Source organism: Clarias gariepinus, chromosome 2 (genome assembly GCF_024256425.1).
Source record: "Clarias gariepinus isolate MV-2021 ecotype Netherlands chromosome 2, CGAR_prim_01v2, whole genome shotgun sequence".
NCBI lineage: Eukaryota > Metazoa > Chordata > Actinopteri > Siluriformes > Clariidae > Clarias > Clarias gariepinus.
In genome coordinates this window covers 16,499,846-16,775,358 of record NC_071101.1, presented here as the reverse complement: position 1 = coordinate 16,775,358, position 275,513 = coordinate 16,499,846, and the positions used below count along the sequence as shown (strand labels likewise).

The following is a 275,513-nucleotide window of genomic DNA, read 5'->3' as shown; positions in this document are numbered from 1 at the left end:
GTACTGCTTAAAAGTTGCCCAAACTCCGTTAAACAGAGCCTATTGTCTATAACATGCGGAGATGAACGGAGAGAGGTGGATGGGTTCAGGGATGGAGGAATCGGATGCTGAGATAGGTGGGTGGATTCAGTGAAGGAGAGGGGTAGATGATGTAATGAATAGAGGCTGAAAGGGAGATGATTCAGGGTTTGAGTGAGTGATTATGTGATTGCTTGAGTGGATGGATGCTGACAGGTGGATGGATTCATGGGTGGAGGGATAGAACAGATGCTGAGACAGGTGAATGGATGTCGAGGTAGATAATCAGGAGTGGAGGGGTGGATGATGATATATTCAGTAACAGAGCGATGGATGGTGAAATAGAGGATATATTCAGGAGAGCAGGGGTTATATAGTGGAGAATAGATGAATGCTGAGATGGCTCAGAGAGAAAGCTTATTGCTATGCAGAGATGGGGGGGATTGTGTCTCTAGTTGTTTGTGTGTGTGTGGTGTGTGGTGCTTATCTCTGTAGAATGGCCATCGTGCTTCTTAGGACTTTATATGCAAAAGTCCTCTCATACTGAATTTAGTATGAGCATGACCTTTTGAGGTGTGTGTGTATGTGTGTCTTTGTCCTCTGTGCAAGTCTTCGCAGTGTCAAACTACTGCCACATATGTCCCTGTGGGATGTGTGTGAGAGATTCTGCAGTCTGAGCCTCCTTCCCCCTGCATACATCGTCACCTCTATCACCTTTCTCTCTCCTTTGTATTCCTGTTCTCTCTCTCTCTCTCTCTCTCTCTCTTTCTCTTCTCTCTCTCTCAGCTGTCAGAATTCCATGTACTCATCTCCTCCATATTTATGTGCCTGATTCGGTATGCAATAACCTCCAACTTAACGAGGGAGTGTGTGCCAACTATATGCTCACACACCGACATGGATGTGCTTTTTTTTTTTTTTTTTGGTATGAAAAGTTTGAAGACTTAAAATGTCATATCTGTCAGCTGTCTTGGACCATCTAAGCCATGTGTATGTGTGTGCATTCATTCAACTGTCTGGCTTGATGCAGGATAACCTTTTCTGATGTCTGTCTGTAAATGAATGCTGCCCTTTTCGTATTCTCCATCTGTCCAATCCTGCCTGTAAAAACTGTGTGTGTGTGTGTGTTAGCAGTACTTTGCATTTTGCTGTTCTTTCCTGTCAGGCTTTTGTGACCTCGCTCTTGCTCTCCTTCGGTCACCCCTTCCTACCCAGCCAAGCGAAAGGACACCACCGCCAGCCAGAGACGACCTTTCACTTCTCCTTGTCCCTTTGTCCTTCCTTCTTTCTCCACATGCTGATGGCAGGGCGGCAGGTTGATGATGTCACCAGTGAGGTCAAAGGGCTTATTGCTGATGTCACTGACTGCCCTGTAGCAATTTAATTGTCCGGTCCTGTCTATCTCTCTCTCTTCCTATCTCTCTCTTTCTCTTGCTCCCTTCTACCACACCAAAGGGATTAAATTACTAAATCATATCGTTTAGTACTTGTTAGCATGGGATAGTCTAATTTAAATACCACTTATTTGTGAGATAACCAAATGCCTGAAAGCATCTTCAAATAGCGAACTTCACGGTGGCAGATATGTTGCCAGTAAAAGAGGAGACATGTCCAAATCATCAGCGAGGCATCAGGGAGAAATGTTGAAAATTCATATTAAAGCACACAGACAGTGACAGGGCAGCTTGCAACATGTTGAAAGCAGCTTTCAAATGAAAGCCTGCTTTTTTGAAAAAAACATTTGGAGTACATCATAAAATCCTGACCTCATATCTATCTACATTGCATAGACGTACGTTACGGTCTATGGATTGTGTGTGTCCATGTGCACGCTTGTGGCCAGCATTGGGTTGGTACCCCACTTAATGTCCCCTGCTTTCTGCCGTTAATTCTCTGGGACAGCCTTTATGTCTGCAGTGACCCTACACAGGAAAGCCGCTATAGACAATGGATAAAATGCTCCCCGACAACTACATAGTTTTGAAATTTGATTCTTGGCGTCAAAAGCTCGTCTTTTGGAAGAGGACTATTGGTGTATACACAGACAGCTTATGCAATGACTGGCTTGGAGATGGCAGGTGGCAGGTAATATTGTAGTAACACATGGGGTTTAACACCGAGAAAGCATTGCTGATTTGAATGAAGTGTTGGTCTCCGTTACTAAAATTGTGAATTTCATTAAGACATGACCTTTTGAAAATTCACATTTTCTCAGCGCTTTGATCTGTAATGGTGTACTGTCTCTGCATGCAGAGTTTTGTTTCTCCATCTTCTGTGGGTCTGACTAGTGACTAAAAGAAGAGAAAGAGATTGTATAAACCATTGATTAGGGAGTTTTTATACAGTATGTTGAGGAGATGTATCCGACAAGCTCATTAAGCTTAATGATGGTGCATATATACAGTAAGCAAAACATGTTTAACCGGCATGAAAACCTCCCTGAAAAAATCTGTTCATGAAATGGAGACCAGCTTGAAAGCCGTCAAAAATGGGATGGGTTTAACTCGGACAGAGGAGGACGAGCCAAAGATGAGGCAGGCCTGTAACATCATTTTGGAAACTCAGCAGTTTCATCTGAGTACTGAAAATGAACAACACAAAAAGCCTTGAAAATCTTTTTGTCATTTACTTCCGTATGTTTTATGTGAGAGCTCTGGGAAAATTGTTCTGATGCTACCACACAGATATCACTTTAAAGCACTACACAAATTACATACCCCTCTCATGGCAAAGCGGAGTCAAGGTTAACAACTTTGATAAGAGAATGAAGTAGAACTACCTTTCAATCAGGTCAGCTTGTGTTTTCTCCTTCTTTAGTTTGATGTCAGAAAAGGTAATTTGGTGTGCTAGCTTGCAGTACATCTCTCAAGGCAGTCTGTATTGCTTACTTTAGTTTAACAGCACATCTCGCATCTGTGTTCTGTAACAGTAGTGACGAAATTGAGATGGACGTCTAACAATTTATTATATTTTATAAATGGGAAAGGAGAACAGTGTTAGAAACTCAGAAAATAATTTAACAGCGTCACAAGTGAAAATGAGCTTATTACCATCTCCCTTAGATTTAATTTAAACCCGTGAAATGACAGAAACTGTGTTGCCTAGGCTGGCAAATAAAATATGTACACTATCTTTACCTTTTAAACATTAATGGCCGCAACTGGATTTCGTTCTTTATAGATGTGTGAATTTTTGAAAGATAGAATAAAAATTTACTTCCTTTAAATATAAAATTTTATTTTTGTCACCTCGGCAATAACACGGGTCCTTCTACTGCCGAGCAGTTCTGGTTTCACACATTAGTAAAGCAAATAAATATCTGGTGTATTTGCTGATATATATAAAAAGCAAAAGTTGTGTTGACGTTTTTGCTCTGGGAAAACACAAGGTACTGCTGTCAAGATTTTTGGTATCGGCTGGTGTCCAGAAGTACAGGAAGAACTTGTACTCAATTCTCAGCGACTGTATGTTGGTCAAGGATTGATTGTACAAGTCCCTCCTTGTCTTGCTGTCCTGTTAAAACTATATAATAATAGTTGAAATTATAAAAAAAATGTAACAACTTTGTAATGATATTGATGTGCTTCAAGTTTTAGTCAAGCAAAATATTTTATGATATTTATTTAAAGTGTAATTTCTATGTAGAATGCAGACAGAATGTGTAGCTTGGATATACATACATACATACATACATACTTGTCTGCTATCCCCTGTGCCTTACGATGAGTGTGGCCAGTCCACCTCCATTAAACTGGCAGCAAGTGTCCTCAGATTAACTCTGTCCTGTGCCTTTCTCCTGGACTTCTGTCCCTCTTGCCTTATGGGCTCCACATGAGAACTAGCCTGGTTGATGTTTGACACTGCCTTACGATGAGTCCACCTCCATTGTCTCTTGAGAATCTCCCCTTATGCGAAGGCATCTGGTTACTTCACTGCCACAGCTGCTTGTTGCTGATGGTGTTGGGCCAACGGATCTAAAGGATTCCTCTCAGTCAGGTGTTGAGGAAGATGAGACACGATGGATGCGGATGGATGTCCATATTGGGGTGCAGTGTGCTGCCTCATAGATACATTTTAGGGTGTCTGGTTCAATGATTGTTACTTGTGTGGAAGAATTTTCCATAGTTTCTGCATTATTCTCATCTGGCTTCCCCAGTTTTCACAATGTATTGATGAAGTCAGTCTGCCGAAGCTCAAACCGAGCATCAGATTGTGGAAGAAGGACTTTGTAAGTGGTGTGGTTGGGGTATCTACTGGGATTTTTACACACAACCATTTCTAGTTTTTTTTTTTTTTTTTTTTTTTAAACAGAGAATGGTGTGAAAATGAGAAATGTCCAGTAAAGGCAGGTGTCTGGGTAAAAATCCCTAGTTGACGTCAAAGATGAATAGACAGACTGGTTCAAGCTGATAAAAAGACAATGGTTTCTCAAATAACATCTGAGGTATGCTAAAGAGCAACATACAGATTGTAGGGTCAGAATTTGATCCGAACAACACGGATCCATCCTGCCTTGTATCAGTGGTTCAGGCTGGTGGTGGTGGTGGCGGCGGCGTAATCATGTTGAGGATATTTGCTTGGTACACTTTGGGCCCCTTAGTACCACCGTTTTGAGCATTGTTTAAATACCACGGCTTACCTGAGAGTTCAATGTACTCAAATGGCCTTGTCACCAGATCGAAATCCAATAGAGCACATTTGGGACGTGGTGGAGCAGGAGATTTGCATCATGTATGTGCAGTCGACACATCTGCAGCAACTGCGTGATGCCATCATGTCAATATAGACCAGAATCTTGCTGAATCTATGCTACAAAAAATAAAGGCAGTATTAAAGGCAAAAAGGGTCCAACCCAGTACTAGCAAGGTGTATCTAATGAGGTGGCTGGTGATATATGTATATATGCATACATGTATGTATGTGTATTATGCTACATTACAATACATTATACATGTTGTGTATGGTACCACATAATTAAAATATTATAAGCACACTTCTACCACTTTCTTTGCGGCATTTCAGCTTTAAATTCAGTGGATTGTCATCTTTCTTCCCCTCCTCCAGTCCAGACCCGAGCTCCTCCACCACAACGGAGTTTATGTGCTGTTTTGAAATGTGTAGACTGGTTTCTTTGCCTCACGTTGCTAGTTTTCATTTTGATGCAGGATGCCGTTAGACCGTTAGTGAATCAGTTGCTGTTTGAAGTCTGCACCTACCACAGCCCAATTAGCCAGCATGATACATAGCGAGAGAACGAGATAGGGAGGATATGAACACAAAGTACAGAGATAGAAAGCTGTGTGTACGTGTGTTTGATGCTGCTGTATCTCATTATGAAGATGATTCTTTAATGCTCTCGCTTCTTTTGCCAGCCTGCGTTTCAGCTCTCCTCTGAGGCTCACAGCTCTCTGCGGAGCTCGCTCAGCCATCCGGCACTGCCCAACCCCTCACCTCTGCTTATACACACACACACACACACACACGCATATATATACACACTCTCCCTCTTTCCTTCTGTGATGCATCTAACAGTGTACTTCATTACTGCAGTGACCAGTACCACAGGGACTCTTACTAAATCACTCATCACGTTTCCTCTCTCTCTCACTTTCTCTCTCTCTCCCACACACACACACACACACACACACACACACACACACATACAGTTGTGTCTAGGGCTTTAGCTGTTGTCTGTCACCCCTTTGCCATCTGTTGCTGTCTAATTTCTTATTCCATTTTGTTCCTGAGAGACTTGGAGAGACACAGGCTGAATGAAATATGGTGGTGAGTTGCATTATGTGCCACATGGCTGCTCCTGCACTTAACATGTTTCTGCCTCATCTGACTCATTTCTGCCCAGGAGCCACTGAAACGTAACACTTTTTTTTCAGCCCCGCTTTTTCGAATATGATTTAACCTTCACTCTTACCTTGATACCACATAAAACTATAGCTGTGTTCTTTAGCTATGTCCTGTAATTATATTTACAGCATTTGGCACATGCATTTTTTTATGTGATGAAGTACCTTTTAAGTATAGACATGGTCAACAAACAGCTTTAACGATATATAAATCCTTTAGGTCTTGTTTATTAACAAGCAATCCAGTGATGAGGCTGGCAGGGAAAAACACACAACCTTGAGACAAATCAGACCTAAAAGGAGATCGGTGTGTTGAAAGGATGCTCAGTATAAACATGGTGGAAATCTGATTCTAAGAACACGGGGCAGGATGTAGGATCACAACAAGAAGTTTTTGGGGACAAGTCTACAGTATAGAGATGTCGCGAGTGTCCAGGTTTTGGGAAATTAAAATCCTTTAAGTATTTTATACCTCATACAACAGTGTAATGTAACGTAATATAATGTAGCATAATATAGTTTAATCTAGTATAATAAAATATAATGTAACGTAATATAATATGTGTTCATAATTGCAGATACTAAATCAAAAGTATTATGCCAGTATATTAAGGTTCAGAAAAATTGAAAGCGAGTATAATTAAAAACATGTAATGGCAAATTAAATCATGCGGACAGCGAAGAAACTAAAATTAAAGTATGCACATTTCTAAATATCTGCTCAAAATTAAATTTCCTTTTTAATGACTAAATTATGTACACTTGCACAAAGCTGAGGGATTTGCTTGACACACGTATATGCACACAAAAAAGCTTTAATTTGGCGTTCCAGGAACATTCACACAGAGTTAATGCTGCTCTTGCAGGCACTCGCGACGGACCTGAGTCCGCGTGACAGTCTGTGATGACAGCTCAATAAATGCGTTGAATAAATTTATTCAATTATTTTTCTTTTCTCTGTTTTTAAATTCTGAAGCTGCATCAAATCCGTTGTACAATGATTGAAGTTCAGTGCCAAATAACAAAACACAAATCCTTCCAGGTTGACAGCAATTAGTTTTCCCTTTCTTTGATGTTTCGGTACGGTATCACTTTTATATGTAGATTTTTTTTACGCTCAGAGAGAAAAAAAACCCCAACAACTCAGCATACAGCGTAACGGCGAGTGTGTAAGGTAGGCTCGCGAGTGTTCTGTCGTCGTACTATCATACCCCCTAACTATCTCCTGTGGCTTTGAGAGGGGCAAGAAGAGGGCGTGCTGTGTTCATATTATGTCATTACGTTACCAGAAAGGCTTACAAGCTCAGTTCTTAAAGAAAATTTGAATAAAATAATATGAAATAGACTGCCTGTGCTGTGTGTTTAACAGCTGTCGAGGTTTTTGAGATATTCCCGAGATGAACAGCACATTGTTTTTACTTCAATTTAATCTTGTTTTGAGAACGTTTGAAGCTTTCTGTATTGAGTGAGACAGACAAGGGAGTCTAAGCTACATCAGAGAAAGATGTCAAACAGCAGGTTATTAAGGCTTATCGTGTAGGATACAAAATTGCCTAAAAGGAAACATGTTTTATGGGATACAACATAGTAAATTTAAGTTTTTTTTTTTTTTTTCTTTTATAGTCATTGTGATAACTGGAATCTGTCAATCAGAGAAGTTTTTATATTCCTTGTGCACCACTGAATGTTAAACTGCTACACTGGAACATAGTTGTAGTCTTAGGTCAGTGGTTAAGGCATTAGCCTGCTGATTGGATGCCTTTTAGTTCAAATCCCAGTACCATCAAGCTGACACTGGTGGGCTGCTGAGTAAAGCCCTTAGCTCTCAACTGCTCACTCGTATCGTGTCCTAATTGTAAGTCACTTTGGATAAAAAAAAACAATATAAAAATCAGCCAAATGAGTTAAATGTACTAGAAGACATGGTTGGAACTGTTTTTTCATTAAAAGCTGAAAGAAGTGATTAAAACACAAGGGGTGTTCAAGTCAAACCAGAACATTTAATTGGGCAGCATAACAGAACACAGTTACGAGAGTAAACACTACCTTCATTTCTCTATATAATCCCCTGCTACATTAATGTAGCAGGGTTTTACTAGTGCTTGGACACCATCAAGGTAGAAAGTTTTCTTAGTTCGCCGGAGCCATGATCTTTCTTCTTTACGTCCAAAACTCCGCCCTCCCAGGAACTTCTTTAATGGCCCCAACGGTGTGGAAATGGCTTGGAGCGAGGTCAGGACTGTAACTCTCAGCCGAGTTCCCGTAATGCGCAAGTGGTGTTGGTAAATGTGATTGTGTGTACAATTCCCACAAACAGATGCGTCTCTTCTGCAAGTTGATGACAAGTTATCCATTGATTTTTCAAGGCTCAGGAGTTCCACTAGCTGAACCTTCACAGGACTGACTGCAGTGTGCCCTCGAGCCACCTCGGGCCGGGATTGTTATTGGAAATCAATATTTTGGGGGAATCCATCCTCTTTTTAGTGCTTTCCCCCAATTTTGTTATTCTTCAGTTATTTTCGACTAGGTAGCTCTGTCCTGTCACACTGCAGCTACAGTAGCAGCCTAGGATGCTGGAGCTTAATTCGATTTTGAATCTTTTAAATGATGATGCTGCTGCTAAATCCAGGCACTCCGATAAAGAGAGACCTGGCTGTGATATCTGGGTGGAAAAGGATGGTGCTACTCTATTCCATGTCTATTAGAGCAGCATTGGCCGTGCATGTGAGTCTGTAAATACTTTGTTCTGCGTGAGTTCAACTACCCTGTGATGCACCACGAGCAGCAGGTTAAAAACATCCAGTATCTGGCTTCATCTGTCTTGTGGGGTTCTTGAAATAAAGTCCGTCATAAGACTTAAACACTAAAATCGTCGTGAATGTTGATAACATATTTGGATTTGTCCACAGAAATCACTGTACAGGGATATCTCTAGGAATAATTAGTTGATCATGATGTGGGTTTACTGTTAGCAGTATATACTAGCTGTGTGTGTGTGTGTTCTCAGCATGCCGAGTTGGAACTATTTGTAAAGCATGTGTGCTTGATCAAGCGAGACACATGTCTACACACAGCAGGAGCTGGTCACTTTGTGCTGCAGTGAAAAATATGCAGTTTTTATGTTTTGTTTTTTAGGGATGTCGAATTTGCTCCTGTGCTCATATTATATACTGGCATTTCCATCATCAAGGCATCAGTGTTTCAGTCTGTCTGCAAGTGTCCCTGCTGTTCTTAATGCAGATCAATAATCACGCAGATCTGCGAGTGTGTTCCTTGCAGTTTATCAACACCAGTATTGTCTCCTCTAAGTTCCTAATTTTCTGCCTCTATTGTTTTGTTAATTAAGTAGTTTATTCCTATAAGAATCAACATGGACGTGTTAACAGCGTAGGAATGGAGTTAATGATGACATTATTCAGCTTAGCCTTCCGTGACATGATACAGAACTGAGTAACACTTCCTTACCTTCTTTCCCTATAGGCATGTCTGCTAGAAGACACAATGTTCTGTTATATTAATGTTAATGTTTTCTGGGAAATCTTTGTGTGTGCTATTTTTGTGCATGTGTTGTAGACTCCATCATGTATACCAATTGAGTGGTTAACCTGGTCACCTCACACCTCCGTGGTTGGGGGTTCTAATCTCACCTCGCTCTTTGTACATGTCCTCCATGTGATTGGTGGGTTTCCTCTGGATATACTGATTTCCTTCTGAAATTCAAAGACTTGTGGTGTACAGGTCGTCCCTGACTTAATAACCAGTTTCTTTCCAGGAACATGTTCTTAAGTCCGATTTGTTCTTAAGTCTGAAAAAGATAGTCTTAGACTCACTCACTTAGGATTATTCACCATCAGGACAGCTTCTCCGGGCAGAAATTTTCTATCATTGTGCTCCCAAAGTGATTTCTTGAAACCGATGAGGCAGACTCATTTCTTACACACACACACACACACACACACACACACACAATATACTGGACTTTAGGTATTTTATACAATCTCTTAAACACTGTAAATAATGTATATAATTGTAAATACTGTATTGGTATCTATTGCACTGCAGTGTCTATTTTTTATACAATACACGTGAGCTACTTCCGTCAATAAACCGATTGCGGTCCATTCGTATCTGTGGAAATTCATAACTTAAATGTTTAGGACTACTTGTAGTTTGTGCCCCGCATTGGGTTGTAACCCCATCCGGGGTGTACCCTTCCTTATGCCGTTAATTCCCTGAGATGGCCTTTGTGGCCCCCCATGATCCTTTAATGGATAAATGGTGGAAACGAGAAGTTGGATTGTGATAAACCAATTTTCCGCTTACACTTTATTATGTAGTACATTTACTTATAAAAAATTTATTTAATTAGCCTTTTTTAAAATTTGCTGGCATTTTAATGCTCTGTACCGAGTCTGAACTACACATGGCCAGTAGTGTGACTCCATTCAGCACACACATCTTTATGACTTGTCGACAGTGTGCGCGCGCACACACACACACACACATCTTTACGACCAGTCGACACTCAGTGCTTCTACTGCAGACCCTTCCGAACAGTTAATCTGTATAAGAACTTTAAAATGTCCTCTTAAAACCTGGTAATCTACAGGTACCCATCTGTCCCTCCCTACACTCTCAAGTTTTAGTTTCCTGTTTTTTTTCTCCAGTTTGCGCTGTTCCTCAGACAGGGTGCCGCTTTAATGGCTCGTATTATTTCACCAAATGGGACATACAGAATGCTTTTTAGTTTCAAACTCCAGGCATTGGGAGGGGAATGTGAAGTGAATCTCACACATTTAATGATTTCCCATGTGCTACGAGATTTCTGCTCTCATCCTTTCCTGCACTTTTTTTGTTGTAATTTATTCTTTCTCTGCTCTGCCAGCTGTCTGTGTATGCAAGCCTTTTGCTATTCCCATCTGAAAATGATGGAAGCGATTGAGGTTCATCGCAGAACATTTGCTTGCTGATGGAGGGGGAAAAAGGGAGGGATGCAGGCCGAGGAGCATTGTGCTCGGTGTTTCGATTCATTCCGGCTCGTGTTGGTTTGTGTATTATTTCCCTCTCCAGAGACGGGTCATAAAATCTATGTGTAAACAGCTTATGGAGTAATAAATTGCAGCCATTGTTTTTGGAGTGTGAACCGCTATGTTTGCTTTGGGAGGAGGAAATGAGTTTCGACTCAACAGTAGTTTCGTGCAATGTGGGCACTGAGGCATGTGCTTTTTGTTGGGTATTTGGGTATTTATTTTACTTTTTTTTTTTTGTATTATATTTGGAATATTTCAAGCTAAGTAAATATGCAAGCGAGAGCAGAGCTCTTCTCATTACGTGCATGAACTATCTTTAAGCTCTTTGGGAGTGTGTGTGTGTTGTTGTTTTTTTTCCCCCTTTTTTATGCTGTTGTCTGTGTGTGTGTGTGTCTGTGTGAAGAATCACCAGCTTAAAGAGCTAGCGTTGTGTGCTTTTGCTGTGTGTTGTGACAGAACCGAGGAGATAAAGGGAGTTTTTCGTCGTATACAATTCTACTAGTGAATAAATCATATCGTGCTCGGACAGAAACCTCTGTCCTCCTTCAACTTTGTTTCTGTCTGGGTGTTTTTCCATTTGTTTTTGTGAGGTTAATGCACAGGTCACTAATGCCACCCAGTTATCTATCTACCTCAGCTTTTCTGTTTCTCTTCCTTTTGTGCTTTTTTTTTTCTTCTCCTCAGGCTTTGAATTCCACTTTCATTACATTCCTTTTCTTTCGCACTATATATATACATTCCATTTTCTTTCCTTTTGTTGTAATGTGCCTGTCTGGGAGGATTTTGAGATCTAAGCAGTGGCTGATTATAAAGTCTTGTTTAAACTTGTAAATGTGCATGTGTTTGCATAGCGAAGTACAGACCAAGTCTAAATGAGATGAGCTGCTCGTTTCACTATCACAATAAGCGAATGTTTATATATTCTCATATCTCTCTAAGAGGTGAAGTTTGCTCTGACGGTAATTTTAAGCATTTTCCCGTGCTTGGTTATTATTCATATTCTCCCTCTCTTTCTCTCACAGCGTTGTTGAACACGCTGGTTCGAGCAATGTCTCCTTGCATTCATTTCCTCTCTATCACACTCAAGCACATCTGTTGGCTTGCCTCGGCGCCGCTGCCAAACGCAACAGATTATTTACCCAAACAGGCTGCGCTTTTGTAGCACTGCCGCGCTCCTATTCCAGCTCTCGTTTACATGCAAATTCAGGACGAACGCTAGCGCCTTCCATGCATTACAGCAGCTCAGCCGTTTCAATCTGAACTTTATCTGCTGAACTAGTCACGTTGTTAAAAAAAAACAAAAACAAAAAAAAAAAACAAGTTCCACACATTGAGAGGAAGAGAGATAGAAGGATGGGAGAGAGGGATGGAGAGAGAGAGAGGGTCCATTACCATTTAAATGCTCATTACCATTAAAGAGGCGGAGGAGAGGAAGAGGAAAAAGAAGAGGGAGATATTTAATAGGGATTTAGTGAAATGGCGTTAAGGGCGCCGAGCAAAGCCGAGCTTCTAATCACAGAGCTGCACTGTGGTTTACATTACTGCTCCATTATCGCTGCCACGGCAAGGAGAGGGAGAAAGAGAGAGTGAAGAGGCCATAAAAATGAGTGTAAAGCCTTGTGTGTGTGTGTGGATGTGACCTACCTACATATCAGGCTTGGCATGAAAGCCACTCTTCACTGTTGTGTGTGTGCCACTTACCATATGTAAGGCTTTTGGGCGTCGGGATAATTATGACAAGACATATGTTACAGCTATGGCGTGTGTTTCAGAAAGCCACCGCAAGAATGGCCGGGAGGGGAGAGAGAATGAGAGAGGGAGAGAGAATGAGAGAGGGAGAGAGAATGAGAAGATTTGAACGTGTTCATGTGTGCGTGTCATGAAGGGAAGTGGCACACACATGAAACGTGAAGCTGATTAGGCCTCGCCTCAGCTTCCTTTGATGATGAGATTGTTTTTAATTATTTTTTAACAGCATTAGCTGCACCACGCCGCTCCCGTGGGCTTTACGCTCACCGTGGCTCCTCTCATGGTCTGCGCTTTGATGCCACCGATAACAGCACGAATAGAAAGAGAGAGAGAGAGAAAGCACGCAGGAGAGAGAGACGCTTCTTCAAAGAAACAGATGACAAGATAGCAGCATTAACGGCCCTTCGCCTCGTCTCGCCTCGCTCTGCCTCGCTCTGCGCTTTCTTATCGCAGGAAGAGCGAGGGATTCACGGCTTCTCTGTAGTGCTGATACTCCCGCAATTAAAGCCAAGAGAGGAAAGAGCAGCGATTAGAGGCATATAAGTAAAGGATGTGGCTTCAGTATTATGGGATGGTTTTTTTATTCAGTATAACCAGATATGGTTGTTTCATGCGTAGTAGTAGTAGAGGTGGTAGTGGTAGTACGCTCCGCTCTGCTCCGTCTCTCTCTCACGCTCACAAGCACAGTTAAACCAATTTACATTTTCGGAGAAATTAGAGCCTGCGTTGCCTAAAGCTGGGAGCAGACTTATTTTTCTTCATTCCCAGATGTATTTGTATTATTTTATTACTTTTTCTCTTTTTCATCTGTAATTGTAGTGTGAAAAAGCCTCTTTAGGGCAAAACAGACAAAATGCAATTATAAGCTCATAACGGTAGAGCTAACCCTTTCCCAAATGTAACGAGACAGGGTATTGCAGAGTGATGATTTCTTAAAGACACGTTTGAAGTTAACCCAAACAAGTTTTCCTCTCTTGAATCTTGTCTTCAGTCAGAAAATCTGAAAACTTTCCAAGATCAAGGGAGTGCAGAGAGAGAGAGAGAGAGAGAGGGGGGGGGGGGTTAAAAAAAAAAAAAAAATGTTTCTCTTCAGCTGTTGGTTTTCTATGACGGAAAGAAATGTCAGTCCTGCGCTCAGCGCACTCTTTAATGGACGGGTCAAATTAAAGAGCAGCGTTCAGGCTGTAGTAGTGTGATTAAGGTAAACGCATGCCGCGGCGCTGGAGTGTGTAGGTGCGGAAGGTAAATGGAGCGGATTTGTCCTCGGAGCTGAACTCCACACCCAGAAACCCCAGCCTCGGTGCCCTTTGTAACACACATTGAGCACATGTGGTATTTAAAGTGATTTTCATTCGCTTCTGCCCGTAATTTTTGCCCTTTTCCAAATGTGTGTGTAGGTGTGTGTGTGTGTGTGTGTGTGTGTGTGTGTGTGTGAACAAATCATTTTGTGTTTGTGTGTTAGATAGGGAGCTTGAGCTTCTCTAGCTTCGTGTTTTTCCCTGCAGGCACATTAAATTTTTCACTGTTTCCCTGCTGTTGCATGAAATTGTGTGTTTTGTTTAGTTTAGTTTTTTTTTCTCTTTTTTTCTAAGTTTGGTTGGTTGGTTGGTTGGTTTGTTTGTGATCTCTTTTACTGTTTTTCCATACCAGACAATACATTTATTTATTTATTTTCCTCCCTCTATTGTCAGTCTTTGTTGCTTTTTGTATTTCGCTGTCTTTAAGACTCCAGCTCTAGGTTTTTCAGGTTGTCTGTGAAGTTGTTCAAGATTCTCGTTAGCCCAGGATCTCAGGAACGAGCGGTTGAATCCTACTGCCTGTAGGATTTATTCGAGATTCTGATACGATCTCCTGTCAGTTGTTGACTTCAGAGATCTGACTGGAACGAAATAAAAGGATGCTGATCCTTAGTGTGTGTGTCACCCCCCCCCCCCACACACACACACACCTCCTAGTCACTAGTCAGCCTGCCTGAGACATTACATTAACCATGTTTATCCCCCCCCCCCTCATCTACATTAAGGCCTTCCAGTCAAGATTACATTTCTGCTATCAGTTCTGAAGTCAGGAGACACAGTCTTATTCTGTGTGAGCCACCAACCAGATTGGCTGCGGTAAAGCTTAGCAGCAACACAAGATTGTAAAACGTAACTAAAAATAGCCGAATCCGTTTTGCACACCCTGGCGGAGGACGGATGAAAACTGATCCACGCACAAAACAATAGATCAGGCAGTGTGTATCACGCAGCAGGACAGTGCGTCTTCCACACCGCGCGACAGTTCGACTACGGAAGAAATTAGAGCTCGCTTGTTAGCTGGATATCTCTCAAACATCATCTTTCTCGATGGAGGAACTGAGAAACAGCGGTGCTCTGAAAACAACAGCAGTTTATTCCGCTTGAAGGGAAGACCTCATGGTGTTTTGGTTATTAATGGACTCGTCGGTCAGAATTGTCTTATTTTGCTCTCTCTCTCACACACACACACACAATTCAGATTAAAGCCAGGTACTTCACTTAGTCTCATATTTGCTGTATCCCCTGAAAACATTTGTTCATTTTGTCCATTTCGTAGGTACTCGTATACAGTGCCTTCCTTCCTGTGCACAAGCAATAAATTTTTAAACTGAGGTTGAATTAAAAATACAAGAGCAGTTCATCTGAGAGGGAAAGAGAGATGAGGAAGAGAGATATATCTCCCTCCTTTCCAACCACACTTTTTACATTTATTTCTAAAACCCTAACTCTATCTCCTCAATTATAGATGCTGCGTGTCTCTTTGCTCTAGCCCGCTCTTCCCCGCTGTCTCGCCTGACGCCGTGGTCTCGCTGGTGTTTGATTCGCCTGCTGTAGAAAGTTTATTACTGCCTGTCTTGTCCGCTTTCTAGAGAACTGAATTTTCTCACTCCTCCCTTCCGGCTTGATGAAAGGTGAGAAACCTCGACTGGGGTGGTCGAAGGAGTATTTGATATGACTTCAGACATGGAAAAAGCCCGACCCCCTAACTAGCTACTCTACCTGAAACGGGCTTGTTATTGCGTGTTTTGGTAGGAAAAGTAATTGAATAGCTTTTTTTTTATGCTTGGATTTTTTACTGATTTTCAATCTATATAGACTGAACGTCTGCAATAGCACCGTAACAGGGTTACTGTTTTTCAATCCCAGTAGGAACAACAAAATAATATGATGAAACAAATCTCAAATTTATAATGATTATATTCCTTCCCATCTTTCCAGCATAAAAACTAGCATTTGATGTCAAGTTTCTAGCAGGCTTCTGCATCTCAGCCTCTGCATTTTTTTTTTTCCTAAGTTACTTTTACACTATCTCCTTCTGTCACACAGTCCTGTGCCACTTACGCCACTGGCATGTTGTAAAACACAACTTTCTCTTATTATTATTATTTTCTTGAAGATAATTCACTCTATTTAGCTGGTGTGGGAGTGGACACCAAAGCAGTTGTCCCTGCGATACAAGCAGAAAATGTGATGTGTATTTACAAGCGTGCAACCAGAGAACTAAAGACAAGTCCCAGGAGAAGCAGAATTATTGGATTTTGCCTAAGGGAACTGTAAATAAAGCTGCATTGGCTTGCATATTTCACTCAGAACATTGGGATGAGATGAGTTCTTTTGTCAGGCAAAGCACAGCTGAATTGAGGGAGCTAGCTCTTAGCATGCTGACATCTCTGTTAGTAGGTTCTGTATGGAATTGAAGCCTGTATTTTACCAGCATGCCGGGGCTGCTGCTTAGCATGGTCACCTAGCACCTCCGGGTCTGGGGTTGAATCTCGCCTCCTGTCTGTGTGCAGAGAGTTTGCATGTTTCTCCTGTGCTTGGTGGTCTTTCTCCAACAGGCCAAAGACATCTGGACAAGACAGATTGACATTTACAGTTTGCCTTTAGTGTTTGATTTGATGGTTTAGCCACCCCATCCAGTGTGTCCACTCACCTTGTCTCTGGGATAGGCACCAGGCCGCTTCTCACACGATAAGCGGTATAGCTGATGGATGGATGGATGGAGTACCGATTTAGTCACATAGTGTTACTCCTTAGTGTGCTATTGTGAAGCATTAAAAGTTTTTCACTGAAAGTAAGGGGCTAAGCCCAACTTCTGAAAAACAACCCCATACCAGTTCCAACATGGATGCGGACCAGTGCACAAAGCAAGGCCCTGATTAAGAATTGGGTGCTACTCAAGTTCATGTGCATGTGAAGTAGTGACGGGTCATTTCTTTTTTAAACTTACCCTCACTAATGTGAAGGCTTTTGGCACTGTAGTGTATTTATAAAATTGTGATACTGCAGTACAACATAAATCAGCATCTAGGTATCGCGATAATGTCACATCAGTGGTCCCTTATGATTCCTATTGCAAATGGGTATTCCCAGCATGTCGTGTGCTTTCCAGATAAAAAAAAAAAAACATTTAATAAATATTAATTAGCAGTCATGGAAAAGTCCTTCTTCCGATCTTCTTAACTGACATTTCACAGAATCTTACAATCTATACTGTAGGTTTGCCAAGAGTGCAATAGTTTTACATTAAATTTTAATATCAACAAACATTTTAATATCATGTCAGCTGCTTCCAGTCATGTTATAACTAATAAAAAAATGAGTAATTTAAAAAATGAAATGTGATTTATCACAATACTGTTACAATACTGGACCACTTTATCATCCAGCCCCAGTCATCATTGTCCTATTGCTTTTACATCATTACCTGGAAGAGAGTAATGACAGCAGTGTTGTCCTCGCGCCACCACCTGCTAACCAACTGTGGTGATTCGAAAATGAAAAAAGCCCCGATGGTTTTAAAGTGACAAATGAGTACTATACTGATGAAGAGGTCGAGAGATCACAGGAGGTGGTGATGGAGTGATGGAGAGATTGAGCACAAGAGAGAGCCTGCCAGTTAATGTAAGTGCACGGCTCAGTGCTCGTCGGTGTGCGTGCGCGTGTGTCGTGCGTTGCCTTGGCAGCAGCCTGATTGCGAATGTTCCTGCGCATTTGGGGCTTGACTTCCACCTGCACGCGGACTCGGAGCGACAGAGCGAAATAAAGAGAGAATGCAATAGAAAAACCAGCAGACAGTTCATTCCTTTATCTCTCAGTAGTCATATTTTCCTTCCCACATAGTCTACAGAGAGAGCTGAAGCACCATGACTACGCAAGCAGAGAGCAGGAGATATGAGTTTCTCACTTATACCCTGTCAGGTTAACTGATGCCTTTCATCATTCCACTCTCATCATTCCCCTTTCACCACATGAATGTTTTAAAATGGCTAATATGAAGCGTTTTCTCACAGTGACAAGAACTCAGACGCAGACTGCGTGCAAATATTCTTATTTGGGGGGCGGGGAGTAATTACATTTTAAAACTTGCACGATGATTGTTCTTCCTTTTAAAAGATTATTAAGCAAATGATTAATCGTGTTATAATTTTCATCTGGATTACCATTCATTAGGCGGCATGGGAATAGAGGGCAGAAGTTTGTCCTCTTTTTTGGGAACATCTCTAGTATCGATGGGAGACAGTAACCATTCCATAATTAAGCATCAGTTTGTGTAAACCAACCTGCGACTGATTAATATTTGGCTTAAACGCACAGTACAATGTTAAATAGATTTTTTTAAATAATTTTTTTTAATTTCAAGTCAACTTGAGGTCCATATAAGAACTTTCCGCTGGGTTTTGGTAGTTTTTTTTTCCGCTCAGCGAACTAATTATGAAATTTATCACCCAGAAAACTTATAAAATGTAAGTAATCAGGGCCAAAAAACACAACCCTCGGTAAATGCAAATGCATTCCTAAGTTCAGCTGAGACTGGTATAAGGCTTCTGCAGTCCTTTTTATCTTTCGGCTATTCCTTGTCTGGGGTCACCACAGCAAATCATCTGCCTCCATCTAACATCTAACTCTTCTCTCACACCAACTAACTTCATGTCCTCTCTCATTACATCCATAAATCTCCTCTTTGGTTTTCCTCTAGACCTCCTGCCTGGCAGTTCCAACCTCAGCATCCTTCTACCGATATTTTCGTCATCTCTCCTCTGAACATGTCCAAACCACCTCAATCTGGCCTCTCTGACTTTATCTCCAAAACATCTAACATGGGTTGACCCTCTGATGAACTCATTCCTGATCCTATCCATCCTTGTCACTCCCAAAGAGAACCTCAACATCTTTAGCTCTGCTACCTCTAGCTCTGCTTCCTGTCTTTTCTTCAGTGCCACTGTCTCTAATCCGTAGAGCATTGCTGGTCTTACCACTGTCCTGTACACCTTTTCTTTTATTCTCGCTGATACTCTTTAATCCACAACACACCTGACCCTTTTCTCCACCCATTCCAACCTGCCTGTACCTGCCTCTTCACCTCCTTTCCACACTCTCCGTTGCTCTGGACCGTTGACCCCAAGTACGTAAAGTCCTGCACCTTCTTTACCTCTATATTAACTTTACTATATTTTGTATTCTGTCTTGCTGCAGCTAACCTTTATTCCTCTGCTTTCCAGAGCATACCTCCACCTCTCCAAATTTTCCTCCACCTGTTCCCTGCTCTCACTACAAAGCACTATGTCATGTCATCTGTCTAACCTCATCTGTCATCCATCTCCAAAGCAAACAAGAAGGGCCTCAGAGCCAATCCTTGATGCAGACCCACTTCCACCTTAAACTCTTCTGTCACACCTACGTCACACCTACAGCAAATCTCACCACACCACTCCAGTCATCCTCATACAACACCACAGCTCCTTGCTCGGCACCCTGTCGTACGCTTTCTCTAAATCTACAAAGACACAATGAAACTCTTTATTACCTTCTTTGTACTTCTTCACCAGCATCCTCAAAGCAAAGACTGCATCTGATGTACTCTTTCTAGGCATAAAACCATATTGCTGCTCACAAATGCTCACCTCTGCCCTTAACCTAGCTTTCACTACTCTTTCTCACAGCTTTATTGTATGGCTCATTAGCTTTATGCCTCTGTAATTGCCACAGCTCTGCACACCTCCCTTGTTCTTAAAAAGCGAAACCAATACACTTCTCCTCCATTCCTCTGGAATCCTCTCACTCTCCAAGATCTTGTTAAACAAACTAATCAGAAAATCTACTGCCACCTCTCCTAAGCACTTCCATACCCGCACAGGTTTGTCATCAGGACCAACAGCCTTTCCTTCATCATCATCAACGCTTTTCTCATCTCACTTACTAATATTTGCTACTTCCTGCTCCACAACAGTCACCTCTTCCCATCTCTCCCTCCTTACTATCCAATCTAACATCCTCATAGCAAGTCCTCATATGCTCTTTGTTTGGCCTTTGCCACCTTTACCATACCCCTTTCGCTGCATCTCCCTGTACTCATGTCTACTACCTTCAGTCCTCTCAGTGTCAGACTTCTTCTTTGCTAACTTTTTTCTTTGTATATAATTCTGTACTTCCTCATTCCACCACCAAGTCTCCTTGTCCACTTTTCCCTTACCTGATGATATACCAAGTACCCTCCTACCTGTCTCCCTGATCACATTGGCTGTAGTTTTCCAGTCAAATGAAAGCACCTCCTGACCACCCATAGCCTGTCTCAATTCCTCCCTGAAGACTACACAACATTCTTCCTTTTTCAACTTCCACCACTTTGTCCTCTGCTATGCTTTTGTCCTCTTCACCTTCCTCACCACCAAGGTTATTTTACATGGCACCATTCTGTGTTGTCTGGCTACACTCTCCCCTTCCAACACTTTGCAGTCACTGATCTCCTTTAGATTACAACATCAATACAAGATGTATTCCACCGGAGTGCTTCTGCCTCCACTCTTATATGTCACCCTATGTCCCTGCCTCTTCTGGAAGAAAGTATTCACTACTGCCGTTTCCATCCTCTTTTGCAAAGTTTATCACCATCTGTCCTTCTACATTCCTGTCCTGAAGACCAAACCTGCCCATCACATTTTCATCACCTCTATTTCCTTCCCCAACATGTCCATTAAAGTCTGCACCAATCACCACTCTTGAACCTCTGGGGATGCTCTGCATCACTTCATCTAACCCAGAATTTCTCCTTCTCTTTCAAATCACATCCTACCTGTCGGGCATAACCACTAACAACATTGAACATCACCCCTTCAATTTCCAACTTCAGACTCATCACCCTATCTGATACTCTTTTCACCACCAAAACAATCCTAACAAACTCCTCTTTCAGAATAACTCCTACTCCATTTCTTTTTCTATCCATGGTAAAACATTTGAACTTTGATCCTAAGCTTCTAGCCTTGCTACCTTTCCATTTGGTCTCCTGAACACACAGTATATTCACCTTCCTTCTCTGCATTATGTCAACCAACTCTCTTCCTTTCCCTATCATAGTCCCAACATTCAAAGTCCCTACTATCACTACTAAACTCTTCTTTCCTTTTCTCCCTCTGCTTTCGAACACGCCTTCCTTCTCTCCTTTTTTTTGACCAACAGTAGCCCAATTTCCACCGGTACCCTGTAGGTCAACAGCACCGGTGGCGGTCGTTGTTAACCCGGGCCTCGACCGATCCGGTATGAAAGTAATATATGTGATTCGCATCATTGATTTGGCCAATGTTTTACATCGGATGCCCTTCCTGACACAGCCCTGTGCATTTACCTAGACTTGGGACTGGCACAAGAAGACACTGGATTGCGCATCCCCGTGGTTGCATTTAAGGGTTCTGCAGTCCCACTCAACTTAATCAAGTTGATACCTTTTAAAGTCACAGAGTACAAATGATCTGTTCCTTAAGAATTTTAAGTGACTTAAGTGTCTTCAGAATTCTTCTGCCATTTTTAATAATAAGTGTTCACTTAAGATGCACAGGAAATTAATCGATTATTGCCTGTAATCAGTGATCTCCAAGGTGCTGGAATTTATAGCCGATTCACAGATGTTTCTTTATTATGACAACGAAAGCTTGATTTTATGAGATTTTTCTCCCCCTTGGACGAGTTACATTTGTTGGAATGCGGAAACCATTTTTAAGCCCAGAGACCAGATCTTTCTCAAAAACAGTGGTGTGCCGCGCTCTGAACTCAAACGCTCAGCGGCACATCATGGAAAATGCGTGTAGAGTGCCACAATTCTCAGAGCTTGGTAGATAATTTCTTGTTTTTATTTTATGATGGTGAAAACGGTTGTTATGGAGACAAGGTGGCTTATCGATATCATGAGTGAAGAAAGCATTTAAAGACAAATGGACACAACTTATTAAGATTTTATCATATATATTTATATATGTACATTAGCTTTTAATTTGTTGACTTTCCTCAAACAATGCTTCTGCTTAGTGACCTCTACAAAGAATTGCTCATTAATGATTGAATGTTTGTGCCACGGAAAAATAACAATAATTAAAGGAGTTAAGAGAGGAACCTAGTGCCTGAGACGCACATGCTCAGTTCAGAGAATGTTGCTCAGTGATGACGCAGGCATGGGATTACATAATCAGTCTCTCTGGTTTAAGTCAGTTATGAGGCTTCAGAGTGGTACAACAGATAAGCTTCAAATCTTGACAGTCACACATTCATTCATGCCCTGTTGTCAAGGGAGCAAAACTGGCTATACTGTCTGGCAGTGAGGGACGGCACATTGTCAATCACCGCTCATGTGTGCAGAAGAGAGTAGATAATGCGTTCCCTACCACACTACCTAAACAGCAGTTTGGAAAGTTGCAGAGGTTGTCTTTTTGTTGAGACCATAGCAAAGTTTCCACTTGATCATGATTTTTGGGTAGGATTAGTCATATCTCAAGGTCGTGGCTTAATAGGGCGTGCCATAGTGATGCCTAATCATCCATAAATTTCTGGGATGCGCTGCAAATTTTTAAAACGGGCTCAGAAAATATTTTGTTAAGCTACTGTACATGTTTTTATGCTTTATAGGTCTATGGTAGGTCCAAGTATATTCTGTAAACCTACCTCTGGTCATAGCTATGTCGTGTCATGTAACAGCAAGGAGTTTTAAATGCTAGAATGGGTTCACTAGTAACTGAACTTGATTGGTAGGTACTGTATTTGTAGTAAAAGTCCTGAAAGTGGAATCTGGCTTAAGCACGAGTTTGCCCTCCTCTCTCTGGATGGTAGCTGTTATGTGAGCGGAGAGGGGTAATTAGGAGACATGATAAAAGAAAATGTATTCAGTGATGTATCTCATTTCTTTTCTGAAGCGATTCATGTATCGCCACACTGGCTCCAAAATCTATCTCTTTTTTTTTTTTGTTAACATTAACTTTTGATTTGTATTTTCATATGTATTTGATTGTTTACAGTATATTTCCTCTATAATCCTACAAGTGTGTGCGTAATAATCTATTCATACAGCATCATGTGTGAGCATATTATTTGTAAAGTTTGTTTAGAATTGTAACTCAATCTAAAAACCCCAAAAAATAATAAATTGGGAAATTGATAAAATTGTGATACTTTGAAAATTAGATATCAGGCGGCCCCTGGTGACTCCAATCACCATTAGTGTGGTTCAAAAATGACAGGACTAAACTGAGAGAGGATAGAAAAAAAATCCTCCAGTAGATCACACCTAGGATTAAGAGCTTCTCCACCAAAGAGCTCTAAACCATTCCTAAGTCTTAAGTGAAAACGTTCAAGAAAACGCAAATTTTTACAGTTGCTAAGTTTACATCTGTTGTTCTGTATGTACTCTGGAAACTTTGTGTAATAAATTTTCTGTTGGTTATTTGGTTTAATAACATCCTCCACTGTCCCGAGAGCAGCTTTAAGGTCTTTGCGCTGGTAATATTCATCCTCCACTAAAATCTTACTGACATCTCTCTTCTAACGCTACCATATTTTTGGCAAATCCTTGCTTTCTGCTCGCTTTTTGCTTCCTGGACACATCTGTTGCAACTCAGCCAGATGGTACACATTGCCTTTTCCAAATGAGGTCCGGAGAGACAGAGAGGGTCATAGCAAAACTTAAAAATGTTTTTTTTTTTTTCCTTCATTATTCCAGATTATTGTCTTTGCATTAACATACACTCACTCATTTATTTATTTATTTTCTATTTTTCATTTAATTTCATTAGGAAATGTAAGTAGACGGAGTATTCTTCTACCTGGGAACTATGGAGGATGCAAACTTTTGCACCCTCACACAGGTTTAGGATTCAGGCGCTATGTCCATACAGGTGTCATGGAACACTTATGTCTCACACACAATACACACAGAGTGTATGTGCTAAGACATGTTGAATAGTGCATGTCAATCAGAGCTGAATATGAACAAGTCTTCAGTGATGTGTATGTATGGAGGGAGAGAGAGAGAGACGGCTAGTGAATAAAGCATGTTAATGCATCTGTCCATCAGTCTGACATCCCTCGCTTGCCGGCTGTGGGGAAATAGACAGTAAAGCGAAGGAGATGTGGAGATAGTAGTGAAATGGAGCTGAAAAAAGGTTGTGTGGATTAAAAAAAAAACGCAGGTTCATTTATGCTCAGCTTACATGCTTATAGAGGAAGATTATAGTTTGAATGTTTTTTTTATTTAAATTATTATAATAATTTTTTTTATAGTACACGAAAGTAAGTGAAATTTTACTGTTTTTCCCTTCATCCCAGATGCTATCGATCAACGAAGGCATTAAATGTTCGCCCAAACTTCTCTTAACAAATTGTTCAGCAGGGCAACGAAAGCCCTGAAGTGTGTGGGTTTCTGATTTACAGCATCTACATTTTATTTTGTGAAACCTTCGACTAAACACTCCATACGGACTGTAAATCTTCCACCCTGTCAATAAGCTTGAGATGAGCTTTAATGACCTGGATCAACACACACACACTTTCTCACACTGAAGCTCTTTTTGGCGTATAACTCATTGAGCCAGGAAACAGCTCCGGCCACTGGAGATCTCTGCGTCTGTGTCATCGCTCTAGTCGTCTTGTCCAAGCACCGCTGAGACTCGAGAAGATCTCCCGCCTCGTGATACTTGCTATGATGCACTTCAGCGCCACAGGTTTTTCCCCTCTAGAGTGAGCATCCACCAAACTAACTCGTATGACCATAAATATTAGCACACACCTGAGACGCAGATCGAGTCTCTCCGTGTCCGTGTTTGGGCTGCGCAGCGAGACCATCACTTTGTGCTCGTAATCCTTCTAATCTGCGTTAATTAGAATTAGGATTTTATTCCGTAATCTGATCGGACTAATCCTTGTAGCAGCCATCTCTTTTTGTTTTTGTTTTGCTCATGCAGACAGTTCTCAAAGATTGAATTAAAGCTGGATGTTAAGTATTAGCTCTTCCTGTTTTTTTCAATCGGTTACAGAAACTATTAATTGAACAGCACTATTTAAAATTTTTGTATTTCTAGCACAACCCGGTTTGTGCAGCGACACTGAGAATAAACAACTCAAAGCAATCTTTTATCTTGTACGTAATCACGGTCTAGGACAACGTCCCTGGAATGCGTATAGAAGCTTAAAGGATTTGTGCCTGGATTTGGAAGTAACGTGCTTTTAAACACGGCTAAAACTCTCCCCGGTCGTATATTTTAATGTCCTTGATATTACACTCCCGCATTTGATTGATTATCTGATTTGGTTTGGCCTTTAAACGTGGACCAGTTCTTTTTAAAGGGTTACCGGATTCCTGAACTCCGGTCTGAGCCTAAGGTAGAGAGGGGTGGGGGAGAAAAAACAAAAAAACAAAACACTAAACGTGTCTGACTGTGTGCGTGTTTGTGGTTAGGATTATCGTGCAAGGTGAGTATTTAAGCTCCAGGTAAGGTCCGAGCCTGACTTACAGTGATAGTCAGCTGCCAATTGATGGCAGTTTAATTCTCTATCTCTGTGTGTGTGTGTGTGGAGGAGAGAATTTTCCAGGCTGGTGTGTAAAGGCCATGTATGAGGAATCGTACACTCGCTCAGTGAGTCTCATTATATCCAGCCCTCAGGCTCTAAACCTTTCACATCCACACAGAATTAGATCTACTCAGCTATCTCTCACACTCTGCCGTGCAACTTTCACTTTCCTTCGTTTTTTTTCCCTCCCACAATTGATATGGCTCTCTCTCTCTCTCTCGCTTTTTTTCTTTCATTATCTTTCTCTGTCTCTCTTTCATTATCTCTCTCTGTCTCTCTGTTTGTGTCCATCATTCTCCCGCTAGCTGCAGCTGCCGGTCACGGACACAAAGACGCCGCCACACTGGATGCTTTTGTGACGGCTTTATTTTTGGTGCTGCACATTAATGGGTTTGTCTTTTTGAATTAGTGCAGCATGCCATGTGCTTTTGTGTCTGTCTGCGTGTGTGGATATCTTTACACAAGTGTGTGCGCGCGGCGTCTATGTTTCAGACGAGCAGACAGGAGCGGCGTCTAATGATACGGTTTTTATTAATGTGTAATTAAACATTTATCCTCAGCTCGCAGGCCCTGCCACACTTCTTCTCCTCTTACTTCACACCATGAATCCTAAGCCCTTCTATCTTGCCTGTCGTTATCAGACTTTCACTACTTAGCTGGAAACTTTAAATCCTTATAACTTTTTTTTTTCTTTTGCCAAGTCTGGCTTTTAAATAAGTCAGATATTATGAATACAGGCCACATTTTAAGGCATTCAATTGCTCTAAGCCCCCAGAACCGCTCCTAGACGTGAATTCTGTATGTCTTTGGAACTAAAATGAAGGTATGAATAGTATTCTTCTAAAAGATAACCGCGCTTCGTGTTGAAATGACGTTGGAGAGTTGTGCGGTCTAACACATCTGTCCACAATTCTGTTTATTCATGATTTAATTCTGTATGTAAAAACCTCATGTATACGATAGAAAGAAAACATGTACAGTGCTGTGAAAAAGTATTCGTCTTTTCATGATTTATTTATTTATTTATTTATTTATTTACTTTTCCATATTTCTCACACGCTTAAACGAGTCAGATCCTCAAACTAATTTTAACTTCGCACAAAGACAACCCTAGTGTATACAAATTAAAGTTTTTAAACGGTGGTTTTATTTATTAAGGGGGAAAAAACAGCTGTCCAAAACTTTTTGTGGAAAAAGTGCCCACTATTTTGGTCCACTCTTCTTTGCAGAATTGTCTTAATTCAGTCACATTGGTGGGTTTTTAAGCATGAATGGTCTTTGAGCAAGTTCGGACTTTGACTAGGCCACTCTAAAACCTTCTTATTTATTTATTGATTGAGACATTCAGAGGTGGCCTTGCTAGTGTGTTTCAGATCATTGTCGTGCTGCAAAACCCAAGTGTGCTTAAGTTTACTTTTTACATTTGGATTAGCACTTTTATTTATATTTATGTAATATTAAAATGCATTTGTTGATCTCAGTCATTAAGGTGAGACAAATATGCCAGAAAAAAAAAAACAGGAAAGGGCAAATACTTTTGTCAGAGCACTGTATATGTGCATATGTTTGCTGTAGAGAGTGGAAATCCTTTACATAATGCCTAGCCATAAACCTTTACATCTTGGAGCACTCCCAAATCAGCATATTGTGAGCATTTTTTGTCTTTTTCACTTATGTATCCTTCAAGTGTATCGGCTTGCACTCTGATATGCTGCACCGTTTGCGTCATGTTTGGTTAAGAAATTCTAGACCTGTCTCCGGTTTCAGATGGATGATCTAAAAATGCGCATTAAAATGGTTTTGCTGATGGACTAGCCACTGTCGTCTCTCATCCTGAGTCACTCATTAGTCATAAAGTGTTTCCTGCGCAACACTTGTGCAAAACTTTTTAAAAAGACATCATCTAAATTGATCCCTAAATGCCTTCAGGTCCCTTTTATATGATTTGCACTTTACATTTCATCTGTCCCACCCGTCTGCATTGTGTTGTGAGCGCCACAGTCAATAATTACTGTCAATTATTAAGTTGAAGTGAAGTGGAATGGGAGCTCCCGGTAATCAGTTTACTCGTTATTACACTTGTATACCACTAGGGCTTTCTGTATGCGCCTGATCAGGAATAGTTCTAAATATAAACTTGTCCTCAGGCGCCCGGATAACTTGAAAAATTACACCGTGTGTGTAGAAGTTTGTACATGCAGTGTCGCCGCACAAAATAAAATTACAGCTGTTTGGCGACTGCGAAGGACAATCTATCAGTCATACATCATGTTTATACTGTTAATTCAGACCTTGTTTCCTGTGGACGTGGGTTTGGTTGATTTACAGACCGCTTCGATCAGGATAGAAATAACAAGTGGTAATTTCTTTTTAAGGCCCCTTTACCCACTCTGCTGAACTGGTACCATCCATGATCGTAGGAAATCATATTGAGAGCACCAGGATGTTTGGGTCAGGATGGTACAAGTAAAATCATAACCCTCCAAAAAAATAGAGAAAAAAAAAAGGCTTGAGGTGTGCAAGGTAAACGTGTTTGCCCTGCCTGAGTTTGAGTTGGATATGTTAGTCTAACATCAATCATAGCGACACTGGCCAGTCATGAGTATCTGTGAGCTCAGTGCAAGTGGAAAGGATGTATAGAGCTTACCCCTGAGTGTGTTACACTGTTTGCCAACGTTGTATAAGAAGCATTTGGAAAAGGTGTGGTCGACTGGTGTCGCATCTAAATTCCTCGTTGGTAGTTGATGAGAGAGTAATCTAATAGTGACAGGTGGGAATTGGCTTTGCTTAATAGAAGTTTGTGGGTATAACTGTATAGCCTTATTAGCATTATTTAAAACATTCGCAGACATTTTTTGCATTATATTATAAAGTACAAAAATATGCTGGATTTCTTTTTCAAAGTTGACATGGAAATCTCTAAGCTGGTGGCATTGGTGGCTCAGTGGTAGGTTTCATGTGGAAGGCCCGGGTTCGATTCCCAAACCCTAGCCACTGGATGCAGTGCCGGTCCCAAGCCTGGATAAAATGAGAGGATTTGCATCAGGAAGGGCATCTGGTGTAAAATCTGTGCCAAGCTTGCGTGCAGATTGCAGGGTCCACTGTGGCGACCCCCCCTGCCAGGAGCAGCCGAAAGTCCACCAACAACATGGAGAGCTCTTATCTGTTACTGCTCGAGTGTGGGTAAAAAAAATCTCGTACTGCTGGGGGGTGGAGCAAATCCACTAAAATGACTAAAAACAACCGCGCACACTAAACTCCTAAGAAGTACATTTCTAATAGATCCCTAAGGGCGTATGGTGATGTTAAGTGCTAAAGAGTGCAGCGTCTGTTCTTTATAGCCTGTATAGTGTCTACTGTAGGTCTTGACAGGTTTTGATGATTTATAGCAAATCATGAAAGCTAGTCGGTACTTTCGAAGGTAAATGCTGTACAGTAAGTGTGTAGACAGATCGTGGCGCTATTTGTAGCAGACTTGTAGGTACTGATATCTTAATTATATCATAACATTTCAGAGCTAATGTGTGGTCAGTTCATAGGTGATTATGGCAGAAAATTCTGAAGGATAGAATAAAGTTTTATTATAAGAGACAAAGTAAGTGATGTCAGCTTTTATGTTGCTTCTTTACTGCATATGGACGTGTGTTGTGCTTTCCCCGGGTCTCACTTTTCTCTTACGAACCATTATAAAGCCTTTTAAGCCTTTTATAAGTCGACTCTGGTGAATAAGAATAGCCGTGGTTGGGATGCTTGTTGCTTCAGGAAACCTTTTTTCCTTCAACTCTTTGAAGAAATTAGTGTAGGCATTAACAGATGATAAATATTTAATTAAAGAAAAAAATCTAATTTGCCGAAGAATTATCTAAAGGTAATGTTTTGTACCTTGTTCTAAAATTAAATTATAAATAGTCTTTCAACATGTTTTTGTAGACGTCGCTAACTTAAAAGTCAAACACACACTTTAAAATCTTTAAAAGTGTTTCTGACTTGGGTAGTAGTATTATTATTGTTTGTATTAAATCCATGTCAAAGGTGATCATGAATGCGACACCAAGTATTAATTTATAGCATTTTTTTAGCAATTATTTGGAAAACTGTAACCTTTAACAAGAATTTTTTTTTTCATATGTTAAGTTTGTATTTTAGGTTTCACTTCATAATTTGATACTTTGACTCCTTTTGTGCTAGTATGAATATTAAACTGCAGCATATACACAACCATTAAAAACAAAGAAAGTGCTGCTATAAAACGGAAAAGAATGTTAAAACTGATGTAAATGAATAAAATAAAAGAAACCCAAGAGACGAGCAGTAAAAAAAAATGGATCCAGTTGTGCAGTTCTGCAAAACAAATAGTTATTATGTACTAAATAATGAATCCTCCATGAGTGAAATGAATGCGCTCACTGTCTCGCTCTTGCTTTAGCAGGGTACATATACTGGGTTTATTAAAATCAGCACATTTTTACCCACAAGCAGCATAGGAATCAATCAGCCAAGAACCTGAACACATCGCCATAAGTAATTCTTTAATATTGGTAAAGTGTACGGCGCATGGTAGCCTTATCTTACTCATGATATCAACTATTACAGTAAATGTGCCGGTCGTTCCCTAGGCAAAAGTAGATACCGCAGCCTAACACCCTTAGGCTGATGATTGAGAATCGGCATCATAATTTACAAGGCAAAAAAAAAAAAAACTGATGTCATGTAGCAAAGCAGTCCTGAAACAGCATGAAAGTTTGTAAGTGTGTAAATTGTGATTAGTACTTGCACCATAAACACCAGTGTACAGGATGCCCAGCTGTAGACTGATCTCGGATCGCCAGGGCCGGTAGCGGATTTACGAATTTGATTATGGATTTGTGAGGCGTAAAATTACAATCTCGTTGTTGCATTTACGATTACTTTGGACAGTAGAAATGACTCCATAAGCAGCACGCTCAGCTGATTAACTCTGAGCTGTAGGCCGGGTAGCAGTGTTGAAAAAAAGCATCCTGATTGTAAAAGTTTCAGGCTGGATACAGACTCAGTCACATGTTCATGTGAGCGGAACTGGTTAGAAGGCAGACACGCTGAGCCGCCGTCTGTCATAATAGTCACTTTTTTTTTTTTACTCTCTCTCTCTCTCCTTTTGCTGCATGTGGGTATCGAGGGCACTCATTGCCTATGGTCGTTTTGCCTCTAGCACTAGTCTGTCCGCTGGTGCCAAAGCACTCGCACCCTTTCAGTTCCTCCTTCTTCACTTTCACGATTTATCGTTGTTCGCCGCTCTTTCATCTCAACCCTCCCTTCACTTTATCTGTTCCATTTCCACCATATTCATACCGCCTTTTTTGTCTTTGTTTTTCCTTTTTCATTTCTTCATCTGTTTAATTTTTTCATGCTTCATCTCCCTCTTTTTTTCTGTCTTTGTGTCCTCAGCATGCATCTGTCTCTGTCAGTCCATCTTCATCTTCTCTCTCTTTCTCTCTCTCTCTCTCTTTTTTTTTTTTTTTTTTTTAAACGCCCACTCACGGTCTTTGTTCTCGCAGTCCTCATTTTCTCTCTCTCTCCCGCTCGCTCTGAGTATGTGTCTGGTGGCTGAGGTGAAGGGTTTGATGCATGTGTTTCATTAACGTGCTCGATGGATGCGGCACGACTACAGGTAACAGCAGACTAATAGGAGCTGACATGAAACATAATAAAGTTTTTATTGATATTATCATATTGCTCATCACTGGCTGCCTCGCATTGAAATTACCGTCAGTAAAAATAAAACGTACTGTTTGACGTTAGATGCTAATTCTGAAACGCTAGTGTACGCTTGGTCAGTCTTCTTTGGTAATTCATTGGTAATTTTTGAAAACTAACGGTAGTGTATTTCAGTTCAATTCTATCTTCAGTTTTGTTTATATGTTATTTTGACAATGGCCATTTTCGCAAAGCAGTTTGAGCAGAATCTAAAGACATGAGTTGTGAGAAAATATGTATGAATCAGATCGTCCCTAGTGAGCAAGCCGAGGGCGACGGTGGCAAGAAAAAACTCCCCGAGATGGAAATACGACGAAACCTTAAGAGGAACCAGACTTGGCGAGATCCCATCCTCATTTGGGCGACAAGGGACAGCAGGGATTGGTCTGCAATCATAGTGTGTGTTAGGCGGCTAAAAGTTAAATATAACTGAGTAGGTATTTAAGTTATTATGGAGTCCTCTATTTCTGTAATGTCCTGTACAGTGTTGGGGAAATTACACAAAAAAGTAATCTACTCCAAATTACTAATTACTACTTTAAAATTAATTAGGTTACATTACTGATTATTACATGTAAAAAGTGTAATAGATTACTAATTACTGTATATTACTTTCACGTTACTTTGGAAACATCTCTCACGTGTGCCTGTGATGGGCGTGCGCCTGTGCGGGCTCGCGAGAGGGGCGGGGCCGCCAGGTTGGGCCAGCTGGCGATACATAATGTTAATGGTTCTCCACGTTTAAAATCCTCAGCTTTTTTTCTCTTCCTCCCTCCACTAACCCGTCTTTGCCATTTTTTTCCTAAATATAATCACCCCTTTTCTTGTAAGTCCTCGGCTCGTGTCTGTGGTGTCACCCACGCAAAAAGAGTGAACCCGTTACATCAAATGTAAAACTACAAAGCTCTCCAATGATTGAATAAAGCGCATGCTCTTTAACTGATGCTGCTGCACGAAGTGATTTTTAAATGCATCTTAATAAATTTTTTAAACACTACATTTGTAATGCTAGTAACATAATGTTTTTGACATTTAATTAAATTACATGCATTTAAAATGTAACACGTTACTTTACTGCGTTATCAGAAAAAGTAATTAGATTACCCAACTCTGGTTCTGTACACTTGAAAAACTAAACCGTGACCCAGCAAACAGTGCCTCAGTCACACAGGATGATGTTCGGTGTTACACAAAATTATCGACCATGCGGCCCCATTAATTATCATGATATCACGAGTTCCATTATCATCCCACAACCAGGCTACAAATACGCTCTCCCTGTAAGTGCCGGAGTGGGCCGCCTTGTCACGGGTGAAGATATACGCTTCATTTAAACCCCTCATTTTCCACCTGCGTTCAGGAGAGAGTGCAGTAGATGAGTATGAATAATGTAGGCAGATTTTTAGAGCGGATGAGCGAAACACGTGTTCTCAACCATGCGCTAATGTAGAAACGCTTTAGCGCTGACAGCTGAGTGACTGCGGCGTCGCTCTCCCGCTCCACTTCTTTATCTTTAAATTTGTCTTATGTGTTTCTGCTTTTTTCGTTCTTAATTTCTGCCCGTCAATCATACTTTCTTTTCATTTGTCTCTTAAACATCTCTTGCTCCGTCACTAATCGTTGTAGTGTAACAAAGCCAGGGTGTTCGGGTGAATAGGACGGATTGTGCAGCCTGTTGCACCAGAACTTCAGTTTAATTATATCCTTAACCTAATAATAAGAAAAATCGATGCTGCGGCAAAGGGTGCAAGCAGGTGCCAAAGTGTCTCGTGGAATAATCAGTCTCGTTAACTGCGCAGCTTAAAAATGGCCTTTTGAAATTAAAGATTACGAGGAAATGATTATTAAGCAGTATAATCTAATGGTTTAGGTGTGCTGTGTCAGGCCTAGTCCCTACATAATGTAACCCTTCCTTCAAATACAAATACATTTGTACTTTGTAAAATGACAAAGTTTAATCTAATGTAATCGAATCATCTTTTGACCATTCTCCATCCGTTTAGCTTGCATATTAAAAATGTTCCTTTTCTTTCTTGGCAAACTCAAACGTGGCCTTTATGATTACGTACCGTATACACAGTACTGTATATACCAGGGTGAGTCAAAACTCTGATTATATTAAAACTCATTTTGGACGCACTTATACATCTTATAAACAGAAGTGCATGAATTTCTGCAAAGACAAAAATTTGGCCAGATGCTCTAATGAAGGTAAAAGTTTTTTAAACAGAATCGTTACTGGTGATGAGACATGGATTCTTCGAGTCTGAAAGTAAATGGCAGAGTTTGGAATGGAAACTTCCTCAATCGCTGACTGAGAAAAAGTCCAAAACTCAACCATCAGCTGGAAAATTTATGCTTACAGTTTTCTGGGATTCTCAAGGGCCAGTATTGACACATTATCAGGAAAAATGTTCACCAATCAACAGAGCTAGTTACAGTGAGACGCTTATTGAAGAGCTGAAGCCTAAACTTCGGATTAGACTCGGACGACTGCTTTCCAATGGCACTGTGATCTTTTATGACGATGCACGTCCGCACACTTCTGCTCACAGTGTCGACACAGTGAAAAAACTTTTTTTTAAAGGTTTTAAAGCATCCTCCCTATAGTCCTGATCCCACTCCATTAGACTTTAACCTCTCCTCCTAAAATCAGCCCTATAAGTCACTTCTGATGAAGAAACGAAGACAGCGGTGCATTCAACCATTTTTTTTTTTTTTTCAAAAAATTTGTCCTTTTTTTATTATTAATTTTAATTAATTCTACATCCAGAGTGCGGATCATTTTTGACTCACCCTCGTGCTATACACTGACCTTATTTTCTTCACACATCCCAGCTTTGTTAGGAAACCTAGGTCTGAGCTTATGCTGACATACGATATCCAGTACCTGACGCTGAGAGGATTAAAGGCTTTGTTTACGGACCTGACGATGGCATTGCTGGGATTTGAACTCAGAACTTTCTGATCAGTAACCCCTACTCTTAATCACTGAACCTTAGTCACTAAGCCTACTGTAATGATCCAAATCCCACTATCTGGTCTCTCCCAGAAGAGGAATGGGTCCTCTGAATCCTCTCAAGTTTTTATCCTTGTATTGTCTCTGGAATTTTTTTTTCTTCTTCATACCGCTGGCTTGCTTGCTGATTAGAGGGGCCGAGACCTGGACCAAGAATCCTGTAAGGCTCCTCTAAACTGTGAGATCAAGTGCCGGAGCTTTGTTGCGTTGTTGTATACTAAAACCCAGTTTGTTTGTTAAATTGTAACAATAACAGCTGTTGTTGTGTTTTCAGTTTGTCAGGTCACATGACCAAACGGGACGTTTTAAAAGAACTTGGCATCATTGTGAAAAACGTGGATCAGTCCAGAGCGAGAGGGATGTAGGATGGAGGGCTAAGGAGGGTAGAAGAGCTCAGTGGTGTCACAGCTGTCTCTCTCGGTGCGTGTGTGTGAGAATGTGAGCGTGTGGTTAGCAAGCAGTGCTGGGACGTTTCTGATTTAACCTGGCACGCAGTAACGGTTCAGCTCTCTTTTCAGTCTCTCTGCTCCAGCGCACGGTTATCAGTGAAAATGTCAGAACACGCCGCCCCGCTTGTCCACGCCCTTGCTCGTCTTTTCTTTTTCTTCTGTTTCTCTTTACTTTCTTTTCAGCCGCCTGCTTTTTTGGAGCAGGTCTGTAATACCAGGGTGTGGAGAGAAGGATGTAATTAGTGATCAGCTACAGGTCTCGGTGCCTTTATCCTGCTAACAACTCTAGCCCTGGCAGCGCTTTGTTCACACAGCCGTGTGCAGCAGAGTGTTATTCTTAGCTCTCTCTCTCTCTCTCTCTCTCTCTCTCTCACTCACATTATTCCCCCTGCACTTCAAAGGAACAAAGGAGTGAACTAATGGCAGTGCGAAGCAGGGAGTAGGAGACGGCTCCCTGCCTTAATCACGCTCGCCCACTCTCTTCCACCTCTGCTCCCTCTCCACCTGGCTGTCGCTCTCGTTCATCCTGCCCTCCTCTCCCTCTCCCTCTAATGCTACGTTTCGACGCGAGCGCCCTCAGATACGCGCGCGAGAGCGGCACCGCGAATTTGCTTTGCCGTGGTAAAGAAAGACGAGCAAATTACACTTTTATAGCCTTCTGTCACCATCCCTCGCTCCGACTATTACTCATCCCCCAGGCTGAGAGAGGGAGTGAGAGAACACGCTGTGTGACCTGAGCCGTGTGTGTGTGTGTGTGTGTGTGTGTGTGTGTGTGTGTGTGTGTGTGTGTGTGTGTGTGTGTGTGTGTGTGTGTGTGTGTGTGTGTGTGTGTGTGTGTGTGTGTGTGTGTGTGTGTGTGTGTGTTGAGGTTGAAGGACAAATGTGTAGGTATCTGTCGGCCTGAGCCTCATTCAGCGTTATGATCTCCACCACTTTAGAACCGTGTTGTGTAGAGTGCGACTGCAGCTAAAGTTTTTCGTGTTTGTGTTGTAGTTTGCAGTGACTGTCATTTAGAATCCACTGGTGTCTTTATCAGCCATCTGTCTGCTGCAGACTTTGTCTCCCTTTCTCCTTCAGCCCCTTGTTTTCTTGTTCGTCTCGGTACAAAAAATAAATACAGTTTTGTGAAACACATGACAGGATTTCTGTCGTAACGTCGGGCGTCATGTATTTGTGCAACATCTTGAGAGCGGTGTAGTCTCTGAGAAGCCTAAAGCTTTATTACATATTATCACTTCGTCTTTCTCTTTAAAAAGTTCCCCTAGAAATGCTTTTTTCCCCCCTATTCTTTCTTTCTTTTTTCTATCTCGGACTGAGCTGTATCGGTTTATTCTCCGTCTGCCCTCCCGCTGTCATTGTATCCTGTCTTCCTCTGACATTTACTGTCAGATGCTCTCATTATTGAGTCCCTTCAGATTGCTGATTAAGAGCCGCCTCCCCCCTCCGCAATCCCTCCGTCCCTCCCTCCCTCCCTCGCCTTCTCTCTCTTTTTCTCTACCTCTTTCTCACTCCCTTGATTGCTCGCTCTTAGTGGTCCTCTCTGATTCCTTTTTTTTTCCCCCTTCCCCTGTCATCTCAACTTTTTTTTTGTCATTCATTCTGTGCTACTGTTTGACCTTTTCTTCCAAGTTCTGGGTTTCCGTCATCAGTCATTCCTTCTCATTCTCTGCTGTTGTAAAGGTCGTGGGTAAGAGTGTCTTTCTCTTTCTGCCCATGTCTCAGCTGTGATTTCACTTCCCAAGGACGCTGAGTATTTCCGCCTTAATTATACGCTCTGGGCCCACAGCTTGCCTCTCCCCCTTCCCTCTCCCCCTCTTTCTCGAACACAGACACTTTCCTTCACTTACACACACAGACAGTCTGTCCGTCTTTCTCGATCCGTCCATCCAGAGGGCTGTTTCTTTCAGTCTTGCACATCTCTCTCCCTGTCCCTCCTCTCTCTTTCACTTGCTCACAGTCTCTCTCTCTCTCTCTCTCTCTCTCTACCTGTCTGTCTGTCTGTCTGTCTGTCTGTCTAGATTCAAGATTTAATGGTGCTTTATTGGCATGGCAACTATTTACATTTGTATTGCCAAAGCTTAGAAATAAGGCACAAGAAAATAACAGCATAGTATAGAACGAGAAATAATAAATAAATGTATATTAAATAAAAGAGTGCAGACATTTAGTCAAAGATAAAGTGACACTCTCTCTCTCTCTCTCTCTCTCTCTCTCTCTCTCTCTCTCTCTCTCTCTGTCTCTGTTCTCGGTGTGGGTGATACGGACCAAAAATCATATCTTGGTATTTTTAGGCTGAGCGGCGATGTGTAACCAGTGTTTTCCACAAAGTAGGCTTAGTGTTTGGTTGCAAGTCAAAGTCACCTGTAGGAGCTTGTACGCACTTTTTATTGAACCTGACAAAAATAAAATGCAAAGACAGGGTTTCATTGCCTTCTTAAAACATGCTGCAATACATCTAAATTTAAAAAAAGGAAAATAAATAGCCTATAGTGAGTAAAAATAGGACTGTCCCTGAGAATGCTCCTTCAGCTGTTTTCAACAACGATGACAGACTGATTAAGGATAAGAGTTAAACCGAGTTGAGGAAGAGCGTGGAGCTCCACGAGTTGTCGTACTACACAAAGCACTTTAAATGCTGTTGGATAATTGATTCATTTGTTTAACAGACAGTAAACGCCACTTTATTAGGTACACCTGTTCGCCCGCTCTGTAAGGCAAAAATATCTCTCCAGTCAATCACATGGAACCAACTCGATAATTTTAGGCTTGTGGAACCAGTCAGAAGTTTAAACTGAGCATCAGAATGTGGGCGAAAGTTTATTCAACTGACTTAAATTGAACATGGCATTGGTTTCTAGGTGTCCGACACTGCTGATCTGAGCGTTTCCAAAACTGCTGATCTACTGGGTTTCTCGCACGCAACCATTTTGAGGGTTTACAGAGAATGGTCTGACTGAGAGAAAATATCCAGTGAGGAGCAGATCTCTGGGCGATAAAGGCCCCGTTTGATAACACAGGTCAAAGATGGTCCAAGCAGATGAAAACTGAAAAGGAAAAAAAAAAAACTGAAGTTAAGTTTTGTTACTTAGTGGCCTAGTCACACAAGGTCGGACTTAAACGTTGATTGAAAGGCTGTGGCTTGACTTTAAACAGGGCCGTTTATGCTCGAAAACCCCTCCATGTCAGTGAATTAAAGCAAATCAGCATAGAAGAGTGGTTCCTCTACAGCGATGTGAAAGACTCATTGCCAGTTACTGCAAAACCAGTTATTAGGTTTAAAGGGTGCAATGACTTTTTCACATAGGGCCAGGTAGGTTTGAACAGCTTTTCTTTTAGTAAACGTCAATAAATAAATAAAAAAAACATTTTGTATTTACTTACTCATGCTGTCTTTGTGTAATATTAAAATTTGCTTGATGATCTGCTCATTTAAGTGTGACAAATGTGGAAGTTTTTTTTTGTTTATCTTTAAAGGGCAAATCCTTTTTTTTTACAGCACTGTATACCGATGCACCTTAAATAGTCGATATACTGCTCAGCTTTGTTTGTCTGTCTGTTCTTCCATTTCACACCTCACCAACGTCTGTCTCTCTCATTCGCCATCTTTTTCCTCTTATTCCTCGTCTCCTTTCATCACTCTGTCTTTCTCTCCCTTGTTCAGATATGCTGCGCCCTCTCCATCTTCTTGCCTTCCCCTTTTATTTCCATCAATCTGCAAAAGTGCCAGCATCTCCAGCTCAGGCGTAGCATGTATGATTGTTGACCTTTTGCTACAGTGATACAGAAGCCACCTGTAAAAAAAAAAAAAAAAAAAAAAAGAAAAGACACTTTCTGCTTTTTCAGCTAATTAAAATTCACCTGGCAGAAAAGCCAATTCACAGAGGGAGGAAAAATACGGGGCGTGAAAGACACATTGCTTCTGGTCGTGCTTGCTTTTGCTTCACACCGATTTATATATATTTTTTTATAATCTAGCTGAACTTTGACTTACGAATTCGTGAGCTCCTATCTTCTGTGCCAGTACAAAAAAAGGGAAAAAAAGTATGTGAGACTGTGGTCTTTGGAATAAAAAATTAAAAATAAAAAAACAGATTAATAATTAGAGATCACCGAACTTTTCCTTGCTGTTTTCTTCATGTTACTTGCACACCTGAACAAAAATCATATTAAAGTAACTAGCTAGCTTAGGTTACGTTTTTTGTTTTTATTTTTTCTTCTTTTCCAAATCACAGACGAGGATATTAACATGACAAACCTAGAGTGTCTTATGTATCTGGCAGAACAATATAAAACATACAACATTTATTGCAATGTCCCAAATTTCCTTCCTGAGTTGCATAAATTTTTGCCTGAAAGTTTCTACTGATGGGCCTCAGAGTGGCGCAATGATAAAGTGCTCGCCCTATCATCCGGAGATCTTGAGTTCGATTCCTGGGTGATGCTGTAACCTCTCGCACCCGGAGGTCTAGAGAGAGATGATTCTCTCAGAGGGGAGGGATAAGAGGTACATGCGAAAGGAGCGGATAGCGTTGTCCTCAGAGTGTGTTACGCCGCCCCCAACGGTCCGTGAGCAAGCAGTTCGAAAAGATACGGTCGGCTGGCGTCGCGTGGTTCGAAGGAAATACGGGGTTCGGAGGAAACATGACTAAATTAGAACGAAAATTGGGGGAAAAAAAAAAAAAAGTTTCTACTGATGACAAAAATGTTCTTGGCATAAGGGCTAGTTCATGTGTGAAAATTATTCCTCATGCTCCCAGAACCTCTCTTTTACAATGTAAGTCCTGGACCATGGCGGGAAAAACTCCATTCCTGTGATAACCTGGTCATTCAGTACATTCAAGTCGTCAGCTGACTTGTTTCTGTTTCTGAGTCTACCCCTGACTAATTGAAGCTACCCCCAGATGCCTCCAGAGGCTTATACAGTTAGCACTGTGCGTTGCTTCATGTGCAGACCTTCTTATCCTGACGCATCCCCTCGCTCTGGAGTTAGTCAGTCTGAACTCATCAGACCACATGATGCTGCAAAGTCCAATCTTTATGATCTCTAGCAAAATGAAGCCTTTAGTGTAGGAGGCTTTAGTCCAAAATAAAGCGGACTCCTTTTGGACACACAGTCACTTAGTTCCCGTCACGTCGTGTGCGTATACAAATACTCCTACAGTCTATTAAACGTAGCTGTGATCTCCGATCTCCTTAGTTGTGTTGTGTGTGTGCGCAGTGTGAAAATTGGTCCTACAAACTCAGCTTGTAAATCCAAACATTTCTAGATATCATTTTTTTCCTCAGTATCATCACTCACTGCCCTACACAAGCATTTTTGTGCTTTAAAAAAAAAAGTTTTGTTTTGTTTGTAATTAGTTTTGATACTCTTGGCACCCCTGAATCTATCTGTCGTGCTTGTATTTAATCTGTTTCTCTCTCTACAGTTAGTGTCTCACCCAGGCACGTACTCGCAGTCACTAAGTGTATCTGTGAAGTGCCGACTCGTTGTCAGACCCAGGCGCGGCGTAATGACTGCTCTCCCGGTGCTCTCGGGTCAGGGAATGGGTTTGTAAGATAAAGGTCTGTGCCTGCTGATAAGAATGTTCTTGGCTGTTTGTTTAAAGCTGCTATTGACTCCCATACTTGCACAAATTCTAATTACAAGTCTGAAAGTGTTATCTTCTAATTGATGACCCACATTGCCCTGCTTTTTCCCTGCTCCTGTGTAATAAATTAGCGCTCCGGCTTAACTTCCTTTATCTCCAGCTGGTTAGGACTCATTTAATGTTCCCATCCTCAAAAACAGCAGGGAGAAATTATTAAAAAAATAATGCAGGAAGAACGTGTTCTGAAGGCTTATGATCTAATATTCAGGACAGTTCAATATGCAGAAGGAGAGAGGTTGAGTGTATCTACCACACATTGTGGTTATCAGGAAGGAAAGCAATGTGAACACTGTATGAAGGACAAAGCAGGCGATAGCCTTGGACCCCAAGCAGATACTGTGTCTGCGCTGTTTTTCTTTTTTTTTTTTCTTAGCTGCTCATCAGACATGTAGGATTAACAGATAAAACGAAACACAGAGAAAGGGGAGAAACTCTTTAAAAAAATGCATTTGTTGTGTATGTGTGATAGCAAGGTGGCTCGTATCATGTTGAAACGTTTATCAGGAGAAGGTCTATAAGGACTGACCATTTGATCATTTCCTGACGGACAGGAACTCAAATATACTTTTGTGTCCATTAACCTGTTTATGTACATGTACACGGGGCAGTGGTGGCTCGCTGATTGGCCAGTGTCTGGGATCGTTGTGTGTGTAAGACTGCAAGTATACTGCCGATGCCCCTGAGAGCGCTGCCAGTCTGCTCGCTCGACTCCCGGCTACAGTCGACTGTAGATTCAAGCTCACGATCTCCGGATGAAAGGTCGAGTGCTTTTCTGTCTGAGTTTGACAGCCACTGAATCAGACTGGTCAAGCTGCAGCAAGAAGATCGATCGATCGATGAGCGCATCTTTTATTTACATCTATCTGTCTGTCGGCTTGTTTCTCTAAACATGAAAATACATAGTGGTCTGAAAAAGTTTGGGCACCCCCCCTGGTCAATTTTCTGCTGTTGTAAACAGTTAAGAGAGTAGACGATGAACCGATTTCCAAAAGACATAAACTCATAACTAAACATAAAGATATAACTAAGCAAGATTTCTGTTGACATCGCCTTCGCTAAATCCTCTTAACGTTTTGTTTAATTACATTTCAAATTGCAGTCTTGGAATCATTTCGACAGCCAGTCTCGTTCTGTTTTTTTTTTTTTTTTTCCTCCTTCCCATCTCCTCTCTTTGCCTTTCGTTACCCTCTGCGAAGCTGGGAAGCAGTGAGGAGTTAGACACCGAGTTAGAGGAAGAATGCTAATTCGATCAGCGTGGCAGAAAGGGAGGAGTGCAAGCATCTAAAATGAGATTCGGTAGACCAACAGTGGCACTCCCACACGCTGCGTGTGTCTTTTTTTTCCGCCTGCGCGTGTTTTTGGCCTTGGCCATTTCGTCCCGTCTCCATTTTTCCAGTCAATCATCCGTCTCACACTTCGAAATATAATCACAGTTCGGTGGGGAGCAGCGAAGGGAAGTGGGGAGAAGAAGATGGGGGGGGAAGAGGGAGGAAATGGGGAAAGAGAAAGATGGATAGAACAGTGTCTGTATGAGGGAGAGAGAGAGAGGGTAAGGTGTGGAGGAAAGCAGGAAAAAGTCATTTGTATGTGTACCCAATTACCAGGCATCGTGCCCAAAGTCACCTTCACTTCACCCTCTCCTTCATTTTTCCCTCTCTTTGTCTCTTTCTGTCTCTCTCGCTCTCACTCTCACTGCAGATGCTCAAAATAGAAAGGCAGTATAGTTACAGTGTGCACACACACATCAAGTTGAACACGTTTTCGTTGTCAAAAGAATTATAGGTTGTGGTGTGTGTATGCATGTGTCAGAGTCATGAGTAGTAGATGTTTGTGCACTGGGTTTCTGAAGTGTTTGTGTCTGTCAGAGTTCGGTGTGTGTGCATGCGCGCGGCCGCAAGAGTGTGTCTCTGAATGCGAATGTGTCAGCCTCATGGCCCGAGGGTTGTGCACACACCCCGCTGTGTCTCTGCTGATGAGCGACGGCGAAGCCTCCCCTGGCCCATGACCTCATTAGAACAACCTCGTTAGAGCCTCGTTATGGACTGCCTCTTAATTAAGAGACCGCTGCCTGCTCTAGCACACCCACACATGTACACTAATTCTCGCTTGCCTGCTCTTTGCGCCCTCATAAGAACACGGATGAGGACAGAGAGAGTGAGAGTGAAAAGGGGAGAGAGAGTTTAAGGGTTCATGTGCACTGAAAGTTCAACTTCATGCCTGTTCCTTTTCAGGGTGGAGTAGGTGTGCAAGGTATTATGGGATATGCAGAAGGATGGAAATTGATTCACAGCACGGGAAAAGTTTCAACTGGGGAAAAAGCATATGCTAATTTTATGCTGGAGCTGCGTGCCAGAAGAGCATATAAAGGTGATGAGAGTCAGCCTGTATTATAGTGTGAAAGAAATTCTGTAATTCTGATTTAAAGACTATAAAAAAAACTGATTAAAGTATCTCGTGAGCTCTATAAGAAAAATTCTAACAAAAAATGAGTTGGATCAAATTGCAGCTAAAAAAATTTTTTTTTTCATCTCAAAAGTTTGCCTGACCATCATGCCTCTGTGTGCTCGTTGATCATCCCCTTCCAGATTTAGCCTGATTTTTATGCTTCTGCATCATGTCCACGCCGTAGGTCTCATGAAGCCATGTACCCTTACTGCCTAACCTGGAGCACAGACAGACAATGTAACTACGCGTAACAGCAACACAGATCACATCTCCTCTGATTGGTCTGCCTGGTAGCATCACCTTTCTGGCTTGGTCTACACTTCCATCTTTTTTATTGATTTGAACCTCATACTGACCCTCTCCGTCTCTTGTTCCTGCATCTCAGTAATTTTAGTAAAAGTAACTGTTCAACATCTATTAGCTCCAACTCCAACAGGATCTACTCAGTTTCATTCGTCATACTGTAGTGTGTTGAAGGGATGAATAGATATAGATATGGATAGATACAGTATGGATGGATGAATATACAGTGAGGTCAATCAGTATTTGATCACCCTGTGATTTCGCAAGTTTTCTTACTTAGAAATCTACAATTTTCAGCATAGGTACATTTCCACTGTGAGAGACAGAATCTAAAAAGAAAAATCCGGAAATCACATTGTATGATTTTTTAAATCATTTACTTGTGAATTGCTGTGTCAAATGTATTTCATCCATTGCTTATCGGGCAGATTTCTGACCCTCAAAGACCAGTTGTTTTGCTTTTAAATAGTCCATAAGCTTCTTACAGAGTCACTTCTTCCATCTTTAATGCTCTTCCTGAGGGAAGGAGGTTTTTGCCCAATATGTCACAATACATGGCCCTGTTCATCCTTTCCTTAATACAGTGCAGTCGTCCTGTCCCCTGTGCAATAAAACACATCCAGAGCATGATGCTTCCAGCCCCATGCTTCACTGTAGGTATGGTATTATTGGGATGATGCTCATCATTCTTCTTCCTCCAAACACGGCGAATGGAGTTGAGACCAAAAAGTTCTACTTTGGACTCATCTGACCACAGCATTTTCTCCCATGACTCCTCTGGATCATCCAGATGATCCCTGGCAAACTTCAGACGGGCCTGGACATGGGCTGACTTAAGCAGGGGAACCTTCCATGCGATGCAAGATTTTAAACCATGACGTCTTAGTGTATTTCTGATGGTAGCCTTGGAAACGATGGTCCCAGCTCTTTTTACAGCATTGACCAGCGCCTCCCGTGTAGTTCTGTGCTGATTCTTCACCATTCTTAGCATCATTGATACCCCATTTATCTACTTAGACTTTGGCTGATTGTGGGGTGCACAGGTGTCTTTATGACAGCTAACGACCTCAAACAGGTGCTACTAATTTAAAATCATGAGCAGAGTGTAGCTGGACTAATTAAAAGTAAAATAACAGGTCTTTGAGTGTCAAAAACCTGGTTAATTAGCAAGTGATCAAATACTTATTTGACACAGTAATTCACAAATTGTTTTAAAAAATCATGTGATTTCCGGATTTTTCCTTTTAGATTCTGTCTCACAGTGAAAATGCACCTATGCTGAAAATTGTAGACCCCTCAGTGATTTCTAAGTAAGAGAACTTGCAAAATCACAGGGTGATCAAATACTTATTGATCTCATTGTAGATATGGCTGGATGGATATGGATGGATAGAACGATCATTGCATAGTACAGGTACTTAGAAACAAAATACTGAATAATTTGTATTGCGATTCTGTTGGTATCAATTTTATAAATTTCACTCTTACCTCATTATTGAATAGTTTAGAGTGTGCCACCTGTAGGACAATAGAGGAACTGCTCAATTTTCCCACCTTAAATTTAAACCTGTATAGATAAAAAGAAAAAATTGAATAATAATAATAATAATAATCAGCCCCCCCCCCCCCAAACTTTATATATATATATATATATATATATATATATATATATATACAGTCATGTGAAAAAATTAGGACACCCTTTGAAAGCATGTGGTTTTTTGTAACATTTTTAATAAATGGTTATTTCATCTCCGTTTCAACAATACAGAGAGATTAAAGTAATCCAACTAAACAAAGAAAACTGAAGAAAAGTCTTTTCAAGATCTTCTGTAAATGTCATTCTACAAAAATGCCTATTCTAACTGAGGAAAAAGATAGGACACCCTCACATGTATTCCCTCTTAAATTGGCTCAGATCTCACACAGGTATATCACACCAGGTGCACATAATTAGTAGATCGTTACTCTGCATGTTGAATGAGGCTTGCCCTATTTAAACCTCAGACATTTAGTTTGGTGTGCTCCTGACTGTTGAAGTGAGAGTGAGCACCATGGTGAGAACAAAAGAGCTGTCAGAGGACTTCAGAAAAAAGATTGTAGCAGCCTATGAGTCTGGGAAGGGATTTAAAAAGATCTCAAAAGATTTTGAAATCAGCCATTCCACTGTCCGGAAGATAGTCTACAAGTGGAGGGCTTTCAAAACAACTGCCAACATGCCCAGGACTGGTCGCCCCAGCAAGTTCACCCCAAGAGCAGACCGCAAGATGCTAAAAGAGGTCTCCAAAAACCCTAAAGTGTCATCTCGAGAACTACAGCAGGCTCTGACTACTGTTGATGTAGAAGTACATGCCTCTACAATCAGAAAAAGACTGTACAAGTTTAACTTGCATGGGAGGTGTGCAAGGAGGAAACCTTTGCTTTCCAAGAGAAACATCGAGGCCAGACTGACATTTGCCAGAGATAAAGTTGACAAAGACCAGGACTTCTGGAATAATGTTCTTTGGACAGATGAGTCCAAAATTGAATTATTTGGACACAACAGCAGAGGACATGTTTGGCGTAAACCAAACACAGCATTCCAAGAAAAGAACCTCATACCAATTGTGAAGCATGGAGGTGGAAGTGTCATGGTTTGGGGCTGCTTTGCTGCAGCAGGACCTGGTCAGCTCACCATCATAGAATCCACGATGAATTCTACTGTGTATCAGAAGGTGCTTGAAGAACATGTGAGACCATCAGTTAGAAAATTAAAGCTGAAGCGGAACTGGACCATGCAACATGACAATGACCCAAAACATACTAGTAAATCAACCAAAGATTGGCTGAAAAAGAAGAAATGGAGAGTCCTGGAATGGCCAAGTCAAAGTCCAGATTTGAATCCCATTGAGATGCTGTGGGGTGACTTGAAAAGGGCTGTACGCGCAAGAAACCCCTCAAACATCTCACAGCTGAAAAAGTTCTGCATTGAGGAGTGGGGTAAAATTTCCTCAGACCGATGTCGAAGACTGGTAGATGGCTACAAGAACCGTCTCACTGCAGTTATTTCAGCCAAAGGAGGTAACACTCGCTATTAGGGGCAAGGGTGTCCTATCTTTTTCCTCAGTTAGAATAGGCATTTTTGTAGAATGACATTTACAGAAGATCTTGAAAAGACTTTTCTTCAGTTTTCTTTGTTTAGTTGGATTACTTTAATCTATCTGTATTGTTGAAACGGAGATGAAATAACCATTTATTAAAAATGTTACAAAAAACCACATGCTTTCAAAGGGTGTCCTAATTTTTTCACATGACTGTATATATATATAGACACGCATACATATTGAATATAGAAAAAAATATATGAGAAAAGAACATGATGATTTTTACGATGCATATAGAGCGATAGTGTGAAAGAGTCTAGGGACACGTACAAAGACATAGTACAGCGGTACAGAATCCCCACAGTTTGTCTCGGTGGTTTGATGGCATAATAGCTGAGGCACACAAATATAAATGCTCACAACTTTGGCGTAGCCTTTGGCATAGCCCTGCGCAGATATAATGCATGAGCATGATTTCAGGCTTCATTGCTGCTTTTCTGTAATAATGTCCTCCAGTTATCTGGGAAGACTTTCCGCTTTTTTCAACTTTGGATGTGTCTGTGTCGATCTGTGCTCTTCCTGTTACTGAGATCAGGCTCCTGATGTCAACCGAGGAGGACTGGAGTGCAGTCAGCGTTCCAGTTTATCGTAAAAAGACGCCCTGTGCAGGTCAGGACACTCGAGTCCTTCTTCACCAACCTTGGCACACCATGTCTTCATGCAGCTGGATTTGTGCACAGTCACGCTAGAACAGGCTCCAATGAAGGGAAACTGTAATGCTACGGCATCCGGATACAGTTTGTAGAGGAACGACATACTGTATGTGTGTGTGTGTGATGGTCAGGGGTTTACATACTTTTAGCCATGTAGTGTATATAACAGTATATATCTTTTTATGCGCGAGGTGACATGCCGAGGCTTGTGTCTTAAACCATGCATAAAAAATGATATCAAAGTGAGGAGACGAGTGCTTTGCATGCTGAGTGCTCATGGCGCAAGTGAGGGCGAGAGATCTGTACTCGTGGAGGTGCTGGAGGGTGTCTAATCTGTGCATCTTGACTAAGAGCACATATGCATTTCCGCTTCATCACTCTTTATTCCACGAACATCATGACTCTAGTCGCACAGCTGTGTAAGTGTGTGTGTGTTCAGAGCAGTTAGATGCAGGTTTAAAGTTTAATAAAGCTGTCAGTGCTCAGCGATTCTGTTCGGGCTTAACCAGAGCTGACACATTTAGTATAGCACAAATACAGACCCCGAGAGCCGCTGTCTCATACACATACACACACACACACACACACACACACACACACACACACACACACGCTTTCACCACAGTGCACTCACCTCTGCAGTGCGCTGCTGCGTGCGTTATATCCGATTACCAAGTCAGTGTTTGAGTTATTGTTGTGTATTGAATGAGAGCCTGGTTTTACACCTAGCTGCATGGCTGTTAAATCTCAGCAGTGAGTTCTCCGTGGGTCTCTGCAGTAATAGGCTTTAGTCATGTTTCTCCAGTTAAAGTTAGAGCTCTAACACAGAAACAAGAATGTGTTAGATATAAGCCGTGGGCATTGCCTCTCCCGATGCAATATAAGCCTGATTCATGCTGCAGGCTTAGGCCATGCTTTCTCTTTTAGCTACATGCGCACATGTTCAAGACGGACAGGAATGGATGGCCCTTGATTAGACGCAACTTTAGCGTCTAGGAGAGAATGTGAGCAAAGTTGCACCAGGGAAGTGATGTGAAATTACGTGAATTCATTTTTCATAATCCGGCACAAAATTAACATTCGAAGTTTAAGATAAGGATTCGTCCTGCTGGTGAGCACGGTCATCTCATTTACATTTACATTTGGGCATTTGGCAGACGCTCTTATCCAGAGCGACTTACATTTTTATCTCATTATATATCTGAGCAGTTGAGGGTTAAGGGCCTTGCTCAAGGGCCCAACAGTGGCAACTTGGTGGTTGTGGGGTTTAAATCTGGGATCTTCCGAACCGTAGTCCAATACCCTGAGCTACCCCTGGCCTCCAGATCTCGCCTCTGGTCTGCCTTCATAGAGTTTGCATGTTCGTCTTATGTTTGACGGGATTCCTCCAATGTCCAAAGTCATGACTGGTCCTTCCAGATCGCTCATAGTGTTTGGTATGGGTGTGTGCATGCTTGTGTCCTAAATGTGTTGGTATCCTATCCAGGGTGTACCAAACCCTGTTCCCTGGGATAGGCTCCATGACCCTGTGACCCTACTTAGGATAAGCAGGATTAATGGACGGACTGATGAACTTTTTATTTAAAAACATATATACTGTAAATAGCTTTTTTTCCCAAGCTTTCAGGCGATGAATGCAGCAAAAATCTGTTTTTTTTTCACTCCAGTGTTAATTAATTAATTTCTTTTTTTAGCTCTGTGTGTCCATTTGCACTGTTGTTTGAGATATTTATGTATGATTAGATTAGCTTGAGAAATATAAAAGTTAAATGTCAGCCAGAACTATGCATTAGTCTGAGTTGATTCAATAAAAAAGCAATTTGTAGCATTAAAGTACAAATGGCACGGGGGTGCAGGGAGTAGCGTTAGCTGCTTCCCAAGTTTTAGGGTCGTCATGGGTTCAGTCCCGAGGGTTCAGGGTTTGTCAGGGTGTCCTCACAGTTTCCAAATATGATTACTAGACCGGCGTGTGAAATGAGCATGTCGACGTGTGTGGTGTCTTTCTAAGGACAGCCGTCTGATTCAGGGCGTGTCCGGGATCCGCGGTGACCCTGACCGAGTAAAAGAATGTTAGGGGTTATGGTGAAATTCTAATCCTACAAATGTCAAACTGCTATTTTTTAACTTGTGCGGTTTATGCCAGATGGACTCAGTGTAGCACTACCACTAATGTTCACTATCTGTAGCAGAACTGCGTACTTGTTTGAATATTTCGAGTGAGTAAAATCCCGATGCTATTTTTAAATCATGCTGACAGCGTTAACGCATAACACACAACTCCGAGGAAGCTCATGATTCCGTTTATAAGCCTTTGAATGACAGATGCTCGAATTCAGCGGGTGACTTTCGGCATGAGCGTGAAACATTAGAGTATTAGTGTGTGTGTGTGGTGCGAGTGAGAGAGAGAGACGGAGAAAGAGAGAACACACACTGCTGGTGGCAACACCACTGGCTTGGCCTGGACAGACACTATGACAGGTTTGAGTTATGTGCTGATGACAAGACGTCCAAGAGGAATGAACCCCACAGCACTCCATCTCTCTCTCTCTCTCTCTCTCTATCTTTATTTCTCTCTATCTTTATCTCTCTCGTGCTCTTTCTCTCGCTCTCTCCCCAACTCCTTCTGTTGCTCTTCGTTCTCACCCTCACCCCATGCGCGCATACACACACACGCAACTCATCTGAACCACCCCCCCCCCCCAGAGCTGCTACAGAGGCCAGGATTCCTGAGTAGTTCCGTCCAGGGGAACCGTGGGGAGGATCGTCTGCTCTGAGACTCGATTTGACTGAATGGTTAAATTGAAGTACCAGGGGACAGAAGCTTGAGCGTTCACATCAAAACATTCATAAGAGTTGCACGTGCTTAATTTCAAACCATTTCACACTTTTTTCCACTGCTAAAGAGACGATTCAAAATTGGCTGGCAAAATTGGTTAAGTTCCAGCGCTGAAATACTTCTGAGAACCGATGAAGCAGGAGGTCAATTTTTTTTTTTTTTAAACTTGGTTTTTTAAATAAGCTGTATTTGCCAGTTTTTAATCAGACCTGAGGGTAAATAAAATAGGAAAAAAATCTGAAACCCTTTTCTGATTTAATATCTCTAGCCGTGTAGCTAATCTTTTATTCGCTCAGCTCCATTCACATAAACAATTCACATAAATGTGTGTGATTGACCACAACAGACAGTCATTTACCTACAAGCCCAGTACAGCCAATTAAAAATACTGAAATCGAGTTAAGAACTGTCCAAAGTGTTATTGATTTGTGTTAACACTTGCTGAGGTAGCAGCGTAAGAAAATGAGAAGATGGAAGGAGCATAAAGATTGGAGTTTCAAACAATGGTAAAAAGGTCACATAGTTCAGATTAACCCAGTTCAAGAAGTGCATAGTGGCCACCGTCCAAGACTCTAGATCGAGTCACATCATTTGCTCTAATCAAGGCTGAAGGCAGCAGAACAAAATATTTGAGATTTATTTTTTTTATTTTGTTTTTCTTGCTCATTTCTGACCTGCACGTTAATAAGCCCTGATTTATAGTCAGGTTGCATCCTCGTATTCACACGACATGCTTCGTGTATTCTCTTTCCAGTGTAATCTACAACACAAATGCGTTTTTCCCGACGATAACAGCTTTTGAAGTTTGCGCACCGCTCAAGGCGGCCCTGAAGCTGAAAGCAGTAGGTGTATTTGTTTGCTGTTTGCTCCAGGAAAGCTCGATCAATACCTCCATATGCTGCAAAAGCAGGAGCCAGGAAGCATCAGAATCACTCCGTGCCGACCCACTGAACTGAGATCTGTCCACGGAGGACCCACCACATCAGCACCCGCCTGCATCACCCCCATAAAGTCTGAGTCATGCAGTTGTCTAATCCCTGTAAACTCCTGACCTTGCACTCTTATTTTCATTTCCTTTCATTGCCTTTTTTTTTCTTCTTCTTTTTCTTTCCCTTGGATTTATAATTCAAAATAAAATGTGTTGCAAATAATCATGCGAAAAAGTTCAGCTATCGAAACGGTCAGTGAAGTGTTTCTTCCTGTCAGTCGTGGCACACGCACGGCTGGCGCTAATCGCCAACACGCTAATCTCACTGTCGCCACGGGCCGCCTGCTATCTCGCCCTATCCACACACACACACACGTACACACAGAGAGGTGATTAGGACACTGCGTGCAAAGTCGGCGTGCAGAACAACGGATAGAAATCTGCAGGGACGTGACTGGGCACACTGAGCGGGACCTTCTGTCCCCGCTCGTGATGTTCTGTGTGCACAGAAAAGTGCGAACGGGTGTATTTATGGTACGACGGGGATGAGGGGGGAGATGCTGGGACGGGAAGACAGGGCTGCTGTGAGGTAGACTGATGCTCCGAGGGGGCCCCGCGCACTTTCCACCGCTCCGGCTAATTGGATCGATCCACACAGGTGATGGAGTGCGAAGGATCAAAGTGTAATCAGGGTGAAAAAGAGGGTCAGAGCACACACTCAACACGATAAGTATCTCTGTAGATTGCACTCAGCATGGGGGTGCCGCGCTGTGTACGTGCATGGGATAGACTTCCATACATAAAAACCCCAGGATAGTGTTGCTGTGGTTTTCCCCGGTAATGCCTAGACTGTCTACTGAGGTTGTTTTATAAATCTCGACTTTAACGTACTATGGTGTGAAGAGTAAACAAGTACGGTCCCCCCCCATGGACTTACATAGTCTTTGTTTTTTCAAGTCTTGCCTTTACATTGGGCCTCTTGTAACTTAAGGGCGTAAAGCAGCATCCAGAGAGAACGCCTGAGGAACAAAATTAAACACTTAGGGTCAAGCCATTATTAGAAAATAATCCATCGTAGTGGTGCGATGTGGACGTGGCCCGTCGCGAAGTTGCTGTTATCACAATAAACTGCTGTTTTCCTACAACACCATGTACTATGTATAATGCCTGTTTTAATCCCGGTGGAACTTGTTACTACAGAAACAATTAGGTATAAGAAAGCGTTCATTAATATAAACCTCGCGGACAGCACCATCGTCACAGACCGATTCGAGCGCTTTGCGAGCTAACATGAACATGGGCGCCAGGCCTGTTTGTGCTCGGGGTACGCAAACAGGAAAGACGTGCCTGCAGGGACATCCGAATTGTCCTCCGTCTAGCTCAGGATCCAGCTGAGGGGTGCACGAGCGTACGCTTACCTGCAGCGATTTTAAATTGCCGTGATTGTGTGTGTGGCGGTGACGTGTTCGAGGGAGAAACATCGCTGCGAGTGTGCATGAGGGTTTGAGTGCAAGTCTTTCAGACAGGCAGAAACAGTGCAATCCCACTGGGGCTGCTCTACTCAGAAACAGAGCAAGCGTGCATGTGTGTGTCCTGGGGGAGTTGTGTGTTCTGCTGAGTGCATCGGTCTAATGTACATGTGTGATTCTGTGATAGACGCACACCATCCTCCCGCTTTCCCCCTGACTGCCCCTGTCCAGCCTTTTACCCCCCCCCTTCTTTCTTTCTGTCTTTGTGTTCCAGTCTTTTTCCTCACTGTCTGTCGCTCCCTTTTTTTCTTTATTTTTTTTTCTCTCTCTAATATAACTCTCTCTGTCTCTCTCTCTCTTGCCTGCTTGCTCTTTCTCTCCTCAGTCTTTTCATCTTCCCCTCAGTGGCGGTGTTTACAGCCTAATAATTCATTACCAGTCAGGCAGATGGCTCAGTCAGAATATGAATATGCTCTTGTAAACTTTTTTGAATTATTTTCAGATGACTTTCACGTGTGCCTTTTGCGTCACGGCCTGCTCAAAAGATTTCGAAATAATTGAGAGGTTGAATGGCCAACTCATTTCGAACTGGAGCGCTGCAGGAAATAGTGCACTAATGGACTGTAAATGAGGAGCCATGTTCAAGGAGCACGTTGCTCAGACCGGCTCGTGTCGGTTAAAAATAGCAATAATTCCCAGTGTTCTGGACACACCAGCATGAAGGTATAGCTAATAAGAAAAAAAAGTAGCAAACTAAGGGTTTTAAGTTATTATATACTTAACGACTCATCTTGCTCTAGTCTTGTATTCAAACAATCTTTTATTCCAAGACAACATAATTAAGGTTGTGAAGACTCTACAACATTTGAAAACACATATAGTTGTTTGGAGTTGTGTGTTTTAACTCACACACGCTGCTCCCGTCAAGGGGTCGCCACAGCAGACCAAACAGTCCGCACATACAATCTTGGCACAGGTTTTACCTCAGATGCCCTTTCTGACACAACCATCTCATTTCATCTGGGCTTGGGACCGGCACTGCGTCCAGTGGCTGGGGTTTAGGCACTGGCTGGGAATAGAACCTGGGCCTTCCACGTGGCAGCCGAAACACCTACTACTGAGCCATCAGTGCTATCACTCCCGGCGCAGGGTGCCAATCCATTGCAGGGCACGCCACACACACATTGACACACTATGGACAATTTGGGAACGCCAATGAGCCTAATCTGCACGTTTTTGAACTGTCGTAGGAAATCGAGCGGCATAAGTTTTCAGACATTTCTTAAAAATGCCTTCAGATACATTTGCACGTGCCTACAGTTGACTGCGGTCCTAAATATTTGGACGATTGATGACGGCTGTTGTGAATCACATAACGTCAAACACGTCCGATCATCTTTCATTTTGGAACAATTCTTCAACCATGTCAGAGTGACGTCATTTCATTTTAGCGATCATCAAACATCCACATGTATGCTGGGACCAAGCACGAAAAGAGAACATCATCATGGATACAGACCCCGAGGCAGATATCGAACCCGGACCCTGTCGGTGCGAGGCAAAAACAGCGCTAAAAACCACCAACCCACTGTGTCGCCCTTACTTTAGTTTAAGTATAAGATTAGACTTCAGGAATTAACACCTTAATCACTCATTCAGATATCAGATATAAATACACTGTGTTAGTATCCTCTCACACTTACAGTACATGTATGTTTTGGTCTGACTCATTTATTTTTCTCCACTAGAGGGCGCTGTGTCAAAGCAGCCTCCCCCCCCCTTCCTTTAAAGTGTGCGCGCACGCACGCACACGCGTGTAGCAGGCAGTGGGCGAGTGCACATTCACTTCTAATTGCTCTGGGTTTTAAACTGTCAGTGAGCGTCAATAGTCTGTCTGGCGGAAGTGGGACGGCGCAAAGCAGCCTTTGACCTCCCCTCAGGACAAACACAGACATGCACACATTATCTTCACTCCGCGTTCTTCATGTCCCCCCTAACAAGCACTGGTCTCTTTGTACCGAGCAGAAAGCCACCTCCGCTTTAGATGACCCGCGGGCACGTCGGCGTCTAAGTGCGCGTCCACTCGTCTGAGGCAGAGCTCTGTTAACCTTGAGCTTAGGGTTTTTTTTTTTTTTTTTTTAGATACTCAGCGTGCAGTGTGTTTTTAGAAAATGCCTTTTATTTTGTCCACATACTGACGTGCTTATACCGGCTTCTAAGGCATATTTTCTGCGTGTGTGCATGTGTGCGAGCGCATGCTCTGAGGGTTTGTGAGGTGTGAGAGAAGAACAGATCGAGTCTGAGTCAGAAATGAGTTTTTGTTTCTCTCATTCACACACACACACACACACTGTCCGTGTGAACCTTAGTTGGCTATTATTTAGAAGGCGCATGTGAGGCCGTTATTGACAGTTTCCGAGTGCGCGTGTGTGCGTGCAATTAGGCCGCTTTAATTGCAGTAGTAAATCTCAGTGCGTCTCCCTGAGAGAGAGCCGATAGCGCTGTGATTTAATAGCTATTCTCAGGCCCAGGACACCGGTGCTCTATCTCGACCTCTTTCATTTACTGTGTGTGTCTAGGTGTGTGCGTGTGTGTGTTTAGTTGTATAGGACTTCAGTGAATTAACGTTTTGTCAGAAGTGCCACAAGAAATGCACCAAAACTTCTGCAAGTTCTTCTTTTGAGGACGTTTTGAACTATTTGTCGAAACTAACGAGGAGCTTGTGTCTGTGTGTGCCGTGACAAAAGAATGAGGCTGTTTGTGTGTGTTTAGGTGTTACACTGTCTGATGAAGATTATTGTTGCGTGTACACACATTGTCCATGCGTCACCACAATCATCCCCAACAGCAAGAAGAGCATTCACACAAAAAAAAGAGCATTCACACTCACACGGATAATGAGATCTAGTTCTGAGCCCTGCGCTTTTCTCACTTTGTCCATACACACACACACACACACACACAGCTTGTTATTAAGTTCATACAAAAAACAGTCAAAATAAGATGCTCTGATTTTAATAAATGTCTGTGTATCTGCCTCTTCATTTCCTGTTGTTGTCTTAAGTGTAGTTCAGTGATTTGGTCAGTAGGTGGCAGTATGTCCTCACGCATGGATTTTTATTCTCCAAAGATGTATATATACTGTGTATATATTATTATTATTATTATTATTGTTTTTGTTTTTCTTTTTGTGTTTTATATAAGTGCAGGGTTGTTTTAGTTTTAATTTGTTTACTTTTTATTATCATTATAACATAAACACAAGACGATCAGTATGTGCTTATCAGGATCACAGGGCATGATATCAGAATCAGAATCGCTTACCAAATGTTGTTTGATGACCCACATCTGCAGTCTGGTTGTGTATTTTAAATACCAAATCCAAAGACCATTAAACACACTGATACATAAAAGAATACGAGCATGCTGTGTTACAATGACAAATGCATGAATAAGTAAAATAAACATATCTCTAATAATAGGCAAGGAATTCAGTTTAAACATGCTCATGATTATTTTTTATAATTAATTACATTCATTTATTATTTTATAGGTAAAAGAAAGCTATTTGATGCACGATTAGTAACTTTAACTTTTTTCAAATAGGGTTTTTTTTTGTCGTTTCTGTACAGACACACTTCAAATACTTTATTGATTTTGTCATTTCATTACTGAGTTTTCTCCAGCACTAGAATATTTTCTTTCAAAAGCACTTTTAAAAGCTGTTAGAAGCCTTAAAGGCTTAAAAAAATATTTTTTTTTCAATTTATTTTTTTAAAAAGTTTTTTTGAATTTTTTCTGTCGTTCATGTTTTTTTTGTTTTGTTTTTTTTATGGGAAAGCTTGAAGCAAATTTTTTCCTGTCTTGCATATATGTGTGTGTGTGTGTGTGTGTCATTTTTTTTGTTGTTGTTTTTTTACGCCGGATGCCCTTCCTGGTGTAACCACTTCTATTTTATCCAGGGTTTGGACATTGGCTGGGAATCGAAACCCACTACTGAGCCACTAATGCCCTAACGATCTGTGGCGTTTTTGTCTGTGTGTTTGTGTAGCGTTTGCATCTCCAGGGTGGGAAGTATCTGTTGCCTAAAGGCACTTAAATAGACCAAAATACCAAATATCTATACACGTGTACACATAAATCAAATTTATTTGTACATCACTTTTAACAAAGGTCAGTGTTGCAAAGCAGTAAATTAATGGAAATATACTAGAACGCGCACTAGAGCAAAAATATAAACTACAACTATAATTAACTTAAAATTGTTATTAACCAAAATTGTTCCCCACTGCTGCAGTTGCAGTTTTCATGCACCAGGGGAGCGCATGTGAGCAACTTCCAGACCCCGCCTCTAACCCAGCCCCTTGACCCAACTCCTCCCCGATGGTGGCGAGCACCTCCCCCTCTTTTTCGTATCTTAACACCACACCCTGCCATCTGGCCCTGAGTCATTCCCCCTCGTCCCCCTCCCTCACTTCCCCCATTCTCTCCACTTCCTTTCAGGACAAAAACACAAAGAAGAGATTCATCCAGCTCCAAGGCTGCTACTTACCCTCAGCAGTTAAAGCTGTGAAAAAGTTCCCCAAAAACACACACACACACACACACACACACACACACACACACACACAGACGGGCTACCAAAGTGTGTCCATTTGAACCTTTAAAGTTTAAAAGGACAGAGTCTGTTGGCATCTGTCTAATCCAGACATGTGCCTTGCTTTGATAATCGTTGGTGTGAATGGCAAAGACATTCCATGCACCGCAAAGACGAGCAACATTCTTTCAGTCCAAACAGTTTCCAGTCTGAGTTTTCTCCAGGCTTTACGTGTATACTCAAGCTGGGACACCAAACCCATTTGTTTGTTCTTTAATACTTTTATTCTTAAGAAGTTTACAAACACCAGGGAGCACAAAGTTTTAAGACAGGAATAAAGTTAGCTGAAAGTTCAGGCTGCAGTAGCTGCGTGTGGCCACCAGAGGCACCAGAGCTCCACCAAACTCTTTAATTTTCACGTGAACAATGGAGGTCGTCATCTGTTAGCTTTTAGAGTGAAATAACCGCGAGCCGCTCTATTAAAAGACGAGGACGAAAAGCTAATCTTTGTTCAGGTCTCTTAGGGAGAGAAGTGTGCGGAGCCTGCTGATCATGCAACGTCCTCTTTTTTTTACACACACATACACACACACCTCTAAATCTCTGTCTCTCCCTGTTCTGTCTTTCTTTGTTTCTTTTACTACATCCTCTCTTCCTTTGTCTCTGTATCTTCCTCTTTCTGTGCTTTTATTTTTATCTTTTTTCCCCTTCTCTCTCTTTCACATCTCCCATTAAAAATTCTCTCTCTCTCTCTCTCTCTCTGTCTGTCTTTTTTTTAATCATCTGTCACACCGAGTTAATGAATACGACACATATGGAAAGCAGGGAGAGAATAGATGCATGGAAGTGTTATGAATAAATGTGTGTGTGTGTGTGTAATGGAGCTTTGGCTTCTTGCTGTGTCTCACTGAAAAATATGTGCAGTACATCAAGTACTAATTTTTGTTTTAATGATGAACGAGGGTGCGAGTGTGTTCATATTTAAGAGTGTGATTAAGTAAGGCAGCTGGGTGACCACTCTGCAAATTGTGTGTGTGTGTGTGTTTGGTGGTGGGGGGTAAACACAGCTGTCCCCCTTACTCCCATTGTCTGGGTCCAGTGGCAGCACACAGCTGTTAAAAGAAGCAAAGGGGAAAGAAAAGAACCCAGGAAGGGGGTCTGACAGGAAATTACATCAGCAATAGAGGCAAAGTGCAGCTTTCAGGAAAATGCATGTGTCTTTTCTCTCTCTTTCTCATATACACATGCATACACACAGTCAATGAGTGAGTGTTAATGTAACTCCATCTGTACTCCATCTGGCCCAAGTTGAGGCTGCAGTATTCAAGACCACCACCAGAGGCACCATCCACTCATAAATGAGAAATTTATCCTGGTATATGTGTGTGTGAGTGTGAGAGAGAGGAAGAAAGAGAGAGGGAGGGGGGGCAGGCAGCAGCCATTTTGAACATGGGTCCCATTTTATGAATCCCGCACCAGTCTACTCCTAACAGAGGGCCTGGATTGTGTTGTATTTTTATATACACACACTTTAGTTTTTGTATGGTTAAGTGATGGATATAAAAGATATACAGTAGGTGAGAGGAATACCTCACAGCTTTGCGTTTTAATTTTTATTCAATTAATTCCTCCTCTTTTCTTCGCTATGGTACGGATTAACCACAAACTGCATGTAATAAAAAAAAATGTAATGATATTTAGTTCCTAAAGGAGCTGCTTTTTATAACGTTTTGCTTAGAAATACATTCATATTTAATTTTGAATATTTAAAGATTTTTTTTCCTAATGATAAATTGTACTGAAGAAAAGTTATTTTGTATCGAATGAAGTGACAAGTCAATGTGCTGTAGCTTTCCGTCACTCTTCTTTTCTGCAGTTAAAATAAAAAAAGATTGTGCCGCTTAAACTTCTTTAATACACGAGTTGACCAGAAAAAAAAAGTTGGTTTAGTGGTTACTGATTCTATGAAAATATTTCATTAGCAATGTTAGAGTGTTCAAACATTTTTTTTCCCCCGCATTTAAATCTCACATGGCATTTGCAGAAGGTGATAATGAAGGCCAGGCACATAAAAGCGTACTTTGATTTAAACATTTTACCAAGTGACCTGATCTCTCGCCTCCACACCCACGTGCCCGTGTTCTAGTAACACCTCTGCTGCACTTTAGTGGGATTGTGGGTAAAGAAGAGCGGCGCGGCTTGTGGGGGCGGCGCAATGCCGGAGCTGGAGCTCTGCTGACCTCCTACAGTCAGCTAAATAACATCAAAGAATGAAAGAAAGAGGAAAAAAAAACAGTCGGGGGAAAAAGTTAGTAAAAGAAAAAGAGCAGGCCAGGGGTGAGAGAGAAGGAGAGAGAGAGAGAGAGAGAGAGAGAGAGGCCTGCGTAAGGGCGGAAGTGAGTGCCAAGAAAAGCAAAGGCTCTCAGTTGAGCGAGTTAAACGCCGCAGCGCTCTCATTAAGGACAGAGATGGACAGAGCGAGTGAGGACAGATAGTAATGGTTGATTAGAATGAGACTTAGTGTGTGTCAGAACTCGTCTGTAAGCTCTAGTGTGTTAGTGAAAGTGTGTGATGGCGTTGGATGTTTGGCAGAGATGGAGCGGGTTCGACTTTTGTGTGTAGTGTAACGCAAAAGCCTGGTTTAGTGATTCCATATGTCGCTGTAATCTAATATTTAGTGGGAAACAGGGGAAAGTGGAGCAGGGCAGCCAGGCTTGGATGGAGTGAGCGAGAGGGCTAAAAAAAAATAAAATAAATAAAAGGGAAATGAGTGAAAAACATGAAACACAGACAGAGTTTCTGCAAATGAGAAAGGGGTGGATTGGTGAAAGAAAAGACAAGCAGATGGCAAGAAAGAACTGCAGTACAAAGGGTCTGTAAAGATTGCAGCAGTGAGCAGAGGCCATGTGGCTGCTGTGCTGCCGGGTTTGTTTATTACAGTAGAAATATGATACGAGGAGTTCAGATTAAAGAGTGTATCTGTGTCGCCATCGGAGTACAGCAAACCTTAAATTATCACGACTACGCACACACAAGATGAACTGAGATGTGGTTTGTGTGGACTCCGGGATTGTTTTGACTTGCTGGGGGGCCTTTGTGTCCGTTTCCTCTGTCTTTCCCCCAGCGCAGAGTCACAGTGACTCTGCATGAAGGCTGGAAGGTTCTCTCTCTCTCTCTCTAAGCCTGTGGATGTCTAGTCACAGCGTGGCACGAGGAACGTACTGTAACCTTTCCTCTTTGATTAAGGCCTACTGTTTTTTTGTTTTTTAAAAGCAAAAACAAGCAGTGATGTTATAGTGATAACGACCTGATATCGTGCTCACTTACTCGTAAAACATACCAACAACTGATACCAGGTCTGGGGCAAGTGTGCTACACTGATCATAACCTGGCATTACATGATAGTCGTGTGGAACAGACGAAAGCATCTGTAGAATTTTTGTCAAATGTCAAGTCGCCTTTTATTGTCATTTCAACCATATACAGTTCAGTACACAATAAAATGAAGAAAAATATTCAGGATTGTTATACTTTCTTACTCTTCATTGTTGCACATTTATATAGTTTTTGTTCTGCAATTGTGTGTGTGTGTGTGTGAGCGAGAAAGAGAGATTCATCTTCAGTCTCTGGTCATCCGTATTTCAGCTCTTGTAGTTCATCTGTCTATCGTTCATCTTGTTTATCCTTTTTTGCTCTATTCTATTCTTGTTTGCTTTATCTGACTGAAGTGAAGTACACATATACTGCAGACATGTACACTAATCTTTCTACTGTTTGTCTCAATTCTTTTTAGCAAAGAAAGATCAGGATGGAGGAGAGGATAAAACCGCTCAAAAGAAGAAAGTGAAAGAGCTAAAAGTTCTCGATGGAAAATCGTCCCAGAACCTTTGTGAGTACAGGCTCGTAAATCAAACTGATCAGCACAAAAGTCTGTAACGCACATGTTTTAATTTTACAACTTTATTCAGTCGTCTCAAACTAATATTACATGCTGGAAAAGATTGATTGTTCTTGAGTCATTTCTTTTTCCCCGTGTACATATGGCTGTGTGCAGCTATTTTCCTGGGCTCGAACAGATTGCCGTACGAGGAGATGAAGAATGTAATTCTGGAGGTGAACGAGAAGGCGCTTACAGAGAACATGGTGCAGGTGTGTGCACACGGCTGTTTGTGACTTTGCCACTAGTTTGCATGCGCACTGGGGTCTCATTTGCATCTGATTTGACTTATTTTGTACCTGTCTGTGTGTTTTAGAGTTTGCTGAAGTTATTGCCTGAGGAGGAGCAGCTGAACGTGCTATCAGAGATGAAGGATGAATATGACGATCTCGCAGAATCTGAACAGTTCGGAGTCGTGGTTTGTATTCGCACACTTACACGTGCGCACACACGTGTGTGAATAAACACAGAAGTATAGAATAGAAGTTTAATACCAAGCAACAGTGTAATATGGTTACTTTTAAAACTTTACAATTTACAGTATAAAGAGATTCCACAGGTGACGTATACTAATCACAAGAGCTGGCGAAACTAATGATATAAAATATAAAGTAATAAGTACAACAGTGCTGTGGCACAAACAACACAGAGTAATGTAATAAAGGTGCAATAATTCAAACATAATGATTTTAATGAGGTTATAATTAAAGATTAATCAGCCAAGAAATAACTATGGCTGATTGATTGATTAAAACGGTTCCCCAAAAACCGTCCCTCATTTATACTCATACACACACGCGACCAATGCTAATTACAGCACTTAATTACAATAATGTGTAAATATGTATAATGGACACAGTACACAAGATTAATGCAAAACTTTGATTGCTTTGTGATTCAAGTTTTGCCCCTCGTGTTACATCTGTTGTGTTCAGGTTAATAGAAAATACAGTACCGTGACTGCCTGGTACTTGCTGTGTTGTGCACTACATGTATTTAATTTTTTTAAATGATCCAGCGTACATAATAAAAGTTGGGGAAGTTAGTGTGATGTCACTGGGTAATTGTGCAAGATAACCGTACTCAGGCGGGGTTTAAATATTAATCCATATTAACAGTTACAGGCCATCTGTTTATTTACGTATTTCAGTGTAGTAGCTAAGGAAAGCTTTTTTTTGTTTTGTTTTGTTTTTCCCCCACATTTGCATTTAGGTGTGTATTTTTATTCGCAATATGAAGCAAACATGTGAATCTGTGACTAATGGCTAACTGTCGCCTCACTGATTTTCTTTTTTTTTTTCTTTTTTCTTTCTCTCACTCTGTAGATAAGTTCAGTGAAACGGCTGAAGCCGCGTCTCAGTGCCATCTTGTTCCGCCTGCAGTTCGAGGAGCAGATAAACAACGTGAAGCCAGATATTGTGGCCGTGACGGCAGCGTGCGAGGAGATGACCAAGAGCGATAACTTTGCCAAGCTCCTTCAGCTTATCCTGGTCGTTGGCAACTACATGAACGCTGGCTCGCGCAATGCCAAGGCTTTCGGCTTCGGCATCAGCTATCTGTGCAAGGTCCTGCACAAACCAGACCTCAGCTCATACATACATACATACATACATACACACATACACACATACATACACAGTGTTTTTGCTGTATTTATCAAATCTGTCTTTTTTTTTTCTTTTTCACATGTAGCTCAGAGACACCAAGTCCGCAGATCAGAAGCAGACCCTGTTGCATTTCCTAGCAGACATGTGTCAGGAGAGTTATCCTGATGTCATGCACTTCCCTGAGGACCTTATTCACCTGGAGAAAGCTAGCAGAGGTGCCTTCCTCTGTTACTACATACCGCCCAGCTCAATAATACATTTCTTTGCCTTTACTTACATTCAGATAGATTTTTTGGTTTTGGCCTAATTACTAAAGCAATGAATTTACTGTACAGCATGGTAGCATGGTTTCCAGCAAATAGTTATTTAAAACATTTCTCTGTAATAAGAGAAGGACCTTAAACTTACTTGTTTGTAATGTAAATCTCAGTTCACTTTTTGGAGATTATCGGAAAAGTTAAGAAAAGACTTTAAATAAGTATAACACATTGTCTTTCTCAAACTGAGACAGACATGAGAACTTGTCTTTACAAAGCTGTACCTATAAAGTAGATAGTAGCAATGTTAAAGATTTTGTGGTATTCATAATCAACCTTATCAAAAGTAATGCTATCTCTCGAAGAATTACTTATACACACTTAAAGCTTGGTCACAAGTTTACACAAAAATCTATTTTAACTTATGTAATGCATTCAAAAAGTATGTTTTACATTTAATAATTACCTCATTAACTGCCTCTAGTCCTTCATTATAAGAGAGTATTAAATATATGTTTTTTTTTCAGTTCATGTCAGTTCTGTTTAGTAGTAATCTCACTTCTGCTACACGTGCAGTGGATGGAGATTTACATTTTAATTCATTTAATTTTTAATTTCAGCAATTGCTCACATTAGTGTCTAGAGGCAAGAACAAACTAGGATGAGTAAGAAATATGTATGTATTTATGTAAAAAAAATAAATAAATAAGAGATCTCTCCTTTTCTCACAGTCTCGGCTGAGACACTGCAGAAAAATCTGGATCAGATGGGGAAGCAGATCAAGAATCTGGAGAAGGACATTGAGACGTTCCCTCCTCCCCAAAATGAAAAGGATAAGTTTGTCGAGAAGATGACCATATCCTTCACGTGACAACAAATGTTTTTTGTAAAGGCTTTTTAAAAAAAGGCTTTGTAATAGTATAAAGTGGTATGACTTCATGGCCCTAGAGACTTTTTTTGCTGTTTGTTTTTTTTAAGTTTTAATAACTGTTTTAGTTATGAATTTTGTCCAATTGTTATACTTTAACACATGAGAACAGTGTATTACACATAATACATGAGATTCATGACCAAGTGGAAAAGAAAAGAAAAATAAAAGTCACTTTTAGCACAAGTTAATCAGACATGCACTGCCTGGCGAAAAAAAAAACAAGTCGCACATGCTAATATTGCGTTCATCCACCTTTAGCCATGATTGCAGTGTGCATTGTGGTGGCTGATTCGAGTGTGAAAAATTCTATACATGTGCTATCCCAGTCATTCAGGTCATTTTTGTTTTCCTTGATACAGGCCAATAATTCGACTTTATCTTTAACTCTATCTTTTTTTGGGGGGCCAGGCTTGTACATGCAACAGCTGTAGTGTCTCTTTCTGCAGTATTTGTAACTGAGCCCTGGACGGGTTTACTCTGTTGATTATCTTTAACTGATCCGAGTACATCTTTGTGGCATCTGCGCGAGAGCAGTTTGAGAAGCTCCAGCTGATGCACGGCAACATGGAGAAGCAGTATGAAGACCTGGGCAAGTACTTTGTCTTTGACCCTAAGAAGATAAGCCCTGAGGAGCTTTTTGGAGACCTCTTTAACTTCAAGAACATGTTCCAGGTAAGGTCAGAGGGTCATGGTTGGACTCTGGGGCCATAACGTAATCCTGAGTTATGATTATGCGAGATATAAGTCATGGTTAATGGTGTGGATGCAGGGTTTGTGTGGATGAGGATGTGAATTTACACTTGGGGTCACTTAAAAACATCAGGAGTGAAAATGCTGTGTGCATTGAGCTTTTTCTTTTGTTAGAGATGGCAAGCAAACACACAGCTGAAGGTGTATTTATAAGTCAGCACACCTGTATATCAGCTGCTGTGTGTGTTTGAGAGCAAGTAGCAGGTGGTTAGGTCATTATGGCTCCAATGTTTGTTTTAGTGCATTAAACACAGACGTCTGTGGAGACACAGCGTTTTTTTTTTTGTTTGTTTGTCATTAGGCAGTGTTTACTCGCTTATGTTTATGTCTCTAAGTCTTTAAACGCACTACAACTAACGCACACACAGATCAACCCCCACATTTACTCAAGTAAACAAATAACAAGACACCATTAAAACTAAGCTGATAAATACCAAACTTCTCATCACGTGACGTATGTCTCTTTTACAGTTGCATAATGTGTGTGTATGTGTGTTTGTGTCTTACAGCAAGCCGTGATGGAGAATCAGAAACGTAAGGAAGCAGAGGAAAAGATGCGCAGGGCCAAACTCGCGAAAGAGAAAGCCGAAAAAGAGAAAGAGGAGAGACAGAAGAAAATAAACGCCGGACACACACTCAACATCAATGACGGTACAGCTTTGTGTGTGTGTGTGTGTGTGAGTGTGTGTGTGTGTGTGACGCTAGACCTTTGCAATTTTGCTTATCAGCCACTGAGGGCAGTCGTACCACACAAAAGACGTTCCTCAACCCAAGTGTGTGTGTGAAGAAGGTGGAAGAAGGGAAAAAAATAAAGGGTTGTATGTTAAGAGTTAAAGACAAAAAAAACACCTAAGATCCCTGTGGAGTTTGAAATATTTCTGCTCTATATTGTGAGTGTGATCTGCATGAATCATAGAACAGTTGGAAATAGGAATAGAGGAAAGGGAGCGAAAAGATGCTCACTAAAACATATACTGTATAAGAAACTTTTTACTTATAAATAACTTTTTTAACCCCGATTAAAAGTCAGTCCCTTATATATACCCACATTTTTCTTTTGTTCTTTCTTTTAGTTTTTTTCCTCAGTGACCTAGTTTGAGTTCAGTTTCTCCCTCTCTCTATTTTGTTGCTGTTTAAGTGCTTTGTGATGGCAACATTCCTAAATCAGTATTTCACTCTTTTTACTTACAAACAGTTCAGGACGCATTACAGTTATTCAGTAGCTCTCAATTAGTTTTTCTGAACAATATTAGGCCAAGGCCAAGTTAGTTCCTGTCATAGCTTACATTCTAACAAAGAGAGGTACAAAGAGTCATTTTTTGACATTAATATTACAAAACAGCTTGTTACAGAGGAAGTGAATTGTCTCTCGTCCTGTAGATCTTTTTTCTATAGACACTAAAGATTTTGTCAATTTCTGCTAAGCGTCTATGAGAAGTGAGAAAAACGATTAATTATCTCTCTGATGATTTATAAGTACATTCATACAGTATAACTCTGTGGTTTGTATCATATCCAGACCTACTGTCCCGGCAACTTCTATTGAAAAATAACCACTAGATGTTACTGTAAAGTACTTTCGTGAATTCTGCATCTGACAGTGTGAGAACTCTGTTTAACACACATCACACATACGGTGAGGGAAAAAAAGCAGCATCTGAACAAAGGGCCTCAGTGTCCGAGACTCTCTCGCTCTTGCTTTCTTGTTTCCTCTCGCTCTCTCTCTCACTCTCACACAGGGTTCAGTGCCCTCTCAGGGTCAGTGGATGTTTGGAATGTCCATGTAATTTCCAGACATATAAACCCACTGCAGTAATGACCTGCGGTGTTAAACGGTTTATCAGTTACACCTAGGGCGCTAGAGTCAGCACTGGATGTGTATGCAGCTTGCTGTTTTCAGATTTAGTCTGTAACCAGGCATCACTAAACGGTGGACTGCGACCCTGATGCTTTTCTGATAAATGAGAATTATTATTATACCGGTAATCTAGCGTGTTTTGTTTTTTAAACGATAAATTTTGCATTTTTCCCTCGAGATCAGCATGATTGTAAATGTAAATGTCTAGTCAGTAATTTCTGTAGAGTTTTTAAAACTTTAAGTAACTGATTATTCTCCCCAAATAACCTGAACTGCTAAAATAAATATTGGCAAACACCTATTTGTGCCATTCAAATGGTGCATTTAAATATTTTTAAATCAAATTATACAGCCCTACTTAGCATAAACAAATGTTTTCTTTTTGGAAATGAATTAAGCTCCGTTCCAGACTGTTTCCTCAGACCAGTCCAACTGATTCACAAGACAGACTGTATGTCCCCTACTGCTTTCTTTCCACACTCAGTTCCGGCTATTTCACAGCCTAACCGATAGGTGTCAGGGCTGTGTGAAGGATAGGACGTGTTCTGCATGTGCCCACGTGAGGGTGTGAGGATGCGGATGTGTGTTGGCGGGGGATGTGTGGGAAGGTCACATGCGTGGAGGAGATGACTGGCCTGACCTACTTAGTTCTCATTTATCCACACACTTTCCCATATACATTGTGTTTCTAGTGCATTACAAACAAATCTACTGTGCCGTGGATACAATAGTAGTGTTATTAGTCTTATTAATGCATTATCATAACAAAATAGTTAGTCATTTACTAAACTAATTCATAAACCACAATTTTTTTTAATGGATTTTTTTTATAGTTATCAGTGCAGGTTTGTTTATTTAATGCATTAATTAATAATGTTATACATCATGTTTTGAATAGATAACAGATAGTCATTATGGTACTATGAATAGTTGTACATTAAGGTCTCTTGCAGTTTTTATAACAGTCCTCTTGGTGGCGTATTTGGACTGTGCCGAGCATTTTGTTTTATGGGTGTGGGTGTATGAGTGTCTAGTGTGAGTCCGAGTCTCTTTGTGTGAGTGAACGAATCCTCTTTGCGTGGTGTGACAGCTCAGACATGAAGCCATCTGGCATCAGCTTTACTAGGATTATTGTGTGTGTGCGCATGTGTGTTTTGCATGTTTGTGGCAGGATAAAGCATGCAGGGGGTCTGGGGCAGAAAGGCATCAGTCTTACTTTATCATGTTTTATTATGCTTGTCTGCGTGTGTGTAAGGGGGAGAGAGATAAAGTAAGAGACATGAAACCCTAACCTTATTGTGTTCAAAGAGAAAATAATCAAAACCATCTGGTTAAAGCAGCAGTAACACCCGGGCTAATTTTACCCACTGCGCGTGCACACACACACACACACACACACACACACACACACATATCTGTTCTGACTTCTGTTCTGACATACTCTTAACTCTTGCTTATAACTCTACTTGTGTGTATATTTATACGCTGAAGTGGGTCAGTACACACTGGGGTTAATGTAATTATAAGTCCTGCTTCAGTTTCTTAATTATTCATCCTTATTTTTTAGTACAGTTGTTATACGGTAGTATGTGATCCCCCCCCCCTTCCTTATTACAACCATTTTTACAATTTGTAGTTTTTTTTTTTTTCAAGAATCATTTTAATTCCAGAAATGTTTTTCTATTTGGTCCACGTGGAATAGAGATTCCTCCGGTAAGACATCCTGACAGCTGCCGGGACAGAAAAAAAGGTTGATTTTCTGGAGCAGAAACAAAACTGTCCCTTAGAGAATAATATATATATATTTATTTTTTTTTAACTATGCAAAGTGGTGTTTTCTTTCATTCCTAAAGCCTTTACGTAGCAAGCTGGTCTTGTCTCTGTTTATTTGTAAGTGTTAAGTCTGTAATGTGTTATCACCCTGTCTGAAAGCCCACACACTCACATCCTGTTTATGTATCCATATAGATGTGTGTGTGTTTGTCTTAACCGTGATAAGCCTGCCCTCAGCTGACATTCAGTTCATGATCTTGAGGCTTAGCTTAATGAGGAGTGAAGGCACTGTAAATGCAAGAGTGCTGTTAGTAATTAATAGAGGATTGTGTGTGTGTGTTTCCGTGTGCCTGCCCGTGATTAAAAGGATGTTTTGTTTGTGTTGGGTAGATGGCGATGAGACAGGAATTATGGACGGCCTGTTGGAGGCGCTGCAATCAGGAGCTGCTTTCAAGAGGAAGAGAGCACCACGGCAAGCGGGTAAAACCCACACACACACATACACCACCAGGCCTGAGCTGAAGCTTATCGCCGCACTGACGTATACATTGCCCACATCATCTGACACTTGTATGATCCTTAATAATAATAATAATATGGTTTGTTAAATCACACAGAAACTGTATCTTCAGGATCTGTTTAAACTCTGGAAAAAGAGATCAGCGCTTGAGCGATATTAGGATGACAGGATATCATCTGTACTAGAAGATTACATTTCTGTCTTTATGTTTGGTGTTAGGTGATTAATTTAAAACCCACTTCTCTATACTTGCAGAGTGCAGCTTTGCAGTATTGATTAGTCGAGTGAGGTGGAAGGATGTGTGTCAGGTTCTTGTATTACAGTATCATATTTTTGACGCTGCATATAACATCCTACATTCATGCATCACACAGGTTCCTGACCATTTTTAACATTACATACATCGAATTTCTTATAAAAATTGCAATGAAACTTGTATAGGACATAATTGAGTGGTGCCGTGCCAAAAACAGTATCATTAAAATATTAATCACATTGTTCTAAATTCAGTTTATTAAGTTATCAGCTATCATATTGTCTCAGGCGTTTTCCTTCCTAGTGACATTAATGGTAAAAGCATTAACTGTTCACCTCTGTCTCAAACAGGATGTAGAAAGCAGACAGGCTCAGATCAGTGCCCGTAATTATTTTTTTTCTTCCTTGCAGATGTGAAAAGTCTGCGGGGCTCTGAGTTAAAGCAGAGTGGTGTTAATAACCTCTCTCTGTGAATTTTCTGTCCGGCAGTTTTGTTACAAGTTTGGTTTTAAAGCAAAAACATTAACATTTGATCAACCATGATGGTGTTTAAGAAGTACCTGATTATTCATTATACTAATTTTACAGGTCCACCTTTAGCTGCAAATAAGCTTTAAACCTTCATGTCTTTTTGGAAACGTGACTTTCACTAGCTTAGGAATGAGTTAGGAGCATTGCCGCGTATTTCACTGTTTATATGTGCGTTTGTGCGCGAGTTGTAACCGGATCTTTGACTGAAAGAATCCAGATGTGTAACCATGGCACGTGTTGAAAAAAAACCCCTCTCTCCCCCTCTCTCTCTCTCTCTCTCTCTCTCTCTCTCTCTCTGTGTCTCTTTCTCACTCCCTGTTTTCTCCTTCTCAAATTCCTTGTCTCCACTTTGCCTTTTTCCATGGCACAGCTGCTTTCTGGGCTCCCTTTACACCATCTTCTGAAAAACGCAGTCTCTTAAAAAAAAAAAAAAAAAAAAAAAAGGGGATCGAGCAGGGGTTGTGTTATTATATGACTGCGCTGAATTCCAGGCTGTTCACCAAAAGTCAGGAGGATCAGCGCTGTAGCTGCGTGTCTCCTCCAGAGCTTCTGATTAGCTTAACAACGATGCTAAAACACAAACAATGGAAAGCACGCAGTGACGTACACGCTAGAATGACGCAAAACAACTGCACTGGCACATCAATCAGAAAATGGTTAGGATTCTAGTTTACGTGCTTAATATTGTTGTTTCCTTGCGAGTATATTATGGTGACTACTTTAAGTCTTCTTAGTATTTGTTTAGAATATGAGACTTTGATTAAAGAATCGAGTGAGTATATGATGTGGCACAAAGTATACAGTGTGTAAACACTGCATGGCAATAAACAAAAATAAAATAAATACATAATTTCCATTATTGCTCACCTTATGCTGTGTAGTTTTTGTTTAATAATATTTACAAATGTTATACTTTCTACAGCCTTAACTTTACAGCCTAGACAATTTCTTTATAATTTTCTTGGTACACGTCTAATTACGTACTTGCCATTGCTTGCTAACTACATCAGTGTAATGACAACCTGCTATGAGACTACACAAATAAGCACGACTGCTTTATAGCATTTGATCCACTCTGTATTTCCAAATAACTGATAACATCTTTATAATTCCTCAGTTACTATTGCTATATCACTAACCTTTGTGCTATAACTGGTTTGACCTCTAATCTCTTTCTTTTTTCATCCAAGACGGACCTTGCAGAAGCTGTTGCTGATTGCGTTTAGTTTTTTAAGAACCAGCTTGCATATTCCCTAGTGTAAAAAAAAAAAACTTTAGCCTTTGGTTACAGCAACTTCTTTCACCATCCAAAGTGTGTATTAACAGCACAGTGATGGTTATGTAGCTATAATTCAGTTTGCTGCCAGTCCCTGAGATCATACATTTTACTTGCGTGAATATACTATTATCCAAACCAGCACGAATTTGCTGGAGACAAACACATTTTGCATTGGGTGAGAACCATCGCTTTTGCGCTGAAAGTGGCAGGAACTGTTCGAGGTTAGACACCGGAATAAACACGCTGTCCCTGAAAAAGAACTATAAGTGTGTAATTGCCTATTGTGGCTATTTTTAAGAAGGTGTGGAAGTGTGACTAAAGGTAGTTGCTTAAATACAGCTTTTCCCCCCTATATGAGACACTCTCTCTCTCTCTCTCTCTTTCTCTCTCTCTCCACTAGCATACATCCTTTGTGTGTGTTTGTGTGTTACTGAAGTGACTCATAGTTATCCATATTTTTAGCCCTGGTGAGGAGATGACAGAACCACTTCCGGTTACCCTGGTAACTAAAACTCCTCTGACTCACTTGACCATGCGTCACTGACTTAACACACACATACACACAAACACACACGACCCCAACACCACATGCAAAATAAATCCAAAACAAACACCACCTCACTCAGAAGTTTGAGATTTCGGGCATTCCCAGTAAACTCCACCCTTCAACATGACTCCCATTTACCGAGCACAGTGTGCAACTCCTACATTCCATCACGTTCACACACACACACACAGCACACAATCACACACACATGTACACGTCTGTTCCCGCAGTCAAAACTTTGGACGCATTTGCTCATAGAAGATTTTTTTAATAATAATCAAGACATAAACAATAAAAGTGTTAAACACAAAAAATATTTTAAATCAGACATTTCTATCTACGACACCGCAAAATTTTCCTGATTATAAATTCTGCACTTTTGGGATTTCCTCCACAAAGAAGACTATGCCAGTGTTTAATCGCTTTTCCTGTTTTAAATGAAAACTATTAGTTTGGGAAAGATAAAGATAACGAGATAGAAATATGCCTACAAATTCAGTGACCTCACTTTTTACATTTGTTACAATCAATTTTACTTGGGGGGGGAATCTGTATTTGGCCTGGTGTGTCCAAGGTTTTTTTTTTTTTTCTCGAGTGGCCGTGTAAATACTGTACACAGATTCCCACATGCCAGCCTCACCCACAGTGAGTCTATAAACCACATGTTCAACCTATGCAGGAGTACATTTGTTCAGACACACACACACACTCCCACTTGTGGCTGACTCAGTAGACACTCAATGAATAGAGGGAGACTGCAGGCATGTCGAAGGGAGTCTGATGAACTTTAACCTCCCACTCCTGACCCAGAGTGGTGACGGAGAATCCAATCAAAAGGAAGACTCTCAGCAGCTGCTCAGCTCCTCTCTCTCTTACACATTCTCTCTCTCTCTCTCTCTCTCTCACACACACACACAATGGTTAAACGCAGGCCAACACCACAGACATTTTGTTGGAGGGGGAGGTGCTAGCCGCACATGCCCCATTCCCACTGCTGCCATTTTAATGCTACATTTTTATTTTCAGTATTACATGGACTGGAGCTGCTGAAACATTGTTCCTTTAAAGAAAAAGCACAGTTTTGCTGTTTCACTGACCAGTCCAGCCACAGAAGAAGTTTTTTTTTTCTGAAAATAATGTTACAAAAGCAGATTTTATAAAAACTGCATTTCCTTACACTACAACAGTATGACATATGGATCATGTCATGATCGTATAACCTGAGTCTGTCAAGATCCTACACAGTATATACCATATATAGAAATTGTCCACCATTAATAGTGCTGGCTGTGGACCAGTTTTACCTTTTAGGGTCACTGCTATCCTCAGACTTGTTCTATATCTGCAGCGCTAAGCAGTTTTAGGCATGCTGTGTAAAACAGCTCCATCAGAGGCTTCAATAAATGTCTTGGTTTATTTCTATTTGAGAAATATAGTACAGTTAGCACTCTGTGAAGGCTATTGGTGTCGGCATCACACAGAGTGAGAGAGAAGAGATGAAACTACACACCGCAGGCCTTTATATAGCCATGCACATTTCCAGATTTATCTATAAAAATAGGAAAGTTGATCCTGTTTAAAAAAGAAAAAAACATCAAAAAGATACATTTAGCTGTCAGTTTTGTCAGTTTCTTTTTAAATTTAATAATAATGTGCATCTTTCATTGATTAGATATAAGATCTTTTATGTGGCTATAGCATATAGCCCAAACTCTTTTATTGCCTCTGATTATTGTAGTTATATTGTCTGTCTAACAATAGTCCCAGGGAGTGAACTGCTGCTAATCATAGAAAAAAAAATCTCTTTGAACTCCAAAGAAATGTGATCTCATTGCACCTTAATTATTAGCTAACATTCTGTCCTCAGTTTATTTCGTAATGCTTATGATTGTTGTCTAATGTTAAAGGTAAGAGTGAAGACAGTAAAAGGGACTTTTTTTTCTTTTCTAATGTCACCAACTTGCCGATCCCTCAGTAATGAGTGGGTGCCGCCAATCAGGAGAAGGGTGTGTTTTGTCTACAAACTAGCACAACTTTTATAAAAGGCTACACTTCTGCCTATGTGGGCTTGCCTGCACTTATTTTCGTCTCTGTCGTATAGGCTACACACATCTGCCAGGTCACGACCTACCACACAAAGAGCCCAACATGATCCTACCACCAGTGACTGGGCACACACACACACCACGTCACAAAGAAGTCACACACACGCTTCTGCTGTAAAAGGCTAACACTCAAAGAACAAAGACCAATATGGCCCCTACACAAAGCACTTTCAGCAGCCAATATTTCCATTAATTATGTCTCTCTCTATTTCACTCTTTCTTCCTGTCTTGCTCATGCTTTATAAGCGATGTATAATTCCAGTAGAGCTTAAACTCAGCTCTCAGTATAATTCAACACATCAACAAGCCACCCCCACAAACAGACACAACCACTCACTTGCCCCCTTCATTCTTTACACACCCTGTGTTGCCATGTTTAGCTATAAGCAAAGTAAGCATCCAGCCCAGAACTCTGTTTCTGTTATGCTTAGTTAACACATCTCCCCTGCTGCCTCTAGGGGGAGCTAACCGCCCCACACAACTAAACAGAAGGTTTTAATTAAACCCTCATACCCTCCAAATATATATAGTGTTATAAAGTTTACTTGAATACACATGGATATATTCATATTGGTTTGAACTCGTCACTGATTCCACAACAAGCTTTTCTTACACCATGATGTCTATTTAAAAACCTCATACTTTTCCTCCCACGTGCCATCACACCAACACGTCTACTCTACCAAGCAAAAGTGGTGAGTATAGACTCACATGCGCATAGAAGGGCTTCAAGTCTTTTAGTGTGTATTTTAGAATTTGAAAATTAAGAAATGAACACTATGAAGTAATGTGCAACCTTTGTACACTTTAGACTTCTTCTCAACTAAACTACAGTATATGAGGTATGAGTATAAAATCATCTGTGATTTTATGTAAATTCTCCTTCTTTGGGGAAATTTTTAACCATTTTATAAAACTAAGCTTTTAGGAAATGGTACCTTAATACTAAACTGAAAAGTTACTGATCCTTAGCTTCCTTTTGTAACTATTTTAATGAGAAACACACTCTAGTCAGGCTCTACATTATAAATCTATAAGATTCCCTTTCTAAACTGAAGGTGATGATAACAATGATAATAATAATAAAATAGATTAATTGGCATTATCATAATTGTCTACAGTGTCTAAAACACACTTTTTTTTTTTCAAGTACATTCAGGTCATCAGCTGACTTTATTTAATGCCACTTAACTTTCTGAGCCTAGACCTGACCAACTGACCAACCTCAGCTCATAACACTGCTTCCAGTGGCCACTGTGCATGATGAGCATAGGTTTTAACCCAGTTAAATCTCTTTAGTTGCTTTCTTTGCCTCACGTTATCCAGTAGTTCCACTTCGAAATGCTGACTTTTTAGCCAGGCAGTGTACATCTCTGAGGACGTTGATGAAATTGTCTTTGGATTTAGGGTTCAAACTTTTTCACTGCCATTAGTTTTACATGGTTATACTGTATTCTTACATAATCATAAGGTTTACTTGATTACACTTTATAATATACAGTTTGCTTTTGTTAATGGTTTATTAAATATACAGCAACGTTAACTGTAAGTGGATAAAGGTGTTTTTTTTTATTGTTGTTTATTTGTTTTTGTTTTTTTTTATTACGTTCCAGTTTGCTACAAGGACAAGAGGATATAGGTTTTGACAGGATCAGTTCATAGCCAGAGTTGTTTTAGAATAGTCAGAGTCATTGTCTTTGTTGCTAAAAACACATACTGCGTATGTGTTATTTGTTTTGTAGACACGCTTGGTTAAAAGGTTAAAAGTTTGAACACTGGTTATATCAAGTATGTTTATAGAGCATCAGAGTAGACAGTTACAGAACCCTTCAAAGTCTATGAGGCGTATATACACAGCAGAGGTTTAAAGTTGTCCCTCATGCAGATCAGCCCTCATCCCAGCAAAGCGGCACGTTCTGCACACGGGTATCACCATTTCATATGGCTGAGGGAATCTGGACTGTGGTTGCCAAACCTGATGGGCCACCTGAGTTTTTTAAATGTTGTTTTTTTTTATTTATTTAAAAATCAGAAACCAATATCTTCCACTCTTTTTTTTGTTTAGCAGTACCTTTTAAATAAAAAATTAATTAATTAATTAAAAAAAAATAATTTAGTCAAGCATTGCTGTGTATTGTAGTGGAAATTGAGTTTATCTAACTCCCCCTGTTTTATTTATTTTTTTGTTTTGTTTTTTCGAAAAAGTGGAAATGGCAAATAATCCGAGGCAACTGAGAGTTAAATAAACATTGCAACTGTTCTTAATCTCCCATTTCCAGTGCTAAGTCATTTCCTTGTGTCACTGCTGTTACTGTGCTCATACTTACGTAGGAGTGTGTTAGTTTATCAAGCATGCCGTGAAAGAGACATTTTTTTGCCTGCTTTTCTAGTCGCTCTTATCCATTATCATCTGTTTAGAGTCTTGGTCTGTAAAAATTTAGATTGTAGACAAAGGACCTAGATTTTATTACCAGTCATTTGCTAGTAAATATACCAGATGTTTTGTTTAGTGTTGAAAAAAAAAAAATTATAAGAGCAGCAAAATCATTAAATATTATATTCTATAAATATTTATTTCTCTTAAGCTTTTTGTAGTTTAAGAGGGGGGCTGTTATTCTGTTGTTGGTCTTTAGGCTCCGTCCAGCAATGGATTGCCATGGGGGTTTGGTCATTTGCTAGGAATCGAACCTTGGCCTTCTGCATAGCAGGCGAGAAACCTACCACTAAGTCAACAGTGCCCATGTTATGTAAAATTTATATGAAGCAATTGGTTTCTGTAAAATGAACCTGCTTTAAGTCCAATCTAAAAATCTTTAATAGTGTTTAGTGTTTATTTATTGAATCTTTCTAAAACATGTATATTAGTTTATCACTTTTAATCATTATAGTTAAATAAGTTCAAAAGAAAGAAAAAATGGATAGAAAATGGTTAACTATAGATTAGTCATAGTGATGGCCTTCATGAATATAGCGTTTAGGAACACGTTTTGTTTGGGGACCATACAGCTAAAAAAAAAAAAAAAAAAAAAAAAAGAAGAAGGAAAAATAGTGAGGAAATATTTACAATGCATGCGGATTAGAAATGTCTAGAACATGATTGAACATTATTGACTGTTGTGCCTCTGGGACTCTGAGATGGTCTTGTTCGCCTTTCACACAGAACACCATGACTTCACTTAACCCTGCTCATATGTTCAGCTCTGATTTTCTCAAGTTTCTTCCAATTTTTTTCCTCTTTTTTTGTTCCTTTTTCTTATTTGTCTTTCATGTTCTTTTATCACTCGCATATCCCATAACTGCTATTTTGCTTCCCCAACAGACTCAGTGCTGTCTTTGTCCCAGCTCATATTGGACACCTGCTCGGTAACGTGTGTGTACCTGTGTGTGTGTGTCGAGAGCATGCCATTTTCATACAGCGCTGTGTTCATCACAGCTGGTATTTGCTTAGTGAACCATGTGGCCTAGTGATATCAGTGGCAGTTTGGGTGTGTGCGTATGTGTACACCAGCCAGCCATTGATTTTCATCCATGGTTTACTTTGCATAGGGTTGTGTGTGTTTGTGTGTGAGAGACTCTCTTGCATGTAATTAACAGAATTCTGTAGTGAACATCATGCAGGACCTGTTCTGTGAAGTAAAAACAGGACCAGGTGATTTCAAACCAGCCAATTGTGATATTGAACTGGGCTCTCCATGGACATGATGTTTGCAGTAACTAAACCCAGTCTAATACAGTCATGAATGAACACAACTAAGATGGTTTTCGAAGTTTAAATCACTGTATGAGCATTAAGGCTTTAAGATAGAGTGCAGTATGTGTAGAAAGGAAGTAACACTCGAGGCAGTCGTCATTAATGAATCCAGCACTTGTAGTTTCCTGACCTGCCTGCAGCCATGTTGATTTTCAAAGAGCGCTTACACAAAAAAAAGAAAATAGAAACTGTTAGGATTTCATCTTTACAATATTTCCATTCATTCTAGTGACCTGTATAAACACGTTTCTGTGTCTCAATGTGTTTTTTTTTCCCCCAGCATCTGCATGTGGTTATTGTACCTGCTAGTTTTCAGCACAAGTGTGATGTTGATGAGTTGCTGTTCTTTGGCATGTTTAAACTAGATTCTGTTCTAACTAACAAGCACTGTTTGACTTTAAGCGTTTTCATAACTTTAGTTACACTGCTGTAAGTATTGTAAAGCATGACATGACTAATGAAGTTTACAATTCAGCCAATTCAACTTACCTACAAGGAGATACAAACTATTCTGTTTCGCAGTTTTATTTGCAGGTCAGGAATGATATAGAGAACATACAGAGAGTGTACAACAAAATATTTTTACTATTATATTTTCACTCATATTATAAGGTATATACATCATACAACAGCTATTTTATCAGAGTTAATCCCAATGAGCCTGTGATCTCAGGACCTTACACCTAAAATAGGAAATTGGATTTTTTTTTTTATATACTAGCCAATAAGCTAATTACTAAATACAAACGTGCATTTAGTTCATACTGCATGTACATATCGTTGAGTTTATAATCATCATAGTTCGTATGGATGTAAATCACCATGGACTTCCCGAAACAATATTATTACAATCTGTAGAAGACGATTAAATTTTATTGCGATTCTGTAAGTATCATAATTTTATAAACAATTTTATAAACGAACTTGGCGAATAATTTGCTCCTTTCACACAAGATGCTGTTTTGTATGAATAGTTTAGAGCGCACCACCTGCAGAATTATAGAGGAACTGCAATGTTTTATTGGTTGAAATGCAAACGTATATAAACTTAAAATTGATTTTTTTTTTTTTTAGCTAATTGGGTGTCAGGTGTAACGATACATGCATTAAATAAATAAGTGAATCTGATTTTTTTCTTCCATCTCTAATAGTCTTTAAACAGCTTATCTAGTAAATGCCTGTCGACCTTTTCTTATTTAAAGCCGAATGACCCTATAACCATCATAACCATTTGTGCATTACAACACAAATGCAACTAAATAGATTGACAAAATCCGTTCTGAGGCACTTTATAAATGCAGTCTTGCTAAGAGTGATGGTCTTATAAATCTAAACTTTCAAGAAGTTTGACTGATTATTTACAATTTCTATTTATCTTTCTGTTTTGTCCAGGAAATCGGAGGGGAGCTGGCCATGCAGTGACAAACATTCTCGCCAAAGAGCTGCTGCAGGAAGAAGCCAAGCCCAACATCACAGCCAAGAAGACTCGAACAGACAACGACAGCAAGAAGGCGGAGTCGGCAGACGACACAGGTTCGCTGGAGGAACTCTTGGACGACGGCCCTCGACGGTCTCATTAGGAGCTTCCTGTAGTGACCAGCCCTGTCCTGCTTAAGGAGACAGTTGGTTGGACGTAGTTTGGAGGCCAAACATGACAGCAGGTCTTTCTCTGACCCACAGGCCCGTATAAGACTTCATGGCTCACAATTGGCCAATTTTACTGTAGAGGCGTGGCTCATTAGCTCCACCACTGACTGGAGCTTAGGGTGTGCTACCACCACAACTGCCCTTATCCACTGCCCTGTTTTTTCATCAATTTTTCACGTATTTCAGTACTTTTTGAAGGGAAAAATCGGATCAACCCAAAGGTCTGTTCATACATAACATGATGCATCTTTCTGCACTTATATTTAGTTTCTTGCTACTTTTAGTTATTTCTCAGTACTTTGTATCTATACACAGAAATTCATTTTTTGTTAGTTTTTTTTCCCTTTCCCTGGAGCCAAGTGTAGCTACTATGCAAAAACATACTGTATACGGAGTGTTAAATAAAATGTTCCATTACATCAGTACAAGTGCCAACTAATAGCTTAGAACTGTACTTACCAGCAAATTGTTCAAAAAGAGTGTGCCTTAAGTGGAGTAGAAACCAAACACAGGTAGGCATGAGAGAGAGAGAGAGTGTGTGAGTGTGTGTGTGTGTGTGTGTGTGTGTTAGTGTTGTGTCTTAGTTAAATTAAAGGTCTGGTACCTCATCGTGAGACTATTTTTCCCTGAAAGATTGTTTTTCTTTTAGAAAGCTCTAGCTTCTCGCTATACAGAGTGTTTACACACTGCTCTGTGTAATTAATGAACTGCATCAACTGTAGTAAACATTCTCAGTTCTATTCTGTGTATGTCTAAGCGATATGTCTTGAATTTCCTGCACACTTGATCGCTGCCGAGAAAATTCTGCGCCTGTTATCCTGTATGAGATTGATTTAAGACAGATTTTGAGTTTGTCTGCGCCAGATGAACAAACAGTTCATCTGCTGCATGTGTGGAAATTAGCCATCAGGACAAAAAGAGAATCAGTAGAATACTTTAGTTACATCTCTCTCAGTTTTCAGAAACATAACCGAAGTTCAATATTTTTTTGCTGGAAATGACAAGCGTTTTAGCGAAATGTTTCTTGCTGTCTCACTGCTCTTACACTTACCAACAATTATACTGTTTGCTGGAACAATATACACTTATTTTTGTTTTTTAGTAGACATTTTTGTCCTGAATGTACAGTAGCATCATCTCCATTGGTCTTGAGACACTGGACACATGCTTGTTGACTGCAAGGCATCAGTGTATGACGCCATGCTTATATCCTGAGCAGATGAGCTTTCTGTTTAATCCTGATAAGGAGTTTTTCTAGACAAGTATTTCCTACTGCATGGGTGACTGTAGAATGTGTGTGAGTGTTATTTAGTAGACCATGGAGCTTGTGTGAGAAGCACTTTTCAAATTAATTGAGGAAGATTTAGCCATAGAACTGATTCTCACATGCTCACCATGGATTTCACTTGCCTGCCATTTGTACCAGAGAATTACTTGTTTATGTATGTGAAAATGATAGAGCAATAAAAGAAAAGGTGGGGAAACTGTAGTTTTAAGTTCGTTTACACCTCACAGATCAGATTTCAAGAGATTTATTTTTAAGCTTTGAATTTGCAGTTTTTTCGTAAGCTCACCATAACTGAAAAATGGCTCACTATATATTAATGTCAAAATAAATGCACACACAGTAAGTGAAAGCTTTTTTTTTTCTTCTTCTTCTTCATTTGGATGGGCAGAGTTTTCCAGAGCTCTCTGGAAGCCAAACCTCGGTTCTAACTTTAGGTCACTGCTGGATGAATCAGAGCCTCACGTGGCATTTACTGAACATTTCTGTTCAAGTATGGGAACTGATTGATTTATGTAGATGCTGGACAGCATTATTACATCACTGGATTGAGAAAAATACAACACGTAGTCTTTTTTTTCCATTTTATGGACAGATTTTTCTTTCTATATAAAATTTTATTGATTGTTTTATTTTTAAGAATAATGTAAGTAGAAATGCACTTCGTATTGTGTGTGTATATTGTATTGTCTTTAAAGAAACCAATGCTTCCAATTCTGTTAAATCTTTGCCATTAAAAAATACTTTAGTACTATCTCATTTTGGTGCTTGTGTTTTTGAGATGGTGCGTGTGGCTCTGTGTAATGTTAGTACCTTACTTAAACGCGAGTGCCGATGGCATGAGATGATTATACGTCCTTGAAATCCTTCATATTATCAAATACCTTAGTATTAGGAAAGAATAAGTATTTACATTTGCTCTTATCAATAAGTTCTGATGTGAGTTCTCTGGATTCTAACTTTTACAGCACTGCTTTAAAACTAATATCTTAGCTGCTGTATGAGTTGTTTTGAACATGAACGTGCTGTTGTGCTGTTTATCAGCACTGCTGTGATGACTTTGGCACTCGGGCTGCACTCTTGTGCCTGATTATTATTTGTTTCTTTATTTAACCGGTTAATTTGCTCTGCCAGGACATATCCTGCTGTGATTAATGGAGCATTCTTTCTTGGAGAGTTTGCAAGATCTGCTCTTGCGACATGACCCAATTGCAAAATTCATTATCCATTACATGTCCACATTATTAGTTAAAAATAACTCTAGTATCTTTCAAACACCACCATCGCTGAGCCTCTTGTGATTAACAGTGCCTGAAAAAGCAGTAATGGGACATTTTGGCTGACACTGGAGTTACAGTTCCGCTACTTTCTGCTACAGAGCTCATTATATTTTAGTTTTTCGGATCAGAAATTTTGTCCAATCAAAGTCTTTTGGGGCAAATTTCTATATTTATTCTTTAAAAGGGACTAATTATAAAAAATTCACTTTTTAGTATTTTTTGTACAGATCTCCAGCATTTCTAGTGTAAGAGTAAATAATAATAATAAACCTAATAAGGACATTTTCTGCAAAAAGTACCTCATTTACATACTGAATGACACTGAAAGTGTGTTTGGAAGAGGTAAAAAAAAGCAAGTTATCAAAAATGTTTTATCTTAGGAGTATTTCAGCTGAAGCGTTAACAACCTTTTTGAACCTAATAGTTCTTCATAATCTAGTGCTTTTTGATCCTACAATGTTTTATAGAGTTCCTCATTACTGCACAGAAGAGGATTAGGGCTGACGTAAAACCTTTTTAAGTTCTGACTTCTTCTCCCTCCTCAGAATTCCAACAATCTTCATCTGTAATTGATTCTAATTGTTTAAAGATGCTGATTTATTTTCCATATCACCGTCCCTTGTGGTAGTGCTGACTGGAGATGTTTCATGAATACGGTTTGATACAGCACTCTGTGAACAGCTCGTCCTTTCAGACACACATTGACCTTGTGTGTCTTATTCTCCTTATGGAGAGTGTTGATGATCATCCGTGCAACTGTCAAGTCAGCTGTCTGCCCCATGATTGTGTGTAACATGTACTGTAAGATACAGTGTATTTATACTGTATGAAGAGTAGGAAATGAAATATTCAAATATTTGTTTCTTTAGATATTTTTATGAACTGTAAGCTGTAATATTTGAAGTTAAAACAAAAAAAGCTTGAAATATTTCACTTTACATGTAATAGTAATTACTTAAGGTCGGCTTAGTGTTTAGCACCATCACCTTGCACCTCAAGGGTCCGTGTTTGTCTCTCACCCAGGTTTGATTCTCGTCTCTGTGTGTGTGTGGAGTTTGCATGTTCTTCCTGTGCTTGGTGGGTTTTCTCAGGGTACTCCGGTTTCCTCCCGCAGTCCAAAGACCTGCAGATCAGGCTAATTGGTGTTCCCAAATTGCCTGTAGGGTGTGAATGTGTACCCTGCGATGGATTGACACCACCTTGGGTTCCCCAAGTCTCCTGGGATAGGCTCCAGGCCCCCCGGCAACCCTGTATATAGGATAAAGCTGTATAGATGATGAGCGAGTGAGATTAGGATACAAGGTTTCACTAATTTTAATTAAATTATAAAAAAAAAAAACAGATATACTGTACATTGATCATTAAACTACAAATAAAACTCGTAATTTTTTATTAAATTTAATAAAAAATATTTTTAATTATCGTTATTTTCAATTAAATTTAATAATTTAATTACAATTTTTATTTTTAATTCTCATTATATTTAATTTCATTTTAATTGAGCAAGGCCCTTAACTCTCAACTGCTCAGATGTGTAATGAGATAAAAATGTAAGTCGCTCTGGATAAGAGCGTCTGCCAAATGCCTAAATGTAAATTCCTGCTGATTGAAGCATGTGCTAAACATATGCAAAGCTACAGTCGGTGTGTGCACATGTACTGTTTTAGGGTTGGTACAAACTGAAGGCTGCTGTGTTAGAAATCTAAAGGCGACGTGGCTAGGATGAAGCTCATTCTCCTGCTTCATCACACCTTATGTAACTAATCAGCTAATTAATCCTGCCTTGCTGTGATTGCGGCGGTGTATAAGAACTGTGAGGACATGAGATTGTGCTCCGTCACCAGGCTTTCAAATCAATGATGAGAAATTGTCTTCTTCTACTCGTGTCCTGGTTTGCATACCCAGAGCGAGAGAGGTCTCATGACTTGTTGATATTCAGTACTGTAGGACATGATTAATGATCTGAGAGTGATTTAAGTTGCATTAGTTAAATACGAGTTTTCTGCTGACAGACAGTATTGTGTGTGTTTGAGGTCTAGCAGGGGGGCGACCAGGTAAGTAGTAAAAACAGCACATGACAGGAGGGAAACTAGGAAGTAAAGAACAAAAGGAAGGAGGAGAGAAAAAGGAAATGACTTCAATGGACAGTCATAATGAAACTATTACTGTAGCTCGTTTACTAAAGAGAAGGCAAAGGATGAAAGCGTCTGTGTGAGTTCCTTCATTCAACATAACCACAACAGCTGTGTGTGTGTGTGTGTGTGTCTGGATGTGCCACAAGGACACAGGAAGATCTGACTGTTGTGTATTTATGGGGACATTTGATTTGGTTCTCATGAGGAAAACTGGTCTGTTTTTGTTTTTGCCTATTAAAATGGCAGTAGGATTAACAATGTTTTGTTTTAGTTATCAAGGTTGTGTTTAGTTATAGTGTTAGTACATGCCATATGAATAAATATGCAATGGAAGGTCCTCACAATGAGCGTGTATGAATGTTTGTGAACATAAAATGTGCATGTTAGTCGAATATATTATTGAATTTTAACATTGTAGGAATGCATTAATAATAAAAAATATATATATATTTTTTTTAATGAATTTCTTATTACATATTATTGTCTACAAGTCAAATCTTTGTACCTTTCCTCTATCCCCTTATTGTCAGTAATCTAATCTCTCTCTCCCTGGTTGTTTGTGTTGAACAGCGCTGGCACATAATTGGCCCGACCGCGTCGTGACCAGATGCCACTGTAAAGGACACGCTGATATACTAATGAGCTTACACACATGACCAATCACAGGCCAGGCTTCCAGTTCCCATGCGGGCCGATTGGCCGTCTTTGTGCCCTTGTGGTTTCCAGGTATCCTGTTGAGTGGTGGAGAATATTTCACAGAGGGAGGAAGAGAGAGAAATGCCTAATGCTGGGTCCGTGTGCATTTAATTTATAACCTGGTGCCTATGTAAACGTTTTTCCTAAAAATCCACATTGTTGACCTCTATTAATCTGAAGTTCCTCTAAGAAAAGGTGAAAGTCGCCCTTTTATCCAAGGTTTTGAACGATATAAACTACCTTCTTATGTCCCTCCCTCTCTTTCTCTCCTTTATTCTTACTTGCTGGAGCCTGAAAATAAAGTAAACTTTTTTTTTTTTTTTTACCTCTGGAATTTCTCCTTCAAAAGTCTGAGTCAAGTGAAATAATTATCTATAGAGAGGAAAGGAAAGAGAAATGGTTTGAGAGAAGATGGTAGTGTTATGGTTATATATAGGCCCAAAAGTCTGGATGCACAGGAATTATTTCTTGTATGTAATATGATATTTTTATTTAAATTTCACACCCAATATGGAATTAAAAGTAATAATAGAAGATCAAATAGAACTACACTATTACCTTCTTCTTTGAGGATCAACTGAAGTCGGTGGTAATCATCTCTGCATGTGACATCAGTTCTGATACATAAAGAAATGTTCAACATTCTTAAAGGGCCACAAAGTCGGCGCTTGACGTTGGCCCTAAAGGACCTCTGGGTGTGTCTGGCACCAGCACGTTATTGCCGGATCCTTGTACCCTCCCCTGTTCCCCAAGTTCCCTTTGGCCCTGACGCTACCACACTCATAGGATAATTGGTATAAATAATGTATGGATGAATATAACCTGATTTTAAAACATATATCATACTATCCAGTAACAAATAAACAATTTTTTTTATAATATTTGTTATAATTTTGCTATACTGCTGTGATGTTACAGAAATGAAACATAATGAATACACATACATACAGTTACAGACAAATGATCAATTTCTGATTTTCCTTTCAGGTTTCATGGTGGGCTGCATTTTACCGAACACTGTTGATTATTTTCACACCACATGGTACCAAACACTGTTATCAGCCCTGATGGCTTAGATTTTGCCGTTACTCTTTAGTCTGAAGCAGAGTATTTAATTGGTTAACACTGTCTTATTGTCAGGAAGTCAGACTGTCACTTGCTGCTGCTGTGAAATTGTGGCTAAGTGTCTCACACAGTTCTGGAAAATAAAGTCTGCTTGTAGTGTGAAGTTTCTTGCAAGACCAGTATTGTTTATTTAGAGTTCATTTAGAGGAAATCACCAATTAACAAAAAGCACCTCAGATTAGAGGCGTTATGGCTTTACAGAGCAGAAGTAGCAGATGCGTCTCAATATCAACTGTTCAGAGGAGATTATTGGACGTCTTCAGCATTGCTATACAACGTAGAAAGAAATAAAAATCAGGAATGATCATGGAGTTAGAAAGTGATCCCAAACTTTAACCACTGAAAGCTATTTGAATGACACATTTTCCTGTATTACACAAATTATTTCCTGTATTTTATTCTCCATAAAGGCTGCATTGGCATGCTTTCATGTCTTTTTTTATCCCTTAAGACCTTTATTGTTGAAGTGACAATTATTGATGGTATACGACAATCACCCTCGATTGCAAATAAAGTTTCAAGCTTTCAGTAATCTCTTGTACACTAGAGATGAAAACACTGCAATACTCCATGATATCCCAAACTATAGTAGTATACCAGTGTTCCAAACAATAAGGTTTCTTTCAGTGTGTTTTTATTACACAGCATGCACTCTGATCTATAACTTATAGCTTGGATTAGGTTGTCAGACCACGTCGTTTGGCAATACATCAGCGATTCGGATTAATTAGCATGCTGTGGGATTGTTCTGGATGTGAACCTTAAAGAGAAGAGACACTGAATGTTTCACTGTGTCTGACAGATGTTAGCTGGCTGATGTTATTCAGTGGGGGAAGATGGCTGACCTTTTTCAATAGATTACACTAAACTTAGGATTTTTATGTTATATTTTTGCTCAATCTATTTCACTGCATCATGACAGTGCTAAGACTGATCACACTAAACCCTATTACTAGAATTATGGTGCTACTAACATGAATCATGCATATAGGACAATGAGACATAGCCACGGGCGACTGAAAGAAAAAGTCTGACGTTGTGTGTGTAGTATGCTCCTTGCCATGAAGAATTTGTCTTTCTCAAGTGTCTCTAGGAAAAACTTGCTTTGTGTAAAAACATCAGCCAAGTTCCTACACCCTAATGTTAGTTTTTTTGCTTGGTGACTGAAAGTTTTGCTCAGAAATAGCACATTAGCTGATATTCCAGACACTTTCTTGGTGTACAGTATGTATTTAGCTTCTATTAATAATTTCAGTAGTGTGTTCATGTGTGTATGTCTGGGTCTGTCTGGTTTTCTGGGAGCAGTGTTAGGTCAGCTAAAGCAGGTTTATGTGAGTGTGTGGATATGTGAGTGTGTGGATAGCTGACATGGAGGCAGGAAGAGGGACAGAGCTGATCTGTGTTATGGATTCAGTAGTTGATTGATCTAATTTCTAGCCCTGAGTGTGTGGATGATTATTATGTTGGGTCATAAATGTTATATGAACTGGCATTAGTAGTACATTACAAACTGAAAATGTACTGGAAGTCTGTGCAATTGGTTAATAAGTGTCATGTGGTCTCTCATGCTTTGGCCATAATTCGATGATGAACTAATGAGATATTTGTTTCGACTTTATTCGATTCCAGTCACACTAAGGGAACCCTTCATGAAACAGCCTCAGTGTTCTGTTGTTCATTGTGCTATCTGACTCACTTCCGCTCAGGCTGCAGAGCGAGTGAATGAGAGGGTTGGAGACTGAGTAGTAGAGAGGATTAGATGAGTAAAAGATTACACCACTATCTTATGGAAAGGAAATGAAGTCTGCTGGACTTGAACACCTTCCTCTGTAATTGGATCTCGAACGTCCTGCTTGGCAACCCCATCTCTGGCAACACCACCATGACCCCTGGCATCCCTCAGGCCTGTGAGCTAAGTCCACTTCCTTTTAAGCTGCTGATTCAGATTTTTTGCTGTGAAGCATACTTTTAAATCTATCATGGAGAATAATCTTAGGGAGAAGGGGTATTGGAGCAGCTTGTACACTGTTGTAGAGGAAATAATGTCACTTAATGGAGAAAAAATACCTCAATACCACCAAAAATCCCAGAGGTCCAAAATGGAATAATTAGAGCACACCACATTCTATGATTATCACGTGTATATGCAGTTTATATGCAGTTTGTCAGGTTTATATACGGATGTGGATAAGGTTTTACTTTAGCTTATATTATATATTAAACACAAAAGGGCATGTGCTGGAAACCCCCATGTCTCTATAATTACAGCTTGTTTTCTCATCTCACAATGGGTTGGGACATGCACTTATTAAGTCATAAAGCATTACAGAGTGTACTGTTACAGAACCAATAATCAACAAGGTGGTGTAACATGAGAGTTATTTCCCAACGCTAATTATTTGCCTAAAATCATCCTGAAGATGAATCTATCATAGCGATTAACCAATTAATGCAATTTTTAAATTTGATCTATTTTTAGATTCATGTAATAATTCTGCACTGCCATCATCACTTACTTTAGTGTTCTCACTAACAGTGCTTCTCTTTGTTCTTTCTTTTGAACCTATTACAATAAAAATCCAGCACAAGACAAAGCACAACACCCTCTTCTGTCCTGAAGACTCTCCTGTTTAGAAAATGTACTTCTTTATCTCTGACTGTTCAAAAAAAAATGATGACACTAAGGAAAGGAGAAATCAGAGAGCAAAGTAATGAGAACAGTGACACAAAAGATGGTGAGGGTGATTCGTAGAGTCGATTAGTTACATTCACTTTAAGTGTGTGTGGTACATTCTTTGTGCATGACCGTATGAGAGAGAGGGAGAGGCATTTGGGGGCGAAATGGTACTTCCCCTGAGCTTGATGAAGTGTCACAGTAAAAAAAAAAAAAGCTCACAAAGGGAGGCACAGAGCGCTAAATTTCTTGATCTTTTTTCGCTTCTTTTTCCACTTTTTTTTTTTTTAGACCACACACCCTTTCCACCTTTTTATTAGCCCTAGTTCATTTGGTTAATGTTAATGTACAGTTCCAAAAGATATCTTCCAGGATCGGTGGTCTGAGAAATGGGTATGAGATGGAGAAGTAGATGTATTTGTTTTTTTGTTTTTTTAAAAAAAAGGAATCGAATTAATAAAACTACTACTAATACTACTACTAATAAAAAAGAAAAGTAAAATCCGTCTTTTAAGGAAACCATGCAAGAGGGAGGTGGAGGAGATTTTTTTCAGAAAGCTTAGCTTCCTTAAATCCCTAAAGTCCTGTAAGAATCTTACCAATCCTGCCCTTTCCCACAGAAGGTTTGAACAATCCCATACATTCCTGCAGAAAAATTTGACGAATGCTATAGAAATGGGATTGGGGCTGGTCAAACTTTCTGTGTGCATGGGAGGGATTGGTCAAGATTTTTTGCACGAATGATTGGGATTGGTGAGCATTTCTATGGAAATAGGTTGGATTGTTTAAATTATTTGCAGGAACGTGTGACAGAAGGATTGTCTAATTTCGCCAATTAAATTGGCGATATTACTGTCTAAAATAAAGTAAACTGTTCTTCTTTAAGTTTACTTCACTGTGCAATGCTCTGAAGTCTACCACGTGCACAAAAAACATTAATAATTACTGCAGTATCTGTGTTTTTCCCCCTAAAATTTTCAATAAGCCTATTTATTACCACTGGGGAATTTACACATTACACATTTATCATCATATAACATAGCGTCTGTATCAGATTCACAGTGGAGATAAACGACCAAAGAACTCCTCAGATTTCTTCAGGATTTTCATATATTTCTATAAAACCACAAGCACATGGACATTTGTTTCGTTGGAGCAGAGTGAGATAAAAATATTTCCAGTGATGAGTTGTGAAAGTGGATTCATGTGTGCTTTGTTGTTTCTGTGTCTCTTTGCCATGGTGACAATGCCAGACATTTGCCTTTCAACTATGCTTCCTCTCTAGTGGTGTGTATCACAGTAAAGGAGGTATACTTCTATATTTTCAAATGCACAACATCAGTGTGTCTCAATTATTCCTCAATTAATTAAATGTCGAATATATATAAAAAAATAAATAAAAATTCTAATCCACCTTAGTAATCCATGTAGTTTCCATTTTGTGATTACTGCGTACAAATAAAAGCCGACGAAACGTTCTGGAATGTCCTTAAGTGCCTAGTAGATTTCACACATTGTTCTTATTATAGGTTTCGCTCTGATCTCTGAGATGCATGTTCTAGTGAGGGAGAGAAAAATGCCATCACTGTGTCTGGATTTCATTCAAATGTGCGAGTCTTCTCATGGACTGACTCTGTGACAAACCTTCTCACGACTCGTACACGTCACTGCACCCAACGTATTCTTTTCTAAACATAGAGGTTGGACGTTGTTTTTTTGTTATGAGGCCACAGGCTGTGTTTGTTTGGCAGGCTGAGGTTTGGGTGAGTCTCATCCAGCAGAGAAGGCTAGAAGGGTGGTACTTATTTTAGGAATGACAGCCATGGTATGAGTTAAAATACGCAAAATATACAGGAAACTCCCATAATAACATGGCCGTGTATGCTCATTGAATCGACATGAAAATAGCATGATTTAAAACCAGATCAGATCCTTTTTAACTATTCTGCAAAATCCGGAAAATTTATATTTAATCCTTCTGTAAACATTGTTGTAAATCTGAAATCAATTATTTAAATGGATTTTATGCTATGGAAAGGAATGTAGACTAGAAAGTCTTTGCATTACACCGTCCCAGCATTATTTGCCAAAACTGCACTTGTAATGTATTAAAAACATTTGCTCGTTTATCCTGCTTAATCCATATACATACTTATAATGTCAATTTATTGAACTTTTTATTCATATTCTACTGCTTGCATAACTCAAAGACCATTTCATTTGCTCCACTCTATTATTATATATTTTTTTGTAATTTTAAGGATATCATCCAAAGTACTTCAAATATTTTTTACATATCATGCTGGGAGTGACAATTATAAAACATGCATATGAAATAACATTTTTTTTTTTTTTTACAGTTTATAAAGCTTACTTTGTTCCCTGAAGAAAAAAGTTGTAGCTGTGGCTATATGCAAAGTGATTTAATGCTTCAGAATCTCCTTTTAGCAGCTGCAGGAGATCAGGACACCTGTCAACTGAGCTGAAGTGTGAACATGGCTGTCTCTCAAGTCAGCATGACTAACACTCTCTCTCCCTTTCTCAGCATTTCGCTCCAACACTAATGATATACAGTTAGACATTGTCATTTGATTGAATTATATAGAATAGAATAGAATAGATCTCTAATGTGTGTGTTTTTATGGTGCATTTTAATAAAAAAAAAATTGTAAACAAACTTTTGAGTTGTGCTTAATGCTGATGATCAGACTGTTCTGGGTTACCATGGGGAGGGGGGAGGGGGAATGGAGGTCCGGGGGAGTGTTTTCAGTTTTCCATCCAGGAAGAAGGAGAGAAATTTTTGCTTTCCTGTGTAGATAACATTCCTTTGCACTGTTGATTAGATTATGATTCTCCTTTTGGTTTAACTTTTTTTCTTGGCCATCATCAATGGTTAAAATAGCTGTGGTGGTGTTTTATTATTATTATTATTATTATTATTATTAAACCAAAAGCCAAAAAGCTGCAATACTCTAGATCAGATTCTCGCTAAATATAACAGACATAACAGGCAACTGATTTTCCCTCAAAATGAAGATCTTTTTTTAAAATAAATAAATGTGGCTCATAGCAAGACCTTAGTGATGCTGAGGTTTATTTATTTATTTATTTATTTTTGTTTGTTTGTTTTGTTATTTTTTAATCAACAACAAAACAAACAAAACAGTACCATAATTTTACCTTTATTTATAAATTTACATTTAATATCTGTGTTTTCGCAAACTGGTGAAGCTTCATCAGTATTCTAATCTCACAGCCGAGAAAACACGCTGACATTCTGGCAGAAGAAGCTAGGAGAGAGCCTTTCAGAGGCGAAGAATGAATCAAAAACAAGGAAAAAAGGGGCCTGAGTAAAAAGGGACAGTGTTTTAGTGAGCTGCTCCCTCCCTCTCTGCCGAGGGCTGCTGAGCATGCATAAATATCTGCCTGGAACAGTTAGCGTGAATAGCACAGCTTCGGCATGCTTTCAGACCAGCAGCAGGAAATAGCTCAGAGATTCAACACGTATGCTAGCACAGTTAGCTGGTGAGGTTGAGTTTTAGAGCCCTGTAGTAAAAAAAAAAAGCTCTCTTCTACAAGGAGGAAATGTATTCTACAGAGGGAATTTATCACATGTCAGTTTCGGAACTTCTCTTAATGTACAAAAAGAAATCTGGGAAGAATTTTCATGAAGAATTTTACAATTGTAACAAATTCTAAGTATGTAGAAAAAGAATATTTGCTTATAAAATTATACAAATGTTTACATTGTGCTCATATTCAAAGTTTAATCATTTGTCTTATGATGGTTAACCCAACATTATAATAAAAAGTGATTTCTTACTGTGTATTTGTTTAGCTAATCTGTGATCTTTCTGATGTATTATTATTATTACATAATTTAAACACATTTAAAAACATAATTGCTTATTAGCTTATTTAAAAAAATGCTTTAAAATGTAATTAATATTAAATTAATTAATAAACTAATTTTTTTGTTTGTTTTCATGAAGACAAACACGTTAATGAGCATTGAAGTTAGTTATAGTTATGTTTCACACACTCAGTCACTCCTTCAGCGCAACACTTCTCCTGTTTAGGGTCATGGGAGGTCTGAAGTCTATCCCAGGGAATTCAATGTAATAGGTGGGATGCACTATGGATGCTGTGCCAGCTCAAATTGGCCTAATCTGCATGTCTTTGGACTAGAGTACCTATACTAGAGTATTTGGAACAGATACTTTATATATATATATATATATATATATATTTTTTAAAGAATGTATTTAAATCGCTTGTTCGCAATGCCGGCACCTATGAATGTGTGAGACGATATTAGCTATTAGTCCATTCTTCTGGTAGGACTACATAAAGAAATAACATTTGCAATAAATCAAGTCAGTATCAGCCAGTTAAATGAATATTTTTTTACAACCTTTTATTTGAAATGTCAGTGTTCAGGAAATAAAACAGCAATATAAATATTAGCATATAAAATATGTGTAACACTGAGGAGCAGGTGGGATATTAGCGTTTTATAAGGACGATGTTAAAGTGGGTACAGAGCATTATGCGGTTGGCAGACACACACACACACATAGATAATATTTATATCTGTTTCTTCATATAGACATTTAAAAGCAATCTTGCACAAATGCACAATAGAAATCCCAGAAGAAGCATGAATTGCCAGAGAATTAGGAAGGATTTATTATTTACTCTGTGCCTATTTGTTTACATGTGATCAGAGAGAAGGAAGAGAAGGAGAGGAAAACACAAAAATATATGCACAAACATCACAGGTTTCTAGACTACGTGTGTTTCACCTTTTTCAATGTTAATCTCTTTATTTACAAGTTGAGTTAGTCGGCCTTCTTGTGCTAAATAACTACTGCTGAAAGAGCAACGATTTGCATGATCATTTTCTTTATTCCTGTATTCATATATTTGTTTGCTTATTTGTTTATTTTTTCCATTTTACTACAAAACAACACTATGTAACACATTCCAGTAGTAAGCCTGTGGTTCAGGCTCATATAAAGTCTTGTTGATTGTGGTTTATGTATGTTTCATTATCGGCTGTTATCTATTTACAACAGGTGATGTTACTGTTCACGAATAAAGAATAGATGAAGAAATTAAAAAGCTGAGAAAAAGGAGGAATATAATCACATTTTGGTCATTAGAGCTATTTATGGACATATTATTTTCATTCTCATGTGATCAGGTTGTGACCAGTCAGTGCTGATTACTTAGGAATTAGGAAAAACGTCATTATTATGTACAGCCTAAAATAACCGATTTCTTCACTATAAGCATCTTTTTCATGCATAACTGCCAGAACATAATGCCTCAACATTCAATTCACAAGAATAAAGATTTGTGGGTTATGGGGCAGGAATTTCTTTCTGTTATAGCATTTAAGTCATAGTTTGTCTCTGGAAATGTAATTGAAAGGAGTGCACTAAAAAGCACAATGCACGCACAAATTTCATGTTTATCCTTTTTTTTGTTTTGTTTTTTTCATCAGGCATGCGATGCATAGTTTAAACCTAACATTTTCTATAATGGTCAGCATCATGCAAAAATGATTATCTGCTTTTTTTTCCAGCAAAGACTTCCAAAATCAAACCTTTACACTGTGTTACATTTTCATAAAGTCCAATAGTGGTGACCAAACGCGCAGCAACAAAATCAAAAAACATGATATTTTTGAATGAAGCCAGCAAATGCAGCTCGAAATTAAAATATCTCTGATACAAATCCAAGCACATTATTGTCATTTTGATAACTGCCATGGGCTATCCTTCTCCATCTACTGTTACTGTATATACTGTAATGACTAATTATATTCTTTTACAAGCTTAAAAAAATATAAACCAGCATCTGTTCACTTTCCCAGCTTCAGGAACATTCAAAATGAAAAGAAAACATTGAAAAGAAAATCTCAATGTGAAACTGTTGTAAATAACACACTCATCCAGCCACAGGTTCTTATATTACACAGATGTCAGTGGTAGGATTGAAATGAATAATAATAAAAAAAAAAACAAGACTAATGGATTAAAAAAAAAAAAAAGCTGAAGCTGCACACTGATTTCTTCTCACTCATTCTTAATTTCATAAATCTGAAACAGCAAGTGCAGAAAAACTTACCTACGTATGAAGAAACAAGAGTTTCATATTTATTTGTAACTCTTGGCCCTCACACCTCTCTCACTCTACTTTATCTACCCTGAAATCAAAAGCAGAACCTCATCCCACCCAGCACACCCGTTCTCCCTTTATTTCTTCTCCTTCTTGGTGATCTTTTTCTTGCTAGCGGGCGTCTGGGGTTTAGGCGGCTCGACCTGGGCGCTGGTGACCTGTGGAGCGGGGAGTGCCTGAGGAGGCTGCTGGGGCTGCTGGGGGTTGGCACTGAGCGTGGCAGTGCTGCCCGGGATGTAGACGTTCTGTCGGTAGTCGGGAACATGCTGCAGGGTGAACTGGGGGCTGTAGCGCGTGCTCAGGCCCATGGTGCCAGGACCCAGTGTGTTAGTGGCCTCGCTCACTTCTGCGGAGGGAAGAAGAGGGAAAAAGTTGGTGTTTTTATTTCAAATGAAAGAACAGACAGGTGTGTGTGTGGGGGGGAGTGATGTTGGGCAAAGTGTGAGGGAAGAAATATACAGTGCTGAAAGTATGTAGGAAAACTAGGGATCGGTGATACAGAAAATTTTCAATCAAGGTAGAGTGCTTGCATAAGTAAGCACCCCCTTTCACCTTTTACATTCTACTGTTACGACTTGAACCAGAAATGCATTTGGCATATATAACTGGGAGTACACATCACAAATCTACACCAAGTATTGAAGTGTGTGTCTGTGTGTGTTTGTGAGTGCATATCATTTCCAAAATAACTAACAAATAAAAAAAAAGGATATGTAAATTTTGGTGCCAGAAATATTCACCCTCATTCCTGTATAACCCCATATTAGTTCTGATGCAACTATTTAATGTGATTAGTTAAATTACCAATAAACATTAACATCAAAATTAACCAAGGGTTCCAATCATTTGTCACATGTCCTGTCCAGCAGAGAGAATCTATCCAGAGAGCAGGGTCAGCCAGGATACAGCGCTCCTGGAGCATAAAGGGTTAAAAAAAAAAAAGATGCTTAGAGCTTCAACAGTGGCTGTTTGGTGGTGCTGGGCCTTGAACCACAGACATTCCAATCTGTAACCCAGAGTCTTAACTGCATGAGCCACCAATGCCCCATGGATTTGTGAAGATTTTTGACACGCATCCCCAATTATCACAGTTCAGTTCCAGGGGATGGATTCTTAAGCCACAGATTGCATGTCTGGCTTAAAATCCCTGCTGATAGTTTTTTTTGTTTGTTTGTTTTACACCATTTTTCTTTTGTCTAATTAGGTCATTTACCAATTTCTCTCCAACTAGCCAGTAATCAGCTACAAACCAAGGAAAGTGAAAGCTAAGGCAAGTACTGTCTGCACTCTTCTACATCCATGAGCTCACTGGTGCTTCTGATTGGTTAGCGTCATTCTGATTTATTAGGAGAAGAGTTAGGTCATCCCTCCCTTTTACAGAACATGGCCAGTTATACTCTCTTGGACACTCATCCAGAGTAGAGATTTATAGATTAATATATTTATAGCTGTACCGTATTTCTACCATAAGAACAAACGAGAGCTGAATCAAAACACTGAAGGAAGATCTTTATGTGTGAGAACGTTCAGCTGGATGTGTTTATGTGGAGCTGTTCTCTGTCCTGTTCGTGTCAGTATGATAGAGTCCCTGGCTCATACAGTAACTATCTCATCCTAAACTAGCTAAACTAGAAGAAATGAAATGAACCCTCCCCTAGTCTCCAGCATGCCCAGTTATTCTCAGAACACAAACACACACACAAATAAAGAAAACACGGAAAACAACACCAGTAAAATCTGTTCAACCCCCCGACACATTTAGGAGTCCGCACCAGTTCCTTTCTTCTAACCGAGCCCTTACTGTGGATATAAGGTTACCCCTACAAGCCCCCACACACCTCCCCTTCTCCCTTTTCCACTTTCTGACACACTCCAGCTTAACACACACAACACCGCGTTCATGGAAACTCCACAGGCCGAGCGGGCTTCGCTGGAGGAGAATAGTGAGGCAATAACAATGGAAATAATGATCACGGCTCGTTCTCCCTGACTCACATTACTTGGCACCCTTACCGCAGTCTGTACTGCTAAACACAACAGACAAAAATGATTCTGCTTGAGTATGACTTTCTGTTTTGACCATGAAGGACTGAGACAGAAATAACAGAAATGATCCATTCTGCCCTTATGTGCCGAAAAGTGTGTGTTTGTCTTACACACACCTTTTTGTTTATTGCAAATGGTAATGCATAGATCTGATGATATCTACAATAAAAACTTGCCAGCTCGGTGGTATGTTATTGTACAAACACATAAATATTGGTTATTTTTGATGCAGGTCTCCACTGACACCAAATCCAGCTTTTTTTTATGAGATGAACAATGAAACTAAATAAGATCCTGCTAAATCCACTTATCACAACCCGAGAACACATTTCTTTGTTAATCTTTGTTAGATTCTTATTGCATCACTTAACAGAACTGGAACTGGGAGAACTGGAATTGTTCAAGTGTGCAATTATTACTGTGGGACACAACAGCATGGGTAGGCGAGTGTGTTTCCACTTGATGCACTGCCTGCTGCACTATGTACACATTACATCCATAAAAAAAACTTAAAGTACTACAGTGTTTTGGAGCTTTTCGAACAGTGTTAAACTTACTATAGTACTCTTTAGCAAAAACTACAGTTTCCTACAGCGTGTAGTAATCAGTATAGCAAAGTTTAGTAATAAATCACTACAGCAAACCTTATAGTCTGCTGCAGCGTGTCGCCCATAACTACAGCAAACACTACAGTTTACTTAAGTCAATTACTATAGTCAATACTACAGTTCACTATAGTATACGGTAGTTAAACAAGCAAATACTAACAAATCCATCTCGAGCACAAAGCTATCTTATAAATCTCTGGTCACATCTTTGGTAAACATATCAAGAAAATAAATATGGATAGATAAAGATGCTATAAAGACTCCAATGTCGATTCACACGCACCTCAACTCATTGAGTTTTTCACAAGGCTCCACATGTGATGTGCGACATTAGAAACACTGTTAAAAGTGAACAATAATCATAAACTCATTTCCTCTTTAATCTGTATTGATACCCCTGACTAGCTAACTAGCTTAATATAAGTTATTGCAATAGTAGCCTCTTGTTAGCTTTATTAGGATGGGACTGGTCTAATGCCAGGTTTAAATGTATGATTTGTCCACCTCTATGCTGTACTGAATGCAGTGTTTTTACAACAGTAATAACCCTGATTAAAAAGCAACCTCGGCTTCACATTAGTGTATGATCAAAAGTTATCCCAAATTTCTTTCCAAAAGGTTTGTTTTCTTGTTGGTGTGTTTTACTAATGAGTATTAAACGGCTAGTGCCGGACAATGAGCACCATAATATTGACTGGTGTCCATGTAGGGCGTGAAAAACTGGGTGGAAAAACAGGACTAAGATTGTGTGTGAGTGGCATAAAAAAAAAACTACACTGATGAGGACAGAGCATGCATTATCAGCAAGGCTGTGCAGCTGCTGCTGCCTCCAGCTAAGACAAAATGTCAGAGGGGCAGGGACAGACAGGAAGAGATGCAAGACGCATAATTCAATTTAGGGAAATCTTCATATATAGATCAGTTTAATGTGGTACATACATATTAGGTACCTAACAATTGTATTATATGGAAAAGATAAAAGAGAGACAGACAATGGAAGGTGTGTGTGTGTGTGAGAGAGAGAGAGAGAGAGAGAGAGAGAGAGAGATGTGTTTCTTACCATTTGCGGCAGCCATTAGCGCCTGGAGCTGCTCAGCCTCAGTTGGGGGGTTTGGCCAGGGTCCGGTTCCCATGGGGACGTCTGGAGTGGCAGCGGCTCTGTGGAAGAAAAAGACGAAGGAAAAGGGGTGAATAAGCCAGCAGCCATTTTGTCCCCCCGTTTCCTAAACAGCACAGCTGTATGCCTGCTCTGCTCTCTACTGTACATGCGTCTGTGTGTCTTCCATTTGTTTTGGACTTTTGTAGTTCTGTCATAAGACCTGAGACTCTATCATGGCCTCTAGGAGCAAAACAGGGCACATTACAGCTACTTTGTTTATTCCTTTTCTCGCCGTCATTCAGAAACACACACACGAAGGCACGCACATATGCACACATGCAAAAACAGATTTTTCAAAACTCATGTGAATAATAACTCATGAAAAAGAATAATAATCAATAATAATCTCTTTATCCTCTTACATACAGTCATTTCCCAAAATATTCAAGTTTTATCATATTTGTGCATTTTTCTCGATTGTTTCCAAAATCAGTAAAGCATAACTTTGGTGGAAACCCACATACTTAAACGATCTGTTGTTCGTAATGCTACATACTATACCCCTGTAATTAGTGTGTGAGTGTGTGTGTGTGTGTGTGTGCTGAAATGTGTAGGAGGTACTCCTACTCTGTCCACTACTCCAGACTTGACCATGTCACTGTCTACTATATCTACAATTACAGAAACAATCATGCATACCCACACAAACTCTGAAACTACACTGGACCATGCCATGCTGTAAAGTAAAAAGTTAATGACCAGCAACAAACACACACTAAAACAAACACAAACACTGATCATTTCCATCTGGACTGGGCCGGGCTTCAAAGCTTTGCTTTTTTTTTAAACCCAATTTGCATCTATAGAGAACAAACGCAAAAGAAGGCCAGGTCCTCTGTAACACTCACCTTATTAAAGAAAACTAATAGACACTGACACAGATCAAGTAAAACAAGACACAATCTTCAGGCTTCATTAAGAGCTCTTTTCATGATTTTTCTTCTTTTTTTTTGTACAGTCGCTACCTGTAAACAATCTCTCGGCTTCAAACGACATTAAAGCCATTAAAGCTCCCATGCAGTTTCACTGGAAGCCAGATGGACTTAATGATGTGACTGGGATTTACAAAGGAAGAGAGAAAACTCTCTCACAATCTCTATTAATTGGATAATTACAAAGTAAACCGCTCTTAAACTCAAGCACTGCTGGTGGCTAGTACTGTAGCCTCTTTTTTCTTTTCCTTAAGTCACATTTAATAATCAACACGATACTTGCTGTAAATCACGGCAATCATTTTCTTACACATAAAAAAAGTCTGTAAGCCTGTAGACTGAGAGAAAAAAAAAGACAAACTTGTCAAGAGAAAGGTATATGTAACCACTGAGCCCTGGCTCAGTGGTTAAGGCATTGGACTACGGTTCAGAAGATCCCAGGTTCAAATCCCACAACCACCAAGTTGCCACTGTTGGGTCTTTGAGCAAGGCCCTTAACCCTCAACTGCTCAGATGTGTAATGAGATAGAAAATGTAAGTCGCTCTGGATAAGAGCGTCTGCCAAATGCCTAAATGTATATGTTATATGTATAGGTATATGTACCATGGGAAAAGCCTGGGAGCTATGGCACTGGAGGATTTGCCCCATAGATATCTGTCGGGTCTTAATACCTCCACCTCCAGCAGGCTAGAGTTGGAGGACCTTAGAGTTTAAGCAGGGTGTTGTGCTACAAAGGGGATGAGGGTGTTGTGTAAGGACTCCCTCACTCACTCATCGTCTATAGCGCCTTATCCAGTATACGGGTTCGCGGGGGGCTCAGGGGACTCGGCGGGATACAACCTGGACAGGGTGCCAATCCATTGCAGGGCACACACACATACACACACACACACTACGGGCAATTTGGAAATGCCAGTTATCTTTAACTGCAAGTCTTTGGACTGTGAGAGAAAAACCAAAGCAGATTTTGAATATGTTTCTTCTATTTATTGTTTTACCAGAAATGCTAAGGAATCAAGAATTAAAGTAATCTTAGCATGACATATATTTACCAGCAGCAGGTAAATAAATATAAATAAATAAATAAATAAAGTATACAGTGTGAGCATGCAACTGCCTGGTACCTAAACATGCCTTATTCTTTCTCAAGCTGCATAAAACATGAAAACTCATCAATAATAAACCAAAAATGCCACAGATCTAAATTTAAGCTGTAGCTCTCTTCATTAACTAATACAGTACTTGTGGTCACATTATACTGTAACTGCATTTAATTCCAGAATAATGCAGCGTCCTCTACACAATCCCTGAACAATGGTACCCTGCTCCAGGTAGCCATTTAGGTTATGAAGATAAAACAAATTAATAAGAGACATTTTTTTTGTCCTGAGTCTCTGATCCATCACACTTCTGCCATATAGTGGGGTCTCACTTCCTGCTTTATATGAACCCAAAGGGCATAAAGAAAACCCATAACAAATCATTACACTCACTATGTGGAATATAAAGAAGTTTTTTTATTCCACAAAGGAAATTCTTTCTGATGATGAGGGACGGAATGAAGAGGAGGGCTGGGAATATGGTGAGAAGGAATCATGAAAAAAAAGACAGCAACAGAATTTACAAGAAGGTTTAAAAGTTCAACATAGCATGGAAAATATGTCCAGAGCTACAGGGCAAAAAGGGAAAGACAAACAGCAAGCAAAAAGGAGATGAGAGTATAAAGGGAGGAAAGTGAGAAAAGAGGATATAAATAGAGAATATAATGAGAGACAGGCAAAAGAAGAGAGAGAAGACACGAGAGTGAGAAGAGAATAAGAAGAGTAGGACGGGAGAGGAGAGTTTGAAGAAAGAAGTAGGAGAGAAGAGTGAGATGAGAACAAAGTGAGAAAAGAGTGAGAGAAGGGGAAAGGTAAAGGAGAGGAGGAATGAGAGTGAGAGGAGAAGAGAGAAAAAAGTGCAAGGAGAGTTGGAGAGAGAGAGAGAGAGAGAGAGAAAGAAGAAGGAAAGGAGAGAGAGCGCTGCCAGACTCGGGTTGCCAAGCACAGAAAGAGGGCCAGAGCTGAAATAAAGGAACACAGGCAGGGAGGAGAGAAACTGCTCATAAGGAACAGACCTGAGCAAAGACAACACGAGTCGGACGTGCTAAACTGCAGTGTCACACTAAACAGTCCCTCCTATATCACCCTGTCTGTTTTATATACAAATATTACGACAAGACTCAGATCAGATCATTGCACTGGTACAAAATAAACACAAGCAGCTTCATATTTGACCCTGAACTAGCATATTCCACGCATCAGGGACATACAGCATGACCTAGATCTTATCATCACTAATTACTCATTGTGTCTGTTGGGAATCATAAGATGCTACATTTATGCCTAGTTAGCTTCGCACTTTTTCAGAAGGAAAGCACTTCCTTTGGTCAGCATTATCATATCCTGTGGTTAGATAAGCACTTCCTGTGGTAAAGGCTGTGGATTCACGTCCACAGAGAGGAAATAAATCCATTCAAAAACATTCAAATACACACACACACACACACACACACACACACACAGGTTCCAAGGTGTAAAACTAGCAGTTAGAATGATCTCGATTAAGATACCTTAAAAAAAATCTAGGAATATCTTGGTACACTTCAACACTTTTACGGCTTTTCCTATTTATAAACTTTTCATCTTTAACCCACATTAACACACACTTGGTATCATTTTCTCACTCATATGTGCATCTTAATGAATTCCAATTGCACACATAGCAATATAAAATCTTGGAGTTTGTGACTTTTATTTTTTAACAGGCAGTGTACTTGTGTTTCGTGAGAATATTACTTCTATTGATTTTCTTGGTGGTTACTGAAATTACCGCCACCTACTGGACTGGAGTGGAATATTTTTACAGCATTTCGCCTGACCTTTGCTACAGTAATCAGGCACATTAAGAACTCGTACTCCAAATCATCACACCCAATTAGTCTCCTATTGAAGCATTAGAAAAGGTCAAGAAGCAAGCAAAGCTAGTGGCATGCCTCAATAAACATAACACATTACTACACCATCAAAGTCTGTGTATAGAACACTAATAGGGAATATCTACATGGACATACGACTTCTATTAGCACACACAAGCCCGTGCCTTTCTCCTGTACCTCAGCTTGTGGGGTGACATCGATCCTAAAAGGGCAGATCTGAACTTGTAGTGACTGAAATAAAGACCAGTAATATATCGTTGGAATCATTTTTCTTTATCATAAAGTTAAAGAAAATTGTATGATACATATTCCTACACAGAGAGAAACAAATCCTTCTCATGTGCCAAATGTCTGTAATGCAGAAAACTCTTCTTTTTTAAGAATCTCGAATGTTTAATCCAATTTATTAGCTGTCTGATTTCCAAAAAAAAAAGACAGATTTGGCCTCTAGGCGTTTTTTAATTGATGATCCTTCAACCAACCCTGAATGACAAAGCAAACATTAAATCATACAGCTTAACTGTCAGTTAGCAGAGCGGTTTTCTACTGCTGTATATGTGGAGCTGATGTTTTAAATGAAAAAAAAAAAAAAGATTTAATGTCTTCCAAATGGCTTTTTCTCAGGCAGGAATGTGTTATGTAATGTCTATTGGGACTTTGGTCCAGTGCGAGCCCGAGAGCTGCTTGGCATGAGAGAGGGGATGAATGCCTTTGGCTCTGAAGGCTCTAAGCTCATGCTGGACAGCAAAAGTGTAAGTTACTGACAGTCGCATAAGAAAAAGGTTTCCCATTGGAAGCTTTCGCCTTTGCCACAGTCAGAGCTACAGCAACAGATGTAGCAATATTATGACGACATGCACCACGACACCTCTTCTTTTTTCTCTTTCTTCCTTCCTGTTTTTCCTACCTTTTATTCTTTATTTCTTTTTCTTCCTTCCTGTTTTCTTTACTTCCTTCCTTTCCTTCATTCATTCTTTCCATTATGCTTACATTATCTTTCTCGTTATTTCTGTCCCTACTTTTCCTTCCTCCCTTCCTTCCTTCCCACAAATAAATTGCACACTGACTGTCAGTTATCACACCACTTTATTTATACCACATGATGCAATTCATTGATTTGTTTGCTTTTTAAAAAGAATATACTTTAATGGCTATCATGTATTCATAGTGTACATATGTTAATTTATTTGAAACCATAAGTTTTCATGTTGTTTGTTTGTATAATTTGTGCCATATATTGTGTTAGAAATCTGCCTGTGCTTCTCCTCGAGCATTTTAACATACAAGGGGTGTTCTCGTCAATGAAGGTGTAAACTTCATTGACATTTATAGAAGCCTTCAAGCAGAGAACAGTGATGAGACTCTTAGCCGCTGTAAAACATTTGAAAGGTTTTTTAACATTTGAAAATATCATAAAGAAGCCTGTACGTCTGTGAATGATGATCCCAGCCTACTGTAGGTGGCACGGAGCCCACTGCAGTCTTTCAGTGAGTTGAACACCTGTTTCATGAAAATCTATGGATAACTTGAAGCCAACTTCTGTCTGCGGCAACTGTACATACAATCATTCACAAAAACCACTTGCACATTACATGAACTCGACTGGGAGTTATGGCCACATACTCCATACCCTCCTGACCTGACCAAGTCCCAGTTTGAACTGAACATCCTTTGTACATAGGGCAAACCTTGCCTTTCTTATTGTCTTCCTTCCTTTTATTGAGCTGTGTGATGGGGCAGGATACAATATACCCCTCCCCCCTTGAGCAGTCTTAATTTCTCCCCTTGTGTACATAAACTGTGTACATAAACATTGTTTAAACTAATTACACTATAATTTATTCCAGCAACATTTTATTGGTTGGTGTGGCCTTATATCAATAATTTTGACGTCATGCTTGTGCATTCAGTTTATCCCCAGGCCAGCGCCCTCTGTACCAGCGCTAAACCACATCTTTTTATCTTTTAACAGCTCTTTCGTGATTATACAGTACATTTACTAAACTGGAAGATCCAGAGAATGTTTCTGCAAGACTAGGTGTGACTGTGTGGATATGCTTAAATAATACTGTGTATACAAGAGGTAATTAATGCAATGCAAAAATGCGAGCATCAAAAGGGTGTGTATTTGTAAAACTTCAGTTATACACACAGTTTTACAATGTTTTCATGATATGCAAATCTGTGCTTCAGTGAACTTACCCGCTGGGTCCAGGTCTCTGGTTCTGGTTGAAACGCCAGTCGGCATTGGGGGGTTTTTGCTGCTGAGAAAACATAAAAAAAAAAAAAGTTTGTTTTAACCCTGTTTGTCTGTCTGTCATTTTCAATCACAATGTAATCAGAGTTATGGAATAAGACCAGGTCAGTATACAGGATTCCTTTGATGATAACAGATCAGAGCTCCGAGCACCTGCAAGGCCACCAGCAAGGTCACATTGTAACCCACAAACCCAGAAGACAGATTTCTACTCACTATCTTTGCTCACGGCACCACAGCGCTGTAGAAGCTGTGTAATGCACTACATGGTTCAATCGACAATTTTTCTGTTTTGCTCACTTACTGTATCAAGAAACCGCAGAAGAGAGAAGCTGTTCTTACTGCGACTACACACAGATAACAGAACCCCCTCTCTGCTTGTGTTGTGCCTAGACTGTAGCACTTAAATTGCTGTTTGAAACTACAATACAGCTATGGGCTATGATTAGCGCATGCAGAGAGGCAACACAGTCCAGGACTGTTTCTGGAATGAGCAGTAATGGCAATTGATTAACTCCATGAAACGTCAGCTAGAAGACAAAGCCACTATTGTGTTCGTGTTGGATGGAAAGGACATCCTCGCTGAACAGGAAGCAAAGAGAAAGGCCTGACTCTGAGCGCTATGTAATGAATCACATTTTCATCGTGAATCTTCCATTTTCTAATCAAGCATGAGTGACTGCAAACAGCATACATTTTTCCCTTTTGAAAATTTTCATCAAATTTTTAAAACTACTTTCAATTATAGCTTACAATATTACAGAAAACAATAATGATAATAAGATATGGCAAAAGATAAGATATTGTGCAGCCCCAATTTTTCACTCTCTCTCATCATCTATACAGGGTTGCAGGAGGGCCTGGAGCCTATCCCAGGGTACAGCATGAATGAAGTGTCAATCTATCACAGGGAAAACACATATACACGCTCACACACTCATGGACACACTATTTGGAAATGCTAATTAGCCTAATCTGCATGTCTTTGGACTGTGGGAAGTAACCGGAGTACCTGAAGTAAACCCACCAAGCACGGGGAGAGCATGCGATCTCCATACACACAGACCCGAGCTGTCTGAAGCTAAAGTGCTAACCTCTAAGCGATCGTTCCGCATGGCCCCAATATGAACTAAAATAATCTTCAAGAGACAGATTATTGAGAGTCTCCCCTATTCCTCACTTCCTTGCTTTCCCTGTCTCTCACTTATATTCTTGTTGTTTACCAAGCTGTTGAATGAGCTGTGATATCAACTTTGCACTCTATATTAGAAAAAAGGAAATAAAGATATATGCATTAGAATAAAACTACAACGTATTGCTACACACAGTCACTCGCAAATAAAATCAACGCCATGTTGCCTTTCACCTTAAACACTTCTTCATGCCAGTGCAATTTCATGTGTCACAAGTCCAATTCCTATCCATGATCTTTATATTATTAGTCTAAATAGCTACTCTGTTATTAAATGTGTACAAAACAAAACATTGACCTGGGCTGCTGATTTTCTTACGAAGGGCATACTGTGTTTAAATAATTTCTCTACACACCAGTTTGAGTGTGTGTGCAGAAACCAAAGATTATACTGATTTAAGGTGCAGAGAAAGATCCCAGACATCAGGATACACTCTGACCGGTAGTCTGAGTCACTCTGAGGAAGACAGCAGGAGTTGCAGGGGAATAAAAGCAAACAAGAAACAGAGACTTGGGGAAAAAACCCAAAGCAAATCACCACGTAAGATAGAAACTGCTAGACTACACTTGGCCGCTCTCCTTTTTTAGGCCTTCTTCATCCCTTCTGTTCCTTTTTCTCTGTCTCTGATCCAGATTTTTATGTCCTTATCTGTTTCATTCTTCTTCTCACTTTCAGTTTTCAGATGAAAAACAGAAAAGGATAATGAGAGAAATATAAAAAAAAGACCAAATTCATTTTGTTTTTAAAATGGCTATGAAGAAGTCCAACATTCCAAAGCTGACGGTCACAGTGCAGAGTCAGTAAAGTGCAAGGTCACGATATAACCCACAGAACCCAAAGACAGGTGAGATTTAAAACAGAGGCTGTGAAATAACTATTGCAATAACTTAACTATTTAATGGTAAATTACCCAGCACATAGTCTTATATTAATAACAAGAAGCCAGTATTATTATGCTAATATCATAAATGGTAACGTTTTACGTTCCTTTCTTGTGGATATTTAGTTAAGAGGGTTTTTTTTTTCGGACTACCTGAGATTCATATAGAGACACACATTCAGGAGATTCAACAAATGGTTATAGGTAATCTATAAGGGAAAAGCACAAGAGCAAGTTAATGCACTTTGTGTAATGCACACTATAATGTAGAGTAGCAAGTAAAATGTAGTCAAACACGGTGATACCGGAAGTAATTATTTATAAAGTATGCATATCCTAATATGCAATATTGTTGTGAAAATTGTAGAGGCAATAAATTGGATTTATTTATGAATGAAGTAATTTAGCCATTAAAACTAAAAAATTGGAAATGTTTTTTAACACACTAAAAGTAAAACTCAGATAGTACGATTTCTATATGAATTCTTTAAAAAAAAAAACACAAGTACGCCTAAATTTATATAACATAAGACATCTATGGAGTCACAATAACCAATCTATATTCCACAACACACCTGTCAGCATGTAGTACTCTATTCTGTTGATGGGTCGTGCTTTCAGCCCAGCAGCTTGACACACACCATTAAAGTACCACTCTGATTTAACACAACCTGTAGAAAGTTTTGAACATGAGGTTAACCTAAATAATAGCTTTTCGTTCTCCTGGGTCTACCATGACTCTTAAGTGTTTAACTGAGGTCTGGGAGTTTAATGCAACAGCTGTGAGTAAAAGCCTCCAACCAGCACCCAGACATCGGTTAAAAAGTGGCGTGGCAGAGTGCATAACTTTACAATTCTCCAGAAATATGCCTGATCACAATACAATAAGGATGGGAATCATCGTGGACCATTTGATTTGATATTATAACGAAACCTAAGCGCCGATTTGGTTCGATTGCGATTTGTAAGTATCATGATTTCATAAATATCCTGATCCAATATATTCTTAGTTTTTTTTAGATTTTGTTACAATTGCTGGGCGGTGGGGATAGTTTAGAGTGCACCACCTGCAGGATTATAAAAGAACAGCAACATTTTACAACCTCAAATTCAAAATATACAAGTTAAAGAAACAATTGTAAAAACACGATTTTCGCAGTCGGTGTGGCTCACACAAAAGAATCATGACAACTAAATCAATCCCCCCCCCATCTCTACAATACAATATTCATGACCATAAACTGTTTGTAGTGTGTGTTAACTAAAACATACCAACTAGAGATGAGCTCACCCTTAAATATTGCCATAGTGCTCCTGCATGGATCACTGAAACTTGGCCACAAATAAGGTGCAAACCCAAACTTAACACTTTGTGTGCCACTGCGCTGAGACCGGATACATATTCAGGCCTTCCGCCAAGGCTGGGCTCTACAAAGGGAACGCATGGAAAACAGCTGCTTCTCAGCATACACACACACATATCCTCTTACTGAACTCATGAAAGATCTGTCTCACTCACTACATTACTGAGGATGCTCCTCTTACCTAAATCCTAAATGGAACTTTTCCACAGTGATGGCACATTAAGGTCGAATCTATTCAGTTCTAATAAAGTCTTCAGATGTTTTTCTTACAATAATGTAGAAACTAAATAACGTTCCTGTAATCACCGGAGCTAGTTTATATCCATGACTTGAACAGCTGTAAGCAATTCGAGTGCTGTAGCATTTGAGTGCAGATTTTGTTCAGAATCTATTCCAGCTCAGCTAAACAGATATTTTGCTTATTAAGATATAACTCATAACACTCAATGAGTAAAGTGTTTGTCTGTGGAATGAGACTTCAAAAAAAAAAGTTGCGAGGTAAATAAAATTCACCAAATCTACTAATGATACAAAAACACTAATAACAATAAAGTCATTAAAAAGTCACTAACACGGATGGGATGAAAATGTACATTTTCAGGTGGAACTCAATTATTTGATTGACATTGCATAGAAATTAGATAGAAGGAATGAGATGATATATACTGCACTTCACACACACACACACACCGAGGTTCGTCACAACAGTACCAGCTAAACAGAGGTGATGATAAAATGGCTGCCTTAAGTGAGCAGGAAGTTCAGCAGGAAAACACACGGTGAGGATGAGGGAAAAAAGAGGAAATGGCTGCCAGGAACCAAAGATTTGACTATGTAACATGCACACGGAAGGAAAACAAGCTGTTCTTTACATGATAATGGCTGAAAGGAGAGGAAAATGACAAAGCAAGCAGGGGAATAACCCTTCTTCCTTTTCCAATAGTAATAGCGCTAGTAGAACTGTTACATAAATTAAACTTTGGCTTGCAGAGAAACACACACGGCTGAAAACTCCACTAGTTCTTACAGAATTTCTGAGCTATGAGATAATGCCTCATGCGTCTGTCAGTATCGCCGCTCACATGCCCTCCTATAAAACACAAAGCACTCGCACACTAATCGCACGTGTCGAACCAGAGGAGCCAGATGGTCTCTTCATGACCTGCAGGCCCAAAGCACTCCCAGAGGACATAGAGACAGCACACAAGAGAGATAATGGTAGATAGAAGGAATGAGAGAAAGAACAGGAAATCTCTCCTTTTCAGTCTCACCTCCTTCTCTATCCCCTTAAAAACATGATACAAGGTTGAATGTTTAAACATAAAGCAGGCGTAAAATGACAAAACTCTGTGGTCCCAAAGGCTTTTCACCTCACAGATCATATTTTGAATGTAAGAGAAGTCAAACATTATGTTCTGATCAAAGCTTTCACTCCACAGAGGGGGAGAAAAGAAAAATGAGTAAACACTGATTACAAAGCAAAAGTGAGAGCTTTGTTCAAATGTTTCCTCTTCACCGATTATCAGCATTTACTACTTACAATCAACACGCATTCGCTGTTATTATACACATTGAATGTCAATAATAATAAAAGCTCTGTAGTGGTCTGTAGTGCTCTATGGATAATCTCAATCCTTGTTACTCAGGAAACTCATTATGAGATTTCCCAAGGGTGACACACACACATTACCGAAGGTTACGTGACTTTAAGGTATGGAACCAATCATTAACCTCCACCACAACAGGAAGTCCTGGGTCAGAAGATGACCTCTGGAATCCTGTTTTCAGCCACCAAATTCTTTTTCCTCACACACCTCACCACTACATACTTCTCTGTTTTTATATATTCACACCCTACTTTCCATCTAATCTCAATTAATTTTGAATCATCATGTCCTTTTCTGCCACCTGCTAGCCATGTTGTTATTAAAAAAAACATTTTTACAAAATTTCTAGCAAATATTTTCCATTTGAGATAAATATCTCAGATTGTCCCGTATCCAAGTAAAAGGTTTACTCCTTCTCTTTGCCTCATTACCTTTTATCTATAATATCCCTTAAATTTCGGTTTGGTGAATCGGCCCTGGATTTAATTTTTTTTTTTTTAGGAAGACTGAATTCCCTAGACCTAATAATAATAATAAAAATACAATTAAATCTCTTCTCTGCAGCATGCCTCTTACAAAGCTACATTATAATATCCTGAGAACAGTCATCTGAGGTTGATTTAGAAAAGACACATAATAAAAAAGTTAACAATATAACATGACTTGAAATCTGCCTCACTGAAGTACTGACAGCAAGGAGGAACTATTCATCATCCTAAATGTTGTCTGCTTCTGTGCCAAGCTGAGCCCTCACCTCATTGGCTGAGTTCAATAAGTGCTTCCTGGTTAGGGTCATGTTTAATGTGTTGTTGTGGCTCAGTAGAGGAGTCTTAACAAACACAAAGTCGCTCCGGCTGGAGAGTGTGGAGTAGCATGGCCTGTATGTACGTGTGTGGGGATCCTGAGGGCCCCCCACCACCTCCATGTACCGGATGGGCCCATCCGTGTTCAGCTGGAGGTGGAGGTCTTTATGGGAACGCTGCTGGTAGGCATTGCGGGAACGGAAGCCCTTCCTGGAGTAGCAGCACGTCAGGTCGTCTTTGTGTCTAAGACACCGCACCAGCAGCACTATTATTGTCACAAGAAAGACCAGAGTCACACAGCCCAGTGATATTATGAGGTACAGGCTTATATCCGGAATTCCACCTGTTTTACGAGAAGATGTTTTGTGATGGTCTATAGCTGTTTCTGCACTCTTCTCCTCAATGTTAATGGTGACAGGTACACTGATAGACTGGTTAGGCTCTCCATTGTCCCTTACAACCAACACAAAGCTGTAGGATGAGCGCTCTTTGCTGCCTGACTCAACCTCGGCTAGGTTCCTTGTAGTCCGAAGCTCACCTGTGTGCCTTCCAATACGGAAAAATTCTGCATCCTCACCGGGTGCAATGCTGTAGAACAGCCATGCGTTGTACCCGCTGTCTGGGTCATAACCAACAATCTTATTTACCAGATGGCCCACAGGGGCAGAGTGGGGCATGGTCAGCTGGAGGCCAGAGTCACCAGAACTAGTGGGATAAAGGACGACGGGCGGATTGTCATTCTGGTCGATGACGAAAACGTGGACGGTGACATTGGAGCTGCGTGGAGGGATCCCACTGTCCTGCACCTGTACTTCAATCTTAAATGCATTCATTTGCTCGTAGTCCAATGTACGCATAGTAAAAATATTACCATTTTCTGGATTGATATAGACATATGAGGACACAGGGCTGCCATGGACAGTAGAGGACAGGATGGAGTAGGTGAGACGGGCATTGTCCCCCAAGTCTGGGTCAGAGGCTGACACTGTCAGGAGTGAGGTACTGGGGGTGTTATTCTCCACGATGTCAACAGAGTAATACGACTGGGAGAAAACCGGAGCATTATCGTTCACATCAGACAGGCTAACAACAAAAGTCTTTTTAGAGGACAATGGAGGAGAACCGGCATCTGCCGCAGTCACAACCACAGTGTACTCAGGGACGGTTTCTCTGTCCAAAGCGCCATCCGTTACAAGCTTGTAATGCTCGCCAAAAGCGGACTGCAGTTTAAACGGCAGCCCTGGAGACACTGTTAATGTCACCTGTCCATTTTTACCTGAATCTAAGTCCTTTGCGCTGATCAACGCAATGACAGTACCTGTGGGTGAGTTCTCGCTGATGGGACTGGTGAGGGATGTTAACGTCACCTCCGGCGTGTTATCGTTTACATCCGACACTTCCACTTTGATGTGACATGAGCCCTCCATGGCGGGATTTCCGCCGTCCCTGGCCTGCACGGTGATCTCATACACACTCATCTGTTCATAATCCACCTCGCCGATGACCCTGAGCTCCCCGGTTTTAGCATCCACACTGAAAACCTCGAGAACCTTCTCTCGGTTGTATTTGCTAAATAAGTAAGACACCTCTCCGTTGGTTCCAGAGTCTGCATCAGTGGCGTTTAACTTCGCCACAACAGTCCCGATCGGAGAGTTCTCCAAAAGGCTAAGCAGTTTCGGTGGCTGCTCAAAAACGGGTGCGTTGTCGTTCACATCCAGGACCGTGATGAGCAGCAGGGTGGTGCCGGATTTCTCCGGCTGTCCGCCGTCCACCGCCGTGAGCAGGAGGCGAAAGGCCGCGCGCGTCTCGCGGTCCAGGGCCTTCTCCAGCACGAGCTCGGGGACTTTACTGCCGTCGCTCTTCGTCTCCACGTTTAACGCGAAGAAGCCGTTCGACTCGAGACGGTAGGTCCGCAGCGAGTTGACGCCCACGTCGGGATCGCGCGCGCTCTCCAGGCGGAAGCGGGTCCCCGGCGCGGCCGCCTCCGAGACCTCCAGCGAGGAGTTGCGAGCAGGGAACTGCGGCGAGTTGTCGTTCACATCGGCAATGTCCACCACGACGCGCTGCATCTCCAACGGGTTATCCAGAACTACTTGAAGGCGCAGAGAACACGTTAAACTCAAGTCACACAGGCGCTCCCTGTCGATGGTCTCTTTAATGGCCAAGTCACCGCTAACGGAGTTCAGCTCGAAATACTGCGCGCTCGGGTCCGAAATCACACGCATGTTCCTCTCGCTAATCGTCTGGACCGAGAGGCCCAGGTCTCGCGCTATGTTCCCGACAAAAGAACCCGGTCTTTGCTCCTCTGCAACATTGTAGCGGAGCTCTGCTGTCGCGCGCGAGAGGCAGGACAGGGAGGAAAGCGCGAGCCAGAGCGCGCGCCATTCCGTACAGCGGCTCCTCTCTCTCCGCTCCATCATGCGCTCACACAGGTCTGAGGCAAAAGTTTTCTCCTCATCAAACCATATTTATTAATCCTCAACATGTCGTTCGAAGCTTAATCCGTTTGACGTGGAGCAAAGTTAAGCGACTTAAACAATCCATGGTACGCGAAAACGTTTTGGTAAATAAATTAATAAAACAGGAAAACGGAAAACACGCAAAACTCCATCTGGCCGTCTCCCTAACCTCCGCGCGCTGACTGGGCCTCTCCATCGCGCGCACGAGGGAGGGGCCTGAGCCACCAAGGTCTGTAGTTGATTGGCTGAGAGTAAGGCCCCACACACACTCACTCACACACACACACACACATGCACACAGAGTTCAGAGCCCTATATTAACATAACCTCTAAACTGTATTGAATTTAATTACTGGCCTATGAAGTGGACTTTATATTAACTTTACTATAAACACCTTTCCAGTTGTACTGAACTTCCAGCAGCCCAACACACAGCATGACTGCAAATCAATCCCTACTATCTGATATCAACCAAATGAGGATAGGTTCCCTGCTGAGTTTGGTTCCTCTTAATGTTTCGTCCTATTGTCATGTCAGAGAGTTCTTCCTTGCCACCATAGCTCCTGACTTGCTCGTCAGGGACAACCTTATAATTTTGATTTATCCATATTTCCATATTTATACATATTTCCTCACAAATTTCAAACTCCCCATTTCTTTATTTTCATTTTGTAAAAAAGTACTGTTATGCACTTTATTGTTAGATTACAGTTAGCACTGTTATGCACTTTATTGCCCTTTATTGTTAAAGCGCTATATAAATAAAACTGAATTGAATTGAATTTAAAAGCACAATTTTTAAAATGAAACTTTTTTGTGTAATCAGATTAAACAATAGCATTTTATATTTAAAGAATAAGAATATCTTATTCTTATGGCATCTCTCTTACAAAGATTAAATGATTCAATCCAGGCAAAAAAACTCTTTTTAATAATATGCAATAGACAATATAATAATAATAATAATAGTGTGTGTGTGTGTGTGTGTGTGTGTGTGTGTGTGGAGATGTTATTAGGACCATGGCTTTGTAAAAGAAGCTGTTCCTTGTCTATTTGTGTCTATTTTAATTGACCTGATCATTTTGACCACTGGCAACAGTGTAAACAGATAATAGCCAGGGTGTGTGCTGTCTTGGATGGTGCTGCTAACCTTCTTCCACAGTTAAAAGTTTCTGTTGTAATTGTGCCTGTTTCAGCTTTCTAAGGAAGATATGTGTAAGGATAAGGATATACCACTTCTGGACTGCAGCCAACAGTGATTTTTTTTTTTTTTACTTTTTGCCTCTATTATGCTGTATATTCTATATTATCTCTATAAGATACTAAATTAATTTTAATAAACTTTCATTTGTTTTTTGTTGTTCTCTGAAAGATGGCAAGCTAAAAAAAGAAAAGAATAATATCTGGTTCTAAACCACTCCACAAGTTCATTGCCACTGTGAGCCAGGAGACGGCGCTGTTCCTTAATCAGTTCAACAATTTACAGTCAATTTATAGTATTCTTTTTTCTTTTTTTTATTTCCTTAATTAAAATTCAGCTTTCTAAAAACTTCATTTTGAAATAAATAAAAAGCCAAGCTCTTAGTGGAACATATAGCTTGGAAGACATTTACATTATAACACATATACATACAAAGTATCTGTAATTATTTCAAGTCCCTAGGGGTTTCAGAATACCTACTTCCAAGGAAAAGGATGCCAAACTGCACCTTTTTAATTGTGGATAGTACATATACATAATGCATATTTTGTGTATGATTCTTTTACCTCAAAAAAGGCACACCCCATGATTTCACCTTAATCTCTGATTACAACACAGAATGTGGTGGCCAGTTCATGTGTAAAAATGATTCATCATGATCCCAGAACCACTCTTCTGGGGGAAAAAATTGCATTCATTGTAATAAACTAATCATTAAGTTCATTCAGGTCCTCAGCTGACATTTTATTAAAGAATAATGTTACTGAGCCAGATCATAAAAATGACATAACAAAGCAGAAGCTTGTAAAGGGCGCACTATGCATGATGGGTTCATCGCTTTATGTACTTCCCTTCTTAACTCAATGCACCCATTGCTTGAATAGGGTCAACCTGGACTCATCATACCTTTTTATGACCTTTTTTGAACCTTCTGAAACGGGGATTTTTTGGCCAAGCGGTGTAGTTAGGCATTAAGGACCAGCTAAGAGCTAATTAAAGTTACACCACTTATACATTACCAAATAAATTATACATATGAGTGGTGCAAGTGATGTACCATTGATGTTTCCACCCAAGGGACAAGTAAAAGGACACAGTTTGGTACAAGTATTTCTGAGAGCTTATCATTAGTAGGCCTAGGAGACCTGTGCATAAAGGCTTAACTAATACAGTATCTTTTAAAGAGATTCATTTTGTCAGTTAGAAGGATTCTTTAAAAATTTCCATCCCAGCATGACAGGATTCTTTATAAAACTACTATAGGAAGTATACAACAATACCTAAGGGTGCATACAACAAGTGCTTGTCAGGATGAAGTCATATGTAATTGATTATATATATATACATATATACATCCTCATACACAATCCACAGTTTATAGCTCAATATCTCCACAGGTTCATGCTGAAGCCTTTAGTAAAATTTACAACAATAGTGTTGTATAAGGACTCAATCTTTTAAAGATAACTCTATCTGTGCTGTCAGCTGTACTTAACATATTTCATCTCATTTTGATGACCAAAGTATGAAGTATTGGGTCCTACATCTCACATTAGCCTATATAAAACAATGAAAAAAAATTTGTCAAGGTATTCTATTGATACTTTGTTAAATGCCCTTGATATTTAGACAAACATCATTATGCATGCTGTTAAACAATGTTCTTTAGATGTTTAATAATTTTAACTTTCAAAAAATATTCTAGTGAGGACTATGATAGGTTGCCAGATAGGTTACTTTAAAGAAATAAAACTCCCTTGCTTCATTAACATTACTTACGGTTTATTAATAATTAAGTGCTCCTTTTTTTTTTTTTTTTTTTTAGAAATCTTGGTTATTTGCAGTACTATTGTTTGTTTGTTATATGTTTATCCATTCCTAGCAGTTAGCAGTTTATTTTAAAATTAGTAAGTATATACACAAATGTGGCTAAACCAATTTTATGTTTGTTGCACTGCATACATAAAGCACATTTGCAGATAAGCTCAATAATTTATATTTTCTATAATATATAATCATCATCAGTCATCATCAGCAAACAATTTATCCAGATCAGGGTCATGATAAATCTAAAATGGTATGGTAATAATAATAATAACAACAACAACAACACGTGCTGATGGATCAGGCTTCTTTAGTGCCGCCTTGTGGTGTAACACAAACACTGCTATACTCAGTGAAAGTGAACGTGCCAGACAGAGTGCATTGCAGCACCAGGGCGCGGCGCACCACATGCGCGCGCACACACTCTTGGCTTGCTGTGCGTTTAGAATCTGCATTAAAATGCGGACTGTATGTACAATCATAACACACAAAACGGATAAAAGATCTTGTTTATATTCGCTACACGATTACATGCGCTTAAAACCCCCCGAGAGAATTTATAAAAACGACAGCGCGAAGGGAGCTGTGGGAGAATGAGAGACTTTCAGCACCACAAGCACGGACAGCGCCACACAGAGCGGAGCAAGCAAACCAAGCGCTTGATTACACAACAAAAAATACAAACAGAACACGAAATTTACATTAAGACCTGACCCTAAACCGGATAAACATTTAAACTCAATATGAATTAATACATGTGTGTATGCGTATAATTACAATAAAGGCTATTTTTCTCACTCATATAAGTGTGACAGAATATAAGCTAGTCATAGTGAGCTAAACACTGTTAAATTACATTTTTTCCCCCTAGGCACAGCAGTTCTGATAAATTAGCTGTCAAGTCTCACAACAGAAGAATAATTTTACTCTTTGTACCAAAGTACAATTGTTGTTTAAGGTATATGTAGTTGATATGTATTTATGCTGGTTATTACAAACAATCCACAATAATGTTTGGTTTAAAAAGTGAAAAAGACCCAACAGTGCTGTAACCTAAATTTTACAGTATTTGTTTTAATAAAAAGTGTGATTTTAATACACTAACAAGGAACATGGGTATGTCTTAAAGACTTAAAAAATCTTACCTTCATTGTGTTAAACAGGGGATTAGAATAAGGCACAAACAGGAACAGGTGATCACAGCAGCAGAGGCAGGAGGGCAGCATGAAAAAGAGATTGAACAGGGAAGAATTAAGTTAGAATAATGAACTCATCTGATACATTTTGGAACCAACTTATACTCACCCATCCTCTGCACAATTACAAAACAAATTGATTTTCTCCACATGTTAAGTGGGTTTTTGGGAAGATATAACATGTGACCAGAAATGCAGTTCTAGAATAAAATAAAACAATTTTGAGGTTTTATTGTGCATATTACTTTTATATGAGAGAGAGAGAGAGAGAGAGAGAGAGAGAGAGAGAGAAAGAGAAATCTAGTTTTGAGGTTTTATGTTGTTAATTAAATGTTTTTTGTGTTGTTTATGTGCTGATTTCTGCACTGACCCACTCTAGATAGAGGGAAAAATCTATAATTTTCTATATAATTGCATAAAACTTAAGACATAATTTAGGTAATCATGGTCACACAAAAAAAGACGCAGACATTATATGTCAGCATTAAAAAGGGGTTCTACTTGGACCTTGTCTGATAAAGTAACAACCTGCTTTAAGGTTAATACACAAACTTTTAAGGATTTCTCTCAAAGGAACAGGTGAGGATTATGATTTATACATTATAACTGTAAAACAATTAGAAAAAAAAAAAAAACCCAAAACACACACACACACACACACACACACACACACACACACATTATTATTATTATTATTATTATTATTATTATTATACTAGTGTCTATTGGACATTACTAAAAGCAGGCCTATCTTATTGTCTAGATAGCTTTCTCTGATCTTTGTAAGAGACAACACACACACACACACACACACACACACACACACACACACACACACACACACACACACACACATTCCCTCCTCCCTCTAAAATTAGAATCAAGTCTAGGCCAATACATTATTAACGCCAGGGATATTTCATCTAATACAGAACCATCTCAATTGCTTTAAACCATTACACAAAGCTTGGGCCTCTCACTGCCCCCCTGTGGCCAGTGACATAATGGTACAGCCTACATGTGAGTCAGCTTGTTGCTATGGCAACACATCCCAGCTAACGATGAAAGTGGGTTAGGAGGAGAGGGGGAAGACATACCTATAGCACAGTAAAGCACATGGTGCAAAAGACTACAGAACATGGCAACCCCATTTCAAGATTGAAAAGATCTAATTAAATTGTGAGAGAAAGAGAGAGAGAGAAGGAGAGAGAGAGAGAGAGAGAGAGAGAGAGAGCCAAAACAGTGTGTGTTTTCATAATAATACAGTTTTGAGTATATGTACATATATTAATTCTATTCCAAACCCTTAACATTTCATATAATTCATTTTTTCTACAATTATGTAAAAAAAAGTGTAAATATGAGATTATTATGTGTTTAGTCCAGTTTTCTGCATACTGAATAAGGAACTGTCAAGTACACACACAGCAGAAAGACTGCAGAGGGCTGCAGCTGTAGAGGGGGAAGGGAGAAGGGATAAAGTGCATAGAAAGGGCTGAAAAGGACAGCTCCTCTTCTTCATAGAATAAACAGCAACTATCAGTGCATAGGAAATACAATCTCAATGTATGCATGTATGTAAGTAGGTATGTATGTTGTATGTACGAGAGATGTTTAAGTCAAACCTGAATTATGAAGAATAATGACACAGTTATGAGATGAAAAACTACAGTAATGGACTTATCCCAGCATTTCATTAGTACTTGGATACCATCGAAGGAAGTTTCCTCAGTACGCCATGGCCTGGCCAGGCCTTCATTGCCTGGAAAAAATGGCCTGGATTGATCACCAAATGCATTCTCTCTTACTGCCCCCACACCCCAATTTACCATTACTGGAACTTGGCTGGTAGTTATAGCTCCATCCCCTGTACAGACCTATTTTTGCTCCAAGCCATTTTGTTTGGCAACCTTTCTACCGTGATGGTATTCAAGCACTAGTGAAATGCTGGGATAGGTGCAATACAGTAGCAGTGGATTATATAAAGAAAAAATGTGAGGTTTTACTCTCATAATTGTGTTCTATTTTTTTTCTAAACATTTATTGCTATTACATCTGGTTTATCACTGGTTGATTTAACTTTTCAGACATTTTCCTCTATTGGTGAAAGCTATTATTTACTTGACACGTGACACATTTACAAAAAAGAAAAATAAACAACACTAGATTATAGGAATATCTGAGATTAGAACAACTGGTTCAACCATTTTGCATGTAATGGCATATACAGTGATCTAATGCCTTGATGTTTTGGGAGTTAAGCATGTTCAGCAGAGAAAGAGTGTAATACATTTTGATCAACATGACATAAGCAACTAATAATGTGAGAAACAGCAGACAATTATACATTTCTTTGCATGAAGAGAAGAAAAGCATTCTCAATTTGTTCAAAAGAAGAAATTGCTCTTTATGATGTACACAAGTGATTAAACAATAAGAAGCAAATTGTTTTGAGAATTACATTTTTTCACTTTTCTGATCTGAGATATGTACAGTACCAAGATGAGTGAGAAAAAACATCATTGGAAAGTGAGGGAATAATTTAATAGAGAAATCCAGTGGCATGTGGCATTAACACTGGCCTTGTCAATAGGTATAGATACTATATAGTATATAATATAACCAGAAGCTGGATAAATTAAGCCCAGCTGTGAAGAAGCTCATGGCTGGGAGAGCAAAATTTCACATATGCGTACACACACACACACACACACACACAAACACACACACACACACACACACATTATACACTCAAAAAAATGAACATGGCTACCTGTTACATGTACTAAAATGTAATATGTGTTTTGTACATAATAATTTCATGTTTCCAAGATGAACATGAATAAATTATGTTGTATTTACATGAAATTCAACAACTTAACATGTATTAGATTTAATCATGTTGAGATAAACCATAGAGATCTTGTCACTATGAAAACCGGAAATAGCAAAACCGGAAATATCGCGAGAAGAGAACACAGCGTGTTGAGAAGACAAACGTTTGGCGGGCGTGTGGAAAAGGTAAGCAGGAATTAATTCCCATCTTTCTAAATAGAAACGAAATACTGAACATAAATGTCACCTTCTGTTTAGCGATGTTTAGTCACGTTATTTTGGTTTAAGCTATTTCTGGTATTTTTAATCACACTTAAAATACCGACGGTTATATGCGCGTGCTTAATCTGCGGTTCGGTTCTGGTTTCGGTCTGTTCTCATGAGTTGTGAAGCGAGAGGAAGAAAGTATAAATATTGTTCATTTGATAAATTAAGTATCATGAATTTTAATTGAATCTATCTCTGTATTTTTTCACAGGAGTTTGTGAGTGAAAGTGTCCTGTCTGCATCTGACTTCAGGAGTTTCCTGACCAACCGTCTCTAACGGTTATATTTAAAAGCCATAACGAACAGTTATCAAGTACAAAACTTTCTGTTGGTGTTAATTTTTTTTCTATGATTAATAATTATTTGTGGTGTTTTATGTTTTGTACATCTTTTCAAATTAAGACTTCATTTGTAAGTTGCTGCTGGTGTAAAATAAAAATCTCCGTTTTATCCCGTTTGTCTCATGCTTCCTTCCTTCACAGAATTCTGTTGACCAGGGCTTGAAATTTAAATTTACTTGAGTTGGATCAACTTAATTTACAACTGAAAAATGTGTTGTACCAACGCTATTCATTTATGTTAACAGTATTAAATTATGTTGGACGCAGCTGTAGTAAATAAGTTAAATGAACCTAATAAAATTAATCTGACTGAACTTAAGAACATTAAGTTGGGCCAACAAAATTGCTTAATGTTGAAAAAAAGCCATTAAATCAGGTGGAAATTCTTTCCATAATTTAATTACGTTCATTCAACAAGTTATTTTTTTGAGTGTATTAAGGATAACCATATAGTTTTATACTGCTCAACATGCTAATGAAACCCAGTGTTAAGCCACAACATAACCCATACTGTTCCTTCCTGTAGAAAACAACCTCCACATCTGTCTGCCACATGAGCTTTGTACCCCTGTCCCACTGTCTCCACAAATCACCAAGCAACAAAGTACATAGGGTTGATTTCAAAGTGGCTGCCTGTGGTGTAATGAGGAAATAAACATGAGATACCGGCCACACAACGGTCCCTCAGCATTATTAGCTTAATAACTGTTTCCAGACATCCCCTACATCTACAAGAGGCCAGGATGTAAATTTGCAAGTTTTCATATAAACCTATAATAAGGTCATGAAAAGGTAAGATGCAGGAAGAAATACTAAGATGAACCAAGCTTTTATACAGAAGTAAATAAGCAGTAAGACAGGATAAAATCACTTTCTCTTTCCCCTCTCCTCCTTGTTTTCAAACCGATTTTCATTTTATTTTTTGCGTAAAGGTCCAGCTGATGAGGAGATATGTTTAAAAATGTCTACTAATCCTCGAAAATCAACTAACTACAGACAAAATGCAGAACCTACAGATGGTTTTGCATTTTCTCTCTCTCTCTCTCTCTCTCTCTCTCTCTCTCACACACACACACACACACACAGATTTACATTGGCTAACGTTTTATCCAAAGCAACTTGCAACTGAAGGAGAATAGACCCAACAGTTGCAGCAGAGCTGAACAGAAATCTGAACACATGTCTCTCTCATTGCATTGTGCATTGTTTCCTTTTCACTGCCATCCAACCACTTCTCATAATCCCTTCTTACTCTACACATAGCCATATGAATTTGTTTTCAAAAATTGTGCAGTGCTCTTGACTAACACTTTTTTCTCATTGTACGATAATATCATATCAATGCACGTAAATCAAAGGTAGAGGTGCAGTCCCTTGATGTGGTGTGTGTGTGTGTTTGTGTGTGTGTGTGTGTGTGTGTGTACCCCCAGAACCCCTACTTCCCGCACCTATGGCTCTACAAAGAAAATAAAATGCATTTATTATTTACAATAGAATACTAGATAGAATTATTAAGCCCACATCACATTGGTGATGATTTAACAAAATTTTAACTTACTGTTTACATTCATGGAAAATATCTCAAGGCCTCACCTCAGCAATAACATCTGGGTGAGTGCAATACTTTGTTTATTTTTATGGTTTGTCCTTGGTTCGTCCCCTAGGTCAATGTTCAAAAGACTCGCTAAAAGCTGGGGGAAAGATTTATGTCCTTCTTTCTAAAATCACTGGTTCCAGGAATCTCATAATTAAATGATTGCTTTTACCAGGTATTGCAGTAAAAGTTCTCACCTGTTCATAATTGTCGCAATTTTTCTCTCTCTGCGCATGCGTAATGGTCTGAGTTCCACTGGTGTCCAGACTAATGATGCTCTCAGTAGGAGGTCTGGCGTATTTCACATCACTCTTTCGAGAGTCAGTGGTTCTGTAAGTTTCATAATTGTACATATGCTGTAAAGTTCCTGTCCCCCCTACATCTGCGTAAAGAGGTGGATAATACGGAATAACTGGAAGATTAGCACCAGATTTGTAAAACATCCGCTCACGTCTCCATCTGTAGCATTTCACTGACAGTATAGCGATGATGGAGACAATAAAGAGAAACGAAACTACAGCCAAGGCCAGGACGAGATAAAATGTCAAATTGTCATTTAATTCCTTGTCATGCGTAAAGTCAGTGAACTCGGAGAGCATTTCAGGGAAAGTGTCCGCCACAGCCACATTGATATTGACTGTAGCTGAACGAGAGGGCTGTCCATTGTCCTCCACTATAACAGTGAGTTTCTGTTTCACAGCATCTTTATCAGTGACTTGGCGCACAGTTCTTATTTCTCCATTCTGTGCGCCCACTTCAAACAGCGCCCTGTCTGTCGCTTTCTGCAGTTTATATGAGAGCCAGGCATTCTGTCCAGAGTCCACATCCACAGCCACCACTTTAGTCACTAGATAGCCCACCTCTGCTGAACGAGGAACCATTTCAGCCACCACAGAGCCACCAGTTTGTACTGGATACAGAATCTGAGGCGCATTGTCATTCTGGTCCTGAATAATAAAGTTTACAGTTGCGTTGCTACTCAGAGATGGTGAACCGCCATCCTGCGCTCTTATATTAACGCTGAACGACTTAATTTGCTCATAATCGAATGAGTTAATGGCGTAAATCTTGCCACTGTCTGAATCAATCGAAACTAACGATGATGCTGGTCTGCCGTTCACATCGTGGTCAAGAATGAAGTATGAGACACGTGCATTCGCAGCCACATCCTGATCGCTCGCCTTCACGCTGAGCAACAGTAAAGAAGGCACGTTATTCTCAGGAATGTGCGCATTGTACATCTCCTGTTCAAAACGTGGCGAGTGGTCATTTATGTCAGATACCTTCACTAGCAGTGTTTTTGTAGTAGATAATGATGGGAGCCCACCGTCTTTGGCCGTGATTGTGATATTATATTCCTGAATTTGTTCTCTGTCCAAACTGGAGTCTGTTACTATGCTATAGTAACTGGACAGCGACGATTCGGTTCTAAACGGGAGACTGGCATCAATCCAGCAGGTGATCTTTCCATTGTCCTCCGAGTCGCTGTCCTGTACATTGATCATGGCAACCACAGTACCCGGAGGTGAGTTTTCAGGCAGCGTGTTGGAAAAGGACATGAGCGTCAATTTAGGCGCATTATCATTCACATCTGTCACTTCAATTACCACCTCACAGGAGTCGGCTAAGCCTCCCTGGTCCTTTGCCTGGATTTTAAATTCATGACTGCTCGTGTCCTCGAAGTCCAGCTGCCCAGACAATCTGATCTCACCTGTAGATACATTAATTGTGAAAAGTTCTCTAATTTTAGGGCTTGTGTGCTCAAAATAATAGCCTATTTGTCCATTCGATGCTGTATCTGCGTCAGTTGCATTAACTGTAAGCAGTAACGCCCCCTTAGCAGTGTTTTCTGGGACAGATACTCTATATGCACTTGTTTTGAAGACTGGGGCGTTGTCGTTAATATCTAAAACAACAACATGAACTTTTACAGTACCAGAGCGTTTAGGGTTGCCTCCATCAGTAGCCGTTACTGTTAGATACAAATGCTCTTCCTTTTCTCTGTCTAATGGCGTCTGTAAAACAAGCTCGACATTTTTGCCACTGTCTGCTCGATTCTGTGTTTTCAGTGTAAAATGATCAGCCGGATCAATTGAATAGCTTTGGATGCTGTTCGTTCCCAGGTCGGCGTCGAGAGCTCTATCCAGGGCAAAGCGCGCTCCGACAGACGCTGATTCACTGATCTCCAGTTTTATTTCTCCTCGTGGAAACGCAGGGCTGTTATCGTTCACGTCTAATATTTCCACCGTGACCCTGTAGAGTTCGATCGGGTTTTCCACAATGATCTCGAAACTGATGCTGCACGTAGACGTTGAGGATGAGCACAGAATCTCCCGGTCCATCCTCTCTTTTACCGTGATGTGTCCTTTTTCTCTGTCCAGCTGCACATAGTCGCGCCCGCTCGCAGCAAAGATACGAGCTTTTCCTTCAAGCAGCCGCTTAGGCTGCAGATCCAGGTCCTTCACAACATCTCCAACTAAAGCACCGGGTGGCATTTCCTCAGCTACGGAATAACGGAGCTGCCCGGATGCGCCACTGATTAAGGGCAAACAGACAAAAAACACACAGAAACGCCAGGCTACAGATATGTTCTCCTCCATGATGCTGCAGCAGCGTTACTGAGTCCTACAGGATTAATATACAATATCCACGCGATTGTCCATAAAAGCCAAACGTATTTGCTACATTAAATAATCGATTTAAAAAGAAATCTGAGAAAAACAATAGAAAATAGATATTTACTCCGTTGTTGAATTTTTTTTAAATGGGAATCCAAGGCTGTGAACACGCGCGAAATGTTCATACGGGGGAGGCGTAGGATTTTTATACTTGAGAAAAATCCCCTACATTGATCAACAGTGACACTTATGGACAAGAATAAGCATTACACAGAGTATATTCAATTACCACAATGAAACAAGGTAGTTCAACCTAATTACACGGAAGACAAACGAATAAAGAAATACCTAATATAAACAGCATTGCCCACTTATAAATACAAGCGTTAATACCTGTTGTTGAAAGTTAAAGAGATTGTAGAAATAGTTACAAGATCAAAGCTTAAAATAAGCTGATCAGCTTTAATGTAATCAGTTATATTATTGTTTCAGGTTGAAGCCCACGTACATGTCTGCCTGTTTTCCTGTCCGGTAGAAATTTCTGTCTTACTTATTAATACAAATAAATAAAGTTTTGTTTTGGGTAAGATTGAGTATCTTACGCCTTGTTTATACTAAGTTGTATTTTTTTTCATTTTCAGGCAAACACACTCCCTGTTCGGTAATCGGAAAATGAATCACGGATTAGAAATAAAAAGTAGATCCGATCAAAATTAAGTTTTGTCTTAAGCGACTCCAGCGCGTTAAAATTCACTTATACAACTTCAGTGCTGTTATTTTAGCGGTGAATATATTAAATAATCCCAGTAAAATATTTAGTTTTGCGTTTCTAATTAATATCTATTGGTGCAGGTGTTTGTTTACATTGAGTAAGTAGTTTATTAGTATCTTATTTTAAAGTAGATTCCCGGCACATAACTGTTTATTACATCACTTGTGGCGCAGGTTAAACTACAGGGAGATATCTAAGCACTGCAAAAGATTTTGTTTGAAATTGACGCATGCGCAGTACGCTGTCAAAACGTCCGCTTCATAATCTGTCACATAAGTGCTCATAACTTCCCTTCTACTCAGCATTTTGATTTCAATTATGATGCAAGGTGCAGTTTTCATAGTGTAGGTGTCATGTTGGGACGTGATGTTGGGATGATAAGTCGTGTCTGATTATTGAGGATTGTTCCTGGTTGTAGATGCATGACGGTCGTTTCTGTCTTTCGAATACTCTGTGTATACATGGTAAACTATAACGTTGATTGGCTCTATTTATTGACGCGCATAACCACGCCCATCTCGGGACAAAAGCGCTGAATTGATTGGCTCTGTTGAGTGACGTGTATGGCAGAAGCGCTGAATGAGTAAAAACAACGCTAGATGCTGTGACGTAATCTGGTTTGACAGACTTATCGACATACAGACACAATTTTTTGAGACTGGATTTGGGCCCTCCAGTATATGAAACGTAAAGATATCATTGAAAAAGCAAGTTCTGACCAATGTACGGACAAAAATCTGTATTTTATTTATATAGATGCGTACAGATGTCGATGTCTGTGAAGATGTATTATGTAAACAGTATAGTATCTTTGAAAATTTTAATTATAATTGTAGAAGTGAGATTAAGTAATATTTTGTCAAATACAGATTACACACCAGGTGAATATTTCTTTCGCATACGCCAGCTTAGAAGGTTCAGGGGTTGGCTTTGCTGATTTCTCATCATTAAGGCAGAGCCTTAAAAAGGTGAACCACAATTGTCCCAAATATTATAACCACATTTAAGAGCACATAAAGTATAAATTAATTTACATATGTAAGAGCACGTACATGTTATATAAAGGATAACTTTGTAGTTTATGTCCCATTCGAATACTTCTAGTTATAAAACTGTAGAATATTATTAAATTAGTTAATACGATTGCCCCAGAATAACCGTTCAATCCTGTACGTTTCCGTCCAAGCTAATGACCCTAAGCAGTTCCAGGCATTTCAAAATGAAATGCATGTTTTGCAGTTTCTGTCCACCTGAAAGAGGTGGATAATAAGGAATGAATGGAAGATTTGTAAAACACCCGCTCACCTGTCCATCGCTTAATCCTGAAAAGTTATCGCTTAATCCTGAATTGAACGAGGAATGTTAGAATGCATTTTTGGCAAATAAAATACTTAAATAGAAAATTCATAAGAATTTGGATTAAATAGTTACGTTTTTGTTCTTATTTTAATTCTTATCTAATTATATAAAAGCAAAACTTTAAAGTGAATTTGGTATCTAATGAGGAGTATGTGAAATGCTCCCTATTGATCCTTGAAGATATGTTGCTTGTCTCACCTCATCAAATTCGACACAAGATTTTTCCCTCTGCGCATGCGTGATTGTCTGTGTCCCGCTGGTGTCCAGACTAATGATGCTCTCCGTAGGAGGTCTGGCGTATTTCACATCACTCTTTCGAGAGTCAGTGGTTCTGTAAGTTTCATAATTGTACATATGCTGTAAAGTTCCTGTTCCCCCTACATCTGCGTAAAGAGGTGGATAATACGGAATAACTGGAAGATTAGCACCAGATTTGTAAAACATCCTCTCACGTCTCCATCTGTAGCATTTCACTGACAGTATAGCGATGATGGAGACAATAAAGAGAAACGAAACTACAGCCAAGGCCAGCACGAGATAAAATGTCAAGTTGTCATTTAATTCCTTGTCATGCGTAAAGTCAGTGAACTCGGAGAGCATTTCAGGGAAAGTGTCCGCCACAGCCACGTTAATATTGACTGTAGCTGAACGAGAGGGCTGTCCGTTGTCCTCCACTATAACAGTGAGTTTCTGTTTCACAGCATCTTTATCAGTGACTTGGCGCACAGTTCTTATTTCTCCATTCTGTGCGCCCACTTCAAACAGCGCCCTGTCTGTCGCTTTCTGCAGTTTATATGAGAGCCAGGCATTCTGTCCAGAGTCCACATCCACAGCCACCACTTTAGTCACTAGATAGCCCACCTCTGCTGAACGAGGAACCATTTCAGCCACCACAGAGCCACCAGTTTGTACTGGATACAGAATCTGAGGCGCGTTGTCATTCTGGTCCTGAATAATAATTCTCACACTCACGTTGCTGTTGAGAGGCGGGTTGCCTCCGTCCTGCGCTTTTACGCGAATATTGAACTCTTTTGTTTGCTCGTAATCAAAAGATCGAATAGCGAGAATCTCTCCGCTCTCTGCGTTAACGGAAATATAAGACGAAGCAGAAACTCCGTTGACAGAAAGATCTTCTAAAAAATAAGAAATGCGCGCATTATTCCCAGAGTCTCTGTCAGTTGCTGTCACTGCAAATATAGACACTCCAGGTGAATTATTCTCCATCACATAAGCGGTGTATGAGTGACGCTGGAAAACAGGGGCGTTGTCGTTCACATCAGATATTTTAAGTGTTAGCGTTTTATTTGTGGATAAAGATGGAGATCCTTCATCTGTAGCTGTGATCGTTATATTGTATTCAGAAAACATTTCACGATCTAAAACACGATCGGTGACTAAACTATAAAAATTGGAGGAAGCCGATTTGATGCGAAAAGGCAGATCTGAATTCACTGTGCATTTAATTTGTCCATTCTTTCCACTGTCTACGTCTTTAATATTTAACATAGCTACAGTCGAGTCAGGGATAGAATCTTCTGGTATTGGGTTGGAAAATGAAATAACACTGATAACAGGGGTATTGTCATTAATATCGATAATTTCAATGAGCACTTTACTAGCATCAACTAACCCGCCCTTATCATTCGCCTCGACATCTAGTTCATACTGTTTAGATTTTTCAAAATCTAGGAAACCTTCCACCTTTATTTCTCCAGTGTCCGAATCAATGCTGAACAAATCCATCGCTTCTTTTCCGGTGCTTTGTGAAAATGAATAGGTAATTTCGCCATTAGATCCTTTATCCTTGTCAGTAGCACTGACGACTACTACTAAACTATTTTTCAGAGAGTTCTCGAATAAAGATACTCGGTATATTGGCTGACTGAACACAGGAGAATTGTCGTTTACATCAAGAACAGTGACGGTAATTTTAACTGTTCCAGATTTTTGAGGAGTGCCACCATCAAATGCTGTCAAAATTAAATTATGCGTCTCTTGTTGCTCTCTGTCTAAAGGTGTTTTTAAAACCATTACAACATATTTGGTGCCGTCGCTACGTGATAATTCTTTCAGTGAGAAATGATCCATAGGATTAAGAGTGTATCTCTGCAGTGTATTCACCCCGACATCAGGATCATGTGCACTGTCTAAAGAAAACCGTGAACCAGAAAGTGCAGATTCAAATATTTCAATACTGATTTCTTTTCTGTCGAAAGCAGGTGCATGATCATTTATATCCAGAATTTCCACGTCGATTCTATGTAACTCCATTGGATTTTCTATAATAATCTGAAAATGTAAAGAGCATGGAGACACTTGAGCGCACAGCTCCTCTCTATCTATCCTCTCTCTCACTATCAGAGTGCCTTTATCCACATTCAGACCGATGTACTCACGACTGTCCTCCGTAAAGATCCGTGCTCTGCCAGATTTCAGTCTCTTTACATCCAAACCGAGATCCTGCACGATATTTCCCACCACTGATCCCTTATTCATCTCCTCTGGAATAGAATAACGGACCTGCCCGTGCGCAACGGCCATGACAAAAGCAAATCCAAGCATTGTCAGCCATGTCGAAACGCGGACTGTAGAGCCACTTATCCGAGCACCAAGCGAATAAAGACCAATCATTTTTTAAATCCTGTAAAACAGGCAGAATTAAGACAACTTAAATAGGGAAAAAAATCCCTATAGGTTTTGAAAGTCAATAATTCCGCGATGTATGTTTATCCGACAGTCCTGAGTGAAGAAAAAAATGCGGTGCACACCGTCGTAGTACAGAAGAGGATCTAAAAGCACCGTTTACAAATCTGCACACGCTGACCAACAGCGTCACTCAGAGTACTAGTAAAATATTACAACTAATAAGAGCTGGAAAATATTTTAAAAGTTATAATTACTTAAAAGATTTACATATCATTTTAGCAAACATGTTCACTTGAAAAAGAAAATCCGAAAATGAATAAACAGTTTTTAGTGCTACTCAAATAGAATTGCATATAAACATTTCATTCCAACTTACAGTAGAGATTTTCGATAATTACTTTAAATATATTTACAAATTATGACATATATTTTATTTGCCATTTTTTTACCCATCAAAAAATCCAGTCCGACTGTCGTTTCACTGCTGTTAATTGCTGTCTGGAATGCATCATTATTTAAACATAAACTCATTTGTCGAGAGAAAAGAGTCACGTGCATGGGTAATAACAATGCCGACTGGAATCAGTTCATCTAAAGTCCTGCACAGCACATAGTTTAGGTCATAGTCTATGTTATTACATGAGGTGAAAACGTAAATAATTGAAGCTGGTAGCATGTATTGGAGTAAGAGTTCTCACCTGGTCATAGTCGACGCTAGTTTTCTCTCTTTGCGCATGCGTAATGGTCTGAGTTTCACTGGTGTCCAGACTAATGATGCTCTCAGTAGGAGGTCTGGCGTATTTCACATCACTCTTTCGAGAGTCAGTGGTTCTGTAAGTTTCATAATTGTACATATGCTGTAAAGTTCCTGTTCCCCCTACATCTGCGTAAAGAGGTGGATAATACGGAATAACTGGGAGATTGGCACCAGATTTGTAAAACATCCTCTCACGTCTCCATCTGTAGCATTTCACTGACAGTATAGCGATGATGGAGACAATAAAGAGAAACGAAACTACAGCCAAGGCCAGCACGAGATAAAATGTCAAGTTGTCGTTTAATTCCTTGTCATGCGTAAAGTCAGTGAACTCAGAGAGCATTTCAGGGAAAGTGTCCGCCACAGCCACGTTAATATTGACTGTAGCTGAACGAGAGGGCTGTCCGTTGTCTTCCACTATAACAGTGAGTTTCTGTTTCACAGCATCTTTATCAGTGACTTGGCGCACAGTTCTTATTTCTCCATTCTGTGCGCCCACTTCAAACAGCGCCCTGTCTGTCGCTTTCTGCAGTTTATATGAGAGCCAGGCATTCTGTCCAGAGTCCACATCCACAGCCACCACTTTAGTCACTAGATAGCCCACCTCTGCTGAACGAGGAACCATTTCAGCCACCACAGAGCCACCAGTTTGTACTGGATACAGAATCTGAGGCGCGTTGTCATTCTGGTCCTGAATAATAATTCTCACACTCACGTTGCTGCTGAGAGGCGGGTTGCCTCCGTCCTGCGCTTTTACGCGAATATTGAACTCTTTTGTTTGCTCGTAATCAAAAGATCGAATAGCGAGAATCTCTCCGCTCTCTGCGTTAACGGAAATATAAGACGAAGCAGAAACTCCGTTGACAGAAAGATCTTCTAAAAAATAAGAAATGCGCGCATTATTCCCAGAGTCTCTGTCAGTTGCTGTCACTGCAAATATAGACACTCCAGGTGAATTATTCTCCATCACATAAGCGGTGTATGAGTGACGCTGGAAAACAGGGGCGTTGTCGTTCACATCAGATATTTTAAGTGTGAGTGTTTTATTAGTGGATAAAGATGGAGATCCTTCATCTGTAGCTGTGATCGTTATATTGTATTCAGAAAACATTTCACGATCTAAAACACGATCGGTGTTTAAACTATAGAAATTATTGGATGTCTCTTTGATGCGAAACGGCAGATCTGAATTCACTGTGCATTTAATTTGTCCGTTTTTACCCGAGTCTAAGTCTTTAATGTTAAACATCGCTACTGTAAAGTCGGGTGGGGAATCTTCAGGGATCGGATTAGAAAATGAGATAACACTGATAACAGGAGGATTGTCATTGACATCTGTAATTTCAATCAGCAGTTTACTGGTACCTGTTAGTCCGCCCTTATCCATCGCCTTAACGTCTAGTTCATGTTGCTTGGACTTTTCAAAATCTAGAGAGGATTTAACCCTTATTTCTCCTGTGTCCGAATTAATGATAAACAAATCCTTGGCCTCTCTTCCAGAGTTTTGTGAAAATGAATATGCTACCTCTCCATTAGATCCTTTGTCTTTGTCAGTAGCGCTAACTGTAACTACTAAACTATCTTTGGGTAATTTTTCTGACAAAGACACTCGGTATATTGGCTGACTGAACACAGGAGAATTGTCATTTACATCAAGAACATTGACGGTTATCTTAACTGTTCCAGATTTTTGAGGAGTGCCACCATCAAATGCTGTCAAAATTAAATTATGTGTCTCTTGTTGCTCTCTGTCTAAAGGTGTTTTTAAAACCATTGCAACATATTTAATTCCATCACTGCGAAATAATTCTTTCAAACTGAAATGGTCAGTGGAACTAAGTGTGTATCTTTGCAGTGTGTTCAGCCCGACATCGGGATCATGCGCACTGTCTAAAGAAAATAGTGAGTCGAGTGTTGCAGACTCCGGCACGTCAACAATAATTTCTCTTCTGTCAAACACAGGTGCATGATCATTAATGTCCAGTATTTCCACATCAATTCTATGTAACTCCATCGGATTATCTAGAATGATTTGAAAATGTAAAGAGCATGGAGACACTTGAGCGCACAGCTCCTCTCTATCTATCCTCTCTCTCACTATCAGAGTGCCTTTATCCACATTCAGACCGATGTACTCACGACTGTCCTCCGTAAAGATCCGTGCTCTGCCAGATTTCAGTCTCTTTACATCCAAACCGAGATCCTGCACGATATTTCCCACCACTGATCCCTTGTTCATCTCCTCTGGAATAGAATAACGGACCTGCCCGTGCGCAACGGCCATGACAAAAGCAAATCCAACCAGGAGCATTGTCAGCCATGTCGAAACGCGGACTGTAGAGCCACTTATCCGGGCATCGAGGGAATAAAGAAAACCCATATTAAACACTGTAACCTACACACGCTCCAGAAATCCTAGTGCGGTCTTCAAACCCAAAACTACTAAAAGACAGTAGTTCATAGACAGCTAATGTGCCAAACACGGGTCCAACCAAAGAGAAATCCTCCCGAATGCAATCGGAATACAGGGGAGGATCTAAAATAGAGCGTTTATAAACACTGTACACCCTAACCAACAGCGTCACTCAGAGTATTTATTAAAAATTACACCTGCTAACAAAAGCCAGCTATAGATAGATAGACAGACAGACAGATAGATAGATAGATAGATAGATAGATAGATAGAAATTAACTTCTTGACCATTATGTCTATGGCTTGTGTGGATTGCCAAAAGGATCAAAATATAATTTCATACAACATGCTTGAGATGAAAACGTTTAAAAAAAACATGACAAATACTCTAAAACGTATGAAAATGTATAAAAAAATAAAAGCTGTATTTTCTATTGTAAAAATGCAAAAACATACACTTTAAAAAAATGCTGTGGCTGGGTTATGGTTAGGTTGTTTTTTAACCCAGCAGTTTTTAGAGTGTATTATGTTTAGAGATTGTTAGTTACCATTACATTGTCTATACTGTATGTTTAGACAAAATGTTCAAATGAGTAATGTTCTTTTTTTTTGACCATCTGCGAAAACCTACAAATATCCTACATGACAAACACCTTATTGTTACCCTGGCACATAAGGTTTTAAATAAAATCTTAATAGTAATATGAATAAACTTTACAATGCTGAGCCGGTTAACATTTAAAAATACCTTGATGTTTGTCCATGACTGCAGGCTGTACTGCAGTGTCAACATGGAAAGTTTGTACAGTCAGGGAAAGAGTAGGGTTTATTTTATATGTAAGCTCGTGTTTTAATGCTTTTCGCAAAATGTTTGAGATTCGTCTATCAGTCTGTTGTTTCGGTTAGTTTTAAGCAAAGGGCTAGTTTACATCATGATGCAAAGGGAAAAAAACTGTAAGTACATTTGATAATTAAAAATGCTCTCCGGTCGTTATAGAAATTAAATACAAAAAGGATGTTTTTTTCTCATATGACGGTAATGTGAAGCAGCAAAATTCCATTATAGCTTATAAATGTCTATTAAAACATAAGGTATAAAAAATGTGCCAATATCTGTAGACGTGTTTTTATTGCAGCTCTCACCTGATTATGTTGATCATTCTCTTTCTCCATTCGCGAATGCGTAAGAGTCTGAGTTCCACTGCTCTCCAGACTAATGATGCTCTCAGTAGGAGGTCTGGCGTATTTCACATCACTCTTTCGAGAGTCAGTGGTTCTGTAAGTTTCATAATTGTACATATGCTGTAAAGTTCCTGTTCCCCCTACATCTGCGTAAAGAGGTGGATAATACGGAATAACTGGGAGATTGGCACCAGATTTGTAAAACATCCGTTCACGTCTCCATCTGTAGCATTTCACTGACAGTATAACGATGATGGAGACAATAAAGAGAAACGAAACTACAGCCAAGGCCAGCACGAGATAAAATGTCAAGTTGTCATTTAATTCCTTGTCATGCGTAAAGTCAGTGAACTCGGAGAGCATTTCAGGGAAAGTGTCCGCCACAGCCACGTTAATATTGACTGTAGCTGAACGAGAGGGCTGTCCGTTGTCCTCCACTATAACAGTGAGTTTCTGTTTCACAGCATCTTTATCAGTGACTTGGCGCACAGTTCTTATTTCTCCATTCTGTGCGCCCACTTCAAACAGCGCCCTGTCTGTCGCTTTCTGCAGTTTATATGAGAGCCAGGCATTCTGTCCAGAGTCCACATCCACAGCCACCACTTTAGTCACTAGATAGCCCACCTCTGCTGAACGAGGAACCATTTCAGCCACCACAGAGCCACCAGTTTGTACTGGATACAGAATCTGAGGCGCGTTGTCATTCTGGTCCTGAATAATAATTCTCACACTCACGTTGCTGCTGAGAGGCGGGTTGCCTCCGTCCTGCGCTTTTACGCGAATATTGAACTCTTTTGTTTGCTCGAAATCAAAAGATCGAATAGCGAGAATCTCTCCGCTCTCTGCGTTAACGGAAATATAAGACGAAGCAGAAACTCCGTTGACAGAAAGATCTTCTAAAAAATAAGAAATGCGCGCATTATTCCCAGAGTCTCTGTCAGTTGCTGTCACTGCAAATATAGACACTCCAGGTGAATTATTCTCCATCACATAAGCGGTGTATGAGTGACGCTGGAAAACAGGGGCGTTGTCGTTCACATCAGATATTTTAAGTGTGAGTGTTTTATTAGTGGATAAAGATGGAGATCCTTCATCTGTAGCTGTGATCGTTATATTGTATTCAGAAAACATTTCACGATCTAAAACACGATCGGTGTTTAAACTATAGAAATTATTGGATGTCTCTTTGATGCGAAACGGAAGATCTGAATTCACTGTGCATTTAATTTGTCCGTTTTTACCCGAGTCTAAGTCTTTAATGTTAAACATCGCTACTGTAAAGTCGGGAGGGGAATCTTCAGGGATCGGATTAGAAAATGAAATAACACTGATAACAGGAGGATTGTCATTGACATCTGTAATTTCAATCAGCAGTTTACTGGTACCTGTTAGTCCGCCCTTATCCATCGCCTTAACGTCTAGTTCATGTTGCTTGGACTTTTCAAAATCTAGAGAGGATTTAACCCTTATTTCTCCTGTGTCCGAATTAATGATAAACAAATCCTTGGCCTCTCTTCCAGAGGTTTGTAAAAATGAATAGATAACCTCTCCATTAGATCCTTTGTCTTTGTCAGTAGCGCTAACTGTAACTACTAAACTGTCTTTGGGTAATTTTTCTGACAAAGACACTCGGTATATTGGCTGACTGAACACAGGAGAATTGTCGTTCACATCAAGAACATTGACGGTTATCTTAACTGTTCCAGATTTTTGAGGAGTGCCACCATCAAATGCTGTCAAAATTAAATTATGTGTCTCTTGTTGCTCTCTGTCTAAAGGAGCTTTCAAAACCACTGCAACATATTTAATTCCATCACTGCGAGATAAATCTCTTAAGCTGAAATGGTCAGTGGAACTAAGTGTGTATCTTTGCAGTGTGTTCAGCCCGACATCGGGATCATGCGCACTGTCTAAAGAAAATAGTGAGTCGAGTGTTGCAGACTCCGGCACCTCAATAATAATTGCTTTTCTGTCAAACACAGGTGCATGATCATTAATGTCCAGTATTTCCACATCAATTCTATGCAACTCCATCGGATTATCTAGAATGATCTGAAAATGTAAAGAGCATGGAGACACTTGAGCGCACAGCTCCTCTCTATCTATTCTCTCTCTCACTATCAGAGTGCCTTTATCCACATTCAGACCGATGTACTCACGACTGTCCTCCGTAAAGATCCGTGCTCTGCCAGATTTCAGTCTCTTTACATCCAAACCGAGATCCTGCACGATATTTCCCACCACTGATCCCTTGTTCATCTCCTCTGGAATAGAATAACGGACCTGTCCGTGCGCAACGGCCATGACAAAAGCAAATCCAGCCAGGAGCATTGTCAGCCATGTCGAAACGCGGACTGTAGAGCCACTTATCCGGGCATCGAGGAAATAAAGAAAACCCATATTAAACACTGTAACCTACACACGATCCAGAAATCCTAGTGCAGACAGTATTTAATTGATGGCTAATGTGTAAAACATCGGACCAACCAAAAAGAAATCCTCCAGAATGGATCGCAATACGGGAGGATCTAAAAACGAGCGTTACTAAACACTGTACACCCTAACCAACAGCGTCACTCAGAGTATTTATTAAAAATTACACCTGCTAACAAAAGCCAGCTATGGATAGATCAAAACGACATCGAATAATTTATATAATCTTTGATAGATAGATAGATAGATAGATAGATAGATAGATAGATAGATAGATAGATAAAAATAACTTTTTGACAATTATGTCTCTGGCTTGTAGGAATTGCCAAAAGGATAAAAAAAAAACAATTTCATATAACATGCTTGAAATGTAAACGACAACAAAAACATGACAAATACTCTAAAACGTATGAAAATGCAAAAAAAAAAAACTGAAAGCTGGATTTTCTATTTAAAAAATGCAAATACATATTATGTTCAGAGAATTTTAGTTACAATTCACTTGTCTATATGTTTAGACAAAATGTTCAAATAAATAATATTGCTTGTATTGTCCCTCTGCAACAACCTTCAAATGTCGTACATGGCAAACACCCAATTGTTACCCTGACACAAAGGTTTTAAATATATAATCTGTTCAGTAACATAGGTAACCTTAATAATGCTGAGCCGGTTGATACTTAAAATCACCTTGATGTTTGTCAGTGACTGCAGGCTGTACTGCAGTGTCAACATGGAGAGTTTGTACAGTCAGGGAAAAAGTAGGCTTTATTTTATATATAAGCTCGTGTTTTAATGCTTCCAGAAAATTTTTTTAAAGATTTGTTTATTAGTCTGATGTTAAGGTTAGTTTAAGCAGGAGGTTAGTTTACATCATGATGCAAAGCAAAAAAAAAACAAAAAAAAACATTAAGTACATTTGATAATAAAAAAATGCAATGCTCGCCGGTCGTTATGAAAAAAATAATAGCAAAAATAATGTATATTGTTTCTTCTCATAAGACAGTAATGTGCGGCAGCAAAATTGCATTTTGTTTTTAAATTCTTATAAAAACTTTAGGTATAAAAAAATGTGCCAATATCTGTAGACCTGTTTTATTGCAGCTCTCACCTCATCATGCGTAAGAGTCTGTGTTCCACTGGTGTCCAGACTAATGATGCTCTCAGTAGGAGGTCTGGCGTATTTCACATCACTCTTTCGAGAGTCAGTGGTTCTGTAAGTTTCATAATTGTACATATGCTGTAAAGTTCCTGTCCCCCCTACATCTGCGTAAAGAGGTGGATAATACGGAATAACTGGGAGATTGGCACCAGATTTGTAAAACATCCGCTCACGTCTCCATCTGTAGCATTTCACTGACAGTATAGCGATGATGGAGACAATAAAGAGAAACGAAACTACAGCCAAGGCCAGCACGAGATAAAATGTCAAGTTGTCATTTAATTCCTTGTCATGCGTAAAGTCAGTGAACTCGGAGAGCATTTCAGGGAAAGTGTCCGCCACAGCCACGTTAATATTGACTGTAGCTGAACGAGAGGGCTGTCCGTTGTCCTCCACTATAACAGTGAGTTTCTGTTTCACAGCATCTTTATCAGTGACTTGGCGCACAGTTCTTATTTCTCCATTCTGTGCGCCCACTTCAAACAGTGCCCTGTCTGTCGCTTTCTGCAGTTTATATGAGAGCCAGGCATTCTGTCCAGAGTCCACATCCACAGCCACCACTTTAGTCACTAGATAGCCCACCTCTGCTGAACGAGGAACCATTTCAGCCACCACAGAGCCACCAGTTTGTACTGGATACAGAATCTGAGGCGCGTTGTCATTCTGGTCCTGAATAATAATTCTCACACTCACGTTGCTGCTGAGAGGCGGGTTGCCTCCGTCCTGCGCTTTTACGCGAATATTGAACTCTTTTGTTTGCTCGAAATCAAAAGATCGAATAGCGAGAATCTCTCCGCTCTCTGCGTTAACGGAAATATAAGACGAAGCAGAAACTCCGTTGACAAAAAGATCTTCTAAAAAATAAGAAATGCGCGCATTATTCCCAGAGTCTCTGTCAGTTGCTGTCACTGCAAATATAGACACTCCAGGTGAATTATTCTCCATCACATAAGCGGTGTATGAGTGACGCTGGAAAACAGGGGCGTTGTCGTTCACATCAGATATTTTAAGTGTGAGTGTTTTATTAGTGGATAAAGATGGAGATCCTTCATCTGTAGCTGTGATCGTTATATTGTATTCAGAAAACATTTCACGATCTAAAACACGATCAGTGACTAAACTATAAAAATTAGAGGATGTCAGTTTGATGCGAAACGGCAAATCTGAATTCACTGTGCATTTAATTTGTCCGTTTTTACCCGAGTCTAAGTCTTTAATATTGAACATTGCTACAGCCGAGTCGGGTAAGGAATCTTCAGGGATCATGTTAGAAAATGAAATAACACTAATAACAGGGGGATTGTCATTGACATCTGTAATTTCAATCAGCAGTTTACTGGTATCAGTTTGCCCGCCCTTATCAACCGCCTCGACATCTAGTTCATAATGTTTGGATTTTTCAAAATCTAAGAAACCTTTTACTTTTATTTCCCCAGTATCTGAATCAATACTAAACAAATCTAGTGTTTCTTGTTCTGTGCTTTGTGAAAATGAATAGGAAACCTCTCCGTTAGATCCTTTATCCTTGTCAGTTGCACTGACGACCACTACTAAACTATCTCTGGCTATATTTTCTGACAAAGACACTCGGTATATTGGCTGACTGAACACAGGAGAATTGTCGTTTACATCAAGAACAGTGACAGTTATTTTAACTGTTCCAGATTTTTGTGGAGTGCCACCATCAAATGCTGTCAAAATTAATTTATGCTCTTCCTGAAGCTCTCTATCTAGGGGTGTTTTTAAAATCATTTCAAAATATTTGCTACCGTCGCTACGGGATAATTCTTTTAATGTGAAATAATTTGTGGGATCAAGGGTATATCTTTGCAATGCATTACGTCCAGCATCCGGATCATACGCACTTTGTAAAGAAAACCGTGCCCCCGGGGCAACCGATTCCATTATTTCAATGCTCATTTCTTTTTTGTGGAAAGCAGGTGCATGATCATTAATATCCAGAATTTCCACGTCAATTCTATGTAACTCCATCGGATTATCTAGAATAATCTGAAAATGTAAAGAGCATGGAGACACTTGAGCGCACAGCTCCTCTCTATCTATCCTCTCTCTCACTATCAGAGTGCCTTTATCCACATTCAGACCGATGTACTCACGACTGTCCTCCGTAAAGATCCGTGCTCTGCCAGATTTCAGTCTCTTTACATCCAAACCGAGATCCTGCACGATATTTCCCACCACTGATCCCTTGTTCATCTCCTCTGGAATAGAATAACGGACCTGCCCGTGCGCAACGGCCATGACAAAAGCAAATCCAACCAGGAGCATTGTCAGCCATGTCGAAACGCAAACTGTAAAGCCATTTATCCGGGCATCGAGGGAATAAAGAAAACCCATATTAAAAGCTTTTTTGCTTTACAGATCCAAAAATTTTAATTGATCTTAACTTGAAAAAAATTTGCCGTAGGGCAATTCATTCGCGACTGCTCCTGATTCTATAGACAATCTTTTGCGAAGAGAAATCCAAGCAGAATGCAATCTTTACACGGGGAGGATCTAAGATTAATCATTAAGAAGCTATAACCCTGACCAACAGCGTCCCTCAGAGCATCAAATACGTATTGCAACTGGTAAGAAAATCCAGATAAAAATAGAATGACTGAAAGACAAGCAGTCTGTTTTAAGTTACGGTTATTTATTCAAAAGGTGAAGTCGTTGCGCCTTTTCTTGAACTAGATATGACAAATTAACCAAAGAGAGTAAACAGCATTTGCACATAACTTACAAAACAAGTAAGTGCAAAAAAATACTTCAAACAACTGAAACAAACAATGCATACAAATAAATACAAAACTATATGTTTTGAAAGGCAGAGAAAGCTGTCTAAAAAGAGCCAGTAGTGCCATCCCCCATGACTGAATATTTAAATGAACTCTTTAAAGACATTTAACCTTTCCTAAATCATGGATTCCAAACATATACTGAATCAATTTTGTTAACACGTTTCTGCTTCTCTATTTGCTCAACGACCCGCATTCCACATGTCGCAAAACAAAGATAAAGTATTAATAAAGTGGCAACAAACAGGAAATAAATCTTAGCATTGGTGATGGTCTAGTGTTATATATCCTGATTCACACGAGGATTCCTTCATATGACATTAAATTGTCTGTATTTTTGTCAAATAAAATAACATCATTGAAAGGATATATGAATTTCGATTAAACAGATACAGATATTTGTTCTATGACCGTTATAAAAAAGCAAAACTTAAAACAGAATTTGGTTTCTAATGACAAGTATATGAAATGCTAGTTATTCATTCATTTAGATATGATGTTGCTTGTAGCGCTTACCTCATCAAATTCGACACAAGATCTTTCCCTCTGCGCGTGCGTGATTGTCTGTGTCCCACTGGTGTCCAGACTAATGATGCTCTCAGTAGGAGGTCTGGCGTATTTCACATCACTCTTTCGAGAGTCAGTGGTTCTGTAAGTTTCATAATTGTACATATGCTGTAAAGTTCCTGTCCCCCCTACATCTGCGTAAAGAGGTGGATAATACGGAATAACTGGAAGATTAGCACCAGATTTGTAAAACATCCGTTCACGTCTCCATCTGTAGCATTTCACTGACAGTATAGCGATGATGGAGACAATAAAGAGAAACGAAACTACAGCCAAGGCCAGCACGAGATAAAATGTCAAGTTGTCGTTTAATTCCTTGTCATGCGTAAAGTCAGTGAACTCGGAGAGCATTTCAGGGAAAGTGTCCGCCACAGCCACGTTAATATTGACTGTAGCTGAACGAGAGGGCTGTCCGTTGTCCTCCACTATAACAGTGAGTTTCTGTTTCACAGCATCTTTATCAGTGACTTGGCGCACAGTTCTTATCTCTCCATTCTGTGCGCCCACTTCAAACAGCGCCCTGTCTGTCGCTTTCTGCAGTTTATATGAGAGCCAGGCATTCTGTCCAGAGTCCACATCCACAGCCACCACTTTAGTCACTAGATAGCCCACCTCTGCTGAACGAGGAACCATTTCAGCCACCACAGAGCCACCAGTTTGTACTGGATACAGAATCTGAGGCGCGTTGTCATTCTGGTCCTGAATAATAATTCTCACACTCACGTTGCTGCTGAGAGGCGGGTTGCCTCCGTCCTGCGCTTTTACGCGAATATTGAACTCTTTTGTTTGCTCGAAATCAAAAGATCGAATAGCGAGAATCTCTCCGCTCTCTGCGTTAACGGAAATATAAGACGAAGCAGAAACTCCGTTGACAAAAAGATCTTCTAAAAAATAAGAAATGCGCGCATTATTCCCAGAGTCTCTGTCAGTTGCTGTCACTGCAAATATAGACACTCCAGGTGAATTATTCTCCATCACATAAGCGGTGTATGAGTGACGCTGGAAAACAGGGGCGTTGTCGTTCACATCAGATATTTTAAGTGTTAGTGTTTTATTAGTGGATAAAGATGGAGATCCTTCATCTGTAGCTGTGATCGTTATATTGTATTCAGAAAACATTTCACGATCTAAAACACGATTAGTGACTAAACTGTAAAAATTAGAGGAAGCCGATTTGATTTGAAATGGAAGATCTAAATTCACTGTGCATTTAATTTGTCCGTTTTTACCCGAGTCTAAGTCTTTAATGTTAAACATCGCTACTGTAAAGTCGTGTGGGGAATCTTCAGGGATCGGATTAGAAAATGAGATAACACTGATAACAGGAGGATTGTCATTGACATCTGTAATTTCAATCAGCAGTTTACTGGTACCTGTTAGTCCGCCCTTATCCATCACTTTAAGATCAAGTTCATGTTGCTTGGTCTTTTCGAAATCTAAGGAAGATTTTACCTTTATTTCACCTGTGTCCGAATTAATGGTAAACAAATCCATGGCCTCTCTTCCGGTGCTTTGTGAAAATGAATATGTAACCTCTCCATAAGATCCTTTGTCGTCGTCAGTAGCACTGACTGAAACTACTAAACTATCTTTGGGAATATTTTCTGACAAAGATACTCGATATATTGGCTGACTGAACACAGGAGAATTGTCATTTACATCAAGAACATTGACGGTTATCTTAACTGTTCCAGATTTTTGAGGAGTGCCACCATCAAATGCTGTCAAAATTAAATTATGTGTCTCTTGTTGCTCTCTGTCTAAAGGTGTTTCTAAAACCATCTCAACATATTTAGTGCCATCATTCCGAGTCAATTCTTTTAAACTAAAATTATTCGTAGGATTAAGGGAGTATCTCTGCAGTGTATTCAGCCCGACATCGGGATCATGCGCACTGTCTAAAGAAAAGAGTGACCCACGGGCAGTAGATTCGGGGACATCAATAATTATTTTTTTTCGGTCGAAGGCAGGTGCATGATCATTGATGTCCAGTATTTCCACGTCAAATCTATGGAGCTCCATTGGATTTTCTATAATAATCTGAAAATGTAAAGAGCATGGAGACACTTGAGCGCACAGCTCCTCTCTATCTATCCTCTCTCTCACTATCAGAGTGCCTTTATCCACATTCAGACCGATGTACTCACGACTGTCCTCCGTAAAGATCCGTGCTCTGCCAGATTTCAGTCTCTTTACATCCAAACCGAGATCCTGCACGATATTTCCCACCACTGATCCCTTGTTCATCTCCTCTGGAATAGAATAACGGACCTGCCCGTGCGCAGGGGCAAAGACAAAAGCAAATACAACCAGGAGCATTGTCAGCCATGTCGAAACGCGAGCTGTAGAGCCACTTATCCGAGCAACGGTAGAACAACGAGAACACATATTATTAATACTTCAAAGTCGACACCATGAATTTTAACGCAGGATTTTACAAATAAGAAAAATATATATATCAAAAGTAACAATTCGTCTACGATGTCTGTTTAATAGAGAGACAGTTGCAAATGAAGAGAAACTCTGTGCTCTTGCAGCCAGAATACAGGGGAGGATCTGTTTTAAAACTGCAGATCTTGACCAACAGCGTCACTCAGAGCAATATACTATTATTGCATCTGATTAAAGCTGAAAAAATGCTCAAGTCTGTGGTATTACTATCAATACACATTATACTCTGAATTTGCTGTCATTGACCATTACTAATATTCAGTATTAGTAATTCTAAATACATTCTCCTGAACCGAAAACAGAGTGAATGTGAGGATATTGGCATAATGTAATTTGAGACAGTTCAACCTAAGAGCAATTTTTTTCCCTTATAAGTAAAATATTAGTCTCTAAAGCTTAAAGAAAATTATTTTTTAAACATCATGGTTAAATTAATTTGTCATCATATAAAGGCACATGGGCTGCATTTAACTGGGCGCTGGCACCAATAAGCTTGAGGTATATTTTATTTTCATAACCTTATAAAATTGCCAGGATAATACATTCAAATTAAATCTAATGCAAAGCTTTCAGACCCTTTCACGTTTTCTACTTTTAGTTATGTTTCACAATCTTTTAAAAATGGATTCTAATCCTTTACCCCCTAATAGTCCACAATGACAAAGTAAAAATAGAGCCTATATTTACTAAGCGTCTCAGAGTAGGATATCGTTCATAAATGGCCAGAAAATCACAGATTTACGTAATTTTAGGAATAGGAGTAAGAGCAATTTATCAACATTCTAAAAAATGGGAAATCATGCCTATCTTAACCAAAACTCAGAAGAGCTCCTGAGGTGTCCTAGGGGGCTAGGATTTGCAAGAAAATGGCGTTCAGAAGAGACATTTTGGCAACATTGAATTACATGGAGATCATAAAAGATAAATTTGGTCAAGATGGAATACGTTTTGTGACAAATCGCGTGCGGTATGAAATTGGTCTATTAACGAAACCTTAGTATGTTGTCTCCACAGGTGACTGCTACTCTATGGTTTTAGTAAAATAAAAAAATGAAGCTTTAAAACAGTGATGACACAACCGACAATGACGGAAATAATATATTCAAAATTACTTTCACAGCATCACAGATCATGGACAGATTCATAAATTTTCCAGCACACAGAAAATTCAAGAAACGCAGCGTAAAATTAACAAAAAAACAAGCTGCTTTCATGCGCATCGTTTGTTTCGAGTTGTGGGTGTAGCAAGAAATTCAGTTTCTCAATATTTCTCCGGTCGCACAATCAGCGCGAGATCAGCAATCTCACGTATATCGTACCACCCAAATATGATGGAGGAACATGATTTCCTGAAATCAATAATATATGGTTACACATGATTAAACAGACTTAAATAATTGGCATAGGTTAAGGGGTCAACACATATTATAACAGCATTTTACATGTAATAATGTATCTGAATTAACGACTATCCTATATTTAAAAAAAAATATGAAGGCTTAAAGTTTATTACATATTTTAATTGGGGAAATAGATTATCCTGAGGACCAAGAAAATATGTCCCTGCTGTTTAACTTACAAAGACAGAGTTTTCAAAATCATCTTCTCACTATTTTACTCTTGCTACAGATAAGAGAATTTAAAACATCCCTGATACTTCCACAATCTCTATTCTGTCTGGGCTTTTCTCCGGACCTTCCAAGTAATTATACTAAATACTACGTATATGATAAACTTTTTATAGCCAGCAGTGCAATCATGTGATTAATGTGATGCACGCAAGGGCTTCGTAAAGGCATGCAAACAGGAAAAAACTTGTCACAGCAGCTATTTGTCTCGCCTCACCTCAGTAAATTCGGAAGAAGTGGTTCCAATCTGCGCCTGCGTGTTTGTCAGTGTTCCACTGCTCTTAATGCAACTCTCAGTAGGAGGTCTGGCGTATTTCACATCACTCTTTCTGGAGTCAGTGGTTCTGTAAGTTTCATAATTGTACATATGCTGTAAAGTTCCTGTTCCCCCTACATCTGCGTAAAGAGGTGGATAATACGGAATAACTGGGAGATTGGCACCAGATTTGTAAAACATCCGCTCACGTCTCCATCTGTAGCATTTCACTGACAGTATAGCGATGATGGAGACAATAAAGAGAAACGAAACTACAGCCAAGGCCAGCACGAGATAAAATGTCAAGTTGTCGCTTAATTCCTTTTCATGCGTTAAGTCAGTGAACTCGGAGAGCATTTCAGGGAAAGTGTCCGCCACAGCCACGTTAATATTGACTGTAGCTGAACGAGAGGGCTGTCCGTTGTCCTCCACTATAACAGTGAGTTTCTGTTTCACAGCATCTTTATCAGTGACTTGGCGCACAGTTCTTATTTCTCCATTCTGTGCGCCCACTTCAAACAGCGCCCTGTCTGTCGCTTTCTGCAGTTTATATGAGAGCCAGGCATTCTGTCCAGAGTCCACATCCACAGCCACCACTTTAGTCACTAGATAGCCCACCTCTGCTGAACGAGGAACCATTTCAGCCACCACAGAGCCACCAGTTTGTACTGGATACAGAATCTGAGGCGCGTTGTCATTCTGGTCCTGAATAATAATTCTCACACTTACGTTGCTGCTGAGAGGCGGGTTGCCTCCGTCCTGCGCTTTTACGCGAATATTGAACTCTTTTGTTTGCTCGTAATCAAAAGATCGAACAGCGAGAATCTCTCCGCTCTCTGCGTTAACGGAAATATAAGACGAAGCAGAAACTCCGTTGACAGAAAGATCTTCTAAAAAATAAGAAATGCGCGCATTATTCCCAGAGTCTCTGTCAGTTGCTGTCACTGCAAATATAGACACTCCAGGTGAATTATTCTCCATCACATAAGCGGTGTATGAGTGACGCTGGAAAACAGGGGCGTTGTCGTTCACATCAGATATTTTAAGCGTCAGTGTTTTATTAGTGGATAAAGATGGAGATCCTTCATCTGTAGCTGTGATCGTTATATTGTATTCAGATCTTTCCTCACGATCTAAAATACGGTCTGCAATTAAACTATAGAAGTTAGAGGATGTCGCTTTGATGCGAAATGGCAGATCTAAATTCACTGTGCATTTAATTTGTCCGTTTTTACCCGAGTCTAAGTCTTTAATATTCAGGATCGCAACAACACTATCTCTGACAGAATCTTCCGGAATCGGGTTTGAAAATGATATAACACTGATAACAGGGGAATTATCATTAACATCAGTAATTTCAACGAACAATTTACATGTATCAGTTTGTCCGCCTCTGTCTTTTGCCTCAACATTCATTTCATACTGTTTAGATTTTTCATAATCGAGAACCCCTTTTACTTTTATTTCCCCAGTGTCGGAATGAATGTTGAACATTTCAATTGTCTCTTTACCGGTGCTTTGTGAAAACGAATATGTTACCTCTCCATTGGATCCTTTGTCCTGGTCAGTAGCACTGACTGTAACTACTAAACTATCTTTCGGAATATTTTCTGACAAAGACACTCGGTATATTGGCTGACTGAACACAGGAGAATTGTCATTTGCATCAAGAACAGTGACAGTTATCTTAACAGTTCCAGACTTTTGAGGAGTGGCACCATCAAATGCTGTCAAAATTAACTGATGCTCTTCCTGTTGCTCTCTGTCTAATGGTGTTTTTAAAACCATCTCAAAATATTTGCTGCCGTCGCTAAGAGTTAATTCTTTTAAAGTAAATTGATCCGCTGGATTCAGAGTGTATCTCTGCAGTGCATTACTTCCAACGTCGGGATCATGAGCATTTTGTAAAGAAAACCGTGCGCCAGGGGCAAAAGATTCCGTTATTTCAATGCTAATTTCTTTTCTGTCAAAAGCAGGTGCATGATCATTGATATCCAGTATTTCCACATCAATTCTATGTAACTCCACTGGATTATCTAGAATAATCTGAAAATGTAAAGAGCATGGAGACACTTGAGCGCACAGCTCCTCTCTATCTATCCTCTCTCTCACTATCAGAGTGCCTTTATCCACATTCAGACCGATGTACTCACGACTGTCCTCCGTAAAGATCCGTGCTCTGCCAGATTTCAGTCTCTTTACATCCAAACCGAGATCCTGCACGATATTTCCCACCACTGATCCCTTGTTCATCTCCTCTGGAATAGAATAACGGACCTGTCCGTCCGCAACGGCCACGACAAAAGCAATTCCAAAGAATAGCGTTGTCATCCATGTCGAAGCACGGACAGCAGAGCCACTTATCCAAACATCGATAGACCAAATGCGACCCATACCTTAAACACTGCTACACACGATTAAAAAAAAACATTCAAAGCGATTTAACCATATCAATAATGCAGCAACATACAAAAAGGGAAATACGTCCACACTGGCTCTTACACTCAAAAATAGTCGCATTAATGAAATCCAGGCTGGATGCAAACATTATACATGGGTGGATCTTATAACAAGCAGTTTAAAAGCTGTAACCCTGACCAACAGCGTCACTCAGAGCATTAAAGAAATAGTACAACTGGTAACAAAAGCCACTCGTTGAAAAAAGAATGGAAATCATGATAGATAGATAGATAGATAGATAGATAGATAGATTAAAATAAATTATGGCATTTTATGATTTTAAATGTAAAATGGATATAGTAAGAGTGCTGTTGGTTCCTTGGGTTTCAATTATAAAAAACTAGCTGTAACATCTTTTTTTATACCCAATGTTTCCGAAACTCCAGGTAACAACAGCAATCATACTATATCCGTTTCACATTTAAAATCATAAAATGCCATAATTTATAAAATGCCATAATTTATGGCATTTTATAATTTTAAAAATAAAATCATATGCAAAATATCTGCATCTAAACGTATTACAGACAGAACAGGACAGATTTAATGACAAATCATATGCATGCATAAGAAAGAGTGAAACGAAAAATAAAAAGGAAACATGCTTGCAAAGAGATATTTTTAGCAGTAGGGCTCACCTCATGACAGTTGTTACCAGCGTTAAAAATTTGCCCATGCTGGATTGTCTGTGTTCCACTGGTGTCCAGACTAATGATGCTCTCAGTAGGAGGTCTGGCGTATTTCACATCACTCTTTCGAGAGTCAGTGGTTCTGTAAGTTTCATAATTGTACATATGCTGTAAAGTTCCTGTTCCCCCTACATCTGCGTAAAGAGGTGGATAATACGGAATAACTGGGAGATTGGAACCAGATTTGTAAAACATCCGCTCACGTCTCCATCTGTAGCATTTCACTGACAGTATAGCGATGATGGAGACAATAAAGAGAAACGAAACTACAGCCAAGGCCAGCACGAGATAAAATGTCAAGTTGTCGTTTAATTCCTTGTCATGCGTAAAGTCAGTGAACTCGGAGAGCATTTCAGGGAAAGTGTCCGCCACAGCCACGTTAATATTGACTGTAGCTGAACGAGAGGGCTGTCCGTTGTCCTCCACTATAACAGTGAGTTTCTGTTTCACAGCATCTTTATCAGTGACTTGGCGCACAGTTCTTATCTCTCCATTCTGTGCGCCCACTTCAAACAGCGCCCTGTCTGTCGCTTTCTGCAGTTTATATGAGAGCCAGGCATTCTGTCCAGAGTCCACATCCACAGCCACCACTTTAGTCACTAGATAGCCCACCTCTGCTGAACGAGGAACCATTTCAGCCACCACAGAGCCACCAGTTTGTACTGGATACAGAATCTGAGGCGCGTTGTCATTCTGGTCCTGAATAATAATTCTCACACTCACGTTGCTGCTGAGAGGCGGGTTGCCTCCGTCCTGCGCTTTTACGCGAATATTGAACTCTTTTGTTTGCTCGAAATCAAAAGATCGAATAGCGAGAATCTCTCCGCTCTCTGCGTTAACGGAAATATAAGACGAAGCAGAAACTCCGTTGACAAAAAGATCTTCTAAAAAATAAGAAATGCGCGCATTATTCCCAGAGTCTCTGTCAGTTGCTGTCACTGCAAATATAGACACTCCAGGTGAATTATTCTCCATCACATAAGCGGTGTATGAGTGACGCTGGAAAACAGGGGCGTTGTCGTTCACATCAGATATTTTAAGTGTTAGTGTTTTATTAGTGGATAAAGATGGAGATCCTTCATCTGTAGCTGTGATCGTTATATTGTATTCAGAAAACATTTCACGATCTAAAACACGATTAGTGACTAAACTGTAAAAATTAGAGGAAGCCGATTTGATTTGAAATGGAAGATCTAAATTCACTGTGCATTTAATTTGTCCGTTTTTACCCGAGTCTAAGTCTTTAATGTTAAACATCGCTACTGTAAAGTCGTGTGGGGAATCTTCAGGGATCGGATTAGAAAATGAGATAACACTGATAACAGGAGGATTGTCATTGACATCTGTAATTTCAATCAGCAGTTTACTGGTACCTGTTAGTCCGCCCTTATCCATCACTTTAAGATCAAGTTCATGTTGCTTGGTCTTTTCGAAATCTAAGGAAGATTTTACCTTTATTTCACCTGTGTCCGAATTAATGGTAAACAAATCCATGGCCTCTCTTCCGGTGCTTTGTGAAAATGAATATGTAACCTCTCCATAAGATCCTTTGTCGTCGTCAGTAGCACTGACTGAAACTACTAAACTATCTTTGGGAATATTTTCTGACAAAGATACTCGATATATTGGCTGACTGAACACAGGAGAATTGTCATTTACATCAAGAACATTGACGGTTATCTTAACTGTTCCAGATTTTTGAGGAGTGCCACCATCAAATGCTGTCAAAATTAAATTATGTGTCTCTTGTTGCTCTCTGTCTAAAGGTGTTTCTAAAACCATCTCAACATATTTAGTGCCATCATTCCGAGTCAATTCTTTTAAACTAAAATTATTCGTAGGATTAAGGGAGTATCTCTGCAGTGTATTCAGCCCGACATCGGGATCATGCGCACTGTCTAAAGAAAAGAGTGACCCACGGGCAGTAGATTCGGGGACATCAATAATTATTTTTTTTCGGTCGAAGGCAGGTGCATGATCATTGATGTCCAGTATTTCCACGTCAAATCTATGGAGCTCCATTGGATTTTCTATAATAATCTGAAAATGTAAAGAGCATGGAGACACTTGAGCGCACAGCTCCTCTCTATCTATCCTCTCTCTCACTATCAGAGTGCCTTTATCCACATTCAGACCGATGTACTCACGACTGTCCTCCGTAAAGATCCGTGCTCTGCCAGATTTCAGTCTCTTTACATCCAAACCGAGATCCTGCACGATATTTCCCACCACTGATCCCTTGTTCATCTCCTCTGGAATAGAATAACGGACCTGCCCGTGCGCAACGGCCATGACAAAAGCAAGTCCAACCAGGAGCATTGTCAGCCATGTCGAAACGCGGACTGTAGAGCCACTTATCCGAGCATCGCAAGAAAAAAGGTCTCCCATATTTCAAAAAGGAAACAAACAAACAAACAAACAAACCTAAGGATTAATTTTAGTACAAATATATACTATAAAATGGTGAAAGGTTTCTGGCGCTGCCTAAGTAATCGAGAGACAGTCCAGACTAAATAGAAATCCCGACTGCATGCAGTCAGAACATTGGGTAGGGTCTAAATATGGTTTTAGAATCCACACAGCCTGACCAACAGCGTCACTTAGAGCACGTATGAAATATTACATGTGATCAACAAACACATACAAATATCGCTCAAAGGATAGATAGATAGATAGATAGATAGATAGATAGATAGATAGATAGATAGGTTTGTAATACAGCTCTCACCTCATCATAGTCTTTACACGTTTTTTCCATGTGAGCATGTGTACGAGTTTGGGTTCCACTGCTGTCCAGACTAATGATGCTCTCAGTAGGAGGTCTGGCGTATTTCACATCACTCTTTCGAGAGTCAGTGGTTCTGTAAGTTTCATAATTGTACATATGCTGTAAAGTTCCTGTTCCCCCTACATCTGCGTAAAGAGGTGGATAATACGGAATAACTGGGAGATTGGAACCAGATTTGTAAAACATCCGTTCACGTCTCCATCTGTAGCATTTCACTGACAGTATAGCGATGATGGAGACAATAAAGAGAAACGAAACTACAGCCAAGGCCAGCACGAGATAAAAAGTCAAGTTGTCGTTTAATTCCTTGTCATGCGTAAAGTCAGTGAACTCGGAGAGCATTTCAGGGAAAGTGTCCGCCACAGCCACGTTAATATTGACTGTAGCTGAACGAGAGGGCTGTCCGTTGTCCTCCACTATAACAGTGAGTTTCTGTTTCACAGCATCTTTATCAGTGACTTGGCGCACAGTTCTTATTTCTCCATTCTGTGCGCCCACTTCAAACAGCGCCCTGTCTGTCGCTTTCTGCAGTTTATATGAGAGCCAGGCATTCTGTCCAGAGTCCACATCCACAGCCACCACTTTAGTCACTAGATAGCCCACCTCTGCTGAACGAGGAACCATTTCAGCCACCACAGAGCCACCAGTTTGTACTGGATACAGAATCTGAGGCGCGTTGTCATTCTGGTCCTGAATAATAATTCTCACACTCACGTTGCTGCTGAGAGGCGGGTTGCCTCCGTCCTGCGCTTTTACGCGAATATTGAACTCTTTTGTTTGCTCGTAATCAAAAGATCGAATAGCGAGAATCTCTCCGCTCTCTGCGTTAACGGAAATATAAGACGAAGCAGAAACTCCGTTGACAAAAAGATCTTCTAAAAAATAAGAAATGCGCGCATTATTCCCAGAGTCTCTGTCAGTTGCTGTCACTGCAAATATAGACACTCCAGGTGAATTATTCTCCATCACATAAGCGGTGTATGAGTGACGCTGGAAAACAGGGGCGTTGTCGTTCACATCAGATATTTTAAGTGTTAGTGTTTTATTAGTGGATAAAGATGGAGATCCTTCATCTGTAGCTGTGATCGTTATATTGTATACAGGTATTTTTTCCCGATCTAAATATTCTGCAGTGACTAAGCTGTAGAAATTTATTGAAGTAGGTTTGATTTTGAATGGCGCGTCTTGAGCTGTCGTACATTTCACATTTCCATTTCGCCCCGTATCTAAATCCTTAATATTCAGCATTGCTATTATCGTGTCGGGTGTGGAATTCTCAGGAATTGTATTAGAAAATGAAATGATGCTAATGACCGGTGCGTTGTCATTAACATCAGCTATTTCAATCGCCACTTTAGATGAATCTGTCAAGCCTCCATTGTCTGTTGCTTCGACATTAATTTGAAAATGTCTTGCTTTTTCAAAGTCGAGTTCACCGTTAACAGTAATATCACCCGTTTCAGAATCAATATCAAACAAATTCAAGTTTTTTCCAGAGCTTTGAGAAAATGTATAAGTCACTTTTCCATTTGGGCCTTGGTCTTTATCAGTAGCAGACACTGTCGTCACATGCGTGCCCTTCGGTGAATTTTCAAATAGGGTGACTCTATATAAAGGCAAAGTAAAAACTGGCGCATTATCATTGGCATCCACAACTGAAACACTTATCTTTACAGTACCAGATTTTTGGGGGCTCCCGCCATCAAATGCTGTTAAAGTTAACTTGTGTTCTTCTTGATTCTCTCTGTCTAAAGATTTCTGCAAAACCATTTCTACGTGTTTTAATCCATTATTGTCAGTCAATTCTTTTAAAGCAAAATGTTCTGTTGGGTACAGTGTGTATCTCTGAAGCGAATTGACTCCTACATCCGGGTCATGTGCGCTATCTAAAGAAAATTTAGCCCCAGAGAGAGCCATCTCACTTATTTGAAAAGCGATGTCTCTTCTCGCAAAAATTGGAGCATTATCATTAATATCCAAAATTTCTATATCAATTTGATAAAGCTCCATCGGATTATCTAGAATAATCTGAAAATGTAAAGAGCATGGAGACACTTGAGCGCACAGCTCCTCTCTATCTATCCTCTCTCTCACTATCAGAGTGCCTTTATCCACATTCAGACCGATGTACTCACGACTGTCCTCCGTAAAGATCCGTGCTCTGCCAGATTTCAGTCTCTTTACATCCAAACCGAGATCCTGCACAATATTTCCCACCACTGATCCCTTATTCATCTCCTCTGGAATAGAATAACGGACCTGCCCGTGCGCAACGGCCGTGAAAAAGGGAAATAAGGTCAAAAACCGGACCGACCACAAAAATACCCCAAAGAATGAATCGCTTTTCCAGGCGTAGACAGAACAAAACAATCCCATATTTAAAATTCTGCAGTCCATCTCTATATATAAATGTTCGTTACTATGAAATAGAATAAGTAATTATGTGATATACGCAGCCGCAGCGCTTTTCTGTTTCCACGCATATGAGATACACAGCTACAAATGAAAAAAAAATTGTAGTATGTGTTGTGTCACAAACGAAGGGTGGAACTCTACATAAGCACTCGACTCTCGCACAGCCTGACCAACAGCGTCACTCTGAGCAATAAAGAAATATTACAGGGAAAAGACGACAATAGTACAGTTCCTTTGTTTTATTAACAAATCAATGCAATAGTTATTAGCGTGTTTACCGTTATATTCTACAGTTTTTTTCAATACTATTAAACGATTTATTTATTATTTTAAGGTTATATTGTATGTATTAATTGTTTAAAGCATCAGCGTGTTATGAAATAACAGAAATACGAATTTGCATTAAAAAAATAAGTTAATAAATCTACAAATTAGTTAATACACATACAGCATTTGTTAAGGTTCAAATATAAGGCCTTGAACTGTATTCATGAGCATCAAAAGCGTATCAAGCCGTACATCTTACCTGATCTTCAAGGTCATTTGCCAGTTGTTTTTTCTTAGCATGCGTAAGACTCTGTGTTCCACTGGTGTCCAGACTAATGATGCTCTCAGTAGGAGGTCTGGCGTATTTCACATCACTTTTTCCAGAGTCAATGGTTCTGTAAGTTTCATAATTGTACATATGCTGTAAAGTTCCTGTTCCCCCTACATCTGCGTAAAGAGGTGGATAATACGGAATAACTGGGAGATTGGAACCAGATTTGTAAAATATCCGCTCACGTCTCCATCTGTAGCATTTCACTGACAGTATAACGATGATGGAGACAATAAAGAGAAACGAAACTACAGCCAAGGCCAGCACGAGATAAAATGTCAAGTTGTCATTTAATTCCTTGTCATGCGTAAAGTCAGTGAACTCAGAGAGCATTTCAGGGAAAGTGTCCGCCACAGCCACGTTAATATTGACTGTAGCTGAACGAGAGGGCTGTCCGTTGTCCTCCACTATAACAGTGAGTTTCTGTTTCACAGCATCTTTATCAGTGACTTGGCGCACAGTTCTTATTTCTCCATTCTGTGCGCCCACTTCAAACAGCGCCCTGTCTGTCGCTTTCTGCAGTTTATATGAGAGCCAGGCATTCTGTCCAGAGTCCACATCCACAGCCACCACTTTAGTCACTAGATAGCCCACCTCTGCTGAACGAGGAACCATTTCAGCCACCACAGAGCCACCAGTTTGTACTGGATACAGAATCTGAGGCGCGTTGTCATTCTGGTCCTGAATAATAATTCTCACACTCACGTTGCTGCTGAGAGGCGGGTTGCCTCCGTCCTGCGCTTTTACGCGAATATTGAACTCTTTTGTTTGCTCGAAATCAAAAGATCGAATAGCGAGAATCTCTCCGCTCTCTGCGTTAACGGAAATATAAGACGAAGCAGAAACTCCGTTGACAGAAAGATCTTCTAAAAAATAAGAAATGCGCGCATTATTCCCAGAGTCTCTGTCAGTTGCTGTCACTGCAAATATAGACACTCCAGGTGAATTATTCTCCATCACATAAGCGGTGTATGAGTGACGCTGGAAAACAGGGGCGTTGTCGTTCACATCAGATATTTTAAGCGTTAGTGTTTTATTTGAAGAGAAAGATGGAGATCCTTCATCACTAACCATTATTGTTATGTTATATCCCTGTGTTATTTCTCTATCTAAAACCTGATCCGTTACTAAGGTGTAAAAATTTGTGGTTGATTGTTTTATTTTAAATGGCAAAGGTGGAGTAATAGAACATTTCACTTGTCCGTTTTTACCTGAATCTGCGTCTTTCACATTAAGCATTGCTATCACTGTCTCCGGATCGGAGTCTTCCGCGACTGGATTATAGAAAGAAATTACGCTAATTACGGGAGCATTGTCATTAACATCGATCAATTCAATCGTCACTTTGCATGAGTCCTTTAAGCCACCCATATCTGTTGCTTCAACAGTTAACTGAAATTGCTTCATTTTCTCGTAATCTAGGTCATCGTTGACAGTGATATCCCCCGTGTTAGCATCAATTCTGAATGAATCTAGTGCTTTTCCAGAACTAGATGAAAAAGAATAGACCACGTCACCATTTGTTCCTTTGTCTTTATCGGATGCATGCACCCTTGCAACAAATGTGCCTTTTGGTGAATTTTCCGATAAAGATGCTCTATACAGAGGGTGACTAAATACTGGAGCATTGTCGTTTACATCCATAACAGATACAGAGATTTTGACCGTCCCAGACTTAGGAGGGCTGCCTCCATCAAACGCTGTTAAAATCAAACTATGCTTTTCTTGTTGTTCTCTGTCAAGAGATGCTTTTAAAATCATCTCGACATATTTTATCCCATCATTTCCATTTACTTCCTTTAATGCAAAATGATCATTTAGACTAAGTGTGTATGTCTGCAGTGAATTTAAATCCACATCGGGGTCATGGGCATTGTCTAAAGAAAATCGAGCACCAGGCAGAGCTAGCTCACCTATATCGATACTAGTTTCCTTTTTTGGAAAAACCGGAGCGTGATCATTAATATCTAATATTTCGACATCAATTCCATGCAACTCCATCGGATTATCTAGAATAATCTGAAAATGTAAAGAGCATGGAGACACTTGAGCGCACAGCTCCTCTCTATCTATCCTCTCTCTCACTATCAGAGTGCCTTTATCCACATTCAGACCGATGTACTCACGACTGTCCTCCGTAAAGATCCGTGCTCTGCCAGATTTTAGTCTCTTTACATCCAAACCGAGATCCTGCACAATATTTCCCACCACTGATCCCTTGTTCATCTCCTCTGGAATAGAATAACGGACTTGTCCGTGCGCAAGAGCGACAAAAAAACAAAAGAAAGCGACATGAACCAGTCGACGGCACAAAACCATAAAGCTTTTCCCGGTGTCAAGAGAACAAGGAATGCCCATATTTTAAACGTTATCATCTAACAAAGATTATGCAAAAAATGTTTACGTTTAAATAATCTTTCAAATAAGTGTAGTATTTAAAATATTGGTAGACAACGCTACCCGAGTTTGTTTGCCAGTCTGTTTTAAAATGATGAGAAATTCTGCAGACTCTTCGTTATGTTAAAACACTAGGGAGGATCTAGTAATGAACATTTAAAATCTTCACATCCTGACCAAGAGCGGCACTTAGAGTCCTGAAAAGAATATTGCACCCAAAAAGTAATTTTTGTAATTATGACTTAAACATCAACATTACTTTCGTTCAAATAAAAGGAAAACAAAAAACTAGTTACTTAAAATTATGAACAAGAAACACGCTTACAATATATGCCAAACTAAATTAGCTTAATTCAGTCATCACTATCATTTTACCTTTGTTCATGTGTGGTTGTTTGTGCTCTATTGCTGTTCAAAGTAAGAAATTTCTCTCTGTGCTAGGTGTTGTGTGATTTTAATACTCCTAGTCTGCAATAGTCTCGAAAACAATTTTAGAGTTCCTATTTAGATCTGCAAATCCCTCACGTATGTCACCATTTGTAATATTTAAATATCAGAATGGATACGTCGGAAAATTTAGTTCTCGCAAAGTTTCTTCGTTTTTCCAAAGAAAAAGAAAATCTGATTCACCTACAAAATACAAATATTAAGCTTTTAAAACTTTAAGCCATTATTGGTTCCGAATAGTATCTCGGCCTATTTGGGCTCAGCTACGGAGAGTTCACTAGAATTTGAGGATTAAAAAGGTTAGTGCGTTTCTGTTGTCGTTCTAAGGTTAGTGAATTCTCTCTTTCACATAAAGAATTGAACCGGAATTTTACACGATTAAAATAAATCAACAAACTCCGTCCGAGTTCAGTGTCCTTACACCAAACAAATGAGAACAGACATTTAGGAACCAAGATGAGAATGCATTTAAGCACCACGGACAGAGGCAAATTTCTGTAACTGAGCACAAAGCGGGGTTGGAAAAAAATTGTTAAGTGACATTTATTCAATAAGATAGTATGGGACCACAACGAAATCCTTTTTCACAATGAAATTAGTTACGTTTCCAAGTTTCTTTTCGATATGGGATACAAGGACTATTACGTCAATCTAATGATACTAAAATTTCGAGGTCATGAGTCCCAGTCTCTTTAGACGGGCTAAGGGACATGCTTCCCCGAAATAATTATATTTTTTTAAATTATAGTTTAAATGTATGTCTTTAAGTTAATTTGGAGAGCACTAAAAGTATCACCTAAACAACTGGACTAGAAATCCAGGATTGGCATTAATGAGTTACAACTGATCAAAAGAATACAGTAAAATAGATACAATTTCTGCACTCAAATAAGGTCAGAAATATTTATTTTTCAGGCTTTCGTTGTCATCAATACAAAGAGGAGCACCTTTTAAAATGATCTGATGTAGAAAGAGCCAATTTTTTATTCAAACTCTTCATCGAATTTATCTGGGTAAAGAGTTAGCTGTAATAATTTGTAAAAACACTGTTACAGGTACGACCAAAGACATTTACTGGGGTTACTGTGTCATAACGACAGTATAAAGTTTTTCTTCTTCTACAGTAGCACCATAGCCTACCTGCTAAATTCATTTCAACATTATTAGTGTTTCTATCCGAAACGTCACGTGTCACCCACTTGTTTCTCTAAGTCGTAACTGTTTACGATGTTTTTCAAACATCACATAAGAAGAACTGGGTGCTGGTCATTGGAATTCACATAAAGTCAGAGGAAATTTTTGAGTAGGTTGCGTACAAATAAAACACACGTTATGCACAGAATTAATTGAAATAATTCTATTTGATTTCTCATTACGAAGCATTGTTTATTATACTGTAAAATTAAATAGCATCATTTTACATGGAAAATGCAGAGAACACGACTTTGGTTTTCCTAACTTTATGTGACTGCTTTCGTCCAATAGCTACTGTTAGACAGGACAACATGGAAACCTTTACTGACATTATAATTATTCATTAAAATGCGATTATCTTATAAAATCCGACTCCAACAATACTTTAAAATCTCACCTGATCGCCAAAATTGATAAGTTTCTCAGTCTGAGCATGACTCAGAGTTTGGGTTCGGCTGTTGTCCAACCTCACGATATCCTGTTCTGACGTCCCGGCGTATTTCACATCACTCTTTCTGGAGTCAGCGGTTCTGTAGGTTTCATAATTGTGCATATGCTGTAAAGTTCCTGTTCCCCCTACATCTGCGTAAAGAGGTGGATAATACGGAATAACTGGGAGATTGGAACCAGATTTGTAAAACATCCGTTCACGTCTCCATCTGTAGCATTTCACTGACAGTATAGCGATGATGGAGACAATAAAGAGAAACGAAACTACAGCCAAGGCCAGCACGAGATAAAATGTCAAGTTGTCATTTAATTCCTTGTCATGCGTAAAGTCAGTGAACTCGGAGAGCATTTCAGGGAAAGTGTCCGCCACAGCCACGTTAATATTGACTGTAGCTGAACGAGAGGGCTGTCCGTTGTCCTCCACTATAACAGTGAGTTTCTGTTTCACAGCATCTTTATCAGTGACTTGGCGCACAGTTCTTATTTCTCCATTCTGTGCGCCCACTTCAAACAGCGCCCTGTCTGTCGCTTTCTGCAGTTTATATGAGAGCCAGGCATTCTGTCCAGAGTCCACATCCACAGCCACCACTTTAGTCACTAGATAGCCCACCTCTGCTGAACGAGGAACCATTTCAGCCACCACAGAGCCACCAGTTTGTACTGGATACAGAATCTGAGGCGCGTTGTCATTCTGGTCCTGAATAATAATTCTCACACTCACGTTGCTGCTGAGAGGCGGGTTGCCTCCGTCCTGCGCTTTTACGCGAATATTGAACTCTTTTGTTTGCTCGAAATCAAAAGATCGAATAGCGAGAATCTCTCCGCTCTCTGCGTTAACGGAAATATAAGACGAAGCAGAAACTCCGTTGACAGAAAGATCTTCTAAAAAATAAGAAATGCGCGCATTATTCCCAGAGTCTCTGTCAGTTGCTGTCACTGCAAATATAGACACTCCAGGTGAATTATTCTCCATCACATAAGCGGTGTATGAGTGACGCTGGAAAACAGGGGCGTTGTCGTTCACGTCAGATATTTTAAGTGTTAGTGTTTTATTAGTGGATAAAGAGGGTGAACCCTCATCCGCAGCTATGATCGTAATGTTGTGCTCAGATCTCTTTTCGCGATCTAAAAGCTGGTCACTGACTAGATGATAGATACTGGATGAGGACGATTTAAGTTGGAAGGGAAGACTTGAATCCAATGTACATTTAACTTGTCCGTTTTTCCCTGAATCTAAATCTTTGATGTTGATCATGGCTATCATTGTCCCCAGAGGAGAGTCTTCTGCAATCGTATTTGAGAAAGACATTATACTTATGACGGGAACATTATCATTCACATCTGTAATTTCAATGTCTACCTTACTTGTGTCTGTTAATCCACCCTTGTCAGTAGCTTCGACATATACATCATATTTTTTTATTTTCTCAAAATCCAACAAACCGCGCACTGAAATATCGCCTGTTACACTATTAATATCGAACAGGTCCGATATGCTATCACTGCTTTGAGAAAAAGAATACGTTATTTCTCCATTTGTTCCCTCATCAGCATCCGTAGCACTTACTCTTAAAACAATCGATCCTTTCGAAGTGTTTTCTGCTAAAGATACTCTGTAGACAGATTCAGGGAAAACTGGAGCGTTGTCATTTGCATCAAGAACAACAACATTTATTTTTATCGTGCTTGTTTTTTGCGGACTGCCCCCATCAAACGCCGTTAACACCAATTTGTGTTCCTGCTGCTTTTCCCTGTCCAGCGGCTTCAGTAAAATCATCTCAACAAGCTTTGTGCCATCAGAATGTGAAGGTATTTTAAGGTTAAAAAAATCGGTTGGATTAAGTTTATACGTCTGGAGTGAATTTTGACCAACATCAGGGTCTTTAGCGCTGTCTAGCGAAAAACGAGCTCCGGGAAGTGCTGATTCAATCATTTGAAAAATAATTTCCTTTTTAGTAAAAGCAGGGGCATTATCGTTTATATCTAAAATTTCTACATCAATTCCATGCAACTCCATCGGATTATCTAGAATGATCTGAAAATGTAAAGAGCATGGAGACACTTGGGCGCACAGCTCCTCTCTATCTATCCTCTCTCTCACTATCAGAGTGCCTTTATCCACATTCAGACCGATGTACTCACGACTGTCCTCCGTAAAGATCCGTGCTCTGCCAGATTTTAGTCTCTTTACATCCAAACCGAGATCCTGCACGATATTTCCCACCACTGATCCCTTGTTCATCTCCTCTGGAATAGAATAACGGACCTGTCCGTGCGCAACGGCATTGACAAAGGCAAACAAAACAAGAAGCTTCACTCGCCATGTTGAAATACACACTGAGTAGCGATTTGTCCCATCCATATTTTAATCCTGTTCAGATATTAGCACAATGTTACATGAGCCTAAGAGAGCAAAATAAAAAAAAATCCCGTAGACAACAGCAGTGCAGTCCGCCCATACGCATTCGACAAACATTAGATACTACTATTAGGTGTTCCCATTTAGTGGGGTAGGGCCTCTAAAGGAGAGAGTCTTTATTCTTCCAGATCAGCACAAATTAACCAACAGCGGCACGCAGAGGAATAACGAATAATTACAAAGTCAGGGATATGATAAATATAAAACCGGATAGAATCTAAAAAGAATTTCCGATCCCGAACTTCCAAGAAAGTTGTAACATTAACGAGAACGTTTAAATAGGGACCTGACAAAATATTAAAACTCCAATGCAATCGCATTTAAGAGGAAAGTGTCAGGGTTTAGAAGGTTAGACATAAAGGAAGCTATACAAAATAAAATGTAACAATATAGAGCAACATCTAATAAAACATTTTACATTAACTCGCAAGGAACTGAACTAGATACTAATCTAACTAACCAACTTACACAGCAAAGACGTACATACATACAGACAGACAGACAGACAGGCAAACACACACACACACACACAGACGCACAAGCAATAATATGATCACTATTTAAATGAATAAAATGATGAATACGGTATATGTTTTTGATAATTATTTATTAATAGTGTCCTTAAACAAATTACCGTTTTACAGAAGCTCATCTTTCAGCAAAGTAGCAAATTGGCAGACCTCGACTGATCAAAAGAAGCAGCAGTAGGTTTTCTCACACGCGTATTCGTAACAGTCTGTGTTCCACTGCTGTTTAGCGTAATGATGCTTTTAATAGGAGGTCGGGTGTATTGAAAATCTCTGTTTCTAAATTAAGTCTTACTGTAAGCTTCACAGCTGCGCATGTGCTGTAAATTTTCTGATCTCCATATGTCTGCATAAAGGGGTGGATATAAGTAATCACTTGGTACAACACTTATTCGTGTGTCATTGTATCTTATCGTGCATAAAGCCAGTGAACTCGAGGAGCACTTCAGGGAAAGTGTTTGGCACCGCCAATGTATAATGTTGGGCATACTATTTTGCTATTACTTCAACTAATACTCTAACGCTTTATTTGGTACAAGCTTCGACCCAACAATCGCAGAATCATTTATTTCGAATAGTTTCTCGTTGTTTTTAAAACTTGGAGCATTATCATTTATATTCATAATTACAACTCGGACGCAACTTTATGGGATTTTGTTATGTAATTTGAAAATGAAGACCACAAGGCGTTTTCTGCCCACAGAGTGACTTTTGTTTTATACTCTCTTAAACAAGCAACACTCACTTTTCTTTATTCAGCTCGATGTATTCAGCGTTGTCTTTCGTATAAGCACACGTTTAACCTGATTTCCCGCTATATTGAACTTTCATTCTTATAGCACACAGATCTATCAGGGACTGATTTATGGTCATATTAGGCTATTTAATATCACCCAAATGAGGATGGCTTCCCCTGAAGTTTTTTTCGTGTTTTCATCAGTGTTGCTCATTAACGGCAAACTGATAATTATAATTTATGCATGTTTTCTTATATTTGTTTCTAATTTATATTCATATTTGTTTAATTCTGTAAAGCTGCTTTTCAAAAACGACAATTGTTAAGCGCCTATGCAACTAAAATATAAGTGATGATAAGCAACAGCAATTTTTGCCTGCAAAAATGCACTTCTGAAAGTAGGAGAATAATAATATGTAAAAGTAATATTGTAAAAAAAAAAAGGAATAGGATATGTAAAAGGATATTATACAGAAATGCTGATAATGTACTAGCATGCATAATATTCAATTCAGCACCATGGGCAGCGAAGAACAAACTCCCTTTATGCCGAATGCCTAACAAAGATTTCAGTTTTAAAACACATGGCCTATGCACATAATACGCAAGAAATAAATGACCGAAATATTACGAGAAAAAAAAAATGATCACCAACATTGACAAATGAAGCTCACCTTGTCATAAGACATCTCAATGGACAGATTCTCCCTCTGTGCACGATCCCTCTGTGTCTGTGTTTCACTGTTGTCCAGACTAATGATGCTCTCAGTAGGAAATTTCAAATCACTCTTTCTGGAGTCAGTGGTTTTGTAAGTTTCATAATTGTACATATGCTGTAAAGTTCCTGTTCCCCCTACATCTGCGTAAAGAGGTGGAAAATACGGAATAACTGGAAGATTGGCACCAGATTTGTAAAACATCCGCTCACGTCTCCATCTGTAGCATTTCACTGACAGTATAGTTATGATGGAGACAATAAATAAGAATGAAACTACAGCCAAGGCCAGGACGAGATAAAATGTCAAGTTGTCGTTTAATTCCTTGTCATGCGTAAAGTCAGTGAACTCGGAGAGCATTTCAGGGAAAGTGTCCGCCACAGCCACGTTAATATTGACTGTAGCTGAACGAGAGGGCTGTCCGTTGTCCTCCACTATAACAGTGAGTTTCTGTTTCACAGCATCTTTATCAGTGACTTGGCGCACAGTTCTTATTTCTCCATTCTGTGCGCCCACTTCAAACAGCGCTCTGTCTGTCGCTTTCTGCAGTTTATATGAGAGCCAGGCATTCTGTCCAGAGTCCACATCCACAGCCACCACTTTAGTCACTAGATAGCCCACCTCTGCTGAACGAGGAACCATTTCAGCCACCACAGAGCCACCAGTTTGTACTGGATACAGAATCTGAGGCGCGTTGTCATTCTGGTCCTGAACAACAAGTTTTACACTTACATTACTACTAAGAGGCGGGTTGCCTCCATCCTGCGCTTTGACACGGAAATACATTTGTTTAAGTTGCTCGTAATCGAAAGAACGCTCTGCGTAGATAACTCCACTATCAGGACTGACGGACATGTAAGAAGAAACAGGCATTCCGTTAACCGAAGACTCCTCCAGCATGTAAGAAACACGTGCATTTTGTTTCGAGTCAGAGTCTCCGGCTTTGACTGTAAATATGGAAAGGCCTGGTGGGTTATTTTCTGTAATATAGACGTGATACGAGCTTTTCTCAAAGACTGGTGCATTATCATTTATATCTGATACCTGTAAAGACATAGTGACGCTACTGGAGAGGGAGGGAGATCCTTCATCAGCGCACATTACAATGATAGTATACTCAGACTCGCTCTCCCGGTCTAAAGCACTCTCTGTTACCAGACTGAAAACATTATTCGATGTAAATTTAAGTACGAATGGAATATTTTCATTGATTCTGCATTGTACTCTTCCATTTTCATTCGAATCTACGTCCTGAACATTAATTATTGCAGTGACAGTCCCCATTTTTGAGTTTTCATTAATTTCACCAGATTTCGACATAATATTAATCAATGGTCTATTGTCGTTTATGTCAATGACTTCTACAATTACTTTGCATGTATCAAAGTGTCCACCTTGGTCTCTTGCCACCACATCAATCTCAAACGATTTAATTTTTTCATAATCAATATCACCGATAACTTTCAACAATCCATCAGTGTGATTTATTGCAAAAATATTATTTGCAGCGCCCATGCTGTTTGACAGATAATATCTGATCATTCCATTTTGTCCTTCATCGGCATCGACGGCACTTACTGTAGTCAAAACTGTTCCCTTTGGAGCAAGTTCTCTGATACTCGTTTTATACACCGACTGAACACAGACTGGTGCGTTATCATTAGCATCCAATACAGTAATTTGTATTTGCATCGTACCGGACATTTGTTTCTCGCCTCCATCAACAGCAATCAACACTAGTGAAATATGATCTTGCTTCTCTCGATCGAGTGGGTTTTCAAGCACCATCTCAACATTCGTACTACCTCCTAATACGCTGTGCAGTTTAAGGACAAAATTGTCTGTTGGTTTTAAGGTATAGCTGTGAAGACCATTAATGCCAACATCATTATCAACGGCCCTCTCTAAAACAAACTTTGCTCCAGTAAGTGATGCCTCACTTATTTCAAATTTGATTTCAGTCTGACTGAAAAGTGGAGCATTATCATTAATATCGTTGACCTCTACCGTAACACTAAAAAACTCCATCGGATTGTCTAAAATGATTTGAAAATGCAGAGCACAAGGCGTTGTCTGCCCACACAGAGCCTCTCGGTCTATTCGCTCTTTGATAAGCAACAATCCCCTTTCTGTATTCAACTCGATGTATTCAGTGTTTTCTCCATTATAAATTCGAGCTTTACCTAATTTCAATCTCTTTAATTCCAAACCTAAATCGTGAGCAATGTTACCGACTAAAGACCCTCTTGGCAATTCCTCGGGAACTGAGTAACTGACCTGACCATGCACTGCGGTGAGAGAGAGGACAGAAATAAACAGCGAGACTCGCTGCGCCATTGTTCTCTCCGACATGATCCTTAGATACATGACATATATTTACGGTTAAGGTACATCCAGTGGTATATTCCAGTATCCAGACGGGGTGTTTTAAATATCCACAGTTGATGTTACGGATGCACAAATTTATAAAACAATCTCACCAAATAGCTTTATGCATTTTCGTGTCTTGCCTCTCCGATTCGTCGAGGAAATCTTCTTACTTCCCCGGAACGAACTAGGAATCTATAGTCCCTTAGAAGCACAACAGCGGCACTCTCTGTCCAATATATTGAGGTACACAAATATATTAAACATAAAAGTTATGCACTTTTATTCAATACGGTGCGACTAAATATTTGCCAAATGCGAATGGCAAGCTGTAAAATTCACACAATCATGTGTAACATAACTGTAAAATAAATAAAATAAAATAAGGTCAGCTGCTTTAGAGTAGTTCTCGCAAGAATAGTATTGTCAAATGCATCTGCAAAAACCATCAAGCACCATGATGAAAGTGTCTCTCATGAAAAAAGATCAATACTTACCTCTGCTGCAGAAGAGAAGTAGATTTAGAGTTACCAGTGTTAAAAATCACTAGGTAACAGAACATCAGATTAGAGTTGCTATGAACGCTTTACAGAGCAAAACTAGTACAGTTCACAGGAGGGTACTGCATATTTTGGATGCCATCAGCATTGTTGTGCAATGTAGAAATAATTATATATCAGGAAAAATGTGTCCAAGTGTGTGCAAAATTTTGATTGGTACTCTACATGCATTTAAAAAGCAAAATCCTTACCTGATGCTCAGAATCACTAGTAAGGTTGTCCTTTTTCGCATGAGTCAGTGTTTGTGTTCCAGCGGTACCCAGACTGATGATGCTCTCAGCAGAAGGTCTGGCATATTTCACATCACTCTTTCGAGAGTCAGTGGTTCTGTAAGTTTCATAATTGTACATATGCTGTAAAGTTCCTGTTCCCCCTACATCTGCGTAAAGAGGTGGATAATACGGAATAACTGGGAGATTTCCAGTAGATTTGTAAAACATCCGCTCACGTCTCCATCTGTAGCATTTCACTGACAGTATAGCTATGATGGTCGCGATAAATAGAAACGAAACGATGATCAGGGCCAGCACGAGATAAAATGTTAGACTATCATTGTATTCATAGTTATGCTCAATGTCAGTGAACTCGGTGAGCGCTTCAGGGGTGTCCGCCACAGCCACGTTAATATTGACTGTAGCTGAACGAGAGGGCTGTCCGTTGTCCTCCACTATAACAGTGAGTTTCTGTTTCACAGCATCTTTATCAGTGACTTGGCGCACAGTTCTTATTTCTCCATTCTGTAAGCCCACTTCAAACAGCGCCCTGTCTGTCGCTTTCTGCAGTTTATATGAGAGCCAGGCATTCTGTCCAGAGTCCACATCCACAGCCACCACTTTAGTCACTAGATAGCCCACCTCTGCTGAACGAGAAACTATTTCAGCCACCATAGAGCCACCAGTTTGTACCGGATACAGAATCTGAGGCGTGTTGTCATTCTGGTCTTGTATGAAAATATGAATTGTCGCATTACTAGTCAAAGGAGGGGAACCGCCATCTTGAGCTGTAATGTAAAAGGTGAAGCGTTTAAGTTGTTCATAATCGAATGAGTGTCTCGCCTGCAACACTCCAGTTTCTGCGTTAATGGATACTAAAGAAGTAACAGGTGTTCCATCAATTTGTTGCTCTACAAGAAAATAGGAAACTCGAGAATTCTGATGCCAATCCGAGTCTCTGGCACTTACAGTGAAAAGAGACAAACCGGGAGCGTTATTCTCAGGAAAATAAACCGAGTATGTTTGCATTTCAAATAACGGTGCATTGTCATTCACATCAGATATGGTGAGACGTAAAGTAGCAGAACTTGAAAGAGGAGGCGAGCCAGAATCGGTGGCTGTTATAGTAACGTTATATTCTGGTACAGTTTCACGATCAAAATAGGCCTCACTGATTAAATTGTAATAGTCTGATATTGAAGATCGTATTTCAAATGGCATCCCTTCATTTACACTACATGTCACTAGTCCATTAACATCTGAATCGTAGTCTTTAATTTTAAAAACTGCCACCGTAGTCCCGGGAGGAGAATCCTCTGAAACAAAAGTGCTGAACGACATGATGGTGATTACTGGTTCGTTGTCATTTACATCCAGTACCTCGATAATTATCTTACAGGAGTCAGTTAATCCTCCCTGATCTTTCGCCTCAACTCTAATTTCATATTTTTTGTCTTTTTCATAATCAACCTGGCCTTTTACGTAAACCATTCCTGAATTTTCATCAATACTGAAAATGTCTACAGCGTTTCCTTTAATTTTAGAAAAACAAAACGTAATCTCGCCGTTTGACCCACTGTCAGCGTCGGTTGCATTAACACGTGTTATGTATGTCCCCTTTGATGTGTTCTCGACCACCGAAGCCCTGTACACTGTCTGGTTAAAAACGGGTGCGTTATCATTTACATCTAACACAGTTACATCTATATTAACAGTGCCAGACTTCTGTGGATTCCCGCCATCAACAGCAATCAGCTTTAGAGAGAGTGTAGGCTGCTCCTCTCTGTCCAAAGCTTTCTGTATCACCATTTCTGCGTATTTACCATCAGGATTAGAATGCACCTTTAAAACAAAATAATCATTTGGAGTCAGAAAATAACTCTGTAGAGAATTTTGTTCTGCATCAGGATCATCTGCACTATCCAAAACAAAGCGCGATCCTAGAAGGGCAGATTCACTGATTTCAAAATTTAAATGCCCTTTCTGAAATGTCGGTGGGTGGTCGTTCACATCAAGTACCTCTATAATAATACGATGCAATTCAATCGGATTTTCTAAAATAATTTCGAAACCAATGCTGCAGGGAGTAATGTCGCCACAAAGCTCTTCCCTGTCGATTCTCTCCTTCACGACTAGAGTTCCTTTGTCTTGTTTTAGCTCTGCATACTGCATGCTTTCTCCGGACACGATGCGGGCTCGACCAGTCTGCAGCCTTTTTAAATCCAGTCCCAAATCTTGTGCGATGTTTCCAATCAGCGAACCCTTTTTCGTTTCTTCAGGGACAGAGTAACGAATTTGTCCAGTAACAAAACAGCTCGACAAAATGATGAACAAAAACGCATTCATCATAGAGCTGCAATATCGAGATATTATAAACAATATCTGAAAAGCCATGATACAAATCCAGAACAGGAAATATGTAAATCAATTTATAAAATCCAAAGTATTTTCCTGTGGATACTCCTAGATGATATACGCTTTTATATTTTGACTGAAGAATGCTTCAGTTTTTCCTCCGTGAGAAAAAGTCTGGTTAGACAAAGTCAAAGGTGTGGCTTACAGACTGACATCACGATTAAAAAAATCCTAGATCAACAGCGGCACTTAGAGTCTAACAGCAGAATATATGACAGCAAAGAGTAAATCTCTTTAAAGAGGTGAAATATAATTTGAAAACTCTAAGGCGTTCTATGTTACAAGCATCAACATAATAAACTGCTAAAATCTGTATTAGCACCATGGACAGCTCCAGACACAAAAACAGCTCATTACTTTACTCCAATCATATATTTTACAATGTTGCAGTAGACAATTTTTACTATTTGCTTTACGTTGGTGGTCCACAGAAATGTTGCAGTAAACTGCTGTCTCTTTCTCTTTTTTAAAATAGCTTTGCTAGTTAAAAAACTATTATAAAAACAGTTACAATATGTCTATCCTTTTTATTTATTATAAATATTGATTATAATTGGACTTAACTATTGACTGTGTTTGAATAGGTGAATTGTATTGTATTAAAAATCTATTATATTAAAATGTAAATACATATGTAAATAATAATTTTATTAATCATAGTGTTATCATAAAAAATACACTTCTGCTTCTTCTTGTAAAGTTTTTTTTTAAAAACTTTATTTATTATGAAGTCACCTACATAAATGAACCGACCAGAAGAGCCATCTTCGTATAGTCGTCATTTCAACGGCCAAAACCCGAAATATTTTAGTCTTTTACTTTCGACTGCATTTAGCCCATCTTTTCAATGTCCTTAAATGTTTTTAAAATACGTTAAAATTACGACTTTGCTCTAAGGAGGTAAGAAAAAAAATGTTTAATAAAAACACATAAATATCTACTATTGAATCTCTTCTGCCTGACTTTCTTCACTTCTTGAAAAAAAAACGAAGCTTAAAACTTAAACTAATTATCTACAACTACAGTTTGACAATATACACAAATGTATCGTTCACACTGCATCTACCAGTAAAGGTGATTTAAACTTGCTTTCTTAACAATGCTTTTGGAGAAATCATGTGACTGCAGAATTACCTGGTTTAGTATATTCGTCACATACAACTTTCACAAAACACATATAGTAAGCAATCTATGTTTAACATGATATATTGAGGCATCTGGAGATTGTGCAAGCTTTAATAGACAAAGGCCAACCCTGCAAGGTTCCTGAGGCATCCAGCAAAGGACTAGCTCCAGATAGATTCTGCTTCATGATGGTTTGGAGCTACAAATGTTGCTCCTGTGCTTCCAGTGATCCAGACCCCATCTGCCCTTTGCACATACTGACTCATCCCTGAACTGGACTTCATGTTAATTTAAAGAATTTCTGTTATATTGAACTTTCAGCTGCATAACACACATGATGTTATATCATTTCTATCGGTTATCACCCAAATGAGGATGGCTTCCCTGTTGAGTCTGGTTCCTCTCAAGGTTTCTTCCTATTGCCATCTCATGGAGTTTTTCCTTGCCACTGTAGCCATTACCCTTGGGTTGCTCATCAGAGACATTATATTCATCATTCATTCATCTCGTTATTATCTAGACACATTTTTCTCACACATACACACTTCCAAAAAAAAATTTTTTCTTTCAGTTTTGTGAAGCTGCTTTGAGACATTGACCATTGTTAAAAGCACCTATATAAATAAAATTGAATTGAATTGAACTTAGCGATAAGAAGCTTTCGAGAAACCTGGCCCAGATTCATTTTGCACATCCACACATACGTTTTTGCACTCACTCTACACATTCTGGACATTCATTTACACTAGTGGCCACTGCACAACTGCACTTTCGTGGTCATTAGTTAAATCACTCTATCACAGGCCACTGTAAATAAATCACTTTGTAGCATATTTGCACGCACAAGACACTTTAAATATGTGGATTGCCCCTGGACATTTCCATTTTTATTACCATTTATATCTAACTTAATTCCACACAAAAATTCCACAAAATCTATATCTACTTTGTGCAGCTGTATTTCTTATTGTTCTTTATTGTTTTCATATATTGTCTTATATCGTGTATTTTTTGTACTGTACAGTTATTTTATTTAATTTCATATTTAATTTTATTCTCTCTTAGTTAAATTTAGGCCTACCTTCTATTTTCTTTTTCATATTTATTTCCTATTCATAATCTTTTATTTTAAGGTCACGAGCAGTTGTCTAAGTATTTCATTGCATATCGTACTATGGATGACTGTGCATGTGACAAATAAAATTTGAATTTGAATTTGAAATCGTGACATGATCGGTATTTAATGCACTCACAGACATCGATTTAGGCACGTACTCAGCCTTACTAAAATCTCACAGTACCCAAACCGTCTCCACCCTTTTTTACTGCACAATACACAATGGAAGCAAATATCCAAGTAAAGATAGCAATAGCACCACTCAAAGCTTATGCTGCGCTCTGCACCTAGAGTGCTTGTAGTGCTGTAGTCAGCCATAACATTATGACCAACCGCCTAATACTGAGTGGGTCTCCTCTTTGCCACCAAAACAGTAAAGCCCTATGTGTTTTGACACTTTTCTATTGGAATAAAGGTGGATCACTTTTATTATGCCTTGACCACTGCAGCTTGGGAACATCTCAAAAGAGCAGCAGTTTTGGAGTTGCTCTAAACCAGTTGTCTAGCCATTACAATTTGGCCCTTCTCACAATAACTACATTTTCAATATCTCATTACACTTGCAGCTAAAAGTAGTTTGGATAGCTATATTAAGCAGCAAGTAAACCTTTTTCTGTGGTTAATTTGTTGGAAGCTTAAAAAAATTAAAAAGTATTAGAATTTTAGTGACTTTGACAAGGAACAAAATTTTGAGGGATGTTCCTAGTTTGTAGTAGTCAGGACCTATCAAAAGTAATCCAAGAAAGGCAAACCAGTGTACTGGTGACAGGATCGTGGGTGGCCAAGGCTCACTGATGCATATGTGGCGAAAAGACCACAAAGGCCCGTGTATTTGTTAAAAAGGCTCATGCTGGTTGTGATAGGAAAGTGTGAAAACACACCGTACACACAACGCTATTATGGCAGTGGACCTACTCAATATTAGGCAGGTGGTCATAATGTTATGGCTGATCGGTGTGCCTATATATCACACAAAATTTAGAGCAATACGAACGAGTGCTAGGTATTTTGCACGTTTTGATACACATTATCCATGACCACAAACACTAAATCCTGTTATTTATTCAATTTTTTTTATACTTCAGTGGGTTATTATTTTCTATGAGGACACTCATTAACTTGGTCTCTGTTAAATTTTATTTTCCAAAATAGACGTCATCCGAAACAAGCTTTACAGAGAAATGAGCTCAAACAAGCAATCTCAAACGAGCAATTTAAAACATACAGTATTGAGGAAAAAGCTCACTTAAAACATCGAAATCCACCAATCAAAATTGAACCAAATTTTGGGGGTTATTATAAATCAACATTTTTCAACAATTGTATACATTAAATATTAAGTCATAAAATTATTAAGTGTATTGGAAAGTTTTGATTATATGCATCATAGTCTGTTACCCACTAACTAACGCTCTGTGCACGAACAAGGACGTTCACGGGTTCTCTCTCATTTTATGTCTTTTTACGAACTTGTAGAATTAAACTAATATTCTTTTAAAACAACTGAATGTCTTTTCGATATTTGTGTATTATCTTTAAAAATAGATCCTTCCTGGGCAAATACAGAAAGCGGGACTGACTACTTTTGTAGGAATGCATGCATATTGGCTATGTGTGTGAGTTGTGTGAGTATTGATTATAAGTGTGAGTATCACAGAGATGTAGCTAGCACTGACCTTACATAAATACACAAGGGAAGCATTGAGTTATATGCAATAATGAATCCTTAAGTAGAATGAATGTAAGTAGAATGAATTAATATCACGTCTATCATAGTATAGATAAGTCCTATAAAGGTATTTGCGTTTTCTATATTTGCCCAGCATCGTGTCTTTGTTTCAACGAGTTTACTAAAAGACAAAAGCGAGAGAGAAATAAGTCTTGTTTTGAATCTGCGCGAGGAGACTGAATATCCCTGCACTTTTGTTAAGATATAAACCATATTCTTTCAGAGCTAGGAGAGTTAAGGGGAACACACACATAAACACCTGCACACGCACACACCACTAGAGGGAGTAACTATACAATCGAATCAGAGCTCAGCTGCTGTTGTTAAACCAGGACATCCATCCATTTCAATGATTACAATGAACACAATGATTGTATGGATTTATGAACAATAAATAAAAATTAACACTGTTCTGAAGTTACACTGGGCTTAGTATTTGCAACTGTTATATCATGTCAAGCCAATTTAAATAGATCCTGATTTTTTTTTTTTTTTTTTTGCATATTTGGCACACTTATTTAGATCATCAAACATTTTTTTTTAATATTGCACAAAGATAACCTGAGTAAATACAAAATTATTTTTAAATGATGATTTCATTTATTAAGGGGAAAAAAGCTGTTCAAATCCTTCTGGCCCTATGTAAAAAAGTTATTTCCCCTTAACCTAACTGGTTGAGCGACCCTTGGCAGCAACAACTGCAATCAAACTTTTGCAGCAACTGGCAATGAGTCTTTCACATTGCTGTAAAGGAACTTTGGCCCACTCTTCACAATTGTTTTAACTGCAACACTGGAAGTTTTTCAGTAAAAGGCCTTTTAAGCTGCCACAGCACCTTAATCAGATTTAAGTCCAGACTTTGACTTATTTTATTTTATTTTACTTTATTTTAAAGCCATTCAGAGATGGACTTGCTGGTGTGTTACAGAGTTTACAGAATATTTGTCTAAAAGTCTTTTTAGATAATCAAAATGTTTTTTTGGCAAATGTGAAATAAGCTTTTGTGTTCTTCGTGGACAGCAGTGGCTTTCACATTAGAACTCTCCCATTGATGCCATTTTTGCACAGGTTCTTTTTTATGGTTAAATAATAAATATTAACCTTAACTGAAGCAATTGAGGCCTACAGTCTGCCTGGATAAGTCTTTGTTGTGCTTTTGTAATAATTTTGGTAGGCAAGTCACTCCTGAGAAGGTTCAACAAAGCTCCAAGTTTTCTCCATTTGTGGATAATGGCTCTCACCATGGTTCACTGGACACCCAAAGCCATATACATAGCTTGGTAACCCTTTCTAGACTAATAATTACTTTGTTTCTCATCTGTTCTTAAATTTTTTTTAGATCGTGGCATGATGTGTTTAGTGTGCTTCACTTTGTCAGCCAAGTTTTATTTAAATGATTTCTTGAATCAACTTGTCAGGCCTGGATGTGGCAAGTGAAATTTAACTCATCTTTCCAAAAAATATAAGTAATCACTGCTCCTTCACTTTTTCAGATAGGGCCAGGTAGGTTTGGACAGCTTTCCCCCCTTACTCTCTGAAATAAAGGTACAGTTTTGTACTAATGGAGTAAGGTAAAAATCTTGTCCTTGAAGGTACCATCACAGTGACAAGCCCTTTTGTACCTTAATGGTGTCTGATGTGTCCCCTTGTGAACAATAAAGTAAAAAAATGTTATTTTTTATTGAATAAGACAATAGCCAAATCAATTATGATTATCAAAATGAATCGAATGCATGTTTGAACACTGCCTAAGATTACAGTGAAGTATTCTGTAAAAATCTTTCAGGTTTACAATAAACAAATATTTAGACTATAAAACACTTCTGAAAAACCTTTCACAAAATACAATCACACTAAAATTGTATAGTATATAAAATACAATTTTCTATGTACAATATTTTCTTTCACGAACTGTTCACAATACAGTTTAAATTTGTTTTACTCATTTATTCTTTACCCACTTTTCACCAATTGCATTTGCATTGCATTTACCGAACATTCTTTCAGAGCAGAAAGGAAATGAAAAGCATCAAAAACACTGTAACGAGATGTGAGCAAACACAGTGATTATACATATCTGGTAAACTCTTAAACGACTGCTTTGGCAAGTCATAGCTGTTGCTATTCCCAGCTAAAATTTATCGTGGGCAGTGGATAGTAAACGCTACATGCACAATACACTTAATTTTATGGTCATTAATTGCTTTAAATAAATTTTTATGTGTGCAAATGGCTTACATCATTGGATGAAAAGCTAAATAAGATATTTTTATAAATCCCATAGGGCAGTGGCAATATTTCTGTCACCCGAGGTCAGTCCATGTGCTGATTGTACGCAGCCACAGGTGCAGACGGAGACCTATTGTCCGTTCATCCTCTTTAAACATACAAGAGATCCATCCCAAATCCAGACCCTAGTTGTGGTCCAGCTTCCAATGCGGGCAGGAATCGCAGAGTGTCACCATCAGTCTGTTTTTTCAAGTGATGGGCTGTCTAAATCTCGCCTGCTTACATTTGCTTTCTATCACTGTTACACCTGTTTATTAAAAAAAGGGGGCATGATAACACAAAATAAAAGACGAATGTATATAATCACTTATGACTATGCATAAATACAACACAAGCTTTTGTAATGTCATACAACAACTTATACTTTTTTTTTTACCTGAATATCAGGAAATTTTGTTAGCTACATAAGGCAGTATTTTAGCTGACGTGTTTGTGCTAAATAACAGTATCATAAGCTAACTAAAATCTAAACCAAATAGCTACCATAAGCTAAAGATATCCAAAACTGAGTGAAATACATTAGAACATTTACACCACAGCTGAAACTGACGCACATCTGTAGTCTACATAAGTGTAACGGGTTCAACCCTTTTTTGCACGGGCGGGACCATAAAGCACGAACACTGGGTCTTACGGGAAAAAAGGGTAATTTATTAATTTATAAAGACCTCATCACGGGGATCAAAGGCGTACTCGCCTCTTTGAAGTCCCTGGGGCTTGATCCATTACCCCAGAGGTTCTCAACCTTTTGGAACTAAAGTCCTCTTAAACCACCCCTATCATGTGCCACCCCACTCCTCCACCCCATACACACACCTTATAAATCCTTTGATATATAGACAGACAGACAGATAGATAGATAGATAGATAGATAGATAGATAGATAGATAGATTTTTAAAAACTTTTTTTGTATTTTTTCTCATACTATTCTTAGCTTTTATAATTTTCAAAATAACTATTACGAGTTTTAAAAAACTATATAATTAGACAGACAGACAAATAGATTTTTATTACTTTTTGCATTTAGTTTTTTATACTTAACTTTTATGATTTTTAAAATAACTTTTATGAGTTTTATACAACTATATACAATGCCAGATGGCTAGACAGTTATGGAACATGTTATCAAAATTGTTGACTATTTCGAACAAGAGAACTTAAAGTAGTATGATTTGTAACGTGTAAACGCTAAATAACGTATAAGTATTAGTTTAAGTGTGAAGTATGCTGCATTTAACTCATTTGTTGCATTCTACAAGCATTCGCATACTATCCGCCCTAAATAATATTCAGTAGGTAGATATTATACGAATTGGGACGCAGGATGCGTCGGTGCGTCTGCGTCTCAGCCAAAGAAGCGCAATTCGCGGTTCAGTGTTGGACAGCGCAAGCCTCAGGTCATCTTCCACCTGGAGCCGATCTCGGTACTTTGTTTTCATAGCCGTCAATTTTGAAAACCCGGCCTCGCACAGATAAGTTGAGGCGAATGGAAGAAGTAATTTTACGGCGGCGTCAAATAACTGAGGATATTCAGGCATCACGCTCAACCAAAATGACGACAGAGAGGAAGAGCTGTATAAGCTGAGTCTCGTGTCGCACTGGAAGGTCTTTTCCTGGGCAGATAAAGGGATCTTTGACCCAAGCTAATGAACTGAAATCCTCAGCAAAATAACGGCCGAATTGTTGTTTTAGTCCCTATACGACTGTATTAATCAAAGGAGAGACATTTATTCCTGTCACACAGTCAGCGAAGTTGGGAAACATGTCAACATTTTTATTAATCAGACGATCACCTGAAAGGTGAAAGGCAATAAAATACATCCAGTGCGCAAATAATGCATTGTCTCTGTTTTTTCTTGAAAACAATTTGCGTTTCTTGAAAACTTCCGCGTTTAGCGCGCGCATCGTACACGCCGCTTGTTGAGTCCAGTCTCCCAATAGACCCTGAGCTACGCTCTTCGTGTGTTTCACTCCCTTAGTCAGGTGCAGATAAAGGCTCAGGACGCACGCATAACTTGCCTAACAAAAAGTTTTTACTCGCAGTTGCTTAATCACAGAACATGAGCACATTCTAGCTTAACATCAGCATGTTTGAAACTGGGGGTTACGCATGCTTAGATCCGACTGCCTGATATACTGTATAAACCAATAGCACTGAGGCATACATTTGTTCAGTCATGTGACTGTTTACTGACATAGAACACTACAGCTCTCCTCTGTGTTTTATAGCGCGGGGAGAAGCACGGGATCATTAATGTAGATGGCTCACCAGCCGTGCCAAATTCCGCGGCCCCGCTCCTTCGCACACCTGCAGAAGGGGAGGCCGCCTAGCTAGTGAGCTTCGGAGTTAGCGAGAAGCGATATTAGATTTGGGCGCACGCCGTGACAATAAGGCATTAGCTTAGACACCGGGAGCTAACATGTTTGTGCTAAGCTACGTATGTTAGCATGATAAGCTGTGTTATCTCCATGCTACTCTAAACTATGTACTGTAAGTGAAATGTATAAGATCAATGTTTCATATAAGCTGGCCAAAGCTAGCCAAAAACAAGGAAAAATAAAAGAATATGAGTTTTATATGATCAGAATAATATTATATAGAATTATATAAGAAATCTCTCTCTCTCTCTCTCTCCCTGTTGTGAACATAATAATAATAATAATAATAATTCAAATACTTTATAGCAATTTTTAAATAAAAAATTTAAAAGTTCCTGTCAAATGAAATTTTCTTCCATCAAGGTCCGAATTTCATGTTTGCGTTAAGATTCAGATCTCTAAATATGCAGTCATTCTAAGTCTATAAATAATAGTAAATGTAACATTTCCATAGCATTTCAATAATATTTATTGCCAGTTTTCAGCAACTACATAAACATGTGGTCCATATGATCTTTAATAGCTTTGTATATTTTCTTGTATTTGAAGGTAATACAAACAACAATCTTCAATAAATCTTTAGCAAATCTTTATTTGCATGCTGCCGGGCTGTGAATGAATGTGAAAGGACTCTGGTTGCTTTGTCATACTGGGTTCTCTATTAGGGTATTTTAATTGCCCTCACCTTGGATGCTTTTTATTATCACCATGGTTTCGGAAATTATGAGGGAAACCTCTCATAGGAAGAATAAGCACAAATTGATCCTCAAACTGTTCCATTCATCTTTGTAGGTTCAGTTTTTATAGTCTACTGTTTCCTAATCATACTCTGTCCATACACAATAAACTATTGCACTGATCAACTTTGTTAAGTAATGCGTATTGCCACACCTATCTTGAGAGAAAATTTTCTAAATTGCTGGTATTTTATTTATTCTCATTTAGCAGAAAGCACCAGGGTCGAAAAAAAAAAAGTGTCACTCGGTCTGGACCATGGTCTGCGATTTAGTAATGCCTGCTATAAAACAATGTAGTTAGGTAATGCAATGCCATGCAGAAATGTAGTTAAGTAGGAGTACAGATATTTGCTGTACTTATAATAGGAGTAAAAGTAAAAAGTATCCTATAATAAAACCTAAATGAAGTACATAAAAGTGAAATTTGTACTAATGTACAGTAACAAAGTACATGTACTTAATAACCTCCCACATTTTTTTGTACTTCACTTGAGCATTTTAGTTCAAATTCCAAGTTTAAGTTCAAGTTTATTTGTCATATCCATGTCAATACAGGGCCAACAATACAATGAAAGGCTTAGGTCAAGAAAAAACAGTCAACTTGTATGTGTGTGTGTGTGTGTGTGTGTACAAGATGTGTATGTATGTATGTATGTAGTATGTACAGTGGTGTGAAAAACTATTTGCCCCCTTCCTAATTTCTTATTCTTTTGCATGTTTGTCACACAAAATGTTTCTGATCATCAAACACATTTAACTATTAGTCAAAGATAACACAAGTAAACACAAAATGCAGTTTTTAAATGATGGTTTTTATTATTTAGGGAGAAAAAAATCCAAACCTACATGGCCCTGTGTGAAAAAGTAATTGCCCCCTGAGCCTAATAACTGGTTGGGCCACCCTTAGCAGCAATAACTGCAATCAAGCGTTTGCGATAACTTGCAACGAGTCTTTTACAGCGCTTTGGAAGAATTTTGGCCCACTCATCTTTGCAGAATTGTTGTAATTTAGCTTTATTTGAGGGTTTTCTAGCATGAACTGCCTTTTTAAGGTCATGCCACAACATCTCAATAGGATTCAGGTCAGGACTTTGACTAGGCCACTCCAAAGTCTTCATTTTGTTTTTCTTCAACTATTCAGAGGTGGATTTGCTGGTGTGTTTTGGGTCATTGTCCTGCTGCAGCACCCAAGATCGCTTCAGCTTGAGTTGATGAACAGATGGCCGGACATCCTCCTTCAGGATTTTTTGGTAGACAGTAGAATTCATGGTTCCATCTATCACAGCAAGCCTTCCAGGTCCTGAAGCAGCAAAACAACCCTAGACCATCACACTACCACCACCATATTTTACTGTTGGTATGATGTTCTTTTTCTGAAATGCTGTGTTACTTTTACGCCAGATGTAACGGGACACGCACCTTCCAAAAAGTTCAACTTTTGTCTCGTCGGTCCACAAGGTATTTTCCCAAAAGTCTTGGCAATCATTGAGATGTTTTTTTAGCAAAATTGAGACGAGCCTTAATGTTCTTTTTGCTTAAAAGTGGTTTGCGCCTTGGAAATCCATGCAGGCCGTTTTTGCCCAGTCTCTTTCTTATGGTGAAGTCGTGTACACAGACCTTAATTGAGGCAAGTGAGGCCTGCAGTTCTTTAGATGTTGTCCTGGGGTCTTTTGTGGCCTCTCGGATGAGTTGTCTCTGCACTCTTGGAGTAATTTTGGTCGGCCGGCCACTTCACCACTGTTCCATGTTTTTGCCATTCGTGGATAATGGCTCTCACTGTGGTTCGCTGGAGTTCCAAAACTTTAGAAATGGCTTTATAACCTTTACCAGACTGATAGATCTCAATTACTTTTGTTGTTATTTGTTCCTGAATTTCTTTGGATCTTGGCATGATGTCTAGCTTTTGAGGTGCTTTTGGTCTACTTCTCTGTGTCAGGTAGCTCCTATTTAAGTGATTTCTTGATTGAAACAGGTGTGGCAGTAATCAGGCCTGGGGGTGACTACAGAAATTGAACTGAGGTGTAATAAACCACAGTTAAGTTATTTTTTAACAAGGGGGGCAATCACTTTTTCACACAGGGCCATGTAGGTTTGGATTTTTTTTCTCCCTAAATAATAAAAACCATCATTTAAAAAATGCATTTTGTGTTCAATTATGTTATTTTTGACTAATAGTTAAATGTGTTTGATGATCAGAAACATTTTGTGTGACAAACATGCAAAAGAATAAGAAATCAGGAAGGGGGCAAATAGTTTTTCACACCACTGTATATGCATAAGTGAGTGTGTGTGTGTGTGTGTATTATTGCACATGGTCACACATTGTACATTTAACATGATTGATATTAAGATTGTATTGCACAATGTTAATAAATAAATGTAAGGTGTACTCGTGCAGGCTTTCCTTTAAAACAAGGATTTTAGTGTTTGACACTTTCTTAGAGCTATACTTTTAAACAGTAAAGTTTTTTTAGTGTCCAGAAACATGGTGTGTTATTTAATTATTACATTACTCAGCTATCCATTCGAGTTAAGAAATCTGGTTTTCATGCCAATAACCTCCTTAGCCTCCTTATGAAATAGAGCCACTGGCGAGCTTTCTTTACCATGGCATTAGTGTGTGTTGTCCGGGAAAAGTCAGTTGTAATGTAATTTCTATTGACTACATTTTTGATGAAAAATCTGTACTTTTACTCACTACCTATTTGAAAGTATCTCACACCCTACTCCATTTGATGTCAACCTTTTTCTTATTTTTTTTTTTTTTGTGTGTGTGTCATGCTCTTTTGTCTTGTCATTTGTTTTGTTCTGGAAGCTCTGTCACTAAAACAAATTTCTTGTACGTGCAAGGCTACTTGGCAATAAAACTCTTTCTGATTTCGATTCTGATAATAAATATAATACAGAGACTACTGAATTTATGTTTCAGTCTGCGTTCACATTTTTTTTCTTGAACAACAGTTTTTAAAAAAATATTTACTGCTTTTTGCACAAGAACTTTTTCTTTGACGCTATAACAACACAAAATGTTTACTGCATTTACCATCTCATGGACAATTCATTTGCACTACATAAATTTAGCTCTGTGCACTGGTTGATGCTACGTTGTCACATTGTGTTGTATCCTGTCATGTTTGTTTATATTTGCACATTTATAAAAGTGTACTTTATGTTATCTTTTTGTCTTTTTGTATAGTCCTTTGCTAGTTTGGTTAATTTATGTTGTATGGTCCTGGAGGAACGTTGTTTGGTTCCGCTGTGTACTGATCTGTATATGGTTAAAATGACAATAAAAGCCTACTTTACTTGACAAAAAAAGTGCATTGATTTTCTTATGGAAATATAAGCATTTATGTTGTCACTCACACCATACTGTGACCTAATGTACCCAATGTGGCAAGGACAGAAATAAAACAATTCAACCAGTCCTAGTTTTTTAAAACTGATTTGCAGCTAATTATGAAATTGCAGTTTGGTTAGTGCACCAATGCTTGATGGTTACTTAAAGTAAAGTAAATTGAATACTTAAAGTGTTGCGAACTGTGTACTTAATTGGTTTGTGTTTCACCCTAATAACAATGTCTTTTGATAACAAGCTTATAATGTTTTGGTGTCCTTTATTGAATTCAATATGGTTGCAGTATTCACTTGTTTGTGTAGACTATAAACAATATACAGGATAGCAACTAGCAATTGTAGCAACTAGCTAGTGAAGCTACAAAAGTAATGATGTTAACAATGCTACTTCCCATTCACTTAATTAATGTAAAATCTTGGCATCCATGTCCAGGACCTCCTTACCATTGCTTCAATAACTTAATTTCTCAGTTACAATTTGTACATTTGTCTTTGTGAAAACAAGAAAGCTAATTTCTCTGGGTTGATTTTTTTCAATTTCAAAGCATATTGCCAACCACTACAGCAGTGGCTATAAGAAGCTAAAACTTTTGGATTATTTTAAATGTAAATCAATTATTTATTTGTTTATGATAAAAAAAACCTGTCCTGTTTAGCATCTGAAAAGCCACAGCTCCCTTGAAATGAAACTACAAGCATGGCAGGGCAGCTGCTTGCATTACTTAAAGGTGGTCTCTTCTTTATCCATAAAATTCAACATTCTTCTTGTAATATGCTTTGTCAAAAACTTAATAAGTGTTCAGTCCTCTCTGTTCAGACATGCCTAAACCAACCAGTCAAACAATTAATATAACTTATATGTTATGTTTTAAATTAATATAAGAAGTTAATGTACATTTAAATTGAATTTGCCTAAAACATTTTACTTCTTGTAATGCCTACAAGGTTTGATGAGCTTGTAAGGCATCTGAACACAGCCAGTAAATTGTAAATTTAATAATTTACATTTATTTAATGCTAAAAAGGTTGAATGTTAAACATTGTAGAAAACAGAAAAACCCTACTAGACTTTAAAATAATCTACTAGACTAGACTACTAGACTTTTTAAAATAATGTTTTTTAGTAGCGCAGTTAGATAGATATCCAGAAAAATTGGTTTCTTGGATAACTTGTACTTTTGTACTTAAAGCATATTTAAGCACATACATAGTGCGTTTACGTGTAGTGGAGTAAATTCTCAGGCAATTACTTTTCCTTGAGTATTGAATTTATGTACTTCTGCTATCTCTGAAATAGACAACTTTTGCTTATACTAGGTAGCTGTATTTTTTAAATGTGTCCATACTGTATGTCACTTAGCCACCTCGCTGACAGGATTGTGGCTTGTTCTTTTGTCAATGTTTATAGGATGCCGTGATTTTGAGAACATTCCTACTGGGGCTTATTTTTTTATAGTTGTTGATAGCTTTTGTGCTACATGCTAATGCTTGTTACATCTAATGTTTTGAAAATTCTTTTTACCCCTTTCCTGATTAATGTCTTTTAACGGTAAGGTTCTGTACTGTACATAGTCATTACAGACCACAGCTTGAGCAGTCAGAAGAAACTGAAATTATGCCAAAAAAACTAATGAAATCAGATCTTTTTCGGGGTTTATTTGGGTAATCAGCATCACTTTATTACAGATGTATTCTAATTACTTTTGAACATGAATTTGAATGTGCTTGGTTAATTCTGAGTACAGGAACATACCCTATTATAAAAGCCTGTGAATAACAGTCTTTTTGTTTTCTTTTTGCCCATTAAACCATTCTTTTTATTTCATTTTAATTTGAATTTTGTTGGTGGGAAAGTTGGTGGAAAATGGAAATGCTCTTAATTTAATTGTTAAACAACTAGTGATTTTTTGATGCAACTTCATCAAGCATGTAGATGATCTCTGCTAACAGTCATTTGTGGTTATTTCCTGACCGCATTTCTTCTGCAAAATTAAGTTGTCCAGTATTTTTCCATGCTTTCAAAATGCAGCAGACAGCTCTAAAACAATTCTAGTAATTTTTAGCAATCTCCTTAGTTTTTGCAATTCTCAAGGGACTTGGGGTAACTCCATAAAGACCTGAGGTCAAAATTAAAGTCAGACCCTGGAGGTGCATGGTGCCAGTGCTTTCCACTAAGCCACCATGCTGCTGTATTTTGAATAGTTAAGCATAAAATCCAACTGACTTTTTTATTGCTTAGTTTCACTGTCACAATTATAACAATTTAAATATTGGTGTTTATCATAGAAGATGGCAGGAAGTCAGGTTTAATTGGTATACAGTATATAGATATTGTTATCTACATATTGTTATGCATACATGCATGTTGTATGAAACACAGTATCATGCTTTGATTACAAATACTTAAAAATATATAATTTATTTACAAGTTAACAAGTTAAATTCAGAGGCAGTCACCAATGACTTTTATGTTGACATTTACCACAGGACTGCATTTCTCATCATACACTGCACCCCAGCCATGTTCTAATTGTATTCACCTGCACATTGTTTAGTTGATTAGTCCCAATTAAGTTAATTTCTTTGTTTCCTGTCTGATCTTTTATGATTCATTTGTTTACAGTTTTTGCGTGTCTTATGCTTTTTGCAATATTGTTAGCACAAGCATTAGAATTTTAGGGGGGGTTGATTTAGCTTATACAATACTTGCTTGATTAATGGTTTTCACTGTGTCCAGGCCAGCTTAAACAATAATGTCTGTCAAGCATGTCTAAGTAATCCTGATAAACACCACTTGACAATAGATTCACTAGTGAAGAGATGGAGATGAGCCATGTCCCTTATTTCTCCTCAGCAGCTTTTAATGGAAGCATTCAACATTTATTTTCTATACCAATTATCTTGTACAGGGTCGCGGGATGTCCGGTGCCTATTTCAGGAGTGCATAAGGCAGGGTACATCCTGGAAAGGGTGCCAATCCATTGCAGGGCACATATGCACACATTCATTCACACACTGCAGGCAATATGGGATCACCAATTAGCCTTCTCTGCACTTACAATGCCTTCATAAATAATAAACGAATCACATTAAATATTATATAAATAATGGTCAAAATGTGACAATAACCGTTAGCAAAAACTCAATGGCAGTGTACTGTATATACAATATATACTATATTTTAATGTAGTCTAAAAATTATAATCATATATAAGGTCATGAATTCAGGGTAAAAAAAATCATATTTATGTTTCATTTTATGATCAGTCTGCAAAGCAAGAACATTTATAGCGTCCAAGACCTATTGTAATGTATTTTCTTGCACCTCTATTTTGGTTTTGAGATAGACTTGAAGGTTAACAAGTCCACTTCCTAATTTAAAAATTACATCCGGAGCTCAACCATATACAGAATAAAGGCATTCACGTAATGTGAAAGAAAATGTGATTCATCAGACCAGGCCACTTTGGCCACTGCTTTACAGTTTATTTCTGGTTATTACTTGCCCACATACACAGAAAGCTGAGACCCACTGTGTTTTGTACACAGTGTACTTTCTATCTTAACCAGCGTTCACTTTTCCAGCAGTTTGTGACACAGCAGGTCTATGGACCAGATGAACTAGCATTCACTTTCCTTACACATTAATTTGCCTTGGGCGACCATGTCCTTTTTGCTTGTTCATTAGTTGTCCTTCATAGGCACTAGCCAATGCATACTGGAATACAGCATCCCACTTTATAAGTGGCCACTATAAAGCCATATATTAAAAGAAAAAATATATAGATACTGAAACTTCTTTAACTCCACTGGTGTAAAAAAAAGTAATGAAACTTAAATGGTACAAAGTTTATTAGAAATAAGATTAATTACCATAGTCCAAAATTACCATAGCAGATACATTAGATATTTTTCCGACCACCTGCACACCTTGATGACCTAGCCATGATAATTCTAAAATACCCCGTAACGATTTATTATTATTATTGTTGTTGTGGTTGTTGTGGTTGTTGCATTTCATGGAGCAATTCTTTTGCTTTTATTCTTAGAAACACAAATTCCCCTCATGCCCTTTAATCCACAATATAGTGAGACAGTCCCTTAATACCCCAAGTTATTTGGGGTATATTTATTCTTAAGAATTTAAATGTGTAAATACTATGATTTAAAATAATTGAGTATGTTCAAAAAAGTATTTTTTTTAGCCTAAAAGCAGTAAGCCAAAACAAATGATCTGATTCAGCCAATGGGTGCAGCACATGCTGACCTATTAATCATGTTTTCAATGAATTCTGTGATTGAAGCACAAATTCTGACTCATTAGGTATCTCTATGACATCTGGCAGGATGGGTTAGTGATTTCTAAATACATATATCTTTAACTATAGTCACATTAAGCTCCATATCTTATACATGTGGTCTAACATGTATACAAGTTGAAAAAAGTACATGAACATGTATTGTAAGTGAGACTATGATATTTATTGCAAATCTTATGTCATATGGCAACTTTGTGATCTTGTTGGCAGGCATACATTCATGCATACACAAGAGGGTGTCCAGGTAATTTAATCATGCCTGTTTGTTTGGAGAAGTCAAACACAATGACAATTTTAGTATTTTATTTATCTTTTATAATGTTGACTTAAGTTTGTCTGCATGAAGTCTCTAACATGGAGTTTATACTTTAGTTGTGGCACCTGCTACATTGAGTAATGGCTACATTGATCCTGATTTATGACAGCCATTAATTTTGCTATCAGTGCTGCCTGAGTGTGAAGCATGTGCTAAGTCACTGGGGTGAAAAGCAGAATAGCTTTGCCCTTCAGGAAGGACTACCAAAGAACCTGCTGCACTCACTCAGAACCCTTTTACCTAAGCATGTCCTGAGCTGAATTCAATACCTTGAGGTAATCACAAAACATTATTTATTTTTTAATACAAAGTTTATTTTTTCAAAACCCTTTAAACATTGAGCACAACAGCATTCTATGTATACTAACATGTGGACAATTTTCATGACTTTGTCATAAAATGCATTTAGTGACATTTTTTTTTCACAGTCATACACAAATGCTAGAAAAACTATATGCTTTTTGTTGTACTTTATTGTACTTTTCAACACATGAAACTACCTGGTGCATAATTTTAATTTAACGGGGTATTAAAATAGAAATGTAACAAATTGCTGTCTGTTTCTATACTGTGAACTAATGTTTGACAGCTTTAAAAAGAAAAAGTTATTATATACAGAAACTGCTTTTGATACATAGAGTTTTGCTTGAGGTTGTGTTTGAGTGTGAAAAGGATTAAATAATTTTTAAATAGGATGTCAATTAATGCATTTAGCAGTAAAGCAATGAAAAGTTGTCCACAGTTTGGTCTTCATAAAAGGCAGTTATGTTTACTGTATGAAACGTTTTGAAACTCAGAATTGAAAAATATTTGTTTGCAATTGTAAAAATAAAATAAAATAATTAATTATATTCAGTAGCAGACTGCAATAAGTGACCATGTCAAGAAGACAGATTACATTTGAAGCACAGAGGTGTGGTTTCAACTATTTATAATATTTTCTTTTCTATTTTTTGTTACACTTAATGAGAAAAAAATAGCTGCAAGCTAAGGAATAATGTGAGTTCCTTTTTATATTTTAATGTGACCAACCTTTTGGCTGTTGGTGTTAAGGTTGGCATTCTTTTGCTGTGGGTTTTGGTGTGAGAGAGAATGATAAAGTGAGAACTTCACTAAGCTCTATGTTTTTGTCAGATATTAGAGGACAGCTTCCCTCCCATTCCTCCCACATTCACTTCCACTCCTGTTGAGCAGCTCAAGGAGATTGTTGCTATAGAGATCTGCTCTATCCATGTGGTAACCATAGAAACTGTCTCCTGGATCACACATGCACATGCCCACACACGCATACCATCCCCCCCACCACCAACCCCACCTACAAGGTGACAGGGTGTTTGCTTTTTTTTTTTTTACATAGAAAATTAGCGTATGAGCAGTCTCCTCCTCTCTCTTTTACACATGCTCATACATCCATGGATGTTGTCGGCAAGAGACCAGACAGTTACACAAGGACACAGTAGCTCAGCTACCTCTAAGACAGAAAGGGTGGGAGCTGCCTCAGAGACACACTCATCATGCTGCTACAATGAATTTCTCTGGCTTCATGCCAGAACTGATGTAATGTTTGGTAGGAAAGGATTAAAAGACTGATACCAAAAGAGATTGCAAATATTATAATTTCTTTGTTTAGAAACAACATTACATAAGTTTAATACAGGGCTTACAAGCTGGGGAAATTGTACCATGTTCAAGCATCAGAAAGCCAATGCAGCACTCTAATAGTCTTGCAGTGAGTTTTAGCTTCTGTAGCAAAGAGCAAAGTAGCAAATGCACAATACCAAATATTTTGCTGAATAATGTTATGTAGAAGAACACAGGGGTAGCTCAGTGGTTAAGGCGTTAGACTATTGATCAGAAGGTCCCTTGGGCAAGGCTCTTAACCCTTAACTGCTCACATGTAAAATGAGATAAAAATGTAAATGAAGAGAATATTCATGGCTTAAGCCAGGTGTATCAAACATTCCAGGGCCACAGTACTGCAGAATCTATGACGTTCAACTTATTATTTGGGATCAGATAATGCATTGGTTATGGATCAAGATAAAAGGGAACTATACACATGTTGCTTCTACTTGTAGTGTATTTCCCCAATGAAGTTGAAGGGTTTTCTATCCACAACTAAGCAGATACACATTATGTGGCCTGTACAATCAAAACAACAAAAATAATCTGTCAGATTTTGTAGCCGTAAGTGGTTTTAATGAAGAACAAAGACTTGCATTTGTATTTATAGCATGCATGTCACTTATGGGAATATCTGATTTTAAAATGATGGAGTGACCACTGATGATATCAGAATAAATGATAATCAGATTGAAGTATTAGCTTTATTACTGTAGAAGATAAGTACATTTTGAATACAGTTTAAAAAAATCATGTTAATTTTAAATCTTGCCAATGTTTTGTTCTTGTGGTCCAAATTTTGCACAACCATTTTAAGAATCTTAAAAACAGAGTGTATGAGTTTTCACAAATAAAAAGAGATGAGGTTTTGATAATTTGTCACATTATTAAGAAAGAAACCTTTATTATTTTTTTGGTGATTTATTAAACAAAACACAGTACCACCTTGTTCATCAAAATGAAATAAAAAAGAGAAAGAGAGAAATGGACTTTACTATTTCACTGTCACAGTTTGATGAGCAGGTGTACAAAAGATACAACTGATGAGCCCTGCCCATTTGGACAGTGCTTTACCACCTACTGACCACTACCAGACACTGAGAAAGGATAATGAAATGAACACTCACTAGGTACAAGCATACACTACATATACTGTATTTTAAATCTTTTTTTTTTTTTTTTTTTTTTACATTTTCATTGAGCTTTTTATCCTTAAAAGGAAAAGGTGAAGCAAAAGAGATATTGTTGTCATACATAGTAATTTAGTTACAATAATAAAGTGTTAGATCAGTATGTCAAAGCCATACACAAACCTTTTTTTTTTTTTTTTTTTTGCTTTAGTTTCTCAAAACCAAACCAAAAGAACAATAAAGATTGAGCAAGAGCGTCAAGGGCATCACACTATAAAGCAGTTACAAATAAGTAGAAGGCTTAGTAACATGGTACATGTACACTCTTAGGGGGTGAGGAAAATATAATTATACAAAGGCTTGGCGGAGACAGTGCGTATGCAAATCTCTTGTGCATGTAATGGATACAAATCATAAACAAAAATAGCAAAATTATAGCAATCTATATCTATATTCATATATATCTATATAGTAAGAGTTTCCTTCTGGTTAGGTCATGCAGCAGTCACAGCTGAGCCATTGTGGCATTGTTTTAAGTCATGAGGTTGTACAGTGTAAACAGACAGGGGGAGGGATCCAGCGGAGTAGAAGCGTGAAGCTTTCAGTGCAAAGATTGGAGTCTGGGGTGGAGTCTGTCTATTCCTAGACTTTGTACTGCAATTATTCAGTAACCTTCTCAGTCCAATTTCCAATGCAAAAGCAACAGGAAAAAATGAATTTCAAATAGGTAAAACTGGCAATTCAGTACTTTGGCCAATTCACATCATATCATGCTCTGGTTAAACTCCACCCTCTGACTATGCCTTGACTTGGCCTTCTGTTTTCCCTATTCTACCTTAGACAAATACAAAATGTGAAATACAAGGACCAGTAGCCATTATACTGTTCACTGGTGACACACTTACACACAGAGATCAGTGAAGTTCAGTGTATTGAGTGAAGTACAATGACTAGAGCTGGCCCATTTAACATTCAAAACATAAAGAGCATAAAGCCAGGGTAAAAGATTCGAGAGTCAGAGAGAGCAAAAGATGTGCTGTACAAATGCAATATTGATCAATTGAAGCTTATAAAAAGAGCTTAAAAAACACTTTTTTTTTTTTTTTTTGCTGAAACAACACTCAAGAATCGGCCTAATTTGTCTAAGTCATCAGATGAATATGTCTCAGCCTTCTGTGTAGAAAGGCAAGGATATTTTGTACAGGAAAAAATCCATACATCAAATCCCCATATTGGATGAGAAAGCAGGCACAAAAATAGGGTTAAAGGTCAGAGTCTAAGGTTTAATAGAAAACAAATGTAAGGGCAGCGATACCAAACATTCAAAGCATACACTTCAAATCACTGAAAGTTTTTAGGGGATTGTTGTTGTTTTTTTGTACATTAGCACTAACACTGTTTTTATTTTACATGTATTGTACAACTATATAAGCTACCCCTATAAGCAACACTACCCAAGTTTTCATTTATTCAGTAATCATCCTTTGATGTTAATGTAGGTGAGTCACAACTACATGCACCCAGGCTTTGTTGCTTTTTTAGTTTTCAGCTCTTGCCAGACATTAGTTTCTCTGTTTTTGCCCTGTATGTAATCCCATACATCAACCACATAACATTTTTGGAGGCAAAACTGCATCTTAAAAAAAAATAGGCACAATGAAAGGGAAGCTATCAATAGTGTAACCTTTGACTCTGTACAAGCATGTGTGTGTGAGTGTTACATTTTACTTTTTCAGATAATACGTTAATAATGACCGGGACAGAGTGCTGGTAAACATAATGTGCTTGCTTTTTATCATTCATAACTGTTTTATTGTTCGTGTTTTTATAGTGCTGCTGGGTGTCAGGTGAGCATGTCCTCATGTTCTCTATTGATTTGAAATCCTTCTCCATAGTGTAGACACAAACATAGAGCAGAGCAAGCAGAAGCATTAGTTTAACATTGTCTCTTTAAAGTAAACCAGTTTTATTTTACAACATGGCACCCAACTTCTCTATTGGCACCATGTGTACACCAGTACACACTTCACTTCGAATCTCAAAGCTTATCTGTATCTCATGAAAACTTGTTCACATCTTTTTTTTTATATATTTTTGATGAGTCTCTTGGTAAACCTTACGTCTGATTTTGTCTTAGATTCTGAGATCAGAAAACTGGTTCTACAATGATAAATAAGACAGAAGTGTCAACAGCAATCTACCTATTTCTTATAGTTATCTTTTGAGAAAATTGAGCGGTCAGGTCCTCATCAGTGATAATCTAATCATCAATCAAATGTACTTATGTAATCATAAATTAGTTATGCAAGACCAATTTTGTAGCACTGAGAAATATGAAAAATCCTAATTACATACTTCATGTTGAATCAGACAACATGACTCAACATAAAGTAATTGTTTTAGTTCAAATTAAGGAAAATGTTCCCTGGCCATAACCTTATTAATAATTTTTTATTATGATCCCTGTTGATATCTTTGTCTTATATATGCATATGATCTTAGCATTTCTGTTTCTAGTCATCATCATCTTTCCCCTTTTCCTTCTTATCTTTCTTCTCCTTTTCCTTCTTCTTCTTTTTCTTCTTCTTGGCCTCCTCTTTCTTGCCAAAAGTGATGAAGTCACCCTTATCGTCACCGTCCTGTCCCTGTCTGATAGAGATGATGGCAGGTGAGCCAGGGATGATGAAGGCTTCAGGTGGAACTTCGCCTGGCTTCAGATGCTGAGGAGGCATACCAGGGCCTGGACCATACCGAAAATGCCAACTGTTACTGTCCACACCAGCACCTACAGGAGGAGACACCTCTCCACCCTCATTATCTAACAGACAGAAAGAGAGAGAGAGAGAGAGAGATTGTTAATGTTATAGGTGCTTGAGGTTGTCAATTAATGTTTATTTTCTATGCCATAAATACAGAATTACAAATATAACAATAAACAAGTATGTCTTGTATTGCAACAATCACTGATATGCATGCAGTATAAGACAGCAAAGGTGCAGATTGGATAAGAATTAAACAAGACAGAATTATGGTACATGTCAGGTTCAAGCCATCAGAGCAGGAGAACAGAAAGGTCAAATGAGAAAGGCTGACATTTTGACATTGAGGTAAACACACACTGACAGGAAGGCAAACAGACATAAATACACACTTCAGACCCAACCGAATTGGAATATAATTGTTATTGTAAACAGTCTAATTTCCAAAGAAAAGATGAATATTCCTCTGTAAAAATTTTGCAAATTGTATAATTTCAATTATTTACAGTTAGTAAACAAACTGTTAACAGGTTACACCCTGGGCAGGGTGCTAGTCCATCACAGGGCACACACACACATACAACCACTCACACACTTCGGGCATTTTGGGAATGCTACTGTAATTAGCCTAATCTGAATGCCTGTGGGGGAAAAAAACTGTAGGAAACCCACTAAGTACGTCGAGAACATGCAAACTCCATGCACACAGAGGCGGTAATCGAACCCAGTGCCTGATGGTGCAAGGCGACAGTGCTAACCACTAAACCACCATACTGCCTGTGGCGTTTCAAAAACACTGAAATATAACATGTAATGTGAATAACTTTTTCTCATTATGTCATTGTAAATCTTTATGTATAGGTGATTTTGTTGAAATCATACCAGTCATAAGGCCAAATAAGCTCCATCTCGTCCTTTATTCCTATTTTGGGCTTATCAAGTATTACGAGTAGTGTTAAAGTGTGTTCAGTGGTGTGTGAATGGCCATGTCTGCCAAGCAAGAGATGGAATTTTTCTGATGTGTCCTTAAAGCACTTTTCTCCAGATTGTGCTTACTACAGCAGAATGTACAATGAGTGATAGAGAACACCTCTCAAATTCCATTGCGGCATATAAACCACTCTTCTTCCCCATCAAAAAAGCAAACTGCTACAGCAATTTTGTATTAAAGACAATACAACAGATAAGCTTTTTACTGAAGCAGAACATTCTCCCCAGATAGGATAGAACACACACTTTTATAAATTCATTCACACCTAGGGGAAATTTATGATAGTCAATGCACCCATATTCATGTTATAAAACTATTATAGGTAGCAAATTTTGTTTGTTATTAAAAGATGGTTCAAGCACAATATCCAGTATAGAAAAGTAATAACCTATGGGTTTTGTAGCATTTTAACAAATAAAAATGTAAAAAGAACAAGATAAAAGAATTTTAAATATTAAGTGGGGGAGTGCTCTCTAATCCCCTCCCTCTCTGACTGTCCCTCTCCCAGTACTTTATTTCACCTTATTATATATTTTAAAAATATTGTTACGATTGGATGCTGTACTATAGTATATATTTCCTTTATTCATTCTTAGTTTATAAAATTACTTTTTCTCCACTCTGCAAGAGTTTTCCTGAAGCCCTAAAGCCGTTTAAACTCGTTCTTTTGTTTAATGTAGCATGTGGAGACAGTTGTATAACTGTAACGAAAAAAATAACAAATACAGTGACAGATAGCTCTCCTAATAAAAAAGATAAAATGGTGCAAACTACATAAATGCTCTCTCTCTCTCACACACACACACACACACACACACACACACACACATTGTGTTCTCTGTATTCCTTAATCCTCTGTCTGTATTTTACACACAAAAATCAATTAACGGATAGATCTAGTATCTCCTCTAAAAATCCTTGGTCTAACAGTCTAGAATATCCACTAACCACTCTCACTTCTCACATATCACATATTGATGTATTTCTACATCTATTTATTTATTTATTTGCTTTTTGTTTTCTTTATAGTTGAAGGGCAGAATGCAGAATGATAAGTAGGGCAGGATAAGTGAACTGTAAGTTGTTCACTCTATACAGTATTCATGAATCTTTTAGGTCCATGAAAAAAAAAGTTGTAGAGTATTTAATAATGGGAATATTTAATATGAGACCGCACCTACATATGTCTGTGTGCCTGGGTTTAGCAATCCAGATAAAATGCAGCAGATGGCACAGACCGGCTTTGTGTACATCCAGCCAACAAACCCTGTTGTGTGTGCGTGTGTGTGTGTGTGTGTGTGTGTGTGTGTGTGTGTGTTTGTGTGTGTTACCATGAGTGAAATGAGTGGCAGCTTAATAGAGATTTTTATTTATATTTATAATTGATTTACCATCTTATGGACAAAAAAGATAGCTAATATGCACATATAGAGTTTACATAAATGAATGGGCAAGTCTATTTAAACTATATTGCCAAAAGTATTCACACATCTGCCTTTACATACATATGCATAGGGTTTAATATAATGTTGGCCCACCCTTTTCAGCCATAAGAGCTTTAATTCTTCCGGGAAGGCTTTTCACCATGGTTTAGGAGTGTGTTTATGGAATTTTTTTTTACCATTCTTCCAGAAACACATTTGTGAAATCAGACACTGATGTTGGACGAGAAGGCCTGACTTGCAGTTTCCTCTCTAATTCGTCTCAAAAGTGTTCCATCGGGTTAAGGTCAGGACTCTTCGCAGGCCAGTCAAGTTCTTTCACACTAAACTTCCTCATCCATGCCTTCATGGACCTTGCAGTAATGTTTTCACAAACTGTTCCCACAAAGTTGAGAGCATGAAATTGTCCAAAATATAGTGGTATGTTGAAGCATTAAAAGTTCCCTTTACTGGAACTAAGGGGCCAAGCCTAACTCCTGAAAAACTATGCCACATCATAATCCTCCTTCCACCAAACGTTACACTTGGCACAATGCAGTCAGACAAGAACCGTTCTCATGGAAACCACCAAAATCGGACTCATCCATCGGACTGCCAGACAGATAAGCATGATTCATTACCCCAGAGAACACATCTCCACTGCTGTAGAGTCTAGTGGCAGCGTGCTTTACACCACTGCATCTGATGCTTTTCATTGCACATAGAAATTTAAGGCTTGGATGCTGCTGCTAGGCCATGGAAACCCTTTCCATAAAGGTTTTATTTCTTGTTTTTGCTCTTATGTACTATTCTTGAGCTAATTTGAAGGCCACATGAAGTTGGTCCATTGGCCACATTGGAGGTCTGTAGCTGTTGACTCTGCAGAAAGTTGGCAACCTCTGTGCACTATGCTTCTCTGCATCCGCTGACCCCCCTCAGTAATTTGACATGGCCTACCAATTCGTGGCTGAGTTGCTGTCTGTGGAATATTTAGTAGTGAGGAAATTTCACGGCTGGACTTATTGCACAGGACTTATGACATTATATCACGGTACCATGCTGGAATTTACTGAGCTCCTTAAAGCGACTAATTCTTTCACAAATGATTGTAGAAGTGGTAGCTGCTTGATTTTATACACCTGTAACCTTAAAAGTGTTTGGTAAACCTTCATTTGATGATAAGGATGAGTGAGTGAATACTGTGGGCAATAGAGTGTAGCTAATATACACATATAGAGTTCACATAAATAAATGGGAAAGTCTATTTGAAACCTAGTATGGCATTTCAATTCAAACACTTTATGACAGTGTTTTTAATCTATGTATTTGAAATGGGTGTTTAAAAAACAAAAACTTTCTGATTTGCATTTGGTCTTTTTAAAACTTGGATTTCAGAACAGGCTTTTTCACAAGATTTCTTAATCAGAAGAGATTATTGTTTGTGTTTTCCCATATGTTGGTACATGGCATTATACAGTATGTAAGTTCTGAGTCATAAGGCAGCACAGGTTGGTACACCTACGGAAACTTTAAAATCATTATAATGGATAAGGTCATGGCCATCTACCTCTCTTTTTATTTACCCCTTTCTCTCTGTCTTACTTCCACCATTAAGTATCTTTTCTTTTTTGTTTTTGCTCTTATTAACTGGTTTATTGATTTTTTTGTACTTATTTTTGTAAACTGTAGAATAAAAAACATATTCAGGCTTTCCATAGTCTGTTAAAATGACTTTGTATGCTAACATTTCCCTTTACTGAAACTAAGGGGACTTTCCCAATCCTCTTCCATTAAGACAATGACCTTGTAAAGAAAGCAATTTCTATAAAAATGTGATTTTTTATGATGGAGCAGAAGAACTCAAATACCCTACACAGTGCTTTGACCTCAATCCCACTGAACTTCTTTGGAATGAACTATACTGCTGACAGCATGCCAAGCATTCTTGCGCAACATCAGTACCGACCTCACTAATGCTTTTGTGGCTGAATTTGCAAATCCCCAAAGCTATTTAAATCATGCAGCTCAAGAGCTTTACTAAATGTTCACATGAAACATGAATGTGGGCAGAAATATGATCCCTGTGACTTTAACCTTTTGGTGCCTGATACTCTGGTACCAACTGCTGAGCTTCTGTGACGTCACACAAAACAGTCTTTATAGATTACACAGAATAGTTAAAAACAAACAAATAAACAAACAAAACAAACAAACTTGTATACAAAACAGCTGAAGGCTGAAAGACCTTGTTAATGAGTGTCATAGGAAATGACCAAACTGGTCTGAGAATATGTTTATAGCAACTCAAATAATTACTCACTAAGACTGTAAAAAAGCATCTAAAACAACCCATCAAAAACTTGAGGTGGGTAACTATACTGCAGGAGACCAAATCCGCTTCTACTTGTACCAAGAACCGGAAACTAAAGATATCATGGGCAGAGACTCAGACAAACTGGAAAGCAGAAGACAAAGTTAAGGGAAAAGGGAAAAAAGAAAGTGAAAGTATTTTCTTTAACTGCTTGGTTTGGGTGAGTCTGTGCCTGTAGGTGAATTATAGCGCATCCATCTAAATGTGATGTTTTAAAGGGGCTTCTCTGCTTTCCCCAATTGTAAAATTGCTAGAATATCCAATATAGTTTCTTAAAACAATCTGACCATTTCCCCCTGACATCTCTTATTAACAAGGCATCTCACCCAGATAACTGACGTTTATTCACAGTTTTTTTCACCATTTTATATAAAATCTAGGGACTGTTATATGTTATATTCTCAGGACTTTAACAATACAATCAAAGTAACAGAGATCTAATTATTTGCATCTTTATTCTGATATTTAATGTAAACGTTAATATCATTATATGATATCAGCAAATGATACCAGCATATCATTTCTTTTGCTACTACATGATTAGTTGATTAGATAACTGCATGAATTTCCAGATTTAAGAGTGATACTCATAAAGTAGATGGCGAGCCCATAATGTTTGATTCCAATTTAAATAATTTTGATTTAAAGGATGATCCTTTGTCATGTAACTTAACATTTTCTTTCTACCCTACTTTTTACATTTCACCTGCCTGGCTTTTGTTTAGGTGATTCAGCACCATACCTTTCTCTCTCTCTCTCTCTCTCTCTCAAAGGGTTGCTGTGGAAACTGCTTCTTCCAGTGGTTAAGGCAAGGATACTGATGGAGAATAATGCTTTAAGCCCTCGTTATGTCCTACTGCAACCCTCCTCCCTTTTCCCCTAGTAACAGCAGCCATTGCAGCATTGCAGACTCCTTCCCATCGACCCTTTCACTCTCCCAGTGTGTCACCTCTGTGCTCTCTGGATAAATCTGTCTGCTTTTCTTCAATATAAATTGTGTAAACAGCTGCCCCAAATATATACTATACACAAAAAAAGAAAGAAAGAAAAGTAAGTGTGCTTCTCATAATTTAATTCTCTTAATCTGGGTGTTGACTTCTCTTTCCATCAGTGTTAACAGGAACATACACATTGACACACACACACACACACACACACACACACACATGTGATAGGCAGTAGTACTACTTTTTTCTTTCCTTTTTTATCTTACTTTTTTTATTGGGTCAATACACATTACTTTGCTGCGGCACTATCTGCAAAGCAACACAATGTCCTGACATATGGTCAAAAATGCTGACTCATTTAATCTTTGTGGGAAATATATCAGCTGGCGCTGGCGTGGGTTTGACACATCACTCACCCTATAGTTCCTAATTCCACTTCATATTTTCTCTTCTATCTGAACTCTGCTGTAAATTCTCAAACTCAACAGGGTAATCAATGACCATGTCAAAGAGAGAGAGAGAGAGAGAGAGAATTACAGCTATTCTTTCAGACACTCTGCTCCCTCCATCATCAGCACTGACTTAATTAGAACAAATTGATCTTTCATAACCCAAGTAATTGCGCTGTCCTTGCCTCCCTTTCACACTTGATCTGTCTGTCTGTCTTTTATGTCCCACATCTCATTTTCTCCTCCCTCTCCATTCTGTCCTCCTTCAATAGTTATACAACGGTTATATTTTATTTATCTGTTCAATTTGAATGGTCTTTTTCCACTGATCTGTTTTCTGTCTTTCTCTTTTTTGTTTTATATTATGTCAACTGATCTACACCTCTCTAAATCCTATAAATTCACTGTGTGTGCACTGATAAATTCAAACTGCATTGTGTGCCCATGACAGTTAATTAATAGTTCTCTTGTTCCACTAATCGCAGAACTTAATATACATTCATTAAATAAATGTATTCCAAACTGACAATTCAAAATGACAGTGTTCTCAAAAATTACAGAAAGTCTATAAAGGAGAGAATATGTTTGATTGTGTTAAAAATCCCTGTGGATTTAACACTATGCACAGAATGTACAGAATAATAACATTTCATGTTCCATGATAGCTGCTGGTGTTTGCTTACATTTGTTTTTACCAACCCCTTCATGACTGGGTATGTTACACACTGTGTGTGTGTGTGTGTGTGTGTGCATGTGTGTGTGTGTGTGTGTGTGTGTATGCGTGTGCGTGTGTGTGTGTGTGTATGTGTGTGTGTGTATGCGTGTGCGTGTGTGTGTGTGTGTGTGTGTGTGTGGGCATTGTAAACATGTCTATTCTAATAACCTCACCTGTGTAAACCCTTGTCAGTTTTTTATCTTGTTTATTTTCTGCTTCAATTTTCCTTTCGGGGAGATAACCTGCACCACTTCTATCAGGCCATGTCAGAAATTGCCTTACATGATCAGCAGGTTTATTGTTTATTTTTTGTACTTATTTTTGTAAACTGTATAAAATAAAAAACATATTCAGGCTTTCCATAGTCTGTTAAAATGACTTTGTATGCTAACATTTCCCTTTACTGAAACTAAGGGGACTTGCCCAATCCTCCTCCATTAAGACAATGACCTTGTAAAGAAAGCAATTTCTATAAACATGTGATTTTTTCATGATGGAGCAGAAGAACTCAAATACCCTACACAGTGCTTTGACCTCAATCCCACTGAACTTCTTTGGAATGAACTATACTGCTGCTATACAATTTTCCTTTCGGGGAGATAACCTGCACCACTTCTATCAGGCCATGTCAGAAATTGCCTTACATGATCAGCAGGCCTCATGTTTTATTTGTTCATGACTGGAGCAATTACTATTATTTTTCATAAATTTCTCATACGTCTACAGGGGTTACAGGTCCCTCTATTATTATGTATAGCAACTTGGAAAAAAAAATATTTTAAGAGCAGTTTTAATGGAGGATACCTCTAACTCTTAAAATTAAAAAATGTACAAGAATTTGTTTATGGTTTTCCATTTACATATCCATTTTTCACCCTTTGATAAAAATCCATAAGCCTTACGTGGAAGATATTAGTCCTACTGGAGATATTAAGTTTAAATGTTTACAATGATACAACTCTCTGCACCTAGAAGTACATGATGGCAGAGAAATTTAGTCAATCAGCATGACACCAACCAACTGTAAACATCTGTTAGCTCAACCATGTGGAAAAGCCTATAGCATTTTTCTGAGTTTCTGACTGAGCAACGGTTTGAAGCAAAAAAAAAAAAAGTGGTATTTGACTTTATGTATCATGAAGGAAGTATCGGTTAGCTTTCAGCCTCCAGGGTCGGTAGCCATTGTATGGTAAGAAAGAGCTAGCCATTAGCATTGAACTGGCAAAAGTACAATGCCTAAATGGCGTCATAAAATCTGTCATAGAAAATATATTGAAATTAAGGAGAAGTCTAACAGTATTGTAAAAATTAGTGGCCTCTCTAATAAAACAGGGATATTTAACATCTTTATAAGGTTTGTTATACACATTTTCCTCTGTTTTTATTCACAGCTTTAGATTTAATGAGATTCACTAAAGAAACAATCTTAGTTCCATCATTATTCTCTTTTCTAAAATCAGTTCTACATTCTGCATTCTGTATTCTTTAGGGTATTCATTTCAGGTTTCTAAACAAGTGTCATTTAGTATGCATCATCATTCTAGCTCCTGGCCTCAAAGTGATTTTCAGCTGCAATTTGGAGTTATTTAACTAATTTAGAAACAACTGCAGGGAAATATGAGACAATGCTATTTTGGGTATTTTAAAGTAAGGGAAGATGGCAGGAGCACCAGAAGTTAATGCAGGAAGCACAATAAAAAATATACAAAAAGTAATTAAGTAATAATTCTAATGGTAGAACTAAAATGTAAAACAAGTCAAACAGCAGGGCAGTCAATTAAGCTTATTTTTTATATCATTGTATTTGCAGATTCTCATTAAATATACATCTAATATGACCTAAAACACACTGGGTTCACCTTCTGGTGAACTAGTGGAAAGAAGGATTTAGACAGGGTGGTGTCTTACCAGGGGCACTGGAGACAGTAGGCCAATTCTGAACCAGAACACCCTGAGCCCCCTGCATCACAGATGACTCCTCCATATGGACCGAGCTGTAAATAAACACACACACACAAACACACACACACACACACACACACACACACACACACACACACACACACACACACAAAAAAGAAGTGTAATGTGAAATGCTACGCTGCATCAAAATAATTAACCAGCATAATTAGATTAGAGTAGTCTTATTCAAGATAATGAGACAATGAATAAATTACATTTGTAGTTACAGTTCTAGTAATAATAAATAAAAACCCTTGGAAAACATAATCTCACCATTATTTATGCATACACACCATTGCTGCACTCTAAAGCAAGCTGAATTTACGTTAACATATTTAGAATTAAACCTCTTGCCAATGTAGATTTGTGTAGTGCCAGCATTGAGGCAATCTCAATGCTAGATTTGGGAAGGGTTGTTTATAAAAGCAAAATTGCACCTTTTGCCTGGTTAGTCTTAGCTCACCGTATGTAGTCTCGGTGCGGAGAGCGTTACTAAAATTAAACCATGGCTGACAGAAGTGTATACACAAGTGCATCTCTAAGTAAATGTCTAAAGCGCTAATAGAAGTAAATGCCTTAGATAGATATAGCTTTTTCTTTCTTTCTTTTTCTTTTTTTTCTGACTAAATCCACAGGCCTGAGAAAGCAAAGATAAGAAATTAGATTTGAGAAGAGCATTTTTATTGGTTAACAAAACCAATTCCATAATCCAAACTTAGTAAAACGTTTATTAATACAAAGATCATTAACAGTGACTAACAGTATAGTGTTTAATTTTCAGGAAGAAATTAAATGTTTTTATTTTTCTGGCTGTGTCAAGCAACATGATGTTTCTGTCAAAATGGATTTCCATGAGTTTACATTCACAGAGAGGAAGCAGAGCTATACAGAACCTCATTTTAGTTTGAAAAGGCAACTCAGATGGTCAATGTTCAGCTATTGTACTATTGCTTTGATATAGTAGTTTAAAAAATGTCAGTTTATTCCACTGCAATATTGTAAACTAGCTATATTTCAGTGAAATTTACTGAGGTAATGTACTGTATAATAGGTACGGATGTCTTAGTTTAGATTTGTCTCCCTAAAAGGAAGGGCTGCACAATAGCACAGGAAAAAAATCTGGATGCACTTAAAGTATGATTTTTAAGAACTTTAAAATAGACATACTTATAAATCACATTAGCTATGCTGACAATAATCAAACAAGCTGGAGTTATTTCACTGGATAGGACATGGAATTCTAAAACTCTGCTCATTACTTTCATATAAAAAAATTGGAGCTTGTGTAAACACCATTTATTTTTCACTTGTGTGGCCATAATGGCTCCAACACCTGTACTATAAAATAGGAAACATAAAATGTCATAAGGAGGGAATGGGTGACTGTTGAATTTTAAGGGGGGGGTACTAACTAGCCTCCATTTTATTTCTCTTTTTCTCTCATTCTCAGTTTCTTATAAATATGTGTTATGACGTTTTTGTTGCTACATAACACCCCACATTTCACAGTTTCTCCCTGTCCTTATTTCAACTGTCTTGACCATAATCAACACTTTTTTATTTATTTACAAATGTTGCCATATGTTTGTGCATGCAGAGTGTATTCTTTGACTTTAGTATCTGTTGGTTTTTAGATTGTCTAAGTGGGTGCAATTTTAAGATCACTAAACCGTGAGTCACTGACATGGACTTATCCATAATTAATGAGGAGGAATTGAATTATAAACATAATCCTTGTCTACTTCTCGACTTTATTTAAATTTAGTTTATTTATGTAATCAGTGTAATCGAGATGATTCTAAGATCTCTACCTTACCTTCTAATTAACCTTGATGTAATATTCATATATTCATATGTATCATAGCCACAAAGTCATTCATGTCATAACATTAAATCCCAATAGACATGCATAATCCTATATACTTGAGAACACAATAGCCCCACTTCATACCAAGTGCTAACATTTGTGTGAATGCTATTCAGTCCTTCGTCTCCAGTGTCCTTTATTGTCACAGCAATAGTGACAGTATTCTTTTACTAGTCCCCCAGAGCATTTTTACCAGGTAAAATAAAATACAAAAACCTACCGTATAATTGTAGACCTGGTTTCCTTGCTTCACTTTGATCACCATAATACTGTTCACTTCTAAGTGAACATGCAATCCCAGTAAGCTTTATGCTTATTAAGATAAATATAACAACCCTGTGCTTATTACAGTGACCTTCATTCAGCTTGAGCAATCCACATTATCTCATTTCACACTGGCTTGTGGATAATCTGTTAGACTGCTTTGTCACTTGTATGCTAGAATGGACCATTTTATGGTGAACCGACTTTTTATCATTTATTTACCCATCTTTTCATGTTAATTCAATGGCACGGAAATTATATAAGTGCCTTTGCTCAAGTCTAAAAGAGTCCATAGATTAAAACATTGCCAAGACAATTTACATCTGATATTACATTTACTAACTGGTAAGATTATAGATGGGACTATCATAATTTGGTTTATAAATGATTGATCTACATATTCATCTTCTTCTTCTTCTAAGTTGACAGGAGAATTTTTCTATGGAAACCTTAAAAGGATAGGATATTGGAGAGCAGGGTTAAAGCTAGTGCTTTTGTGATCCAAATGTGTCTAAATGTTAACATGCTGTGTGTCAAGTAAAGAATATTTTAATAGTCCTACCTTTGCATTCCTGCTCTGAGAGAAGCTGAATATCTCCAGTCTGCTCCGGGAGGCTTGGGCTACAACAAATATAGATAAAGTGAAGAGGAAAAAGAAGAACAAGAACAAGGAAGGTTATATATCAGTTGTTTAGTTGGGTTGTTTGGTTGTGTGCTAAAAATGGTAGATAAAGTATGTTTGCAGTGATATCTTCATTCTTTTCCTGCAGAAAACAGGGTTAGTTCATACACACACACACACACACACACACACACACACACACACACACACACACACACAATATTGGCAAGGTCATAGACTCATTGAAAGAGCCAATCCATTTTAGAAAGTCTTGCAAAGTTTGCATAAGAAGAAAACCACACGAACAGAAAAACCTTATATATCATAACAGCATTACTTTGTAAAAGGAAATATATGTAAAAATTCATTAGGTGAAAGAAAACACAATGTTGATAACTCATGATAGGAGCAGCTCTTATGAAAATGGAATCTCTGCTTCCAGGCCAGACTTTCTGTCTCTTAAACACATAAACAGAGAATTCCAATTTATTTCGTAATAGGAAGGGGCTGTTTATCATTTTTTAAATTTATTTACACATGTATCACAACAAAGTGTGGGCAAAACTAATTGCATTTATGAACCTGTAACATCAACACAATGCAGATTCATCATATGTAATGTTAGTTTTTGTGTTTTATCAAGCCAACATATTTCGCAATACCGGCCATTACTAAACCATTTCTGTTTAAAACCAATAGACTACAAAACAATGCCAGAAGCAGCTTTTTAATGTGTTCATTTAAGTGCACCCTTAGCAAATGGATGGTAATAGAAAACCCATCCCCACTGTACACACTCTATCTCCCAAAAGATTTGCTGTCTTTGTATGACTTAGTAAGATATTTGCTATTAGTGCCAGGAAGCTCAATTTTATCTTTTAGACTTCAAAACAAATTTGTGCACATGACTAGAGTGATTTATAACTAATACAAACAAATCAATATTTACATGCAATTTACAATACAAAACAAAAACAGTAAATTTTACTGCCATTTTGTATGTAAAAGGGGGAAAACAAACAGTTTAATATATGTGGTAAAGAGAGCAGACATCAGGAACTCCACAATCAATCTGATCTTCTTGCCCTTACTCTCTGTTCTCTTTCTCTCCCCTGCTAATGCTCTCTCTCTCTGCCAAGTGGACACACCTCGCCTAGATACAGCACTCATACCACTGCACCAGCCAATCACATTACTTCCCTTCGCTATTTCCATTGCAAAAGACCCAATCAACTGGTAGCAACACGGACCCACACATCATCAGCACTAAATTACACAGAGAGAACAAACATGACTGGCATTTAATGAGAGAGACAGGCATCAACCCACAATTACTTCTTCCTACCAACTACCACTTTCTTGTTATGGCTTTCCATATGAGCAGATAGCAAATCAATAAATATGAACAGATGCATCAGGACAGGTAAAATGTTATGCACTGTTCGGTTACTGACTGTGTAATGTGGGTTGAAAACCTGTCTTTATGCCAAAACATCTTGCTCAAGAAAAATTAAAGGGAGCATCTGCATAATTGTGTAAGGGTGTAAGAAGGACCAGATCACTATCAATATAATCATGAACACTGAAGCAACATTATGTAGACATGAATAGAATACTGATGATAATGAGGATGGTGAAAAAGAATACCACCAACTATTTTAGCACAATTATACCAGCTTATGTTGATATTCAACAATAAGTCAACCCATTTGTAGTTTCATCAGAAGATTAAATAGCTAATCATAATTTAATCACACATTCTCTTAAAGAAGATGGACAAGGACAGTGACTGGAACAGTGCTACTTGAAGTGTTAAAAGTGAGAACAGAAAATCTGGGGTGTTGCTTGCATTTCTCACCTCTAAATATAACACACCCAGCTGTACTGCTACTGAAGACTGCACTGCAGTGCAAATAGAGAGAACAAGAGATAACGGGAGCGAATAAGGGAGGGAGGAAAAGAAACCAAGCACAAGCATAAGAAGGTTGAGGGCGCTTTTTCTTGAATACAGAATACAAATGATGTTTAATGGATGCTGTAATCCTTTGAAGATAACTTAAGCATGCCACTTCAATCACTCAGACACATAGTGTTCACACATTCATGTTAAATTCATGTACTGTAATATACTCTATATGTTATCATTTTGTTAGAAAATTAAATGCCTAAATTAAGCTGTAATTATAGCCCACAAGGCGTAAAGGACAATGACAACATTAAGCAAAAGATCACACAGACCACTGACAATGCCTTTCAGACAAATGTGGGTGTGGCACACACCTGTATGGCGGTGGCATCGGGCATACTAAGTCTGCGGACAAACTGCCCACTCTGACTGGTGAAGAAACGCTCGGCCCCTGAGCCCCAGGTTCCACTCACAGGTCGTCCCATGTTATAAAACATAAAAGTGTCACTTCCTGAAGTGGCCGTTAGGCAAGTCTTATAGCAGTAGGTTTTGGTCAGAGATCCATTTCCACGAACCTCAATATAGTGTGGCTCTACTTTAAGGTCCCTTCGTAGAGCCACAGCTTGTTGCTGCTGGTTTCCTCCTCCACCTCCACCACCTCCACCTGATGCTCCACCACTCCCACCACCATTTCCTCCACCCTCTTTGGGTGCCTTCTTCTTGGATCCGCCACAGCAGGGTGAACAGGAGCATGCATCAGGCTGGCTGCAGTAAGCATGGCAACGCACAATGGCAAGGACAAAAACGGTGACCAAGAACACAAAGGTGGTGGCAGTGAGAGCAACAATGAGGTATAGTGTAACACTGGAGAAAATAAGAGTTCCATGGGGTCTAATAATGCGTTTAGGGTCAGAAGTCACTTTTGGGGGTAGCTCCATGATAGCCACATTAATGGTTGCAGAGGCAGAGCGTGGTGGCGCTCCATGATCTTTCACACGCACTGTAAGACTGAAAACTGTAGAGTTGTCCTCAACAACACGACGTGTTGTTCGGATCTCCCCTGTGTGCTCATGCACCTTGAACAGGTCAAGTTCAGGCGGGTGTTCGAGTGTGTAGAGTAGCCAAGCATTCTGCCCTGCATCACCATCCCATGCCAAAACACGAGTCACCAGCACACCTGCCTCGGCATTGCGGAGAATAGTTTCCGCCATGTGAGAAACATTTGCTGCTGGGTGGACGAACCATGGTGTGTGGTCATTGGAGTCCATGACATAAACATAAACTGTTGCTACTCGGCTTAGTGGCGGAACACCATTGTCCTGAGCTTTGACCTGGAAATGAAACTCACGCAACTTCTCAAAGTCAAAAGAGCGCAGGGCATAGACCTCACCTGTGGCAGGTTTAACAGACACATATGATCCCACAGAGATCCCATGGTTGTTGTCATTAAGGACAGTGTATGTGATGCGCGCATTCTCATTCGCATCAGGATCTGTGGCCTTTACCACACACAAAGGTGCACTTGAAGCATTGTTCTCAGTGACATACACAGTGTACGATGTCTGCTCAAAACGGGGCGGGTTGTCATTAACGTCTGCCACATCTACACGAACAGTCATTGAAGAGGACAGTGGTGGGGTTCCACCATCAACAGCTGTTATTGTGACATTGTATGATGATACTGTCTCTCTATCCAGGAAGGCAGCTGTGACTATGGTGTAGTGGTTTCGAAATGATTTTATTTTAAACGGGAGGTCAGGAGGAATAATGTCGAGGGTGACATGTTTGTTTTGTCCAGAGTCACGGTCATTGACGCTAATCAGGGCCACCCCAGTGTCTGCTCGAGCATCCTCCCTCACTGGACTCGAAAGAGTAGAGAGCACAATCTCTGGTGGGTTATCATTTACATCCAGCACTTCCACAACTACTTTGCAGTGCACTGCTACGGCGCCATGGCCCCTATCCATAGCCTGAATGTACATTTCATAACTGTTGGTCTCCTCATAGTCCACGTTACTCCTGACGCGAATCTCTCCAGTGTCTGAATCCATGCTGAACATCTGCCGAACCCTTTCAGGTGTGTATGAACTAAAGGAATAAAAAACTTCTCCATTTGTGCCTTCATCTCGGTCGGTGGCGTTCAGTTTAATCACCAGAGCGCCCAGTGGCGAGTTCTCCCGCAGTTTTACTTTGTACACAGAGCTGTCGAACTTTGGCACGTTGTCGTTGGTGTCCAAAACGCGCACGTTGATTTTGGCCGTCCCCGAGCGCGGGGGAGAGCCTCCATCAGTCGCAGTAAGAAGTAGCTGATGAGATGGCACCATCTCCCTGTCGAAGGGTTTCTTCAGAATGAGCTCGATGTGCTTTCCACTGGCAGGTGGTTTGTTTGATTCCAGCGCAAGGTGCTCGTTTGGTGAGAGGCGATAATGGCGAACGGAATTTGAGGCATCGTCTGCGTCCTGTGCGCCTTCGATGGGAAACTTCGCGCCAGGCTGAGCCGCCTCCGAGATCTCCAACTGATACTCGTCTCTGGGGAAAAGCGGCGCGTTGTCATTCGCATCCAATATTTCGACCTCCACGTTGTGCGTCTCGGATGGGTTTTCTAAGACCACTTCGAGGCTAAGAAGGCAGCTGCCGCTGAACTCACACAGAGTCTCGCGGTCGATCCTGTCACTGACGGAAAGCTTACCGGTTTTGTGGTTGATGTTGAAGTAGCGCCGCGCGTTGTCCGAGTTTATTCGGATCCGACGAGCCGCGAGCTTCCCAAGATCCAACCCCAAATCTCGGATGAGATCTCCGACGACAGCCCCGGATTCCAGCTCCTCGGGAATGCTGTAGCGAATCTGTGCATTGGTAAGGCCACTGAGTACAAAAACGACGACAAGATAAAAACAAAACAGTACGCTATCGTGTGTGCTTCTGCATCGCCCCGCAACAGCCATCTCAAGCTGGCCCAGCATCTGCAGAAGGATTAAAAAAGGTTTTCCGCCTTTCGAGCTTGGCGTGTGCTTGCTCCTGCCACGGCATGAAAAATAACAGGGCGCCGTCGGTTCCACCTCGACTATGTGCAGGAAGACCAGAATCTCCTCTCCGCTTCCACGTTAAACGGGCATTTCCCTTTTCCGTCCATGTTGTCGGCTTTGTCCTATATACCCTATATATATATTTTTCCCTAAAATGATATTTTTGCGATGCTGGTATTGTTTCTCGTCAGTTGGCCGCAGCCTCTCCCCGTCTTTCTTTCTCTCTCCTCCTTTGCGCTCGCGCTCGCTGCACTCTACAGGCGGGGGAGGGGGAGCTGCACCCTCTCCATCAAACGCACACACACACACACACACACACACCAGCGACAAATCGCTAAAAGACAAAATGCGTCCTATATATTTCCATTTTCGAAATATAGCAAAAAAAAAACATCTATTTATATCGACGTTTGTTATCATATTTGCATTTTATTGTGCCTTTATTAATACCTGTCGCAATCATCGATGAATTTCAATCACACGAAGAGTGCCGCCGCCCTTTTTCCATTGTGTGTCCTCTGTGCATGTACTGTAGCTGAGGCGTTTGGCTGTATCTCGCCTAAAATGCTCTTATCTTTATCCCCCACCCCCAATAAACCAGTCTCCTTAATACAGTAATATATTACACAATATAAAAATAAGGTAGTTCCTTCCATAATTAGAAATTCTGCCACAAAATGTTAGAATTCCCTACAATACTACAGATTTGTCAGCATTCTGTGCCTCTTTTTAACGAGCCAACCTCCAGCACAAAATCTCTGATCACCTTTTTTGCACTATTGTTCCTGCCTCACAGACAGCTCGGAACAAACTGGATGTTATAATCACAGCATCCCTGAAAGCATGCGCTACCCATTATGTCTCTCGTTCATCTGCTTATGTGCAGCACTGGTTAAGTGGGCACATTTTGCTGCAAACCAGGTCACCAGCAAGATGCCTTCTGTTTGCCTTCTTTGTCCTGACTGTCAAAACACACAACCACAAATCACCCAGCCATTCTGCAACTGCCCAAATAATTTGGTGCAGAATCATGGTAATACATGGAAGTACAAAACACAACCACATTTTGCAAAACAACCCCATTTTTGCAAAACAACCACCTTTCGTAAATACAATGACATTTCTTAAAATACAACAACATTTCCTGAAACACAACATGTCCCAAAACACAACAAATGCAAATGTTTTCCTTAATATTTATTGTTTCATTCATTAATATATTTTTAGAAACAGAGTTATCCTTTTCAAAGTTTTATCTGGAGCACTGGAACCACAATTCAGGAAGACATCCCTCTAGGATATATGAACACATCACATGTTTATATATTTAAAAATAGATTGAAAATTGTTATACAACTTTACAACAGTACAACAGGTTGCTATTAATACTGCAGTTTAATTAGCAGCTTGGATACAAATGACTATACACAGTGTAACCAAAAAGAAAACGCAGGCACAATTTATGCCAGTATGTTTTTCTTAAAAAATTTAAAGAGTTAAAGATTTGTGAAGACCCAAACAGCCAGTTATATTGCATTTCGTCCTGGCATAATGTCTTAAAATGTCAAATAGCCAGGAAATAAAATCTGTACTCTGGCTAATACTTTGGCTGTCTGGTGCAGTCACAACAACCTGGAGCTGAACACGCTCAAAATAGTGGAGATGATCGTGGACTTCAGAAGAAACCCATCTGCACTTCCCCCACTCACCATCATGAACAGCATGGTGACAGCAGTGGAGTCATTCCGGTTCCTCAGCACGACCATCTCTCAGGACCTGAAGTGGGACATTCACATTGACGCCATTGTTAAAAAGGCCCATCAGAGGTTGTATTTCCTTCGCCAGCTGAAGAAGTTCAACCTGCCACAGGAGCTGCTCACCCAGTTCTACTCAGCCATCATTGAATCTGTCCTGTGCACTTCAATAACTGTTTGATTTGGCTCAGCTACAAAAGCAGACATCAGAAAACTTCAAAGGACGGTTCGGACTGCTGAAAGAATTATTGGCACTCCCCTGCCCATGTTGCAAGAACTGCATATATCCAGAGTGAAGAAAAGGGCTCGGACTATCACTTTGGACCCCTTTAACCCAAGCCACCCTCTCTTTGAACTTTTGCCGTCGGGTCGACACTACAGGCACAAAAACAGTTTTTTACCTCATGAACAACTAAACATTCTTCTTACTTGCAATAAATATATGTGCAATATTGTGTGCAATACCACTGTGCAATACCACAGATATTTATGTAACTTATTTGAAAGTATCTCACACCCTACTCTATTTGATGTTAACCCTTTCCTAAAAAAAAAAAAAAAAAAACATCCTACTCCATTTGTTGTAAACTTTTTTTTGTGTGTGTGTGTTGTGCTGTTTTTCCGTCATTTGTTTTGTTCTGGAAGCTCTGTCACTAAAACAAATTTCTTGTACGTGCAAGTGTATTTGGCAATAAAACTTTTTCTGATTCCCCATATGCTCAGATACAATTGGCCGTTCAGCTGGCAACCCGCGTTATATAAAACTGCCACAGAAGTGGTGGTTTTACAGTATATCTGTTGCCCAACGTGCCATGCAGCACACAAACATTTGGGGTCAGGGGTAGCTCAGTGGTTAAGGCATTGGACTACTGTTCGGAAGATCCCAGGTTCAACCCCCACAACCACCAAGTTGCCACTGTTGGGCCCTTGAGCAAGGCCCTTAACCCTCAACTGCTCAGATGTATAATGAGATAAAATTGTAAGTCGCTCTGGATAAGAGTGTCTGCTAAATGTAAACAGAACCATCCAGCTAGTTGATTGGACTTTAAGTAAAATGACCAAAATCAGGTAGTTTATTTTAGACCTTTTTAAACCCCAGTTCTTAGAGCATCAGTGCACCAATGACAATGCCAGACTCTGGATGAGTTGACAACCCATTTCCCAGTGCAAGTGCTCACCTACACCACACCCTGCCATAAGCCTTAGGCAATGTGGCCTACAATGCAGGTCATCAGAGGAAACCCCTTAAAGCACATGAAGAACATGCAAACATCCATCACACACAGAGTGGAGACAAGAATTGTACCCCCAATCCTGTATGTGTGAGGCAACAGTGCTTAACTCTGAGCCAGCATTTTTCCTGTAACACCCACCAACAATTTAACAGTTCAATGTAGTAAACCACAAATACAATAGAAATCTCCAGCATTTAATGTAATAATAAATAAACCACAAACTTAATACAAATTTGCAGCTTTTAATGAAATTATCCCACAAACATAATACATTTAAAATGTAATAAATTATAACTTGTTTAAAGATCATAAGAAATTTGCTATGTTTTGTGGGATTATTACATGAAAAGCTGCATATATGTATTTTGTTTATGATTTATTTATTTGTTTATGATGAGCTATTATTGCGATGGCAGGTGTTAGACCCACAATTTCAGAGGGGGAAAAATATTATTTACTTATTTTTTACAATACAGGGATGGAAGCTAGGGCAAAGGTTTACCCCGAAGTTGTACTACAGTACTGTAACCTAGGTAAAAAGTGGGCTATTTTTTCAATTTCAATTTCTTTTTCAATTTTAGTCAGTACAGACTGAAGCATACTGCAATTGTCAAAAAATAACACATTCCTAAGCTACACTAAGATGGCAGAGCAAAGAATCTATTTAAAGTGACACTGCATCTGATATTTACCAGATTTTTCCAGCATGACTTGTCAGTTGTTTACGCCAATTTGAGATGAAAAATGTAAAAGACACACCTGTAATCTTATCAATTACACACATCACAGGATATCTGAGCACCTAGCTTTTTATTGTTGTTTTTGTGTCTATCACCACTGAATGCACAGAATGACACCTGGACGGACACACACACACACACACACACACACACACACACACACTGTATATTGCTCCTAAGGATTTTGAGTATAGACTTGTGTTCCCTTATAAATACTATATGTATTAAAACCAGTATCATCTGATTAGTTGTGTTTACTTTGTGCTTCTGTGTCAGTGTGGAGTGTGGAAACTTAACTATTTTCTGTATTAAACCATTCCTTGCCAGGTTTAAAAAATCCTATTTGTTTTAAACTGCAATGTGAACAAGTGGGAATTAGCTTTAGGTATACTGTGGGAATCCACATAATTCAGGGATGCATGCTTCCCCTATTCCAAGAAGAAAAAAATCCGGGAGTGTCGAAGGAATTAGAGCTGATACATTTTGCAAACTGGTTTCTAAAGTAAAGTAGATTTAATTATGTTGCCTGGCAGGCATCATAATCTCAGAATTTAGCTCCTCTGCACTGAAAGCAAAGTGATTAGAGATTAGAGACTAGGACAGTGCAGCAAATCATCATTCTTAAACTGTAACAAAATTGTCAGGGGTAGAATGTGAGGCTAGAGGCGTAGTATTATCAAAAGCACCATGGGGAATGCTAATAAGCAGATGCAGCACAGCCCTGTCACCTTGCTTGACCTCAATTTCATGCACTTGTAGGATATCCTGGATCATAACAGCATGAGATGCCTTGTAATTGTTACCACTTTTTTGCCTCACCAAGCACCAATCTTGTGCAGGAATAGGTGAAATATAAGGACAAACAGAGATAAATACATATATAGATAAATGGATAGATAAATGCATGCACACATAGATAGATAGATAGATAGATAGATAGATAGATAGATAGATAGATAGATAGATAGATATGAATGTCAAGATTTAAGTGGAGCAACTTGGTATGAATTACTGACTCTCATTATTCATAATTTATATCTTTGAAATATTAATGTACCTCATTACTCCTTTTTAATTTGTGCTGTTGAAAAATCATTTATTAGGGTAAAGGTCTTTAAGATTTTTACAGATTTTATCTGTGTGCATAATTTTGAGGTTTGTCCAGTAGACTATAACTGACTGAACTGCATTTCCCCTTATCATATTACTGCTGCCTTTGAGAGATGACTTCACCACATTAATTATTTACATCCAGGGACTGAGGTTGATGACATCACCACAAATCTACTACAAAATCGAGTGTAAGGATTGGCACATGAGGCCTAACAGAGGCAGAAAGCTGAAGTATATTCATTCATTCATTCATTTATTCATTCATTTATCTCTGGCACTGAGTTTACAGTGCTCAGAAGGAGACTCCTACTATTGTCTATCACTCTCTCATGATTTTACAAACTCCCTTTTATGCACCCTCTTGCTTGGTCCTTTCTTGTGTACTACCAAACAGTACCAAAACGACCGCTCTACTCTTCCTTTAAACACTGGGACCTTGATTTCCGAATGAAATGGAAAATTTTCTTCATCTGAAAAGAGGACTTTGGATGTTAAGACTGTGGATTTGCGCTTTTAGTGAGCCATAATCATTAAACTAGGAGAAAGAAAAACCTTTTAAATATTTCACTTTACATCTAATGAGTCTAGAACATATTTGAATTCTATCTATCTATCTATCTATCTATCTATCTATCTATCTATCTATCTATCTATCTATCTGTCTGTCTGTCTGTCTCTGTGTGTGTGTGTGTGTGTGTGTAAAAGTATAGCTTATGCTGTGGACTGTAGGTGAGTTTTCAGATTCCTTCATCAAGCAAAGTGTGTAAGAGATTGTGATAGTTGAATTCAGTGTTACATATATATCTGTAAGCTATATGGTTACATGGGGTCTACCAGACAATTGATTTTACTTCCTGCAACCTGAAAAGCATTTTCACAGCTGATGATGGTTATAGTCAGCCCTCTGTGGGTACTGCATGGTACTGCAGCAAAAAGTAACCCCGTTGTGGAACTCTTTTCAAATTAATCAGAGGAGGGAAATCTGTCATTTTTCATACTGTTAACCTTAAATGTCAAAGTCTTAATGTCTGGTATTACGTCTTACACTTGAGAGAAAAATGTGTTCATTTAAGATGAAAGCACAAATGCATGTTGTTACAATATGGTCATAACTAATTTCTATTAGACTGCAAAAACAGAGTAAAGGCAACAGAATAGACCTTTAAACAAATAGTACAATATACTGGATATATCCATTTCCTCAGTCTCGTCTGGACCATGATTAAATTGAATGGGAAGGCTAAGTTAACCTCTGGTATTTTGTACCAGCATGGCTATAATGGAAACTCACATGTATAAATGACATTCATGCAAAACTCCACAAAAACTATACAGCTCAAGCTCAAACTTTGAACCCATGGCGGCAGGTACTATCTGTTGTGCCTTTTTAATAATTTAATTATGGGCTGCTGTGGCAGTGGATTTCTGTTTCAACAAGCAGTAACACACCCAATTTTACCTGTTGGTTGAAATACAAACCCTTAGCTACATTAGCCATAGGATTACACCCCTGGGCCCGTATTCACAAAGCTTCTTAAGCCCAAAAGTTGCTCCTAGTGATGAAATCCTAAGAAAATTCTTAGAATTATGACATTTTCTTAGAATTTTTTCCTTAAATTTAGGATTAAATCTTAGTTAAGATAAAAATGATTCACGAAACATCTTAGCCCTAAAAACAGCTCTTATGGTAAAAATTGTTAAGAGTAGAGAGGAGGACTTTTAAGAGGCTTAAGAGTTTCTATAGCAGAGGACAAAAATGGTGGAAAGAAGAAATATTCTCCAAATACTGAACATAAAAATAAAAGAAAACACTGCTTTTCTGTCCAATTTGGTTTTCTTGTTGTTTTACCTTACATCTCTCTTGAATTGTTCGCTACATAATCTCCAAAAGTGCAACTTAAAACATGCAATCATGTAAATGATTTAGGTAATAATAAAATCAATATGGTAAATAAATGTAAGAACTTTAACATAGTAACTACTGTGTGGAAATTGGTTGCTTCTAAAGTAGACATATTTTCAACGTTTGGCTGACAAAGAGTGTATTTCAAGACCTTTGCAGAGGTCAGAGGTTATTTTTTTATCAACCAATCACAGTCCTTGAATTGCTGCATCATCCCTAGCAACAGGGTCAACCACACCCCCTCACTAAGATAAAGGTTTTTCTACTTTCCTTACTCAAAGTTGCTCTAAGAAGTTTTCTAAATCACTTTTAGTCTAAGACTCCCAGACTAGGACATTTTAGGCTAAGATATGAGCTCTCTGAAAGAATTCTAAGAAGCTTTGTGAATACAGGCCCTGGTCCCATAGAGCCCAAATTCCATTTTTTGCATATAACGCCTAAGATCCTTTGTTTTGATTTCAAGGTCAGAGTAGATCCGCACCTCATGCCAGAAAAAGAAGGCAAAAAACAGGCAAACACAACCACACACAATGCTCAATCCACCACTTGGCATGTTTTTGAAAGGTAATGGAAACCTGAGTACCTGGACAAAACACACAAACAAAACATGTATAAAACATGCAAAACTCCACACAAACAGTAAAAGTAGCTAAAGAGCTGTGAGACACCAACACTTCCTCTGCACCACAGTGACAAACATTACAAGATCATATAAGATTTTTTTTATCTTAACATTTAGACAACAAATAAATGAAACTGTACTACATACTATATGTCGCATAAAGGTAAATAATCTAATATTTCTCATTACTTAATTATCAAATAAATAGAACATTAATATTTTTTTTTACATATTTACTCAGTTACAACATTTTAAAAGCTTGAAGCTTTAACTCAAATTAATTTTGAATGTATTATTTACAAAATACTGTTTTAGCTTTGTCATGTTTTCATTTTTGTTATGTTTTCTCAACTTATTGGATCAAAGTATTTGCTCAACAGTCCAATTTCTCCCTGACATTTAACACCCAGTACAAGTAAACTTAACAATCTTGTATATTTATAAAAGAAATGTAACTACATTGCTTATACTTAGTTGAAATTGTATATTTTTAGGATGTTTTTTTAACATTTATTTTACTTTTAAAGAAAGCACCATTTTTTATTGAGAGTCTGGAATTAAAATATTAAAATATTGCGATATTAAAAGGAGGCATATATGTAGTTTAAATAAATAAATATACTTACTGCATAATATCCTTTAAAAGTAATAATGAAATAATAAAATGATTTTAATTTCTAAAATTCCTGTCTGATAATTACAGTGACAATGCCCAATAATAAACAGGCTAAGGATAGCAAAATAGTTCAGTGACTCACAGCAAGGTTAAAAAAATCTCGCCTGGATTAGCATGGGCTGACCTTTAAATGCTGGACTCTGAATGAGGTGTCTAGGGACACAGAGTTGTCAGGAAGATCAGAGATCTCTCAACCCTGTTAAGCATGCAATGTAAGACCCTTTCTTTGTTTCTTTGTTCCACATGCCTGTGTCAAAGTCAAACCCCTCACTTATCCTCTGTCTTTTTATTTCCATCCTGCTTTTCTTTACAAAAATATTATAAGAATATCACCAGCACATTTGTATTTTATCTCAGTTTTTCATGTTCTTAAATATAACCTTCCTCCCCCTGCACAAGTAGACTCATCTCTGAATATAGTTTTATTTTCTTGTCTTCTCTTATTTTCCTGACAACAACTTCAATATTTAATTTTCTTTCTGTCTCTTTGCCCTTCTCTCTTGAATACCGCTACCCCCCCCCCCCGCCCCACTCTCTTTCTCTATCTCTGTAAATGGGCGTGGGCAAAATGCGGCAATAGCTTGCTGGAAGGAACTAGAGCCAAGTTGCCATGACAACCTAAAGGTGTATATATATATGAACACTATTTCAAGAGTCCTGAGAAAATTGAGAGGGTAAACTCAATTTAACAATTTAGCATTATTATTTTATTATCATTGCTGTGTGGAGAATAAGCCAGTTCCCAATCTGTTCATTGATCTGGTCACTAGTATATTGTCCTTGTTACTGTTTGTGTGTGCACATGTGTGTGTGTGTGTGTGTGTGTGTGTGTGTGTGTGTGTGTGTGTGTGTGTGTGTGTGTGTGTGTGTGTGTGCCAAGCTGAACTACTGATGCTTAGATGTAGCCTAAGGTTACTTTAGGTGTACTTACTTACTCTGCATAATGTTTATATAATATATAATTATAATAAATAATGGAAAGAGATAAAAAAAAGAGCGCATGTACCGTTTTGCATGACAATGTGCTGAACCTGGTGTCTGTATAATTGTAAGCAGAAGCAGAAGAGAAGAGGTTAAAACTACATGGAATATTATATAATTTGGAATAAAAGGCATTGTTTGGGTGTGGTTGAAAATGATGATGTCAGCACTGTGAGCTCAGCTTGCATGCCAAGAACCCCTGCTGTTGCAGAGCTGTAAGGAAAATTACCGGCCCTTCCCCCCACCTCTCTCTCTTTCTTGCGCTCTCTCTTTATCTACCTTAATCTATCTCTCACTCCACTCCATCTCTTCTTGAATGCTTTCTCTGCTTCTAGCTTTTTTCAAAATGTTTTACTTTAACTGTCTTTTATAACCCCTCTATTACACTTTTCCTTTATCTTTACTCCAACCATACACACAACAAATAAAACCATGTGTTAACTAATACTACAACAATGGTCAGCAATACAAGATGAGCTGGCTATTACACTAAAAGAATCTGTATGCACAAATATATAAAACAACAAGACTAGCCACTTAAATATCTTCAACTGGACCTTTTACAAAGAATTTACTCAAACACAGAGAGACCTTTAAAAACATATGTAAAACTCAAGCAGTAGTGTGAGCTATATAAAAAATAGTCACTATATATATACAGTAGGCATGCACACAGTGCAACATAATGCCTCTCTCATTGTGTGTGTGTGTGTTTGTGTTCAAACTCTCTGAGAACTGCCACCCAAAATTGCCACCCAAGCATATATTTGTATAACTTAATAATTGTGTTGTCATTTTTTGGTGCCAAAAACAACCAACCCTCTGAAATGCTTAAAGCATAAAATTATCATATTTTTTCATCTGGGAAGCGGAATAGCTATTAAAGAGATAAGGTGTTGGGGGATGGGGGTTAACAGAAAGAGCTAGAGAGACATACAAATTCAGGAAGGAAAAATGCTGGGAGACATAGGAAAAGGAAGAAGAGGGTAAGAAAGGCTCAAATGTGCACAGACATATAAACAACCATTTTTTATCTTTTTAAAAGCACAGGAGGAAAATTAACCATACATAAGTAGTGAACTCCCAAAGCAACACAACAGAAAAAAACTCCACTCAGATAACTGGAATTCTATGATGTATCACTGTACAGTACTTCAACAAAACATCTCACAGATGTATGCAGGAAAATGATTAAAGCAGAGGTTGTTTGCATTACCTGAGACAAACAGTCACAGCGCGAGAAATGCATATCAGTTAAGACTACAGTTTTCAGAACCATGGACAGCAAAACCAATAAATAGTAACATGCTGTGACTATAATCCATGAAAACTAGAGCTAAGAAGAGACAAGGCGTACTGACTGGTATGACTGTATGGGAAGTATTAAATGATAGTAAATAAACACAATATAGTATGTGCACATAGAAAATTAGTTTTTTTTTTCAGAATATTTTTCTCTCAGAGGTGGTTCCAAGAATAAGCCTGACTGAAAACTGAGAACATGTTTAAAAAACTTTTTAAATAACCCTATTTTGACAAGGATCTTACCTTTTCATCATTAGGAAGTGTGAGTGTTCGGTTAAAGGTGCCCCCTTCATTAATACTAATCAGTTCTGCATCTGCAGGCGGAAATGGCGCAGGGAAAACCACTACATCACTTTTCAGTGTATCAGAACTAAAACACACATCGTATTGCTGTGTAGACTTAGAGTAAGACCAGCTTCCATCAGGATGTGTGGTAATCACTGGGGCACTGTATCTGCTAAAACTGCCACCTGTCCTGCAGCATTTCACAGCTATTAAACTGATCAGACTCAGTAAAAATATCACTGAAACTGACACAATGGCAATTAGCAAATAAATGTTTAAATCTGAGAAACTGTCATCCTTTACTGGTTTGGGTTGAATCTTTATTACACCTGTGTTTTCACCAACCACAACATCAACAGAGACAGTGGATGACAGGGAGGGCTCTCCATTATCAGAAACCAAAATGACAAGTGGGTGTGTTTTCAGGTCGTTGTCACTCATTCTCCTCTTAGTCCTGATCTCTCCACTACTGGTTCCGATCCAAAAAAGGTTGTTTCCTTTGGGTTCAGAGATGTGATAAGAAAGCAATGCATTATATCCAGAATCAAAGTCCACAGCTCTGATCTTAGCTACAAAGTAGCCTGCTTCAGCAGAATATGGAATGTTCTCAGTGTGAACAGCTCCATGATCAGAATAGGGAGCAAGAATCCCAGGACTGTTGTCATTCTCATCCAGGATAAAAACATTCACAGTCAAGTTACTGCTCAGTGGAGGAACACCAAAGTCTGTGGCCTGAACTTTAAACTGAAATGTTTTAAATTCCTCATAGTTAAAAGACCGTAGGGAGTGTATTTCCCCATTGTCAGCATTTATAGCTACTATAGAAGACACATGTGGGTAACTTTGAGAGTCTAATAATTCATAAGTTATTTTTGAATTCTCGTTTAAATCTGGATCAATAGCCGAGAGAGTGTGAATAATCTGCCTTTTTGGGCCATTTTCTTTTACATATACATTAGCTATCCGCTCTATAAAATGTGGCGCGTTGTCATTTACATCTGACACCTGAATTGTAAAAACTCGTGTACTAGATAGTGAAGGACTTCCTTCATCTATCGCTATAATTGTTACATTATATTGAGCTTCGCGTTCTCTGTCTAAAGGCCCGTCCACCACAATAGAATAATAGTTCTTATAAGAAGACTTCAATTTAAACGGAACTCCGCTGAGTAATTTTCCGTGCGCATTACCATTCTTTCCGGAATCTTTATCAGATATTGTTATTAAAGCAACGGCAGTATCTTTTTTGGCGTTTTCCGCGACAACATTTATCTGAGATGTCAGCGAGATTTCAGGAGCGTTGTCGTTCACATCTCCTACCTCAATTAATATTTTACAATGCGCGGATCTAGGAGTCAGGCCCTTGTCCTTAGCCTGTGCATGAATTTCGTACGCATTTTGTGTCTCAAAGTCGACCGTGCCCTGTACCGTAATCTCCCCCGAAACAGAGTCAATGCTAAAGATGCCATTGTTTTTCTCGTCGCTATCCTGATTAACTAAAGAATAGACTATTTGACCATTTACTCCCTCGTCTGCATCTGTCGCATTCAAGGTAATCACAATTGTTCCAATAGCAGAGTTTTCGAGAACACGCATCTTGTAAAGATATTTGTTAAACACCGGGGAGTTGTCGTTAACATCTTTCACATTCACCACTATCTGCATTGTACCGGTTTTTGGAGGTTTTCCTCCATCAGTTGCGGTTAGAATGAGATAAATTACAGACTGTTTCTCTCTGTCTAAAGCTTTCTGTAATATTAATTCAGCAGATACAGTCTGCTCTCCACTATTTTGTACATCCAGAGAAAAATACTCGTTTTGGCTGAGCTTGTAGCTCTTTAGCGAGTTAATACCCACATCAGGATCTGCAGCTCTCGGCAGCTGAAATCTATCGCCAACCAAAGCAAATTCTGATATATTAAAATGCTTTGACTTAACACGAAACAAAGGCGAGTTGTCATTTACGTCTAGTATATTCACCTCGATGCGAAACAAATTCAGTGGATTATTAACAACAGCTTCCAAATGCACGGAGCACTGTGGGGAGGCAGGGCAAAGCGCCTCCCTGTCCAGTCTCTCGTTGACATACAATGTCCCTGTTTTCAGATTAACCTTAAAATACTTCTTTCCAGACGTGGAAACGATTTGAAGCATCCGTGATTCCAATTCCTGAATGTTTAGGCCTAAATCCTTTGCTATATTTCCAACGATCGTCCCCGTATTCACCTCCTCTGATACCGAATAAGCAATCTGAGCAACAGCAAGGTCCATGATTGTCATAAAAATCACAACAATAACAAAGAAAGAGGACTCCGTTCGGTTATCCATTGCGCATAATTTTTGTCAATTCCAGCGAAATAAAATGACTGAAATGGTACTCAAACATAATCCCTTAGCATTGCCCATGTGAAAGATCTTCCCGTAAGATCCATTTTGATCAGGAATGTGAAACAAAGCACAGAAGCAGTGCTTGAGGAGGAGCAATACTGATAGTGCGACAATTCTATAGCGACACCATGAGGTGCATAATGTCAAAACATTCAGTAATATTTTAAACAAAAAATATATATGTAACAACGTAGTGCACTCCTTCCGTTGCATAAACTTTGACAAAACGCTATATATTTTTTCCGGGGTTTTTTTTTCAATGTAAAAAATACAATATAGGCCTAAATCTCCATGAAAACTAAAATATTACATACATACATTTAACATGTTTTATGGCAAAATAAAAGCAAACAAGGAATTAGAACGCGTTAAAAACACACAAACAGAATAATTACGTTATTGTTTGATTAACAATATTTTGTAATTGATTTGTAATTATTGTTTGTTTGTTTGTTGCTGTTATGTTCTGTTATTTTTTTTAATAAATATTAAGATATATAAGATAAATTGTTATATTTGTTAATTGTGCAATATACTATATGTTTAAATTATGCATAAGCAGTCTCTGAGCACACTTAAAATAAAGCAGTAAAATAATGTAGCAGTAAACATGAGACAAACCACTCACAGTAAACTTTATCCAGTAATAGTCAGCATTAACAGCAAAGAAGACCTTAGGATCAATTTTGTATCAAAATTTCGCAGAATCTTACCTTCTCTTTAGCAGGAAGTGTTTGTGTTTGGTTAGAGGTGTCTCCTTCATTTATGCTGATCAATTCAGCATCTACGGGCGGAAATGGCGCAGGGAAAACCACTACGTCACTTTTCAGTGTGTCAGAACTAAAACAAACATCATACTGTTGAGTAGATTTGGAGTAAGACCAACTCCCGTCAGGATGCGTAGTGATCACTGGGGCACTGTATCCACCGAAACTGCCACCTGTCCTGCAGCATTTCACAGCAATTAAACTGACCAGACTCAGAAAAAATATCACCGAAACTGACACAATGGCGATCAACAAATACATGTTTAAATCTGAGAAACTGTCTTCTTTTATTGGTGCATGTTTGAACTGAGTCTTAATGTCTCCTGTGCTCTCAACAACCACAACGTCAATAGACACGGTAGATGACAGGGAGGGCTCTCCGTTATCAGAAACTAAAATGACTAGCGGGTGTGTTTTTAAGTCATTGTCACTCATTCTCCTCTTAGTCCTGATCTCCCCACCGCTGGTTCCGATGCGGAAAAGGTTGTTTCCTTTGGGCTCAGAGATATGATAAGAAAGGAGTGCATTATATCCAGAATCTAAATCTACAGCTCTGATCTTGGCTACAAAATAGCCTGCTTCAGCAGAATATGGAATGTTCTCAGTATGAACAGAGCCATGTTCAGAATAGGGAGCAAGAATCCCAGGACTGTTGTCATTTTCATCCAGGATAAAAACATTTACAGTCACGTTACTGCTCAATGGAGGAACACCAAAGTCTGTGGCCTGAACTTTAAACTGAAATGTTTTCATTTCTTCATAATTAAATGACTGCAAACTGTAAATATCTCCACTTTCAGGGTTTATGTTCAGCATGGATAAAACAGGAATATCTTTGGAGCCTTGCAACAATGAATACGATATTTTAGCATTGTCTGCAACATCACTGTCAAAAGCAAATAGTGTATAAATAACTTCTCCAATCTGACTGTTCTCTTTTACATATGCATTAACAATGGGTTCACTAAAGCATGGCGCATTATCATTAACATCAGAGACTTGTATAGTAATGACAGTGGTGCTGGAGAGAGGTGGAGTCCCTTCATCAGTAGCCGTGATAGTGATGTTATGCTGAGATGCACTTTCCCTGTCGAGAGGTCCACGTACAACTAATGTATAAAAATTATTATAAGATTTTTGAATTTTAAATGGGACAGATCCAAGAATTTTGAGTGTTACCTGTCCGTTTTTACCGGCATCCTTATCGACAGCAGTTATCATTCCCACCATTGTGTCAACCGGTGCATCCTCCTTAATAGTGTCAACTAATGAGGTCACGGATATTTCCGGAACATTATCGTTGATATCAATGATTTCTACTAGAATCTTGCACATTGCCGATCTCGGGTTATAACCTTTGTCCTTTGCTTGTACACGAAGTTCAAACGCATTTTTCTTTTCATAATCCACAGCACCTGTCACTACGATTTCGCCGGTTTCTGGATTTATTGAGAACACACTAAGATGTTTGTTGCTGTCGTGGTTAACAAGCGTATATGAAATTTCTCCGTTAACTCCTTCATCCAAATCAGTAGCATGCACAGTAATAATAGGAGTACCTGGGGAGACATTTTCGTTAATTCGAGCTTTATACAGCGATTTACCGAACACCGGGACATTATCATTAACATCTACCACATTTATAATAACAGGAATAGTTCCAGATCTGGGTGGTTTTCCTCCATCCACAGCAGTCAATGTGAGGTGGATCGCAGACTGTTTCTCTCTATCTAAAGTTTTCTGCAGTAGTAGCTCAGCTGATACACCTTCCTGTCCGCTGTGTACATCCAGCGAAAAGTGTTCATTTTGGCTCAGCTTGTAGTTCTTTACCGAATTGCTCCCCACGTCTGCATCATACGCGCTTGGTAATGCAAATCTCTCCCCTGAAGAAGATAACTCCGAAATATTTAACATCCATTCTGTCTGTCGAAATACTGGTGAATTGTCGTTAATATCTAAAACGTTCACTTCAAACCTATAAATATTCACCGGTGACTTAACGACAGCTTCTAGTGCTATAGAACAGAGCGTGTTGTGTTCACAAAGCTCTTCTCTGTTAAGGATTTCTTTAACGCTGAGAATACCAGTCTTCCGATTAAGATCAAAATACCTGCTGTAAGCTTCGGTAGCAATATGAAATCCTCGGCTCACAAGATCCTGAACGTTTAGATTTAATTCCTTTGCCAAATTTCCGACTGGTGTGCCAGGGGCTGCTTCTTCCGATATGTGAAAAACAATCTGTCCATTCACACATCTCCAGAAAAGAAACAATAGCGAATAACATATCCACGCCTGAAATCCTCGACCCGCTGATGCAGCCATTTCACTGCGTTACAAAAGCTCTATTAAAAAAATATACAAATCCATCCTCGTAGTTGCGAATATGTATGCGTTTTAACAGCACCCGAGCACAATGGCGTATTCTAAACAAAGCCGTTCGGACGGCAGAAAGATTGCCCTGCCTCGGAAAAGGCGGCGCATAGTAAAGACGCGCAATAACGTAGAGTGGAAAGCTAGTGACATCATGTGGACGACAACAGGCCTTAATGTTATACGTGTGTTTATATATATATGATTTAAACAATCTAATTATAAATACAACCAAATCCAGGCCCAACTGATTGTTCTGTCTTTCCCTACATTTCCCAAATGCTTGTATGCAACAATAAAAAGTCCATGCATAACATTCCTCTACTGTTTTACTATATATATCATAATGAACCTGGATTTAGAAGTGCATAAAATGTTCTTAATGCTCTATAGGGAAATAAATCAACCCACTTTTAATATTTACAAAGCACTATCTAATTAGAGCTAGTTACTAATGATATGTATCTGTCCAAGCAGAAAAGTTTTAAGCAGTTCATTAGATGTGTGCAAACTATTTATTTGGTATGATTACAGTTGTTTCTGCATACCTCTCTTTTACCCAAACAAATTAAAAAAATTGAAAGCAGTGATATTTTTATCACAGTGGATTTACAAAAAAATGCAAAAAAAAAGCCTGTTTTACTACTACTGCTGCTGAAAGAACAAGTGCACTAGTCTACAAACAATCAACTGCTATAATGAGATCATTCTTTTGTCACTTCTAATCCCAAGGACAGAACATTAACTCAAATTATATACAGTAAACATTGTGCCTTATAACAAGAAACAAGATAAAAAAAATACATAATCAGCTACATAAATATGGTTCTTCTGGGAGGGAAACCCTAATAAAACACAAATGATCCAATCACAAGCCTTAAAGACTCAACAGGGCTCATGCATAGGGCATACATATTGCCTTTCATGCAAGATATGCAATCTGATGTATATTAGGGAAACCAAGAGAAGAAAAACTGATTGTATTGTTGAGTACCTTTGAATTGTCATAAATGACTTGCCCTTTCCAGTGGCAAGACACTTCAGGATGAGATAGATATAACATTTACAACATCTCATTTTGGATTGGTAGTTATTGTTATTGGACAAATCTTTTCAGAAAATTTAAGAAAAAAGCACATGTACATGCTCAACAGTTTAAGAACTCATTTAATGAGTATCATGTGCATGAAATGTTCTTAATGCTCTATGGGGAAAATAATCGACCCACTTTTAATATTTACAAAGCACTATCTAATTAGAGCTAGTTACTATCTAATGATATGTATCTGTACAAGCAGAAAAGTTTTAAGCAATTCATTAGATGTGTGCAAACTATTTATTTGGTATGATTACAGTTATTTTTGCAGTTATTAAAACCTAATGTCCTGATAACATTAGGTTTTGCACTAATGCATCTTTAATCATTCAAAATATCATATATAAACCAATAGTTACCCTTCAAAATAATGGTATAATTTTCACTTAATTTATGCAAAGATATACACACCAATAACTGTTGTTATAAAATGTGCAAATGCATACAAGTCTTTCTCTTCTCAACTTTAGTGAATGTGTCCATGCCATATTCTTGGTAATAGCAAATAAATGCCCTTGTAAAAAAAAAAAAAAAACACTTTAGTGTATTACAAATATATTGAAATCCTCGACAGTACATTACAAATATACAATAAAATTGTACCATCAGTTAATATATAAAAAGCACACTAACATCATGCTTTTACCAAATTTTGGAATTAACTTAACTATACTTTAATGCCTATTTACTTTAGGCATTGGACTATGGTTCGGAAGATCCCAGGTTCAAACCCCACAACCACTGTGTTGCCACTGTTGGGCCCTTGAGCAAGGCCCTCAACCCCTTAACTGCTCAGATATAATGAGGTAAAAATGTGTCGCTCTGGATAAGAGCGTCTTCCAAATGCCTATGTATACTTTAAAATAATTGTATAAAAGTACACTTTCCAAAAAATATTTTTACTGGAAAATATACTTTAAGTGAAAGGTTGGTCTAATTTCTAAATTATACTTATTTAAACTTTGTTTTTCAATGTATTTTTGGTATATATTTTTAAAAAATATGCTTGAAATAATCATTGTACAAATGTACAGAAAGTACACATTGGAATATTTTTTTTTTAATATACGGTAGTCTGGGTATATTACTTGTAAATGTACTTATTCATATGTACTTATATTTAGTGTACTACTCTCTAGTTTTTGTGTGCTGAAAATCACTTTTAAAATCCCGTTTAAGATAATTTATGTTTGCACTCTCTCACTCTTCTGTGCGCTCACTGTCATAAAGCTACACTTGCACAAACTGCAGCAGCTGTATAATTCTGCAATTATTGCAGCCAACCAGAAACTAGAATCAGTGCAACACCAGCCAATCATCTGTTTCCTGATTGGCATAAATCTGTTGAACTCCTCATAATTACTGATGTAATGTGTTTCAAAAACATGGCATAGGGTAGAAAATGCATTTAGCATTTATAAATTATCCTAAACACCTTTAGTGTACTGGTAACACATTTGCAATACTGTAGTATAGAAGGTTGTGTGTACTGTATGATATAATAAAGTATATTTGTATTAACCACAAAGTGTACTTTTTTTAGTATTTGTAATTGACCAGAAGTATAACAGCATGCTACTGCTGCAATAAGAATATACTCATAGTATATTAATCATGTATTTTGTAACACAGTAAAATTAGCTGTAATGTAGTTATAATACATTAAATATATAATTTAATTTTATTAATTACTGTCAGGTATGTAAATTAGTACACACACAGCCATATACTGTAAGTGTGCTAAGTATACTTAAAGTTGTCCCAATTTAGCACATAAAAGTACACTAAATACACTTAAAGTTATTCTTTACTACAACTTAATTACAATTAAATTATATTTAGCACAAAATTAGTATGTCTAAAATAGCACACTTCAAATTAACTAATCATTAACACTTAAGTTAAACTGACAATTAGTATAGCTACAGGTATACTTAGCACATTTTTTTTTTCACAAGGGTGAGGTCCTAACCTAATGGAACAGAATCATGTGGTATTTAAACAAAGTTTAGTTGTTTTAAAATATGAGGTGCACATTTGTGCAAAACAATAACCCACTAATTAATTCTTACCTTGCCTTTGGTAGGAAGTGTCTGTGGTCTGTTAAAAGTATCTCCTTCATTTATACTTATTAACTCTGCCTCTGCGGGTGGACATGGTGCAGGAAAAACCATTACGTCACTCTTCAGTGTGTCCGAGCTAAAACACACATCATACTGTTGTGCAGATTTGGAATAAGACCAGCTCCCATCAGGATGTGTGGTGATCACTGGAGCACTGTATCTGCTGAAACTGCCATTTGTCCTGCAGCATTTCACAGCTAGTAAACTGATCAGACTCAATAAAAATATCACTGAAACTGACACAATAGCAATCAACAAATATGTGTTTAAATCGGAGAAACTGTCATTCTTTGTCTGTGCATGTTTGAACTGGGTCTTTATGTCACCTGTGCTCTCAACAACCACAACATCAATAGAAACAGTGGATGACAGTGAGGGTTCTCCATTATCAGAAACCAAAATGACAAGTGGGTGAGTTTTCAGGTCATTGTCACTCATTCTCCTCTTAGTCCTGATCTCACCGCTGCTGGTTCCAATCCGGAAAAGGTTGTTTCCTTTGGGTTCAGAGATGTGATAAGATAGCAGTGCATTATATCCAGAATCAGAGTCTACAGCTCTGATCTTGGCCACAAAGTAGCCTGCTTCAGCAGAATATGGAATGTTCTCTGTGTGAACAGCTCCATGATCAGAATAGGGAGCAAGAATCCCTGGACTGTTGTCATTCTCATCCAGGATGAAAACATTCACAGTCACGTTACTGCTTAGTGGAGGAACGCCAGAGTCTGTGGCCTGAACTTTAAACTGAAATGTTTTAATTTCCTCATAGTTAAATGACTGTAAATTGTAAATCTCACCACTGTCAGGGTTTATGTTAACCATGGATAATACAGAAACATCGTTCGGGCTTTGCAGCAATGAATACGATATTCTTGCATTATCTGCAACATCACTGTCAAAAGCAGACACCATATGAATAACATCTCCAACCTGACTGTTCTCTTTCAAATATACATTGTTTACATACTCTGGAAAACGTGGTGCATTGTCATTTATATCAGAAACGTGTACAGCAATTAATGCGGTGCTGGAGAGTAATGGAGTTCCTTCATCAGTAGCGATTATAGTAATATTATACTTGGATGTAGTTTCTCTGTCTAAAGGACCATCTAAAACTAATATGTAATTATTCTTATAGGAATTCTGTACCCTAAATGGAACAGATCCGGTGATTCTCAAGTTTACTTGACCGTTTTTACCACTGTCCTTATCTATGACCGTTATCATGCCGACAGCTGTATCAAGCTGAGCATCCTCTTTCAGCGTGTTTACTAAAGACGTAACAGTTATTTCTGGTATATTGTCATTGACATCAATAATTTCGACTAATACTTTACAGTGTGCAGCTCTTGGGTTTGGTCCTTTGTCTTTAGCCTGGACCCGAATTTCAACGGCGCTTTTTCTTTCATAGTCAAGCTGACCTTTTATCATGATGTCTCCAGTTTCTGGATTTATAGAAAATACACTGATATCTTGCTCGTTGTCCTGTTTATAAAACTCATAAAAAATCTCACCATTAAGGCCCTCATCCAAATCACTTGCGTGCACTGTAACTACGGCTAAACCAGCAGGTGCATTTTCTTGTATTCGAGCTTTATACAACGACTTACTGAAAACCGGGATGTTGTCATTAACATCTTCAACATGCACAATAATATTCAACGAGCCGGATGCAGAAGGCTTTGCTCCATCTATAGCCGTCAAAGTTAGCTGGATTAGAGACTGCTTTTCTCGATCTAATGCCTTTTGCAGCACCAATTCAACAGACATTCTCTGTTCTCCGCTGCTCTGTACGTCCAGTGAGAAGTAATCATTTTGATTTAGCTTGTAAGTCTTTACCGAGTTACTGCCTATGTCTGCGTCAAACGCATTTGGTAACGGGAATCTCTCTCCTGGAAACGCTGACTCTGCAATATTTAAGTTCATCACTGGCGAGCGAAATGTCGGCTGATTGTCGTTAATGTCTAAAACGTTCACTTCAAATCTATATATGTTCAACGGCGAATGGACAATAATTTCCAAGGCTAAAGAACATTTCGTTCTCTGTTCACACAGCGCTTCTCTGTCTATTCTGTCTTTAACTTGAAGAACACCCGTCTTCATATTTAGATCAAAATACCTTTTATTTTCTGCCGAAACGAGTTGTAATCCACGTCGTTCAAAGTCCTTTATATTAACATTTAAATCCTTAGATACATTTCCGATTACTGTTCCAGCCTTCACCTCCTCTGACAAGGAGTACACGATTTGCCCCTCCGCGATGCTCCAGCAGTAGAGAAGCAGTGAAAACCACAGCCAGATAAAAAATGTGTCTGCCATTGTTGAGGCCGTTTTACATCAACACCGAGAATTGATGAAAATAAATTCCATATAGTTGAAAGCAAGCATCCATTTGAACGTTCCAAAAACTGCCTCTGTATACAATGGCGTATCCAGAACAAAGCGCCGGACTGAGCACATGCCCATTTACGTTAAAAGGAGGAGAATGGCGAGGCTAGGATGTAAGTTATTCAGAGTGGAAAGATAGCGACATCGTGTGGGGAAATATATGCCATACTATTAAAACATGAAAACTGAAGTAAATAGGTAAGTCAGTAACTCTGTCTGTAAGAAAATCAGGGAGTCAGCCAGTCATTTAAACAGTCATAAAGAAAAGAAAAGACAAAGAAAGAAAGAAAGAAAGAAAGAAAGAAAGAATCTATCTAATCTAAAATACATACGCATCTGCTTGTTAAACCGGGTTCGTTAGACAAAAAGTAAATGATTCTTAATATTTTCAAAGCGTCCTCTATGAAGAAGAGGTAGTGCAAATTCTAGCGTTATATATGCTTGGAAAAAATGGTTGGATAGGTTGTGAGCCTTCAGCACCATGGACAGAGACAGACGTCAAATTACAGTTACGCACAGCACCAGTAAGCATAAACCAGTAGGCATAAAAATTTAGATTTTTTTTTTTATATATTAAAAAAGCCTTAATGAATGAAACAGCTTACTGAATAAGATTTGGTTAAACGGTTGCGCTAAATAAATTAAAATCATTAGATGGTTTAATTGTATAGAGAGGTATAAACACCTAATACATGGTAATGCAGAATTTGAAATTGACTACCATAACATAAACTTGCTACTTGCACTTTTTAAAACTTCTAACGAAAAAGTAATAATAAGACTACTGAGTGAAGGTAAAGTTTTCATAATTCTTACCTTTCCTTTGCTTGGAAGACTTTGCGTTCTAAAAATGTCCGTATCGTTTATACTGATCGACTCAGCATCGGCAATCGGAAATGACGCAGGGAAAACGATTGCGTCACTCTTCAGCGTGTCCGAGCTAAAACACACGTCATACTGCTGTGTAGATTTGGAGTAAGACCAACTCCCATCAGGATGTGTGGTGATTACTGGAGCACTGTATCGGCCGTATGTCATGCAGCATTTTACAGCTATTAAACTGATCAGACTCAATAAAAATATCACTGAAACCGACACAATAGCGATCAACAAATATATATTTAAGTCCGAGAAACTGTCATCCTTTATGGGTGCGTGTTTGAACTGAGTCTTAATGTCACCTGTGTTCTCAACAACCACAACATCAATAGAAACAGTGGATGACAGGGAGGGTTCTCCGTTATCAGAAACTAAAATGACAAGCGGGTGAGTTTTCAGGTCATTGTCACTCATTCTTCTCTTAGTCCTGATCTCACCGCTGCTGGTTCCGATTCGGAAGAGGTTGTTTCCTTTGGGCTCAGAGATATGATATGAAAGTAGTGCATTATATCCAGAATCAGAGTCTACAGCTCTGATCTTGGCCACAACGTAGCCGGCTTCAGCAGAATAGGGAATGTTCTCAGTATGAATAGATCCGTGCTCAGAATAGGGAGCGAGAATCCCTGGACTATTGTCATTCTCATCCAGGATAAAAACACTAACGGTCACGTTACTGCTAAGTGGAGGAACACCGTAATCTGTGGCCTGAACTTTAAACTGGAATATTTTTAATTCTTCGTAATTAAATGATTGTAAACTGTAAATATCACCATTATCAGAGTTTATGTTTACTATCATGGATAAAGCATGATTTTTCTTTGTGTTTTCTATTAATGAATATGATATTCTGGCATTATCTCCAACATCAAGATCAAAAGCAGACACTGTGTAAATTAGAGAACCCGCTGGACTGTTTTCTCTTAAATACGCGTTAATTGTGATGTCTTGAAAAAGTGGCGCGTTGTCATTTATATCAGAAATTTGTACACTAATGACAGTGGTGCTAGACAGAGGCGGAGTTCCTTCATCAGTAGCTGTGAGAATTATATTATATCGAGACTCGCTCTCTCTATCTAGTGGGCCATCGACTACTATGGAATATTTATTTTTGTAAGTGTGCTGTATTTTAAACGGTACAGAATTCTGAATTTTAATATTTGAAGCGCCATTTTTCCCAGCATCGCTATCTTTAACCGTGATCAATCCCACCATTGTGCCAGCGGGAGCGTCCTCTTTAATCACATTGACCAAAGAATTAACTGATATCTCAGGGACATTATCGTTAATGTCAACGACTTCTACTAAAACTTTGCACAGTGCTGCTCGTGGTTTTTGGCCTTTATCTTTAGCCTGAACACGAATTTCAACTGCATTTTGCGTCTCAAAGTCGACAACACCCTGTACCGTAATCAGCCCATTTTCTGGGTCAATGGAAAATGCAGCAAAATGCTGAGCACTGTTTTGATTTGCAAAAGAATAAACGACTTCGCCGTTTTTGCCCTCGTCTATGTCAGTAGCATGAACCGCAATAACGGATGTACCACGTGGAGAGTTTTCCATGACTCGGGCTTTGTAAAGAGCCTTACTGAAGACTGGGACGTTATCGTTTACATCCTCAACACTTATAACTATCTGCAACGTTCCGGATCTGGGAGGTTTTCCTCCATCCAGAGCAGTCAGTAAGAGTTGAATAACAGACTGCTTCTCTCGGTCTAAAGCTTTCTGCAAAACTAATTCAGCAGACACACTTTGCTCTCCATTGCTTTGGACATCTAGGGAAAAATGTTCATTTTGGTTTAGCTTGTAACTCTTTACTGCATGACTACCTACATCTGCATCAAATGCATTTGGTAAAAGAAATCTCTCCCCTGGAAATGCTGATTCTGAAATATTCAGTGCAGTTTTCGACATCGGAAACGTTGGCGTATTGTCATTAATATCTACAATGTTAACTTCAAACCGATACATATTTAATGGCGATTTAATAATTGCCTCTAATTCCAGTGAACATTTGGCGTCTCGGTTACAGAGCTCCTCTCGGTCTATTTTTTCTTTAACGTGTAAAATCCCCGTTTTTAAATTAACAGCAAAATACCTCTTATTGGGTCCCTGTATTATTTCAAAACCTCGATGTCCAAGGTCCTGTACATTTAGATTTAAATCCTTTGCTAGATTTCCGATATCTGTTCCTGGGCTCGACTCCTCCAAAACAACGTATGCAATCTGTCCGTCCACTGTACTCCAACACAATGAAAAGGCTAATATCCTCAGAATCACACATATCCTCATCAACTCGGCCATAATCCGAAGACTCATGGATCTCTTTGGAAAACATAAGCAACAAAGCTGTTCCGACAATATATAATTCACTATGGGTGAAACTATAATCGCAGGTTCGTCGTATCTCCAGAACAAAGCCCTCCGTGTGGGGGAGGGACCGGGCCTGAAGGGAGGAGCCACCGAAAAAATAATGATAACTGTCCAACTGCAAGTGGCTAGAGACACCACGTGGAGAAATCGTGGCACTGTCCTCAAGACATAATACAGCGATTAAACAAAGTCCAATGTTTGTATTATAAATTATATCTAAAAATAACGATTAGAAAAAAATATTTAATGCGCAGTAGAAGTCATACTTGTGGATGATATGTGGCAAATCCCACCCATTGCACACACACACACACACACACACACACACACACACACACACACACACACACACAGGGCAACCGGATTTCCCCGTGAGTAGAAAAGAAAAACAAAAGGGTGCATACTACTACAGTTCATATATTATATATATATAATTTACCATGTCCTCAGTAATTCTGCTGGTCACTTATTTACAATGATAACATAATATTTTCGTGGGCTGGCAGACAAGTAAACAGCACAGCCAGTTGTACTGTTGTGACTCCCTCATAGAACAACACAACAACGAATTTTACATTTTACAATGGAACGAGTAACTTTAACAGCATCGTTCACATTTGTCACTTTGCCATAATGTGATGTAAAGTCACGAGCCCCACTGTCTCGCTTCAAGTGACTTCTTCTGTGGGATTTGTCTGTTCCTTCTTTTACCACTAATCTTTGATTAATTAATTAAGTTCTTTTGTATAGTGCACATTTCCCGAATATATAATAGGTCTCATAGAATCTTTAAAGATTTGCATGTAGCCATCTGTAGAGAGCATTAAAAGACTTTTGTTATGATATAAAACGTTATTGTGGCGTAAGTCTGACTTGATTTAATGATACAATTTAACAAACATAATACATGCTACTCATGCTAACAGCTAACCTTTTTTTAAAAAAAAAAAAAAAACATTTAAATTAAATATTTATGAATATATTTCGTATGTACAGCTTTTCAAAGCTGTACAGGTCTTTGTACCATCTACAGAAGAAAAGATTCAGACCAAGTGGGCAGAAACTGATAATGATTTGCAGGACCTTGGACAGCAACAACGACAACGTTAGAAAACTTGATTTTAAAATGTGAATGGGAATTGGTATGTAATGTTTTAGTTCAAACAAAAAATTATTAAAAATCTATTACAAACGATTTATCCTCTCAGATCTTACCTTCTCTTTATTCGGAAGTGTTTGAGTTTTGCAAAAATTGTTTCCTCCGTTTATACTGATCGATTCAGCATCGGCAAGCGGAAATGACGCAGGGAAAACCACTACATCACTCTTCAGGGTGTCCGAGCTAAAACAAACATCATACTGCTGTGTGGATTTGGAGTAAGACCAGCTCCCATCAGGATGTGTGGTTATCACTGGAGCACGGTATCTGCCGTATGTCATGCAGCATTTTACAGCTATTAAACTGATCAGACTCAATAAAAATATCACTGAAACCGACGCAATAGCAATCAGCAAATATATATTTAAGTCCGAGAAACTGTCATCCTTTATCGGCAAACGTTTAAAATGAGTCTGTACGTCACCTGTGTTCTCAACAACCACAATATCAAGAGTAACAGTTGCTGACAGGGATGGCTCTCCATTATCAGAAACCAAAATGACGAGCTGGTGAGTTTTCAGGTCATTGTCACTCATTCTCCTCTTAGTCCTGATCTCTCCGCTGCTGGTTCCAATCCTGAAGAGGTTGTTTCCTTTTGGTTCAGAGATGTGATAAGAAAGCAGTGCATTATATCCAGAATCGGAGTCTACAGCTCTGATCTTGGTCACAAAGTAGCCAGCTTCAGCAGAATATGGAATGTTCTCAGTATGAACAGAGCCAGTCTCAGAATAGGGAGTGAGTATCATTGGACTGTTGTCATTCTCATCCAGGATAAAAACATTCACAGTTACGGTATTGCTCAGTGGAGGAACACCTGAGTCCGTAGCTTGAACTTTAAGCTGGAATGTTTTTATTTCCTCATAATTAATTGACTGCAAAGTACAAATATCGCCACTGTCAGGGTTTATGTTTACCATAGATGTTAAATAACCGTTTTTAGAGTTTTCGAGTAATGAATATGATATTCTGGCATTATCACCAAGATCAGGATCAAAAGCAGATACTGTATAAATTAGAGAGCCAACTACACTGTTCTCTTTTACATGCACATTAATGACTGCGTCTGAAAAATGTGGTGCGTTGTCATTCACATCGGAAATGTGTACAATAATGACGGTGGTGCTGGACAAAGGTGGAGTTCCTTCATCAGTAGCTGTGAAAGTTATATTATATTGAGAAACACTTTCTCTGTCTAGGTGTCCCTTCACAATTAACGAATATCTATTTTTATACGTGTTCTGCAGCGAAAATTGTAAATTATCTTGCATATTTAGAAATGTTGCACCATTTTTACTGGAATCCTTATCTTTTACCGCAATTAAACCGACCACCGTCCCATCAGGAGAATCTTCTTTAAGAACGTTAACTAATGACGTCACGGATATTTCAGGAGCATTGTCATTGACATCGAGTATTTCAACTAGTATTTTACAAAACGCTGACCTCGGATTGGGGCCTTTGTCTCTTGCCTGGACTCGAATTTCAACTGCAATATTTTGCTCGTGGTCCAGCTGTCCCTTCACTGTTATTTCACCGGTATCAGAATTGACTGCAAATGAATCAATAGTCCGGTCATTGTCATGATTTACGAACGAATACATGATTTTTCCGTTCAGTCCATCATCTGCATCATTTGCGGTAACTGTAATGACAGGTGTACCGGGTGGTGCATCTTCTGGTATTTGAGCTTTGTAAAGCGATTTTTCGCAAACGGGAGTGTTATCATTCACATCAATGACATTTACTTTTAGATTTAATGTACCTGATTTGGGAGGTTTTCCTCCGTCTACCGCAATCAGTAAGAGATGTATTACAGCATTCTTTTCCCTATCTAGAGCTTTCTGTAGAACTAACTCAGCAGATACACTTTGCTCTCCACTGTGTACATCAATAGAGAAGTGCTCATTTTGACTAAGCCTGTAGCTTTTTATCGAGTTGCTGCCCACGTCTGCATCAAATGCACGCTGTAAGGTAAACCTGTCCCCTAGAGAAACCGACTCGGAAATATTAAATACTGTTTCTGATGAACTGAAGATGGGTGCGTGATCATTTACGTCTAATATAATGACCTCAAACCGATACATATTTAAAGGGGAATAAATAACAGCCTCTAATTCAAAATTGCATTTCGTATTGCGCCCGCATAGGTCCTCGCGGTCTATCCTTTCTTTAACATGGAGAACTCCAGTCTTCACATTTAAATCAAAATACCTTGCATTAGGTCCGGAAATAATGTGGAATCCACGGTGCTCCAAGTCATGGACATTCAGATTCAAGTCTTTTGCTAAATTCCCAACTGTTGTCCCTGGATTACTCTCTTCCACCACGGAATAAGCAATCTGCCCATTCGCAATGCTGAGAAGACAACAAAGCCAAGTGAAAATTATCCACAATCTGCTTTCGTGCATGACCATTTCAGCCAGGTCCTACTATTAAGGACCTTTCGGTTCAACATAAAAATCTAAGCGTTTGACTGAGATTTAATCCATTGTCCAACAGCGGAAAAGCCAAGATGTTATTCTGTCTCTTAAACAATAGCCGTGCGCCGAGACGCCCTTTCGCTTGACGAAGAGAAGCCTCGCAAAACAGGCAGAGACTGACACCATGTGGACATCACGGAACACTTAAAAAACATGGATGAGTAATATTTATAAAATTTAAAAAATTCATAAATGTTGACAAATATACAGTACATCTAAATAAATTTGAATGTTTTGGAAAAGTTGATTTTTTACAATTTATTTCAGAAAGCAAAACTGATATGTTCTGGATTTATTAAAGGTAAAGTGAAATGCTTTTAGCCTTTTTTATTTCAATGATTATGGTTTACAGCTCACGAAAATCAAACGTCTAGTATTTTAAAATATTATAATATGTAATAAGATCAACTATACATGAAACCTCAGATTATCACTTACTGAAAAACATCATGCTGCATTTCAAACAATTTGGTTTCTGTGCCTCCCCACCCATCCTCCAGAATCTAGAACCATGATTTCTAAACAAAATTGAAAATGTACTTTTATGTAAAAAGAGGACTTTGGACCACTGAGCAACAGTCCAGTATTTTTTCTCCTTAGTTGCGGTAAAATGCTTTTGACCTTGTCTCTCGTTCAGGAGTGCCTTGATACAAGGAACACAGCAGTGGAAGGTTATTTCCATGAGACATATGTATGTGGCAGCTCTTGATAAAGTAACTTCAGCCTCACTCCACTCCTTTTGAAATGTCGTTAAGTTCTTCACAACACTTTTGCATTTCAGTCAATTTTCCATTTATATGATTCAACACATCACTTTGCAAACAGCCAGCCTTTTCAGCAACCAGATTCTGTGGCTTATCTGCCTTGTGGTGGGCTTTTGAAAAAATGACAAGTTAGCTGTCTTCCCTATATAATTGTGGTTGTGTGTACTGAATTAGACCAAGATATATGCAGTATTTATAATAAATGAATAGTAATATACCTAAACGTAAAATATATGAATATTTTCTAGAGATACGAGTTTGCTTGTGTATAGTGTATGTTCTGTTTTTTTTGCTGGTGGTGTTGATGTTATGTCAGATAACATTATGATATCACGACATTTAAAATAAAACAAGGAAAATACTACAGGACTGAGAGATGCATCTGCAATTAGGTAATGTGGAGATTCTATGAAGCTAGCAGGTGCAGTTATTTGACTCTCAATTAAAAAGCAGTAAAATAAATACAGATTCCCCCATACTAGAGGACAAATACATGTGCATTTTAAATTCAGAAGAAGCGCATGGCCAGTGTCAAGTGAAAGATTTGTCTGAACCTTCAATCACTGATATTATTTTAACCCCAATAAATGCTCATTCTTATATTTATATTATCTGTATTATAAGCCCTGTCAAGACACAAAAACTGTAAATGCTTAGGCAAATGTTAATAAGTTTAACCTATTGTTTATTAAGTCCAGTGGTTTAGAAAAAAAAATTCTCATTGCAAAGCACATAGTCAAACTAAACTTAACTGATTATGCATTTTACAAACTAGGAATAATAAAGATATTTTGTAGAAACTTAAAACATAAAGTAATGCACAGTAAGTGCAAATATTGCATCATACCTGAGCAACAAATAGACCAAAAGTTAATGTCCACAGTAAAGTCCATTTTTAGCCTTACCTTATCTGTATTAGGAAGTGTCTGTGTTCTGTTCAAGATTTCACCTTGATTTATGCTGATCAATTCAGCATCTGCAGGCAGAAATGGTGCAGGAAAAACCACTACATCACTCTTCAAAGTGTCAGAACTAAAACACACATCATACTGCTGAGTAGATTTGGAATAAGACCAGCTCCCATCAGGATGTGTGGTTATCACTGGGGTACTGTATCTGCTAAAATTTCCATTTCTTCTGCATTTTGCAACTATTAAAGTGAAGAGACTCAGTACAAATATCCCAGAAACTGACACAGTGGATATCAGCAAATAGATGTTTAAATCCGAGAAACTGTCCTCCTTTATTGGTGAATGTTTTAACTCAGTCTTTATGTCACTTGTGCTCTTAACAACTACAACATCAAGAGACACAGTGGATGACAGGGATGGCTCTCCATTATCAGAAACCAAAATGACTAGATGGTGAGTTTTCAGGTCATTGTCACTCATTCTCCTTTTAGTCCTGATCTCTCCACTGCTGGTTCCAATTTGGAAGAGGTTGTTTCCTTGGGGTTCAGAGATGTGATAAGATAGCAATGCATTATATCCAGAATCGGGGTCTACAGCTCTGATCTTTGTCACAAAGTAACTGGCTTCAGCAGAATGTGGAATGTTTTCAGTGTGAAAAGATCCATGATCAGAATAGGGAGTGAGTATCCTTGGACTGTTGTCATTTTCATCCAGGATAAAAACATTCACAGTCACATTACTGCTTAGTGGTGGCGAACCAGAGTCTATGGCTTGAACTGTAAACTGGAACATTTTTAATTCCTCATAGTTAAATGACTGCAAACTGTAAATGTCTCCACTGTCAGAGTTTATACTTATCATGGACGATATAGGAGCGCGTGTTTTTGAGCTTTCCAATAATGAATAAGAAAGCCTGGAATTATCACCAACATCAGGATCAAAAGCAGATACTCTGTAAAAAACAGCTCCAACCTGACTGTTCTCTTTTACATATACATTAATCACGGATTCTGGAAATCGTGGAGCGTTGTCATTCACATCAGAGACATGCACGGTGATGATAGCAGTGCTTGAGAGAGGTGGATTTCCTTCATCAGTAGCTGTTACAGTAATGTTATATTGAGACACATTTTCTCTGTCTAACGCCCCATCGACGACTAAGGAATAATAATTTTTATATGAAGATTTCATCTTAAACTGTTTAGAATCAGATATATGTATTTTAGCATCACCATTTTTGCCATTGTCTAGATCTGTGACAGTCATTAAAGCAATTACTGATCCCAAAGCAGAATCCTCTCTTACTGTATTCGTAAGAGATGTTAATGTAATTTCTGGGGCATTATCATTCACGTCAGCGACCTCCACTAAGACTTTACAGTGTGCGCTGCGAGGCGAATGGCCGCGATCACTGGCTTGTGCTCGTATTTCAAACGCAGGATTTTCCTCATAATCTAACCTGCCCTGGACTATAATTTCACCACTGTCTTCGTTTATTGTGAATAAACCAGATAATGTTGAACTATCTCGCTCTGTCAGAGAATACACGATGTCACCATTTACACCCTCATCTAAATCTGTAGCCTCAAGTTTTATCAGGGTCGTTCCAGCTGGAGTATTTTCGGAAACGCGCACCTTATAAAGCTGTTTGCTAAATATGGGGGTGTTATCATTAACATCCACGACATTTATGACAACAATCGCACTCCCAGTTCGGGGAGGTTTTCCTCCGTCTATAGCCGTCAGAGTTAACTGAATCACAGGCTGTTTTTCTCTGTCCAAAGCTTTCTGTAGCACTAACTCGGCAGACAACGTCTGCTCTCCGCTTTGTATATCCAAAGAAAAATGTTCATTTTGGCTCAGCCTGTAACTTTTTACCGAGTTGGTCCCTATATCTGCATCCTTAGCTTCCGGCAATAGAAGTTTCTCCCCAATGTGTGCTGACTCAGTGATATTTATATCGAATGACGTTTTATAAAAAAACGGTGCATTGTCGTTTATGTCTAAAATGATCACCTCTATTCTGTGGAGATGGAGAGGATTATTTAGGATGGCTTCCATTCTTACTAAACACTTTGGTGCATTACTACAGAGCTCATCTCTATCTATTCTCTCGTTGACATATAGGACCCCTGTCTTTAGATTTATATCAAAATACCTCTTATTGTGTGTCGATACTACTCGCAGTTCTCGCGAATCCAGTTCAAGCATATTTACGTTTAAATCCTTGACGATATTTCCAACAAACGTTCCTTTTTCTGCCTCCTCTGACAAGGAATAAATTATCTGCCCCGTGCAGAAGCCAGATAAACACAATAAGGCGATGAACCAAATCCTCATCGTCTCTTTATGGGCACGGATGCCCATTGCAGCAACGACTGTCTCAGAAAATAACCCACCCCCCAAAAATCGCAGAATTTCTAGACCAATATTCCATGTACTAATAGTCTCGCGTGGAGCCAGCCCTGCACTGCAAGTCCACCATTTCGTGCTTCAGGAAACAAAGCACGCTCTTCCTTTACGCTTCTGATTAATCATTCATAAGGAGGAGCTTTGAAACAAAGCAGACTGTTTTTTTGTTGTTGTTGCACAGACTATAGCGACACGTTGAGGCACGGGTTTTAAATACACAATAAAATACATTAACAAGTACGTACTTTACTGGCGTTAATAATTGTTATTATTGTTTTACATTTAATTTATTTTTGGATGCGCAAAAAATTGTCCAGCCTCGTCTCCGGAAGTAGACTGTGTTACTCCACAATAATGGCTTATTTCATATAATTTATTTATCTTATATCTTAACCCAACATAGGAGAACACTGCAATTTTTTTTGGTAATGACTTACTACCACTTAACCCCCCGTCTCTCAAAATTAGGAAAATCAAACTTACTATGAAACGTTACTGAATAAACCTGAGATCATTCATAATGTTTGACTATAGTTTACTGTACAGTTTTGCACACATATTTCATTATTTTGTTTGTGTGAAATATTTAAGAATAATATAGAAGTAGTCTACACACCCCAAGGGGAAATTATTTCATCTTGACTCTGATTGGATTAAAAAGAGTCAAAGCCATTAGACCCCCCAATTTAGAAAAAGGGGGAAAGAAAGGGTGAAACGGGCTAAAGACAAATTTATGCAGCTGGCATCCCGTTATGAGTATAATATTAGGTATGTAATAAAATAGTGTTCAATAACACGCGTGCTTGTAGGCAAAGGTGTTTTTGCAGGCGTGTTGAAGTAAGGTTTATCCAGGTCGCCATACATACAAAAATCATACAAAACCCACAAAAACGACTGAGTATCCTAAACAATGTTTTAGAAATACACGAATCGGCCAAAAAAAGTCACCACCTGGATTTTACTAAGCAAATAGTTAAGAGCCTTACGTCTTGCGGTGATTAATATGGTGCAGATGGCAACGTTATTTAACCTTAATTGATACAATGAGCAGATTCTCAATTTTAACAACAATCTCAGGAGACAGACTCTGTGATCGTGGCAAAGATGTTACTGTGGGAAGGGTCAAATTATTGTTGTCCACCAAGAAAAGAAAAAAAAATTATGTATAGTGCTAAAAGTACAAAAATTGGGTTAAGAACTGTAGAACGCATTATGAAAACATTGAAAGATAGGGCACGAGGTAGGTTACACACTGGACAGGGTGTCAATCAGGGTATCATTGCACTAAGGCATTAGGATTCTAAACTAAAAGGTAAAGTTATGTGTATCCATACATTATAAGAACTATAAAGTTTTTCTAAAATGGACCACAATGTACTTTATTTTAATAAAGTTTCCAGTACAATTTAAATTAGTTAAGGATATTTTACAGCAATGTTTAAATTTGAAAGAGAGAATGTTCCACTGTTATAGCACGATAGTCTAAATACTTCATTTTGTTTTTCATTTTAGTATTTTAGTGTAATGCTATAAAACTGAACTTTTTTATTATATTTTACATCATACTTGTATTATACTGTGTCACAGTTCCTCAAGCTATTTTACAAATATTATAATCATGAATTTGTGTTAACACATTATTAAACATGTGTATTCATAGAAATGTATGAACTATTAGTGAAATAAAAGTTTTTTTTTGTGTTTTTGCTTTATTTGAAAGTGTTTTATCTTAAATTTAGAAAAAGTCTGTAAAATAACTGTTTCCCTGCTAAATGTCTAATGCTGTTGCTTTATTGAAGGTGTTTGATTGTAATAATTTGAAAAAAAAAGGAAAATAAATTTTTTTTTTACTGCTACACGTCTGGTGCTGTATTAATTGTGTTAAATCGTTTAAATTTCGGGAAAATCCGTGAAATAATGGTGTTTCACTGCTAAACTCTTAGTGCTGTTAGTTTTTGAAGGTGTTTAATCGTATAAATTTAGGGAAAAATGTAAACTAACGGTGTTTCTTTGTAAAAGATTAAACAATTTAGGTAAATTTAATGTTGTTGCACATAATATTAATATATGAGTATTTTAATATATCTTAATTTTATGGTTTTTGTTTGGAAGCCGTTGCTGCCAGTCATTTGACCGTTTTTCTCTACTCTCAGTGTACCCTCGAAAGTAGATACCTTTTAAATTACAGAACCGACCTGGCAGTTCTCTTTTACATCTATGTACAGTAATGACAATGGCGCTTCATCAACAGCTGAGCATCTAACGTTTTAGTCATGATTTTAAACACATGGCATACAAAGTACGTTCCTTGTAGCTGCAATATTGATATTCGACGTACAGAAGTTGCAGCAAATAAGCTGCATGGACCGTTTTTTTTTATTTTTAGAATAGGTCATATGAAGACTGGAGAACAGTATAGCGCATTTCCTACCTTCTCTTTATTTGGAAGTGTTTGCGTTCTGTTAAAGGTGTCTCCTCCATTTATACTGATCAATTCAGCATCTGCAGGCGGAAAGGTTGCAGGGAAAACCACTACGTCACTCTTCAGTGTGTCCGAGCTAAAACACACATCATATTGTTGAGTAGATTTGGAGTAAGACCAGCTTCCATCAGGATGCGTGGTGATCACTGGGGCACTATATCTGCTGAAACTGCCATCTGTCCTGCAGCATTTTACAGCTATTAAGCTGATCAGACTCAGAAAAAATATCACCGAAACTGCCACAATGGCGATCAGCAAATAGATGTTTAAATCCGAGAAACTGTCATCCTTTATTGGTGCATGTTTGAACCGAGTTTTTATTTCATCTGTGCTCTCAACAACCACAACATCAATAGAAACAGTAGTTGACAGGGAGGGTTCTCCACTATCAGAAACCAAAATGACAAGCGGGTGAGTTTTCAGGTCATTGTCACTCATTCTTCTTTTAGTCCTGATCTCCCCGGTGCTGGTTCCGATTCGGAAGAGATTGTTTCCTTTGGGTTCAGAGATGTGATAAGATAGCAGTGCATTATATCCAGAATCGGAGTCCACAGCTCTGATCTTGGCCACAAAGTAGCCTGCTTCAGCAGAATATGGAATGTTCTCAGTGTGAAGAGAGCCATGTTCAGAATAGGGAGAAAGAATCTCGGGACTGTTGTCATTCTCATCCAGGATAAAAACATTCACAGTCACGTTACTGCTCAATGGAGGAACACCAGAATCTGTGGCCTGAACTTTAAACTGCAATGTTTTCATTTCTTCGTAGTTAAAAGATTTTAAAGTTTTAATATTTCCTGTAACTGAATTTATATTAACCAACGTAGATAAAAGTATTCGGTTATTATTCTTTTCTAAAACAGAGTAAGTAATCTGTGAATTTTCATAAATGTCAGCATCAAATGCAGACAATGTTTCAATAACAACTCCAACCTGGCTGTTCTCTTTTACATAAACATTAATGGTGTCCTCTAGAAACAGTGGTGCGTTATCATTTACATCAGAAACTTGTATAGTAATTATAGTGGTGCTGCTGAGAGAAGGAGTCCCTTCATCAGTAGCCCTAATAGTAATGTTATACTGAGAGCGACTTTCTCTGTCTAGAGGGCCATTGACTGATAGAGAATAGTAATTTTTGTAGTTAGTCTCAAGTTTAAATGGAGTTTTGTTTAAGACAATACAATTCACCAAGCCATTTTTACCACTGTCCCGATCAGTCACTGATACAAGTGCAATGGCAGTACCGATTTCAGCGTCTTCCTTTACAGTACGAAGCAGCGGCGTTACTCTTATTTCAGGTGCGTTGTCGTTTTGATCCAGCACCTCGATCAGAACTTTGCAGTGTGAAGCCATTGGAGGCTGTCCTTTATCACTGGCTTGAGCATGAATTTCAAAAGCAACGTCTTCCTCGAAATCTACTTTGCCCTTCACTGTTATGGCTCCAGAATACGGCTCAATGACAAAAATCTCTAAAATTTTGTCCTGGTCTCTTTTATTTATAGAATAAATAATCTCACGATTCATTCCTTCATCAGCGTCTGTCGCATTTAATATGACAACTGTTGTGCCAACCGGGACATTTTCAGAAATAGTTGTTTTGTAAAGTGGCCTACTAAATACTGGGGCATTATCATTTACATCTAAAACATTAATTATTATTTGAGATGTTCCGGATTTTGGAGGGCTTCCACCATCGACAGCGGTTAATGTCAGAAGAATCACAGGCTCTTTCTCTCTGTCCAAAGCTTTCTGCAGTACTAATTCTGCAGATGCGCTCTGCTCTGCTCCTTTGGACATCGATAGGGTAAAATATTCATTTGAACTTAGCTTGTACGTACTTACTGAATTTTTACTAACATCTATGTCGGTGGCCCGAGGCAAAGGCAGTCTGACACCAGGAAGTGAACTCTCTGCAATGTCGAGCGTGTGTGATTGTTCACTGAATGTTGGAGCATTATCATTAACATCCAAAATATTAATTTCAATTCGATAAATCTTTAAAGGGTTGTTAATAACAGCTTCCACACTGACGGTACATTTGCTCGTTTTAGCACAAAGCGTTTCCCTGTCAATTTTTTCATTCACGTAAAGAAATCCAGTTCTAAAATTTACCTCAAAATATTTTTTCTCTGATCCGGCGAGAATTTGAAACATTCGTGACTCCAGTTCCTGAACATTAATGTTTAAATCCTTTGCAATATTTCCGACTGTTGTCCCGGTTTTCGACTCTTCTGACACTGAGTAGGAGAACTGCTGCCCAGTAACTGCTTCCCAGAAACAGTCAAACAGAACAAGCACAATACACGCAGCAATCGATCCACGTCTAAATACAGACATTGTTCTTTCAACCCGTAATGCATATAACAACAAAATATCTTCTAAATAACGCAAACGGATTTAAGTTAGATTTTACAGTCGTCATTCCTTCTCAGCACGGGACAAGACGGGATATCCTTTTACATTCGTATTGCCTTTCTTTTAAACAAAGCAAAGAGAAAACCACTCCCCATTTTAGTCGGGAGGGGCAGAAAGATAATAAACTAGATTCGGTGTCTTGATTCGGTGGTCAACAGCGACATCAAGTGCAGAGAATTGTTAAAAAAAAAGACCGTGTCCATCTTTTTTCAATGAACACTTTAAATTATTGATTATCTGTATGAACCGAGAACTGTAAATAATTAATAATTGAAATGGCGTTAAGGGATGCCATTTAACACAATCCATAATATTAAAGCACAGCGCACACGATATCAATCAAACAAATAATTTTCTAATTCAATATGGTTTTTAAAGGCAGACATAAAACACTAGATTATATGTCAAATTTGTTTATTTTTTTCAACTCCCGGGATGGACCTGGGTCTGGGTTGTGGATTCAGCACGACGGCCAGCACCCGGTTGGTATTCTTCCAAAATACGTACTAGTATCTCTGACAAAATAGCAAATCGAAATTTAGGCAGGTCACATACAGTAGATTTAAAAAAAAAAACATACAATTCGAGGTGTATTACAAAGCGAAAAAAAAAAATAAAGGAAATATTACGATTACCTGATGACTTCCCGGATTGCGTTCTACTTGATAGTTAACTCTTCTAACTAATAGTTAACTTTTCAGTGGTTCATTTCCAAATAGCGGTAAATAGAAAGCTAGTACACTATGTAGGGTGTAGAATCACTTGCTCCACACACCAAGTAGTGCCTTTGATCAGGTGTTAGAGAGAGATTTGGGATTTAGCCTTGTGTCCTTGTATTGTTGTGCCTTTGGAACAACGTATAAGCAGTTACTGAAGAGACTAATCATTGTTTCAAAATGTTACTAGATGTGTTTTCTTGCCGAAAGCTTTACATGATTGCAGTGTGACCATCCATTGTGTAAAAGTAGTATTGCCAACTTACTTGCTAAGCAAAAAACATTGTCGTAGATTATGCATTTAGGTCACCTAGGCAGACCACTTAGATTACAGCATGTTAAATGTCAGGTTGTAACAATTTAAAATCTATGAACCTATGAACCTAACACGTTTTTTTCTGACTGGTACAAGTGTGCTAATGTGCAAATAAAATAAATCTTTTTAAAGTTATGTCTAATAATTCCCTTTTAATAATAATAATAATAATAATAATAATAATAATAATAATAATAATAATAATAATAATAATAATATTATTATTATTATTATTATTGTGCTGGTGCTGAGGGCAAAAAAAAAATCGAACCAACTATAATTTCATGAGTCAGCAGTTTAAGGTAAATCATACATTAACTCACTTAAACTCTGGAAACTGCTATGGGTGAAAATCTAAGGACATCTTTCCCCATTCTTATCCTGTATCTGTATTTTATACACTGTGCTGCTGCCACGTGATTGGCTTGTATGTATGTATGTATGTATGTATGTATGTATGTATGTATGTATGCATGTATGTATGTAAAGCCAAATATACTGTACATCATCAAATATATACAATGGTGTGAAAACTGCCAAAGGACTCAAAAGTTCTTACCTTGGAGTTTGCACAGTTCTTACCTTGATCATGTTACAGAATGTTTGTGTTCCTTTCAAAGGGTCTTCTCCATTTATACTAATTAGTTCAGCATCTGCAGGTGTTAATGGTGTAGGAAAAACCATTACATCGCTCTTCAGTGTGTCAGCACTAAAACACACATCATATTGTTGAGTAGATTTGGAGTAAGACCAGCTCCCATCAGGATGTGTAGTGATTACTGGGGCACTGTATCTGCTGAAATTGCCATCTGTCCTGCAGCATTTTACAGCTATTAAACTGACCAAACTAAGTAGAAATATTGCTGAAACAGAAACAATGGCTATCAGCAAATATTTATTTAAATCTGAGAAACTGTCCTCCTTTATTGGTGCATGTTTGAACCGAGTCTTTATGACATCTATGCTATCAACAACCACAGCGTCAATAGACACGGTGGCTGACAGTGAGGGTTCTCCACTATCAGAAACCACAATAACCAGCGGATGAGTTTTCAGGTCATTGTCACTCATTCTCCTCTTAGTTCTGATCTCTCCACTGCTGGTTCCGATTCTGAAGAGGTTGTTTCCTTTAGGTTCAGAGATGTGATAAGAAAGTAGTGCATTATATCCAGAATCTGAGTCCACAGCTCTGATCTTGGCCACAAAGTAGCCGGCTTCAGCAGAATAGGCAATGTTCTCAGTGTGGACAGACCCATGATCAGAATAGGGAGCGAGAATCAGGGGGATGTTGTCATTCTCATCCAGGATAAATATATTCACAGTCACATTACTGCTCAGTGGAGGAACACCAGAGTCTGTGGCCTGAACTTTAAACTCACATATTTTTATATTCTCATAGTCAAAAGATTGCATGCTTTGTATCTCTCCTGTTATGCTATTAATTGAAAACAACGAGGAGACTGGAGTGCTGTTGATTGTGGTTTTCAATAAAGAATACGTTATTAGTGCATTGTCATTGATATCCAGATCTATTGCTTTCAATACGCAAATGACTGAACCAACTTTACTGTTTTCCTTTAAGTAAGCATAAACTATCTTATCTGAAAATCCTGGTGCGTTGTCATTGACGTCTGCTACTTTGACATTTATTAATTTAGTGCTATGGAGAGGCGGGGATCCTTCATCTACTGCCATAACTGTGATATTATATTCTGCATTCGTTTCCCGATCAAGTCCAGCGTCTAAGATCAGTGAGTAGTAGTTCTGGAAAGCTGAATGCAATTTAAACGGACTGCGACCTTCAAGTCGACATTTAACTGCCCCGTTTTTACCGGAGTCTTTATCAGTTATTGTAAGTAAAGCAACAACCATACCCTTTGCCGCGTTCTCCTCGATTGGGCTGAGCAGTGACGTCACAGTCACGCTTGGTGGGTTATCATTTATATCCAACACCTCAACTAACAGTTTGGTGTGTCCCGACATAGCTACAATACCCTTATCTGCGCCTTGAACTCGAATTTCAAATGCATTGTTCTCTTCATAATCTATATCCTGTATGAGTTTTACATTTCCTGTTTCACTGTCGATCTCAAATATATTTAGGGTACTTTGAGGCGTGTGACTCATGAAAGAATACATTACTTCGCCATTTAAGCCTTCATCCGCATCTTTGGCCTGCACTCTGATAATGGTGGTTCCAACAGGAGTATCTTCTGCTATAGAAACTTTATATAAAGATTTAGTAAACACAGGGGCATTGTCATTAGCATCCAACACATTGACTTTAATTTTTAAAGTGCCTGTCATAACAGGCGATCCCCCATCAAAGGCAGTAATTAAAAGGTCAATATTAGGATCTTTTTCTCTGTCCAGTACTTTTATAAGCACCAGTTCAGCGGAAACAACTTTATCGCTCTGTGCCTGAACATCCAATGTAAAATATTCGTTAGAATCCATTTTATATGTTTTCACAGAGTTGACACCGATGTCTGCGTCATGCGCACTCTGCACAGGGAAACGCGCACCCGTGGCGGTGATTTCAGTGATATTTAGAAAGGTTGAACTAACAGGAAAAACCGGGAAATTATCATTAACATCGAAAATGTTTATTCTTACCTGGTAAAGCTGTAAAGGACTGTTAGCCAATGCTTCTAAATTAATTGCGCATGAGACGGCGCTGTCACAAAGCTTCTCTCTGTCAATCCGCTCGTTTACTTGCAACACGCCCGTTTTTGCCTCCACTCTGAAGTATTGCTTTTTAGAATCGGAAACGAGGCGGAATTCACGAGAGCTCAGCTCTTTTAACGAAAGATTAATATCTTTGGTTATATTTCCCACTGTAGTGCCCACTTTCACCTCCTCCAAAACACTATACGCGATCTGCCCAGATGCCATGTTCAAGACATAGCCCGCGAAAAAGGATAGAAGTACACTTATAATCCTCGTCATGATTGCTCTATATGCTTGCCTAAAATTAGAAGTAACAATCCTGAAAAATCGGCAGCTAAATCCATTAGGTTCCCACGTAAGAAGGACAGACAATAACCAGAGACAAAAGAAAAGTGCAGCTTGTCTTCTTTGAAGGGCTTAATATCCATACGTTTACACCATCGACATTATCCATCCAGATCTGGAGACAACAAAGACATCTGTGATAGCATGAAGAAACAGACAGTAACGGGGGGAAAGGGGAAATAAATTCACCGTACCGAATCTCTACCGCGCTATAAGATACAGAGAGATGGTTAAAGGGAAAAAAACGCGGCAACGAGAAGAGGGAACTAATGGGATGGGCATACAAGGATATTAAGAGCTTGTGGAACAAGAGCGGCACGCAGTGTCTGCAAAGACTTATAACAAAAGTGCCTACTTTTCCTCCTTTTTTCGCCATTAGATACTTTGAAGCCCGAACATCAAAGAATTAAAATAATTAATAAATATGTATTAAAAGAACAAAACAACAAATGGAACCATTAATAATAATTAAACCTTCGGTGACAAAACACCAATGCTACTAATTGGCTTACTTCTACTACTAATGATAATGGTAATAAAAAATAATTTGGTCAACATGACATTATTCACCGTCAATTTTTTAGAATATCTACTGTTTTTAAAATTCACTTAGGAAAATTACATTGTCCTTCCTTTGTGTTAGGAAGAGAGAGAGAGAGGGAGAGAGAGAGAGAGAGAGAGAGAGAGAGTCGCTAACCTGCTATACCCATTTCAATTTAACAAACAATTTAGCAATCAAATGGGTGTATCTTTTAGACATGGTGAGTCTCCATGGCCTGAGATGTGATATCTGATAGGACATCTAATAAATATCTCAGACAGATTTGGTCCGAATATGAAAAGGTTTGATAAGGATTGATAAAAAAGGCTGCACACAAAAAGTGCCATATTTGGTTCCTCTAGGGCAAGGGTATCCAAATCCAGTCCTGAAGGGGCAGTGTCCAACACAGTTTGGTGATTCTTCTTCTTTAACACAGCTGATTTAACTAATCTGTTTCAATTAGGTTCAGTGGGTGTGTTTAGGTGTTGGTGATTTACAAACTGTGCTGGTCACTGGCCCCCCAGGACTGGATTTGGAGACCCCTGCTCTAGGGGGTGGCTGGTTCACTTAAGCATGACACTGTAGATATTATGTCCTAAGTTCAGTTTCAGTTTTTATGTAGTATCATCAAAGATCTTTGTTCTTGACAACATTAAATTAATAACAAAATTGATTTAAATACATGAGCTAATTACATAATCTTTTTTTCATTTCATGTAAGCAAAATTACAATATCTGGGCAAGTCAATAATTTCAACTCATTAACCTATTGGTCTGTACAAGAGAGATCCTCAAGAGGAGGGCCTCACGTAGTGCATGACTAATCCTAGAGATCTGTTCTGATGTAGATAAAGGATGCACAAATACACAACTCTCTCTCTCTCTCTCTCTCTCTCATTATAACTGCAGTAGTATGTTTTTTTTAACCTAGGGAAAATGCAAAATAAACACTGAGGAATGAGTCAATACAGATTTGCTGATGGGACAACCCCACTTCTGCACTGCAGAAAGAAGAGACTGCACCACTAATTGAAAGCAGATATTGATCTGTAAACACTATGTAGGTGTAATATAATACCTTGAACAGTATGTGACGATTTCTTGTGTCTGAATCTCACAAATTCTACACATATGCACATATGCACACACTTAGTATAGATCTTCACACTAGCTTATATAAAATACACACTGCTCATTCACAAGCAGTCTTCTTCTCATCTCTGTCTTCCTCTGTCATACATGGAAGAGAAATATGAGATGATTTATAAAACTTATATATATGGAGCTGGTCAGCAGATCCATATAATAGCATTGATCGTTTTGCTGTTAGATATGGGCGAGGCACTGCAGACCATGAACGTTAACACAAACACACACATTTAAGCATGCAGACAACTTTCTATCCATTCATCAGTGTTAGTCTGCTAAATCAGGATTTTATTGATTTGCCACCATTCATAAAATTTTTCTACCCACACACTGCTAATTTCAGCTGGCCTATAAACCCAGCAGTGTTAATAATTACTGTGTAGCCCAGAAAGTGCTAAATAATGTGATAGTTCTCTGAAAAACAAATAGTTAAATTTGAAAAGAATATAATAGATTAAAGTATAAATATATTATTATAATTGTGTGAAAATTGCTTTTTAAAATTAAGTATGTATTATTTTACACAAAAGTGTGTAAAAAGTCTGCAGACACCAGAGGGGGTACTTGTATAGCATGTGTATGTGGTGTGGTGTTGAGTCTGTCTTTACCAAGGGTGTGTCCATGGGCTGGGGTGTTGGGATTTGTGTGTGTGTATGTGTGTGTGTGTGTGCGCATGCGCGCCCAAGCATCTCCATCTTAAAAAAGTATATATACATATCTACAGAAATCATATTATTTTCATTTGTCTTGACATACACACACACACACACACACACACACACACACACACACACACACAACATTAAGCATGATGTAATTTAAGATAAATAGGGGCACATGTGTGTGGAAGGAGAGGGGAGGGGGCTGCTAGCAGGCATCAGAATCCTCCTCTCCTCTCTGGAAGAGCCTTACTGTTGCCATGGATACTTTCTGGTAGCAGTTGGAGGGGGTGGTTGAGACCCTGTTTATTTTCCCAGAATGTGACAGATATAAATGTGTAAGGCTCCGAATGCTCTCTGCCCAACATATACTGTATACAAGTCTTAGATAACAACTAGATCTGCAATATCTATACAAATATTTATAGTAACAGATTAAGGAAAAAGAGCACCCTCCTGTATTTAGAAAAATATGTCAACATTATCAGCAATCATTCCTGTTGTTAATGCATGCACCATCAACTCCCATGTACACTTACATACAGACAGAAACATCTGCCAGAGAGTAAGTCAGCTTATAAAGCAGCATCATGGAGTCATTATGTCATAGTCATTATGTCCTGCATCACATCCCCCTCTCATAGCCTGTCCTTTTGTCTCAGTCATCCAACCATCACGTGTCCCATCTGGGCTACAGCTCATTCAGATTGCCCTTCCAAATCAATAAGCACATTTACAAAATGCATATAAAGTATAGTCTAGTAATACTTGTGTACAGTATGTTTTAAATTGTTCTGTTTTTAAATTATTTTAACACAAAAGATAAGAAATACATCTTATAGTACTAATGCCCTATCACTAAATTATTATTACAGCTATTAAAAAAGAATGTCAAAAGCAGCAACTGTTTCTCTTTCAGGCCAATTTAGCAATTACAAATTGAGACTCATTTAATCAATGTGTGAATTCTTTGCATTTATATTTATTATTTATTCAAGTGCTCAGGAGCTTAAACCTATCTAGATTGAAATGTAATCATCTTCATTATGAGCTAGAACACTGGAATGTTTCATCAGTAGTAATAGAGTAAGCAACATGCTACAAATTGAAACTAAATAAACTAAAAACATAATTGAGAAGTTTATGTAAGTGTAATGAAAAAACAAAAATCAGTGCTTTAATAGCAATAAGACAAACCTAATCTGTGATTTTTACACTGACAAAAAGTTAAGTTCAGTTATTCATGTAACATGTGGCAAAAGCAATATTAAATTTTTCAATTACTTTCCTGGGATAAAGTTAAGCACTCACAAAATTAAAATAATGATTCCCCTTAAACATTGCATATTAAATTGGGGCCATATGCATACACAGAACTTTAAACTGATTCAATTCTGTGTGATGTGGTTAGGTTGTTTTTTAATGTTCATTTTTAGGCCCAATTGTATTTTTTAATCACATAATGAAAGATCTAGCATTGGTAAAGTTTTCTTGGTTCACTTTTTGTGTTTATCATACAGGTTTGTGAATGTGTGTGTGCACAGAAGTTAGTTGTACTTCTGTTTGTACAAGAGGTAGTTGTTATGTCGGGTTCTTTCACTTCATGAAGACTGATATAACTGCACTGGTGCATCCTTTCTTGTGGAAGCCTTAAAATACAGTATGTTCATAACTATTAAGTAGTAATGACTTGCAATTTTTAAAGGGATAAGATTTATGCTTGAGTAAAATTTACTCATAAACAAAGGAAACTACTACTTTATCTGAAAGTGATGTTTCAATAATAATAATAATAATAATAATAATAATAATAAAAGAAGGACAAATCAATTTAAAGACAGTTTGAGGAACACATCTAATCTACTTTTTTACTTATTCCAGTTTTTTTCCCCACACATGCAAATGCCAACCAAACACAAACATAATTAACATTTTAGGAACATGTTATATACAGTATTTTACAAACTTATAAATACACAAAAAAAACAAAGTAATATTAACAACCAAGAAAAGATGACAATGAAATATCCATTTAGATTTCCTGTAATGGAGATATATTTTCTAGCAACTTAAATCATGGTTGGAGAAATCACTGTAATATATTCTCTATTGCTTCGCTTTAACTTTGGCAAGGGTATTGATGGAATATAACAGTCATTAAACAAACACAGAAAACAAGAGCAGCATAACATGTACATAGCAAACACAGGCAGTATATAATAAGGAACAGACAAAAATCCAAAAATGCTCAGTCATTTTAAAATCTGTTCTGGAAACCACATACGATGGTTGATTTGAGAAGAGTCCTACGTAAGCCACAAAGTAAACACCCTAAAGCTTATTCCCTCACAGATCCAATGTTCATAGATACGGAACAATAAATATACTGTACCAGCAAAATACTATAAAGAGGTAAATTTCATGTAATTAGATATTAGATATTCAAGTGAAATGTAACCCACCATTTTATGAAAATAACTTAATTTCTAACAATTTGGGGGAGGAATTTCAGCTGTGTTTTTTTTTTTTTCTAAAAATAAATACATACTGGGACACATAATTAATTGTGCACAATACTGACAATGTTTCCTATTAAAGTGAAAGACTGTGTGTGTGTGTGTGTGTGTGTGTGTGTGTGTGTGTGTGTGTGTGTGTGTGTGTGTGTGTGTGTGTGTGTGTTTGTGCTGGATAGGAGTAAGATTAGGAGAAAGAAAGGCATGTGAGAGTCCTTGTGGTAGTATAAAACGTGATTGGATTAGTAATAAACCATTCTCTATTAAATCTCATAAAAGGCTTTCCAAGTAACAAGAATAAAGCAGCACCTTAATCTGCAGAAAGGGCAATTGCTAAGATAACCATGCAATCTGATTTGCTACTTACTATTACTGAAACAACCAGTAAAAACCTACTTGGGTAACATCTGTATAATGCTCCAGGCTATGTGATTGGCTATTGTGTTGCCAAGTGCATCTGAGGGCTCTACCGTTGGCTGGGGGCTGGTGAGCTTATTCACACAGAAAAAAAAGGGAGGGAGGTAGGAAGGAAGAAAGGGAGAGTAAGAGAGAGTGTGTGTGTGTGAGAGAGAGAGAGAAAGAGAGAGAGATTGCAGCAAATTTATGTCAATCTTATTCCCATAAGAGAATTCTTAGATGAAGCCACTATAAAGGCTGGCAAACTAGAGTGATTTATTAATTCATATTGGTGCCTTTATGCAGGAAGATACAATCTAGATACACCAAAGTATAAATCTGAATTAAGCAAAATGTGCACAATAAAATCTGAAAAATCCGACTCTATTTCACATCTACAAACACACACTGTAAATACATTAAATATAAAAACCAAATAACATAAAGTCAGATTTCTCTGAAACATTTTTTTCTTCCTATCTCTCTCTCTCTCTCTCTCTCTCTCTCTCTGTGCATGTGCTGAGTTGGGAGAGAACACAAGGAAGATACTGTAAGATAACACATTTAGGTCCTCACTATTTTCTAATACTGAACACTTTTAGTTAAGAGTGAGAGAGAGCAATGGCTTTTGAGGCAGGCAGGGAGAAGCTATCTCCCTGGCATGGCATCAGATGTGTGCCAGAAAACGAAACACAGGTGAAAAAGTTACTGCTAGTTGTGGGACAGCAGGTCGTGTGTGAAAACATCTACTTAGCCCTCCAAATATACAAAGCAGTGGTGGTGTTTCTTACAAGACAAAACATCATAGACACACTGACCAAGAATTAAATAGGATTAAGAGGTTCCATGGTTCAATTTACCCCTTAATCTTGATCATGCCCACATTCATAAAGGATGAACTGATTATAAGGGAGCTGACTTACTTCAGAAACCTTGCCAGGCCAAACATTTACCACCTTCAAGGCTAAACATGGCACCAATAGACACACTGTCTTTACAGTCTACATGCTGCGCTTTCTGCATGGAGCTGTTGAGCTCAAGGGTGACTTGAATGAGCTACAGCAGCAGTAGTGTAGTGATAGACAGCAGGACAACAATGGGGTGCTGGAGCCTGGACTAGGCCTTAATGATTTCCAGAGCAGCAACATACTGGAGTTAGTACTGAAAGAGCTCAGTGAGGAACACAATGGCACCAATCAAAAAACACTGCACTGAAAGCTGATATGGACAGTACTGGTACAGAAAAAACAGTGAGTATAAAACTCAATATCCCTATAGATACCAGCGTTATCAGTGATAATGTCCCCAATGTCTGCACTGAGGAAAAACAGCGACAGAAAAACCCTGCTACTGGCAACTGATGAAGAACAGGAAACTACAATGAGCTTGAGAAGTAAAAAACCATGACAAGTTGCACAATACAAACCCATTGTCAAAACAAAAACCCGCGGTCAGTGAGTGTAAGAATGCAGGGGAGTGAAGGAGCAGAGTGCAGAGCAGCAGGGAGAATCTCACAAACATGAAGGAACAAATAAGCCAGTTTTTACTGCTGACCATAGGAGAAAAGAGATGCATTTTAAATAAAAAAAAAAATCTAACTCTTTCTTTCTCCTTTCACTCAAATTGCAGGTTATGGAAATGGACAGTAGCTCTAAAAGTAAGGGAAAAAACAAGCCAGACTATGAACAAAACAATGGAGTATAAGGCTATGAGCAGAGTTGTGTACTTTAGTAGGGGTATGTGGAAAAAAACAGAACCAAAACTTTAAAAGGCGTTTGGGTTATTGGTGGGTTGGGGGTGTGGGTCACGTGGGAGCTTGTTAACATGTAAATATAACAACCAATGCGAAAAAAGTGAAAATTTAAATAGCTTTTCTTTAACCATTTTACAATAAATAGTATAACAGTATAATCTCTCTCTCTCTCTCTCTCTCTCTCAGAAAACAAAACCTTGTAATTTAAACATAAAATCATTATAGTGCTCTACTGAGCATGCTTTTATCTTAAATTGTGATACTGCATAAACAGTTCCATGTTGATATACTGTACATTCATCATGCACACAAATGTAATATTTGTGGGAAAATAGGGAATACTACTTCTTCAATTTGATTCAGATTTCAGAGATGAATGCAAGTCTACTGTACTGTAAAGTCTATGTACCAATAGAAGGACATGGACAAAAACACAGAAGAAAAACTATACCCTTTGTAACATGTGAATTTTTCTTACCTGCAGAGTGCTCTGTAGATGCATAAAGAGAAAAGGGGAAAAAAGAAAAAGGTAATTATTAACAGTTAAAATCACATACAGTGCCATTATTTGCAGTAATACATATCTATTTAATTTGATCATACAGTAGTAATCTATTCACTTGTGATGTACTTTTTTTCTGTGAAAAAAAGTATTCCTAATAAAAATAAATGTAATTTGAACATGTATTTAACATAAAAGCTGACCAGCAATATCATAATGAGTAACAGTTAAAATATTTTTTTTTAAATGTGAGAACAGCATGCAAAAGAAAGTTTAGATAGCAGTGATCTATAAAAATATCTCCTTATGTGATATATTGTGTGTTTAAAGTATGTGTAAATCCCTGTGTGTGAATACCAAAATTCTCTGCCCTCTTTCATCAGTGTTATAAAAATGATAAGTCTACCCTCAAATCCCATTAGAAGGCTTGGAACAGGATTAGTTTCCCCTACAGTTATAATGATGTGCCTAATCCAAGCACTCTGACACAACAGTGCCACTGGGATAACTGGCACATATTCACAATGAGATTACGTTAATGTAATAAAATAACACTGATACACTTGAGTTAATCCAGGTAGAGGTCAACAGATTTCATGTCTATAGTATAAACAACAAATCCATTGCTTTGAAGGAATGTAGGTCATCATTTCAGGTTTTCTATTAGATAAATTTATTTCAGAGTGAACATAATTTTGTCTTTTAATCACCTGTTACAAGTCAATCTAGCAAATTTAAGTTTGTTTTAATGGTGGCTGAAATAGAAAAATAAAAATATGAAAATGCCACAATACTAAACTTACAATGGCCACAAACAGGCCACAATACTAAACTTACAATGTTATTAATCATTAAGAGATGATTAATTGATTGCTTAATACAGTAATTCATTCATTAATTCCACTTTTATGTCAATGCTACTTTTAATGCATGAGCTTATTATTGAGATTTCATTTTATCATATATGTGGTCAAACAATGTATAACTACAATGAAGCATTTGACTTTAGTGTCATACTAAATAAAAATATTAAAATCAGAAGGAAATATAATACCAGTGGCAGTGGTGGGCTTATGCAGTCTGAGGGGCAGGGGCAAAAATATATAAAGGGCACCTATTAGGAGCAAACACACACTAATGCACATTCAAGTCAATGTATGTTAGTAATGCATTCTTAATAATATTCTATGCATGTATCTTAATTGCAAGTACATGCCTTGTTGTGTAGTGTACCTCTCAAACTGTATTAGGATCAATTTTGCAGCTTAAACTGCACTGACTGCACTGAACAATGTGTACGTTTGGATGCTGGCCTTAAGAACACCTTCACTGGCACTTTCCATTTGTCTTTCACAAGAAGCCATAAAAGGATCTGCAACTCAGCATATTATAACAGCAGCTCAAAGGGCACTGCAGTACATATTCTTTCACAGGGTATTATCACATTTTCGTCCACTGGAAGGTCACTGACAAAGGTGCTTCCTTCCATATCAGCATGAACAGAAGCTGTTAGTTCACAATATTGCTCTTTCAATTAGATTTTTAAATTGGTAATTTCCTGGAATAGAATGATTGTTCAGCATACTTCTTTAATAGAATTAGCCCCCGGATTTTGTGCAAAGATTTTAATTTACTCTGGGTTTTCTGAAATCGGTACAAGATGGCACAATGGTGTAGGAGTTAGGACTGTGGCCTTGAACTTTCAGCTTTGTAGGTTTGAGATCCGCCATAGGGTCTGTTTGTTGCCTTAGGAGTTTGCATATTCTCTCTATGCTTGCTGGGTTTCTATTAATAATCTGGGTTGTTCCTGAACCTCTAAACAAAATACCTCACAATAGTTTTTACATAGTTTAAACTGATAATGGATTCTGCAGTTGTCTAGGAATTGCTCCAAGAGAAATGACTGACATGAGTAACTGTAGTACAGTACTCTTTCTTGTAACTGCATTTTTCTAGAGGTACTCTGGAGTACTTTACAGAGAACTTCACTGTGTTGACTCTACTATGTGGGCACCTTACAGATCACATTATCTTTTTTACTCCACTATAGGGGGGCTTGGAGGGTCACCATTCTATTTGGTCTACTATAGAGGCACTTTAAATGGCACTTTATTGTGTTTTCTCCAATGTTGGAGTTGCTAAGAGGGCACTTTATTGTGTTTACTCAAACAGAGGGACAGCTTAAAGGGCACATTATTATGATTGCTCTACTGTGAGGGCACTGGAAGGGCACTAATATTTTTGCTCTACATTGGGGATACCATACAGGGCACTTAACTTTTTTGTTCTACTGTGAAGCCACCTTGGAGGGCACTCTTTACGTAACTCAATTTCATTTTTCGTGCATGTCCTGTCTGTCTAATAGTAACAATATTCAATCATCACCCCAATATATACACATACTGTTATATATATAACCAAATACAGAAAGCCGGTATGTCAAAATAATTTTTCATTATTCTCACCCATATAGTAAAGTGTAACACACAAACACACACACACACACACACACACACAGGCTTGTTTGTTTTACCATGCTTGGTGCATAATTATTAATGCAGCTAATTAATTTACCTTAGTCTAATCTAACACTAACCATTATCTCAATGGTTCTACCAAAAGAAAACAAACTTTTCTTTGCCAGGCCCAGCTAAATACTGTCAACTCATCCCTGAACAATTTTATATTTACTTCGTATGAACACCAATTACACATAAGGTAAATATTTTGACGCTTTTTAACAACGGGTTGTTGGTTCATGATGGTCAATATATAGCTTTTAGTGTTTCCACATTGGACTATACAAATGGTATTACCTTATTAATTTATTAATTTTTATTACATTTTTTATAATTAATTACATTAATAATAATCCTGCAATAAAATAAAATACGAACATTGATTTAAACATAAGAATATATTGATATCAGGATCAGAATACATTATGAAGAGGATAAAATCAGCCATTTTAAGGCATTAAATTTTCACTGATCACCCCATTGATCATTTATGCGAACGAAGATCTTATCATTTAATGCACTTATTGTTTTATTTAAAGTATTGTTAGGTAATGTTAAGTATCAAGAATTTTATATTATGATAATGTAACCCTTATTTTCTGCTGCGAACGCTCCAATCCCTTCCGCGTGGATAACGTGAATAAAACACGGGTTACAAGGGTGATAATTCTTGTTTCTCTTTTAATCAGAAGCACCGGCGTCACAGCATGAACAGCCGAACTCGCACACACACTACAACTTTTTTTATTTATTTATTTTTTTCCCCAAGCACGCACTGCCTTAAAGGGGCAGGAGCACACAATATCTTTTGAACTAACATATAGAAAACTTTGCATAAAACATATGGAAATAAATGGAAAACCCTTTATAAACACATTCATTTACGTTTCTTCCTCTTCTTTTTCTAAACCCTAAATTGACAAAAAGTAAAATAACAATGAATTCAACGTAAGGTTACAGTATTCCCCTGCTAACAAAGAAACGTCCTCGTTTCTCAAAATAATACTGAATAACTTCCACACATTCACATAGCAACAACATACTAATGTGACAACAACAGTGCCTAAGTGCAAAATGGCATTAAAATATGTGCATAATATTGCAACATACCCAATGAAACAATTATGCCTATGCTATAATCACACTCCTCTTATAACAGGATTGTATAAGAACTTATGTGCATTATAGAGTACAGTGAAATCATAAGTACAGGCAACCAATATGTACATAACTCATTAACAAACAAAATCTTTAAATCTTTCAGGTTTTTTTACTATGCGGCCACTACGGGTTAACTGAGGTGCAGCTGCTGAAGGCAATATGGCCCTGTTCGGGGCCGTAGAGGCCACAGGGGGAGCACCAAGACTTTGCATAATATCAGATTCAGGCACCAAAGAAGTTGGATTTGAACTTTCCGTCCTTGCATTAGTAGTTGTCAGTTTGAAAGTCTGGTTAGGCACATATGGTGGTGTAGAAGGTCGAAAGGGCAAAGCACCTGACAATGCAGTAAGGGGGACTGAAAAAGGGGTGTCAGTACTACTAACCACTGGAGGCTCAGAGCCCGCAGGGGTAGTAGAAGGCAAATCCATCGAAGGACGCTTGTAGCGTTTTAGACGATTGTGATGAACCACCCACCGTCTTGACTGTGGATTTCTGGGATCTGTAATCTCATACGTTACCCCAGTACTGTCATCTTTGTCCATTCTCCTCAGAATTTTGTATGGCCCCGTCCATTTAGGAGCTAGCTTATTCTGCTTTTGAGCTGGGTCATCCAAAAACACCAAGTCACCTGGCTTATGTGGGTGGAAAAATGTCTTTTTGTCGTACTGCCGTTTCTGATTAAGTTTAGCTACAGTGGACCGCACAGCAGCATCTTTGAAGGCATAGGACAAACGTGTGGTCACATCACGAGCATAGTCTGCTGGGGTGCCTGGTGTACCTGAAGTGACAGCAGGACTACAGTTCAGAAGGATTTCCGCAGGTAGTCGTGGTTCTCTGCCATGTGCAAGAAAGAAAGGAGAAAACCCAGTACTAGAATGAACACTAGAATTATAGGCCAGTTCCACTTGAGGAAGATATTTGTCCCATTCACCCCCACTTTCACAAATGTACTTGGCGAGTTGGTCCTTTAATGTTCGATTCAGTCTTTCGACCATCCCATCGCACTGTGCATGGTAGGGGGAGGTACGGGTTTTCTCAATGCCCAGTTGACTGCACAGATGCTTAATCAAATCTGACTCAAACTGTCTACCTTGGTCAGTATGGATTATCTCAGGGACTCCGTGCTGCTTAATATAATCCTCAAAAATGCACTGTGCTACAGTTGTCGCACGCTGATCTTTCAGTGGGTACAAGTTGACAAAACGGGTAAAATAATCCATCACAACTAAAACATACCTATTCCCAAGCGAAGTAACAGGTAGCTCAGTGATATCAGCCGCAATTCTTTGGAATGGTCTTTCTGCATGAATCGACTGTAACGGGGCCCTTTCATGAGGAGTGGCAGAGGCACAGGACTGACAGGACACACATTCAGCACAGAACTTCTGAATATCACGGGACATGTAAGGCCAATAGCAAAGTTTCCTTGCTCTCCACAAAGTACGTTCAGCACTCAAATGACCACTAAACTTTTCCCCATGAAAACATTTAAGAGCTGTTAGAATGAGTACATCAGGCAAGACTACTTGGTAACCAGGAGGGCTATGAGGAGATAATTTCACTCTGCGACACAAGATACCCTCTTGAACTGATAATTTGGGGAATTCATGCCAGAGTTTCCTCAAATTGGCAGGGGAATGTTTTAGTCTGCCTAATGGGGGTCTTTGATTCGACACTTTCCAGTCCAGGACAGTACTAAGACAAAAGTCAGCCTTTTGCTGAGCTTGTAATTCAGCTTTATCAACTGACAGTGTCGGCATAATGTCAGGAAGAACCCCACAAACCAGTGGCTCTTCAGAAGAAAAGGGCACTTTATTAGCCGTGGTATGACTAGAAATTACACACTGTACTGCTTTTGTTTCCGTCACAGGTGAACTAGGACGCCGTGACAAGGAATCAGCATTAATATGCCGCTTCCCTTCCCTGTGCAGAATGGTAAAGTCATATACATCCATTTCAAGTATCCAGCGTGCTCTTCTACCGGTCGGATCATTATCAACTGCTACCTTTCTTAGATTCAACAACGGTTTGTGGTCGGTAATAATCTTAAAAGGTGCCCCTGACAAGAAATGTCTAAAATGTCGAACGGACCACACCACAGCCCAAAGTTCACGGTCATACGTTGACCATTTCTTTTCTGAAGGAGTGAGAGCATGACTGGCGTAAGCAATTACGCATTCCTTCCCATCCTGCATCTGAGCAAGCACTGACCCTACACAATCATGAGAAGCATCAGTGTATAGTAAAAATGGCAATGTGAATATTGGGTGAGCTACAACGGGAGGACTAGTGAGGGCCTGCTTCAGTGACCGAAATGCCTCCTCACATTCACTCGTCCAATTAAAGACAGCACCTTTCTGGGTCAAAGCATGAAGGGGTGCAGCAACGACAGCAAAATTCCTGACAAACCTCCTATAATAGGAGCAAAGACCAACAAATGCTCTCACCTCGGTGACAGTCCTGGGGGTGGGCCAAGACCGGACCTTGTCCAGGTTCTTTTCATCTGGGAGCAGACCCTGGCTGGATACAACATGACCCAGGTAAGATACTTCACTGCGAGCAAAATTACATTTGTTAACCTTCAGTTTTAGACCTGCTGAACGAAAACGACTGAAAACCTCCTCAAGACTGTTAAGATGTTCACTGAAAGTCTGACTAAACACTAGTACATCATCAAGGTAAACAAGACAAACTTTCCAATGAAGCCCACGAAGCACCAGCTCCATCAATCGTTGGAAAGTTGGAGGGGCGTTCGTGAGACCCATTGGCATAACCTTGAACTGATATAAAGCACTGCCTGTACTGAACGCAGTTTTCTCCCTATCATTGGGGTCTAGCTCCACTTGCCAGTATCCACTGGACAAATCCATTGTGCTAAACCAACGTGCACCTGCCAAGCTGTCTAAAGCATCTGAGGCCCGAGGTAAGGGGTATGAGTCTTTGACAGTGACTGCATTAAGCTTCCTGAAATCAATGCAAAATCTATAACTGCCATCTCTCTTCTTCACCAAGACGACAGGAGAAGCCCAGGGGCTACAACTTTCCTCAATTACATCATGAGAAAGGAGCTGCTGAACTTGCCTGTCTATCTCAGCTCGAATATGTGGTGATGTCCTGTAAGCCCTCTGCCTAATGGGCTGTGCATCCCCCGTACGGATGGTATGCTTGACCAAATCGGTACGACCATAGTCATAATCATCTACACTAAAAACATCTAAGTACTTGGAAATAAGTACCTCTAGCTGAGACTGCTCTTCACTGTTCAGTGCCGACGGACTGAGGTCTACTTTGGATTTTGGACAGGAGTCCATTTGAGTCTGTATCTGAGCTACTGTGGGTTCCTGAATTGTGAATTCTTCACCTGGTTGAGTGACTAAGGAATGAAACTCACCTAGCATTGTGCCACAGGGAACATGACAATCCTCATTTGTTGGATTCATGGCTCGAACACAAGTCACACCAGCTTTTACGGAGGTCACTGTGCGTGCTACAAAAACACCAGGTACGGACTGAATTTCAGGGTCTAAGAGTCCAACATAATTACATGTGAACTCCTTTTCCCCAATATTGGCCTGAATTTTTGCCAAAATGTTCATCTGTGACTTGGCAGGGATCAGAATAGGCTCTAAAGTCACCGCACTACTCCTAAGAGGGACACGTTCCTGTGAACACAAGAGAGGAACAGTCCAGTTCCACAATTTCAAATGATTCTCTCTGAGGTCAATTGCAGCATGATGTTTGCTAAGAAAATCCCACCCAAGGATAACTGGCTGTGTAGCTTTCCTAACCACCTGTACATCATGCGAGAACACTTCCTCACCCAGCCTAATAGTAATAGGCAACATACCCAGAGTGTCAAGATAGTCACCAGTCACTGATTTTGCCAAGAGAAAGGATTTCTGAATAGGCTTTTTTGTGAGAGAAGGAATTGACATTCTCAGTGTTTCGCTAATCAAAGATATTTCTGAACCTGTGTCAACAAATGCTTGTAAGGCAATGTTCTCAATTATAGCAAAAACATAAGGTGTGGGGATAACAGGAATTACCAGTTCAGTTTGTTTGGGCCCACTCATAGGCTCAGCAGATACCTGGCCCATTGTACCTGCTACCAGCCGTTTCCCTGACGATCAACATCCTTATCAACGAAACTGACATGATGATCACCCGCTGAGGGCAGATGGTCAGTAGAAGATCTTTCGCCAGAAAACTTATTGGAGAGCCATTTTGATGCATGACGATCCTGATGATGGTAGGCCTGATATAAGCGATGATCTCGATAATCAGAGGTTGGACGACTATAACGATCACGGTGAGGTGAGGTTGAGCTGACACGTTGGTCATGACGAAGAGCAGTATGGCTGGCATGTTGAGCAGCATAATGTGGGGACTGACTGGTATGACGATCTTGATTAGGTGGAGGTGGGCTGACCTGACGATCTCGATGAGTTGGTGGAGGGCTGATGTGATGATTGCGATGATATGGAGATACGCTCCTGTGACGATTTTGATAATGTGAAGATGGGCTAACGTGACGATCTCCATAGCCTCTGCGTCTGTCACCTTCTCGCTGGTTGAAGGCGTAAGGTTCATCTTGACGATGTGGAGAAGATGCAGGTGACAATAGATATCTCCTGGGAGATGAGAGTGGAGAGAAACGATGCTTGTCTCTTCCTCGTTCAGGTGAGTACTCTCTCTGTCCAGAGGAAGCGTGCTCCCTCTTCAGTTGACTCACTTCCATCCTGAGAGCCTTAACATCAGCCGTCAATTGCTTTACTGCAGTCATAATTTCAGAAGAAATGTCCCCAGATGATGTAGTCTTTGTGGACACCATGGCTGAAAGCGATTCACTGGGGAAGGTTGTGGACAAATTTGGTGACAGGCTGGTCTTTTGACTGAGAGGAGGAAGAGGTGCAAGTCTGAGAACTTCTTGTGCTCGTTCCCACTTACAAGCAATGGCTAAAGCTTCCTCTAGGCTAGTAGCACCATGCTCATGACATTTTGCTTGGAGAACAGGGTCAAGACCAGCTACGAACCGTCTAAATCTTTCCATGGTAATGGCACACTCACCATAATTTGGAAATGCTTCCAAAACCAGTCTTGTGATCTCAGCTGCAAACACTTCCAAAGGCTCTTTGGGCATACGTGGTCGAGCATTCACAAAAGTTTGAAAATGCAGCAAAAATTGTTTCCTCCCAAAAACATCATTTAATGCAGCAACACACAGTTCATAGTTCTGTTGTATGTCAGGAGACAGGGAGAGCCAGTAAGCTAAAGCATCTCCACTCAATCTCGTAGGCAAAATGGCGGCCAAATCTTGTGTTCGTGCATCAGCACAGGCCTTAACTGCAAGCTCCAAACGGGCTTTCCATAAGGAAAAACTGTCTTTATCCCTACCGTCTCCATGAAAACACGATGGAAGGTCGACTTTAAAGTGCAGCAATCTTGTAGTGCGATTTACAGAAGTCACGTCCTCTCTGTGTTCTGCCGCCGGTGCAGATTCATCGTCATCACTCTCATTAGGAGACGAAGGGCGTGCAGAAGGCACGTGAGAATCAGTAGACATTCTCTCTGCGTGGTTGCTGTTTAACTTATAACGAAGCGAGTGGTAAAGTCATCCACTTGAATTAAACTGATAATTGGACATCAGACACTCACCAGAACGCTTCACAGTGCATAAAAAAAATGCGCCGTCTTAGTTGAATGCTTTAGCCAAGAAACTTCCAGAAACTCTTGAATTTAAACACCGCTGCCACCAGTCTGTAACCCTTATTTTCTGCTGCGAACGCTCCAATCCCTTCCGCGTGGATAACGTGAATAAAACACGGGTTACAAGGGTGATAATTCTTGTTTCTCTTTTAATCAGAAGCACCGGCGTCACAGCATGAACAGCCGAACTCGCACACACACTACAACTTTTTTTATTTATTTATTTTTTTCCCCAAGCACGCACTGCCTTAAAGGGGCAGGAGCACACAATATCTTTTGAACTAACATATAGAAAACTTTGCATAAAACATATGGAAATAAATGGAAAACCCTTTATAAACACATTCATTTACGTTTCTTCCTCTTCTTTTTCTAAACCCTAAATTGACAAAAAGTAAAGTAACAATGAATTCAACGTAAGGTTACAATAACATTCATATTGGTGTTATTTTTAAAAATCCAGTCTAAAAAAATAAATGAATAACAGATTCAAAAAGTCTAAGCTTAACCAAATAAGACGATGCAGAATAAAATAGAGACAGGGAAAGACAGAGGGTAAATATAGTTAAACTTCAGTGGAATGATAGAAAGCAGTCGGAAGGCAAACTGAATTATTTAATGAATTGCAAAGTGCTCTATATTTCAAAAGGAGTGCTTGGACAAACACACTTCAGAGTGAAAAACTATATGTGAGAATAAAGAGGCAAGTAGGGAGGGAAGGAAGACATCTGAATTTTTAAAATCCCTCTAATGAATACACTTACTTATTTAAAGCTAAGACCCACATTACCTCTCACTCACCTCAACCACCCTATTAAAGCCACCAGGTATCATGTGCAACTTACAGTACTTGTAGTCTATGCAAAAATAAAATATTATGTAAAACAATAATTCAGGTCTTATAATCAACATATTGATTCTGCAAAATGCTTCACACTGATTAAAACCTAGAATATGCAAATTCCTTATTTCCCCATTGTTCTGTCCAAAGGAATAAAATGCAATCACTGTTTAGAATTTCTCAATATCCTGGTACAAATCTGAATAATTAAATGTCCATATAGGACATAAAGATTACAGCTTACAGTCTCTGCTTTAAAACAGAAGGAAATATACAAAAGGTCAAAAAGTTTTTTGCTGCTTCATCCTGTATTTCTGATTAGTTCAAAGCAGTGGTCATCTTTAGCACTGATAGTCCTAATACCTTCCTCATATTACAATCTGATGTATAAATAGTTCCTGTCATCACTGCTGTATTACCTTAGCCAAGGTCTTCATATATTGCATTTTCATGCCAATGCTGTGCATCATCTTCATCTTCATCATTCATAGAGATAAGGTTAATAAGATTTCTCCTGATTTACTCTGTTTTTTTTTATATTGTCAGGACTAACAGAAGCTTGAGATATAGCTGCTAACATATACAGTACAGTAGTCATTGTATTATCTGTTTAAACTTCTACTTTCCTGATAAAAGGGTAAAAAGTAGAAATTACCTTTTACCACAAAAGAGTAATTGTTTATAAAGCCCTGTGTTCAAACAAACGCCTAGTTCCCACCTACATGATTTTTTCTGTGTGTCACTATGTATCTGCAAATTGTGATGAGCCTTTGGTAATCATATGGTAAGATTGAAACTTACCAGGGTGTATTGTGGTGACCTGTAGTGATCTGCAGCTTGTCAGTATGGGCTACATTGTTTTGACAACGCTCAAAAAATTTGTAGTACCGCTACATGGAACCTTAGTGGTGGCATGAAACGTGACTAAAAGGAAGTTTAAGTGCCAACATGGTAACACTAGTAAATAAACTTTTATAGGTTTCTGCTCTTCTGTTTCTACTTTTTGCTGATAAGCTATGCATGTTAAAATAAAATCAGCACGTATCATTCAAAGCTTAATGAATAGTGAACTGAATGAACACTCTGTAAGCCAGATTCCCATTAGCTTTGATTAAAGTGCACAATGGTATTGTTTTGACAGCTTTATGCAGCATTATAACATTAATTTCCATCCAGATACCTTTCATTTTTGGCCAAAGTTTTGTACTCATGACAAATAAGTCAAACCATGCCATGAAGCCCACCATAAGACTTTAAACTGGGTTAAGGTCAGGACTCTGTAGTGGCCAATTCATGTGTAATAAAGATTCCTCATGCTTCAAAAACCACAATTTACACAATTTATACAATTTATACCTTTCACAGTTTAAACCCAGGAAATCTTGGCATTATTGTCATGTTGCCCTGTGACATCAGGAAAAGAAAAATCTGTTGATTTAGTTTGTTCAGGTATTCTGTTGACTTTTATTGACACATACTGTAACATACTGTAAGCCTAGACTTGACAAACTGAAGCAACTCCAGATTATAACACTGCTTCCCTGATGTGACAATTTCCCCGGAATAGTCTACATCTTGACTTATCTGTAGACATAAACGTTTTCCATTTCAAAGTACTATCTATATGTTTCCTAGCAAATTAAAGCACTTTTATTAGTCTCACTAACAAGTTGTTTAGTTATGGCAACACAGATGTTTAGTACTAATCATGAGAATTCACATTACATTATACAGTACGTTTAAAAAAGTTGAAGATTATAAGGATATTATGTTAAAATACTAGACTGTTACTAGACTAGACTAGACTAGTAACAATTGTTATTATAGCCTACACATGGCATGATTGTAGTTAATGCTAGCTGTGCACTTTATTGTGCTGTATTCATTATGTTCAAGGTGGCAAACAGTGTGCTACTACACATTAGTGATTATGATGACAGTTTTTGTCATTGCATGTATGGAATAATATAAAACAACCTGTCTTGATTTGTAAACATAAGTGTGATTTCTACTCTTTTTTTTTTTTTTAACCCAATCCTAATAAGCCCGTGCCAAGTTTGTGTTCGGATTGGATGGTCCTCTGTGGCGACCCCTTGCCGGGAGAAGCCAAAAGACCAACATTTACTTATACTACTGTTAAGTTCTAAACCCAATTCCAGTAATTATTTTCAATTCAAAAAATAGCATTTCAATAATTTGAGCCTTCTGAAACACAGTAAAATAGGTGATTAAGTCATAATTGATTAAGAAATGATAACAGCATCAGTTAGGGTTAAAACAACTGTTGGCAGTACAAACATAGTTTATAAATTCTAATGGCAGACTTATTTACCCTGGCAGTGTAATTATACTAGAAATTATTTGTGAACTGACTGTTCTAAATATTCAGTTTTTGTGTGACTTTAATTAGCGTTGAATAGAAGCCATTACTGTAGCAATGCATGGCAGAGATTGTGAAAGTGGGCTACAGTCTCCCCAACAATGTCATGTTCTCTAGATTTAAAAATCAGAGCAAAGTTAATATTCCATCTAATTACACAATATTAAAGATTCCTATCACCTATTAATTACAAAGTATAAGCTCTTTGTTCATGCAACAGTCCTTATCAAGCACTACTTGCCAAGACTTAATGTACAAAAGAGATGCATTCTGACCAAAATATGCTCTTTCTGCAGCTAAAACTATTTCTATTATTATATCTTCAGTGGAGGTGAAGGAAACACTAGAGCACTACTGTCTACAATCAAGCATTTACTCAAACCACCTAAAACAAATATGTATTATAATCTCTCTAATAAACCATGTAGGAAGCGTCTTTTTAACTCTAAAATAGAAGCTATTTATCAGGAACTGGTCTGTTCTAGTACTGTACTTTACAGAGTAACCCACCATCACCACCATCATTTTTCAACTGGAAATTACATTTTTAACTAATTGGTAAGTAATTCCTCTACTTGCTTACTGGATTCTGTCCCAAAAAGTCTAATCAAAGTCTACAAATGACCTTTTATCACAGTCATAATAACCTTTATAATCACTACTTCTCTTTCCACGAGAACATGTTGTCCCTCTCTGAAAGCTGCTCCAGTTAGGCCCTCCTTAAAATCCTGGCTTAGAACCTGAGGACATTAATAACCACCAGCCTATCTTCTATTTACACTATGTGTCTCAACTACAGTAATCTTTTTGTACAGTTTAGTTCAACAGTGTACTTAGTTATTAACCTAGTTAACCCAGTGTAAGTATGTATTCAATGTTGTAAACATTAAAGCACTTTTTGTAAGTCGCTCTGGATAAGAGCGTCTGCCAAATGCCTAAATGTAAATGTAAATGTAACAGTGTGTGACACACTTCCTTAACACCTGGCCTTTGCCTGCTGTTTGACTTTGTTTACGTCTCAAAGTTTGAATCTGATTGCAGGCTTTACAAATAAAGCTTTTATTTCCTTGCATCTATTCCTGCCACCTAACAAGATGGTGTAAAGAAAATTGTATAAAGGTTACCTTTATCTTGATGGATGGAACATCTATATGAATGAAATTAAGGTTTTGTCTGTACATTGGTCAGAACTCACAGTTTCAATGGTATCTTTACATTTCATACATTGAAGGACCTGAAACGAGTCTGAGTGTCTGTATGTCTGTATCTCTGAATGTCTGTCTAGGCGATTTTGTCATAGCATCACTTAACAGAGCCAATCCACACAATAGTTGACACAGGAATGACTTTAATGCCCCTACAAAGTGCCAAACTCCTCACAAAACACAAACAAACGCGCATGGCAGTATGGCTTACTCCAAAAAAGGGTATCTACCTTTTAAAAAACTAAATCTTCAAAGATAAATGGACAGATCAATGTATGTTAATTCTTCCTGCAGGAAGTTTAAAACATGTTTGTCCCATATGTTCTGAAACCATGGTGCTAATTCATGCAGTGATATGGAAGGCGCTATGAGATACAACACAAGTTATTAGAGAAAACATATATGCAGCAGTGCAAGGTGAGGGTGTACTTTGTATTAATAAATTAGGCGGAGAGTTCTACCGCACAGAAAGACAAGCAGACATATATATGTATATACATATGTGGGCTTCAACCTGATATAATGTCACTGATTACATTATAGCTGATCAGCTTATTTTAGCTTTAACCTTTTAGCTATTTCTAAAAACTCTTTACCCATCAATGACGAGTACTAACTATCGTAATTAATAAAATTTTTCTAATGATTTTTTTGCATACAATTATTTCTTATTTCTTTCTTAAGTAATATTAACTTTAGGGCCTACAAGTAGAAATCTTTACAATAAATTAAAAAACCTCAATGTGTTAAATTGATTTAATTAAAATATATTTAATTTCCTTAGTCATCCTCAATGTGATGCAGGGAACATCTGATTGGACAAATTTTACATAGAACCAGAAATTGAAAATAAGCAATAAAAAAGACTTCTGTTCTGAAAATAATTCAAGAATCAGGGCGTATTAACCAACACAATTTGTAGAATTAACTGCTGAAAATAGAAGGGACCAATGTGTGCATTAACACACTAAATGTTCAAAAGTTTTTTTAATTAATGTATTAAGAAGCAATCAACTAACAATTCTACTTTAAAGTAAAATGTATGTTTTAAATGTTTTAAATGACTTTAACTATTGCACATATAAACCAAGCAAAACGAACTTTTGGTACTTTTAAATTTTTTAAAATGTATTTTAGGGAAGAACTCTGTATTATTGCTTAAACTCACTCACTCACTCACTCACTCGTCTACATCACTTTATCCTATATACAGGGTTGCGGGGGGCCTGGAGCCTATCACAGGAGACTTAGGGCATGAGGCGGGGTACACCCTGCCAATGCATTGCAGAGCACACACACATACATACACTCACACACTACGAGCAAATTGGGAAACTCAAATTAGCCTAATTTGCATGTCTTTGGCCTTTGGGAGAAAACTGGAGTACCCGAAGGAAACCCGGGGAGAACAGGCAATTTCCATACACATAGACGGGAATCGAACCTGGCTGGGGAATTTAATCTGGGCCCTGGAGGTGTAAGGCGACAGTGCTAACCACTACACCATTGTGGAGCCTAATCTAAACATTATGAAAGGTGTATATTATCTAATATTATATCTAATGTTATATATTTTTTTACTGTTTATGAATATCTTTTTTCATCAAAAAATTTCTGTTTATTACAGCACAAAGAAAATATTACCTTCAGATGCTCAAACCAGAATTAGTTCTCTAGTGGAAGAAAACATTATTTTTTTATTTATGATGATTGTTAGGTTGGCATTGTTAACTTGGCAACCCCACACAAATACTTAACCAACTTACACAGTGAGAGAGACCTCACAAAGGACTGACAAACACAAAGAGGATGAACTAGTGAACTCTTCTGAAACACTTGATATTAAATTTGATGATAACATATCATAACACAATAGTCCCGGGTTTTGGACTCAACACAAAAAAATGAAAGCACAGCTCCACTAATGCTTTCACCTAATTAGTTTAGGAAAAACTACAAAATGTACGGGACATGTGGTAATCCAGGATCAGGCATGTGGCTAAATTTAGGTAAAAGGACACTATATCATCATCTATACCACTTTATGCTGTATTCAGGGTTGAGGGGGGGGCCTGGAGCACATCCCAGGAGACTTGGAGGATGAGGCTGAATACACCCTGGACAGGGTGCCAATACATCGCAGGGCATACCGAAGTACCTGGAGGAAACCCATCAAACACGAGGAGAACATGCAACTCCATGCACACAGACGAGAATCGAACCTGGCCAGGAATCAAACATGGCCCCTGGAGGTGCAAGGCAACAATGCTAACTACTACACAACCGTGCTGCCAATTATTTATCAACATATATTTAACAGCTGCTTCTTTTGTAAAAGAAGCAGATTTATAGCACTCCCTCTTGGATTTGACATATCAGTTTATTACAGCTAACTAATGGTACATTTAAATGCTATTAACACAGTGATAGTCCTGCATTAACATTCGACTATCACCCAACAATTCACAGATCTCTATAAACTTCACATCCAAAGAAAATGGTTGCACCTTGTAAGCACTGCCTCTGAAGGGGACTTGAGCAGTACAGCACTAGGTTATAAGTGGTGCTTCAGAGGAAATCAGAAGAAATTAACCTGCTCCAGTAGTTAAAGCAATATGCTGAGGTAGAGAAAATAGAAAACCATATTGGGCATGCACATGCACTTTCAAAGCTTTATGAGGGGCAGAGTTAATTCCTTATAAGTGACTTAAAAAACTTTTTAAAGTATTTTAATTACTTATTATTAAATAAACTAAAAAATATTTATATTGTTTGCAAAACCAAAATTGAAAAATGTACGATTTACAAACTAAAAATTGTTACTATACCCTTTTCTGTCCTGTCTTAATCAATTCATGTAAATAATTACTTATTACTCATAGTAATAATTACTTTATTATTTCTTAATGCTAAGTTTCAGTAAGTTTGATAACACACTATACACTTCCAGCACCATGAAACCAATCTATACCAAGCTTTGACACTTACACATATTAGCAAAAAAATATTCTTTTATTACTCGTTCCATAACAACATTTTACTTAATGTAAAATTATACATGATACTCCAATAACAAAACTGTTAGACATGAGCTAGTATTTCCCATGAGCTAATGTTTTGTTTAATATTATGAGTTAATGATCTTTTTTTCTTTTTTTATTATTTTAATCTTTTTTTTTTTTTTTTTATCTTTTTACATTTTGGCCTGCATGATTCTACTCACCCTAGAACTATTTACAAAACTACAATCCTTAAAACCAGCACATTATTATTTTTTTATTATTATTAGATTAATAAGGAAGGTTGTTAGAAACTTTTGATAGTTGTACAATAAAACAAATGAAAAAAAAAAAAAACATGCTTAATAAAAAATAAATTGCTTTTATCAGGGTGCACCGCTATGCATATGTTAACTCCACATGGCTGGTATGGTTTCTTTGTTGATGTTAGAATTATTATTATTATCATTATCATTATTATTATTATTATTATTATTAATGTTACATTGATAGTTCAATAAATATTGTTTATTTATACTCCATTCTACATTGCATTGGTGTGTTTGTTCACTGACGGATGGAGCAAGCTGTTGCATAAGAGGGAGGAGTATAGCGGGAGTGTAATGAGTGTCAGGTACTTTGTGTCAGTAAAAATGGCTCACTGAAATGCAGAAACAGCACTTTTGACAAATTGAGGCAAGCTGTTTCCTATTATTTTTTACATGCAAAGAAATAACTGTCAGTATATCGTAATAAATAGTAGCATACTGCTTGCCAATTTGAACACAGCACAAATAAAGTAGACACTTAGCAACAATCAGGGCATGTGTAAGGTATGATTAAAATGCTGAATTCTTGTATTTTTAACATTATATTTCCCTAGAGGAGGAACAGCTGCATAGCCTTCGTCTGTCAACTTCTCATGCCTAATAATCCTCCTTCTCCTACTTCCTCACATTTCCCTCATGACCGATGCTGCCTCTTGCCACAATGCAGCTGACTGAGCTCTGCTCTGCCCCAGTGCAAGCAAGATCATTTACATTCTAACCACACTCCCTGGTTCTACCCACAGAATTTTCCTTAATGAATTGTATACACTTCTAAAATATTTTTAACTGTAGATTTTTATTCAAGTATTTTGTATCACTACAAAGAGAGGGGGTGTTTTTCTATTTTGTTTAAAATAGATTTTGCCTCCAGCTGGTTTGCAGGCTGTTCCAGTTATGTAGCCTGTTTCTCAAACACACACACACACACACACACACACACACACACACACACACAGATGAATCACAACCTTTCCCATCAACTCAATCTGTGTTCATATACTGACTTCCTGCTTCTTCCTCTCCATGCTACAGACATCCCACACCATTTCACACATCCATCCATAGCTTTATCTAATTTTGTCTGCTGTTCAAGTAATCATACTGATCTTTTCCCTTTGTGTTACTCTACTACTTCCGTAGTGTTTTGTTATAAAAATATACAATATGATTTTTATGTGTGCTGTATTGGCTAGAAGGGTTTAAAATGGTAAATCTAGTCTTTCTTTGTCTATACCAATTCTGAATATTTGTTGCCACAAAATGCCACAAATCATACAATAATATGTCATAAATTAATGTTTGTTTGTTTTATTTTTGTATTTATTGTCAGTATATCGTAATAAGTAGTAGCATATTGCTTGCCAATTTGAACACAGCACAAATAAAGTAGACAGCTAGCATTTGCAAGCGGCTAATTAGCAGGGTGTACCCGGTCTTTTGCCCTAAGTGTCCTTGGATCGGCTCCAGGCTCCACCACGACCCTTAATACAGGATAAAGCAGTATAGACGATGTCTGAGTTTCAGACAGTATGTTTTATTCAGGCAAAACCAATTCAAGTTCTTGAGGGATTAACAGGTGTATTAAAAGAATAATCAAAAGCAACTGCCTTTAAGACAACCAGTTGTCTACTGGACAACAAAGACATATAATTGTATTTGGCTCACCTCATTTTTAAACTGTGATTATCATAAAAATGACCCTAAATTATACTACATAAAATATCAGGCCAAGCAGTATTTCTTGGCCAAGCCAAGAAATATAGAAATGTAGACAACAATTCCTAAGTGAATAGACCTATTTTAATGTGCACATGTGTGTGTTTGGAGGTCATAGGAGGGGTGGGCTGGGGGTGGTTGGCTGCATGAATCATGAAAACACACAGCTATACCCAAGAGGCTAGTTGCAGATAAAGGGAGGGAGACTGGGACAAAAACATAATTCACA

General features: G+C 38.7%; 5 protein-coding genes across 36 annotated transcripts; 1 reads left to right on the top strand and 4 right to left on the bottom strand.

Moving 5' to 3' along the window:
- The first annotated feature begins 58,760 nt into the window (after window positions 1–58,760).
- LOC128540200 (protein diaphanous homolog 1) lies at window positions 58,761–80,516 on the top strand. The gene is made up of 12 exons (XM_053510708.1): window positions 58,761–58,776; window positions 58,876–58,977; window positions 60,523–60,618; window positions 60,784–60,878; window positions 60,983–61,084; window positions 61,992–62,231; window positions 62,359–62,488; window positions 63,262–63,388; window positions 63,971–64,133; window positions 64,721–64,862; window positions 68,233–68,322; window positions 78,223–80,516. The coding sequence occupies exons 1-12, from the start codon at window positions 58,761–58,763 to the stop codon at window positions 78,408–78,410; spliced, it is 1,491 nt and encodes a 496-aa protein (XP_053366683.1). The 3' UTR covers window positions 78,411–80,516.
- An 11,933-nt stretch (window positions 80,517–92,449) lies between these two features.
- On the bottom strand, window positions 92,450–167,783 carry LOC128543731 (protocadherin gamma-A11-like). Of its 25 annotated transcripts, none has more exons than XM_053513981.1 (4): window positions 165,402–167,783; window positions 103,784–103,845; window positions 97,573–97,670; window positions 92,450–94,204 (listed from the first exon to the last, which is right to left on the bottom strand). In XM_053513981.1, the coding sequence occupies exons 1-4, from the start codon at window positions 167,769–167,771 to the stop codon at window positions 93,936–93,938; spliced, it is 2,799 nt and encodes a 932-aa protein (XP_053369956.1). In that variant the 5' UTR covers window positions 167,772–167,783; the 3' UTR covers window positions 92,450–93,935. The 25 variants fall into 25 exon arrangements, with proteins under 25 accessions (XP_053369956.1, XP_053369957.1, XP_053369950.1 ...); XM_053513982.1 differs by having other exon boundaries at window positions 103,784–103,842; XM_053513975.1 differs by lacking the exon at window positions 165,402–167,783 and adding an exon at window positions 162,242–164,768.
- On the bottom strand, window positions 153,308–155,856 carry LOC128543989 (protocadherin gamma-A11-like). The gene has a single exon (XM_053513985.1). The coding sequence runs from the start codon at window positions 155,753–155,755 to the stop codon at window positions 153,308–153,310; it is 2,448 nt and encodes an 815-aa protein (XP_053369960.1). The 5' UTR covers window positions 155,756–155,856.
- A 20,203-nt stretch (window positions 167,784–187,986) lies between the features above and the next one.
- On the bottom strand, window positions 187,987–249,048 carry LOC128507376 (protocadherin alpha-C2-like). 8 transcript variants are annotated; one of them, XM_053478267.1, is made up of 4 exons: window positions 246,483–249,048; window positions 202,268–202,326; window positions 199,521–199,606; window positions 187,987–190,777 (listed from the first exon to the last, which is right to left on the bottom strand). In XM_053478267.1, the coding sequence occupies exons 1-4, from the start codon at window positions 248,847–248,849 to the stop codon at window positions 190,473–190,475; spliced, it is 2,817 nt and encodes a 938-aa protein (XP_053334242.1). In that variant the 5' UTR covers window positions 248,850–249,048; the 3' UTR covers window positions 187,987–190,472. The 8 variants fall into 8 exon arrangements, with proteins under 8 accessions (XP_053334242.1, XP_053334216.1, XP_053334260.1 ...); XM_053478241.1 differs by lacking the exon at window positions 246,483–249,048 and adding an exon at window positions 237,557–240,010; XM_053478285.1 differs by lacking the exon at window positions 246,483–249,048 and adding an exon at window positions 233,464–235,821.
- Window positions 242,367–244,790, bottom strand: LOC128508930 (protocadherin alpha-3-like). Its single transcript, XM_053480421.1, has one exon. The coding sequence runs from the start codon at window positions 244,788–244,790 to the stop codon at window positions 242,367–242,369; it is 2,424 nt and encodes an 807-aa protein (XP_053336396.1).
- Window positions 249,049–275,513: the final 26,465 nt, after the last annotated feature.

What these genes read in the sequence shown, in the direction of transcription:
- LOC128540200 (XM_053510708.1), top strand. An exon ending in CTGAACAGTTCGGAGTCGTG is followed by an intron (nt 61,085 to 61,991) that starts GTTTGTATTCGC and finishes CTCACTCTGTAG; the next exon opens with ATAAGTTCAGTGAAACGGCT. An exon ending in CACACTCAACATCAATGACG is followed by an intron (nt 64,863 to 68,232) that starts GTACAGCTTTGT and finishes TGTGTTGGGTAG; the next exon opens with ATGGCGATGAGACAGGAATT.
- LOC128543731 (XM_053513957.1), bottom strand. Translation starts at nt 112,105, where the DNA reads ATGATGGAGCGGAGAGAGAGGAGCCGCTGTACGGAATGGCGCGCGCTC. An exon ending in CAGAGACCTGGACCCAGCGG is followed by an intron (nt 97,671 to 103,783) that starts GTAAGTTCACTG and finishes TTTCTTCCACAG; the next exon opens with AGCCGCTGCCACTCCAGACG. An exon ending in GCTAATGGCTGCCGCAAATG is followed by an intron (nt 94,205 to 97,572) that starts GTAAGAAACACA and finishes TTCCCTCCGCAG; the next exon opens with AAGTGAGCGAGGCCACTAAC.
- LOC128543989 (XM_053513985.1), bottom strand. Translation starts at nt 155,755, where the DNA reads ATGGGCATTCCTTGTTCTCTTGACACCGGGAAAAGCTTTATGGTTTTG.
- LOC128507376 (XM_053478221.1), bottom strand. Translation starts at nt 207,193, where the DNA reads ATGCTGGGCCAGCTTGAGATGGCTGTTGCGGGGCGATGCAGAAGCACA. An exon ending in CTCAGAGCAGGAATGCAAAG is followed by an intron (nt 199,607 to 202,267) that starts GTAGGACTATTA and finishes GTTTATTTACAG; the next exon opens with CTCGGTCCATATGGAGGAGT. An exon ending in TACTGTCTCCAGTGCCCCTG is followed by an intron (nt 190,778 to 199,520) that starts GTAAGACACCAC and finishes TCTGTCTGTTAG; the next exon opens with ATAATGAGGGTGGAGAGGTG.
- LOC128508930 (XM_053480421.1), bottom strand. Translation starts at nt 244,790, where the DNA reads ATGTCTGTATTTAGACGTGGATCGATTGCTGCGTGTATTGTGCTTGTT.